Source organism: Ctenopharyngodon idella, chromosome 1, assembly GCF_019924925.1.
Source record: "Ctenopharyngodon idella isolate HZGC_01 chromosome 1, HZGC01, whole genome shotgun sequence".
Lineage (NCBI taxonomy): Eukaryota > Metazoa > Chordata > Actinopteri > Cypriniformes > Xenocyprididae > Ctenopharyngodon > Ctenopharyngodon idella.
The window spans coordinates 42,016,583-42,245,673 of record NC_067220.1 but is presented as its reverse complement, the minus strand read 5'-3'; the positions used below and the strand labels follow the sequence as shown (position 1 = coordinate 42,245,673).

The following is a 229,091-nucleotide window of genomic DNA, read 5'->3' as shown; positions in this document are numbered from 1 at the left end:
GTTTACAACTAGTGGAGACATATTTGAACTCTCAGAAGTGATCTTGATTAAGTCTGCGTGACTGGAATGTACACGAGTGTCATTCTCTATTACAATCAGCCCTTACCTTTTTTGGGTCTGAAAGATTCATGCTGTGCAGACGGACCGTAAGTGACTCGGAGCTGATGGAGGGTGAGACGAGTCTCTGTTAGATGCATTTCAGTTTTCTGACGCTCCAGAGGAATTTAGTTTTCAATCTAATTGAGTTTTATTTGGTGGTTTACAAGATGTCGGAAAACAGTGCCCTCTCTCACACACATGTATATTTATCCTTGTGTCTTATCAGGACTTCCCATCTAAATCACATCTAAATGGATTTCTATTATCATAATAACCCAATAATCGTAAAATATAACCCAATTATTTGTTGTGATACATGTATTATTTATTCAATTTTGAGTCTTTGTGAGAACCCCCACAAAAAGTTTCAGTCAGGGTTTGCTGTTTATCTGGGGATGTTTTTAAAACTTGAATCCCCACAAGGATAGAAATACATGTTCCTACACAGAGAGTTTTAAACAAATGAAATAAATGTGCATAGTTTTTGTTACTATCAGGATCAGCTGAGTTTAGAGACATTTGTGGCATGGAAGGTCAAAAACAAAATGCCAGTAAAAAATACAATTAAAACTGTTAAATCAAATTAAGGCAGTTTATCTATAAGCTACAGTTTAATACTGTATGACAGAATTATGTATTTTTACGTTGGATCTCTTGGATTTGTTTCTGTTCAGACTTCATTTTTGACCTTAAAGGATTAGTTCACTTCAGAATGAAAATTTCATGATAATTTACTCATCCCCCATGCCATCCAAGATGTTCATGTCTTTCTTTTACTTCAGTCGAAATGAAATTAAGGTTTTTGAGGAAAACATTCCAGGATTTTTCTCCATATAGCGGACTTCAACAGTTGAATGGGTTGAAGGTCCAAATGTCAGTTTCAGTGCAGGGCTTTTTCAAAGGGCTCTACATGATCCTAGCCGAGTAATAAGGGTCTTGTCTAGCGAAAAGATTGGTCAATTTCTTAAATAAAAAAAAAAGTGATATACTTTTTAACCACAAATGCTCGTCTTGCACTGCTCTGCGATGCGCCACGCATTACGTAATCATGTTGGAAAGGTCACGCATGACGTAGGCAGAAGTAACACGGTAGGGCAAAAAACTCCATCTTTGAAGCTGCACTAAAACTGCAATTTGGACCTTCAACCTGTTGAACCCCAGTGGAGTCCACTAAATGGAGAAAAATCCTGGAATGTTTGCCTCAAAAACCTTAATTTCTATTTAACTGAAGAAAGAAAGACATCAACATCTTGGATGACATGGGGGTGAGTAAATTTAAATTCTGAAGTGAACTAATCCATTAACAGGAATGTCCAAACTGCATGCATTTAAAAGAAAACATGCACTTAGTCCAAAAATATGCAATAAAAAGGCGACAGATGAAGAAGCGCTTCAAGATGAGTAATCCATGCAACCTTTTTAGCAACTGAATTCTCTCTATTATAGCACGACTCTAGCTTCTACATCAAAGTGATTGTAGTAACACTCAGTATTTAGGCAGTAAAGTCTGTGATGCACAGAGCTATAAGAACAAACACATGATGATAAAAAGTCACAGAAATAAGCAATAATGATAAGTCATCTATCCATAACTACAGTTCAAACATTTGGGGTCTGTAAGATTTTTTAATGTTTTTTAAAAAAAGAAGCATCTTCTGCTCACGAAGGCTGCATTTATTTGATTAATTTCTTTAAACAATCTTTCTTTCAATTCTTTAAACACTTTCTGACCAAACTTTAATTTTTTTTCTTCAAATGTAAATATTTTGGGGTGTGAAATGAGTTTTTTGTTATGAGGGCTGAATGTCCAGCTCATCCTCTCTTCAACTCGCTTTTTCTTTCATCCTAAAAACCTTCTAATTTTCTCCCTTGTCTTTCATTCTCTCCCACCTCAGTTTTTCTGCTCATTTGCTCTTTCTCTCCCTCTTCCTATGAAGCAGTCAATCCATTTTTTATCCCCTTTTCTCTGTATTCTCTCATCCTCATTAAAATGTAAATGAGTTTGATTGTAGAGTGCTAAACACCAACTTGCTTGTAACCTTATTGATTTACATTTCAATAAAAAGAAGAGAGAAAGGAAGAGTCAACGCAGGTGAGAAAACTTTATTCCTTTTTAACAATTGCTCTCGTTGTACCATCATCATTATGTGATCGTCATGAACATTTTATTCTTTTTCTTTGTTCTTTTTGCACCTTGACATGCAAATCAAAGTAGGATTAGTTCCACTTCCTCTGTTATAAAAACAAAAAAGCTGCAATTAAGCCGCTTTTTTGGGTTCTTTCTGACAGGTGACTCACATTAATAGAAACATCATAAATGAACACACTGGGGACTTGCATACAGATGTGAAAATAATGAACAGTTATAGCATTTTGTTGGGGCCGTGGTCACGCTTATGAATTCATCTGTGGTGCTCATGAGGTTGATGAGTTTGAATCCAAATCATGACATTTTGAGTCAGTTGTTAGTGGTTTTTGATCAAATAGGGTTAGCGATATAAACAATATTAAACTTCAGCGCATTACTGATCCAATTATAGCTCAAATAATGCTGTTTGTTCACTCTGAAAAATAAAGGTTCCAGAAGGGTATTTTTGCGATGCGATACAAGAACCATTTTGTATTTCCCAAAGAACCTTTCAGTGAACAGATCTTAAAGGAACCTTCACAACTCAGGCTACGTTTACACGACAACAATATATTAAAAATGGAAAAGATTTTCCTTTGAGTTTTTGGGGTACAGACGACAATGTTGTCAAAATGATCCCGTTCACACAGATCCGCAAAAACAATTAAAACTGCTGTATTATTCATGCCAGGCCTGTAGTTGGCGAGGTCACTTTGTTAAGAAACACTACGGGCCCTATCATACATCTGTTTTTTGCTAGTTTCAGCCCGACGCAGTTATCATTTTCACGTCCAGCGCCACGTTGTTTAAATAACAAATGCACTTGTACTAATCTGTTCGCCCGTGGGCGTGCTGGTCTGAAAACGAGGTGTGTTCAGGTGCATTGTTGGCATGTTGCTATTTTGAGGCAACTGAAATAGACTGCGCCATTGACCAACTGAAACCTGGTCTAAAGTCAATGGTGCAATATTTATTTATTTTTTGTTGTTATTTAAAGGGCGCGTTAGTAATATGCACCTATAGGAGGGTGTACAACACGTGTACACTCTGATTGTCACACACACAGGGACATGCAGCAGCACACAAACATGCCAAATATTAAAAATAAAAGGATTCCTCTCTGGAGAAGCGTTCAGTCTTTCCGCTTGCAAATTCTGCCATGTAAATAGTGAATCTGCCATGGCGCGAGTGCACCTGGCTTTTAAAGGGAATGGGATTGGTTTCTGATTGGTTTATTGAACGTTATGCCCAAAACACACCCTTTTGGACCATGCATCTGGTGAGACAACGTTAAACTAGCAAAAGAGGATTCGGACAGTGCACCTGCGCCATGCGCTTCAGACAATGTGCTTACATCATTAAAATAGGGCCCTATGTGTCTATAGACTGAACAAACATGTAATATGCACACGCATGACGTCACCGTCACAAAATCGTGTTTTTGTAGTATACATGGAGATCTTTTTCAAAAATTTGCACTTTGAAACCCGTTTTCAAAAGTTTGCGTTTCCCACCACGTTGTCGTGTAAATGAGCGGCCAAAACGCATAAAAGTTTTTAATTTTTAGTTGAAAACACTGTTGTGTAAATGGCCCCTATATGTGAAGAACATTTTAAAATTCTAAAGAACCTTTTTCCACCATAAAGAACCTTTTGTGGAATTGAAAGTTTCCTTTAATGTTAAAGGTTCTTCATGGAAACATTGATGCCAATAAAGAGCCAATATTTTTAAGAGTGTTGAGGAGAGGCCATAAAACAGTCCCAGATTTACATTGAAGAAGGGACCCGAACCATAGATAGAGACCAGAAGATCACAGAGACTTGAGTAAACAACCAGCCAGCAACCCAGAACACACTACACTCTTAAAAATAAAGTTTCTTTATTGGCATCAATGGTTCCATGAAGTACATTTAACATCCATGAAACCTTTGCATTTTCACAAAAGATTCTTTATAATGGAAAAAATGTTCTTTAGATTATAAAAAAATGTTCTTCACCTTAAGAAGAAAAAAAAATGGTTCTTTTAAGAACCGTTTACTAAAAGGTTCTTTGGGGAACCCAGAATGGTTCTTCTATGGTATCACTATGAAACCCCCCTTTTTGAAACCTTTATTTTTCCAACAGAACACTTTAGCATTCAATTGCCAGCTTTTGCATGAGCAAACACCACACTTTCTTCAGAATCACTTCATGTTTGAAAAATGAAAGAAAAAAACATGAAACGCATTAAAGTCCCATTCATGCATACACATCATTTATGCTGAGCACGGTTTTCATTTCTAATTTAGAATTCATTTTGATACTTTTTTTTTATTGAGGGCAATAATGTCAAAAAAAGTCATTAAAAGAAGAATTTCTGTTTGAATCTGAGCCAAACTCTTTCCTCACACCAGCCACATATTGTAGATTGTGTTATCCTGATTGTGTAACCAAGTGTTTCTCCTACACTTGAATCGCTAATATGCACAACAATCTGCAGACAAGTGGACATCTTGTTAATTTTTTGAAGCTTGATAGACATTGTAACTTTATGTGTGAAGATTTATAAAATATTTCTTCTTTTGTGTTTTTAACAGAAAAATGGGTTTGGAATGACAGCCTACGGGTTTGTAACGTCATGAGGGTGATTAAAACTACATTGTAATTTTTGGGTGAACTCTCGCTTTAACTGTAATGAAGGCGAGAGATGGTGAGGGTCGATTACTCAGTGTTCCTGCAGCGGAGGGACGCAGGAGTTCAAGGTGTTTGAAACAGGTGCGTCAGCTCCTCAGGGAGTATCGCTGTCGTGGCCTTCTCATCCCACACCATCGAAATAATCACACATTACGTAAGAGCATCTTCATTATTAAAGATTTCAGTCACAGCACATTAAAATCACAACGCTTTACCTGAACTTCAAACTGCAGGGTCACCAAGACAAGGCCTCCAGAGAATGTCACTTATAAAGTGAAGGATCCAGCTGCACCAAAATAAACGTAAAATAAACAAAATAAAGTGCGTCTAAGCAATATATAAATCACTGTCAGAATGACACTGCGTTAGATAACATCAAAGCAAGTGTCATTTATTTTAAAGAAATAAGCGCAAGCACACTTTTCAAGCACATTTGATGCTGAATGTGTGTATAGAGTCTGCATGTAGTGTTTTGTGAGGTAGAACAGATGAATAACAATCAGAACTAACTTTTCTGGCCTTATTAATGGAAAGTTTAAATAAAGAACGGGGATATATTTAAAGAGTCGTTCACGTGCAGACTAGAAATCAATGCAAGCAGCCTATAAAACACTGACACAAGACAAACAGTAGCTGTTCTTGAGATTGTTACCAGCGATAAACACACAGACAACAGCAGATGATTTGCAGCGTTTGTGTTCCTCTGTGAACGCAGGCAAGATGATGAAGAAGAAACAAAGCAATGAGCCACGAGAGGTTGTGCATTATAGTGATTTTAACACTTTAGGTTGTTTACAGTTGATAGGCAGCACAGCAATTTGCCTCAATATTAATGTGCGGTTAAAGGTGTGTAATCACACGTTTATAATAAAATTAAAGTTTAGGTTATATATATAAGGTCTGGACTCAGAGGTACCAATTCATGTGTGAAAATGATTTTTATGCTCCATCACAACCATTCTTTCACAATTTGAGCCTGATGAATCTTGGCTTTGTATTCCTGGAATATGGCCATGATACATCTTCCAACATGTTTGTGTAAGAAATGAAAACTACACACTCTATTAATTAGGGTTAGAAGAACTGTTGCCAAACATATACATTGCTAGAAACATAATAATCACAGCAAGAATGATCCAGTCATAGGGTCAGATTTACTAAACGGGGCATATTAGCGTGAGAGCGCAATTCCACAAATGCACCAAAGGGAGTGGCAAGTTTTGCGTGTGATCTACTGCTGACGCGCAAATTAAAGAACACAGACGCGGTCAAATCATTTACATAATGACCAATGCAATCTATCAAGAGCAGCACAAATTAGCGTTGGGTCGCAAATAAGCAGAGCTGATGCTCATCAGGTGCGGGTCAACACAGGCACAACTTGTTACGTGTAATCTGACAAACATGTACATATACATATATATAGGCCAACATGGCTTGGCTAGCGATATGTTCAGATAACGTCTTCCTCTGGCATTCCAAAGAAATTAATACAAGTGGAAAATATTTTCTCCCTTCTACCACACGCTCTCTGTTCTCTGCGGTGTCTCATCCTAGCAGCAACAATTGCAGCCATGTTGCAAAATGGGTTAAGACATGCTTTTTTTTGGGCGTTAAATAATGGCGCAAATACCAGTAAATTGACTAGCACAAACATTAGTAAATCGTGTTGCATGATTCATTTAAATACTCTCCTCCCATAAGTTTTGCATTTGAAAGAAAAACTCCTAGAAATGCATATGCAATAAGGTCAGCCACAAAAACAACTAATTTTCCACGCCTAATTTCGTGTCTTTAGTAAATCCCAACAGTAGTTTTTTAACGCCAAACGAGGGTTTGCGCTTACTCAACATTTAAATAGAATACAGTGTTTGCTGTAGGCTATCAGAGTTCCTCTGAACCCCTCCACCTCCCCAGCTCCACCTGCCTAGATCTGCTACAGGATTTATTTGTGTCTATTTATGCAGCAGCAGCATATCTTACATGCTCACAGCAGTGTGTCTGTGTATCTATTAGCAGTAGCAAGGCTAAACTTGCTCTGCAGCAGCAATAATCAACAGCAGCAGCAGATCTAGTCCATCAACACCAAATACATTAAAGGGTTAGTTCACCCAAAAATGAAAATTCTGTCATTTATTACTCACGCTCATGCCGTTCCAGACCCGTAAGACCTTTGTTAATCTTCGGAACGCAAATTGAGATATTTTTGTTTAATTTTGTCCGTGAGGCCTACATAGGGAGCAATGACATTTCCTCACTCAAGATCCATTAATGTACAAAAAACACATTTAAATCAGTTCACGTGAGTACAGTGGTTCAATATTAATATTATAAACCGACGAGAATATTTTTGGTGCGCCAAAAAAAACAAAATGACAAATTATTTAGTGATGGATTAGTAATGAATCAGCGTGTCGAATCCGCAGTTCGGAGCGCCAAAGTCACGTGATTTCAGCAGTTTGGCGGTTTGACACGCGATCCGAATCATGATTCGACACGCTGATTCATTACGCTCCGAATCTTCCTGAAGCAGTGTTTTGAAATCGGCCATCACTAAATAAGTCGTTATTTTGTTTTTTTTTGGCGCACCAAAAATATTCTCGTCGCTTTATAATATTAATATTGAACCACTGTACTCACATGAACTGATTTAATTATGTTTTTAGTACATTAATGGATCTTGAGAGAGGAAATGTCATTGCTCCCTATGTAGGCCTCACGGAGCCATCGGATTTAAACAAAAATATCTTAATTTGTGTTCCGAAGATGAACGAAGGTCTTACGGGTGTAAAACGGCACGAGGGTGAGTAATAAATGACAGAATTTTCATTTTTGGGTGAACTAACCCTTTAACATTACCATATTCATTACCATGCTAAAATCATTTTGAGAGTTGGTATGATATATAATTTTAAATGTATGTATAATATATATTTATATATTATATTTTTATTATTTAATTACTCTGTATATTTTATCTATATATTTCCCAACGTAGGTCTTTCCTATATATCAGGGGCTTATTTAATTGATATTAAATATTGAATATTTAATTGATAATATTTATCATTATCTTATTAAATTGCTTTGATATTATTTAAATGATTGTTGTTTTTAATTAATCTCTGCACGCATACATGGGTGTCTTTGGTCATTGCGTGACATCATATCATGTTGCACCATGAGTGCCATGTCTTTAAAAAAAATGTACAGACTTGAAGCTTTGAAGAACATGTCTTGAGACTCATGGGTTGTGCTCCGTTTTGCTTTTTAAAATTTAAGACTTGTCGTGAACTGTTTCTGTACATTATTTTTCCTCTAAATGTAACTCTCACAGGACAATTTCTGCATTACATTCTCATTAAGATATTATTTTATATAATTACTAATTTTTCATCCTTTTGAGGGCTGTTGGCTGATCCACATAGTGTAGCTTTACTACCTCAATGGGCACTTTTAGTCAGGCAAAATCTGATCCACACACAAGGATCTCAAGGCCTCAGTGGAAAGAGTTTAGGTTTCTTGATAAGTTGTAGAGAGTCACAGAGGACTGTGGATTGTTCCTACACCAGGGCTGTTTATTAACTGTACAGGGTTTAAGAAGAACAGAGAGAAACGAGGAGATACCAAGAGATATAATTGAATTGGTGAGTAATCCTCCTGCTTGAAAATGTCAAGTGTTCTTTTGTGCTTCTGTGTGTGTGGGATTAACATTGCGCTCTGTCAACCCTTACTGAACCACAATTACAAGAACCTTTATACACACACACACACCGAAGGGTCATAAATTACACAGTAAATCAAACCTTGAACATACAGAGCTTCAAAAGGTCAGCTCACTCAGTAAAGCTAAAAATACATTTCTTTGATTTACTAAAATTTCGTACATTTGTTTCTTTCTGATTAACACATCAAATTATTTGAAATCAAGACTAGACTTATGCAATCTCTGCATAATGTGCAGATTCATTAAAACTTAATTTTCAGCCGTAGTTGGACTTAATTAATTTAATTGAAGTCCCCCTGTGGTGAAAATCAAGTTTTTAATGTTGTTTATATGTTTATGTGGTGTTTTTAATATGCTTTAAGACAAACTATGTGCAAATTCATAGTATTTTCTATTTAAAACTGCAGTGATCTAAAGAAAATTGCTGGTGTTTCTTACGTCACAAACTACCTTGTAATCAATCACATCAACATGTCTGCGGGCTTTAGCATATCCTTAACCATGACCGCTCTGAATCAGGGGAGTCTCAAGAAAAGCCAGGTTATCCGAGTATATTTTTCTGTTGATGTGAAAAATCAGTTACGTTTAGCAATATAGCGGTTGTATGATGTATATTATGATATTAAGATGAACTATACGCCTTTCTCCACTGACGTTCTGAGTTGTTCAAAGCGTTTCTAAGGATGCTGATTTATAGAAGGCAGCTGTTTGACATGGTTTGTGTAACATTAGCAACATTTTATTTGCAGCTGTTTGATATTAGTCAAGCCAAAGGCTAATCATATTAGTTACCGTCATGTGTCCCATGTTGTAAAAAAAATGATACCATTGTGTATCGTTTATCTCAGTAAGTTGACCAAGTGGATCTCTGAGCTTGTGCATGGAGGCGGGCTAATTAGCATATTTTAGGGTGACCATATGTGCCATTTTCCCAGGACGCATCCTGTCCAGGATGCATAAAATGTCCCAGTTTTGTTTTTCATATTTGTGAAAGGTAATGACTGAAAATTAATTTGACCAATAGCGTGCATTATACATAATCGACCAATCGTGGCTTGCGAGAAGGCTGGATCTACAGAGAACGGTCAAAGCATTGCAAATACGACAACATTTTAATGCATTGCATGAAGACTGTCAATAAGAACAGTGGCTTGCACAGACCTCCGTGTAGAAATCACGTTCCTAAATCGCGTTCCGGGGGCACATCGATATGACCACTTTCACGATTAAAGAGGCAAGGGCCCAAGCCATTTTAGGCAATTTAGAAATCCTGGACAGGACGCGTCCTGGGAAAATGGCACAAATGGTCACCCTAGTATATTCATAGATCCACGTATACTAAATGAGGCAAGGGTGTAGAGTTACATTCAAGCTATTTTAGGGCATGAAGATTTTTTTTTTTTCACAGGAAAAAATGTTTAAATATGTAATTTTGGTGATCAAAGATGAGTTTTAAGGGATAAAATTATTGACCACAAGGGGACTTCAAGGAAATTTAAGCTTGTAAGTCTAAACTTGGGGTGTGTCCTAATTTGCATACTTACTATTCTATGCCATTTTGTAGTATAAACAGTGTGAGTAATGTGTTCACACTGAAAATTCCAAATAGAAAATGTGCACTTTAAATACACAGAAGATGCACTTAATTAACCGGGGGGGAAACGAAGTGTGGAATGTTGGACACTTGATGAACTCAACTGTCACAGCTTTAATTGTGTAGCAGAGGGGGAGGGGCTAATATGACAAAATAACCTTATAACGGTCACACACTACACGGCTGAGTGCATGTGCATAAGTGTACAGTTATAGTGTGTCATTTAGCTTTAATAGCATTCTTGCATTTAAAATCTGATTGACAATTATGACATAACTATAACATTTGCATTCGGAGTCCATTTGCATATTGAATTGTGTTTGGTCTTTTGTCTTTTGCATCAATATAACCTCTATCTCTGCATTTAGTCAGAAAAGATTTTGGATGGAGTCTGTTGTGTTATGATTCTCTTCATGGCAATGTTGGGAATGTAACTGTAACTCTGAAACTGTAAGTTGTTAGCTACAATACAAGCTACACAAATAAAAAGTATCTTTGAAGCTACTTTGAATAACTTTTAAAAGACCTAATTATTGATATTATGAATTAAACATATATAATTGAATTAGAGCAAAATGTATCTAGCATCTAGGTGATAGCATTAACATTGAACAGAAAAATATACATTAAATACAAATAATTCAACTAAAAAAACACTAACTTTTATAACTGATTTGGAAACATAGTGACAAACAGCAGCATTGGAATATGTAGCTGTAAAAACCAAGACACAAAATGAAAATGCCATGTAAGCACTTCTTTAAAAAAAAAAAAAAAATTTACATGAACTGTCAAACAAAACAGTTCACACTGCCTAAATGAACTGGACTTCCCAATGTTCCTTTGAGAGAAAGAGAGAGAGAGAGATCGCATTTTACAAGAGTATTTGGCAGTTTGTGATACCATGTGAAGCTACTACTCTGCAACTCATTAAAGTAGCTTGTTATTGGAAAAGCTACACCTTTTTGAAAATAGCTGAGCTGCTGGATTTCTAATGAAATATGTAGAAAAGTGAGTCGCCCTGCAGTTTTTACTCACTCCTCAACATTTAATTTACTCAGAACCAAAGCACTAAAACCTGAAATGGCCTGAAACTTTAACTTCTTTTGCTAGCTTGCAAGCACTGTTTTTCTTTCTGCTAATGCAAATCTACTTCTCTTTGTCCACTAGAGGAATCAACACAGTTTATGTTCTGCGCAAGGCCACTCTGAGCACAAGACACAATGAACGACCTAATGATCAAATCAGATTTTAATGCGGATGGAGGAAGCCTTCACACTCAGAAAACACATGCGTAATCCATCATCTGAATGGCCCAGCGTGCTCATCTTATGAATAAATACACTCAAAATGCAAGTGTTGATACGGCCTCCTACGATACTCAATAGATCAGAGTTTAAAAGCACTTCCAAAATGTATGTCCAAATCATCTACTTTCTGGTCAGACGAGAGAGAGAAAAAAAACAGCTAAGGTCTCGTTCACCCAAGCATGTAGGTGACAGATGAAGGTTGTTAAATTTGACATTTGCTTACAAAGTCTGTAGGCGTCAAACCTGTGTCTGCTAAGCATCGTTTGATAGAGGTAAACTCTGTGCGCTCAAATAATAATGCAGAGAAATATTCTGTCAAGTCATGTATGCTGCAGGTTTGGCATCAGAAATTGATGTCAAATTTGGTGTAGCAAGAACAGTCAGGTTATTCAGCAAAGGTTATTCGGCTTATAAACCCTAAAAGGGCTTTTTACACATTTCAAATGAATAAAACAAGCCAACATTTTGTCTTAACAAACTCGGTTTGTAGTTATGGGCATATGAATTTCTTTGAATTGAATATTAATTCTATTTCCTTTCAAATTTGCATTGTAATTCCAAATCCTGTTTCCTGCCTCAATTCAAATTCACAAATTGAATCAGAATTTATAATGATGAAAACTATATTACCTGACCATCTTTGTTTATGGTTTCTTTGTAACAAATGATGTTTTGGTAAACACTGCTACAAAGACCACAAACATGTAAAAAGCAAAGAGTCAAACTGCCCAACTAAAGGAAACAGCGATCACCATAATAGTGACCAAATATTTTCAATAAAACATCAACATCTAAACCTGCTAATTCCCAAAAGGAACTGTAGACTAATGACAGAAATAAAGTCAGTCTGGTTAGTAATAAGAGATATTTAATGTCTTTTCAGTTGATATGACTGTGCTGAAAGTTCGTTGTAGTTCTTGTGTTTCATTTTCTGAAAGTGCAAACATGATTTTGAACAAACATCACACTGTAACATTGATTAAATGCCATTACCGTTGTTTTTTTTTTCAACATCAATTGCGGGTGCAAAAGTGATGTTGACTCAATGCAGTTAACGTTGATGCATTAACATTGATTTAGCATTGTTTCAATGGTTGCTTGCTATCTGGGAAGCTTTTGTGCTCTTGAACAACCATAACTACAGTGCAAAACAAAATCAAATAAATTATTTTGGACTCCCCTGATCAGTATTTCGGCAGTGTAAATGGTCCAAAAACATTCCAGAGCCAGATAACATCTTTATGAAGCCTGTACTGTTGTCACAAGGAGGGATTTTGTAAACGTTAGAGGCAGTAAAACTAAAAGTATAACAGTTCAGTTCTGTGTTTTGCATTGTACCAAAACACTCAAGGAAGGAAAATGTCACTTATATATTTAGTTACGCAGTTTGATTCAGAAGTGTGTTTGCTGTGGTGCCATTATTGACACTCTGCATTAGTGGTTCTCTATTTGAATAACCCACGTCACTGCGCGACTTTGTGGCTCTTATCAGGTGGCAATAAGAATTTAAAAATGTGGAGTATTTAAACACCCCTTAAGTACACTGTCAGGGTTACAAAACTGAAGGAAAACCAAAGGTAAAACAACAATGAAAGAATAAAGCTTTTGTCACAGAGGCAGACCTGCCTGTCCTAAATATTGGTCTTGGTGTGACTGTGTGACCAGTCATACAGTACTAATATGATTACAGGTCACTGCTACGTATATAAGAACTACCTGCAAACCAGTGAGGAATCTCCAACAAGCATCTTCTCAACAAATCCTCTGGTAAGGTTAGAGTAACTGTACTTTTCATACTTGAACATTTGATATTTGAAAAAAAAACAAAAAAAATCATGATTAATTATGTCTGACAGGTACTGGCTGTCCTCATGTACTAGGTTTAGTTTGTTTTGATTCAGGAAGGTTTATGTAACATACTTTAATGTAGCTTCTTTCAAAATGGTCTCGTCGCTGCATTTTTAAAAAGATTTGGAGCACTAATGTGTCAGTTGGAGCTCATTTTTAAAGTGTTTTCTCTCCACAAAGTGACTTAATTTGAGGCTGAAACAGAGGAAAGTGTCACCCATTGTGTTTCTCTGACAGGGGCTGTTGTCTGACAAGCAGTTGTCTTGCTTCTTTCTCTCCTTATAAATGTGTCTTACGTCTGTTGGGCGCATAAACATTTGCCCACTTACTGCTTAAGCTCAGCGTGGTTTCCTTTTATCTCTTCTCAGACACACTCAGTCCTTTTCTGGACTTGATTTGACTGAAAACAAATGAGAGGGAGAAACGGGAATAAACAGAAAATCTTGATGTATTTGATTGTCGTTGTTAATTTGAGTAATTTTTGGGACATTAATCTTTTTTCATCAATTTTCTGTCAATTGTGTAACTGTATTTGCAACCAATGTGTTTTAAATGCCTGTTTACACCAAATATGGTAACAATAACAATGTAGTTCTAAGTATAAAAGAATAGCAGAGTCCACACCACAACTATAAAGATAACGGCACAGAGGAACCACATTGTTAGAATCACTTTCAGGACAATTGTTTCCAGCTGATGAACAATAAAAACGTTGAAAGCCAATCAGAATCCATCCTGCTTTCAGAGCTTGAGCAATGAAACAAAAATGTAGGACGGGACTTGATCGTAGCCTGTTCAAACCAAGAACGATAACTGTAAATATAACTATAACAATAGCAATATTAGCATCCACACAAATGCACAATATCGTTCTGCATGCGCTGCAGTTTTATCGTCTCTTTAAATGCTCAAGCTCTTTAAAGCGGGATGGATTCTGATTTATCGTTCATCAGCTGGAAAAAAATTTCTGAAAGTGATTCCAAGGATGTCGTTTCTCTTTGCTGCTATCATTATAGTTGATGTGGACTCAGCTATTCATTTAGCCTATATTTAGAATGATTTTTAGAACTATATCTTTATTGTTACAGTTTTCGTCCTTGATATGAATGGGACTTAATTATAAGGATAACTATCGGTGCGTTCCAAACGGGATATATCGCCCTCCAAAGGGCACTTTGGAGTGAAGACAATCATGGCCGCCATATTAAAGGGTTGTTCCAAACCGAAGTGCTCAAAACTGGCCACTTCAAAGGGCCTTTCGGGATGAAGAATTTCGAAGGGTACAACTGATGGACACTTCGGGCCCCCATGATCCTTTGCACAGGGAAGTTGTTTGGCGTCACAGAATGGGTACAGGAGGCTCTGAGTTAAATTTTACCTATAAATGTATGCATAGTATTTTTCTATACTACTGTAATATTTATACGAGTACAGTATTATGGTCAAAACGACATTGTACTTCAACAAAAATACTTTACAGCTCCCTTTATCAGTCCATTCAAATGTTTCAAATACATAGGCACAATATACAATATATTTAACGTAAAAGGCCTTGGTGCGATAAACCAAAAATAAATAAATAAACTAACGTTAAACAAAAGATGCAGCTTGCACAATCTACTCATTGTTTAGGGCGTGTTTTTTGGGGGGTCAACCAGCATACAAAATATGTGACGAAGGCGCCTCCTTGATTGTCTCGTTAAGATGACGCAGAAGTGCGTTCCAAATAAAGAGTTTTTTTGACCCCTACACCCTTCATCCTTTCGAAGCTCTCACTCCGGAGGGTAAACCCTTTGAAGGGATTAGGGATGAGCCCTTCCGAATGGAACTCAGGGTATATCAGCGTCCACACCAACGGACAATAACATTCTGTTTATTAGCGGGCACTGCAGTGCAGTTCACTGCAGTCGTGTGCCGCTTTAAATCCTCTCGTGCTTTAAAGTCATTCTTATTGGCCGTCAGTGATTTTATCGTTCATCAGGAGCGAAAAGGATTGTTTTTTGAAAGCGGATTGTTCGAGAGGATTTTAACTAAAGATTACAGAAACTTTTTTTGTTTTTATAGACATGAATTTCTGTATTTTCTGTAAAAAAAAAAAATCCAGTGTTAAATGAACTCTCCTGGTTGTATATTTAAGTCCATACTCAAGAGTGTTAAAGTGTTAAAATAAGAGTGTTAAATGAACACTGAAGCAGTGTTAAAGTTAATGAGATAGTTATGTGATTAATTGAGTGATGATTGACCATTATTGAAGACATCTGATGTTAACAAGCAGAATCACCGAAGGAGAAAATCACAAATTTTAAATCACCATCATGGAGATCAGTGTTTGTTTAGTTGTTTAGTCAAAATCTTTTAGTTGACTTTTTAATATTAGATTTTTTTGGCTGTTGTAACTGAGTTATAACAGCCAGACAAGCAAAGAAAAAAGATGATCAGGTGGTTCTTTTGGAAAATCCTTTGGATTATATTGAAAAAGCTGATCTTCTGCTGTAGAATCACAGTGCTGCTGTAATCAATCATGTAAATCTAACTCAGAGACTGGACTCTAAATGAGTTCAGTGATTCAGGTCAAATAAAGATTATGTGAAAACATAACCAACAACACCTGATCATCTTTTTTTTCTTTGCTTGTCTGGCTGTTATAACTCAGTTACAGCAGCCAAACAAAATCTAATATTAAAAAGTCAAGGGTTAAGACCTCAACTAAAGCAAACCCTGATCTCCACGATGGTAACTTAACATTGTGATTTTCTCCTTTGGTGATTCTGCTTGTATCTTCAATAATGGTCAATCATCATTCAATTAATCACTTAATTATCTCATTAACTTTAACACTGCTTCAGTGTTCATTTAACACTCTTATTTTAACACTTTCACACTCTTGAGTATGGTCTCACATATACTCCCAGGAGAGTTAATTTAACACTGGAGTTTTTGCTGTGTATTGATTGTCTCATGTTTGATCCACAGCGTTCTCTCACTGAAGATGTTGGCGGCGTTGGCTCTGGTTCTGCTGGTGTTCAGTGTGACTGAGGGACGGATTCTGAGTAAATGTGAGCTGAAGGAGCAGCTGGAGGCGGCTCAGATTCAGCAGATTAGGGCCATGGGAGACACAACAACTGTGGACAAACTCATCGCTAGACGTGAGTGACTCTTTCTGCTAAAAATGACCAATATCACAACACAGTCTTAATTTGTATGAATGTGTACAATCTCATTTAAATTGCCAACATGTAAAATAGTTACTTTTTCCTTTGAGATCGGGTTGAAAATCGCTATGTCTGTTCCCAATAATCCAAGTCTTCTGAAAGTCATACAAAAGATTTGTCTTAGCTAGGAAAAGGCCATTTGTCACTGAAAGCCTCTTAAATCCCATTCGTAGTTTTACATAATCAAGTGTCCGCAAATTATTTTCTTCTCTTTGTTTTAGTTGTTTGTAATGTGGAAAACACTTCCGGCTTCAACACCAGCCTCGTCACCAGCGTCCAGATCAACCAAGATGAGATCAGACCCCCGTTCCAAATTCCTCCCAAACCAAAAGATGAAAAACCACCAGCAAAGGAAGAAGATGATGAGAAAATGGAAGATGAACACATAATCCCTGTTCAACAACAAAGTCATCCCAAGGGAAGACGTGGAAGATCTGTCCTTGAGGGCAAGTCCTTTGAGATACTGTTCCCGGAAAGTGTCCCCTGCTGACTCGTCTGGAAGCGGTTCGGAGGCGACGTCCGAGGAGGACAGCTCCGGAGACAGCTCGGAGGAGGAGGAACGTGAAGATGTCATCGCATGGAACCTGTTGGGAATCTTCCAACTGAGCGATCGCGTGGCTTGTGATTCCGGATCGAGCGGATTGCTAAACCTTTGTGGTTTGGAGTGCAGCGGTGAGTGGAGAACAAATATTTCCAAAATTCCCAAACAAATACATATATATTCAAGCTTGTGTCTTCATGTCTTTCTTTTATCTTGACAGCTCTCATCAATGATGACATCACTGATGACATCGCTTGCTTGAAGACTTTGGCGGGAAGCCACGTCAAGTTGTAAGTTTCACGCACACAAAACCAAATGTGCGAATGCACATACGATCAGTTGCAGATTCAACCCAAATATCTTGTTTCCAGCAGTGGCTTCAATCCCAAGAAGAGATTCCTTGCTAAGATGTGAGTATGAACACCGTGATTGTTCCTGTGATTGACCTGCAGCTCTGAGCTCTAGTTCATGTGTATTTATGTGCTTCAGGTTGGCAGTGGTGCTGGTGAAGGAGTGTCGCTCTGTCGTTCCTTCTAAGTACTTCGCTGAGTGTTCTTAAAACATCCCAATGGATGAAGATCCCATCCGACGGCTGGAACAACCATCTTCACCGCTGAAGCTGTTTTTCAGTCACAGTTAACATTTTCACATGAAAGACCACATGAACTCAAAATTGGACCTTTAGTTTATGTGTCAGCTTTAAGATCATTTATATGTTAATGTACTCCTTAACACTGACAAAATTGAATAAAAAAAAAAAAATCATATTTTTGTCCAATAAAATGCTCTATAGAAAATCCCACCCTCTAAAGTATACATAAAGGCTTGTTTATGACAAGAAATAGCTTTTAGAAAATCATGATTCATGGCTGTGTCAAACTCAAAGCTTCTGGGGAAAAAAAACAAGCTAACTCTTGGGCTCTGAGTTTTTAACTTCTCCAAAAATGAAATTTCTGTCATTTATTACTCACCCTCATGTCGTTCCACAACCGTAAGCCCTTCATTCATCTTCAGAACACAAATTAAGATATTTTTGATGAAATCCGATGGCTCAATGAGCCCTGCATTGACGGCAAGATCATTTCCTTTTTCAATGCCAGAAAGCTACTAAAAACATATTTAAAACAGTTCAAGTGAGTTCAGTGGTTCAAGCTTAATATTTTAAAGTGATGAGAATGCTTTTTGTGCACTAAAAAACAAAATAATGAGTTTATTCAACAATATCTAGTGATAGGCGATTTCAAAACACTGCTTCATGAAGCTTCGAAGCTTTACGAATATTTGGTTTCGAATCAGCGTTTCGGAGTGTGTATCAAATTGCCAAAGTCATGTAAACCTTTGAAATTTCGAAACACTTATGATGTAACGAAGCCTTGTTTACTGAAATCATGTGATTTTGGCGCTCCAAACCACTGATTCAAAACAAATGATTCGTAAAGCTTCGAAGCTTCATGAAGCAGTGTTTTGAGATCGCCCATCACTAGATATTGTTGAATAAAGTTGTTATTTTGTTTTTTTGCGAACAAAAAGTATTCTCGACGCTTTATAATATTAAGGTTGAACCACTGTAGTCACATGACCTGTTTTAAATACATCTTTAGTAGCTTTCTGGGCATTGAAAAAGGAAATTATCTTGCTGGCAATGCAGGCCTCACTGAGCTATCGGATTTTAACAAAAATATCTTAACTTGTCTCAAAATAAATCAAAGTCAGTAAAGACATTTATAATGTTACAAAAGATCTCTATTTTAAATAAATGCTGTTCTTTTGAACTTTCTTTTCTATTAAGTAAAGAATCCTGAAAAAAAAAAAAATGTTTGTTCACACAAAAATATGAAGCAGCACAACTGTTTTCAACACTGATAGTAATAAGAAATGTTTCTTGAGCAGCAAATCATCATATTAGAATTATTTCTAAAGGATCATGTGACACTGAAGACTGGAGTAATGATGCTGAAAATTCAGCTTTAATCACAGGAATAAATTACATGGTTATTTATTTCACTATATTACTGTGTTTCACTGTATTTTTATCAACCTTGGTGAACAATTAAGGGACTTCTTTAAAAAAAAAAAAAATTTGAACGATCATGTACATCTTTAGCTTCCCTATGATGTACTAAATGTCTGCTAAGATAATAAATAAATTTGGACTCCAGATGAAGGACGTGTTCTGATAGCCCGTAGTTTTGTAGGGATGTTTTTAAAAGCCACTGTGAAGACTGTAAACCATCACCATAGCTGATATATAACAGTACGCAACTGTCTTTAATTGTACTGTCACTAAAAATAATGTCAAAACAAACCTCGGGGCTCAAGTTGTTCTTTATTTAAATCTCTGTGAATATGACCTTTTTTTTTTTTTTTTTTTTTTTTAACCAGAACCGCTTTTTTTTGTAAAGAACTAAAACTAGAAGACAAAGAGTTTGTTGTCCATGTATGATCAGTAACTCTCTGCGATGACAGAATCTGCTGGTTTGACTTCATCTATTGAGGAAGACTTTGAATCATTTGACACACAAAACCTTTAAACCATTTCATTCCCCACGAGCCCCGAGTGCTGTAATGACCCTGCAATTTTCTCTGTTGTTTTCAAGTGGCCTGTGGACGATCGAGAGCTGACCGCTCGTTCTCGGGTCACTCGACAAAGGTATTGGGCCGTAATGAGAAGGAGGGTTAGACCTGGAAAACCTTTAAACCATAAGGAATAAATTGAAAAGCAGTGAAATGGAAAATACAAAATGGAAAGTTAATAATTCAGGATTGTTTCTTAGAGCCCATTTTGCATCTATGCATTCGTGAACAGGTTGAGCAGAATCCAATAAATCAGTGGCGTATATATTTTCAAATTAAATTTTTTTGTTTAGCCTTTTTTTAAAAAGAAAGTATTTCAAGTTGATATTTCAAACAAGTCATTTGGGAAATAACCAATGCCTCCAGAATGAAATAATGTTATATCCATAATTTCATTTTGTGTGTGTGCAGGTGTTTGCATCCACGTTTGGGCTCAGCTGGTTATATTAATCTATTTCATAGAAAAAGAACACGAAACTTGCTTTAAACGGACAAATGCAGCTCCTAACCTAAATTCCTTTAGAGACAAAAATGAGAAACTTTATTTGATTGGAAGAGTGCTAGGTATTTACAGAGAGACAAGCTTAAAAGGTATGACATTTGAGAAACCGTGGGTGTGAGCTCTCATCATCACACCCCTGCCGGCTAAACAAAACTCACCACAATAAAGACATTCACTAAAAAACATACCAACAACAGACTTCACAGCAGTGGCTGAAACTGAACAACACTCTGTGTGAAGAAACACAAATGTGTGCTTTAATTCTTACCCTAAAGCAATGAACACCACAAAAAGAAAGTCAAAACAACGGTTACATAATTTACATATATGCTAATGCTGTGCTGATTTGTTTTTTAAGCATTTCTTGCGAAAAGATTATGACTAAACACGCAAGAAATAATATTTTTCTAAATAACACCCGAAGTGGGAGGACTGTAATTATCCATAGACATCAGGGGACTTTTTTCTGTGTAAAAAAAAAATTATCACTATTGAATTTTTGTCCTATAATGGGGTTGAACTATTTATATTTAGTCATTTAGCAACACTTTTATTAAAATAACTTTTACAAAAGTCTACAACACCCATAAGTGCAGAAAAATAAGAAAGAGAAGTATATAGGAAGCATCTTTTTCATAATTCATAAATGCATAATACTGATTGCGTATGAAATTTAGATCGATTTGGATTACACAGTTTTAACATAAGGCATAACTTTGACCACTGACAGGTGAAGTGAATAACACTGATTATCTGTTAGTGGGTGGGATATATTAGGCAACAAGTGAACATTTTGTCCTCAAAGTTGATGTGTTTGAAGCAGGAAAAATGGGCAAGCGTAAGGATTTGAGCGAGTTTGACAAGGGCCAAATTGTGATGACTAGACGACTGGATCAGAGCATCTCCAAAACTACAGCTCTTGTGGGGTGTTCCCGGTCTGCAGTGGTCAGTATCTATCAAAAGTGGTCCAAGGAAGGAACAGTGGTGAACTGGCGACAGGGTCATGGCCGGCTAAGGCTCATTGATGCACGTGGGGAGCAAAGGCTGGCCTGTTTGGTCCAATCCAACAGACGAGCTACTGTAGCTCAAATTGCTCAAGAAGTCAATGCTGGTTCTGATAGAAAGGTGTCACACAGTGCATCACAGTTTGTTGCGTATGGGGCTGCATAGCCGCAGACCAGTCAGGGTGCCCATGCTGACCCCTGTCCACCGCCGAAAGTGCCAACAGTGGACACGTGAGTATCAGAACTGGACCACAGGAGCCATGGAAGAAGGTGACCTGGTCTGCTAACATCTTGCCAGATACCACAGCACACCTTCAGGGATCTAGTGGAGTCCATGCCTCGACAGGGTCAGGGCTGTTTTAGCAGCAAAAGGGGGACCAACACAATATTAGGAAGGTGGTCATAATGTTATGCCTGATCAGTGGATATAGGTTTATTAGCAGTTTATGTTAAAACTGTGTAATCCAAATCGATCTAAATTTTATATGCAATTCAAATAAACCTTAAATTTATAGGTCTAAATATTTTTAAGTGCCTGACCCACCTGATAGTCATTTTAAATGAGCACACTGCCCATGTCTATATGCATGAATAATCTCCTTCTCTATCTTAGATAACTGTTATTCAGCAGTTAGTGGAATTTACCAATTAGACTGGATTGCTGTCCCTTCAGGCCTCCATGATGTACATTCAAGCGTGGAGAGCTGAAAATTATTTTTTGCATATTTGTGCACATCTTAATCTGAAAAACTTCATCTGCCAAAAGCGAAGGTCTCAATCACACATCTCCCACCCAGAGCGTGTCACACATAAAATCATCCTTCTGTGTGCGATGAGACCCATTATCATCCACTGTGTGATTGAAATGAAAAGAGATTGGCTTAACTGCAGTCGCTCAAAGACATTAACGCCTAGCGGGTCCCTTTAGCTCATTGAATACTGAGTCTTATCACATCATAATTTAAGGTGAGAAACAATGGAAGTGCCTCTGTGACCCTTCACATCTGATTACAGTGTGATGCTTGATTAAAGTTGTTTCTTTGTACATTATGCATGTTGAATTAATGTTAAGTTGGTGTATTTACACTTTAATGATATATAGAGTTATGAAATGTAAACTATACAGTCGCATAAATGTATGCCATGATGCCTGCAATATTATCATTGTATTTTTAAGGTAAACTGGCTGCCAAAGTTGTCAATTTTACAGTGAAATAAATAAGATGTCCAGTGCATCATCCAGTATCTCATTTTGAGTCTTCATCAAGTCCAACAAAGTAACAAAACTACAGGGCTGTCGTTCCTCCGTCCAATTAGACCACAGGGAAATTATCAAAGAAGAAGGGGGAAAAATATGATAAATGTTGGACGTCTGAGTAAAAATTGGACGAGCGCAGGTGGTTAAGCTTGTTAAATGTGTGCATTTGTGTGTGTCCACTTTGTTCAGATGTTTAAATGTATTACAGAATAAAAACAGACACCAAATTAAGAGACGCAATCACAGAAACACGCACACAGCACTGAAAGTTATTAGAGAAACACACACTGCAGCCACATTAAAGCAGTAAATGAGGCTCTTGGGAAATGATTGTAAAATGCATGAAAAAAGTGTGCTCAAACTTGCTAGTTGGGGTAAATCGGGACACAGATGTGTTCAGTTGCCAGCTTTTAATGGTAACCTAATTAAAGGTAAAGTTTTAGTTAAAAATTAACATCATAATTCAATACATAATAGAGTCAATACATTATCGATTCTTCTGCAAACTACATTAGACCTGACAGGCAAAATGGATTGTTACCCATTTCACATGCAAAGAGGTTGGCCAAACATAATTGAGCTCATTTACAGAACTTTGTGTACAGTAGCAAAAACAACCTGTTAAATTCATCAAAGCAAATGCAAGTGATTCATTTTCAAAAACATTCGCAGATGCAATGGTAGGGTCATTTTGGACTATACACTAAAAGAATACTTGTGACTACAAACTAAATTACTAAAAACTGCATTAAAACAAACCTCAAGTGATATTATACGTTGACATTTGAGGGGAAAATGTTATTAAAGTGTAGATACAGATTTAAATGTCTATGTCAGACGTGTTATTACCGAAGTAGCTGCTATCCACCTTATTTTTAACGTAACCACGGCACAGCCATTTGTAACTCGAATGAGCAGGTTTCCAGTGTAATTCCCTTCCAGTTAGGGTATGTTTACATGACAACGATGTACTAAAAACTGATTTTTTTTTGCGCGTACAGACAAAATCATTGTCAAAACAATCCCTGTTCACATGATCTGTGAAAACAAAAAAATGCTGTATTATTCATGCCAGGTCAGTAGCTGGCGATGTCACTTTGTAAAGAAACACAACATGCCTATAGACTTTACACGTAATGTGCATGACGTCACCATTTTCACAAATGTGCGTTTTTGTTGTTTACATGGAGACGATAATGGTATCGTTTTCAAAAACATGCACTTTAAAACCCATTTTCAAAAGCTTGCTGTTGTCATGTAAATTAACGGCCAAAAAAGTTTTCCATTTTTAATTGAAAACAGTGTAAATGTAAATGGCCCCTTATTTTATCCAACCAAAAACAGTCCGTTATGCTGCTTGATATTGAAAACTGGTATTTGTTTCATTAAAATGTCATTATTTTAACTTTAAATACAATGGTTTTTAGCACAAATAGTTTTACATTTTTCCTGTATAGTGGCTAATGAAAAGTTGAAAAGTTATCTGTGCAATTTAAGACAGAAGTTTACGCTAATGCCACCTTGTGGCAATGCTGATGTAACCCCTCCTGTTCGAACCACCCGCTCTAAGTGGGACTCTAACCCTGGTCCCCGGCATGGGAGTCGGGCGCTCTAACAAGGAGGCTAAAGACCGCAGTCTCTAGCATTGAGATCAGGGGAGTGAGGTTTACATGCACAGCTCTTACCAGCCTACGTCCATTACAATGAGAATGAACTGAGTGTGATTTATGGCCTTTCAGAACACAATAGACCTTAGTCAGGGTAGCGCCATATTTAATTTTAAAACAAGGCTGTGATGTATAGAATACAGCGCGTTCAATGAATTGTACTGTTGTTTAACAACATGCCGATTGTTCAACTGACGAAACATCTTTCTGAAAAAAAAAAAACCTTTCAGTAGACAAAAGCTCCATAAAAGTCTATCCCTCACAGCCTTGTTTTCATCTGCGTTAAATTGGCGTAATTTGCGAAATTGGCGTTCTAAACTAACTAAGGTTTATTATGCATACGACCAGGCTTGCACCACAGTTATTTGGAAGAGATACATTTTCAGTCTTAATATTTAGCAGAGTAAAAGGAGTAAAATGCATTAGAAGAGGGTGAATACTTTTGGAACATACTGTGCAGTCAAACTTCATAAAATATTTACCAGAAATTGTCAATGTGATTAAAGCAGCGCTGCAGTCTCGACCGCAGTAATTGTGACTGAAGGGATCCAGTGACATGGGCCGCTTTGGCTTTATCAGATATGGTCAGATAATTAAGGACAGAGGACGTGAAGGACTGATATTTGAAGTATCCCTTCATCAAAATACAGAGGTTTTAAAAAGAAGAGAGTGTTTGAATAAACATCCTCTTGTCTGTGGTTTGTTAATGCAGGCAGTGCTGAGGAAATAACATCTTAATTAGAGCGAAACCTGAGGACGCTGAGCATATAATGAAGAGGATGAGAGACGTAACCGCGGCACAGACATACACTCACTCACCCAGGTGGCAGTGTTAAACAGCATTAATCAAGGTAAAGACTGAAGCTGCAGAGAGAGATAGAGACGTAAGGAAAACTAAGGCAAACAAGATGAGATGTTTCTATACAGAGAGATCCATCCTTCATACTCGTATTTCTGAAATTCTGAAATTGATTTGAGGTTGAGAACACTCTCAGGAGATGAGCTTATCCTTAAAAATCCTGAAAAACTGTTTTTCTTGCTCTTTTCAAATTTACTATGTGAAATCATGACTGGTCACATGACAGCAGCGTTTGCAGTCAATGAGAGTGTTGCCAAGTCTGTGGTTTTCCCGTGGAATTGGGCTACTTTTAAAGTCACCGTGTAGTCAATAATTTTATCTTTTAATGGATTAGTTCACTTCAGAATTAAAATTTCCTGATAATTTACTCACCCCCATGTCATCCAAGATGTTTATGTCTTTCTTTCTTCAGTTGAAAAGAAATTAAGGTTTTTGAGGAAAACATTCCAGGATTTTTCTCCATATAGTGGACTTCACTGGGGTTCAACGGGATGACGGTCCAAACTGCACTTTCAGTGCAGCTTCAAAGGGCTCTACATGATCCCAGATGAGGAATAAGGGTCTTATCTAGCGAAACGATCGGTCATTTTCTAAAAAAAAAAATAAAAAATTGTATATACTTTTTAACCACAAATGCTTGTCTTGCACTGCTCTGCAATGCTCCACGCATTACGCTAGTCATGTTGGAAAGGTCACGCATGACTCAGTACTTCTGCCTACATCACGCGTGACCTTTCCAACATGATTACGTAATGCGTGGGAAATCACAAGACGAGCATTTGTGGTTAAAAAGTATATACATTTTTATTTTTTTTTAGAAAATGACCAATCATTTCACTAAATAAGACCATTATTCCTCGTCTGGGATCGTGTAGAGCCCTTTGAAGCTGCACTGAAACTGACATTTGGACCCGTTGGTAACTGTTGAAGTCCACTATATGGAGAAAAATATGGAATATTTTCCTCAAAAACCTTAATTTCTTTTCAACTGAAGAAAGAAAGACATAAACTGTCTGTTTATGTCTTTGAACTGTCATTCAAGCTGTCTTTAGATCACTGCAGTTTTAAAGAAAAAATACTCAGCAATGGTGTTGACTTATGAATTTGCACATGGTTTGTCCTAAAGCATATTAAAAACACCACATAGACATATGAACAACATTAAAAAAGCGCATATTTTTAGTTAAAAAACAAACCCAACAACCTTAAACTAAAATTCTAAATGGACTCCAGCTGAAAAAATGTAAAGCTACAAAAGTGCAGAACATTCCACTGCGATTACAGTGATTTTCATCATCGTCGCCCTGTCATGATGATGAATTTCTCTCTCATCAGCTCATGTCTGTCTAGATGTTCACTTTGATTCAGAATAGTTCTGTTCAAGGAATGGATAGATATGTTTCACTTGTTTTCTGCTTTTTCTGTCCCCTTTTTCCATCTCAAGAGCACCAAGGGTCTTATTACGTTCCTCTGATCCTGTCTATATGTTTTTATCTCTGTCTGGCTTTATTCGTGCATCAACAGTCATCCATTCAACTGCTGTCAGTATGTGTTCTAGTGTCTTCCAAACAAAACAATGTGAGAGGTGTAAAAACGTGGGGTTTGTAATGATTCTTTCAGAAATGCAAGTATACACACCATTAGCTTTATTCTTAAGTGTGTTCGAGTGCTTGTGATTCCGTTAAGTGTGTTTGAGCAGTAATAGAGTTTTAATGAAGCCGCACACAGACGCACTCAGCTGTTGTAAAGAGAGAATTGGTGTTAGGAAAAGAACTATATTTAGTGTGTAATACCTACGTCATCACTGGATTATTGACGCAACAAAAAATGAAAATGACAACAGCTTCAGAAAACAAAAGCACCATAAAAGTAGTCTATATGACCTGTGGTTTTATCTCTGAAGCTGTACGATATAGTTACAGACTGAAAGTCATTGTTCACTGAAAACACTGTTCATGGGATGAATCATTCTTTTGAGACAGTTGATTCAGTGATTCATTCACAAATTAGACTGATCTGGTTCTTTATAGTTAAAGAGAGGAAGATTATCAATATCAGTTTAAATTTCAGTCCTTTCCTCAGACAAATCCAAAGTATAGGTTTGAAAGACTTGAAATATAGCAAATGAATCATATGGACTACTATTACACTCAAAAAATTAGTGTAGGATTTGCAACTATTTTCACTCAGAAATTGCTAGTATGTTTCACAAAGAAGTGGCGCATAGCGCATCGAATTAAACATGAAATTGTATTTTCTTTGAGGATCGATGAAGAAAAAGGGTGATGAACAGTTCAATAAATAATAATAAATTAAATTACATTTAAAAAATACTATGCAAGCAATACAATACATGCAAAGATAAAGATAACGTGTGCAGCTGCAGTAGCTTGCGTGACTGTATGTTTTGCATTCAAATGGTTGTTTAACCGATGGCATCGCTAATTTCCATCCATTACCCAGAACCCCAAGCATTCAGGATGGGCTCTTGCTGTGTCTGCTTCTAATCTCCCTCAGTAAATCCAATCCAAATGCTGTAATGTCTTTACCGATGATAAGTGGGGAGAAAAAATGAGGGAAAACATGGTGAGAGCCTGAAGGATGAGGAAAGGTTTAATTGCATTTCCTTTGTCTATTCGATACATTGTTCAATAGGCTATTTTGAAATGAATCAATGCTTTTTAAAGAAACACTTTTTTTTTTTTTTTCAAAATAAACCATCATCTATAGGTGGGCATACAAAACAACTGGAACTGATTATAGCAAAGTTTTTGTGTATGGCCTCTGAACATCATCAGTTAGTTTCAGACTTTAAAGGAATAGTTCACTCTATAAATTATTATTTTTTTATCATTGTGTACTGACCTGCATGCAATTTTATACCTGTATGACATTCTGTCTTCCACAGAATGAGATCTTGGGCAGTAATTTATACTGCCAGGCTCCTAAAAGTACAAAACAAGCAGCATATAAGCAATCCATCTGGCGCAATATGTATACCAATTCTTCTGAAGCCATAACGGTAGTTTGGAGTTTGACATTATAATTCATCATCCACTTTTAAGCCTGGATACTCTTCTAAACATCTCCTTTTATGTTTCACTGAAGAAAGAAAAAGGTTTTGAACACATGAATAGGCCTATCATTTTTAAAATAGCCTAACTATACTTTCTTTAATGATCTGCAAATATGACTGAAGAACTGGCGAACCTGCTAAACTCAAATTAGCATTGAAAACACCGAACTGCAGAAGATGAAATGCTCAGAACTTTTTGTTCTGATTCCTGCTCTTACGAAACATGGCTCAGGGTGATTACCAGAGTTTCTCTGACCCTGATAGAGGAAGAATCATGGGTCATGTGGAGGAGACGTAGGAACGGCACGCTGAGGAGATAAGCCAAAATGACAAGGAAAGAAGAACAAAAACTATTTACAGCATCAGCTCATTCATATTTGTAGGTTTTAGAAAGCTGATCATGTTAATAGTGTACATATCGGTGTGTATTCAAACATGCACTACATTATTTTGCAACATGGAAGAAAGGTGTTTTCTGTGAATGTGCGAGACATTAGCCGCTAGGTAAATAACGGGAAGATTAGCAAAGTGCCATAACGGTCAAACTATTTGTGTTACAAACTTATGGAAGCTTGTTTCCGCTACGGAATAATAATAAAAAAGACTAAAGTTTGTTGACAAACTTTTATGTTGGCTTGACAAAGCCAGATCTGAAAGTTTAAAATAACTTTGAACAGCTTGAAGTTTTTACTCAAAGTAAAAAATTGCTACAATCATGATTTAGCACATTGCTAGCATTAATTAGCATGTTGCTAACATGATTTAGCACATTGTTAGCATGTTCTAAGCTATTTGCTAGGCTTTGCCAGTGATAGATATGTAGTGGTACTTGGGCTGGTTGTTAGGGTGTTGCTATGTGGTTGCTAGGGCACTCTGAGTGGGTCTTAGGGTTTTGTTATCTGGTTGCTAGGGTACTTGGGGTGGTTGCTAGTATGTGTTGTCACATTGCTAGCATGTTTTAGCTTGAAGCTACCATGTTTTAACATGAAACGAGCATGTTTTAGCTTGAAGCTAGCATGTTTTAGCATAAAGCTAGCATGTTTTCAGAAGTCCAAATTGCAAGATGTAAGCTCGCAATTGCGATAAAAAGGTCAGAATTGTGAGATAAAAAGTTGCAATTACCTTTTCTTTTCTTTTTTTTATTCATGGCGGAAACAAGCTTCCATAACAAACCAGTGTTATTATGATAATAAATTAAATAATACTAGTTTGCAATATAAAGCAGCATGTTTTGCAGCATGAAGCTAGCATGTTTTAACATGAAGCTAGAATGTTTTAGCATGAAGCTAATTGGGAAATATAGACTCGCAATTGCGAGTTATAAAGCCAGAATTCTCGCAATTCTGACTTTTTTTCTCACAATTGTGAGTTTATATCTTGTATTTCTGACTTTTTTCTCACAATTGTGAGTTTATATCTCGCAATTCTGACTTTTTTTCTCGCAATTGCGAGTTTATATCTCGCAATTCTGACTTTTTTTCTCACAATTGCGAGTTTATATCTTGTATTTCTGACTTTTTTCTCGCAATTGCGAGTTTATATCTCGCAATTCTGACTTTTTTCTCGCATTTGCGAGTTTATATCTCGCAATTCTGACTTTTTTCTCGCAATTGCGAGTTTATATCTTGTATTTCTGACTTTTTTCTCGCAATTACGACTTTATATCTCGCAATTCTGACTCTTTTTTTGCAATTGCGAGTTTATATCTCACAATTCTGACTTTTTTCTCGCAATTGCGAGTTTATATCTCGCAGTTCTGACTTTTTTTCTCAGAGTTGTGAGATATAAACACACAATTGTGAGTTATAAAGTCCAGTTCTGAGGAGGGAAAAGACTGATTTTTTTATCACGCAGTTTATATCACACAGTTCTGACTTTATAAATCGCAATTGTGTGTTTATATCACACAATTCAGAGAAAAAAAGTTAGAATTGTGAGATATAAACTCGCAATTACCTTTTTTATTTTTTATTCAGTAACGGAAACAAGTTTCCATAACAAACCAGTGTTATTATGATAATAAATTTAAATAATACTAGTTTGCAATACAAAGCAGCAAATGACACTAGAAGCCTTGCACATTCAAGTTCCAAATGACCGTGCCTGTAATTTCATTTGTCCGTGGAAAGTGTAGTGCGCATGCGTCCAACACGCTCATGGTCAAAGAAGTATAAAGTGTAAACTGTGCGCAAAATGGAGCGGGGCGCAAACTACAAATTTGGTATGTATAAAAACACCACGGAGAGACTGTCAAATAGATCCCACTCATTCTCTCCGCCTAATTTAATTACAATCAAATCAGCATCTGTGGGCGGGCGACTCGGGAGGGATTGTGAATCCTGCTTTAGCCTGTACTTTTTAAAATATCAGAGAATGACTGAAGATCACAGTGCAAGCCACCCACATAGACAAACATATACATGAAGAAGGCACTGCTTTCTTTCTGGTTGTTTACGAGTCTGGTCTGAGGAGTGTATAATGAATCTCCTGCGGCTCCAGTCGGACACTTCCGCCAATAGCCCCAGAATTCAATCTGACAGGGTGTCCTGAAGCGCTGCCCTAAACGAGACTATAATGTCCTGTTTTGTTTCAGATCAGGTGTATGGTTTGTTCTAATGGTGGTTTAGGTCTGGACTTGTTTTTAGATGCTGGTCCTGGATCAGGGGAAAATGGATCCACCCTCCCGCGGTGTCCTGAAAAGGTCACACAGTTAGAGGTCTTGGCTGAACCGCTGTCTTCATCTTCGTCAGGGTGATTATTTATATATATTCTTAAAATATTTATGTTTATGTTAATTATGTTATATTTTCTCTTTCACAATGGTTCATAGTGCTAGATTTGTTAGTGATTGTCATTGAGTTTTGACATACCATGACACATTGTTTTTGTATCTGATGGATTAGGGTACTTATCGATACATAGTATTAAGTGATAAAACACATTTCGTGAGAAAACAGAAGTACCATAAAGTTGGCACCTTTGCACATGTACAGATGAATGTAAAAAATTTAATTTCCAGTTCTGTAGCTCTCAATGATCTGCATAAAATTTACACACAAGACTTCCCACTACTGTTATTTAGTGTGTGGAGATCTGGGCCACAGTTAGCTGTTTTTCCAACTCTACACACATCCATGGACAAAACTCCATCCAAAATCAAATGCAGCCACCCGCGTCTTCATGTTTTCCAAGTTTCTGTTGGCAGTGACGCGTATTTGTTGCTGAATGTTAGTTTTGTAAAAACACAGACTCTTCTGGGGCCCAGTGTGAAGTGTGAACAAGTGTGTCTGTTTGGATTAGCTTTGATTAAGAAAACAGTATCTTGCGAAAGTTTCGGCCCAGATTGTTTAAAATAATATTTCAGTGGCTCCTTGTATTACCACTGCAGATTTTGTTTTTGCTACTGAGAGGAACAAACAGTACAGTGTCAAAAAAAAAAAAAAAAAAAAAACAGAATTGCAAAATTTAGACAACAGTGTTTGCACAATAACATTGCACAAGTATTTTCAGCTAGGCCATAGAGTATAATTTAAAGGTGATTCCATCCAATAAAGCATCAGCTCAAAGATCATTGAAACCTCATAATGATCGTCAAGCATCAAACACTAGCTGAAAGAGTCCATCCGTGTGTGACCTGCATGTGTTCAAATGAGTAGCAATCAAATCAGATTCAGGCTCTAGTAGACAGGAAACTCTGCATTAGGAAGAAGGAAAGGTAGCTTTTTTTTAATGAGGTTTCCAAGGTTGCTTTTGTTGGGTTTCCAGCTTGGCAGCTTCATGAATTCTCAAATTCCCTCATGTCGGTTCCAATGAGTCTGGATTCTGGTGGCTTGACTTTCAGAACGGACAAAAAGTGAAAGGTGTAAAAAAAAGATCTTGCAGAAGTGCTTCAGGTGTTTTAAAGGATTAGTTCACTTCAGAATTCAATTTTCAGTTTAAAAGAAATTAAGGTTTTTGAGGAAAACATTCCAGGATTTTTCTCCATATAGTGGAGTTTACTGGGGTACAACGGGTTGAAGGACCAAATTGCAGTTTCAATGCAGCTTCAAAGGGTTTACACGATCCCAGATGAGGAATAAGGATCTTATGTAGTGAAATTTATATATTTTTAACCACAAATGCTTGTCTTGCACTAGCTCTGTGATGCACATTACGTAATCACGTTGGAAAGCTCCCGCGTGACGTAGGTGGACGTACCGATCCAGTCTCTGCAAAGCAAACATGCAAAGACTAAGCCAAATGTTCTATACAAAAAAAAAAAAAAAAAAAAAGGTAAAACAACGATGTCGGATGATTTTGAAGTTGAAGGTGAAAATGAGATTTTTTGCCCTACAGCAGTACTTCCGCCTACGTCACGCGTGACATTTCCAACATGATTACGTAATGCGTGGCGGATCGCAGAGCAGTGCAAGACGAGCATTTGTGGTTAAAAAGTATATAAATTTGATTATTTATTTTTTTTTAGAAAATGACCGATCGCTTCGCTAGATAGGACTCTTATTCCTCGTCTGGGATCGTGTAGAGCTCTTTGAAGCTGCACTGAAACTGACATTTGGACCCATTGATCCCCAGTGAAGTCCACTATATGGAGAAAAATCCTGGAATGTTTTCCCCAAAAACCTTAATTTCTATTCGACTGAAGAAAGAAATACATAAACATCTTGGATGGCATGAGGGTGAGTAAATTATCATGAAATTTTCATTCTGAAGTTAACTAATCCTTTAAGGGTGATGTGTTTAGCTGGCAGTTCCAGTTTACCATGCAGGAGGATATTCATTAAAAGCAGTAGGAACAGAAGCAGACGAGGAGTTATTGGTCTTTGCTGTTGGTAGAATGAGGAATCTATCAGAGCAGGGATTCATTAGACCAGGAGCATGTCTGAGAACGGCGTTTATTGATTTAAAAGAATGCTCAATATCAGTAAGCTTCCCCTGGCTTATCTCAAACAATGAAAATCCCTACTCTTTGTAGCCTCACTTGAAATTTGTGTGCAAAACAGTTGTGTAAGTTCACTGGTATTTCCAGTCAAGTCTCCAGAAAAATCTAGCAGAAAGATCTCATGGATGTAAATCATGTCAACACAGGGATTTTCTGAATTATGTCCACTGGTACAAAGAACATCCCACCAAGATTAATTTCCCTACATGCATTACCTCAGTTCTCATCACCTCTAGGTTCTTTGGAAAGTTACAATCCTATTCCTTGTGCCAGAAGTTGAAGAACCTCATCCAACAGCATTGAATGTTCCTCATCAGAGTCTGTTTGCAGCAATGAAATGTCCAGATATTGCTTAAGAGATAAGTGTTTGAAAAATGTCTCAAATTTACTTCCATACAGCTGTGGAAATCATTATCTATCTATTTATCTATCTATCTGTCTGTCTGTCTTCAACTTAATATTTGTACCTTTACATTCTGTTCAGGTCTGCATATAAATATAATGAGGTTTTTCTACCTTGTGATTGAGTTTAATCTCTCTGTTTTTTTTCTATTCAGAGTAATTTCTTTGTGCAAAAAAAATAAGCTATTAACTGGCGTCATATTATAAAGTCGATGTAGATTAGACAACATGCATTCAGCTCTCCACACCACTGGGCTTCTGAAGTGTTTTTAAGCATGTCTGTCTTGAATGACAGTTCAACATTTACATATTGTTTACTTACATTGGATGGCCATTTTAAGTGCCTTCATCAGGTCTATAAAACGTTTTGAACTCGGATCACTTTATTCAATATTCCCCTGACAAGTTTGAGCTTTTTTAACAGAAAGTAACTTGCAGTGACATATCTTAAAATATGTCAGTTCCATTGTTTTGTCTCAAGATTCACACCAGTAATGTTTTTTTCTAAGGCACATTTATAAAAGTTACTTAAATGTCCTAATTGAACTAAGACCTAACACTTAGAAGTGTTTAATGTTTTATTATAGATCAGTGTATTGGTGTCTGTGTTCTTTAAATCAAATCGTACAAATGGTTTTCTGAAGAACTACAGCATAAAAGGTTCTTTGTGGAAAACTCCTACATGACATTAAGCTATAAAACACTTATTTTGAAGAGTGATCCACAAGAGCGCCTTTAAAAATATATATGTTTGACATTATGTGTGTATTGTTTGCTGTTACTGAGATACACTGGGATCTTAACCCTGTTCGTCCTATACTATTTGTCTTTTTCTAATTCCATGCCCTGAATCGTATCTGGTTTATTGGTTTTTGAGCGCTTGCTTTCCTGTGTTATTGCCTGTCGGATCGAAACCTGAAATTTGTTGCCGTTAGGCAGGAAAATGGTGGACCTGTCTTGCAACTTTGTTTTCTTCTACTATATTCATGATTTGAAGTCTACGACAATCCTGGAGCATTTTGTAGCCTTTTCTATTTGACACAAAATGACTTTTCAGATAAGAGTATACTGTTGCTGAGGAGGTTCATCTGAAGACACTTGAGATATGGAAACAGCGAAAGCTTGTGATGACAATGTGGAGTGAAAACGTAGATACACAGAGTCTTTTTATCCTCCCCAGGCGGCTGAATGTGGAATGAGGGAATGTAAAGCGGGAATTGATTTAGGAATAGAGATGTGAAGGAGGGGGTGTAATGGAATCACAGGTTGAAAACTTGATTGAGGTGGAACAGAGGAGCAGATGGAGGCAGAGAGAGAAAAGATGGGAAGCTGAAGTCTAAGGATGAGACCTGATCTGAACCAAGAGCAGTTTATACACAATGACTCAAACAAGACCGGAAGCCAATGTTTATTTTAAACATTGATTTAAAAAAAATAAAATAAAATAAAATTATATATTATATATATATATATATATATATATATAATAGAAAACAACAGCGATTTATTGCTTTTCCAAACAAATGGACTGGAAAAAGATCTGCTCGTCATTATTTACGTTACAACAGGCAAGTGTATGTGTATCCATATCTAACCCTATTCATCTCGTCCACGGTGGTAACTGCTAGCTCACCTTTTAGTTTCTCCATATTAAAATTTGGCACGACAGCAACACACTTGAGGTCCAATAAAATTTATAAGTGTAGTTAAGCATTTTCCTAATGGCTCTGAACTTCCCGCATCCGAATGATAACAAAGTTGGTGGCTATACCAGCTAACAATTTTTGGTTCCCAGAATGTTAGTTTTTGGTTCCCAGAACATTATTTTTTATGGTTTGTTTTTGGTTAGCCAAGAAAGTTTTCTTAGCGTTCCCAGAACGTTAGTTTTTGGTTCTCAGAACGTTATTCTAACGTTAATCTAATGTTCCCAGAATGTTAGTTTTTGGTTCCCAGAACGTTATTCTAACGTTAATCTAACTTTCTCATAACCTTACTATAACGTTTCCAGAACGTTGATTTCCAGAAGGTTACAATTTGTTAATGTTTGTTTTTGGTTAACCATGAAAGCTTTCTTAATGGAAATAGAACATTAGATTTTGGTTTGTATAGCATTATTTTAGCATTCCCATAACGTTACTATAACATTCCTCTAACGACCCCTAGCCTCTATAAGTGGCATGGAAAATAGTTCTGTATGGACACCTATAATCAGTAGGCTATTATAAAAACCATTTCTTGTTTTTATCTATTGTTTAATTAATAAAAAATATCTGATTAGATCAACCTTGATATGTAAGATTAAATAAGTTTAAATTTGATTAACATGTAAGATTATGGGGTACCCAGATTTTACATTTCTTTAGCACCAAATAACAATGACTTCAACACAATCTGTTTTTAAAATATGAAATTTATTCACAGACATTAAAAAAATGAATAAACAATTATTTGACTTAAAGGATATCAATAGGCTACATTAATTTCTTCGAAGTGTACAGTTTGTACAGCCGGACATTCTTCTTTTGGTCCATAAACAAAAAACTTCTCGATAAACGTTCCCTTCGATTAGGCGTGTCATTGCCAAGTCCATCCGAAATCATATTTACTCTCATAACTATATTAATTTTAAGTAATCATTCATTGAAGAGGTCGATAAACGAATGAGTCAGTCAGCCAAAACGAAATGACCGTTAATTTTTAAATTCCGCGAGCGCGCGGCTCTCTGTGGAAGACAGGTGCTGCGCGTGCACATCAGATGAGCGCAGTAGATGAATTTATGATTTCTCTTATCACTCTACGCTTAACTCTGGCATAATATTATAATTTAACGCGTTTTGATTAGTCTAATTTCTATATTTTCGTAAATGTCTGCAACATTTTTCTTTGGAAAGATAGTTTACACGGTTAGAAAAATAAATAAGATTTAGGGAACGTTCTGTATAAGTAATTTTTAGGTTATTTTAAAACGTTCTGTAGCTATAAGTTATTTTTATGTTATTTAAAAAAAAAAATCCTGCAACTTTCTGGGAATGTTATTTTATGATTGCAAAAAAAAAAAAAAAAAAAAAAAACCCAAAAAGAATGTTAGACCGTTATATTTTAGGACTGGGAAAATACATCCCCAATACATCGATGCATTGCGAATTGAGAAATGATTCTGGATCGATTCTGATGTTTTCCATATGTATCGCGATTCTCTCTCTTGTCGATTCTGAGCTTAGTTTTTAACAGCAGATGGCACTGTGTGCTTTAGAAACATACTCTGCTTGCTTCCAATTCCTTACACACACCACCTGAACCTTCTATAAAACAATCATTCATAAAGTTCGAAAAGGTTGAAGTGAATTACAAGGGTGTTTGCAGTGGGCTGTTTACTTTAATCTGGCGTCAAAAAAGCATTCTGCGGTGCAAGTACATTGTCAGACTCAGCAGAACGCACGAGCGCTCTTCTTACTGAGCATTTGAGCATGTGGCTAAAAAATAGCCTTAAGCGCCATCTGCTCTTAAAAACTAAGCTCAGAATTGATTTGTGATGCATTTGGAAAATATCAGAAACAATCCTTGAATCGCGATGCATCGATAGTATTGTCCCAGCCCTATTATTTTTTTGGTTCTTAAAAAAAAAAATAAAAATAACCAAACGGGAACCAAAAACTAACATTAGGGGAACGTTATGTGTTTGCTGGGTATAGGCTATCCGTAGTTTGAAAGGGCAGAGCAAACAAGAAGATTTTCTGCGAGCAATCGCTTTAAATTTGACCTGTCCATCATATAATGCTATTTTATACCTTTAGAGGACTTGAAATACACAGCACGAAATGTATGGACTACTTTTATTGTACTTTCTCTCCCTTATTCGACAGCAGTAACAGCGGTGCTTGTCTGTCTGACACAATATCCTTACACATTATAAAGATTAAGATTAATGATGAAAATACTCATTTTAATGTTTTACACTCTCATCTCAACCTCTGCTTCGTATTTATACAAAGTGCCATGTTTATACAATTAGCGTGAATAGCCATTGCTCCAGTGTTTTACATTAGTGCAAATAGCATTTTACTTCTGTTTAGGCTACACTTTGTCACTTTCATCACTAAACATTGTAAACAGTATGCTTATTGTTTGCTATATTTATAAAGTATGTAGGCTACCACTATTTACACAGTAGAGGCCTATAATGAGAGTAAACAGCTGCTGCCCTGAAAACTTGTACATTATACAGTAAATATATATACACATAGTTACATAGATATATAGTATATTAAAGATTAATATTCCAGGCTTCAATGGTAAAATTGGGTCAATAGCAGCAATTTATCCTAAATTTAGCATTAATAATAAGGGAAGTACAACCCTTTCAAATAACATACATCAACAACCAAATAACAACGTAATTTTTTGCAAGATGAAAAATGGTCTATTTATTGGTAGGCAAAAGTGCATTTTGATAAACTCAATACATGTGAAACAGCAGAATATATAACTCAGTTTCAGGTTTTAAAAAGGCTGACACAAAGAGAATGAAAGATAAGCCCAGAGTAGATGGCTAATGCATACTAATACATTTTATTCACACAAAAACATAGTATATGTACAACTTAAATAATTATGTTTCTCACTTAGTGAGGTCTGGTGACTGATTTCACGTGTATAATGATAGTAATGGCATCAGCTGTCACTCATAATCTCAGCAATATGCAATCAATATAGATTTCTGATATTGAGTTTTAACATTTAAGAGTGCAATATATGATTACAAGGTTCTTTTTCAAGAAACTGTGCCATTTGTGTGCTGCGTTTGTCTCCATGACTTACTACTGATAAGAGTTATCTGTATACAATTATTTAATAGATTTGACTTATAAAATAATATGCATGTTCATATTCATCACCATTACAATTTAGAGGGGTTATATATATAGGATAATAATAAAAATTAAAATCAAATTGAAATAGTTATTCTGCATTTACCCAGAAAATGAAGCATTTTAAGATACAACAATTTCTAAATTTTCTCACACAAATGTCACAGGTCTCTAATAAGGATCCAGAAACATGATGAATAATAAAAAGTGAGTAATCCTTAAAAAGTAATAATAATAGTAACAACAACATTGCAAAACACGGCATTTGCTCAGGATCTCTTCAGCACAGAGTGATTTGTTAATGCGTCATTCACAGTTTGACGGCGCTGACTTGTGCCTTAAACAGTTCCAACAACTCTAGAATCAAACAAGTCTTTGGGTTTAATAAAAGAAGCGGGTATTGATTGTAAAGCTTGCTGGCTGACATGAAGGCTTAAAATATGCCTGCTGAATTCTTAGCGTCATCAAAGTTTATATCAGAGGCACATTTAGCATTAACAAAGCAATGCACATTCTTTATAGCTTTTATGAACAGCTAAATACACATGCCGACAAACTGAACAAATAACAAACACGGCCGCCGTCACACAAGGAAGAGCTCTTTAACTAAGGCATTGAAGCCGTTTCTAGAAGCTTCCACCAATGGTAAGGAAGGGTGCCAGCAAACACTAGATGGATTATTCTATCCCAGACCTTTTTTTAATGCAAATAAGACCATTTGTACATCAAACATCAATAGAAAAGACTTAAGAAAGGCAATGATAATATTTGTTGGCGTGGTTTCCATTACACTGGCAGTAAATTTACAATATCATTACATAGTGAAAATAAGTCAAATTAATGATTAGAAGTATTTAACAATGAAGCAAATGAACAGAAATAATCCCCACCAATAAACAATGAGGGTAAGAAGCTGAACAACAAAAGAAAGCAAACAACAGAAATCACCAGGTTGTGTCTCTAAGGCCTCCACTAACGTCTCGCATTTTCCAGTGTGTGTCTTGATAGTTTGATCTGGGACAAGAAAAGGCACTTTGCTACATTTGGCAGAGAGTACAGGACATTTAAACACGTCAATACGGATCAGGAAACGCTATCTTGACCCTTTTATACTCGACAACCGTTGAACACCACACCCTAAAGTACTTAAAAATCCCAGTTTCCCCAGATTCCCAAACCCCTCGGACATGTGAACGATCAAAACGTCCAGAAGCAATCTTTCACATCTCATTTTACCTGTCAATGCATATCCCCAGATGAGGAAAGGGAAGTTTCTGCCCAGAGATGAGGCGCTCCCAGTATGTCATGGGTCAACAGCTGAGTTGCATCTATTCTCTTGATATGTCCAACCGTAATAGTGTAGATTTGCTGACCCCCGGAAGAAGATGTATAAAATACAACATGGCAACGCCACTGTTTGCCTTGCAGATGTTAAATTGTCAACAAAGAACTCGACCTGTATGACCAAAGCTGGCGTTTGTTTGGCAGGTATACGATTATCGACAGAGAGGATCATTTACTGTGTTTTACACACATCTCTATCTGAAAACCAGTGTTATTTTAGTATCATTAATATAGTATTATTGTTTTTCTTAATATTTTTTTAATTTGATTTGATTTTTTTGTTTGCATGTTAATTTTAAACTTTTAGTAATTTTGTTTTGTCAAATTCATTAGTGTTTTTTTATACATATGTCTACATAGTTATTTTAGTACTTCAACTTCAAACTTAACGAAAATGAGAAATGTTGCCTTGGCAAATAGCTGGAGCAAAATAAGTTTAAAGTCCCCCTGTAGTCAGTCATTTTATCCCTTTGATCACCAAACATATTTAAATGTTTTTTCCTGTGAAAAAATTCTTCATGCCTTAAAATAGCTTGAATGTAACTCTACACCCTCGCCTCGTTTAATATACGTGGATCAATGAATATGCAAATTAGCCCCACCTCCACTCGCTCACGATAGCTCAGAGATCCACTCGGTCAACTTACTGAGGTAAACGCTCACAATGGTATCGTTCATAACAACATAACGGTAATTAATATGATTAGCCTTTTGCTTGACTGTTATCAAACAGCTAATAATGTGTTGCTAATGTTACACAAACTATGTTCCCTTTCACCATGTCAGAGTCAGACCGCTGCCTTCTAACAATCAGCATCCAAACGCTTTAACAACTCAGAACGTCAGTGGAGAAAGGCATATAGTTCATCACAACCTCGTAATATTCATCATATACCCACCATATTGCTAAATCTACCTGATTTTTCAGATCAACAGAAAAATATACCGGGATAACCTGGCTTCTCTTGCTAGTTCGCTGTTAACAATATGCTAAAGCCCACTGACACGTGATTGGTAACAAGGTAGTTTGTGACATCAGAAACACCGCAGGTTTGAGACTGTCTTGTTTCACTGCAGTTTTAAGGAGAAAATACTCAGCAATGGTGTTGACTTATGAATTTGCACATGGTTTGTCTTAAAGCATATTAAAAACACCACATAGACATATAAACAACATTAAAAACTTGATTTTCACCACAGGGGGTCTTTAAAGTAATTTTATTTCAGTTGTGTTTATTTTATTTAAAGGAAATAGTTTTTTAATGGTTTTAGTTTTAGTTAACGATAATAAGCCTACTGAAGACGTTTGCTAAACTGGTTTTAACATCATGTACTTGGGTCCTGTTTACACCTGGTATTAAGCCGCATTTTGGTCGATCAGATCACAAGTAGACGAGGGAGACACATACCCATTTACACCTTTTCTTCGAGGGAAGGGTCTATTGGCGGGTAAATACATGTTTTTTTTCAGATCTTTCGATCTAATGGACAAAATAAATTTGCTCAATTTACATGAACGTACAGTTACTAGGAGGGCACAGAAAAACATACGGAAAGCATCAGCTTTCGTTTCTGCTCTGATAGCCGCAAGAGAAGTGCATGTTAGAAATCAGGAATGGTGAGAGAACATTGTGCTTGGTATGTTTTTCGCCTTCAAACCAAACTTTGGTCTTCAGCCGACAAAGTTTACATCCCGTCTGGCTAGCGTGCTTCCCATAAAGTTTACTCGTTAGGTCAGTAGGCGGTCTTTTGTGGCTGTTTGAATCTCTACTACTCGCTCACCTTGGTCAAAAGCTCAAAACGTTTTAGACCTAGTTTACACCTGTATTTGGCGTCGTCCTCTTGTGATCAGATTAACGAAATGCTTCTTAATACCAGGTGTAAACAGGGCCTTGGATTCATTTTGATCATTAACTGAGGGCTACCATGTTTGTGTGACATCACACATTTCACAAAATCATAAAGTTTTAGATATCAGCATGAGTTTCCAAGTATTAAGTCAGAGGTCTTGGAGGTCTATTGCCCTTTTCCAAATTGAATCGAATGCAGTATATCAGTCTGTGGTTGTAAAGGACGCTGGGACACGCTGAGTTTTTCGCAATCAGCTCTGGCAGGTACATATAATACTTTTTCTGTGTGTGTACGTTTTCATTTTCCTCTTCACATTAATCATTAATATGATCGTAAATAAGAAAGCTTAAAAGGTGATTGCGTGTTTGGTGCTGGAAATTGATAACAAGTTTTGTTTGAAAAGCAATATACCAACATTCATCATCTATAAATCCCTTCACTTGTATCTTAAGTCTTGTCTCGCTTCTAAATCCCTCTTGTTTTCTCATCCTTTTTAAAAGTTATGTTTAAAAATGGGGCCCAAAAGTCTGAGACCATGTTGAAAATCTGGGATTCAAAATGTAATTTAAACCAGAAAATAAACGAAACGTGTTTGGGTTTCGAAAAATATTAAACAAAGAAATGCTATTACGTAAAATAAGGATATATTTCAGACTCTGCTCCGTTTATTTCTAGGTCACCAATCAAATAAGCAAATTTTGTGACATTAATCATGTGACGTTTCCTCTAAATTGCTTCCTCTGGAACATCTTAAATCATGTGTTGCTATGCTAATATTATATTTTTTGTTTAAAGAATTTGTATTCAACTCTAAAAATGTGAAATTGATTTTCATTAGTGGTCTCAGACTATTTGCACTCACAAATAGTCATTTCTAGCTGTTGAAATACTGATAAATTCAAAATAGAAATTTCAATGATTTTCTAGGCCTTTAAAATTTCCTGATATTTCCAGGTTTTCCATGGCCGTGAGGACCCTGGTGTTTCCAGCACACACTGCACCCTCCACCCAAAACAAAGTATCCTGGCATTGTTTGGATGGGCTCTCACAACCCGCCGGGGTCACAGGTCACGGCTGGAGCTGGGCGTGGAGACGGCGGGCACCGGGTGGAGACTGAGCTCTGCTGCGCGGGAATGCGGAGTCACTGGGGCGTTCGGGGGCGTGGCTTGAGGCTGAGGCCACACCTTCCACAAGAAGCCAGAAGAAAAGACAGGCGGACAGACAAACATATCGAAGGGATGAACAGAGAGACGATAAGACAATAAATCACAGAAAAGGAGACGGAATAAAGATGAAAACAACAGACAGAGAGAGAAACAGCATTTAGAGTGTGGACTGGCCAATGATCTGGGGTCTTGCAGGCTGAGGACTCTCAGATGCGCTCATGCAAGACTGTAACTGCAGATCCTGCAGAAACAAAGAACAGGACAGACAGTGGCACCTCTGCAGTGCTGTGTGTGTGTGTGTGTGTGTGTGTGTGTGTGTGTGTGTGTGTGTGTGTGTGTGTGTGTGTGTGTGTGTGGTGGTTGATGATGTTAAAGGATTAGTTCAGTTCAGAATTAAAATTTCCTGATAATTTACTCACACCCATGTTATCCAAGATGTTCATGTCGTTCTTTCTTCAGTCAAAAAGAAATTAAGGTTTTTGAGGAAAACATTCCAGGATTTTTCTCCATATAGTGGGGTTCAACGGGTTGAAGGTCCAAATTGAAGGCCTACGTCACGTGTGACCTTTCCAACGTGATTATGTAATGCGTGGTGGATCAAAGAGCAGTGCAAGACGAGTATTTGTGGTTAGAAAGTATATAAATTATTTTTTTTTTTTAGAAAATGACAGATGGTTTCTCTAGATAAGACTCTTATTCCTCGTCTGGGATCGTGTATAGCTTTTTGAAGCTGCACTGAAACTGACATTTGGACCTTCAACCCGTTGAACCCCAGTGAAGTCCACTATATGGAAGAAGAATGTTTTCCTCAAAAACCATAATTTCTTTTCGACTGAAGAAAGAAAGACATAAACATCTTGGATGACATGGGAGTGAGTAAATTATCAGGAAATTGTAATACTGAAGTGAACTAATCCTTTCATTTGCAGTTTCCCAGCTAACAAAAATATATTCTAAGAACGCTACCATTCCCATTAAGTTATGAAAACTATTATTTCTGAATGTTCAAAACATCCAGTTTTTAAAAAATATTTTTTCTAAAAAACATTTCGGAACAAATCATGTAAATAAAGTTTTTGTGCTAACATTTTGAGAACATTATCAAAGATCAGATAATTATGAATGAACGTTCTATTAATGTTACTGAAAAAATGTTTGTTGATAACTTTAGCTAAAGTTCTGAGAACGTTCCCTGTTAGCTGGGTTAGAAATTCAGAAATTAAGAACCCAATAATGAAAATTCTGCCTTTATTTATTTCAAAACCTGCTGGGAGTTTCTTCAGCATATCTCCAATTGTGTTCCACAGAGAAAACAACAGCATGTGGCTGTTTTGAAATAACATCATGATAAGAAAATAAGGACTGGATTACATTTTTAGGTGAACTCTGCCTTTAAATTACACATGTAAAAATAGAAGACTCACACGCACAACATTCAGCCCTTAATTTTCCCCAACATTTCCCCCCATTTTCCTTTCCTTATGTTTTTTTTTTCTTTTTTCCTGTTTCTCGTTCAGTAGAATAACATTCTTACTGCTGCACAATGTGGTTCTAATTCAGATTTGTCTCTGAGATTCCCTGCTGGTACTCCATAAAACTGTGAGAGCGAGAGAGAAAAATAACCCTTTTCCACCAGAATGATGCCGGAGATGCTGCTCGGACGTGGGATCTGTGAACCGCAATTAGGTCTGGCGTGCATTACCCACTACTTGTCTTGAGAGACAAAATATGACATATATAACATATGAAATTCATATTATATAATTAAATAAATATATATTAGATGTTTTAAATTTATAGATATGTTAAAATAAAATATTTTTATTTCACACAGGCAAGGAAAATAAAGTTGCCAGAGTAGCTATGTACATAGCTTGACGAAAATAGTGTCTGTAAAACAAATCTATGTATTACTTCCAGTGTATACAAGTTTGTTTTTTATAATGAGAGCGATGCACTATTTGTTTTGTGCCAGAGCGATTTGTTGTTCGGAAAACTTGGACTGATTCCTGGTTTGAGACCAGCAGGTTTAAGGGTCCGTTGTCAAGCCAATTTTTCTGCTGTGTAAACATGCAGAATGGAGCCAAATCAGTCTCCGTCTCCAGCAGTGGTGGAAAAGGACTAAAAGAGAGAGAGTGAATGTGTGTCTGGTGTCTCCACCAATCACATTCAGTATCAGTCAAAGCAGGGAAAGCCGGTCTGCCGCAGAGAGACATTAGATCTGATATCAGCTCTGTGGATGCAGTAATGACTTAAAGGGACTGGCTTTTTCGCATTGATCCCAGATCAGATGCTGTGATGTCCATCAAAGGCAAGAGATTCTTCAGTCATACAGATCTGATTCAGTCTCTAGAGCCGTACTGCTTTGATTTCCCCAATGAATGAAGCATGGGATCGTCTGATCTCACTCCCAGAAGGATACTCTCATAATACATTCACATTTTTACACACACATACTTATATTCCCTCATGGTCCACTTGGTCAAGCTGAACTATAACACCGTAAAATACTTCCATTTCATCATCTCTTCTAGTCGGGCTGAGCAATGTGATAAAATATAACTGGTAAAAAGTGTGTATATTGATTATTTTAACAAAAACTCAAGTGTGGTTCATCCAATCACAAATTAAAGTAAAAATTTCAATCTTTTTATAGTAATTCAGGCATAATATATATCGTAAAATGTTTGAAGAAATATCTCTTGTTTGGAATCAATGAAAATAACAATGATTTGTTATTGATAAGTAATTAAATTTTATGATTTTAATTAAATATCCAAAAAATAGCGCGTCTAATAATGTCAAATAACAATGTGGTAATATTTACCACATGGTTGTTTAACCATTTATTTGTTGAACTTCCACCAAAAATAACTACATTACTGGTCAAAAGTTTGGCCTGCTCATTTTATATTATTTAGAATTGTTGTAAAGGCATAAAATAACACATATAATGTAGTATCGTGTTGTGACAAACTATTTTAACTGGTGGTATTGTTGTGATTTAAACCATTAATGTGATACAAAAAGATTTTGGTCAGCCCTTTCTTTCCTCTTCTTTCACACACAAACACATACAGATGCTAATATCCACGGACATTGGGAATGTTTATTGGGAACATATGAGTAGTGTTCTCCCTAAGGGCACTAAGGAGGTTACGACTGATGGACAGGAAGACCCACACACTTACAATCGCTCTCTCTCTCTCGCTCCATTTTTTCTGCTCACTAAATCAATTTCACTGAGATTGTCTCTTTGGGGAGTGAGGAAGGAGCAACATGTTGGCAGCTCTATCGAATGTGAAATTCTCAACATGTTTGTAATCTACAGAGGATTCACAAACACACTAGCGAAGGGCCAAAAACCAACTGGCAGTAACTGTTTTCCTTCTTCTAGAAAACAAGTTAAAGGACTAGTTCACCAAAAAGTAACAATTCTGTCATCATTTACTGACCTTCATGCTATCTAGAGCAATCTTAAGTAGATCATATGATTTAAATGCTATATTATTATGTGTTCTGAATCATGTTTGGGTGATTTTCTTTTCTTTTTTTTTTCTTTCCTTTTTGGTCACAGTAAGACATTTCTGCTAAAAATCTCACTTGTTGCACAGAAGACAGTTTTGAAATGACATAAAGGTGAGTAAATGATGACAGGATTTTCATGACTTAAACTATGACTTAAATAACCAACTCTCGATAACTTTCAGTAACACTTTACAATAAGGTCCCATTAGTTAATGCATTTACTAACACTAACTTGCAATGAGCAGTGTATTTGTTACAGTATTTATTAAAGGATTAGTTCAGTTCAGAATTAAAATTTCCTGATAATTTACTCACCCTCATGTCATCCAAGATGTTTATGTCTTTCTTTCTTCAGTCGAAAAGAAATTAAGGTTTTTGAGGAAATCATTCCAGGATTTTTCTCCATATAGTAGACTTCACTGGGGTTCAACGGGTTGAAGGTCCAAATTGCAGTTTCAGTGCAGCTTTAAAGAGCTCTACACGATCCCAGATGTGGAATAAAGGTCTTATCTAGTGAAACGATCCGTCGTTTTTTTAACAAAAATAAAAATGTATATACTTTTTAACCACAAATGCTCATCTTGCACTGCTCTGCGATCCGCCACGCATTACGTAATCACGTTGGAAAGTTCACGTGTGACGTAGGCGGAAGTACCGCGGTAGGGCAAAAATCTCCATCTCCGACATCGTTGTTTTACCTTTTTTTTTTTTTGTAAAGGCCGTTTGACTTAGTCTAGGCATGTTCGCTTTGTAAACACCTTTCCAACATGATACGTAATGCGTGGCGCATCGCAGAGCAGTGAAAGATGAGCATTTGTGGTTAAAAAGTATATAAATTTTTATTTTTTTTAGAAAATGACCAATAGTTTCACTAGATAAGACCCTTATTCCTCTTCTGGGATCGTGTAGAGCCCTTTGAAGCTGCACTGAAACTGCAATTTGGACCTTCAACCCGTTGAACCCCAGTGAAGTCCACTATATGGAGAAAAATCCTGGAATGTTTTCCTCAAAAACCTTAATTTCTTTTCGACTGAAGAAAGAAAGACATAAACATATTGGATGACATGGGGGTGAGTAAATTATCAGGAAATTTTAATTCTGAAATTTTAATTAGTCTTTGATCAAAGCAACTTCCCCTCCCTCTTGCAGCTCATCTCTTTTCTTTTCTGATGCCGTGTTTACTACCGAGAGGGTGGGGCAACCTGTCACTCACATGAGATCAACCAATAGCAAACCACAACCATCCAATCAATACCTCATGGACAAAATCAAGTCCCGCCCTATATTTTATTCTTGTTCGAGAAGCCGTTTCACTAAGATATACTTCACAGTAGGGAAGAAAAAACTTCCATTTCATGCTGACTTTAACAATAATAATTGGAATCTTATTGTAAAGTGTTACCAAACTTTCATGATCAAAAAAATCAAACACATCAGACAAATGCAAACAACAGAATGTTGACTGAAACTGAATGTTAGACTGAAATGTTAGACTGAAAATATCAATGTTCTAGCAATATAAACATTCAACAAACTCATTAAACAATGTGTGTTGTGCTTTCAGAGTGACTGTACCTGGCTGCCCTGTACGTGTCCATTGAAGTCATTGTTCCGAGGTGTCAGGAAGGAGTCGTGGGTCGTCGTTTTCTCTGTCCGCGGCACACTGGGATCGCCATCCTCCACGCCATTTGCCTTGCGCACGCACAGGACCTTCCGGAAGCTCTGCTTGAAGTTGTCGGACAGGAACCCGTAGAGCAGCGGATTGGCACAGCTGTTGGCGTACGACAGGATGACTGCGAAAAAGTACACCCCTACCATCACGCTGTTCTCTGGGAGTATGAAGACCAGGTTTACGATGTTTATGATGTAGAACGGCAGCCAGCAGAGGACGAACACCACCACGATCACCACCACCATGCGGGTCACCTTCCGCTCGGAGCGCCGGCGCTTTGTAAATCCCGCCCGCGCACCGGACGACTTCACTTTGACCACGATGAGAAGGTAACACATGCAGATGACCAGCAGGGGGCCGAAGAATCCGAGCGTTGCCGTGTAGAGTATGAACACCGTCGACCAAACGTCTCGTGGCTCCGGCCAACTCATGTTGCATGAGTTAAACATGTCCTGAACGTCAGAGAATATCACCACGGGGAGAACAACGACGAACGAAAATGCCCACACCGCTGCGCTAACTGCTTTAGCTACTCGTGGCCTGCGCCACCTAGTGGAACGGATAGGATGCACTACTGCTAAATAGCGATCGATGCTCATCACTGTCAAACAGAAGATGCTCGTGAATTGATTTAGCGAGTCTGCCGTCATCACAACGCGGCATAGGAATGAGCCGAATGGCCAGTAGGAGAGTACGTTTTGCGTCGTCAGGAAAGGTAGGCCCAAAATATACAGTTCATCGGCCACGGCGAGGTTTAAAATGTAGATGTTTGTAACTGTTTTCATCTTAGCGTAGCGTAAAACCACGTAGATAGCCAGAGTGTTCCCCGTAAGTCCAACGATAAACACAGTGAATGATATGACCGCAGTAACCATCGTGCTGCTCCCTTGGAACGGCATGCTTTGATCGGACACATTGGCGGTGTAATTCCCAGCTGGAGTTCCTGAATATCCCAGTCCAGTGGAGGAAGAGTTATAATCCCCTGGGATGAACCCCGCCCACCCGGATTGGTTAAATGACCCCATTCTGGATCTGGAATGGACAGAGAGATATAAAAGGGTCAAAAACAAGTGTAGAGGTGGAAAAGGAAAGAGTGACTGGATGAGAATGGAAGAGAGTATAATGCAGCGACGAAGCTCAGTGGAAGGGTACATAGTTTCTCTTTATGTTTGTATGTGTTTGTCAGAGGGACAAAATATGGCTTGTGTTAATTTAATGTGCTTGAGTCTGCTTGTTTTACAGTGAGAGATCAGAGAGACTGAATCAGTGCAGATGATCACACCTCAGCTATAAAGATCAGAGCCAAAACAGCAAACCCACACAAGAAGACTGAAGTGACACAACACATACACGCATCTCTGTCACTCTCTGTCTCCTATTTGCATAGAGGCAGAGCACGTTTTAGCCACTGAGATTCATTTTAAAAAACTATATAAAAAGCCATGGTTTAGAAGAGGGGTTCCCAATCCTGGTCTTCCAGCCCCCCCAGCACTGCACATTTTATATTCAAACACACCTGATTCAACTCAACAGAAACTCCAAGACTTGAAATGGATGTCAGTTAAGAGAGACATCGAAATTGTGCAGTGTTCGAGGGTGCTTGAGGACTAGGGTTGGGAACCACTGGTTTAGAATCACTATACTTGATATCTAGTGGAGCAAATAAGCCTTTTCAAGCTACTGTACAAAGGCAAAACACAGTTAACTATTGCTTTTTTGCAACAATTGCAATGAAAAATGCCTTTTTATTGATTTTGGTATTTTTATTAGTCCAGAGATCAATTTTCACAGTCCATTTTCTCTGAATTTGAGCACAGAGAGTCAAAACGGTCTGTCGCAGCACAGATCATAGTCTAAGAGACTTGAATTAAATTTTATATCCCTTCTATTATGTATCACATCTCTGTAGCTGTAGGTTTTGAGTCAACAGTCCATTTACACAAATTCTTTAGCAGAGTTGGTTAAAATTGATCAAAACTATTAAATTAAATCATAGATAATTTTTGTAAATCCTTCAAACAATAATAATAATTGTCAACACAATGATACCACAATTCAGCATTCAGACAAGAGTCAACTAATAAAAGCAGATGTTACCCGAAAGTTTGAACTGTGTTCTTCTCAGGACAAGGGGAAAAGTTGGGACAACTTGTCACATGTCTTAAATACATTTATACAATTTATTACTTACAATATTTGTTGTCCATAACAATGTAATGGGAAAAAATAATGCTGATTAATTGAAATAGCATGTTGTCACGATATTATATCACGCTGTCAAAAACTTTGTAGTAGGCTATATAAAGTGATTTCAGAAAAGCCCCGTGGCAAATATATGGGCCAGTATATAATTTTACATTTTAAGACTTTTTGCTGAACCTCTAAGCAACTCACATTTGCCCGCAGAACAAACGCTGAAGGGTCTCAACTGGATCTGTCTTGCTGCAAACATTTTCTTTCAAACTATCTGCTTTCACCTTGATAAACTCAGTGACAAGAACGATGCGTGCCGGTTTTTCTCGCGTGGTTGCATTCTTCAGAGACATTATTTATGATTTTTTTTTTTCCCCCCCTTAGAAATAACATGTTTCAAACTGCGTGGAAACTAAAAATGCATGTTTTATGTTATTCGTCTGTGGTGAGGTTAAAACTTAGTGCGGTTTAACAAAACATTACTGAACAATTCTGAATAAATTGTTTAAGATTTTCTGATTTTACTCTCTTAGAAGCATTGCCATCAGAGTGTATAAACGAAAACAGTCCTGCAGCAGGTTGAGAATATCCTTAACAATATCCTTACAATTATTACTACAAGATTCCTTAACTCGTATGGTTTGTTAACTAAAATGAAACCTCGCCATAAACAAAAATGTTACTCTGGTCTTACCTGAGTTGTATCAGTAAAATACAGGGAGGCGTGAAACACCCCACGAAGGAGACGAGAAGAGTAGGTAAAAATAAAAAACACTGAAAAACATTGTGTATGTTGAATCTGTCAGCGGCAGTATCTGTTGAATTAGCCACAGGACAAGCTCTTGCGTGCGCGCTCTCGCTCTACACCAGTGTTGAGCCTCGCGACAGGTGATGGCATCTGGTGCCCGCTTCACTCTGAGATCGAACTAAACCTCCCCTCTACACCGAGAGAGAGAGAATGCGCGCGGTCGCAGTTTAGTCGCAATCCTGCAGTCAAGCCGTGCGCGCGCTTCAGTCACAATTGATTATCCCACACATAAATAATTCTTTAAACCATAACATACATAACATTAGGCCGTATGATCATTTGAGGAAAAACAACAAAGACATTGATATTTTCACAATTTGTGAAAAAATGAGTTATTGAAATACAGATATTTTTGGTTAAGATTTTTGGTATTTTAAAATTTTCACATCTACAGGTAATCACATTGCCTTTGAACCAAATGTTCATTGCTATAATGTGTTCGAGTGTTTACTTTTGAGTTTGTATGTAATTCTCAGTAGCTCATTACAAAGAATAGTATCAAAATGCAGGAAATCTTAAAATAGCGAAATATAATTCGTATTTTTTTTATTTTTGACCTTTTCTTGACAAATTTTGTGAGATTCTCCCCATTATGCACCTCTCAGGAGTGTCAGCAATGTGGCACTTCCAATATGAGTTATAGCAGCTTTATCCATTAAAATAAATGGCACGACCCACACAGAGACCTGAGAAAGGTTTGATTCCTGACGTGAGCTTGAGCTAGATGTGCCCTTAACAAGTTTAAGTAACTCATAAGGAGGAGGTGCGAGACAAAGTTGAGGCGTACGGCTCAAGGTGTCTCCCTCCAACCCTCACATTTGTACTGAGGCGGTTTGACAGTGGCACCTCATTACATAGCTAATTCATTTCTCAGCGGGAAACAAAGGGTGTCTCAATCAGATCCCTAGTTCAGTAATCAGGGCACTGATCAGGGAGTCGGCCATTTAAATCCTACCAGTGCACTGACACATAGAAGAGTTTTTTTTTTCTTTTTCTTTTTTTTTTATCCATAGAGGACATAAAGAACAGAGAACCTGCACTTTTGGGGTTCATTGAAGACTAAACATGGTCCTTCCTCCCTTGTATGGTGTTATCAATGCTCCTTCCTTAATGGTAATACTGTGCTGAATTGCTTGACTGGCTAAGAAGACAAGAAGCTCCATCTTTACTAGATTGAGTTGGAAATAGCGTTCTTTCATCCAGGCTGAGATGAAAGAACTGAATTGCAGTGCAGTGATAGTGATAAGCCCCAGTAATGTTGCATATATTGAGAAGAGGAGGGGGCCAAGCACCGAACCCTGAGGTACACCCAGTGGATTAGTTGGTGTGACTTGGTTTTCTTCCAGGACACCCTGAAAAATCTACCTGTAAGTTAGTACTTAAACCAGTGTAGAGCTGTTCCTGTGATGCCCAGTGTCCAGAGGGTAGACAGGAGGATCTGATGATATTGAATGCTGCAGACAGGTCAAGCAGAATGATGATCTGGCAGCATAAAAAAAGTCCCACAATGCAACGTGAAAACCAGGGAGCATCAATACTCACTACGGCTATGTTTGAGTCCAATTTTTTATGCCCTTCCTTCACTAACATCCCACATTCTCATCCATTTGGATGTACGTCATTGCATACTTTGCACAAGTGCCCACTACTGGCGAAACCCTTGCGATGTGTTTATATGGAACGCACTAAGCCCTTGATTACTTGGAATCCGCAATGGAGCTGATTTATTATTTATAGTTTTTTCCCTTATGAATTTGTTTTTCGCATCATTCTATAAGCCTGTGTGTATGCTTGGGCTGTTGGAGAAAATATAAAAAAATGACACAAACGAAAATGATTGCAATAAACTACAACAGTCAGCTTAAGGTAGCTACAAGTATTATGTGGTTAAATGTGAAAATAACTCCAATAACACACTAGAGTTGTGTGGGGTGGGGGAAAATTAAGCGCGACCTGCTGTGACGACGTCACAATCATGGTGCATTGTGGTCTATGGATCTGCCTGAAGTATATTGAGTAGACTCATTCCCTCGGTCAAAATGGAGGGGTCGAGAGTCTGTCAAAATAAACTTCCCTCACCACTTGACGAGGATGTATGCACTTCAAAATGGCAGCAGGGATTCCCTCGAGGGGAAGTGCTTATGTATCACTGTGTCTGAAATCGTTTACTATCTGAATAGGTACTAGATTTGAATTTGAATTTACTTCATGACCGTTAATATAGTATGAATATGGGTAGTATGAATGTAATTCAGATGTACTACATCCGTCATGTTGTCATTATCACGTAACACACCAGCGTCAGTTGTGACGCTTCACTTCGATTTATAAATCCTCTCCCGTGGCCTCATGGGATAATAAAAGGGACTTTAAGCAGCAGCTTCTGATACAACGGCAATGGCATTGTGGCGTTCTGTTGCGCATGCGCAAAGTTAACTGCTACTTCTTGACGTTCTACTGTAACCGTCTACTACAGGAAAATAGTCGATTTGCCGTAGTCGATAATACGTGACAGGTTAGATAAGTAAATGTTATGTTCTATGGTTATGTGGTATTTTAGTTGTATCTGTGTGTCATTTAATGCCAAAAGCAACCATTCTCTTGCTTTTATTTACATGTAATGTATTGTTTACTATGTCAAATGATTAAATGATCCACGCCGTCCTCTTTGTTGTTGCTTAGCGATTTTTGCGTTCTTTAGCTACGGCAGTTGACAGTTTACTTCCGGTCGCCGTTGCCGTTCCATCAACAGCTGTTGCTTAAAGTCCCTAAAGTGTCCACTGAATGCACACTTCAGAATCGTGTAGTTGTAGGTCATCACGCTATCATGTCGCTGGAAATATAGAGTCATCAGTGTCCCAATGTGTAGTGAGTCCTTACTGTCCTTACCAGTGCTTGAATTCATGTACACGACATACTGGTTCACGACCTTGGAAGCTAGGGAGCTGATTGAGACGCCCACAGAGTCCCAGCTGGTTGCTTTTACCATAAATATGCAGCAAACAGATACAACAAAAGAGCTTTGAGGTGTATAGAGTCAAGGTACACAGAACACACTGTTTCAGGTGTTAATCGCACAGAAACAGATGGTGTCTTTCATCACAACATCACTGGGGAAAATTAGTTTTTTTAAAATAGCCTACTTGACAAAATATTCCTACTACCTATCGCTGAAGTAAGACCTTTTTGTATGAAATGTCTTTGCCATAGCATAGACTGTAATCAGAAACACTTTATGTCTGTCAGTCATTTTGTGCAATGGGGTTTGCTGGCATTTTTGGATATCAGGTTTTGGAAAGAATATGCATACTTCCCTTCTACATAGTATTCAAAAGGTAAGTCAAATCTATAAATATATACAGTTTGTATGAAACAGTAGGTAAGATGTGTGAAGTGTGCGTCTTCAGCTGAGTAAAATATTTTCTCTTTTATTGTTAGTTCATCAAAGGACAATGACAAGATGGCGGATGCAGTATATTTATACCTAAAGAATGTGCTTCATTAACTGCAGACATGTAAGTTTATCCTTACAGTATGTATGGCCACAGCTTGTGTGTGAGTGAAGCTCGCCAACACACTCATATTCACACAAAATATCACAATGAATATACAAACATCTTATTTTGATGTAACTCATAAACATCAACACGCTTTCAGGTGTTGGCGGAAAGCATAAAAAACAGCTAATTCAATTTCTCTGAGTCAATACACACTTCATGCAGAGACAGTAGGAGCTGCTGAGAGAATCCCAAAGATACAGAAAACACACACACACACACACACACACACACACACACACATCAGGGATCAATTGAAGTCAAATCTATTCATGCATGAGGCAGCTTTGAACTTGACAAGTTCACAGTGGGATAATTACAGATATTGATTAACTAGAATCCACATGTGTTCCTGCAAATCTTCAGATTTTCTCTGATTCATCACCGTGTTTCTTAGACGGCTCTGACAAGCTTCAATAATCACATATCACGGGGTATTTTTAGGCTACAAATTTCCAAACCAATTTCACACTGAATAATACAAAATGCACAACAATGTGCTTTAGACATTTTGAAGAATCTATCCTCTCAGTACTGAGTGGTTGACTAATATGATAGTTTCACTGACCCAATTTTTCATTTACCTTTGTTTTATATATCTATCACTTGGAAAAATATCGATTAGCATTCAAGAACAACTAGTACAAATGTGACAAATACCCCTTTTCCCCTGCTGATAGCCTCCCCTACTGGCCAAAATTCATACTGACTCTATTCTTATTTGGACCAGACTCTTTTCTTCTCATTTCCAAGGCTGTTATAGTCAAAATAAACATTTTACGGCATAAATGTGTAACTGATTAAGCTACTTTGTGAAGCACAGGTTAAAGAGAAAAGGTTGTGGCAGAAGACAGCAGGTAAAGGGTTAATGACAGGTGCTGTAAATCATGTTTGGCAGTGACCTTTGTGAAGAACATAATATTATCTGCAGACATATATTGAGTTTGTGAGTGTATGTTCAGGCAGGTGGTATCTTCCACAAAATTAGTGTTGATCTCTCTCTGCTTCTCCGCCAGTGTAATTCAGTTAAATTGCAGTTAGCATGGAAAATTTCCTCAACTGCCGACATAAGAAGCATAAGGACAGCCCAAAGTGAGGTTATATCACTGTACAGACTGAATTCAATACATAAACATTATCGAAAGTCTTTAAGAACATTAGAATAACATTTCTGCAACGTTACCACAAGCTCGCTGACACATGCATGGTCGCTTCTGAGGAGTAAAATATTCAAACTGACACTCAGAGTTTGGGAGTCATATGTATTTTTTATAAGATGCCTGTCTGTCATTGGATTTCATGGGCATTTTACTTGGTTACTGTCACTATGGTGATTTATTTACACAGATGCTCTTGTAGAGGTTAATATAGTTTACCTGTGTTTGGACAGGGGCAGCATTAGAGATTCAGTACAGCGTGTTATGATTCGCAGTCTGCATTTTTAATGCCCATTTTTCTTTCTACTGCCAATAAAAGGCTCAGATCTTACACAACAGATGTAATATAATTAAACTCATCTCGTATTGTACTATCCTGTACTTGCATTAGCACCATGTTCCTACCAATATTGTATGGTTTCACCTCAATCTAAGCAGGGAAATTACATTAGGACTGCTTTTATATCACCGCTCTGAGGTTTGATCTTAAGACGTTTTTCCTCAAAGAACGGCTGATGTAATGTTCTCAAGAGCAAATATATGCAATTAGAGGATGCCTTGATATAAGTTCAGACAAGAACATAAATGAAAAATTAAACTGATATGGACAACTTGAGATGCTCTGGGTCTGATATTTACAAATGAAATATTTTTGGAGTTAGAAAAATCATGTCTGTGGTGAAATATATTTAGTTCAACTTTGATCCAGCTGAAGGCTGAATTATACCGAACACAAAAACAAAACAAAAATAACGACTTTATTCAACAATATCTTCTCTTCTGAGTCATTCTTGTACGCTGTTTATGTTCAGCGCTCCCAGGTTCTACGTCAGAATGCCGGCTCGTTATTGGCCGGCTTCTGCATCAGCATCACACGCGTACGTTGTCGAAAAGAAATTAAGGTTTTTGAGGAAAACATTCCAGGATTTTTCTCCATATAGTGGACTTCAGCAGTTACTAATGAAGGTCCAAATTGCAGCTTCAAAGGGCTCTACACGATCCCAGACGAGGAATAAGGGTCTTGTCTAGAAAAACAATCGGCCATTTTCTAAAAAAAATTAAATTTATATACTTTTTAACCACAAATGCTCATCTTGCACTGCTCTGCGATGCGCCGCGCATTACGTAATCACGATGGAAAGGTCATGTGTGATGTAGGCGGAAGTACCAAGCAAGTGTTTACAAAGCGAACGTGCAAAGACTAAATCAAATTGTAAAACAACAATGTTGGACGATTTTGAAGTTGGAGGAGAAAATGAGAGTTTTTCTACGTCACGCGTGACCTTTCCAACATGATTATGTAATGCGTGGCGCTTCGCAGAGCAGTGCAAGTTTAGCATTTGTGGTTAAAAAGTATATCATTTCGCTAGATAAGACCCTTATTCCTCGTCTGGGATTGTGTAGAGACCTTTGAAGCAGCACTAAAACTGCAATTTGTTCCTTTAACCCGTTGTTAACTGTTGCAGTCCACTATATGGAGAAAAATCCTGGAATGTTTTCCTCAAAAACCTTAATTTCTTTTTGACTGAAGAAAGACAGACATAAACATCTTGGATGACATGGGTGTGAGTAAATTACCAGGAAATTTTAATTCTGAAGTGAACTAATCCTTTAAAGACAGTCTCAAAAACCACCTCTGTTTCCTACCATCAATCTCGTCAACGTGGGCGGCGGGGCTTTTCCACAGTGACACTGAGCAGCACAAGAATACCTTTAAGATGGGACAGGAAAAATTGAGTACATACAGCAATATAGCAGGTGAATTATAATGTATATTACAATGTTATGATATGCCTTTCTCCACTGACTTTCTATGATGTTTAAAGTGTTTCTAAGGATGCTGATTTTTATAAGGCAGACGTCCGAGATGGTGAAAGGGAACAGGTTTGTGTAACATTAGCAACACATTATTAGCTGTTTGATAACATAGTCAAGCCAAAGGCTAATCATATCAATTACCACTATGTGTCCAACGTTGTAGAGAGCGATACATAAAACATGTTACCATTCTGATACTTGTATAAATCTCTCTTCCTTCTTCTTCTGAATCAGTTTCTGGTTCAGCATATATGGCTGATAGCGTTAGTTGACCTAGTGGATCAGGTAGTCCGAGCTGGTGTCTAATTTGCATATTCATGAATCCACGTATACTAAATGAAGCGTTACACTCAAGCTATTTTAAGGCATGATGAAATTATTTCCACAGGAAAAAATGTCATTTACATATGTCATTTTGATGATCAAAGAGGAGTTTTAAGGGATAAAATTATTGACTGCAGGGGGGCTTTAAAAAATAAATTCAAAATATGAAAAAAGTATAATAGTATACTTAAAATAAAAAAAATGATACTTAAAAAAAAAAAAACATGTTAGTAGGTATATGAATCGTATGATGGCCTATTTTTCAGTGACATAAAAGTTGATTCACTCATGCAACTTACACCAGATAAAAAAACAGCAGATTTAATCAATGTATCGAGTTGCAGTTTCAGATAATGTTCCAGCCTAATAGCGAGCTTATTCACTCACCAATGCCATTTTAATCACATTTGGAGCTCGGCAAGCAGTAATTTAGGATCTTGAATGCAAAAATAAAGAACTGTGACATTTCCATTTCCAGGAGTTCTGTCATATCTAATATGAGGTTTCTGCTCCTGCGTTAAAAGTTATGAAATTTCAAATGAATGCCAGTGTTTTATTTCAGACCAGAGTGGTTCCAGTGTAATGTGAAATCTCTCCTCATGGGAATAAATACTGCAGCTTTTACCTGCATTGCAGATTATTCACCATGTCAACCCAATCCTCAACAACTCTTATGTCATGTCGCTGAGCTTACCTGCCCGGCAGACCAGAGGTCAGTGATGGGTTCATGCGTATGACAGCAGTGATCTGCTAAACGCTGATCCCGAATCACTGAATTGTAAAGATAAGCAGTGATGCAGATGATCTTCTCACTCAACATTAGCAAAGCAATCTTGGCAGAAAAGAATAAGCTGATGTTTAAGGTTTAAGAGGGTCTGATAGTTCAGCCTCACAATGGACACATGATGATAGATTACATGCTATGAGGTCAGAAAAATTAAGTGCATGGTGTTTAAACGCTTTCATGATTGCAACTTATGCCTTGGAGAACCATGCAAATGCCATGGTATATGAATCATGCAGCACTCAGAGACCGGTGGGCAATTTCTTCAATCACAGTCAAGCTAGTGTTAGCAGCTACTCCACACATGCTCAGTAGTGTTCTCTGTCTGCCTGAGAAAAATGTGAGCTTATCTATCTATCTATTTATCTATCTATCTATCTATCTATCTATCTATCTCTCTCTCTCTATCTATATATATATATATATATATATATATATATATACACACACACTGATCAGGCATAACATTATGACCACCTTCCTAATATTGTGTTGGTCCCCCTTTTGCTGCCAAATCAGCCCTGACCCATCGAGGCATGGACTCCACTAGACCCCTGAAGGTGTGCTGTGGTATCTGACACCAAGATGTTAGCAGCAGATACTTTAAGTCCTGCAAGTTGCAAGGTGGAGACTCCATGGATCGGACTTGTTTGTTCAGCACATCCCACAGATGCTCGATTGGATTGAGATCTGGGGAATTTGGAGGCCAAGTCAACACCTCAAACTCGTTGTAGTGCTCCTCAAACCATTCCTGAACCATTTTTGCTTTGTGTCAGGGAGCATTATCCTGCTGAAAGAGGCCACAGCCACCAGGGAATACCGTTTCCATGAAAGGGTGTACATGGTCTGCAACAGTGCTTACGTGTCAAAGTAACATCCACATGGATGGCAGGACCCAAGGTTTCCCAGCAGAACATTGCCCAAAGCATCACACTGCCTCCGCTGGCTTGCCTTCTTCCCATAGTGCATCCTGGTGCCATGTGTTCCCCAGGTAAGCGACGTACATGCACCCGGCCATCGACGTGATGAGAAAGAAACATTCTGATATGATGATTTGATGCTCAAGAAACATTTCAGTGTTGAAAACAGTTTAATATTTTTTTGTGAAAACCACGATACATTTTTTTTTCAGGATTCTTTGCTGAATAGAAAGTCCAAAAGAACTGCATTAATTTGAAATAGAAATCTTTTGTAACAATAATTTGTGTGGCTACCTGCAAGTACGACAACTTTCAGGACGTTTGACTCTTCAAAGACATATAGTCTGAACAAATAAGTACACAACAAATATATCCATTTAAATATATAAACTACATCAACATTCACTTGCCACTGACGTGGAGACTGGCAGAGCACACAGGCTCAAAATAAACGGATCAATGTAATAAAGAAAGGTTAACTTAATAAACAAAGCAGGTGGGAGAAGAGACGGAAGGATGCATGGAAACGTCCTGTATCCCATCAATGAACTCCGCAGATTGGGCTTGAAATCTTATTTTTGTCTTATCGCAGGATGATGAGACAAACTAATCTGCAGATCAGGACAGTGAGGCACCTGTAAGACGCATGTTTGATACATGTGTGATAAAGTTGCATTGATACATATTCATATTTACCTCTACATGTATGATAATGTCAAGCAGCGCTATCATTATTCCTCACACTGCTTCTCAGTCATGTAGATTGTTGAGGGTGTGTGTGTGTGTTATTGCATTTATAAGTGGTCAGATCGTTTGACCCGACCCGAACCCGAACGGTACTGTTCACATTATAAACAGTACCGAACGGTACTGTTTATAATGTGAATTATAAATGTGCTCCCAATCTCGCCCGCTCTTTCGAGCACAACGCAGAAGATGGCATGCAAGACTTATATAACAGCCTATATTGTTTTTCTCAGTTACAGACCCGAACCCGGCCCGAACCCGAAGCTATTCATGAAACCTTAACCCGAACCTGACCCGAAACCACATACCAACGCCCTATTAGCAATGCCCTAGCCACTACCCAAAACATCATAGCAACCTCTTAGCAACTACCTAGAACACCCTAGTAACCACATACCAATGCCCTATTAGCAATGCTCTAGCCACTACCCAAAACATCATAGCAACCTCTTAGCAACTACCTAGAACACCCTAGTAACCACATACCAATGCCCTATTAGCAATGCCCTAGCCACTACCCAAAACATCATAGCAACCTCTTAGCAACTACCTAGAACACCCTAGTAACCACATACCAATGCCCTATTAGCAACGCCCTAGCAACTACCCAGAAGACCCTATAACCTCATAGCAACGCCCTAGCAACTACCCTGAACATCCCAGCAACCACATAGCAACGTCCTAACAACTACCCAGAAGACCCTATAACCTCATAGCAACGGCCTAGCAACTACCCTGAACATCCCAGCAACCACATAACAAAGTTCAGTGCACCTTAAAAACTATGTAGCAACTCCTTGCATTGGCTAATTCAGAAACATCGTAAATTAACGTATAGTAAATGAACAATGTGTAGTCAATTTGTAAGAAATTGCAACAGACTCTGAAACTAACCGTAGGATAAGCCTGGATCAGCTTTACCTAAGAGTCTAAATTGTGCGGCTGTCTGAAATGAAAACGCTTTCCATCTCCACTCCGGCATCTCTCTCCTCCTGTCACTTCTCACGTTTTCTCTTCCTCCTTTTATCACACCTCTCTTCTCTGAGTGTCACAGCCACACGCGGTCTCTCTCGCGGTCTCTTGTTCCTTCATCTTGAGGGTGGATCACAGACATCTGCAGTGTTTTAATGACATCCGCTGGGATGACTGACGCGCAGCAGCTGCTAACTGCCACCCAGACTCCTGAAATGCCGCACATGCTGGGGGGCAAAACTCTGGAAGGACAGACGAGTTGGGTGCTTGATTGAGATTTACTCGCTCTCATGTCCTCAGATGACTTATGTTCTTCTGGAAATTTGACAGCAGGCAGGGCTGTAACAGACATTGAGATGGATAGTCTCCTCAAGTGTCGGATATTTAGTTGCATCTTTGCGTTCGGTTACATTCAACACATGACCCAATACAGACTGATCTGAACTTCTTCTGCAGGGCTCCCCCTAGAGTTTAAACACACAACACACCCGTCTCGCCATGAATAATTCATCCAAAAACTGTCACAGATCAAATTGGTTCTGGTTATTGCAAAATAATGTGCATGAATGATGAATTAGCCATATTTGGTAGGTGTCTCTAAGGAAACGGTAAGAAATAGAATCTATCGTTTATTCATGTCTCCAGAGTTATTTCAGTATCATTCCTGCTTCTGAACTTCTTTTAAAGAATGAATAATGTAATTTAAGAGAGTATTCCTATAAAAGGGTATCAGACTTTCAGAAATATGCTCTGGTCAAGCTCAGAAACTTCATCAATAATGACTAGATTATTTATACAATGGCAAGAAAGAAGTTAGCATTGCTCAGTGAGGACGTCATCTTTTGAAATGTTAAAATTATCACACTGATTTCTGTAACTTAATCTGACAGAATGTTTTCAAACTTTTTGATGGTAAAGACCTCCAAATATGATGATTGCCTTGTGAGGGACAGCATTTATGAATATAAAGGCAGCTGTATATTTTATACGAATCCATTTGTGAGGGAAATATTAAATGTAATTTAACACAACTAAATCAAATAATTGTTTCCATAATTGAAAAAGTGCTTTTACATTGTCATTATACTAAAACAAATTGTTAAAATATAATCTGAAAAATATTTACTTTTAATTAAGTTGAGTAAGAAAATGCTGTATCAGTATATTGGATACGTGCAGCTCTTAAAGTGACAGCAGCCTAATAAATACCTGCTGCCGTCTGTGTCCTTAATGTTAATCAAACAACAAAAGACAAAGAAAAATCAAACACTGCCCTTGACTGAGTAATTTTTTGTAACTTTAATACAGTATTTATTTAATTTATACAGTGAAGACTATCTGTACCTGAAAATTGTGAATTTTCACTGCTATCTCAAATTTTGGTGTAATAACTGCTTGTTTCATGGCTGCACTGCAAAAAATTATTTTCCTGATTTGTTATCACAGCATTTTTTTGTTGTTGTTTAAACAGTCTGGTTCAGATAACATACTATTTTGAGTTTCTATTGATTAAACCAATCTCCTTCATTGTATTAACTCAAATTTTTCATTTCAATGAACTCAAAATTTAGGTTACTTACTTTTTTACAGCATTGTAAAAAATATTTATGGCGGGTAAATTTTCTTAATCCACTGGCCATTGGCAGGTGTGGTGTGGCAGAAAGTCCTGATTGTCCTGAATGTCCTGATTTCTGAACAGTCGAATGCATGAAGAAATATTAAATTTAGTGAATGTGAATGTAAAAAATAATTATGCTTCATAACATATTTCTTATATCTTGAGTGCAACACATTCACTTTATTTTGTCAGAATATAGAGATATTTTAAATACATGTTAATGAAGATAATATTGTTTCATAAAAATAATACTGTTTACATACATGTTTAATTTGAAATATGTCAACACTAGAAAGGAAAAAAGAATCAACTGAAATATTTCTTATTAAATTACATTACCAGCTTTTCATGTTACAGTGCAGCACCTTGACCATGACAAAAATGAGAACATCAGCTGAAACAAAAACATTGAATTCATGTTAAATTCACACCTTCATTTAAAGGGTTAGTTCACCCAAAAATGAAAATAATGTCATTAATTACTCACCCTCATGCCGTTCCACACCCGTAAGACCTTCGTTCATCTTCGGAACACAAATTAAGATATTGTTGATGAAATCCGATGGCTCAGTGAGGCCTCTATAGACAGCAATCCCATTGAACTTCTCAAGATCTGTAAAGGTACTCAACAGTTCATGTGAGTTCAGTGGTTCAATCTTAATATTATAAAGCGACAAGAAAACTTTTGTGTGCCAAAAATACAAAATAATGACTTTTCAATGATATCTAGTGATGGCTGATTTCAAAACACTGCTTCGTATCTTTTGTTTCGAATCAGTGATTCGGAGCGCCGAAGTCACGTGATTTCAACAGTTTGGCATTTTGAGACGTGATCCGAATCACTGATTCGAAACAAAAGATTCGAAGCAGTGTTTTGAAATCGCCATCACTAAATATCTTTGAAAATTCATTATTTTGTTTTTTGGTGCTTTATAATTTTAAGATTGAACCACTGAACTCACATGAACTGTTTTAAATATGTTTTAAGTACCTTTCGGATCTTGAGAAGTTCAGTGTCATTGCTGTCTATAGAGGCCTCACTGAGCCATCGGATTTCATCACAAATAACTTAATTTGTGTTCGGAAGATAAACGAAGGCCTTACGGGTGTAGAACGACATGAGGGTGATTAATAAATGACATTATTTTCATTTTTGGGTGAACTAACCCTTTAACACTAACATCTTTATTTTTTGTAGCCTATTTCAAATGAATATTTTATCCACTAATAAGACCCCAAAACATATTTGGATGCTTAAAAGTAACAATTAATGTCTGGATGTCATTGTACAGAATATCAAATCAAGTGTCAACATGATCCACTAATCACAATCAAACACAAACTATACAGTCCAATATGCAAAAAAACAATAGGCTATGTCAAAGGAACAATGGAAGTTTGAATATGAAGTAAATTCATGAACCAGCAGGTGAGCGATGCTTGGAGGATGTTTTTCTTCAACTTGCTTCTTGCTTTGATATTTTATCATCAATGCAGTGACATTTTTATTTGTGCTTTAAGAGTCATTTTTGTGGGCACTGCATATGACAGGGACATTCAAATGTGCTGCACCGTAAAAAAAAAAAAAAAAAAAAAAAAAAAGTCTTGCCATGATGAATAAAGTCATCTAAAACATCAAGTTCTGGCAGTATATTGAGTTGTAGTATGCAGTAGTTTGTGTTTTGTCAGATGAAGCCTCATCCAGTGGAGAGCAGCGGCACTGCAGGATGGGAGAACGGGAGGAAGTTCTTCAGGAACTTCTGGCAGAGCAGAATCCTGAGTTTTTCCCCTCCTCTGGAGAAGAAGTGAATCTAGTTCCGTTAACGGAGGAATAGAGGGGGGACGTCATCGAACTTGGGGGAAAACGCGATTTCGGACGCTTTCTTGCTTTCTACACCGATACTCTTATGGAAAAACTGGGAAAAGAGTGAACTTTCCTCCCCGCGTCCCGAGGAAAACTTCACCAACAGAAGGGGCGATGAGATGCGAGTGAGCTATGCCTTGTAGAAATGGACAGATTGTGTTTAAGCGAAAACATGGCGTCTGTCTCCCAAAGTTTGGATTATTTTCCAGTCTGCTCTTTGCACTCTGCTGCCTCGAGGCGCGCTCGGGTGTCACGGCAGACGGGAGAGCGTGTAGCCCGTGTCCGGGTAACTGCTCGTGCACGGCGGTTGGACCGCAAAACTCGTGCGTGGTTAATTGTTCCAACATCGGACTGGATCAGGCCCCTGCGGCGTCCGACCTACCGACCGACACACACACTCTGTAAGTGACCGTCGCTCGCTGAAATGCCCCGGGCGGGTTTGTAGGTGATGCGGGTGTTTGTTGTTATCTGACTGAGGTGACGGGTGGAGAATGTTGGCTGATGGTTGGTGTAATACTTCAGACTACCACTGTTTATCTGTCAATCATAACCGGGGATGTCTGGGATGGGGACAAGCAGTAATCTTTTGAAAGTCTGGTTTACATGTGCCAAGCTCATAGAAATATAGTTTTGTATTCATGTTGTTTTCACGTTTTTGAAAATACATTTTGTATTCTACATTCCAAATCTTCTATTCGATGTCAAGTGGTCTGACCATCTAGTAAAAATTTGTAGTCTCAATACGTTCTTAAAAATAAAGGTTCTTAATTGGCATTGATGGATCCATGAAGAACATTTAACATCCATGGAACCTTTCCATTGCACAAAAGGTTCTTTGTAGTAGAAAAAGGTTCTTTAGATTATTAAAATGTTCTTCACACTTAGAAAAACGTGTTTTTTAGAACTGTTCACTGAAAAGTTCTGTGGGAAACCAAAATGGTTCTTATATGGGATTGCAGCGAAAACCCCCTTGTGGAACCTTTATTTTTAATAGTGTATTATTTTATTGATACACAGTAATGATGAGGGTTTTGTGACATGAAAATCACCTATTTTGTGTTTTTGTCACATGACAACAAAATGGCTTCCCGCATAATATTAACACTGCTCTGACTTTGAGTTGGCGAACAAAAGTTTTTCAAATGTTAATATTTTAAATCTTTTATAGTTTGTATTAATTGTGTATTTTTTTTAAAGAAAAATACATGTACTTTTTCAACATTTCAGCCATTTAATGAGACTTTTCTCTTTTTCTTGCTGTTTTTTTTTTTTTTTTTTACAGACAGTTATAGCCTACCATTTTTTACTTTAAAGTCTTCCCTATTGTGACGTATATCCGAGTGTAACAGCTTCTCGAACAAGAACAAATGTAGGATGGGACTTGATTTTGTCCATGGGGAATTGATTGGATGGTTGTGGTTTGCTATTGGTGGATCTCATGTGAGTGACAGGTTGCCCCGCCCTCGCGCCAGTAAACATGTCATCAGAGTAGAGAAGAGATGATGCTGCAAGGTCACATATAAAAAATAAATATTGAATAAAAAGTCAATAATGATGACTTTAAGCCTGCAAAAAACATATAATATTATATTATAATATTATAATATACAGTATTAACAATAAATGCTTATTAGTGCTGTCAAATCTGTGCTGTTTATATATATATATATATATATATATATATATATATATATATTTATAATATGTATGTGTGTGTATGTATATGTGTGTGTATATGTATATGTGTATATATATATATATTAACAAACTTTTAGATATGATTAATCGCGATTAATCACAATTAATCGATTTGACAGCACTACTTATTACTCATTACCCAGCTGAACTTATATGGTATTGAATGTGATTTATCTCCGTATGTAAAACATTTCCAAAAAGTGATACTTAGTCTTTCTCTAAGTGGATAAAAAGATGTCTCAACCCAAGGTAAAGGTTGAGATCTTTACACAAGTGTATTTAACACATACACACAGCTTGTGTAGCAGCAGATGCATCAAGAGTTCACGCAGGTAGACTCGCAGCGCGTCGTGCAATACGTCCTTGCGTTGAGAACACTGTGTTCTTTACTCTTGTTTCTGTGGCGCTCGAGCACAAGCATGTGTTATCCATTCACATAGGCTACAGATGTATGTGCAGAGAGATCTGATACTTTGAACTCTCTTTTTTGGGGGGCATAAGGTTTAAGAACGTAATCTTTCATCAGGCAACTGTTGTAAAATTGGCAATAATAATAATAGGCTACCTTTGCAGGGCTCTTCTATAGGGGGCATGTTTTTCTCCAGTGAATACTTCTCGGGGAGTTTATTTCTGAAAGTCAATTTATGTATAAACACAAAGCGGAAAGTCTTCGCTACAGAAAAAGTTTATTGGATTTCCACTGTTATTGCCCATGAAAAAAAGATACAGTTCATTGAACACAAGTAATAGAAGGGCCAAATATAATGATACTGAAATGACGATATTGAAGCATTTGTGCAAATGGACTTTTGTATAGTTGCTAAGATTTACAGTTTGTGACAACTAGCCCCATCCTAGTTCATGAAGGTACACACAGATGTCTTTTATGGACAACAGGAGCTGCCTGTGAACATTTTTGCATTGTTTTTTTTTTTTTTTTTACAGTTTTAAGACTTCTCTGCCTATGAATGTTTTTGGTGAGTTAAGTTTCACCTAATAACATAAAGCAGCTGAAGTTTTAACCAAACTGGAGCTTCTCTGTCTAGAGAAAGCGAGAGATGCAGAACGAAGGATAAAGTTAGTCTTGAGTTTTTGAGCTGCTGATGTTTGTCTGATATTTTAAATACTTTTCTGCTTCAAATATTTAAAGCACAAAATGTTTAGATGGACCACTATCTGGCCGCGAGACTCGTCTCTCAAGTTCACAGCTGCACTGAAATCTGGACAAGTGTGTGCGCAAATCGAACCTGCCTCAGTCATCTTATTTGCTTTCCACACTTTCAAAGTACAAACTTTCATAAGAAGTTGTGTGATTGCATATTGGAAATCCATTTCAATCCGTTGGAGGCGCACCGAGCATCTCCACACTGCAGTTCACACTCAATGAGCCGTCTACAGTAAACTGCCAGACGCTTTGGGCTTGCTAAACTTTCTCTTTTGTTTCTCCTCATGCAATGATTCACTGATTCGCTCATGTTTAATAGGAACCATCATAGACTCAGTGACCACAGATGATCAGCGCTGATGTAATGTGCTTCATCTGCAGGAAAATAGCTTTAGTCAGTGTGGCTATATTATGTTCTTTACTGGTTTGTACTGGTTTGCGTGCGCTTCGGTTGCTCAACAACAACAAAACTGGAGAATCTCACGCAGCCAAAATGACGATGAACTGGATGTTTCTGAATGGTTAGTGGATAAATTTATGTAGTTGCTGTTGATTCAACTCATTGACTAGCATGTGCCGTCATGTTAATCTTTTGTGCAAATCCAGCGTTGAATTGACCCTCTACTACAACAACTCTTCCTCTTCTCTAAAGCAGCCCAACATGGCCTCACCCCCTTTGTTGCGTGTTCTCGGGGGCAGGGTTTATGTAAATTTTGGGGTTTGTGATGTCACCAACCCGGGAAGAATCTCATTGTAGTTCCTACCAGCTGTTTGTTGTCCTTAAAAAGCGATTTCTGTAAAAGAAAATATCTGCCTTTGCATTAAACTTTGAGCGTCGTAACTTGCATCGGATGTTGTTTATGCTCTAACAGCAACATTACACACTAACTAAAGTTAAAAAAGTGAAATCATAATAAAGGACCACTTTAAAGTTAGCATTTGGTTGATATACGTTAAATTTATATTTGTATTTAATAGTCAAATAAAGAAAATATAATATAATATAATATAAAAAAAGGTGCATCCTCAGTTTTTCCAGTGGTCTGTAATGGCCTTCACTGATCAGTGTTAGTTTTTGTGTCTCCTTTTTACCCAGGTTTGGGGGTTGCTCTTCTGTCTGAACTTGAAAATGGAGATATTACTGTGTGGAAAGGAGACATTAGACTGAGAAAAAGGACTGAATTCCTGCTCTCAGAAATGGTTCAATCAGGCCAAGAAAAATCATGAGTTTCTGTCTGAGTGCATCTGTGTACTTGTGTTTTACAGGCTGGGATAAAACTCACTGACCATATGCGGTGGGAGGTTTATTTTGTTGCCATGACAGTCTCACATAATGACATCACCCGTACACAGAAGCACAGACACCCACGGTAATAAAGACGGGCAATATTTTGCAGCACGTCTCTGACGTTCGAAAATGGTTTAAATCTTTATTAGTTGAAAATAAGTGCTCAGGAAGTTAAATATCGACATTCACCCAAGTGTTAAACTTTGGGGTGAAGAATGAGCTATAGAGATGGTTGACTTTGAAAACACTACTCATAATCATTAACTAAACCTTTTATTCCACATTTGTCATATTACAATCTGTTTCAAAAACACATGATCTAGAGTTTGACTCCTGCATGCACCGAATCAACAGTTTGAAACGCCTTAGTTTTGACGAAAATCTCCAGGAAGGTTTGTGCCAGACACAGTTAGTTATGCAAGTCATTTGTAGCGTGGCTGTGGATAATTTAGCAGAACACTTATTCATCATTAACTCGCTAGTGCTAGTGTGGTTGTTATATTTGGGGATGTTTTTGATCATCTCAGTGTGCTTTTTCCTTCTCCTCCTCCTTCACTCCTGTATTTATCTATGGGTTCATTCCCATGCAAGTAAAAATAACCTCTCATACATTTCCCTGTACTCTCACATCTCTTTCCGCTGGCACTGAGAGCCTGAGGCAGTAAAGTGTCAAACCCTGGCAACACTGAGGTAAAAAACAGCAAGACGACTTTGCTTGAGTTACAGCACAATGGCCGAATGGAAGAATAATAACATGCTGTGAAGGCTTCGATAACCCTGAGCGCGTGTGTTTTCTGCACGTGATTACGTCCTTGATAAATTTGTCCCTGACTTGCATCGCGTGTCTGTCTTTTTCCACTGGTTCAGGACTGGCGTTTAGTGTCTTCACTGAAAGACCCCATGAAATGAAAACTAGACTTTTGTGGCTTTTGGTCCATGTCTGTGAACTCCATTTCAACTATTATGATGAGGTCTTTCAATGATGTTTTTTCTTAGACACAAAGTACTAAAATATCGACCATAAATAATGTGGATTGGTGTGATTTATTGGTTAGTCAAGTCTGTAATAAGCCATTTTTGGACATTTAACTGAGAAAATATGTAACAGGATTGGCACAAAACATGTTCTGGGTAATTTTTTTATTATTATTTTTTTATTTTTTATTATAATGTAAGATTTATTAAAAGACACACTAAAACAGTTTGACAGGGAATTTTGTTGATAGAGCTTCACCAGAGACTGATAATAGCTCAAATGCACTGAAAATTTGAACCAATCTGAAATATACAGTTTTTACACTGTTAAAAATGAAGGTTCTTAATTGGCATTGATGGTTCCATGAAGAACATCCATGGAATCTTTCAATTCCACAAAATGTTCTTTATAGTGGAAAAGGGTTCTTTGGTTCTTTTAAGAACTGTTCACAAAAGGTTATTTGGGGAACCAACAATGGTTCTTCTATGGCAAAGCTGCAAAAAAAACCCTCTTTGGAACTTTTATTTTTAAGAGTTTAGGGTTAAATGAGGGTAAGAAACTAAATTTTTGATAGCATTCTTGTCAGATTCTGTTTCTGTTTTGAAATGTGTTCTTGAAATGTGAGTTTTTGAGTTTTACATTCTTTTTACATTGACTCAGTTAAGTTGTAGTTACTTAGAATATTAAGTATTTCAACTTAACAAATTTAGTTCTTTGAACTTATAAAGTTTAGCTGGAATAACTTAATGAAAGTAAGGTAAACTTATGTTTTCTTTAGCAAAGATCATGTTCATTTCACCTAGTTTGGCTAATTTTTTTAGTTCAACCAAATAAATAATTATTTTCTTTCAAATGTTTTACTCAAGTTTTGGTTGACAAATTTTTTTATTCCCATTTAAATTCATTTCTACTGCAAATAATAATTGATCTGATTTCAGCCACTGAAACATATCAACTGCAAATCAATTAAACCTCTCAAGATCTTAGCAGAGGATGATTAAACATTAATTAAACTTTCAAGTAACTAAATTTGTCAAGTTTAAAATACTTAATATTCTAAGTAAATACAACTTAACTGGGTCAATGTAAAAATATAAGTTAAGTTGAGTGAACAAAAAATATTTCTACAGTGAACTTTGGTACTGAAAACTTAAAGTAAGTTCACCTTACTTTCATAAAGTTATTCCAACTAAACTTTATAAGTTCAAGTAACTTTAAATGTCAAGCTGAAAATACTTAATATTCTAAGTAAATACAACTTAACTGATTCAGTGCAAAAAAGATGAAGACTTTTTTTAAAAAAAAAAGAAAAAAAGGTGGACATTTTTTTACAGTGTAGTTTTTGAGATTTCAATAATATTATTATTTATATACTGTTATAGTATTTATTAATATTGTGAATTAGCTTTTATTTTAATATTTCAGTTTTCATTGTAGTTTTTAGTAATTTTGTGGTGTTTTTTTTTAATTTTTATTATTATTTTTTTTTTAATATTTCTATTTAGCTTTAATTTCATTTCTATTTCTGTTTTAATCATTTTAGTGCTTCAATCTAAACTTATTTTATTTCAGTTTATTTAGTTGCCAAGGCAACATTTCTACTTCTCCTTTAAGTTTGTTTTTTAATCTAATATTTATCTATTTTTATTTCAGCTTCAATTTAACGAAAAAGATTTTTAACAGTGTTAGTTTTAGTTAATGATAACAATACTGCCGAAGAGCAATGATTGAGGACTTAATTTAGCATTTACGCACAAGTACGTCATTTCCTCAGCAGAACATTCACTGACGGCCCATATAAACATCCTTTTATGAGCGCTTCACACGTATAAACACACTTGTTCTTTGTATTAATCTGGCTTTCTCAATCTCGCTCTGTCTCCAATCGATGACTTCCTCTCTGCTCCAGATTCTTGAGCCTCTATTTCCTGTGTCTGGAGCTTACCCTCCATCCCTCTCTCTCTGTTGATGTTTTTCTCTCTTTTCTCCAGACAGCTGGGCTTCTCCTACTGTGAGTATTTAAAGGGGTCGTATAAAATCAGATAACACGTTATGTAATGGAACCATGTAAATAAAGTTGGAGCTGAAATATTTTTGCCTACTGTGTCGTGACGGTCTGCTGTAAGGACAGTTTGGTAACGTTTCATATTTGTCCCAGAAGTTCATGACCTTTTTCCTCCTTCCACCAAACAAGGTGTTTTTGTCTTTTGATACTGTATCTTTAAGACTACTGTATGTAAATGACCTCTGTTTTGATTGGCTAACCTGTATAGAGGAATTGCTGAATAGATGTTGAGATAAGTAAAATATTTGGCTTCATGGGAAAAAAAGTGTAAAGATCGACTATTACATTTATATATTTTTTTATTTATGTAATATATATTTATATATATTATTAAAATTTTATAAAATATTTATATTATTAAATATATTTATGTAATTTTATATGTATTATATTTTAATGATATCATTATATTTATATTTTTTATATTCGTATAATATATTTATTTAGTATGATATTATGTTTATGTAATTTACTATATACTGTATTACTGAAATTACTGTTATTTATTTTTATTTAAATTAAATATGGTAAGGCACAATTTATTATTTTGTATAAATATTTTACGATTTAAAAATATATTTTTCACATATTACAGTAAAAAGATGTCTTGAAAATGTCGCAATGCAAAAAAATCTTAATGGTCCTAAAACTGGCTTTCATTTTTTTAAATGCAAAATATAATTTCTTGTTCTTTTTTTGATTTTGGGCTGAAAAATGACCTGGACTTGTTCTTGACAGGCTTTGTGGGATTCATCCGGTAAGGAGGGAGTTTTGCTAATATATGGTGTCACTTTTGGATATAAACAAACTTTTGAGGTGCCTTTGTGGTGGTTCGGCTTCATTGATTCAGAGTCATTTGGCTGTACAAACAGTGAGTCAGCGGCTCATGCAGCAAATGATTCTCTGGCTCAGTGAGTCAATATATCACTCCACGAATGATTCAGTGAGTCAGTGCGCAGCTGGTCTGTGGTTGGTGTGTGTGTTGTTTTGATAGGTGTGATATTCTCGATGTGATCTCTCATACACTCCTAAGTACACGCTTGTTACTCTTTTCTTAAAGGACTAGTTCTGATAATAGATGTTAACAGTCATTGCCATGCGTGTGTATGTGTGTTCATGTGTATGAAATCAATCAGACCTGTTTAGTCTTTTTAAACATCTTGAGATCAGATCACGTTTGATGTTGTTTGTTGTGTCGTATGTGCGCCTGTAGGCTCGTGGTTGTGTGCGAGAGCCAGCTGGGATCCAGACAGCTCATGAGGCGGCAGAGTAAAAAGAGAAAATGGACAGAATGTCCCAGGAAGCACAGAGTGAAGAGCTTTTTCCTGTGAAGGACTGGCAGTTATTCCAAAAAATGTCTTTATAATCTTCCATCAAAATGTAATAACTTACTCTGTCTCCCAAGAGACCTTATCTTTTGGTCAAAATATAAGACCGCCTCAGACGTTTCCTTCACCGAGAATGCAATCTCATTGCGATGAGCTGAGTGAAAAAAAAAAAAAAAAAAAAAATTTAAGATGGTGAGATTAGAGAAATGACACTTGTGAATATACTTTAATTTATTCATCACCAAAAAACCTCAATAAGAAATACTTAAGTCAAATTACCATGCAGTATTTGACCCAGTATATTTGTGTTCTATGCATTTTTATGCTTATTTAACGTATCGTGTTAGCTTAGCAACATGCTAATGTCAAACTCATGTAATATTGTGTGTTTTTGACTCATGTAATATTTTTGTAACAATGATCAAATCAATTCCAGATGAACAAAATCAAGTCCTGTCCTAAATTTTGCCACAGTAGGGAAGAAAAGGCAATCGTAATTTCCGCTTTATATTGACTTTTATTAAAATAAAAAAACAGTACAGCATTATTATTGTCCTGAGTAAATATTTTACAATTTAAATAATATAGATACATTATCTCACATTACAGTAATCAGAATGAGTTTTTTTTTATATAACTGAGTTCCACCCTAAGTTTTATTTCTTGTTCAAGAAGCCGTTTCACTTGGATATATGCCACAATAGGGAAGAAAAGACTATCACTACTTCCGTTTCGAGCTGACTTTTAAAATTTAAGTGCAGCGCAATTTATTATTCTAAGTAAATATTTTATAATTTAATAAAATTACAAGTAATTAGAATAATATTTTTTTCAATGTAAATGAGGATTGGAGTAATATGTGCTTAATTGTCATGAAAGTGTCACCATTTTTCAGTTATTGACCTATTATGTCTCTTTGTTTTTTCAGCATCTCACGCCATTAGCATTAAATTTTTAAGACAGTGTGTCAAGTTATTAATAGTAAAACAATGTCTTAAATTAAAGTGCAGCTCAATATATTATTCTATGTAAATATTTTGTAATTTAAATAATATAATGTTTTCTCGCATTACAGTAATTGGCATAATATTTTTTTTTATGTAAATGAGGATTGGAGTAATATTTGCTTAATTGTCATGAAAGTGTTACCATTTTTTAATTGTTGACCTATTATATCTCTTTGTTTTTTCAGCATCTCACGCCATTAGCATTACATTTTTAAGACAAGTTATTAGTAGTAAAAATAGTAAAACAATGTCTTAAATTAAAGCGCAGCTCAATATATTATTCTATGTAAATATTTTATAATGTAAATAATATAATCAGGGCTCCAGACTGTGCCGATCGCATTTGCGACCAGAAATATTAATTTGCGAGTGATATTTTTGTTGAGATCGCCACTGGCGACAATACATATTTACACATTATGACTGTAAAATTTGCATGTTATTTGCGTGTTCTGTGACCAGTAGCCTATCACATCATTTGTTGTGTTGACGTAATTAAATGAGATGCTGCATGTGAAAGTTTCACTGAGTCAGAGCGAGTTAGAGTTATAATATTTTTTCAGTGTAAATGAGGATTGGAGTAACGTGCTTAATTGTAAAGTGTCACCATTTTCTAATTGTTGATCTATTATGTCTCTTTGTTTTTTCAGCATCTCACGCCATTAGCACTACATTTTTAAGACACTGTGTCAAGTTATTAATAGTAAAAACGTGTCCCGACTGCATTCTGCTCCATACCGTCTGTCTTTGAATGCAAAGACGTGTGCTGTGTGCACACCCTCTCAAAAGGCTGCTGCCTATATAGGTACTAAGCAGCACTGCAATTCGCTTGGTGTTGGAACGGAGCTTCTCTCTCCTCCTCCTCTCTTTTCCCGGCAATTGGAAAGTACCCTGTTAATCAGTCTCCTAGGACTGACTTCCAGGAGGAAAGGGGCCCGCTCTGCCACATGTGAGCCCAGAATGAGGTAGCTCTGCCCGGGTCAGACAGATCCAAAGAGCCCAGCTGAGGAATAAAGCCAGATCCGGGCAGCTCACAGTAGGCGATTGTTCACCAAATGCCCCTGAGGTGTTACGGTACCAATCTGGTACTTATCAGGACCAAATACACACATGTTCATTTGTGCTCGAGTGCATAAATACACTCACTCAGACTCAATATTTACACAAACACACGTACATTTTGGCTCTTATTTATACACACACTCACTCAAATAAATAAGATATACACACACACACACACACACACACACACACGAGTGCTGGCGAGAATTGTTCAGCCCCTCCTCCTGAAATTTCGAACATAAACAAAACGGAGCGTGCCATAAAATTCTTTCCTTTTTCTTCCTTATTCCCCCTCCTCCTACCCTTACTTTTTTTTCCGACACAGCCACAACAGACAGACTGCTGTTTAGTGGGTTAGTGTGTAACCGTGGTTACAGCCAATTGTGGCTTGGCTGTGTTGCTGTGGCGATTACGGCTCTCCTCTGCTTAATGTTGATGGTAATGGTCAGTGTTGTCATCCTCGTCGTCAGAGTTGACCGCTCCAGTCCATTTATCTTGCACCATGGCTGTGTTCAGAATTGCATACTATGCTATGTTTACACTTCTACTATTTTTGCAACATGTAGCTATACTGTGAACAGTATGCAAAATTTCGTTATGCATGGAATACCTATTTAATCTACTGCATTTTGGCAAATGAGCACACTGTCTAAGAAACCATATCCCACAATGCAATGTGCTCAATTTGACCTTTTATTACTGAATCAGAAACAATGTTATCTTTGTGAGATCCTACGATGTATTTAATTTTTTTTTTTTTTTTTTTAACATTTTTCATTCTCTCTCTTGTCTGGTTGGAATGACAAAATGCGAGACTTTTACACAAAATTGAATATAAAATGTAGCATACTGCAGTTTATGTGCTGTTTCAAATACTGTTTTTAAAAAATATAAGGCAGTGTACAATAGATACAGGCACAGTTTGCTAGTATTCCTTTCAGAACGAAGCCACTGGACATTTTCACAACAGCAAGAATAAAATGTGACGAGATTTCGCGTTGAGGTGAAAAGCTGTCTCGCGATATTGCCATGACGGAGTGCGAGGGTGAAATTACATTTACATTATGCCTCCACTGTCGTTTTGCTTTTCATAGTGGTACGTAGTGCAGCAGGAATCAGAGTTCACTGATCACGTGACGAGAGTAAATGACGAAATGACTGGCAAGACCATGTCGGAGGATTCGTTGTAGGGCTGCACGATATGAAAAATAACATTGAAATAGTACTTAAATGCAATTCTTAGTGCGATTACGAAATCGCAAAGGCTGTGATTGTTTTTTTGTTTTTTTTTTATACGCAGCTTGTCAATGAAGTATGGTTTAAAATGCTAATCCAGCTGAAAGCACTGTGAGTTTGAGTTGCTTATAATGTACATTTAAAAAAAAGCAACATACGTCAAACATCTTTCCAGACATGAGAAGCATTTATTAACATCTTGTCGAACAAAAGACAACATTTGGCTTTCAGATGAAGAAGCATTTACTACTGATCACAGAGCTGTACAGCTCTGACAAGCTGTGCATAAAATAATTGCAGCCTTTGCCAAATCGCTTGCTATAAAATTTGCGATAAATCGCGATATATATCATGCAGCCCTAATTCGTTGCACAACAGATCCTAAGCGAATGACAAATGTCTTGTATTGTAGAATGTGCGCTCACCACCGCCGCTCCCTATACACAGAGTACGTGCGATTGTGAAATCGAAAGCGAAAGTAAAACGCGAGCACACATTCAAACATGACTTCAATACCCTGCGTTTTGAAAGCGGCTCCCTGATGCATGCAAATATCTCCCAATATGAAAGCTATCTTAGGTTGGGCTGTGTAGTTGTAACCATCTCTCAGCTCTGTATCATGCTTGAAGAAAAAATTCTTCTCTTTTTACATTTTGGATATTGAGCGAGTACTTTGATTATGGTTGCACTTATTATTTGCACTTAATAAAACTAAGAGAAACCTGTGTTATTCATTTTTATTTATACTGTTTTTATTTCTATGATCAATTTGTGGAAAGGGGTTCAGTTAGGAGGTCAAAATTGTGGAGTTGTTCTAAGCTCTGAAGAGACATATGAAATCATAAAGGAGAGTCAATTGAGTTTGCGGCAAAACCTTTTACAGAGTATTGTTGTCTTTTACTGCATATGATAATTCATACTCAGAAAGTAGAACTGAAATGACATTCATTACAAGATAAAACATATCAAATGCATCTGCAGACTATTTTTCCAGTCATGTATTTCATCATTGAGGATTTCTTAATCCTCGTCTCATTCTCGTGAACTCAATCTCGTGTCTCGTCTCGTGAGCTAACTGTCTCATCACACTCCTAACATTATATGGAAATACTGAAGTTTGCCATGATTTTACAGATTTTTTAATTTTTTGACTTAGACAAACTTGTCTCTAATGTCTAATGTCACCCCAATGTTGCATTCTAATTTCTATAGTTTGAAAAGTTTATAATTTTTCACAAATTGTATAATATACTGTATATACTGTGTTGTAACTTTTGTAAATGTCTACACTGAGAGTGAGCGACATGACACAATAAAACTAGAATGTTCTGTAGTCAACAAATGATGTTTGCAGTGTAGACTTAGCGTTATATGAAGAACTTCAGGGAAAAAGTGTCATATTTCCTCCATATTCCAGTCTTACATGAATATGGCCAGCTGTGGAATGAAACAGACTCTCTGGGCTGTTTTGCCATCTTTCTTTCTGTCTCTTTCACTCCCTCTCTCTCTAGTAGAAGTGGCACCAGACGGCCCTTCGGCCCTTATAAGGTGAAATCAGCGCGCCTGGTAGAGTAAAACAGAACCATATGTCGCACGCTGACTCCCTCGTGCAGCTCCGCCGAGGGGCCCAGGCTCTGGTGCAGAGCTGCACACAGGAGCCTAACTTCTGCTAATATAAACCAAAGAGGTCAGATTTATATGGTCATGTTCAAGCCGCACAGTGGTGCTTTATGTTATAGAGGAGGAGGTAACTAGATCTGCGTTCTCGAAGAAACACGTGTCCTTCCATCTATTCATACGCTGCAGTTCTGCTAACTTTATTTTGGCTCTATAATGAATAGCTCATGTTATTGTGAATATGGATTTGTCATGATAATACCCCATTTCCACCCTCATGCCAGCTGTGAATCAGGAGGGATTCTGATCTCATGCATGAGTGCCTTCTCTATGACATCATTAGAATTCTATTTTTAGAAACATGTCATATTTGGATCTTCCAGTGACCATGTGATTGTGGTCACACAGGAACTCTTTGAAATGGGAAGGAATGTTGGTGACAGTAACATTTTGTGATTTTGTTTTGTAAATATTGAGTATTTTGCCTTCAAATCAAGTCTATTAAGATTTTTTGTTCTGTGACATTTATTGCAAAGACAATTAATTTCCCAAATTTTTATTACTGCTATATAACCTATAATTATTTTTAAAATTTTATAAAATAATATATATTTTTTTTACTTTTTACAAGAAAAACAAACATTAGCAATAAACAACTCTTACTAAAATATTTTTATATAATATATACATTAATTAAAATAAAAACATTTTATGTTTAGATTCCTTTAACTGTAATGAAAATGTCACAATAAGAATTATTTTCTTTATAGGATTTTAGTATTGATTTTAAACCTTTTTACAAGATGTAATATAAGTCTCTGGTGTCCCCAGAATGTGTCTGTGAAGTTTCAGCTTAAAATACCCCACAGATCATTTATTATAGCTTGTCAAAATTTTCCCCTATTTGGGTGTGAGCAAAAACATGCCGTTCTTGTGTGTGTCCCTTTAAATGCAAATGAGCTGCTGCTCCCAGTCCCTTTCCAGAAGAGGGCGGAGCTTTAACAGCTCACACTTTGGTTGCTTAAAAACAACAAAGCTGGAGAATCTCACGCAGCCAAAAAGATGATTGCCAGAAACAGTGTTCAGCCTTACATTGTTCAAACCGGAGTCGGACACTGATGGAGAGATTCAGGAAGAAGTTACAACAGTCCGGCGCGGCATGGCAACAACACTCTACTACAACAACTCTTCCTCTTCCCTAAAGCAGCCCAACATGGCCTCACCCCCTTAGTTGTGTGTTCTCGGGAGCAGAGTTTATGTAAATATTAGGGTTAGTGATGTCACTAACTCGGAAAGAAGCTCGTTGTAGTCCCTACCAGCCATTTGTTGTAGTCCTTAAACAGTGATTTCTATAAAAGAAAACATCACCCTTTGCATTGAACTTTGAGCGTCGTAACTTTGCAGATGGGTGCAGCAGGCGCAATGATATTGCTCAGCGTCTCTCACAAATGTCTCCATGGTTGCAAGGCACGCTCCCTGTTCAAGCAGGGGGTCACAGGCGCTGCGTAATATCATTGCGCCTGCTGCACCCATGGTACGGCAGCAAAGTTTCTTGATTATTACGCCAGAATGAGAGTATAGTTCCTAGCCATATCGGCGTAGAAAATCGCAATTTTTCATTTTCTTCATTTTCTTAGTACACAATGTAACTACAGAAGAGTCAAGTTTTAAATAGGAAAAATATCGAAACTCTTTGGTCGTTTTTGAGCGAGATGCTAACGGTCTAATCAGATTCCATGAACTATGCTAAGCTATGCTAAAAGTGCTACTGCCAGTCCCGGAGATCGGCTGAATGGATTTGAAAACGGTAAAACTCAACTTTTTAACTCGAGGGGAGTTGGAAAATGAGCCTATTTTCAAAAAAAGTGGAGTGTTCCTTTAATATGATTGTGTTTATGTAAAATATATCTACTTTTACTATTTTTCTTTTGATTTTTAGATGAAATGTGACCTGAACATGTACTTTGAACCATAACATGGAGTGATTAACATATAGTGCTGTAAAGAATACCGTGGTATATTTCCCACCAAACAGTACCATGATATGTTTTGGTGTCTTTTGGTGAGTGGTTGCTTGTGAGCGTTTCTTCCAGCTGTAGTTATGAAGTAAGTGTGTAGTCAGCGTTCCCGCCTCTCTGTCCAGCAGAAAAACAGCACAACCACAATCTGTTCTTGTCTGTTGAAGTGAATCTGGACGTTAAATCAAGCCTTTCAAATGCTGCATGGAAAATGTGACCCACACGTGAGAGCTACTTCATATTGGAGCGGCCGTCCTACCGTTCATTTTTCCAGCAATCAGGCACTCAGAAACACTGAAGCTTTGTGTGGAAATCATCAGCTTTAGTCAGAACTGCTTCTGCAGTCAATAAACTGTACAAATAAATGAAGGAACAACATTCAAATAAAGAGAGAAATCTCCAAAGCAGACATTTAAAGATTAATCCTGCACAGCTGTAAACCCGGGGCTATCTTTCTTATTTCCATATTTATGAGTTTAATACGTGACCTTTTTTAACTGCTTGTCCATCCAGCATGATAAAAGGGTCATGACATGGATTTGTTTTTATTATTTTAATATATTTCTTGAGGTTCACTTATAATGTTAAAGTTTTTTGCACAAAAAAACATATGCGCATTCACGAGAGAGTCGAGTTCCAGCGGAAGGGTGACGTCTGACCCGACGTATAATAGCCGTAATGTTAGCTAAGGTGGGAAATGTTGAATGCGGAAGCACAGAGGATAGAGCAACAAAACAAATGCCTGTCTTGATGTCTAAAATGAGACATTATAAAGACAAATGTCGATATAAGGGAAGAGGAGCTACGTCATGCATCAGGTCAGAGGTCACCCTTTCGCCGGAACTCGACTCTCTCCCTCTGGAGTCGTATGGATAACTTTTATGATGGATGGATGCGCTTTTTGGAGCTTCAAAAACTCGGGCACTACTCACTACCATTACAAAGCTGGGTATAGCCAGGATTTTATTTAATATAACTTGTGTTCGTCTGAAAGAAGAAAGTCATATACACCTAGGATTGTTTGAGGGTGAGTCTATTATGGGATAATTTTTGGATGAACTATTCTTTTAAGGCAGAAGTTTTTCTCTGATTTCCCAACTGTACCCTGGCCGTCATCTCATGACTCTGTGAGCTGAAGGTGTTTCTTTCCATTCCAGTTGCCTAAATAAACTTTCCGAGACCCTTACACAACACTATATCAATCTGATTCTGCTAAAAATACGCTCAGTACCTAAGTGACATAAGAGCGCAATACTTTCATTCATTATGCACTGATAGTGTTCAGATTTTTTACTATAGTTGCACACACACACACACACACACACACACACACACACACGTCGTCTTATGTAACGTGATGATGTGTAAGACCTCCTCCTATTAGTGAGCAACTAAGGAGGATCTGACACAATAATGACTTTAGCAGAGGCTTTTCAACAGAGTTGACGGTCAGTTGAGTAAAACTCCTCCTCTCTTACACAGTCTGTCTGGAATGGACAGATGTTTTCTTCTGGGAACAGAGTTCATACACACACACACACACGTGTGGACGTCCGTCTGTTGTGCTTGTCTACTAACACAGGTTACATGATTGGTTTCATTGATTAGTGTGTTAATCAGGAAGACTGATTGGTTCATTATTCTGATTGTTTGTACTTTGCATCATCTGTGATGAAATATGAACTTGAGGAATGAACTACATTTAAAATATATTCAGATAGAAAACAGATCTTTTAAATTGTAATACTATTTCACAATATTATTGTTTTACTGTATTTTGGATCAAATAAATGCCTTCTTGCTTGGTTTACCCAAATATTTAGTTTCTGTCGTCATTTACTCATGTTGTTTGAAACCTGTACTGCTTGCTTTCTTTCTACACAAATGAGCAGTGATTTACATTGTTGTGGTCCCAAAAAAGTGCCATGATGAAAGTACCACAAATTAGCTGAAAATGAGAGCTACGGCAAAAGGGGAAGATTTAAAGGGGTGGTTGATTGTGATTTCACTTTTGTAACTTTAGTTAGTGTGTAATGTTGCTGTTTGAACATAAACAACATCTGCAAAGTTACGACACTCAAAGTTCAATGCGAAGGGAGATATTTTCTTTGTTGACATCACTAACCCTAAAATTTACATAAACCCTGCCTCCGAGAACACGTAACAAAGGGGGTGAGGCCATGTTGGGCTGCTTTAGAGAAGAGGAAGAGTTGTTGTAGTAGAGTGTTGTTGACATGCTGTCATTTTACGCCGGACTGCTTCACAAACGAGGGTCAATTCTGGATTTGCACAAAAGATTAACATGACGGCACATGCTAGTGGATGAGTTGAATCAACTCCGCAGCAGCTACATAAATTTATCCACTAACCATTCAGAAACGTCCAGTTGCATTCTAAAAGTTGTAACTTCTTCCTGAGTCTCTCCATCAGTGTCCGACTCCGGTTTGAACAATGTAAGGCTGAACACCGTTACTGACAATCCTCATTTTGGCTGCGTGAGATTCTCCAGCTTTGTTGTTGATGAGCAACTGAAGCGTGAGCTGTTAAAGCTCCGCCCTCTTCTGGAAAGTGGCAGCTCATTTGCATTTAAAGGGACACACACAAAAACGGCGTATTTTTACTCACACCCAAATAGAAGCAAATTTGCCAAGCTATAATAAATGATCTCTGGGGTATTTTGAGGTAAAAACTTAACAGACACATTCTGGGGACACCAGAGACTTATACTACATCTTTTAAAAGGGGCATTATAGGTCCCCTTTAAAAAAAATTCAGTCTGTTCCTCACACAAATCCATCGTATGACTTCGGAAGACTTGTAATGTCGTGCACGAGTCACATGAACTACTTTTATGATGCTTTTGTGGTCAGTTGTGGAGCTTGACAAGGTTTAGTCCCATTCACTTTATAAAAAGTAGCTTGAACATTCAGCTGAACATCTCCTTTTGTGTTCCACAGAAGACAGAAAGTCATATGGGTTTGAAATGGCTCAATCTTCCCTCATCAACAGGTTTCTACAGCGTTTAGCTAGAGTTTGAGTGTGTGTGTAAATGTCTAACCGTCTCTTTCTGGCTTCTGTTGCAGAGATCTGTCCAGAAACCACATTCCCTCTGTGGATTGGAGCCTCTTTGATCACCTCACCGCCCTCAAGGAGCTGTGAGTGCCACGTCTCTCGTGCGCGAGCCTGTGTGTGTGTGTGTTTGTTTGTACGCGTGCTTGAGACACAGTCCTTTGCGTACGTCTGTAATGGGTGGTCTGGAGTGATCGTGTGCATGTGTAATAGGTGGTCTGCTTTAAACCTGAGCTTGTGCTAAAGCAAAAAGGCAATTGTTTTCTAATCTGCAACTTCCTGTTTACTTTTCCCCCCTCAAGTATCAGTTATAGATTAATTATATTTTCCACAATAAAAATGAATCCGCTTTTAGGACCATTAAGATTTCTTGAAATTATTTTCAGCCCATTTTCTCTCCAGATTCTCATTACTATAATGCAGTCAAGTGCCTCCATTATGTATACTTACAATTGTGCTTTTTTTTTTTTTTTTTTTGCAGTAGACTATTATTCTAATGACTTAAATGACTGGAAATATTTAAATTAAGTTTAATTTGTATTTACATTTTAGTTATATTGAAATCATCTTTGTTTAAAATGCTAAAAAACACAATGTGATGTAAAGTGAAATCATTATTATTATTATTATTAATAATAATAATAAATAAATTATTTATTTTATTATGTGAAACTGAATAAATTAATAATATGAAATATATCATGAGATCTTTCATTCCAGTAGACTATATTATTTTGATGATTTAAAATGATTTAAAATATTTAAATTAAGTTAAATTAATATTTAAATTAAGTTATATTAAAATAACCGTATTTTAATACAATTACAGTGCTAAAAACACAAAATCAAAAGGTAAAGTGAAATTTTCTTATTTCTTATTTATATATCCTTTATTGCGGTAGACATTTTTTTATTTTACTGAATGGAAAATATTAAAATTAAGTTGCATTAAAATGTAAAAAAAAAACAAAATCAAGATGTCTTTTATTATTATTATTATTATTATTATTATTAATTTTTATTTTATTTTATTTATGGGAAACTAAGCATAATAAGTTAAAATACTAAAAACACAAAATCAAGATGTCTTTTATTATTATTATTATTATTATTATTAATTTTTATTTTATTTTATTTATGGGAAACTAAGCATAATATTAAGTTAAAATACTAAAAACACAAAATCAAGATGTCTTTTTAAAAATGTATTATTAATAATAAAGATTTTTATTTTATTTTATTTATTTATTTTTTATTTTATTGGAAACTAAACATTAAGTTAAAATACTAAAATACTAAAAACACAAAATCAGTATGTATTTTTTTTATTAATTTGTTATTATTAATAAAGTTTTTTATTTTACTTTATTTAAGGGAAACTGAACATAATATTAATGTTAAAGGAACACTCCACTTTTTTTGAAAATAGGCTAATTTTTCAACTCCCCTAGAGTTAAACAGTTGAGTTTTACCGTTTTCGAATCCATTCAGCCGATCTCCGGGTCTGGCGGTACCACTTTTAGCATAGCTTAGCATAGTTCATTGAATCTGAAATACTAAAAAGTTAAAATACAAAAATACTATCAACACAAAATCAATATGTATCTTTTCACTCTTATCACATACCACTCTTCCTCACGGGATCTTCGACTGTGGGCCGTTAGCTGTGCTGTAAGTGTGTGTGTGGGTGGCAGGATGGTCTAGTTCCCAGACGTTTTTTGAGCTCATATGGTGAGAATGTGTAGGCGGATCTTTCTGGAGTCTCTCCCGAACCGCAGAGTCAAACGCTGAGGAACTGAACGTGAATCGACCAGGCGCTCTCGATTCTTTCAGCTCAAACAAAAGCAAAATAAGCAGAAAAGTGAATCAGTTACGTTTATCTTTGTTGTGTGAACAGTAACAGATGAGCATTTCCAACACACACATCGTGAGTTCAATCACATGCTCATTACAACCAATTAAACGTCATTGCTTCAGGCTTTGACTGCACCATTTCCTGCTCCATTTCGGTATATGTACACACACACACACACACACACACACACACACACACACACACACACACACACACACACACACACACACTTTCTCTGTCTGGTTCACCAAAATCACTCCAGAACTTTTCCATATGCTGCTCCAACGGCTGAACAAGGGAACGATTATACTGAGAGGAAAAGAAAGAAGTGACTTAGAAAGAAGGAAAAAAGGCTGAGCAATAATATACATTTTACTTTTGTCTTTCATGTCTTGCAGAGATTTGAGCAACAACCAGATCACCACCATCGAGGAACGAACATGTGATAATTTATTTAATTTAACTACGATGTGAGTACAAACACAAAGTACAGAGTCACACACATCACGTATAACCTTCACACTTTGTGTTCTCGAACATTCACAACAAAACCTGAAAAGAAGCTGAATGGCCGTGAATGTGAACTAGATCTCAATACTGCGGGTCTGTCTTATATAAGTGAGTGGTGGATCTGTTCTGGCATCGTTGTGTAAGATCCTGAAACAGACACACCCAGAGGCTTGAGTCCCGCATCCGACTGTACTGACACCTCACTGAGTGTGTGTGTGTGTGTGTGTGCGTGTGTGTGTGAAAGATACATTTCTGCCCAACTGTGTTTGTCATTAGAAGAGACGTCCATTGCGCAAAAACCAACCAGTTTCATTAAACCCACACACAAATAAAGAACTTATGAGACATGTGAACTGCTTGTTTATGCTTGGTAAGACTTAAAAAAAGTGAAAGAATAGAAATGACCTGTTCACATAAATTTTCTTCAATGAAAAAGAAGCCTCTCATTATTAAGATTTCTTGGCATTATTTTCAGAATTATTTTCCCCTTCAGATTCTCATTACTGTAAAGCAGTAAACAAATTATACTGTCATGTATACTTATAAATGTACACTAGCAATTTAAATCATATATTTTGACATATTTTATTGCAGTAGACTGTTATATTATTTTATTGTATATTTTATTTATGAAGAACTGAATAAATTAATGTCATGACATCCTTTATTGTAGCATACATTCTTATTTTTATTTTATTTTATTAAATTTTATTTGAGGAAATTAGTAAATTAAATAATATATCATGACTATATTTCAGTAGACATTTTTTTTATTTTTTTTATTTATATGGAACTGAATAAATTAATTATTATATAATTACATTCTTACATGTGTGTGTGTGTGTGTGTATGTGTATATATAATTGTTAGTTATGGTAGTATTTGTGCTGAACTTAATTACGTTGCTTTTATTTGTGTTCAGACAAGATGTTGTTGATTACTGTATTACAGTAATGAGAATCTGGAAAAGAGAAAATGTGCTTAATTGACATGAAAATATAATGTCAGAAAATCTTAATGGTTGTAAGGAGTCTACATTGTTTCATTTAATTTTATTGCAGTAACTTTTTGCCAAATGATAATGATTATAATCTTGTTTTGAAGTTAAAAGAAACATTAAGATTCGTTTCCTTTGCGATTTAATAATGATTCACATATTATCTAGTGGTCTAATAGTCTAGTCTATTGCTGTTTTCATTTGCTAAAGCTTCATTTTATAGTAGAGCGTTCCCTCTGTGACTCTCCAAGTACTGCTTTCATACCCTGATTAAAATTCCCCGTTGAACTTCTTTCAGTTCTGCAATAATTATAGATTAGAGTGCTGTGTTGTGTTTCCTGGACTGATAAAACAGCGGGTCTGCGGTGACAGATTGCTCCGCCGCTGCGGTGCGATCATTTGTGTACATATCAAATAAGACTTAAGCCTCACCTCAGGGTCAGACCACATCCTCATGCGCAGAATAATGCTCTTTAAATTACTATCCTTATCACATTCAGGATGTGAATAAGGGCTGTATAATGTTTTCAACCTATGCCGGTTTATGAAATTTTCTCTCTCTCTTTTCCCAGAGATCTGAGCTCTAACCCGTTCGTCTGCGACTGTAAGCTTGTGCGGTTGGTTAGCTGGTTGCAGGAACAAGGCGTTAGAGTAAAGCGACCCAACTCTATGCTCTGTGACCATCCACCGGAGGTGGAAAACCAACCGCTGCTCAATGTCAGTGTGCAAACCTGTGGTGAGTGACGTGCACCTAGATTTAAGCATGAGGAATATAGAGTATGGCAACACTTTATTTCGATAGTCCACTTTAGACAATCTACTATCTATACAATCACCAGCCACTTTATTAGGAACACCTTGCTAGTATCGGGTTGGACCCCTTTTTGCCTTCAGAACTGCCTTAAAGGATTAGTTCACTTGAGAATTAAAATTTCCTGATAATTTACTCACCCTCATGTCATCCAAGATGTTTATGTCTTTCTTACTTCAGTCGAAAAGAAATGGAAAAGGTTTTTGAGGAAAACATTCCAGGATTTTTCTCCATATAGTGGACTTCACTGGGGTTCAACGGGTTGAAGGTCCAAATTGCAGTTTCAGTGCAGGGCTCTACAAGATCCCAGACGAGGAATAAGGGTCTTATCTAGCGAAGCGATCAATCATTTTATAAAAAAAAATAAAAATGTAAATACTTTTTACCACAAATGCTCGTCTTGCACTAGTGGCGCGTGTCACGTCCACATGAAAACCCAAAAACATGCTATGAAGCGCTGTCAATGCATGCCAAGCCAACAGGTGGCAATATAACCCTAACCGTAAAGCCATGTTGGCCAGTCAGAAATCTGGAAAAAAGTTATTACCGATTCCCGTTCACAAGCCAAAATCTCAATGTCTACACGACAACACTGTAACCAGAGTTTCTAAAAATCTTCACCCTGGCAGGAGTTTTCAAAAATGTTTGGTTCCAGTGACCGGATACTGTGTTTGCGTGTGGACGAATGGCCAAACCGCATAGAAAAAGCTGTGGTTTTGACATAACATGTCATGCGGGTATAACAGGGAAATCCAGGGAGACAAGCAGAAGATCAAAACCATGACACAGAAAACCATAACTAGTGCTCAGAAATGCAATGTAACACACAAGACTTCGCAAAGAAAGAGTAAAAACACAGGGCTAAAATAGCCAGGCATTAACAAGATAATGAGACACAGGTGGAAGTAATCAAACATAATGAGTCCAGGCAATGGAATTGAGGTTCACGATGAGAAAGCAAGGGAGTTGGGATGAGTGCCCTTTGGTGGAGATCATGGGCACTTCAGCTGGTGGATGTAACAGCAAGAGCCAACAATATTCATAATAGACAACCAGATAAGGAAGCAAGCTAGATAAGGGGAGAAATGCAGAGAAATGAAACAAAGACCTCAAATAAAAGTAATACCAGATTTTGTTAGCTGACAGCTTGAATTGGTCATTCCCATCTCTCTCTCTCTCTCTCAGGCCTGGCATACGCGGGCTGTCTGCAGGACGAGGAGCACGCAGCAGGCGTGGAGCTGGTCATCTTCTCCTCCTCCACTCCCGGGCCGTTCTCGCGGGATGTGTGCAACTCCAAATGCTTCCATGAGAACCAGCGGTACGGCGGTCTGGGTCAGCAGAGAGAGTGTCTGTGCAGCACCAACTCTGAGCTCAATCACATCAGCGAGTCCCACTGTTCGGCCGCCTGTTCGAACCCTCTGGTCATGAAGGATTGTCACTGGACTGTGGCGCAGGACGTGTTTCAGGTCCGTGTGAAGAGATTCAGTAATGAACACGACCAGAATGGCTCTTCCTCTTGAGTTGATTAGAGTAGAGGTCTTCAACCCACTGTCCTGCAGAGTTCAACTCAAACCCTAATCAAACGCACCTGAACCAGTTGACCAAATTTTCAGGATCATTTTAAAGGCCCACTGAAAGGCCTTGAAATGTGCAGTGTTATTCAGGAATTTCCACTTTTTTTAAAATAGCCAATAATGCACATAAGATCCGCTCTGTGCTCTCGTGTTTCTGGACAGGAGCAGACGGTGTGTGCGCTGCGGTGGTTCAACACTAACGTGAAACCATACTTCATTCGTCCCAGTGGAAAGCATATTTACACTGTCTGAATCACTGTTCCCTATGCCCTATATAGTGCACTATGTGCCATTCACCATGTAGAAACTAGTAAATGTGTAAACAAGTGACCGATTTCAGCCACAGCTTCAGCATCTATTTATAATGGAGGGGGCGGGACGCTTCAGATTCTTGAGAGCATTTGATTGGACAGAAAATCTGATGAGAAGCTGAAGTGTAGAGTGATGTCATCAAAATCATTGATCTATATTGGCGGAAGTGAGAGACTGTAAGTTTTGGATGCTTATATCTTGTAAATGTGAATTTTGTCATTGTTTTGGAGCACACTAGCTTATAGATAACAGCAAAGCTAACATATTCATACTAAAAGCCAAAAAAAGTAAGTTTTGATTTCATGGGGACTTTAAAATCACAGATTGGATATGAAATTTTCAGGGCAGTGGGTCTCCAGGAGCAGCGTTGAAGACCTCTGGATTACAGTCATGTGATTAAGGCTGTGATGTCGTAATGAATCCAAATGAATCCAAATTCTTTCACAAACATTAATAATCTAGTGTGTCATAATAATTTAAATACACTCTCTGCCCACAGGTGAATTTCTCCGCCTCTCTTCCTTCCCGCCGCGTGTCCGTCCATTCCGAGGCCGTCCTGTCTGTCGCCTCCTCCGTCTTCCCTGCTTCTTTCTCATGGGACTTCGGTGACCTTTCGCCCCGGGTCAACAGCTCTACGCCCAACACCACGGCGAGGCATAAGTACGGACTACCAGGAAGCTACCAGGCTCAAGTGAGCGTCTCAGCGGGTCACCAGGAGATCGTCGCTCAGGGGACCGTGAGTGTGGAACTGCCCCCTCAGCTCGAGCTCTACTGCCCTGCACTCATCGTGGCCAATCAGAGCCTTGAGGCGGAGCTTTCTCTGGTCAACTGGGGCGGAGTGGGCGTAACCGTGGACTGGATAATCCGGAAGGATGGGAGAGAGATAGCGAGAGGTACGAGAATTATATGATATGATATGATTAAATTTAGTGTAATTCATAAAAAACATTTCTGTCATGTTGAATGGGTTTTTTCACTATGCCATAAAATCACGTAATTATAAATAATAAAATCACATAATGCCATATTAATGTGTTTCATCTGTAGCATAATGTTTTGAAACAGGCTTTGTGTCAGGAACGTGTCTTGTCTAGATAGGCAGCTCACTCTTTTTGGAGCACTACTGTACTTAAACACATAAAAACTGGCATAATCTTGATGACACATTCTCACATCAGGACAGCTCAGATTTAACACGCTTTAAAATTACCATGTGCTCTCTCTTAAAATATCCCGCTTTTCATGATCTATCAAACCATAAATGTCCCCTCTCTTACACAAAGCATGAGTGCCCCTGTCGAGCAATGGCATGTGAAGATTCCTTGTTTGTTTATCAGGCCTGCAGAGATCTGTCCATTATTGTTTGCTTTGAGAGAACAGATAAGAGCGCACAGCACTGATCCCAAGAGGCAGAACGAGAAGAAAGCGAGCTACAGAAGCAGAGAAAGTCTTCACTGATGTGTCTGAATGCTTTAGCGCTGCTGCGTCACAGCTCTTTTCTGATGGTGATGGACAGCAGGGAAAAACAATGCCTGACGCCACTTACCATATATAACAGGCTTTTCAACATTTAAAATGGAGAAAAAAACATTTCCCACATTGTTTGTTGTTGGTGTCTGATTAGATTCGTCAGTAAATATGGCCCAGATGACATTTAAAGGGGACCTGTAATGCCCATTTCACAAGATGTAATATAAGTCTCTGGTGTCCACAGAATGTGTCTGTGAAGTTTCAGCTCAAAATACCCCACAGATCATTTATTATAGCTTGTCAAAATGTGCTCCTATTTGGGTGTGAGCAAAAACATGCCGTTTTTGTGTGTGTCTCTTTAAATGCAAATGAGCTTCTGCTCCAGAAGAGGGCGGAGCTTTAACAGCTCATGCTTCGGTTGCTCAACAACAACAAAGCAGGAGAATCTCACGCAACCAAAATGAGGATTGTCAGTAACGGTGTTCAGCCTTACATTGTTCAAACCGGACACTGATGGAGAGACTTAAGAAGTTACAACTTTTAGAATGAAACTGGACGTTTCTGAGCTTTCCGGCAGTAAGCAGTCCGGCGTAAAATGACGGCATGGTAACAACACTCTACTACAACAACTCTTCGTCTTCTCTAAAGCAGCCCAACATGGCCTCACCTGCTTTGTTGTGTGTTTTTGGGGGCAGGGCTTATGTAAATTTTGGGGTTTGTGATGTCACCAACCCAGGAAGAAGCTTGTTGTAGTCCCTACCAGCCATTTGTTGTCCTTAAAAAGCGATTTCTGTAAAAGAAAATACTATATTTGCATTGAACTTTGAGCGTCGTAACTTTGCAGATGTTGTTTATGCACAAACAGTAACATTACACACTAACTAAAGTTAAAAAAGTGAAATCATAATCAAAGACACCTTTAATATGGGTTAACAACCCATAAAATTAATAATCCATAAAAGTAATAGTTAATAATAAATAAAGTGTTTTGTTCAGAGAATTATTGGCGTTGTTTTGCACTGAAATTTAATTGATATGTTGATATGCACTTCATGGTTATATTTTTATCAGTTTTTCACAGCATTTTTAGCATATTTATTAATTAATTATTAATATTTGGTGTTTTTTATGCATTCACAAAATTGTGAATTTTCCTAATATGCCTGTTAATATGTTTTTTTGTATTTTTAAAAATATTTTAGATAATTTTGCTGATATAATGTTTTCTATGTTTAATTATATTATTTTACACCACTGTTCAGGTGTTTGGGTTCAGAAAGATTTTATGTCAATACTTATATTCAGCAAGGATGCATTAAATTGATCAAAAGTGACAGTAAAGACTTTTTTAATGTTACAAAAGATTTCAAATAAATGCTGTTCTTTTGAACTTTCTATTCATCAAAGAATCCTGAAAGAATAATGTATCAAAGTTTCAGCCAAAATATGAAGCAGCACAACTGTTATCAGCATTGATAATAATCAGAAATGTTTCTTGAGCATCATATCAGCATATTAGAATGATTTCTGAAGGATCTTGTGATCAAATAAATGCAGCCTTGGTGAGCATAAGAGACTTGTTTCCAAAACAGTTCTCCCAAACTTTTAAACTTTGTTACGTTACTGGTCATAAATAATATTTATAAAGTCTAATGAACTTTCTCTCCCTTTAGCGGAGCCGCTGTGTTTGCCAGATGCGGTCCATCACGCTGACTCATCCCGCTGTTTTCTCTTGGTGTCGGAAGAAGTCAGCTGGTCAGACGCACGTCGGAATTGTTCAGCCCGTGGGGGGGAGCTCGCTGTGGTGCATTCCCAAACCGTCCGGGACCTTCTGGCCCCTCGAATCACACAGTGAGTCAGACGCTCTACAACTGCTAGAAATATCCTTTTCCAACACCTCTGTAGGCTTTCATTCTAAATTCCAAATTTTTCCAAAACCCTCTTTGGAACTTTGAATTTTTTTCAGAAGATTCTGTAACTCCTTGTTTCCACGTTCCACCTTTAAATAACTGACTGTTACATCAAAGCCAGCTCGAAATGGCATAAAGATGCTGAGTTAAATGACTTCCGCTGCTAATGCAATGTTTCCATTGAGAGCTGCGCTGCTTTTTGACCCTGACTTTTTCCTCTAGAACTTTACTCTGAAACAGCAGCAAGGCACCATGGGAAATGCCTTTTTAAAATGCATTTAAAAGTCTCTGAGTGCTGTCCATCTTACGACCTGCAGCGAAAAGACTGAATGTGTGAGTTCCTCACAGGAACAGGCCAGAAGGTTCAGAACCGAAAAAGTCTTGTAATGTGACAAAGTGTCTCATTAGAACATTGGATGTGTGAGACCATTACACACACACACACACACACACACACACACACACACACACACACTGCATAAAAATGACTTTCTTCCTCAGGATTTGGTAACATTTTATTTTAGTGTCCTTGTTACTTATGTTACATGTACTTACTATAGTAATAACAGTAAATTATGCATAATTACAAGCAACTAAACTTAACTATAAAGATAGGGTTTTTGGAAGCCTTTACATTGCTTAATGCACTACTATTTTTACATGATATTTCTGTCCCGTGCAGAGTGAATCCAGCATTTAGCTATATGTAGATGTCACTTCCAAAACTTTGCAGCATGCAATTGGCAGCCAGTCCTCTTAGCAGCATGAAAAACAATGGTTTTATTCAATGGATTATATAGGCTGTAACCTCCCAAAGCAAGCCAAGACCGTTCCCTTTACAATCACTAAAACGCTGAGGCTTTGTCAGTTTAGAATCAATGAAGCTGTCAGTGAAGCATCATGTCTACACTTTGTATGTTAATGAGAGGTTATGTGAGCCTGCATAACTCAGCACTGAATAAAAACTGAGCGGTGAGGGAATTCTGACTAACTCAAACACCTCTGATTGGCCATTACATTCAAGAGGTCAACAGCTATGTCTGTGATTGGCTACATTGATCACTGCTGCAAAAACACATTGCAAATAGATACATTTGACGTTCTCCAGAGCTCAAACATGAATATGCACAAAAAATATGATTGTGACAAAATATAAAATTTAATTTAAAAAAATCTGAAAAATCGCCCAGCCCTGATTTGCCAGTAGTGTCTTGCCTTGAATGTTTAGTTCTGTCGTGACAACTCTGAGTGTTTGGCATGGTAATGGATATGAGAGTGTTGATATGTTTGGTCTTGGTGGAATTAGATCTGCTATACTGCTGCTGCTGTTAGTTATTCCTGCTGCTGCCGCTGTTAATGCTGCTGCTGTTACTGTTGCTGCCGCTGTTATTGCTGCTGCTGTTGGTTATTGCTGCTGCTGTTACTGCTGCTGCTTTTTGCTGCTGCTGTTAGTGCTGCTGCTGCTGCTGTTGGTTATTGCTGCTGCTGTTACTGCTGCTGCTGTTAGTTATTCCTGCTGCTGCCGCTGTTATTGCTGCTGCTGTTATTGTTGCTGCTGCTGTTACTGCTGCTGCTGTTAGTGCTGCTGCTTCTGTTGGTTATTGCTGCTCCTGCTGTTGGTTATTGCTGCTGCTGCTGTTACTGCTGCTGTTAGTGCTGCTGCTGCTGCTGTTGGTTATTGCTGCTGCTGTTGGTTATTGCTGCTGCTGTTACTGCTGCTGCTGTTGGTTATTGCTGCTGCTGTTACTGTTGCTGCTGTTGGTTATTGTTGCTGCAGCTGTTGCTGCTGCTGTTGGTTATTGCTGCTGCTGTTACTGCTGCTGCTTTTTGCTGTGCTGCTGCTGTTAGTGCTGCTGCTGTTGGTTATTGCTGTTGCTGCTGCTGCAGAGCAAGTATGGTACCTGCTACTTCCAATACATACACAACACACTGTTGTGAGTAAGTGAGACATGCTGCTGCTGTACAATATAGCATGTGTGAATTACCCGTAGCAGATCTATACAGGTGGAGCTCGGGAAGGTGGAGGGTTTCTGAAAGCATGCTTCAAACTGCTACAGCAAATGCCGGCCAAGTATTTAAGTATTACAGCAGGAACCAATCAGCTGTGCTCTATAGAGAATGATGTGATTGCAAGCAGATTGAGTTAAGGACCTATTAGCTTGCGTCATCTAGAGTTTCATGACAGAACTTTGTATTTATTTGTTCTAGAAAACAAGACAAAAATACGAAGTATTCAGTTCATTATCGTGTTCAATATTCAGTTCAAGGCCTCTGATTCGGCATGCAATGTAATCCATGTACATAATGGAAAAATTTTGACTTTGCTTCATCTTGTTTGTCGTTTCCATCTCTTTTCTCTCTCTTTTGGTGTGGTTGTCCACTGAGCACCTCATGTCTGAGCACCAGAAGTGAAGAGAGCTTCTTCGTCTCATTTTGTTTTCTATAATGAACCCAAATGTTTGCGTTCAGAGATCAAGCTGACATTTACCCAATCCCAGATCTGAGAAATGAGATGCACACATGCTTTTGTGACTTGGCTGAGCATGTAAACTGTAAATCCTGGTTTGTTTTCGGAGTTCATGTTCATGAGATAATCAGTATTTATTACTTTTGCTTGGACAGAAATTCTGACCACCGAGTCTAAACACGCATTATGTTTCTTTGATCAATTCAAGACAAGTCACGTTTATTTATATAGCGCTTTATACAACAGATCGTTTTAAAGCAGCTTCACAGTCATAAACAGGAAGATAACAGTGTTAATTTTGCAAAGTTCATCAATTATGAAATTATTGTATTGTCTAAATCTGGAATGAGCTGCAGCTCTGCTCCAAGCCAGTTTTATATCATGATTTCAAATTCACAGGCTCGTAAACATCATATTAACAAATAGCTTATTTGGACGTGATTGGTCTAAATGGATAGTCCGTTCTGGTGAATATCATTGTTATTATTCATCAGCAGTACGGAGACTAAATTGCAGTCACTATTCGCAATCACAACTTAATTATGAGCGATTTGCTTCCTCCAGTTTCTTTAATTGACTCCTAAAACTCAGGAAACAATTTCCCCACTGGTAATGATGGCCTTGCGGAGGTGTTCATATGTGCTAATCTTGTTGAAACGATCATCCTGACATGACTGGAGGGCAGCATTAACTCTGATGTGATCTTATGCTGATCAATCAACCCTTACACTGCTGCTTTCTTTGCCATCACACTTTAGTCTTAAACATATAATTCTGATATTATTCTGTTTCTAAATATGTAATAATCTAGAGTTTTTTTAATTTTTATTTTTTATTTGATGATTTGAATCATTCATTTATTTAATTATTTATTATAAAGTATAAAAAATATTTTTGATTATTTATTTATTTATTTATTTATTTATTTATTATTTGTCCATTTTAAATCAAGGGTTTGGAAGGTAAAGCATCATCAGGTGTCAAACACACTTGTTTCTCCCACACTAGTGTTTATAAGCATCCCAGGATGCACCTGATGTTGATTGATTCATTTCCAAAGTGAGAAAAACTGAAATCTAGAAAAAGAAAAGATCAAATATAAGAGAGTTTTCATTTGTTTTGCTCACTGCATCATTCCTATACAGTCATGCAGCTTTTTCATGACTTTAATATTATTATAAAATGTCTAAGGTTAAAAAAAATTAGTTATAAGTAGTGTCCAAACTCTTGACTGTGTGTGTGTGTGAATTTCTTCTTCAGCGATAGAATGTTTACAGGTGTGAAAAAAAAACACACACACACACACACACACACACACACACACACACACACACACACACACACACTGTGGTGTTAAACATCTGCTGAAACACAGCTGTGGAAATACGTTACACTCTAGGAGGAAGGAGACGCCAGTTATGTGTGTTTATGTGTGTTTATCTATGCGAGTGTGTGTGTGTGTGTGTGTGTTTCCTGTCTTCTGTTCCACACCCATCATTAATTTGAGGGCAGAGCTTCCACTGACCAGAGTGAGAGAGACAGAACTGCAGACAGACACAACGAGTGTTGGAGGAAGTGTGTTTTCTATCTCTTTAACCTGCTCCAGATGGACCACATACCTCCAAATCACACACACACGGTCTTATGTAAGAACACATAAGCGAACAGACCACTTTTTATTGTTCCTTTTCTGGCGGAAAGAGTAGTGTTTTTTTTTTGGTCCCTCCTCATTTTTTTCTTTTTTGTTTGTAGTTTTCACAGATGTGAGACATTGGCTCAAGCCAGTATAATCGTGTGTGTGTGTGTGTGTGTGTGTGTGTGTGTATGTGTGGCGTAATTGGCCTGTCAAAGGCTGTGGCGTCACTACCGCCGGTCCGGGCGGGACAGTCGCACTGGGACCCGTGATGACCAAACCCTCCCTCTTCATCTAGGAATGCAGTTGTCACACAGTTAAATAATTGCTATAACAGCAGCATGCCTTACTGTTCATTACTCAAACTGATCAATCTACATGGTGTTTATTAATCTTTGTAAGATTACACAAACATAAATTATGTATTAGTCTATTAAGCTGAACATCTTACTCTAAAACAGTATTATTTATATACTATTTTAGTTTTATTAATATTTTGAAATAGCTTTTATTTGTAAAGCGTATTTGTATCTTATAATGTATATATTGTGTTTGTGTTATATTAATTATATTAATCATTCATTTTAATTGTTTATCATATTTCTAATTATATCTAATATTTTTATATTTTATTTTATTCATACTTTATTTCAATAAAGAAAAGTGTTTCTAATAGTTGTAGTTTTAGTTAATGGTAATAACCTTGCTCTAAAATGCATAAAAATATTAAAATGACTAATTGCAAATTAGTTTATCAGTTGGATTTATCAAATTATCCAATACATTTTTGCTGGAATTCTTAGAAAATATAATTGAGCCGTTGTTGTACGCATGATGTTATTCTGTGATTTTTGCACCGTGGCTCGTTCGGTTCTGGTTTCCATCACTGTTTTTATGTCTTGTTTGAAGGCAAATGAAACTTCAAAATGATCAACATCCCGTCGGGTTCAATAACGCGTCATCAAGACGCACATTCCCCTCGGCTGATGCTTTATTAGGGTTATTGAAGCTCTGAACTCGCTATGCATAAAACATTCAGAGCGCATTCGCCTCGCATTAGTGTATCGTGTGCGTTTGCTTCCAACGGGAAGATTGTAGGAAAGAAAAATCACAGATGACATCTCTTTAAAATCTCAGTCGCTACTCCTGGTTGGTAATGAGATTATATGTAGAGCAAAAGCAGTAGTTCAGCCGGGAGTGATAATTCTGTCATCATTTATTCATGTCTTTCTGAATCTGTGGAAAAAAAATTTTTTGTTCTCTTTTTTTAAATTAGCTTTTTCTTTTAGGCCCAGAAACATCTCATATTGGAACTCATTTGTGATGATGTCTGTGTTTCTGTGTGTTGCAGTGAGCGTGGTGTGTGGTTGGGTTTGAGCGATCAATATTCTCCGCGAGTCCTGCGCTGGGTGGATGGTTCTGAGGTCCAGGCAGGGGAGGAAGGCACGAGGGACCGGGCCACTCTACAGCCTGGAAAGGTGTGCGTGTCACTGGACAGCAGCGGCCAGCCCAGCTCGCACCCCTGCACTGCCAAACGAGCTTTTGTCTGCCAATTCACACGCCAAGGTAAACGTCCCCATAGTAACACACACACCTCTGGATCGCATGAAGTCTGCAGCTGAATCCCAGTTTGTATACTGTCCTCACAGTATAGTACAGAAATAGTCACACTTGTGAGAAATAAAGTCGCACTAGTGAGAAATAATGTCACACTTGTGAGAAATAGTTGCACTAGTGAGAAATAAAGTCACACTTGTGAGAAATAAAGTCGCACTTCTGAGAAATAAAGTCGCAATTGTGAGAAATAAAGTCCCCCTTTGCTAGAAAAAAATCACAATTGTGAGAAAGTCATATTTGTGAGAAATAGTTGCACTAGTGAGAAATAGTCACACTTGTGAGAAATAGTCACACTTGTGAGAAATAAAGTCGCGCTTGTGAGAAATAAATAGTCACACTTGTGAGAAATAGTTGCACTAGTGAGAAATAAAGTCAGTTGTGAGAAATAGTTGCACTAGTGAGAAATAAAGTCACAGTTGTGAGAAATAAAGCCACACTTGTAAGAAATATTCGCACTTGTGAGAAATAAAGTCGCACTTGTGAGAAATAAAGTCACACTTGTGAGAAATAAAGTCACACTTGTGAGGAATAAAGTCATACTTGTGAGAAATAAAGTCACACTCGTGAGAAATAAAGTCGCACTCATGAGAAATAAAGTCGCACTAGTGAGAAATAAAGACGCACTTTTGAGAAATAAAGTCACACTTGTGATAAAGTCACAATTTTGAGAAAAAAATCATATTTGTGAGAAATAGTTGCACTTGTGAGAAATAAATAAAGTTGCACTTGTGAGAAATAAATAAAGTTGCACTTGTGAGAAATAAAGTCGCACTAGTGAGAAATAAATAAAGTCACACTTTTGAGAAATAAAGTCATACTTGTGAGAAATAAAGTTGCACTTGTGAGAAATAAATAAAGTTGCACTTGTGAGAAATAAAGTCGCACTAGTGAGAAATAAATAAAGTCACACTTTTGAGAAATAAAGTCATACTTGTGAGAAATAGTCGCACTAGTGAGAAATAGTTGCAGTAGTGAGAAATAAAGTTGCACTTGTGAGAAATAGTTGCACTAGTGAGAAATAAAGTCATACTTGTGAGAAATAAAGTTGCACTTGTGAGAAATAAATAAAGTTGCACTTGTGAGAAATAAAGTCATACTTGTGAGAAATAAAGTCACACTTTTGAGAAATAAAGTCATACTTGTGAGAAATAGTCGCACTAGTGAGAAATAGTTGCAGTAGTGAGAAATAAAGTTGCACTTGTGAAAAATAGTTGCAGAAGTGAGAAATAAAGTCATACTTGTGAGAAATAGTCGCACTAGTGAGAAATAGTTGCAGTAGTGAGAAATAAAGTTGCACTTGTGAGAAATAAAGTCACACTTGTGAGTGACTGTAGTGTATAGCAGAAGTGTGTGCATTGGCATGCAACTTACGTTTTCACTGAGCAAGTAAAAAATAAACTATAAAACCAGTTGTTGAAAATCCAATCAAATTCAATTCTTAAGTTCCTAAATAACAAGGTCACTAATCAATGAAGTACACTCTTGAATTGAAGCAGCAGAGATATTGTGTCACGGCACACAGTTTGCACTCAGAGCATGTCGTATGAGCTTCAGTTGAGCTTAACTCACTCATTATCCTCTCAAGCTTCTGTTTTTGCCCGAGTGATGTTCAGCTTTTTTCTTTTCATTATTCAAAATAAGATGTATTGAACACCTCATAGAATCATGATGCATGGAAAGATGAAAACACGCACACCAACTCAAACAGCAGTTAAACTGCTCAAGCTGATTCAGTCAGTAACACTGCAGGCAGGCGTGTTTGTGTGCTCAGCTCTACCTTACTGACAAAACGTATTCATTTGATTAACAAGTGCTGATAGGACAGACGTGTTTAGAGTCTGAATGTACACAAGACACTCTTTTCAGTTGAATTTGCAGCCCTGGTAAGCTAAACGTCAATGTTTTCTCTGCAGTGCGTGTTCCTGATGCAGGTGTCTATACGGTGGGCACTGCTGTGTTTAATACCCACAGTCCTCTGAGGAGCCCCACAGCGTCACACACATCTGTGCCCAACACACCCGCCAAGAGCGTAGAGGTAAACACTCACACACACACACCTCCACCAGAACTAGTATAGGTTTTTGTATTTGTATTTTCACTAGGAAAAATTCTGGGCATTCAGTCAAATTGAAAAATCTCTAGTTTTTCTTGTGATGTTGTGAGAACCCTATTTGTGTATTGTTTGTATATTTTTTGTTTTTCTTTGTTTGTATAAACGTATTTATTTATTTTAATTTATGTATTTTTATTAATTAACATGTATTAATAAATTGTAATTACAGTATTTGTATATTTTGTTGTAAAATACAATAAAAAGTAATTATAAATTAATAAATAGTTATTAATAGATTAATAATTATGCATAAACAATATATTATAAATTATAAATAAATATTATAAATAATTATTATAAACAAATAAATATTATAATAAATTATAAATGAAGAAATCTAGAAATCTAGGCATTTAATAAAATTGAAACATCTTATATAGTTTTTATTGTAAAGCTGTATGAAGCTGTATTGTTTGTATCTTTTGTTGTAAAATACAATAAATAAATAAATAATTATACAATAAATAAATATAAACTTATGTATTTAATTTAATTTATTTTTATTTATTTATGTATTTTAATTAATTAACGTATTAATAAATTATAATATATACAAACTTATTTATTTAATTTAATTTGTTTTTTATTTATTTATGTATTTTAATAACATGTATTAATAAATTATAATTATAGTGTTTGTATATTTTGTTGTAAAATACAAAAAATAAATAATTCTAAATTAATAAATAATCATTAATAGATTAATAATTATGCATAAACAATATTATAAATCATAAATAAATATTATAAATAGTTATAAATAAAAAATACAATAAATTATAATTAAAGAAAATCTAGGCATTTAATAAAATTTAAAAATGTTATATAGTTTTTATTGTAATGCTGTATGAAGCCTATTTGTGTATTGTTTGTATCTTTTGTTGTAACATACAAAAAATAAATAATTATATAAGAATAAATAAATAAATATAAATTAATTAATAATCAGTACATAAATAATTATGAATAAATAAACAAATTTAAGCAAACAAGCAAAACTTTATTATAATAATAAATACTCTTTAGCAGGGAAAAGCATCTTTGTACTCATAATTAATGAAATTAATGAAAGCTTTGACTTGACGGATGTGACATCATGTGAAAACTTCCAAAATGGCATGTGGTTTAATTGTAAAAATGCATCATATTACACACATTACCGTTGTACTGTATGTGTCCTATTATTTTAGCCAATGGAACCTGTTGCGCCGTAATTCTTCAATATTTTACAAGAAAAGATAAAGGTGAATGAGTTCAGTGCAGTATTTCACTTCCATCTATAATAAATCTGCACATCCAGTTAGAGTAGGTGCTATTAGTGTTGCCCTAGAAACGAGTCATATGTGAGATTTGACTCTGAGTGGTTGTGTTTGATTTGTAAAGGCACATTAACACTGCAGTATGTGCCGAGAGTGAACTATAAACGGTGACATTTGAAGTCATTTGCTGTTACTCATAAATCCGTCCAGTATTGACTGAAAATATGAACCTAAATCTCTTGGTGATGTTGTGTTGTTTGCCTGTGTGTGTTGCAGCTGTTGCTGTTCCCTGGACTGAGTTTCGTGAATGCAGGACGTCTGTCGTCTGTGGAGCTGATCACACAGTCTCTGAGCGCAAACACTCAGCTGCGCGTTCAGGTGTACCGACCGCACTGCCAGAGATTCACACGCACGCTGCCAGGTGAGACACACACACACACACACACACACACACACACACACACACACACACACACACACACACACACACACACACACACACACACACACACACACACACACACACACACACACAACTGTTCAAAAGGTTGGGGTTTGGAAAGTTTTTTTCTTGGTTTTGAAAGAGTCTCTTCTGCTCACCAAGGCTGCATTTATGTGACCAAAAATACAGTAGAAACAGTAATATTGTGAAATATTATTACGACTTAAAATATATTTATATTTCTGAATATTCTTTCTATTCATATTCAGATTTAGCATTCTTGTGAGGACGAACTCTAGTGAAGTTCATCACACTCGTGTACGTTGACCTGTGTAGTTTCTCTATCGGTCTCTCTCACTCTTCCAGCCCTCTGAAACAGAACTAGATTCATATTCATAAACTTCATTAATCTGGAGATATTCCAAAAACACAAATCTGGTAAGTGTGAGGATGAGAGCTGGAAAGGGAGTGTAGTTACAGAGAGAGAGGCTGTTCTGCTGGTCTGACTGATAAGAAGCAGCGCAGAGAGAGTCATCAAGGTCACTTTCTACAGCGCGGCCACCCTCCTGTCTGAGCCGTTACCCAGAAGCCTCTGCTGCTTCCTTCTGATCAATACAACATGAGCAGAGACAGAAGAATGACACGCATCAATCGATCCAACGCCAAGAGATGAGCGGCAGAAGAAAAGAGCAAACTTCACGATAACAGTGACAGGAGAGAGAGAGATTATTATTAATATTTATTTATTTACATGTGGCACTAGCAACAGCAAGATTGGTTATTGATCCGTTGTTTTATCATCCATCCATCCATTGTTCCATTTATCCATCCACCCTTCATCCATCCATCCATCGCTCTATTTATCCGTCATCCATCCATCCATCCTTCTTTCCATCATCCATCATCCATAGTTCCATTCATTCATCCATTCATCCATCACTCCATTCATCCATCCATCCATCATCCATCCATCCATCGTTCCATCCATCCATTGTTCTATCATCCATCCATCGTTCCATCCAACCATCGTTCTATTCATCCATCCTTCTATCCATCCATCCATCATTCCATCCATCCATCGTTCTATCCATCCATTGTTCTATCATCATCCATCCATTGTTCCATCTATCCATCCATCGCTCTATTTATCCATCCATCCATCCATCCATCGTTCCATCCAACCATCGTTCCATTCATCCATCCATCCATCATCCATCTAGTTATCCATCCATCCATCCATCCATCCATCCTTCATCCATCCATCCATCCATTGCTCTCTTCATCCATCCATCCATCCATCCAACCATCCATTGTTCTATCATCCATCCATCCATCCATCCATCCATCCATCCAACCATCCATCCATCCAACCATCCATTCATCCAACCATTGTTCCATCCATCCATAGTTGCATTTAAATGTCTTTGTGTCTATATCATGTAGTTTGACCAGTCTTTTCTTATTCAGCGATTTCAGGTTAGCTAATAAAATACAACTGTTCATTGTTAGTTCATGTTAGCTCAGGTCCATTAAATAATATTAACAGAAACAACTTTTTAAATCTGTTGATATTTGCTATCTAATAATGTATTAGTAACAAATGGAATCTTATTGTAAAGTTTTACCGTTATCATTTACATCATAACTTGTGTCAAACGAAACATTGTGTTTAAATATTCACAACTCCTAAATAGACTTAGCTGTGTGTGAGAAAAAGAACAAAATCTATCATATGACTTTCCTTTAGGAGTCCTGACTATTTATGCACAACGTTCCCCTCGGTACATTGGCGTTATCTTCGGATGCCCATTGTCATGGTAACAGGCTTGTTTGATGACTTGGCCATTTGCCACGTGAGAACAGACTGGCAGACAGAGCACTGAAATAAACAAACAAACGAGCAAACAAATACATGCATAAGCAGCTCTGCAAGCTATTAGTAGACAAGAGTAGTTCATAATTTTACTTTTAAATGAAATCAGATGTGGAGATTGTTCTCAGCGGACCGGAGTTCGTCTTCTACCTTCAGTCAAGCTCATTTCTTTGTGTCGAATGAGTTTGCAAACCGAGCAAACTAATAAACCGCCTCCAGACACATATCGACATGCTGAACGTTCAACCCTTGATCTGCTCTTGATCAGGCTGCTTATGTGCGTGATCAGTTCACTGAAGATGTGTTTTTAGGTTTTAATAATTTAACAATGAAATATAAGATTCATTAACCATATTTTTATATTTACAGATTCACAGTGGGTTTGCTTACTCAGCAAAAAAGTTGTATTACCAATTTATTTATATCTAAAATGTATGAAGGTTTAAATGCAGCATTATGGAGTAATTATCTGTAAAGAAAACCAATCTAAGAAAATATTTGCAATGTAAATATTATATATATATATATATATATATATATATATATATATATATATATATATATATGTGTGTGTTTTTAATATATTTTCTATTAATATTTTTATAGAAAATAATAATAATAATAATAATAATAATATATTATATATTTAATAAAATATTAAAGGTTTTAGAGATTTCTTGTTAGTGCAAAAATAACTTCAGTTGAATAATAATCATTTGTGTATATTATAAAGTGTCCATGGTTCTGTGCAAAGTTAATGCATATGCTTTGGAAATGACAAAAAAAAGAAACATTTTAGAACAATATATTTGCATTATATATTTGATCAACAGTTTTAATTAAACGTATTACTGGACCTTTGTCATTGCTGGACATTGTTGATTTAAGATTATAAGAAAAGTATTGTGTACGCATATTCAAATACACATACATTTATTATGCATCTATATTTATATAATTTAATTTATTATTTATAATTTTAATTTATTATTATATGCATACAATGCATATATATATATATATATATATATAGCCAAGTAAACCTTTTAATATAGCAAATATTGCTCTGTATATGTGCATGTTTGTTTTTGTTTTTTTAAGATAAACTGATTTGTATGGACTTCTGTTCCAGGTTGTGGTGACCTCTGCGCTCCCATCACTGTGTGCCTGGATGAGTGGATCAATGACACATCTGTCCCACCAGAGTCTACATCGTGCCCCACAGGAAACCAGTACTGCCCGTACACTGAGCAGTGTCTGCCACTGTCCAGCCCGTGCCATCCTGGGGCTTGTGTTAACTGTTCTGGTGTCAATCCTCTGCCTGCGGGCACACAGTACCCCGATTACAGCCTCGTTGGGGAGGTGCTGTTCACCCTGCCGGCCGGACCCCCCTCTAACGTCCTGGTGAGTTTGACCGAATGAAAATCTGACTGAACTGCATCTAAAATCTTAACTTCTGCTTCTAAAGAATGAAAAAAATCAAAATTTGTACTCAAGAAATCTCTCCAGAACCTGAAATAGTATCTCAAAATAAAAAAAGTTAACACTTTACAATAAGGTTTTATTAGGTAACTAATTTAGTTAACATGAACAATACATGGTAATTAATACATTAACTAATGTTAAAGGTGTAATATAAGTCTCTGGTGTCCCCAGAATGTGTCTGTGAAGTTTCAGCTCAAAATACCCCACAGATCATTTATTATAGCTTGTCAAATTTGCCCTATTTGGGTGTGAGTAAAAACACGCCGTTTTTGTGTGTGTCCCTTTAAATGCAAATGAGCTTCTGCTCCCGGCCCCCTTTCCAGAAAAGGGCGGAGCTTTAACAGCTCATGCTTCGGTTGCTCGACAACAACAAAGCTGGAGAATCTCACGCAGCCAAAATGAGGATTGTCAGTAACGGTGTTCAGCCTTACATTGTTCAAACCGGAGTCGACACTGATGGAGAGACTCAGGAAGAAGTTACAACTTTTAGAATGAATCTGGACGTTTCTGAACAGTTAGTGGATAAATTTATGTATTTGCTGTGGAGTTGATTCAACTCATCAACTAGCATGAGCCGTCATGTTAATCTTTTGTGCCAATCCAGCGTTGAATTGACCGTCGTTTGTGAAGCAGTCCGGCGTAAAATGACGGCATGACAACAACACTCTACTACAACAACTCTTTCTCTTCTCTAAAGCAGCCCAACATGGCCTCACCCCCTTTGTTGCGTGTTCTCGGGGGCAGGGTTTATGTAAATTTTGGGGTTTGTGATGTCACCAACCCGGGAAAAAGTTCGTTGTAGTCCCAACCAGTCATTTGTTGCAGTCCTTAAACAGTGAATTCTGTAAAGGTAAATATCTCCCTTTGCATTGAACTTTGAGCGTCGTAACTTTGCAGATGTTGTTTATGCTCAAACAGCAACATTACACACTAACTAAAGTTAAAAAAGTGAAATCATAATCAAGGACTCCTTTAACAAATGAGATCTTATTGAAGTGTTACCTAAAATATACAAAACACATTTTATTTTGTGTAAAGATAATAAAGCCTATTTTTTTCAAGATTTTTTTAATTGCAGCCTTATTTTTGACAATTAAACCAATTTTTCTCCAAAATTCACATTATTGTAATGCAAAATTTGTAATTATTACATTAATGTTAAAAAAACTATAATAACTATAATGTTATATAACTATAGATATGCAGATATAACTATAATGTTAATGTATTTGGTCTTGGCAGACTCCGTTGCAGCTGCTGCATAAATAGACATACACGAATCCCGTAGCAGATCTAGGCAAGTGGAGCTGGGGAGGTGGAGGGGTTCAGAGAAACTCTAATAGCACGCTGTAGGACTAGCAAACACTGAACCAGACTATTCAAATGTTGAACAAGCAATCTCATTGGCTGCAGGATCAGCAGAGGCCAGTCAGCATGTGCCATGTGATAATGATGTATGTAAAGGACCGTCAGCCTGTGCCATCTAGAGTTTCATGACTGAACTAGATATTTATAATTTTACACAAGATTTCTATTTCAAATAAATGCTGTTTTTTACTTTCTATTAATCAAAGAATCTTGAATTCAAAGAATTTCTTGCATCACCGTTTCCACAAAAAATATGAAGCAGCTCAGCTGTTGTCAACATTGATAATAATCAGAAATGTTTCTTGAGCAGCAAATCAGCATATTGAATGATTTCTGAAGGATCATGTGACCCTGAAGACTGGAGTAAGTAATTCATCACAGAAATAAATTACATTTTAAAATATATATTTAAAAAGAAAATAGTTATTTTCAATTTATCTTCAAATATTTTTGATCAAATAAATGCAGCCTCAATAAACATAAGACCCCGACCCCAAACTTTTGAACAGTAGTATATAGTGTTTGTTGTGCTGTGTTCAATATATGCTGATTTTAATCTAAAAACCCTTTTGTATAAATGTATAGAACATTTGTATTAATGATCAAATTGCGGAAATCTTTGAAAATCAGTTGAAACAAATGACATAGAAAAATGAAAAAAATCATCTAAAATGGTTATAAAAATAGGCTTTGATTTCTTTTTATAATATAATATATATATTTTTTTAATATAAGATATGATTTTTTTGTTTTTTTGTTCCTTTTGATTTTTAATGTGAAATATAGACATGTTCTTATATCTGCATCTAGAACATAGAGCACAAGTCTAGCACACTTGAGCAGCCATTTATTACAGCTCTTAATGAGAGGTTGAGTGTGTGTGTGTGGGCATGAGGTCGTCTACTTCACCCTCCTTCAGTGCATTCGACCTGAACGACACGTTTGAAGGGTAAATGTGGGACGGCTCAGAGTGTCCTCACGTACTCTGGGGTCAGTTCACAGCGATCTCTGAAAATGACCCTCAGTAAAAACAAAATTGATACATTTGGAGCAGAAGCTGCATATCTTGATACAATTGGACAGATTTCATCCCCTCTCACTTTCTGCCCTGCTCTCACTCAGGTCAAGGAGGAGATAGAGGACCTGCTGGTTTCCCCTCGCGACTTCATCGCCCTGCAGCATGACGCTGGGCCGTCTGGGCTCCTCCAGTGCTCCTCCGACCCCTCCTCACCATGGAAACAGAGCGTGCTCATCCAGAACCGCTCTGATTGGTGGGATGCAAATGAGACGCTGCAAGCGGAAGCTGACGGAGGCTGGGAGGAGGGCGTGGTTTGTCAGATTAGGGTGCTGTACGTGGGGCAGAACAACACCTCGCTGCAGGGTCCCTTCCTCCGTTCTGGGCTCCCTCAGTCTGGCGACTACAGTTTGGAAGTGACGTCCAATGATAAGGACTTTCCCGTCACTGCTTCCTGTCTGATTCATGTTGTCCCACCGCTGGCGCCCACCGTGATCCATCCGACCAATCACAGCGGGACGGTGTACTTCCTACCCAATCAGACGTGGATTCTCGTCATGGTCCGCTCGCAGCACATCGCTCTGATTGAGCAGCAGGGCAGCAATGTGACCGTACCTTTTCACAGCACGTGTCCCCAGAACCTGGTGGCGAAAGTGGCCGAATGCAGAAGGCCTGGCCCGTACAATGACACCATGTACGCATGGGTCGACCTCCAGCTTGGGTCCACACCGGGACAGACCAACGTAATGCTTCATGTCAAGAGCGAAGTTACCGAAGCATCGCTGCAAATTCAGGCGAGGGTGCAAGAGCCACTCTGGGGCCTGGTTGTCCAACCGCATCCTGGTCACAGAGTTCTCATGGAGTCCATAGTGGTAAGTGACTCTCTTCTGAGAAAACCCACTTAAACCAGGTGGTTTGTTGGTTTTAGGCTGGTTTAAACTGGTTTCCCAGCACCAAAACCCGTCTAAAACCATCAAAGGAGACCAGATAACCACCTTAGGCTAGTTTAAAACATTTTTTTAGCATAACTTTACCTTCTAAACATTTATTTATTTATTTTTCTGGTTTAAACTGGTTTCCCACCCTGGCAAGTGCCCAAAACCCATCTAAAACCTTCAAAAGAGACCAGATAACAACCTTAAGCTGGTTTAAGCCATTTTGTCAGCATGACTTTACCTTTTAAACATCTACTGTTAATTTTTTTTTCTGGTTTAAACTAGTTTCCCACCCTGACAAGTGCCCAAAACCCATCAAAAATCATCAAAGGAGACCAGCTAACAACCGTAGGCTAGTTTAAAACATTTTTCAGCATGACTTTACCTTCTAAACATCTACTGTTATTTTCTGGTTTAAACTAGTTTCCCAACCTGGCAAGTGCCCAAAACCCATCTAAAACCATCAAAGGAGACCAGATAACAACCGTAGGCTAGTTTAAAACATTTTTCAGCATGACTTTACCTTGTAAACATCTGTTGTCCTTGGATTGTGTGTTGTTGTTAATATTTTAAAAACCTCCTGTCCAAGAATAGAGTATTTATTGCTTAAATTTTATGTTTGTCCATAAAAGTTGTCTGTGAGACAGAAGCTGGTCTGAAGGTTTAATGCTGTTCTATATCCACCATGTCGCTTTTGTTATGGCCCTGACCTTTCTCTTTAATAGTCATCTTATTCGCTTACCTCTTCTACTCGTCTTGTATTTCAGAGCTATGTGGCATCTGTGGAGGGAGGTACAGACCCGTCGTTCAGATGGACAGTGGATGATAAACCGTACTTCACATACTACAACAGCAATTTAAATATCATATACCAGAATGCAGCAGTTTACAAACTCACGGTGACTGGTTCTCATTTAACTCAGTGCCGTTTATATAAAGGTCACACTGATTCCATCAGCTCAACAACTGACCCATCTCTCATCTCCTAGGTAACGGCTATGAACCAGGTTAGCATGCTGACAGAACACTTCAACGTGACAGTGGACCACATGAACCCGATGACTGGCCCAACCGTCCATGGAGTCCCCAAAATCGTGCAGCAGGGTTTGTCCCTGAACCTCTCTGCATCTGTGAAGATAGACATGGCGGTGAACGTCACCTTCTGGTATGCTCTATTACAGTAAATTATTGCCTGTCATTAAGAATACATAAATAATAGCAAATAATTCTTGGATAAAGAAGTCCTAGCATTGGGATACTTTGTGATGAAATACCCAGTTGAGATCTAATCAATTCCTGATGGATAAAATCAAGTGCTTTCTTATTGAATTTCATGTTTCTCTTTGAAATATGTCACATAATGGAAGTACAATGGGTTGTGAATGCTCTCTTTGAAAACTCTCTTCTTAGACAGCTTTCTATATTCACATCTCATGACTGTTTAATGTACTCAGTCTGCACACACTCTTTTTTTTTTTTTTTTTTTAATCTTCTCCACGGCTTCCACCGCCTCGCACACTCCCAGCCTGCTCCCCTTTAATGGCACTTTTCTCTAGATTTACAGTCTGTGGTTAGCGCAAAATGCTGACAAGAATTTTCCCTTTAACACCGAGCATAGAAAGATTCCCAAACTTTCCATTCCATCCCCCAGAAGCCTGCTGCGCGCCACTGCAGATGTCTGCTTTATTTATTTATTTCATGGATTTCTCTATTTATTGTCAAAAAAAAAAAAAGTCTTTCAGACAAGTACTGTAGGGCGATTTCTTCCCGTCTCTTTTATCTTCCCTGCTCAGTATCTCTAGAGTTCAGCCCGCCGCTTGTTCAGTCAGTCGTGATACCTGATTCTCCTTTGGGTTCCACTTCCATAGAGAAGGTGGGGATAAGATGGAGTGAGAGATGAAGGTGTATAGCTGGGAGCTAAGCTGATGATTCAACAGCAGCTCCACCTCTCCCTCCCGCAGCGATGAGTCAGACATCCAGATTTGCAAGACAGTGCTTTTATTCTCTGCAGCTAAAAATATCTTCAAAACAGACCTGCCACCTTGCTCTTACACATTCCCGAGGCACCAGAAGAGATTAAAAGTTGTCTTTTCCCCCATCCTTTAGTCCCCTTTTTATACTGCAATAACTTTCTTTAAAGCCAACATAAAACCCGAGTTGACTTTCTTAATACATGTTCCTGGTCTTATTGTGCACAGTGTGTCATTATTCGAAAAAACAACCTGTAACTTTTTTTCAACTCCTCCCCAAACACTGTCCAGTCAATTCCCTATTGATAAAATCAAGTACTGTTTTTTTTTTTTTTTCTTATTGAAAAGCTTGTCACATTACATAAGTAAAGTGGGTTTCCGGTTTCATGTTGACTTTAAGATTTGGTAGGTTGACAGTGTAACATTCCCAAAGACTAAAACACTTTACATTGTGAGAAACTGATTTAAGTGAAAATGATGCATGTAATCAGGCATGCAGTCTGTTTGTGATGTGATGTTTTGATGGTTTTATGGGTCACAGGTGGTGGTTTGGAGATGGAGGAAACCGCACACATCAGTTTAAGCCCCCTTACGATAACTCCTCTAATAACCAGGTGGTGATTCGTGATGATGTGGAATACATTTATGCACAGCCAGGTAAAAAAAAAAGACTCCAAATCTTGGTAAAACTTTATTTTACAGTGCCGTAGTTACACGTTACTACATGTACTTACTATAGTAATAACAGTAAATTATGCATAATTACAAGTAACTAACCCTAAACCAAACCCTAACTGTAACTCTATAGTGAGTGCATGTAGTTAATTTGAGTACTTATTTGAGTAATTACAGCACTGTAAAATAAAGTGTAACCTATTTTACATTCATACGGATTTTATTTTATATCCATATTGATCTTTTTCTTCTCATATTTTTTGCAGGGGAGTACACCCTAATGCTCTCTGCCTCCAACCGCTATGAGAACAAGACATGCAAGGTCGACGTATACGTCTTCAGCATTCTGACAAGTGTGCAAATCGAAATTGACCCACCACTTCTACGTGCCAGAAAACCAGCTGACTTTGAGGCCCACCCCTTACCGTCTCCCTACGGCATCATCTACACCTGGAACTTTGGTGACAATTCAAGTGTACAGCAGGGACGTGAACGCAGGGTTCCTCATGCGTACGCTCACAGCGGTGTCTACAACATCTGCGTGAATGTGAACAACACCATTAGCTGGACAGGCACCTGTGCAGAAGTTATCGTCTATGAGGACATTAAGGGCTTGGAGGTGGTGTCATCTGCTCCCACTGAACGCAACACACCTACCGTTGTCAGAGCAAGTCTAGAAGCAGGCAACAACGTAACATGGAGCTTTGACATGGGTGATGGAACGGTGCACACGGGTGTGGAAGCACAAGTTGAATATACCTACAGGAAAGATGGAAACTACACTGTTAATGTCACCGCAATGAATGCCGTGAGCACTCAGTCGGTAACCTTAGCTGTTGAGGTGTTTGTGCTACAAGTGTTATCGCTAGAACCTTCCGGGTGCATTGAGGAAAGCAAAGAGGTCCGCTTCCATGCGTTTGTGTCAGGGAACGTTTCAGGACATGAATACGTGTGGAGTTTTGGAGACGGAAGCCCCAACGAGACTCAGTATGGAACGACACTGATAACACACTCGTACGTTAAGAGTGGAGAGTACCATCTCTCGTTACTTATGTCAAGCGAAGCCAACAAGGCCAATTTTTACACAAGGATCTGCGTCCAACCTAAAGTTACAAAAGTGTCTGTTTCCCCTCTGAGAACACATGTCAAGCTCGGCGAGGAGAGTAGATTTACAGTAGCTGCCTTGCCAGAATTTAACTACACGTACCTGTGGGATTTTGGGGTACTTGACACGAGAGGTCCTGTTCGGGGTGGTAAAGAGATGGCTTTTACTTTCAAGAGTCCTGGGGAATATCTGGTTACAGTTACTGTGCTCAACAACATCTCCTGTATCAATGACTCAGTTTCAGTTGAGGTACAACAATCCGTTGGGTTTTTGCTGATCACTCATAGTGGAGAGAAAGGGAACAATCTTTCTTTACACCAAAACTATGCTTTCAAAGCATCCTCAGCCTCTGCGAATGCTGTCTACATCTGGGACTTTGGAGATGGGACTCGATTTAATGGGACAAATGTATCACATGCTTACAATTCTTCAGGCAGGTTCAACATCAGTGTTACAGGCAAAAATGAAGTGAGTGAGACCAAAAATAACATTTCCGTTGTGGTCTTGGCACCAATCACAGGACTGTCGGTAAATGCCAGCTTTGTCAATGTCCCTTTGAATGCTTCTGTCCACTTTGAGGCACACCTCGACCAAGGAGATGACGTACGGTACTCTTGGATTCTTTGTGACCGGTGCACATCTATCCAAGGCACTCACACAATGTTCTACACGTTTCGCTCCGTTGGGACTTTTAATGTTATTGTTACTGCAGAGAATGACATCGGCACTGCTCAGTCCAGCATTTACATCTTTGTGCAGCGTGAGTTGGAGGGCTTGCAGATAGTGGCGGATGAACTTATTGAAGGATGCTGTTTTGCAACCAATCGTGTCCTTCACTTACAAGCCTCATTAAAAGAGGGCACTAACATGACCTTCAGCTGGAACCTTTTGAGGGAACATGAGAACCATGACCACAACGTCACAGGCAAGAGTATACACCTCAATTTTTCCACCCCGGGTCCATGTGAGGTGCTTCTCAAGGCAACCAATTTGCTTGGCCAGCTGGCTGTGAACAAAACTATTGAGTTTCTGGATCCTGTGAAGAATTTGGTCCTTGAGTTTTCACCAAACCCTGCTGCAGTAAACGCCATGACAAATATGAAGGTATCTGTAAGTTTTGGGACAGATCTCCATTACAAATGGTGGGCAGATGGTGACCTGTTAACCTCTGACATGTCCTCCATCATGCACAGTTTCAGAAAAGCAGGTTTGAGACTGGTTGAAGTGGAGGTTTCCAACAAGGTCAGCTCTAAAATGGTCTCAGAGTGGATCAGCATTCAAGAACCGATCTCTGGATTGAGTTTCATTGCCACGAATGTTACAGAGAACTTTGTAGCCTCAGGGGACAATGTTTCTCTGTGTGGAGAAACACAGATGGGATCCAATATTTCATGGAAGTGGCTATTGCCAGACAGCACAAAATCAAACCAGCGTGCCACCTCCTACATCTTCCCCAAACCAGGAATCTTCACCGTCGCTTTGAACGCCACTAATGACATCAGCGGAGAACTGTACTCACGTGACTTTACAGTGCAAGACCGTATCCAGGGTCTGGAGCTCAAGGCCAGCAAACAAATTGCTGCGGTTGGTGAAAATGTTGAGTTTACCATCTCGGTCTCATCTGGAACTTCTGTTAATTTCATCCTGAGCATTAGTGGTGATGCAACTGTTGTTCTGAACAATCAAACGTACATCCACCAGTTCACCAGTGTGGCCAAGTACTATGTCAACCTTACTGCCCACAACCAGGTGAGTTCAGAACGCAAGACTCTGCACATTGAGGTGATGGAGCCTGTGACCAAGTTGACCATACTGGACTGCTGTGATGCCGCTATACCTGTCGGAGTACCTAGGTCTTATGTAGCAAGTACGCCAACACGTGAGCCACTGACCATCCTGTGGACCTTTGACCTTCATCATGGTCACAAGATTTCCCGGGTTGGCAAGTCTGTGACATATGCACCAGATCAGCCAGGCAATCTGACCATATTCCTGAGAGCATTCAATTCCCTGAACGGTCTAAATGTGACCAAGGTTATACGAGTTCAGAACAGTATCAGGTCAGCCTCCTTGGATGCTCAACCAAGCGACACCTTTGTAAACAAGACGGTCAGCTTCCATGTGGGTATCACTCCTGTTTCCACTCCAGCAACATATCAGTGGAACTTTGGGGACAGTACTTCAGCCACTGTCACTACTACACCTTCCCTTAGCCATATCTACTTCCTACCTGGTCACTATGTGGTGCGAGTTAACATCTCTAACCTCGTGAGCTGGGTTACAGCAGAGATTGAGGTCAACATCTCTGTCTTAAAGTGCGACGAACCAGAAGTCCAGATCATTCAAGCTCCACGACTCGCTATCTGGCGGTACCAGCCAACCTTGGTAGAGGCCAGTGTGAACTTAAAAGGCTGTGCCCTCTATGGAGTAGAGTACCTCTGGGAGATCCTCACCTCCCCTCGCTGTCAGGATGATGACAAGAAAGGTCCGCCACCATCTAAGGTCCGTCTCCCCGCAGAAGTCAACGTCCGCAGACTCCAGCTTTTAGTGCCCAAGATGTCGATTTCCGCTGGGAACTACACTCTAGTTTTTTCTCTATCCTATGAGGGGGTGCCTCTACGGAAGGCAGCTTGTCTACAACTTTCTGTGATGTCCAAAAAGTTGGTGCCCATCATTGAGGGTGGCACGTACCGTGTGTGGTCTAAAACTCAGGATTTACACTTGAGTGCAGTGCAATCCTACGACCCCAATCTGGATCCAGAGAACCAGTCCCTGCTCAACTACCACTGGGAATGTGTGAGCACCTCAAAGGTAATCAAGACTGATAAATGCTTTTCAATTACTTAAACTTTCTGTTCCTCTTGCTCATTGACAGTGAAGGACATAAATTGATCTAGGCTAGGGGTGTCCAATCCTGCTCCTGGGGGGGGACACCTTTCTGCAAAGTTTAGCCCCAACACACCTGCCTAGAAGTTCTGAAGAACTTGATTTGCTAGTTGATGTGTGTTTAATCAAACTTGACTCTAAATTGACCATCCAGGAGCAAGGTTGGACATCCTTAATCTAGGTTGTAAAATACTGTAGCAATGGATTAAAGAACAAATGTGGTGGCTGAAGTATCTCAAATACTTTTAGATAATTCCAGTATGTGAAGGAGCTTAAAGTGTGGATGACTGTTTATTCAGTTCTCAAGTGAAGTGAATAATCCGATTTGAGAGGGGTTTTTTTTCCTGGAAGTGGATGATTTGAAGATGAGAAGGTGAAATAAACTTTGGGTGAGAGAGGGTTGAAGATAGTTTAAGTAATTGCCATTTAAAAAAGAGCTTAAAAGCTCCTAACAGATTTGTATGTGTAAATTTGAAAGAAAAAAAAAGTGTTTGAGTATGTGAGGGACGTTTAGTATCAGAGGCTTGAATACGTGCACAGCAACTCGGAAAGACGAAAAGTGGATGTTTGGGTGGTGTATGCTTTAGATCAGTTACATAACTAGCAGTGGATAATCTCCACATTCCTCCAAGATCTCCCAGCCTATCAGAATCACTGCCTGAGGGGAGCAGAGATTCCTGCTTTTTATTAAAACATTTTATCACTGACAGAAATTCAAAGGAATATTATATTAGGTATAATGGAATATTTCAAGCCATGGTGGCCTCATAAATAGCACTTAAGCCACATTAAAAATGTATGAATGTAATTTCATTAAATAATAAAATATAAAAACTACTGGCATTTATTTTAAAGGAAACGCATGCACACTTTTGAAGCAAAACATGTCACAAAACAAATTTTTTTTAGGTTTTAAATGATAAAATTTGCATTTTTGTTGAGCAGATGTCTGTTTGATGGTTATGCTGTTTTCTTGTATATCCTGAGGCAAATAAATGAGCCAATTTATAACTAAATGCAGTGATTGTAAAGTGTCTCTTCGCTCCACCACACAGGGTCCAGCTCACTGCTCCACTTTGCATTTCGGATTGGGTCCGAGTGACCCTGTTCTGGGATTCTCTGGGTCCGAACTGGAGGTGGATGTTGAGTATACCTTCCGCCTGACCGTCAGCAAAGAAGGCATGACCCCAGAGTCCACGACCCAAACGGTGAGATTACAATTGACTAATTCCTTATATTTCATCTCACTTTCTTTTCAAATAAAATGTTGGACTTTTTGTGCACAAAAAAACTGCATTTTTTTCAGTTGCTGCCCGCAGTCTAGTTTAAGGATGCACTGAATAGAGCAGCAACATTTAAATGAAGTCATTGTCATTCTTTTCAGTGCAAACACGCCTCTTTTCTATGTAAATTTGGCTCATTATAGAACACAAATTATTCACAAACTCTGGGCATTTTGAATGCCACAATTAACGTCATGCTGTTGCCACCCCATGGAAACCTGGCGGTAAACTGAATCTTATTTAAAAGAAATTGTCTAGCGATCATGACCGCAACACATCCTCCACTACCTCATTACTCAAAAGCGGCCTGCAAGATGTGGAATTATGCCTTGCAAACTGCGTTTTTGTGGTTGTATTTGTGCTGTTACATGATATGCATACTTTCAATAGCGAACAAAAACAATGCAACGCATGCAAATGAACAAAGTTATGAACATCTGCTATTCATTGTTAGTGAATTCCCTCCTTTTTGTTCTGTTCTACAGCATTGAAATTGGTCGCTATTATCATTACAAAATATTCATTCTTATTTAGCATACTCTGTATTTAGCTATAATTAACTGACCCAAACAGGTAAAACGAAGGTACTTTACATAATTCAAAACATAATTAACTTGCTTTTTACCTTCTAACCTTCACAATTCTAAGCTACGTGTGAAAGCCTGATATGATATGCTAAAAGGATTATCTCATGAGATTTAACTTTAAAGGTCTGATTGCTTTGGGAACCATGATATGAACAATGATGTAGAGTCATGAGAAACTCAATCAGTACAATCCTTTTATTTCCCCTCAATAGTTCCTTTCAAACAGAATTCATTATTCCGGTGTAACAGTCAGAACAGGTCAGGGAGATCCATCGGTCTCAGCGCTAACATTGAATCAGTTCAAAGAGCGAGAGAAGTTTTAAATGAATCAGTTTCCTTCATAATTGCCATGTCAGTTTCCATGGTTAACAGAAAACTGCGTAACTTTAATTAACTTACTGAAGGTTTTTTTTCCTCTCTCTTTTTCTGGTCACAGGTTTGGGTACAGAGCGGTCGCATCCCGATGGTGTCGCTGGAGTGCGTGTCGTGCAAAGCTCAGTCTCGCTACGAGATCAGTCAGAGCTCTTACGTGTACTTGGCTGGTACCTGCAATAACTGTCACAGCTCACACAGAGGGGTGAGAATGACGCTTACATGCACAGCCGTCATCGATCATTGATCACGCACACAGAAAGCCGCATCTCAGACAGCGCGCAAATATTGAGTTCTCTTTCAAGACTTGCGCTTGAACAGACAAATTCACACAAAAATTATGTCAACATGCCCGTCTTGGAGAGTATCCTAGCAAACGCATGTGTATCAGTGTCAGTGTATTGGATCCGTGCATTATGTCTTAAAGTGACAGCAGCCTAATATTCCTGCTGTCTGTGTTTTTAATGTTAATCAAACAACAAAAGACAAGGAAATCACTCACTGCTCTAGACTGAATAGCTTTTGTAACTTTAATAATGATTAATCGTTATTGAATTTATACAGTAAAGTTTATATGCAGTATTATTTTACATTTGATTACTTTATTCAGTTTTCTGTATCTGAAAAGTACTTTTAGATACCTAAATAACCTGAAAAGTTCCCTAAACATAGCACATACCGAACCGTACCGAAACTGTGAGAAAAACCGAACTGTAATTTGAACCGTTGTCTTTTAGCTTTCCGAAAGCATTGAAAGCATGATATCAGTTTTCCCTAGGAATAACATTATCCTCATAGAATCTGAATGTTGGGAATGGCATATTTGGATTTTGTGAGTCACTCGTGCCTTATTTATTAGAGGAAACATGCCGTCATAATTTATTGAAGAGAGATTTACATGGCGAGATAGCAGCATGATGTCATTCTAAAATGGGAGCGAGAACGTTTCTCTTTTTCATGGGCATTCCTCCTGCTTTTTTCCATCCTGCTTTCTGATAATGTTTAGACTGAGACTCGAGTGATGTTATGGTTATGGGAAGCAGAGGGAGGGGAAACCTGAGTGGGCGTACAGGGTGATGTCATCATTATGATGTGATGCGTTCCACCGCATTAGACGTTAACGACATGCCAGACCTCGTTAAACACGCACAGACATTTACTTTGTGTCCAGGCGGTCAAACACTCCTTCCCCTTGGTCTGGTTCACATGAGCCGGAGTCAGTAAATATTATGGTAAATTTCAGGGACGCTTATCTAGTGGTTCAAACACTCAGGGTCTGAAATGAGTGCTGATCTGGATTGATGCTGATGGAGGTCACTGCAAGGTTACTGAAAAACCTGCTTGAAGCTACAAAGGAATTTGAAATAAAATATTTAAGTTAAATGAAGTAAAGTGTTATTACACAAATATATATAATGCATTTTATTTTTAATGAATGATGTAAATGTATTCAAAAATATTTATATTGTTAAGTTAATTATTCTATTCATAAAAAATTTAGCTAAAATAATTTAAATCAATTTAAATTATTATATACATTTCTTATTCTTTTAAATATGACAATTTTTGTTGCTACATAAAACTATATAGGCATTTAAAATAATAATTGATCACTTTTACTCCAATAATAATATAAATATTTTGTATAAATTTAACGCATTACGTAAATGTGTATGAAGTATTCAATGAATATACTGCATTTGATTTTAATTAAATTTAATAATTCACTTTCAATAAAACGAAAACTTCTCATGAATATTAATTAGTAAAATAAAAAGAATTTTAAATAAAACTAAATTTAATTATGTAGTTTGAATTTAATTGGCAATTTTTGTGTCTACTTAAATTTTTTCTAAATAATTATAAAATGTAAACAATTATATAATGTATGCAATATTATAATGACTAAAATACATTATTGATTTTATATTAAATTATTTATTAAATTATATGATAAATTAATAATCATTGGAATTGTTGATTTATTTGAGTAATCTGAAAAAAATAATTATTTTATAAGCATTTGAAATAGTGTTAATACTTCATTAAAAATATAAATATTAATCTGTATACATTTAAATAACACATTTAATTTTAATTTATAATGTAAATGTATTCAATTAATGTTTCTTAATCTTAATAAAGTTAAATATTAAATTCATATAATGAATGCGTTTAAATTATTTTAATCTAATAATTCACTTTAATAATAAAAAGTAAACTGTTAATTTTATAATAAAATACTTACGTGTGTCAATATATGTAAATGACATGGAAATACCACTGACATGTCCGGCATGTCTGTTGTTGCTGTTAGCGATGGACGGCGATGACCCGTCGTAACGAGACGCTGGTGCTGGATCTGAACACCACCACCACGGGCAGCGACAGCATGCACCTGGTCCTGAGACAGGGCATCCTCCGGGACGGAGACTCCTACATATTCAGCCTCCATGTGACTGATGACAGTATGGACCGGGAAGGCGTGGCCTACATTGAGCTCCACCCTAACCTGCCGCCAGCCGGAGGGGCGTGTTCTTTGTGGGCGGATGGGGATGGGCCTCAGGTGCACACGCTGCTGGAGAGAGTGCACTTCAAGTGCTCAGGTGAGGCTGGAGAACAACGACTTCATGTAAGGTTCTGAGAATTAGGTGTTGAACAATCACGTCTCATTTTCAGGTTACGCTGATTTGGATGAGACGGAGTCTCAGCTGGTCTATAGTCTGCTGGTGGTGCGCTGCAACAAGCTGTACTGCGATGAGTTCTGTGTGTATAAAGGCACGAGTCCAGAACATTCGGCCTTCCTGCCGCCTGGCTTCAGCTCGACTCAGTACAGAGTGTCTGCGTCAGTCATAGTGGAGGATCACCAGGGGGCATCAGTCATGGCCCTCAACAAGTAAGTCACGGTTTTGCACAAGACTTCTTGTGCTCTTTTCTATCCTGACCAGCAATGTGAATCATTTGTAATTTGTGTGCATCAGGTCGATGGAGGTGGTGCTGCCGGCTGTTCCTGTCAGCTTCAGCTCTCTCCCTCACTGGCTGAGCAATCTGACCGACTCCACCCTGAGGGAGCTGCTCCGACAGGGAGATTCCCAGAGAGTACGAGAGCTCTCGCTCGCCCTCATCACTGTCCTCAATGAGGTGAGACGCCCTTACATGCGTTCTGTCAACTTCCATTTACCCATCCATTCATCTGTATCTCTGTCTGTCTGTTCGTCTGTCTGTTCATCTGTCTGTCTGTCTATCTGTCTGTCCGTCTGTCTGTCTGTCTGTCTGTCTGTTCGTCTGTCTGTCTATCAACTGTCTGTCTGTCTATCTATCTATCTATCTATCTATGTATCTGTCTGTCTGTTCGTCTGTCTGTCTGTCCATCTGTCTGTCTGTCTGTCTGTCTGTCTGTCTGTCCGTCTGTCTGTCTATAAACTGTCTGTCTGTTTGTCTGTCTGTCTCTCTGTTCATCTGTCCATCTGTCTATCTGTCTGTGTCAGTCCGTCCGTCCGTCTGTCTATGAACTGCCTGTCTGTCTGTCTGTCCGTCTATCTGTCTGTCTCTCTATCTGTCTTTCTTTCTGTCTGTCTGTCTGTCTATCTATCTATCTATCTATCTATCTGTCTCTGTCCGTCTGTTGTTTCTGTCTGTTGTTCTATCTGTTTATCTGTCTCTCTATCCATCTATTGTCATGGCATTCTCCATCCGCTCATCATCTCATGTGTGTTTCTGTGTGTGTCAGTATGAGCAGGGTGTGTCCCGCAGACATGAGCGCGTGTCTAAGGCAGAGCGTCAGTATCGAGTCAGCATCAGAGGAAACATCACCAGAGCGCTGACGTCACTGGACCTCACCACCGTCAGTGACATCCAGCAGACATCAGCGGCGCTCGCGCAGTGCACGGTGAGACGTGATGCCCTCAGCCTGTATCCTGAACCAGTTCAATGTCACTGATGAGAGGAGCTGAGGAGAAAAAAAGTTAACACAGTCTTTCTTGTATGTGTGTGTTTTTAGGATGTGAGTCGAGAGTTTGTGTGTGAAGAGTGTCAGAACAGCACTCTGGACAAACTGGAGTCGATGTTAGAGATCCTGCAGACAGACACTAAACAGGGCACAGTCACTCCCACTGAGATAGCAGACAACATCCTCAATATCATGGGTAAGGCACGCTCGCAGTGAAATAGCAAACAGAATCTTCCATTTCATGGCTGTGTCATGCTAACACACACTCACAAACAAACAACCCCAGAGGGAACAAGCTGTTCACTTGTTTACACATTGCACTTTTTTCATTTCTTTCATAAAGCTTATCTGAACTAAATCTACAAATCAAACTGCTGTCAAATGAACAGATTAATGAAACCCTAAGCCTTTTTATTTTGTTTTATTTTATTATTTATATACATACACATGCATGTATATATTCAACAAAAATATTATATTATATTATATGTTCAGTTATTTACTTATCTGCCATGTCTTTGATTGCAATTAATGTAATTTTCTATTTAATTTTTTTTTTTTTATGAATTGGCAGCCAAATTAATTCCACTTCTATACAGTCTTATAGCACTTCTCTTCTTTTTCTGCTTCTACTGAGCCTTTTATCCTGCTGGTTTTCAATATTCAGCCTCTCAGTAAATCAAACCACCACTCATTTCCCCCATCAGGTGACCTGATCCACCAGGTGAGCCAGGCTGCCTCCTCTCCGCCGCCGGAGGACGAGGACCACGGCAGCATCTCCCAGCAGCCTCCATTCCTCTTAGAGGAGCAGCAGCATCACCCGCTGCGAGTGGCCGCTAAAGCCTACACCCTGTCCTCCGTCCTCATGAGGATCCTCATGCTCGGCCGCGTCCTCAACGAGGAGCCCCTGATCCTCAGCGGAACCGAGATTGCAGCCGCCGGCAAGCGCGCCGACCCGCAGAGCCTGCTCTGCTATGGCGAGAGCGACGCCCCCGAGTGCCAGCGTTTCTCCATCCCACGAGCATTCAACGCCAGTCTGGAACGGGCAGCAGGGGGTGCGCTGGCGCAAGGAGCCAACAGCGAGGACGGCATCGTGCAGCTGCTGTTCCAAGTGGAGCCAAATCCATTCCCGTTCAATTACGTCAGCAATTACACCGTGTCTACGGAGGTGGCGTCCATGGAGTTCCGCACGGTGAACGGCACACAGATTCCCATCTCGGATCTGGACGAGAGCCAAGCGATAACGGTTGCTGTTAATAATGGAAGCGTGGCTGGGCTGGACGCTAACAGATTGGAGGCCATCTTGCCACCGGCGGGAGCCGAGAACGTCAGTCGCTGCAGTTCGGTCATTGTGAGAGTGAGCACGGGGAACGCCAACAGACAGGCGGGAATCTACGTCCAACTCAACTTCACCGTACTAGACGGTAAGACGGCCAACACAAGGGGGAGCCACTGAGAATAAAAAAAAATACAGCTTGCACTGTCCGAAAAAAACCAAAAAACATTTATACTGTATGATAAATATATATAGGTGTGATATTACAAAGACAACATGTTGTTTCTGAAATTAAATAATTGACTTTTATGGTCATTGTGCTTATTAAAGTTTTTAAAATATTGTCTAAAAATATTACCAAATATGTAAAGAATAAAAAAGTAAAAAATACTTTTAATAAAGATGATGTATCTATGCTTAACACTTCCACGAAACAGTTTCCACAAAATTGCCATTTTGTTTTTTCTTTCTGTTAAAAACTAGTGCTAGAATAAAATCATAAATAATTTCATGTTATCTGATCAGCTGAATGAGAAAATAACATTCAATTTCATCACTGTACAATGCCGAAAAACATTTTAAACACATTTCATAATATTTGATTAATAAAACACATTAACTTGGCACCAGTGTTATTTTAGGATTATTTTATTTTGTTATTGTAGTGTTTATTATAATTTTGAATTTGCTTTTATTTTTATATTTTCATTTTAATTTTAGTTTGTTTTAGTCATTTTATTATGTGCTTTTGTCGTTTTTATTAGGTTTTTAATATTCCTATTTAATGTATTTATTTTAATTTATTTATGTATGAATTAAATTTATTTTTCATTTCAGTTTTAGTAATTTTAGTACTTAAATTTAAACTTATTTATTTCAGTTAGTTTATTTCAAGGCAACATTTCTAAGTTTGCTTAATTGTTTAAAAGTTTTTCACATTTTTATTTTATTTTATTTTATTTTATTTTATTTTATTTTATTTCAGTTACCGCAAATGATTTTTAATACTTTCAGCAGATGCCTTGAAAAATCCTCTGTCCACTTTATTTTGGCTGAACTAACGGACTAGTCGACTAATTGGTTCAGTCCCTAGTTGGTACAGCACATGGTCAGTGTGTAGTAATTTGTACCAACATTGTAAAAATCAGCTTTATTTATCCCCACAGGAGGGAAAATAACATATTCAGAGAATTTCATCCTTCTTTTGAATGTTTTCTTGATTTTATATTTCTCTAACACCTATTTCTATTCATCCCGTCATCCTCAGATTCTCCAGAAAAGTGGGAATTGGATCCATCGATCATGGCTTATCTGCACACTTCTGAATGGCCCAACGAATACAACAGCACTGACAGGAAACGCATCACGCTCAATATGACACGGGGACGGGACTTGGACCACCGACACTACACTTTCTTCCTGTCTCCAAAGTAAGAGACATCATCAATTAAAGCTTTTTGATGTGTCGCACTGCTATATATGGCTGAAAAATTGTGGAAGTGCATGTTAATGAAAGCCCATTCATCTATAATAAATGATGAGTTTGTATGTGGGCGGCTGTTTTGTTTGTTAAATGAACATCAGCAGCTCTTTACCGAGTGACTCATTCATTAATATCACTAATGAAGATTAGTGTTTCACAGAACACAAAGAACATTGCCAGATTTCAATCTCTATCTATTTTGTTCATTTGCATTTTTGTTTTTTAGCCAGTAAAATAAAAGCATTTGCGGAGATGCACTAATGCACACAAACTAGCTTTTGAAGATATTTTCATTGTTATTCTTCCATCAGTTCATATGACACCACGCGTGACCACTTCATAAACGTGTCCACGGGCTGCGGCACGGATGATCCAGATCTGATCCGGTTGGAGGTGGCTGTGTTCACATCATTATGCCAGTATTTCAGCGAGAGCGCCAAACAGTGGCGGACAGACGGCATGATTCCTCTTCCTGAGACCAGTGTTGGCCGAGCTGTGTGTCGTACGCGTCATCTCACCGCTTTCGCCGCCAGCTTGTTCGTTCCACCCGACGCCGTCTCCTTTATCATTCCTGTGAGTATTACAACTGAACATGGACATTTTTTCCTTAATATTATTCATATTAATAATCATTTAAAAAGTATTAAAGGGTTAGTTCATCCAAAAATGAAAATTATGTCATCATTCACTCACCCTCAAGTTGTTCCAAACCTGTATACATTTCTTTGTTCTGCTGAACACGAAGGAAGATATTTTGAAGGAAGTTTGTAACCAGGCCGCTTTGGGGCACCATTGACTTCCATAGTAGGAAAAAAATACTATGGAAGTCAATGGTGCCCCAGAATTGTTCAGTTTCCCACATTCTTCAAAATATATTCCTTTATGTTCAGCAGAAGAAAGAAATTTATACAGGTTTAGAACAACCTGAGGGTGAGTAAATGATGACAGAATTTTAATTTTTGGGTGAACTATCCCTTTAACTATTTTAAAATTAAAATTATTTTTTTTAAATGAACCTTCCTTCTGTCCAGAAATAGTAATAATGATTCTTAAAAAATAGTTTAAAATATATTAAATGTTATTAATAGTATTTTTTAATGTAAAGTATATTATATTATATTATATTATATTATATTATATTACTAGTAATGATTCTTTAAAATGTTTATATATGTTTTTCTCAAGTTTAATATATACAAAATGTTATTAATTAAAAAAACATATTTATTATTTTTATTTAAATTTTCTATTATATTATATTATATTATATTATATTATATTATATTATATTATATTATATTATATTAAATATAGTTTGAGTTAAATTTTAATATTTAAAAAAAATTCTTATAAATTAATATTTTTTAAATTATCCCTCCATCTGGGAATAGTAGTAATGATTCCTTAAAAGTTATGTAAGTTTATTGTATAAAAAATATATTCATAATTTAAAATATTTTGTATTAAATGTTTATATTTTATTATATTATATTATGTTTTTCTTTAAATAATATTTTTTAATTAGCCCTCTTTTTGTTCTGACATAATTAATATTTAAATTGTATGTTTTTATATTTCTGTTTTATTTTGTTTCAAATTTAAAATATATTAAACAATTTTTAATTTATTTTAATATATTTTAATTTTTAAAACATTTTTAATCTATATAAATTTTGTTATATATTATTATATGTTTCTTATAAAAGAATATATATTTTAATATAATAACATAGATAAAACATAATAGTAGTGATTCCTTAAAAATAAAAAAAATATTTTAATAATTTTAACTAGTTTTTATCATTTTTAAATATTATATTATATTATATTATAGAGTTTAAGAGTTATATTTTAATAATTTTAACTGGTTTATTATATTATATTATATTAAAGTATAGTTTAAGAGTTATGTTCTGAGAACCGCTGGTTGAAGGGTCAGTAATGATAATGCAGTGTCGTGTATCTCGTCCGTGTCAGGAGCGTACAGTGACTCGTAGTCTGGTGGTGGTGTTGGTGTGTGTGATCGGACTGCTGTGTTACGCCGTGGCCGGCGCTATACTGCGGAAACTGGATCAGATGGACCTGAGACGGGCCTCTGTGGTCCCGCTGTGCGGGAAGGACGGTCTGTACAAGTACGAGATCCAGGTCAAGACCGGCTGGGCCTACGGAGCAGGTGAGATTAGGAGCGTTTCGCACATGATCAGTACGTTAGTTGCGCATAGAAAGTCTGGTCGTCCACTGAGACAGAATATGAAAATCGATCAACCACTGACTAGTTCTGCCTCATTGTATCAAGGTACTATATCTGTTAAGGTGTGAGATTTCACAGGCATAAAGATCTGTTGTCTGTGTGTGAAGCACAGCTCATGCATAAGTTGCTCTGAAACCAAGTAGCTGTCTGTTGGTGAACACGACAAATTCATGTGACCGACTTGAACATGAGCAAAATCTGCATTGGGAATTTTTTGCCTTCAAGTGAAACTCAGTTTCATAGATTCCTATTGAAACAGCTGGATTTTGCCCACGAAATTTCACTGAGTAACAGTCAGAATTAAGTTATACTAAACTAAAATGAGAAATGTGGCAACTAGATTAAATACTTTTTTTATTTAATTTAATGTTTAAATGATTTTAAGTAACAGCCATGGTTTTTATGGTTTTAGTTAACTAATAACCCTGGAAATGTCTGAGGCTGGTTTGTTTACAACAGATTCGTTGCCAACAGACTGTCAGTGTCGATGAATGAAGTGATCAGTTTTATGCATTAGAGCAAAGAATATTCCCATCATTGTATTCCCTGACTGAAACGCTGCCAGATGTCTGGATTGAGATGGCTGGAGTCTGAGATGTCAGTCTTTGATCACATCAGCATCAGCAGTGTCTTTATACCCGCTCCAGGTACCACGGCTCACGTTGGCATCAGCCTCCACGGCAGCGACAGCCGCAGCGGACACAGACACCTGGACAGCGTGGGAGCGTTCGCTCGAAACAGCCTGGACATCTTCCACATCGCCACAGACTCGAGCCTGGGCAGCGTGCTCAAGATCCGCGTGTGGCATGACAACAAAGGTACCTAAACAGACCCACAGATCTGGCATAAACAGTGTTGAGCGGGGCAGAACTGTGAGAAGAAACCCGTCTCTCTCTCTGTCTCTCTCAGGTCTGTCTCCTGCATGGCTGCTCCAGTATGTCCTAGTGAAAGACTTGCAGACGGGCAGCAGTTATTTCTTCCTGGTTGAAGAATGGCTCTCGGTCGACAATGAGAAAACGGATGGCAGGGTAGAGATAGAGGTGGAAGCCTCAGGTAAAGTCCCGCCTCCCCAGATAAAACACAGATTGTGATTGGTTGGTGCTGGATGCATAAGACCATGAATATTCAGAGCCAGAATAACTTATGTTTTTAAGAAACGGAAATTAAATCCTGTAAATTCCACTGTTTGCTCGTAATGTTTGCAATCATTACTGTTAAAAGTAATGCATTACTCCTGATAAGAACTATTATATTGCATTATTAGTTTTAATAGAAAGTATGCCTAAAGCTTTATAACACACGGGATAAAATGCAGGATACAACTTGTTTTTGTCTAAATTAATTTTGGATAATAATTTAGATTGATTAATCAAGATATATATATATATTAGTGCTGTCAAATCGGTTAATTTATTCTTTTTTTTTTACCCTAAAACCCATATGTGATCATTATTTAATATTAACATTTTATTCTAAAAAAAAAAAAAAAATTTAATATCATACTATTTTTTTTAAATGATATTATTTTCTATATTATAGATGTATATTAATATATAACATAATTTATTTATATATTTTTTTATATTTTTATTTATATTAAATTACATTTCATATATATACACACACACTGTATATACTGTGTATATATATATATATATATATTTATTTATTTATATTTTTTAATTAAATTTTATTATATATATATATATATATATATATATATGAAATTTAATTTAAAAAATAAATAAATTAGATGTTATATATTAATATACATCTGTAATATAGAAAATAATATCATGTAAATATAAAAAATATGATATTTCATATTAAATATTTTTATAATAAAATGTTAATATTAAATAATGATCACATGGGTTTTAGGGTAAAAAAAAAAAGAAAAATTAGAGCTTTGTATTTGTAATTATTGGTTAAAAAAAAGAAAGATTTTTTTATATATATTTGAAAAACAAACTTGGATATTATTGTGTAAATTTAAAAATATTACTTGAAAAAATACTACTCTTTAATCATAAAATATAATCTAGTTATTTTGTACTTTAATTTGAACTGTGTTACTCCCAACACTGCTCAGTGAGAGAGGGTAGTTAGTTAGGTAGTTAGATAACTAGTTAGTATTACTGTTAACTGCCTACTCAGTACAGCAAATGTTTACTTATGCATCATGTTCCATTAACACACGAATGATGGAGAAATGACCCACACACTAGTGTCAGCTGATAACCTGTGCTGTACCCTATTGAAAACCACAACAACACATGGCATTTGCACAACTTCCTGTTGTCTGACCTCCTCATTTCCTGTGTGCAGAGGAGGTGGAGCTTCGCTGCTGGCCCCGGCTGCTGTCCTGGGAGCTGCAGAGGGCGGTGTGTGAGAGCCACCTGTGGCTGTCGCTATGGGAACGACCTCCGCGGAGCCCCTTCACGCGGCTGCAGCGGCTGACCTGCTGCTCTCTGCTCATGCACCTCTGCATGCTGGCTAACGCTGTGTGGTACGGCACCGTCACCTACAGCAACAGGTGAAAGAACTGTCACTTCTGCTCACCAAGAGACTTCTTTCAAAAACATTTAAAAATCATAATTCCTCCAAACTCTTGTTATGATGAATTGTGTGAATGTGTGTTATAGCTCCACGCCGGTGTCTCATCTGGTCTCGGTGAATGTGGAGACTGTGTGGGCGGGGCTTGTGAGCTGTCTGCTGGTCTATCCTGTCTACCTGCTCGTCTTCTGTCTGTTCAGACTCAGCCGCAGTAAGGTGAGACACGCACACTCAATCTTCTCTGAAGACCTCACCGCGTCAGTGTGGTACATTAAAAAGCTTCTTCTTTATTAAGGTCTCTGTGGAGCAGCTCCCTCCTCAGGTGGACCAGGAGTCTCTCGAGATCGATGACTTCCTGGATAACTCACTGACAGGAAGCTCTTTTCTGATGTTGAATGGGATTCCTGGAGAGGTACGTTGGAATTCGATGTTCATAACTGTGATTTCCACTGGTTCACAAACAGAAACCAAGACACTTACTGTTATTGTAACTGTTTATTTATTTGTTTGTTTGTTTTATAAGTATTTGTGTATTTGTTAATACATTCATTTTATTATTAGTTTGTTTATTTTTATAAAAAGTATTTTTTTATTTATTTAATATGAAGTATGTTTATTAATTAATAAATTTTTCTGTGCTGGCACATTGATTAATTGCAATTAATTACATCTAACAAAAGTTTGTGTGTGAAAATATAAATATATATATATATATATATATATATATATATTAGGACTGTCAAACGATTAATTGTGATTAATCGCATCCAAAAATAAGTTTGTGTTTACATAATATATGTGTGTGTGCTGTGGATATTTATTTTGTATATAAATACACACACATGGATGTATATATTTAAAAAAAATATTATATTTTTAAATAAAATAATAATATTTATATATAATACAAATTATATATATATGCGATTCATTGCGATTAATCATTTGACAGTACTAATATATATATATATATATATATAAACTTTTATGTTAGATGTGATTAATCGATTTGACAGCACTATTAATTTTATATGAAGTGTTTTTATATTTGGACATTTATTGATATTTTTAAATAAATAAATTTATTTTATAGTACTTATTATTATTATTATTATAATTATTATTTATAATATGTATTTTTATATTTATTTCATTTATTTATTTGTTTATTTTTATCAAAATATTTTTTTATATTTGTTCATTAATGACTCAATTTTATTTTATTTAAAAAAAAACATATTTTTATTTATTTTTTAACGTATTTATTTATTTAAAAGTTATTGTTGTCTTTTGCTAAATGAATTAAATGTAAGTGTAAATGTGTGTGTACGTACATTTACATTTATTTATATATACACAGACACACACACATTAGATTAGATTAGATTCAATAAACTTTATTTAACCCTCAAGCAGGAAATTCACGTTACAGCGGCATATTATAAGGTAAATATATAAGTGTGTATATATATAATATTTTCTTTTTTAATATTCTATTATAAATATAACATATAAATGTGAATATTTTATTATAAATATTGATAATATATGGTATATACAGTATCTCACAGAAGTGAGTACACCCCTCACATTTTTGTAAATATTTTATTATATCTTTTCATGTGACAACACCGAAGAAATGACACTTTGCTACAATGTAAAGTAGTGAGTGTACAGCTTGTATAACAGTGTAAATTTGCTGTCCCCTCAAAATAACTCAACACACAGAAGTGAGTACACCCCTACATGAAAATGTCCAAATTGGGCCCAAAGTGTCAATATTTTGTGTGGCACCATTATTTTCCAGCACTGCCTTAACCCTCTTGGGCATGGAGTTCACCAGAACTTCACAGGTTGCCACAGGAGTCCTCTTCCACTCCTCCATGACGACATCACGGAGCTGGTGGTTGTTAGAGACCTTGCGCTCCTCCACCTTCCATTTGAGGATGCCCCACAGATGCTCAATAGGGTTTAGGTCCGGAGACATGCTTGGCCAGTCATCACCTTTACCCTCAGCTTCTTTAGCAAGGCAGTGGTTGTCTTGGAGGTGTGTTTGGGGTCGTTATCATGTTGGAATACTGCCCTGCAGCCCAGTCTCTGAAGGGAGGGGATCATGCTCTGCTCATTCATGGTTTCCTCAATGAACTGTAGCTCCCCAGTGCCGGCAGCACTCATGCAGCCCCAGACCATGACACTCCCACCACCATGCTTGACTGTAGGCAAGACACACTTGTCTTTGTACTCCTCACCTGGTTGCCGCCACACACGCTTGACACCATCTGAACCAAATAAGTTTATCTTAGTCTCATCAGACCACAGAACATGGTTCCAGTAATCCATGTCCTTAGTCTGCTTGTCTTCAGCAAACTGTTTGCGGGCTTTCTTGTGCATCATCTTTAGAAGAGGCTTCCTTCTGGGACAACAGCCATGCAGACCAATTTGATGCAGTGTGCGGCGTATGGTCTGAGCACTGAAAGGCTGACCCCCCACCCCTTCAACCTCTGCAGCAATGCTGGCAGCACTCATACGTCTATTTCCCAAACACAACCTCTGGATATGACGCTGAGCATGTGCACTCAACTTCTCACTCAATTCACTTTTGTGGCCAGCGGTTTAGACATTAATGGCTGTGTGTTGAGTTATTTTGAGGGGACAGCAAATTTACACTGTTGTACAAGCCAAGCTGTACACTCACTACTTTACATTGTAGCAAAGTGTCATTTCTTCAGTGTCGTCACATCAGTGTTGTCATGGATCAGTGAAGGTTAAAATACAGATGAATCTCATTAGACTCTCGTTGTAGTGATTAAAATGTTTAAAATAACATCTGATGGTTTTGTTGTTGACGGCTCTGTGAGATTCACTGCAGTAACAGTGTTGAAGAGCTGAACTGAACACTGCGATCAGAACAGCCTTTCTGCTAGAGACACTTTGATGCAGGTCTATATTTTTTCAAAGGGAAAATACAATATATGTATTTTTATTTATTCTGACAGAGACCCAGATGTGTTTTTCTCGTACCTTTCATGAGGTGCAAATTGAAATGCGAATTCAGTCTCACACGGAAACACAGAGAAACCATCACAAACACCTTCTCATTATGATTCTCAAAGTCATAGCTGATTTATTTCAGTTCTCTCTGGTGCTCTGGGAGGGAAAACTAAATGAAACAGTTAGAAAATGAATGTCTGCATCTAGAAAGGTGCTTTTTGTCGTCTTCATAGTCATAAAGTTTAAATGTGCTGCAGTTCAGTTTGTCACAGACGTCGCCGAATGTCACATTTTCAGGCTGGTTTCTGTTAGAATGAAAAACATGATGAAGTTTGAGTTACAAAACTGAGACGAGAAGCTCCATTTAAATTCCAGTCGTGAAGTACATCGGTATGGGCTGATATACATATATATATATATATATATATATATATATATATATATATACATATATATATATATATATATATATATATACAGCAGCAAACTCACATCCTGAGCCTCTTGTGTTCCTGCAGAAGAATAACTCTCTCTCTCTCTCTCTCTCTCTCTCTCTCTCTCTCTCTCTCTCTCTCTGCAGACATACTCAGAAGAGACCAACATTGACCTGCCCACTCCTTCCACTAAGAGGTAAGCGTGAGTTCGCATCAGGTCACCATGGTTACAGACACACTAAAACTCTCTCATTAAAGAGAGACCTGCAGAATGCAAAGTATCCTTTAAGGTTATTATAGTTACCTGAAACTAAAACTAAAGCTATAACTTTTTTGTTGCTTGAAATAAAGTAAATGTTGAAATAAAATAATATATCAAGAAACTTCAACTTATTTTATTTCACCTAGTTGTCAAGGCAACATTTCTCATTTTTATTTAGTTTAACTTAATGTACTTAAATAACTAAAACTAAAACTGAAATAAAATGAATAAAAAAATATATAGACATATTTATAAAAAAAAAAAAATGGACAAAATGACAAAAACACAACAAAATTAGTAAAACTATAAATTAAAACGAAAGTGGAAAATATTTAAAAAAATTCAAAATATTAATAACTATAATAAAAAAATAAAAATAAATTTAAGCTAAATAAAAATATTTAAAAAATAATAAAAATTATAGAATCACATGAAATGAAAACTGAAAATATAAAAGTAAATAGTTAAAATATATAATAAAAATATATATAAATAATACAATAGTATATAAATAATACTAAAATAACACTGAGGTGAATAAACAACTGATGCTCAATAATGTTTAAGTTGTGGGTCTGTTTTCTTTATTTTTAATTATAAATTATTTTTATTTTTTAACAATGTTGAATATAGCATAGGTGGTGGGAAAAAACTGATAAACAGTGGATAAAAAATGAATTTAATAAATGAGAATAAAATCATAAGCAAATAAAAACTCATTCAGTGAGTGAATGAATCAATGAGTGTAAGTGAATCAAAGAGTCAATGAATGTGTGAACGAGTGAGTATGAATGAATCACCTGTTCTTCCGCTGCAGTCTTCAGGGGTGGAGCATTCCTGACTGTGATTGGCCGGATGTGTTGACTGATCCGTCTGTGGAGATGGGGCCGGTGTTTCCCCCTCGGCTCAAGAGAGGTCAGGGCAGCAGACATCTGGGAGTGGACATCACCTTCAGCCCTGACGAGGAGGACACCGTCTGTGACAACAGCCACAGGAACAAATACTTCTCTTCTTCAGGTGACGTGCTGGCCTGTTCTCTCTTTTATGCCATAGTATACTTACGCATATTACTTGTATACTTGGTACGTAAGTACATACTTAATGCATGTGTCAGAAGAAAAGAGGTGGTTGTTGATTGGATAGTGGCTTTGATTGACAGATGAGGATCTAATCAAGCGCATTTTGGCCGATGGACAGCTGCTGTCTCAGACGGACAGTGACATGGGCGAACTGTAAGTCACACCTCAGTTTCTCATCTGCATTTCAGTGTCTGTGGATCCTTAAAAAGATTCAGATGCCTTAAATTCATTATGTGGAAGATGTAAGGCTGCAAAAAAGTCTTGAATAGCATAGAAAATACCTTAAAAAAAAAAAAACATCAACAGGGAAATTCCAGATTACAACACACAGAAGTAGTAAAGTCCCTAAAATAAAATAGTAAAAAAATATATAAATATATAAATAAAATAAAGTATTAAAAATAATGTAAAAATAAAATATTTTAGTATACTGAATAGATTCAGTGCATTATTCGTTTGCCCAGCATTAGAATATATTTTAAAATATAATTAATTAATTAATTTATTTATTTATTCTAATTTATTAATTTTTTTTATAGGATTCTTTGATGAATAGAAAGTTCAAAAGAACAGCAATAGAAATAGGAATCTTTTGTGACATAAATCTCTTTACTGTCACTTTTGATAAATTTGAATAAATCCTTGCTGAATAAAAGTTGTTTGTGTGTTTAGCTCCAGTATATTTGGTGATAAGACAGAAGTGATTCTACTGCAAAAGATGAATGAACCTGTTCCATGTGCGGCTTTTAGACGAGACCCGCCCAAAACTGCCTTTACTTCACGCACAGGTACACAGACACACACACACACACACACACACACACACACACCCCTAAATCCACTTTTACCTCAGAAAGAGACACAAACACAGCTGAACTCCTGCACGATGTGTGTGTGTGTCTCTCTCTCTCTCTCTCTCAGTGGTGACGGATGTGTGTAAGCCCAGACCGCTTCCTCCTTTATGTGGATTGGCTGCACTGTGGGCCAGCTGGGTGGGGCTTATCCTGTCCATCAGCCTATCAATGTGGTTGGGGCGGGGCTTCAGCGAGGGCGTGGCTCTGATGTGGCTCATCTCCTGCATTGTCAGTTTCCTGTCATCATTCCTCATTCTCGAACCTCTGAAGGTACATACACACATGACAGCAGTTTACACACCTCAACGTTAACCTATACATGTAAACTGCGTTTTCACACTCTTTCAAGTTTTTGCTGTAATTCATTTGACATTGAGTTGGTTGGTGTGAAAGCTGTTTAGACATCAGCGCAGGCTGGTTTATATCCGTTTTTGTTAGCCGGAAGAATAAAAATCGAACCGATATATGATGTCAAACAATTTGATTAATTAGTGCTCATCTTTGTTGAAGCTGGTTCAGTTTGTCAACATTGAACATTCTGTCAAAGTTCATCTTGACAAACTGTCCTTTTTAAAAATTAATATTAATATAATTTCAAAGTCAATATATATTAACACATTTTGATTATTATTTAAATGTATAATGTATATTTATTAATTATAGTTATCAATTATAATGTATAAGTAAGTTTGATTATTTGTATTTATATTATTGGCAATATTACTTATGAATATTAATAATATTCATATCAGTGTGGATATTAATAAATATGAATGCTTAATTATTTTGATATTAACATTCTTCAATGTAAATATTCATAAATATTAGCTTTTACTCACGTTGATGACAAATGAACTAAAATAATGATACTTATATTTTATTTCTTTTTAAAAAAATACTTGTCAAAGTTTGTATTTTTTAATGATTATTAATATAGGTTTCTTATTAATATTATTTTTTAAAGTTAATATTTTTAAATATTAACATTTAACAAGTTAATATTTGAATTATAATTAATTATTATCAAACTTAATTATACATTAGAATTAATAATTATTAATTATAATGTATAATTAAGTTTGATACTTGTTGAAACTTACTTGAAATTTGTCCTAGGAATTGGTCTTTGTTTTAGACCAGGAATGAAAATGCCCACATATTCCTGTTTTAAATCCTGTGTGTGTGTGTGTGTGTGTGTGTGTGTGTTCAGGTGTTGTTAGAGGGTGTGTATTTCTCTCTGGTCGTGGGGCGTCTGAGAGCCGAAGAGCAGGACGTGTTGGTGGACTGTCCGCGTGTGGAGCGGGTCATTCAGCGAGTCCCTCGAGTGCGCCCGCCGCAGGGTTTCGCCCTCTCACAGGCCAGAGAGGAAGCGCGCAAAGTCCGCCTGCTACACACCATGCTGAAGGTACGACACTCACAGTGTTGGAAAAGTCTGATTCACTTCAGTGAACACTGAATTAAAGGGTTCATTTCCGAGTTGATTGATTGGTCAGAACTCTATGGTTTCATAACTCTAAGTTCTTTGTTAGGAAATCTGTTTCAAAAAAGCTTCCCCATTCGCCCATCTTTGTGATTGCTGACAGCCGCCATTCATACTAATTTCCGCGGATCTGCGCTCTGATTGGCTGTTCTTCTCCTCATTAGGCTCTCTTAGCTGTAATTGACGTGTGTTTCTATCCAGATTGACATGATTGATGTGTGTTTGTACGGCAGAAGTGCTCGTGAATGTGAAGCAGTGGGTGTTTGAATAATGGAGCTCTTTTGCTGTGAATTGACAGGGCTTCCTGCTCTACATGCTGTTCCTGCTGGTGGTTTTACTGCTCAACTACTCTGACTCGGCCAAAGACGCCCATCGCCTGCGACTGCACACTCAACTGCAGGATCATTTCCTCACAGAACACTTCAACAACATCAGCAGGTACTGAACACACACACACACACACACACACACACACACACACACACACACACACACACACACACACACACACACACACAGCTCATTTAGCATTACACAACTTTTGACAATACAGACTTGGTAAGTTTTATTTTGTCTAACCAGTCTGACATAAACACACGAGTCTGTCTGTCTGACTGTAAACTTTTAAAGGGTTTTTAAATCAAGTTTAAACTTTCTTTTATTCAAGACTTTGGCTTGACAAACTTTCTTTTCTAATAAATGTTAGTGTAATTTACTAATTAATATTAATTTCAAAATTGATATTAATAAATAACATGTAACCATTTTTTATATTAGTATTATTAAATTAATAATGCATTTATTAATTATTGTGTAATTTATAGTTTGATTTTGATTTATGTATAATTAATAGATTAATATTGATCATTTTAAACTTTTAATTAAAAAAAATGTATAGAATTGTTAAGTGTGTAAATCTAGTTTAACCTTTTTGAATATATTTTAATATAATTTGATATTAATCAGTATTTTCATTTTATTGATTTTAATTAATATTTACATTTTTATTGATATAAATTTATATTAATATGTATTAATGTTAATATTCATAAATATAATAATTTAATAACATTTATAAATATTAATATTAGTCTTAATAATATTACTATTAAAATAATATTTAATGTTAATTTTCCCCACACAAGCAAAGTTGTTTCAGAAGCATACAATGTTTGGATGAAAGAAAATCATATTTTTTCTTTAGGATAGCGCGCTCGATGAATCCTGCTCAACAACGCCCTTTTACGGGTCCGTTTCTGTCTTCCATGTTGTTTCTCTCAGTCAGGTCAGACTCGTGTGATCATGTGTTGATGTATCAGATCAGACAGAAGGAGGTGAGCTGACAGTTTGTTGACGTAGTTTCTTCGACAGGTGGATGCTGTTTCACACCATGAGTCTCTCTGAGCATCATAGACCACACACACACACACACACACACACACACACGTGTCTGTAACTTTTCGGATCTTCTGTCTGCAGTCGTGAGGATGTGTGGGCGTGGCTCTCAGACTCCCTGTTACCACGGTTACTGGATGGGCCGGTCCTGATGGAGAAGACGGGCAGCCTGCTGATAGGTCAACCCCGCCTCCGACAGCTGAGAGCTCAACCAGGTGCACAACCAGCACATAACACACACGTAACAACACACATAAATTTAAAAAAATATAAATATCTTCTTTTTTTTTTTTTTAACATTTATCCATATATATATATATATATATATATATATATATTATTTAGAAATATTTATAAATAATATAAAATATAAATGTAACACTGTACATTAACTTCCAGCACTCATTATTATTGTGAAAAACATTCTTAATAACAAACTAATGCAGTAGCTTCTGAGCAAATGCTGTATTTGTAAGCAGAATATTCGGCTTTCATGAAAGCATTATATGTGTAAAATGGTTCATTTTATGCTTTTATTATCTTTGCTGGACCTTTGCTCCAGGATTTGCATAAGACTGCATAAAGAACGTGTGTGTCGAGAGGTCAGCACTCGCAGACGGATGAAATGTTCTTTCAGTTTCCACAGAACAATAAGAGTGACAAAGAGCATTCCTGCAGTGATTTCAGACTGAGACACAGATCACTTCATTCAGACTGAAATTGATTTTTTCAGACACAAACACACACACACACACATACACACACACACACGGCGGATGGGTAACAGCTTCATATGCACAGATAAGAATACATGTACAAACTTTAAGTTCATTTAAAGTTTCATTACATAAACATTCTTAGGAAACAAACTACTGTCACCTCGTGACCTTTCTTTCTCGTTGTCTTCCAGAATGCCCCATCAGTGGCTATTTCCCAGCATCCCTGTGGTTTGGGTGTGTCCCAGCCGGGTGGGCGGAGTCAGCCTCAGGATTGGTCCAGAACTGGAGTGTCAGTACAGTTCAGAGCAGCGGGTAAGAGTCACATGATAGGTTTGTTGTTTGTTTTCATTTTGGCCAAACTGGAAATCCCAGAATGCATTGGAGAAACCAGCAAAAGTGAGAGAAACGGAGCTTCAACTCAATTGTGAGTTAAAGCTCCCCTGCAAACTAGCACAGAAAATAGACTCATTTAAGACTATTTATATATATATATATATATATATATATATATATATATATATATATATATATATATATATATTTCTTTATAAAAGTTTTATGAGATATATAAATTATATAAAAATATATGTGTGTATAAATTTTATAAAGAGATATAAATAAATAACAGCTTCGAATGTGGCCTCCATACTTACAAAATACTTGGGAAGGACATTCAGCTGGAAAAAGGGTTCATTTCAGTTGGCAAGGCAAGGCAATGCATTTTCTACATTTTTAAAGGAGCTCTGGTCATTCTTACATGACACCACTTGTAAAACTGTTGTCATCCAAAAATGTTTTTTGGTTTGGTACATTATGTACTGAAATACAAGGGTCAAATCAGCTGAAGCCTTTCAAGCTCCTGGATCAGTGTCTATGCTGAACTCTAGAGGAATGTTTCATGACCCAGGCTGATCCTGGATCAGGTCTTCTGGTTCAGAGGCTGTCTTTGTTTTCATCTCTGCTCGGGAGCCTCATCCACATGTCACTGAGATTCTCATGAGTATTTGATCTGTGTGTGTGTGTAGTGTGTGGCACTGGGGGCAGGTGTCTGTCTACAGCAGTGCTGGATTCGTGCAGGATCTCAGCAGGAAGATGCAGGACTCCAGAGCTCTGGTCAAACAACTCAACACACACCAGTGGCTTGACCCGCTGTGAGTAAACGCACACACACAGAGAAAGAGAGAGATAAACAACCAATACATCTTAATCAGTTAGCGAGGATATACACAACAAAAGCCAGAAGAAGAAAGAGGAAGTCATTTTAGAGGGACTTAAAATCAGTTTAATCAATCATAAGCTTTATAAATATGTATACAACAATTTGCTTCTCAAAACTGAGCAAAAAAAAATTCATTAGCAATTGTCAATCATGTTGAAAATAACTTTTTTCATAATTTCTAATTACCAGTCTGTTAACATTCAATATTTTCAATTCAATTATTTGTTTATTAATCGGTCAAATAATTTTTTTGATGACCAAATTGACTTCTTTTATTTTGTATTATTAATTATGTATTATTTATATATTTAAAAATATATTATATTATTGTAATTTTATGTTTAGACATCATAATTGATTGTTTTATTTAGTGATTTTTTTGACAAAATAATGTAATTATTTGTTAAAAAAAAAAAAATAAATAAATAAATAAATTTTGTTTTTATTAATCAATTAAATATTTTTTTTATTATCAAATTGTTGATTTTTACATTTCTATATTATACATTTTAAAATTATAATATTATATAATAATATATTGTATACAGTATTTCCATCTCTAGTATTATATATATGTAATGATTGATTATTTTATTTATTAATTTCGCAAATGCATGGCACAAATGCTACAGTATTTAATTTTCCATTAAAATAATGAAAAACAATGAATCATACAGCCCGTCCTCTGAGGTTTTGTGTGTTTGTGTTCAGGACGAGGGCTCTGTTCGTGGAGTTTCCCCTCTATAACATCAACACCGATCTGTTGGCCGTCTTCTCGTTCCTGTTGGAGTTCCCTGTATCTGAGCGTGCTCAGTTGAGTCTGGACCTCAAAACCTGCAGCCTGCACATGCTCAGTCACGGCATGGACCTGCCCCTGTTCCTCACGGTAACTGTCAGCCAATCACAAAACGCTCAGCTGGTTTTGAAAACCCGATCCCATTATTTATATCAATTCAATTTTGCCATCTGAACAAAGGGAGGGGTTCATTAAGTTCTCTCTCTCTTTCACAGCTCCTCCTGCTGGTCTTCGTGATCTATTTCGCTGTACGTGAGGGCATGGTTGTCTGGAAACAGGGGCTTGGCTACTTTCTGCGCTTGTGGAATCTAGCAAGTGTTTGCAGTCTGCTGTTGGCGATTTGTGTCGCCTCTCTACACCTGAGTCGCTCCGTCCTGTCCGCCCGCCATTGGGGGTCATTTCTACAACAACGGGACAAATTCATAGACTTCTTTCCTCTGGCCCAACAGAACCAGGTTTTGACCCAACTCAGCGCGGCACTGCTCTTCCTGCTGGTGCTCAAGGTGAGCAAATGGAAATCAAACCCATGACTTATTATGAAAATTCTGTCATCATTTACTCACCGTCTTGTTGTTCCAAACCCATAAGACTTCTGTTTACCTTTGAAACACAAATGAAGATATTTTTAATGAAATCTGAGAGATTTCTGTCCATTGAAAGTCCATTCATCCAAAATTCAAACTTAAAAGCATTCATAATAAGATTGTAAAATAAATCCATGCCAGTTTTCAAGCAGTTTTCTGAAGAGACACTATCGCTTTAAGTGATGAATAGATTCTAATAATTTTATTCACATATAAACATTCAATGAACATACATAGAGCACTCAAATATGGTAAAGGGAAGCTAAACCGTACTTGCTTGAGAACCTCATCAGTTCTCCACAAAACCATACTCACGAGAACAAACCTCACTGGTTCTTGCGGAAGATCAAATGTGCTGGCGTGAAGTGAGAACGAACCTCATTCTTCTTGTGTGCTGAGCTAGCATGTTTGAGTTTCTGTTTGCCAAATTTATGTACATTCGCTGACCAAAACAAAGTTACATAGTGTAACTGTAAAGTTCAGACTTGATAACTAGAAGAATGAACCATTGTGCCCTTGAGCAAGGCACTTAACTTCAGGTTATTCCAGTAGAAATGTCTTGATAATATGTGTGCTGTAAGTTAGTTTGGGACTAAATGAATGGTACTTTATGCAGACAGTCATCTGCAAAGTTATAAATTCCATCCTCGTGCTCTTCTCCGGCAGACGTCAGGCCAGACGACAGTAAATATTTAATTCTGCAATAATTAATGGTATGAAAATACAATCCTGCGAGGGATCATTTTTCACCCACCTCATTTCTCTCTGTTTAGGCATCACACCAGCTGCGCTTCATGAGAGAATGGGGGGTTTTCGGGAGGACGCTGAGGAGATCTTTCTGGGAGCTTCTGACGGTTGCTGTCACTCTACTTGTGTTCCTGTTGGCATACTCGCACACTGGACACCTGGTTAGGACACGCACACCATCTGCAATGTGATTTAAACTGCAGGGGTTGGACAATGAAACTGAAACACCTGGTTTTAGACCGCAATAATTTATTAGTATGGTGTAGAGCCTCCTTTTGTGGCCAATACAGCATCAATTCATCTTGGGAATGACAGATACAAGTCCTGCACAGTGGCCAGAGAGATTCTGAGCCATTCCTCTTCCAGAACAGTGACCAAGTCATTATGTGATGCTGGTGGAGGAAAACGTTTTATAGGATTTTTTTTATAGCATATATATATAGGCGTGAAACCTCCAACACTACGTATATTGGCCAGTATTTCAGTTTCATTGACCAACGCCTGTACATGCACACATGGTTCCATCTGTGTGCATAAACAAACTTCCTACTAATGCAGAGGAAACAAGTATAATTAAAGAGATGTATTAGATTCATGAGGACATGAGTTCATAAAAGCAGCACGTCTCCTTGATGTCACTTTATGATTTGTCTGAACTGAAGGTTCATGTCTTTTAACTGTGTACATAACTGAGTGTTGTAAGGACCTTGATGCTGCCTGAATTACACATTACAAATCTCCTACTGAGGGAGGTAAAACTAATGCTGAAGATATGCTGAAGTGACCTTCTGTAAAACCAGCTGCATAGGCTGGGTATTATTATTTGTTGTTTAGACAAGCGTCACTATTGCTATTACTCATACAGAGGGCTAGAGATTTGAACAAACACATAAACCTTATGTATTAAACATCAGGGCATAACTTTTTCCACACTACTTGTGTATAGATCATGCGGCTTGTTGAGGAGAGGTGTGCATTTACTTTTTTAAGCAGGTGCAAAATCCCATAGACTTTAAAGGCACAATATGTAGTTTTTCGCAGCTAGAGGTCAAAACAAAGGCATAGCTTGATGGCGGCTTGATTTCGTGGAATCATGGGAGGTGTTGTCTTCACGTCTACAGCGGGTGGAAAAGAATCCGTTGGGACTTGGGGCAGAAATTATATTCATGGATGAGCTAATGTATTAAACATTTATTAACATTATTGTAGTATGAGGCAGGGTGTGGCTAAAAACCGTTGGAGCGATTGCTAATGAGAGACAAGCACGACACATGGCTCAAGAGCAGTGGAGCTTTTATTATGCCGTAGACGATGCTTCCGCTTCTTCCGGTCATGTGTACGTGGGGTAACGCACGCTTTTTTATCATATTAGATACATTTGTGGTTTGAAAGTTGTTATAATGCTACTCCGTGCATTCACTCGGCGGCTGCTATGAGACACTTGTTGCACACTGCAGTAAGCTAGATCAATTATTAGGCATGGTAAAACAGCGTACTAAATCAAGAGAACGAGATTTAAACAATAAGACTTACTGTGTTGAGCTATATAACAATGATTAGTTTTCTGTTGATGAATGTATCCATCCAAACAGTTGCTCACCTGTCTAATAGAACACATAATATATTAAAGCATCTTTGGTGTTTCCTCCGGAAATCGAGGGTAATACGAGTATGATGTCATTGATAGGCGACGTCTTGGTTAAAATTGCTTATTTCTCTAGATTTAATCATTTTTGGAAACATTGGGATAATGTAAGTACACAAGTCAACAAAATATATAACATTGTTCTAGTGGTTTTTGGATATTTTAATCCAAAAATCTTACACATTGTGCCTTTAAAGGAGAGAAAATTCATAAAAACTAGAATATCATAGAGATTTGGGGGTAGGCTCTTTTGACTCTTTTGGGCCAGTAAGCAACCATCACTTTAGAATGCCTTATCATCCACATAATAGTGACCAAGAAACACCCTGGCAACCACTCAACAATTGTGGGTTGAGTTGTATGTACCTGTGCATACACTTGCAAATGTGTTTGGATCTGAACACACCACCCTTTCCTCCTTCCTGAATTATTAAATCCAAATTCCAAGAAGTTCTTAGCTGTTTACATACAGTAAGTGCAAAAATAAATGTTGGCACAATGGTGAAGCAGACGTAAGATGCTGTTAAATCATCTCCCTCACTCACCTTGATACTTAATGGGTCAGATATGAAGCATTATTGAACATCTTATATCTGTTAAAAGCAGTCTGTTCTGATCAATACATCTAAGTTCTGTTCTGGATTTAGTCCAGAAGAGTGTTTGCCAAAAGTTTAGCAAACTCTTAAAACAAGCACTTTCTTTTTTCCTTTCTAGCTTTTCCACTCTGTCTTGGAGGGCTACGGAACCGTTAGCTCTACTTGCTTGAAGTTACTAGGCTCTAGTGGGCGTGGACTGTTATCATGGCGACCGGACAGTGGCTCCTCCCCATGTTCTGCTTCCTGTTTCATCTTCCACATTAGCTTTACTCTAATCCGGCTCGTTTTGCTGTGGCTTTTGATCTCAGCATTGCTAAGGAACTATCGTCGGGCAAGAGCGGAACTGTACCGTCCAGCAGTTGATCTGCAGGACTACGAGATGGTGGAGTTGTTCCTGCGACGCCTAAAAATGTGGATGGGGCTCAGCCGTGCTAAAGAGGTGCGTGTACCTACAGATTCCCTGAAATTTTGTTTGATGCATGTATTTACCAATGTAGAATGTCTGGAAATAGGTCTTGCAAGTATCTGTGTCATGTGATTATGAACGCTATGCAGGTTTATAGGATTACAAATGGATGATTCTACCTTTATCACTTTATTTGCTGGTTTTATCTAAACCTGAATAGCTCATTTAGCCCATAGTCCCTTGATCCCTTTAGTAGATTTGTAGTACATTAGTTGATGCTTTTAAGACAAAGCAATTTGCAGAGCAGAGAGAATCCCCCTGAGCCACAATGTCTTGATAAAGCAGTATTGAAGATCTCAGTAACTATGGGTGTGGCATAGTGGCTAAAGCTCAGGGTGAATAAATGGTTGTTGGTCAAGCCCTCCAAGGAATGAGCCATGAGCTGTTAGCTTTGTGCTTTTAAGGGCACCTTACCCCAGGTTTCTCCCAGTGTATTGTCCCTAAAAGTGTACAGTAAGTTGCTTTGGATAACGACAAATTGCTTATTAGTGAATTTCTAGTATGTTACCAGTCTTCCAGATTGAACCTTCACCCCAGACCTTTACCTTTTAAATTACCACCACCCACTTATCTTGAAACTTTATCCCTTTCTTCCTGATAGTTCCGCCACAAGGTGCGATTTGAAGGTATGGAGCTCCCGCCTTCACGGTCCTCTTCAACAAGTGACTGCAAGTCCTTGTGTCTTCCTCCTCTAGACACCCCAGAGGCTCCCCCAACTCCCGACAGTGTTGATGGAGGATCTGAGGCCTCCTGGCTGCCCACTTCCAGCAGCCCTTGCAGTCTGGCTGAAGCCCCAGGTCTGGGACTAGGCCTCACCTTAGGCCTTGGGGTGATAGTTGGAGGCCAAGGCTGGAAAGAGAGAGCCGAGATGGAGGCAACACTCCGCAGAATCCTCCCAGCTTTCGATGCTTTGCTTCTTCAACTGGACCGGGTCACCCATGCCACAGAGGAATTGTATCGAACAGAGTACTGCATAGAGAGGCTGCTTAGGAAGAGTAGAGGACAGGGCAGAGGGATACGCCACAGAAGTCTGGAGTCTGCAGGACAGAAGAGACATAGATACAGGGGGGCAGACAGGAACACACAAGTGTCCGAGAGTAGCAAAAGTCCCTCGAGAACTGAAATAGGTGCACCTGTGTCCGAGAGAAATCTTCACAAGAAAGACAGAAGGTCAAGGAAATCAGACAAGTTCTCACAAATCACCAGTGGCCTTCCCACAAGCCTCAATAAAGTAGACTCCAGTCCCCACAGGACCGATAGTCTCCCAAAGACTCAAGAAATTCTCAGTACCGTGGTGGTAGATGTCAGCAAGACTGAGAAAGACCCTCGCAAGGTGGATTCAGGTCCCCTCAAAGCAAGTCCACCAGAGGGGGACAGTAGTCCACCCAGAGTCCAAAAAAAGGACAAGGCTTCTCATAAAGTAAAAGGAACCTCCAAGGTTGACCCAAACTTCCAAAGGGACAATGAGGTTGTTGGCTGTGCCAGCAAACCTGCCCCTACCCCCATTCCCACTCCAACGTCAGCTCCCTCAACTGCTCCCGTTTCTGCCATAACTACCCCAGTACCGATCCCTCGCTCCCATGAGTGGGTTCCTCCCAGCAACAGCGAGAACCTTCCCTCCAGTGTCTTCCGGCACCCTGCACACACTACTACGAATCCCACCCGCAAACGCAAGCACAAACCTCCCCCTCTTAAAAACAAGGTGCACCCCAACACAGACAGACCAATCTCAGGACACCCCAAACCTTGACATCCCAAGGTTCCAACAATCAGTATGCAAGTTAAGGCAGATTTTAGGAATCGAGCCATAAGGCTAAGGGACTGAAGGAATGTTGAAGCTCAAGGGTTATGGAGGAAATGAGGACCTGGTGACAGCAGGTTTTGTAACCAGGCCCTCAAGAAGCAAATGCAATTCTAGTTTCTCGAACAAAACCAAATAAATAGACCATAGCCTTAAGTTCCAACCCAAGTCTTTTGATTGGTAACATCTTTCTAGAAGTCACAAGATGGAAACAAGGTGCAGGACGCCATGGTTTCTACAAGAAGTTCCATTTGATGCAAGTTGCCCTTTTCCTTCCCCTCTCGCAGTGACCTCAAGTCCAACCTCTTGACCCTGGTGGTCAATGGGGTTGAAACCGACAAGAGCACACCTTGTGCTGTCGCAGCAACAAAACGAACTCTTAAAAAGAGACAATGAAGGACTACAACAGCATGCCTGTTGACGCAGGATGGCTAAAGCTTGTTAGTACTTGTCATGCAATGTTTTTAGTTATTTTTGATAAATAGTGTTCTTTTTTTTGTGTTGTTGTTGTTGAAGGAAGCTATGTTAATGTCATGGGTGTATGTATTGCCCATCAATGCAGAATAGGCACAGCTTATTCAGAAAGGGCTCACACTGACAAACTCGCACACAAACAGACATAAGACACCTAGATTTGCAGGTACATATCTGATACCATTCCATAAATATAGAGCTATGCTTTGAGGTACTTATGCATAATTCATGCTTCTTAATATAAGAAAATAGACGCAAACACATATCAGAAGATATATAGACTTGTATGATTCCCTACCTACACTTACACACTCACACTAACATACTTCTGAAGAGGCCATCAGGGTGCTAAACAACTAGTAATCCTCAGGATTTCACATATATTTCTTCCGACATAATTGCATGTCAGCTCCATTCAGAGGTTTCTCAGAGTGAAATGGACCCGAGGGCGAGTGAGAGAAGATTAAAATAGAAGGAAAACCGAGAGAAGGGAAAGGGTGCCAGAAAGTGTAAATTCAAAGGGAGACAAAAAATTTGGGATAAGTTAATAGTAGGACATGAAAGGATAGATGAAGGGAAATGTTGAGAGAGCATTCAAACAAAGGTACGTCCCTCATTCAAGCACAACTCCCAGAATTCTCTGTATGGGTATTTGTTGTTCCAGCAGGTAGAAATTATGTTCCATGAAGCATTATTATTGTAAGTAGTTTTTTAATGAATGAAAAATCAGCTTATGATATATGGAAGTGTTTGTTGCTGCCTTCTATGATGTTTTGAATCTAATTTAAAAAGCACTTTGTATTGATGTTATAAAATGAATGATTGTGACGGTATCAGTGTGATTTAGTTTGAATGTGTTATGGAAAATGTTTTGCAGAAATAATAAATAAGCTTGGTACGAACATAAGAGATAGTTACAACAGCATTACTCTCCGTATAATTTTGCCAAAGCTTGCTACTCAAGTAACAAGAGATTAACTTAAGTTTCTTTTGTACTTAGCACTTTATTTCAATGTCAAGCTTTAGTGCTTTGCCATACTTAACTAGTATGTAATGTTTCTTCACATACAGCTTTCCAGAACTATTCTCTTTGAGTATTATACACAAGCTGCATCAGGATATTAATTACCATTAATTTTCATGTATTTGTTTTTATAATTGATTTTATGTCTCTTGTGAAGTACTAAAATAATGTTGTTTACCGTGATGATGCTCAGGGACCCTCTTTGTAAAAACTCAAACCAGGATTTTTTTGTTCGTTTGTTTGTTTGTATTGGCTTCAATCAATACATGTATTCTCATGGTCTCATATAATGAAATTAGAGTAGTTGACAGTGATTGGATGATGAAGTGATGCTTAAGCATTCAATCATATCCACAACAGGGAGTTTTGATTCTATCAAAGGTCACATCCACTACAGTAACGTCCTTATTCAGGCCATTCCGGATGAAGTTTTGAAAGGTCATGTTTATCTGTACATATTGGTTTGCCCTGATGTAAATATTGTATTAGAGTTTGATTGCATTTTTTAATCTCATTTGCCTTAACCGCACTGAGAGGAAATTCTTTTTGTTTCCATTACACAGAATGGACGACGGTATGTACACTCATTTCACACAAACGCTTTGCTGCATATTTCTCCTTGGCAGTGACCAAAGGGAAAAAAACAAACACTTCAAAGTATGAAAGCATTGCTTTTTTTAAAAAAAAAACATTGAACTACACACAGCACAAGTGGTCATTTTAAAAATATAATGGCTTTTTAGTAGTTCTTTGCAGGACAGTACTGTACTGTACTGTACTTCATACTTATGTGTGTGTCAGAAAAAAAAAGGTCTGGCATATCAAGCCAGCCATATGTGCCAAAACCAACTTGCATGCAATAATGTAAAGTCTTAATTTTTGTATTAAATGCTGAAGGTAATGTGTTGATTGCAAGTTTTCCATTTTGTGTTGTATTGTGCTGTTGTACTTGTAACTTTGTAGCACTTCGCTTTACATGCTTTTGCACTTGACAAAGTCAAATAAAGAGTCTGACAGCTGAGAGTCTCTGGTTCCTGTGGGGCTTCAATTCAAGATATTGATTTACTTTTTAAGGCATTTTATTCACTTGTGCATTGTGCCACAATATAAACATTACATTGTGCTTTGAGATCTCTGGGCATTTGCTTAGGGCAGGGGTGTCCAAACTCACTCCTGGATGGCCATTGTCCCGCAGAGTTTAGCACCAACTTGCCTCAACACACCTGCCTGGAAGTTTCTAGTATGCCTAGTAAGACCTTGATTAGCTGTTTCAGGTGAGGAGCAGTGGTCCTCAAGGAGTAGGATTGGACACCCCTGGTTTAAGGTAATAGTTAAAGGTACATTATGTAACTTTTGGTATTCTAGCGGTTAAAAAACAACTGCATGCATTTTGCGGAAGAATGTTGTTTTGGTTGTGCTTTGGCTCTGCGTGACTGTGCGGATGAATATGATTATCCTTCTGCTCATAAAACATTCACTACTAGGCTGTAGAGATATAACCAGTTAGAAAGGATTTCTAGCTGACTAGCTGAAGATGTTACTGTAGCTTTACCCATTAATAGACACGGTACTTCCTTGAAAATAAATAACAGCACAGCTCTACAACAACCATAATGAAATGACTTTCACAATAGATAATGCTTTACAATAAACTCTGTTAGAGAGCTACATATGGCAATTTCTGTTCAATAAATTATCTTACTCATGTGTTGAGTAATAAAAACACCATCTCTGCGTCGCTTTTACTGTAAAATTACATTTCAAATCCCTAAGTTCTTGCCATCTCTGAAAAGCCAAGCCGATCTTGATTTTTGTTTTATTTCGAGCGGTCACATTCTCCTTTTGCCAGCAGACTCTCCTCTGTTCTGTCTTTATTTTTAATGGGTGATTCCCAGAGGTTCGAGATTTAGTGGCTCCATGTCATGTACGTATGCAATTTCCCATGCCATCCTGCCCGTTTTCACAGACAGGGCTTAGATTAAACCAGGATTAGGCCTTAGTTTAATTAGGACATTTAAGTAGCTTTAATAAACATGCCTTTGAAAAAAAAAAAACATTAATGGTGTGAATCTTGAGGCAAAACAATGACACTGCAAACATGCATTTTAGTCTGGGACTAGGCTTAAGCCTTGTCTGTGAAACTGGGGGCCAAAAGAAATCTGATTGGATTGGATCAAATCTTGAAAATGGGTTGTTCAAAATTCTGATTGAGATGCATGAGATGAAGCAGTCAAAAGTTCTGAATGCGAGCGAACGCAAAGTTTTTCGGGTGAACGCTACGCTGAACTTTTCTGAGAACGCATTTTTTTCCCCATCTTATATTCCTTCCATCACCAAGTCCCTCCGTAGAGCACTACCCTGACAGCAACAGTGTCAGCCCAGATCTGGCCCACATCTGGGGCCTCGTTTATAAAGCGTGCGTATGTAAAGGTTTGATCTTAGAGTGTGTGCGCTTAAATCCACGCCAACGCTCTTATTTTTAAAAATGGTCTTTGACGTGGAAAAGCGCTTAGAGCCACGTCAAGGTCTGAGCAGATTTTCCTGGTCAGATTACTGCAGGTTTTTGGAAATCTGAGCTATTCTTGTAGTTCGCCAAGGATTTGGACGATGACTGGTGATCTTTTATATGTAAATGACATTAATTTAGTGTTGTTTAAAACACAGAGAACTGAAACCATTCAGCTGCGTGCAAGTTCAAGATGATTTGCGATTTATAGATTTCACATCTGAAAGAGAGGCGTACGCTCGTTTTCTGTATGTAGGTTCATTCTATGAATGTACCAGATGTGGGCCGGATCTGGGCCACACTATGTTGCTGTCTGGGTAGCAATCTAGATTTGGTAATCTGAAAAAGTGTGTATCTGGATCAGGGTGATCCAATACAATTTTGGATCCAATCCAAAGTAAAATGGATTACCTGATCCTGGATAGCAAAACATGGGATTTCCAAATCCAGATTATTCTGATCCAGATTAAACTTTTTGAACTGGACCCAGGGGATAAACACTTACAATAGGCTTACCATAGTGAATCAGGGTAAGGCTTGATAATGTATTTACTACTTTTTTAAATTTTTGTTCATTTTGCTTCATTGTAAAGCAACCTTGAGTTCTAAAAAGGTGCTATAAATAAAAATGATTAAATCATCAATATTTCCTACACTGGTATCTATACAGACTAAAGCAACGGTTTCAAACATGAGCGAAAGTAGACTCTGAACAGCAGAAGCATTTTTGCACATTTCAAAGTTTTATTATGTAGCGAAGTGCACACATGCACACACGTCTGATGTGGTTCACTGCTTTAGCGTTGTTCTGCGAATCTGTTGTTCTATTAGAAACTCAGATTAGAATTAACCATCACACACAAAGAAAATAACAGAAAACAAGCAAACAGCAATTAAAATATGTAGTTCAGTCACAGTCAACTTTAAGCACAATGGATTGATAAATGTCTTCGGTAACACTTTACAATAATGTTCTATACATTAGTTAACATGAATGATCCTTTTACAGCACTTAATGTATGTGTTCATTTCTAAATAGTAAAGCATTTGTAACATTCAATGCTGCATTACGAAATCACATGAACTTACAGTGAACAGTGCATTTACAAATTAATATTAAACGCTTTAAGAATTGTTCATAATATCTAATATATTAACGATAGAACGTTATTGTAAAGTGCTTCCATGTTTTCTTTTAAGCTGTACTGTGGACTTTGTAAAGGCTCGCTGTGTAGTTTATGCGGGTTATGTTGGCACTGCTGTGTGGACGGTTATTATCATAAACATTTCATATATTCAGAGGAAAACAAGAGAGATTGAGTGTGTGAGCACGAGTTTGCTCTAGAGAAACAAACGTGTGGATGAAGATGGGAAGATACTGCAGGAAAGCGTGTTAACCGTGTGCGTGTGCAATTTTGGTGTACTGCTAAAAATGGCATACGGTAATGCCAGTGCGTGTCTTTACATCCATTACATCCATCCATTCAGCAGACAGTCAGTCATTCGTACAGTCACAGCGTTGAGCGAGGCTGCGTTCCAGCTGAACGAATCTCTTACTTCCTGGTGGCACGATGGGTTGTTGTAAAGGTGATGAAATCTTATTAACACCAAACCACCCTGCCCTCTGCCTTCAGGAAAGGTTTATTCGCCTGGACTGATGGGAACGCAGTGTCTCTCTATCTCATTTAAAAACACATCATGTGCCTCTCACTAAACAAAGTCCGTGAAATCATCGACGGTCGACACCAGCCTCTTCCTCTGGCCGACGTCTGGGTTCGAAGCAGAACCGGAGGGCTGGTGGGCGGGTTTATTCTGCATGGGGGCGTGGCTCTGAGTCAGAGAGATTCCATGAGTGGGGCGGGACTGAATTTCCTCCTGAGCCTATTGATGGAGAACACACACATATCACATATATGAAGAGAAAGCATTCCCACAATACATATATATTATATATGCAATACAATGCAATTATATATTAGAGCACTCTCACCCGGGTCCTGATCCTCTTGATGTGTCTCAATCTTGCCAGCCATTTTGAAGCGTACGCGTCTGATGGGTTCGCCCTGCACTGGTGCACCAGTGACGCCATCTTTCCAAGACAAAGGAGCAGATAAAAGACTCAGTAAAAGGTTATAATGTAATTGTTTATTCTCGATACAGTAATTTCAACTTGTCACATTCGTATCTATGTGTGATTAAAGACACCATAAAACAGATTGTGACATATTTTTGAGTGAAATGAGTTGAAGAAGAAAAAGTGTAAGGTGGAACTTGATTTTATCCCTCGGCTGTTGTTTGGATTGTGACAAGTGAGCAGTGTATACTGGAATATACTTAGTGGCAACAAAAAGTTATTAATCCGCCCCGAAATAGTCGTCCGTCCCGAGTGAAACCCGAGTTTTGCGTTTATCCTCCCCTGACCTGCCGGCCATTTTGTGCTAATTGGAGGCAGAAGCAGTGGGCTGCGCTTTCCTGGAGTGATTTGTAGGGTCTCAGAGGAAAGCGTGGGTGTGTGAGTCACCGAACAGCCTTATTACACAGTCTCCACTTATCACAGCAGGTGGGAAGAGTTGTGAGCTCCACTATCCAAGAAAACAGACTGTGTGGCAAGAATGAGAGCTGAGAGCTGTGTGCGACCAACGGTTTTCCATCGTATGCAAACGGTCTTTGTTAGTGGTTTTCATTAAGGAAAACAAAAACATCATTACTGCACTCGCTCTGCATCATTTGCGCCACAGACATAAATGATACCTGAAATTATGACAATTTGCACCTGACAAAAAGGGCTAAAATTTATGCTTTGAATACTAGGGCTAGGTTAAAAATATTGATTTCTTAAATTCCAAGAATGGATCTTTTCGTTTATGCCGTTTTCAGTTGATGAATGAACAGGACATTGTAACGCGCCTCCCATCCAATAAACTGCAATTGACTATATGTACAGTTATTCCTGGTTGTCGTTAAGCCAGCTTGGGCATTTCCGGTGAAATGTTAGCTGTTCATTCTGTACTCGCTGTACATCGACACAAAACCATCAGTGGCTGACTTTTTAATGTTGTATTTTAATGCAGTTATCACATTTACCTAATTTGCCAATAAACCAGTTTTATTGATTGCAATAAAGACGAAGCTAATGGGACCATTTCAGAAACGCCGTGTCTGTAATTAGACACGCATTTTTTTCCAGCATTTCAAATGTTATTTTTAATGTGATGACCACAAACATTATTTGTTCATCCTTCTGAGATTGTCCCCATTTATAAAACCGAACGTTTCAACATGTAGGAAATCCAACATTTGATAGAAAGCACTTATTTCAAAATAAAAAAACAGACATTAATTACCACTATAACCAGCAGGTGGCGGCAAAGTAGCATTTATTTGCGCATATATCAGGCATTTCTTCTAATAGTTATTCACTTAGTTTCGTTTTTGACTAAATATTAAACATTATTAAAAAAAACTAGGTTTAAAATTACATTTTGTCAATGTGAAGTATGAAGTACTCACAAAAGCGGCAACGCGCTTTCCCTTTGTAATCACAGCAGTCAGTGCAGCGCAAGATCAATGATTTCGGCACACTTGTGAAAACACGTTTTATTCAATTAATCTAACTAAAGTGCACAATAAATATTTATTTTTTGACGCTTTTGGTCTGAAAACTGATGGTCGAGTTGAATTTAGCCGAGGAGGAACACTGAGGTACGTCTTATTTATTTATTTATTTATTTCTGTCGTCTTACCTTTGAATAACTAAATTAATGCTGTGCCTGACTATTTAAGTGACTATATTCTGATTATAAACTAAGTATTACACTATTGATGCTCAACACACCAGCAAGTGAAACCTCACCGGAAGTTTTCCAGCTGGCTTATAATAATGCGGAAGTCCTAAAGAACGCTCCGTGCATTAACTTATCGCTTTCTTAGATTTCAAATTCTGTCCGTGAATTTGCGTAATTCAAACAATAAATACCGTTTTGGCGCTCTTTAATATGACGTGGCAGATGTGGCGAAACAGCAGCACGAAGCGCAAGTTAGCGGATAATCTCTTCCGCTTTACTACATTACAGCGCGAAATAAACAGGGATTAACACCCGAAGGTATGTTAAAATAAACAGTACAACTTACCAAAATCCGTATCACGTCTCATGTAATCGCTCAATCAGTTTTTCAACCACAGGAAAGACGTCAATAGAACAGCGTAATATTTACCTCAGAAAAACCATTTAGTGACCATAAACTCGTTAGTCAGGTAAAAAAATAAACTCTAGACAGGAGCATTTTGGTAAATATATGAACCGTTTTACAGTACTTTTCTTCAGTACTTAATGTATTAATAAATCTGTCAAGTTTTAATGACAGCCACCATGTTTATATTTCAAAAAACGAATAGAAGTGGAAACATAATTATGTAATTATAAAGTTAATATTGTAAAAAAGTGTTTGTATATAAATCAGTTAATAATAACTTTTAATATTATAGTAATGTAGCATAGTTTACAGCATTAGTTGAGATTTTTTGTTTTTCCTTTGAGAAAATTTTCCATGTACTGTATCTGATATCCAAATGAATATTGAATCAAATTGAAGGCTTGTGAATCGAAATCGGATCAAATCGTGAAATTTGTGTCAATACCCAGCCCTATTATATACCACTCTGATTTGTTTTTTTGTTTTTTTCATAGCAACACCCTAGCAACCACTCAAAACCAGGGGTGTAAAATGAAAATTATACTGAAGTGAAAGTGTGGATACTGAGTGAACACTTTGAAGACATCCATCTATGCTTACACAGAACAACAAACAAAAAGCAGCACACAGTGGAGCACAAAAACACAGGCAAGTGCCACTCTTTAGGAAATGTGAAAATGTTTTTCCTCAATCAAGACTCGTGAAACACAAGAAAAAGAGACAAAAGATGAAAAACATTGAGAAAGGAAGCCGAGGAGTCTCACATTGGCGTGCAGCGCCATCTGTCTCACAAGCAGCGGAAGGTTGCGGTCTGACACGATCTTTGCCACACTGGTGTCGACCAAACCCTCCAGATCTGAGAGAATGAGGAGATACAGGGTTAACACACTGCTCTATAACACAAAAAATACAAATATCTGAATGAAAGTGGGTTATTTCATCAGTTGCATCACCTTTCCGACACTGCAGCGTGACCAGGTTGCTCTCATAGTCCAGTGGCTTTATAAGCACCTCCACAAAGTTGAACTGGCCCTATCAACATCAACACACAAAATGTCGTATTTTATAAATGGTTCATTAAGAAACCAGAAATGAAACGTAAACAGGCTCTCTCACACACCTTGATGGTGCCCAGTTTGTACTCCTCCCCGGAGTCATTGTAAACCACCACCACAAAGTCGTTCCCGATGTGGCGTTTCTTATTGCAGCAGCCCTTGTCGCTCTCTCGGTTCGGCATGAGAGTGGCTATATGGAAAATCGCTGCAGAGGGAACAAAACCGCTGCATTAGTCAGACGCTGCGGCTTTCACCTTGTGCTCAGCGCACTCTTTATGAACACTTAAGTGTCCTCAGACAGATAATGAGCTCAACATACTCAATAATGGATCACATACACAAACATTCAAACTCAACAGTGACTCAAGTAGATCATGTCTATTTCCTCTACTTGAGATCTTGAAAGGTTTGCCTGTAATTTTCTAAGTGTTGGGTTTTTCAAGAACATTTCTAATAATAATAACCATCATCATAATCATAATATTTACTATTCATAACTATTTATTAAATTGTATTAGGAATAAAAATAACAGTAATAGAATTGGTAAGAAATATTCAAATAATTATTAGAATTAATAATAATAATAATTATTATTTTTATTCATATTATTACTACTATTATTCTATTATAATTGTTGCTCAAATTCAAAAATGATTGAAGAAATACTAAATAAAGTATATTCACCGTACTTTAGATCTTGAAAGGTTTGCTAGTACTTTATTTCTAAGACCTTTCCAATAATAATAATAATAATAATAATAATAATAATAAAATAATAAAAAATTATTATTATTATTATTATTATTTTAGAAATAATATTAAATAATTGATAGTTAGAATAGAATATATAATTATTATATTATTATTTGTTATTATATTATTAATATAATTTTTATTAATAATATATATTTTAGCTAGTAGTAATAAGAAAATAAATTATTAATTATTACTACTACTACTACTGTTGTTAGAAGTTAAGAGATAATATTAAATAATTGACAATCAGAATAACAACAGCAGAAATAATAATATTAATTATTAGTAGTATTATAGTAATATTAGTAGTATTATATAATGTCTATTATTCTTATTAATAATAATATAACTTAACAGCTAGTAGTAGTAGTAATAAGAAATAATAAGAAATAATTATTAATTATAATGGCTACTACTACACACTAATATATTTAGTAATAAGAAATAATAATAATTGATCATTAGAATTAATAATAATTATAATAAATATTATTATTACTACTACTACTACTATTATATTACTGTTGTTAGTAGTACGAAATAATATTAAATAATTGATCATTAGAATGAATAATTATAATACATATACTTATTTTATATTATTTTATTAAGAAAATTACTTTAATATTCAATAATATAATATATAGCAATATAATAGTTATTATTAACAAAAAACTATTATTATTGTTATGAGTAATAATAATTATTATTTTTGTCTATTTCTTACTACTACTACTATAATAAAAATAATAATAACGTGATGACGTGACAATGTAACACTCTCACCTTGCATGATGTCATCATGCCAGCAGTAGGTGAACTCGCCGTCGTCTCCGTACTGATCCAGACCACCCAGGAAGATCTGGTCTGGGTCGCAGTCCTTCAGGTGGATCAGTTTTCCCAGGCCCGTGAGGAACTGTGCGTAGCGGTTGGAGCCGTACTCGTTGGACAGTATCGACACCTCGTTATTTGCCTGAGAATAAACAACCATAAATCATACAGACTTCCTACAAGCCAATCTCAAACCGCAAATTGGAAAGAGAAAGATGACTCTACCTGGCCGGCTCCCACAAACACCACACCGATCTTGTGAGTGTCATACGGAGGCATCTGATCCAAGACTTTAACGGCACGATCTATCAGCTGTGAACGCCAGTTTTTGGGTGAATTTCACAAAGAAATTTATCATATTTCAGCCCATAACCATTATACTTTGGAAAAGAATTATTTTTATGGAAATTGTTTTATTTTATTATTGTTTTCATGATAATCTTATTTTCCTTTAAAAATTTAATTCTCATGACTAATTCAACAAATAATAATAATAAAAAAAAAAAAAAACAGTAATGAAAATTGTCCTGTCCAGATTTTCATGTGCAATAAATTGATAGACAGAATGAACGATGGATGGACAATATAATATACAATTTTACAAATTTTATTATATGTAGGTCCTAAAAATGTGCAAAATATAATATCATATTTCTCTGAAATATGACCTTGATGCTTTCATGAGATTCGTCCAATTATAAAAGATGTAAGAGAGACACTGTCACCTGAGTTTTGGGCAGCAGGAGGGGTTTGTTGGCTTCATTGCCAAAGAACGGAGAGTGATAGAGCTGCAGGAAGACGAAGCTGCAGACAGAAAGAAGAGGACCAAAGGTCAGACTGCTGTAGAGCGCCCATCTACTGAACCTCCATTCCAACACAAACACACGCTAAACTTAATACCTCTAAAGTCCTGCTCGAGCAGCCGTACAGCTTTCATCTGCCTACACACAACTTACCTCATCACACGGGAAAAAAATCAAAGTTAAAGGTGAAGAAGTTTGGAGAGGATAAGCGTTCGACTCCACTCGATCACGGAGCGTGAGGTCAGAGAAGGAGAAGTGTCCTGAAACACTCTCTATACCTCATGAGACCCATTAAATACGGCCCAGCACAACTTTGCAAATTAGGATAAATCCTGCGATTAAATTAAAGCTTGCCATGACACTATCAAATGGAAAACATGCTGCACTGCTAACAATATGGAAAGACATGGTTAGGATGTGTAACCAACTAACCGCAGAAGCAATGAACTCACCTCAAAACTATATATAAAATACAGTTTTAATTATAATTTAGGGCTGTCGATTTAACGCATTAATTTAATTAGTTACGAAAAATAATGCAAATAAAATGGTTTAACGCACCACCCGCCCCAGACCTATGTAGGTCATCTTAAATTTCATACAGTTGATGGTGACAAACATGTAGCAGGTCAATTTATTGCGTGATGAAAATTCAAGATATGGAGGCAAAAATGCCCCTGTATGAGTTGTCGTCTCATATTTATGAAACAATATTTATGATATCTATGATACAATTAAGCAACAAGCGCAATATCACATGAGTGCTGTTGTGCATCTCCGAGCAACACACAGCGGTGTTTCGTTTCTGAATGAATCCGCACTTTGAGCGAATCAATCGGGTGAACCAATGACTCAACGGTCCATTCATAAAGAGAGTCATTTACTTCATTCCTGAATGAATCAGCCATTTGAACGAATCAAATTAATGAATAACTTAAAGGGTTAGTTCACCCAAAAATGAAAATTCTGTCATTAATTACTCTCCCTCATGTCAGTCCAAACCCGTAAGACCTTCATTCATCTTCGGAAAACAAATTAAGATATTTTTGATAAAATCCGATGGCTCAGTAAGGCCTGCATTGCCAGCAAAACAATTAACACTTTCAATGCCCAGAAAGCTACTAAAGACATATTTAACAGTTCATGTGACTGCAGTGGTTCAACCTTAATGTTATGAAGCGACAAGAATACTTTTTGTGCACCAAAAAAACAAATAAAGACTTTATTCAACAATATCTAGTGATGGGCGATTTCAAAACACTGCTTCATGAAGCTTCGAAGCTTTACGAATCTTTTGTTTCGAATCAGTGGTTCGGAGCACGGACCAAACTGCCAAAGTCAATTTCAGTAAACAAGGCTTCGTTACATCTTAAGTGTTTCGAAATTTCAATAGTTCACCACTGGGGGGCGTGACTTTGGCAGTTTGATACATGCTCCGAACCACTGATTCGAAACAAAAGATTCGTAAAGCTTCGAAGCTTCATGAAGCAGTGTTTTGAAATCACCCATCACTAGATATTGTTGAATAAAGTCGTTATTTGATTTTTTGGCACACAAAAAATATTCACGTCACTTCATAACATTAAGGTTGAACCACTGCAGTCACATGACCTGTTTTAAATATGTCTTTAGTAGCTTTCTGGGCATTGAAAATGTAGATTAACTTGCTGTCAATAGAGGCCTCACTGAGCCATCGGATTTCATCAAAAATATCTTAATTTGTGTTCTGAAGGAAGGTCTTACGGGTGTGGAACGACATGAGGGTGAGTAATAAATGACATTATTTTCATTTTTGGGTGAACTAACCCTTTAATTACTTACTCATTTAGACATTTACCACCACCTACTGGCAGTTTTACTTTCTTATTTAGAGTATCATTTCATTAAAATAAATTTCATATTTTGGCGATTGCCCAAAACTGAAAATTTTGTTTATTATGTTGCTTTAAACCTGTATGACTATTTATTTTCCAGAACATAAAAGATCTTTTGATGAATGTTAGTAACCAAACAAGTCTGGTCTGTAAATATATCAATTTGTTCAATTAATTGTATAATTTTTCCATTTCTGTTAAACAATGTTTGAATAAATGTTTAGTTTAGTCATAAGTTACTGCATGACTTCAGCATATTTCACGTCCACAGCCACGTTTATTGCATGGAAGACAGAAGGATGTTCATAACTCCTTGTTCCAGGGAAGAAACTACTCATTTAGGCCTCTTTCTTAGAGTATCATCATCCATACAGGAAGTGTGTTTTGAGTGACGGGGACCTTCAGTCCTTATTAGGAAGTAATCGTGGCTGTATCCAAACAGAGATGCTTTGTATCAAACATCTTAAAATCCGTTCACAACAGTTTGAAAAGGACTCTAAACTGTTTCATGAAAAAGAAAGAGAACAGCTCATAGTGTTTGAACGAATCCTATCAAACGAGACCGACACGGCCCCATTATGGAGGAAAAAGTGTTTATGGGAAACTCACTAGGTTTCCTGGGTACCTGTCTAGAAATAGGACAGCAAGCCTATCGATCGCCGACTCTTGCAGCACTGAACTTCACAAAGATGGATGGTAGTAATTTTCAAGTAATTCTAATTCTAAAAGGTAACAATTTGAAAGCGTTCACTCAAAAAGCACCTCACTTCACAAAATGAGCCAAGCGAGCGAAGAAGGCAGGATGATTTAATGTCAACAGGGGCGACGGATGATGACAGTAATGAAAAAGAATGAAGTTTTCTAGCCATATCATTACTCTCCATATGATGCTTTGCTTTTCCTGGAAATTGTAGCACTTGGTGAGGTGAGATCAAACGGCCGCCGTTCAAAAGACATTACAGGTGTGTTAACGTTTGCAGAACATAATCAAGACGACACTTACGCCATCCATTACACAACTGAGCGATGTTCGCTGTCATGGATTGTCGATAGCTTTGAATTGCGGTGCAGACTACCGCACCATTGTGCAGGAGGCTTTTCCTCACATTTTTATACGAACTGTCACTGCATTTAGTGCAAGTATATGTAATGCAAATCTTAATGTAAAACATCTGCTAAAAATGAGACACAACCAAAAAAAAAAAGTTTACAAAAGACCATGATGCAACGGTAACCGCTAAACACTTCATCTTCTGTGCTAAACCACAGTTCTAGGGATTTTATAATGTGTGAGTAATAAATAATGATGTTGAAGGTTGGCTAAGAGCATATGGTTCTCATATTATGTATTACGGTGTTATTAATGAGGCTTCTCTAGTGAAAAATAACATCACTGTCCTGTGGTTTAAAGGGGTAGATCCACTTTAGGCTGAAAATAGCCTATTTACTGCCTTTATTATGTAACTTTCCCAGGGTAACAGTAATATTATGAAATATTATTACAATTTAAAATAAGTGTTTTCTATTTGGATATTTGTTAAAATGTAATTTATTCCTGTGATCAAAGCTGAATTTTCAGCATCATTACTCCAGTCTTCAGTGTCACATGATCCTTCAGAAATCATTCTAATATGATGATTTGACGCTCAAGAAACATTTCTGATTATTATCAATGTTGAAAACAGTTGTGCTGCTTCATAGTTTTTGTGGAAACCGTGATACATTTTTTTCAGGATTCTTTGATAGTTCAAAAGAACAGCATTTATTTGAAATAGAAATCTTTTTTAACATTATAAATGTCTTTATGGTCACTTTTGACCAATTAAATGCATCCTTGTTGAATAAAAGTATTAATTTATTTTCTTTCTTTCTTTTCTTTCTTTTTTTTTTTTTTTTTTTTTAAATCTGACTGACCCTAAACTTTAGAACAGCAGTGTATATAACTGATAATTGATATGGTATTGATATATCATAAATCCCTAACTTTTATATTACATTTAAGATGCTTGCGCATTCTTTTTGAAACTTAAACTGTGGCTTAAAAACTAAAATGTGTTAAACGAAAGGCAGAAAGTCATAGGATTTTGGAACAATGATATGATGTTACCTGGGACTGAGTCCTGAGCTCTTCTCTGCATTAGATGGACCTCCTCTGTTGTGGTACGAGTCTCTGTCCATCTTCCTCTCCCTGCGGGATGAGGGTGCGGATACTGAAATGGTATGTCCGCGGGGTCTGTGTCCGGTGGGAGACAGGTGTCCTGGCTGAGCCGTGGGAAACTCCAGCCTCATCCTGGAGGTGGAAGATGATGAGACGGAGATGCTAGTGCTGGAGCTGGACGGGCCGGGGGATCCAAAGCTCTCCCCTGTGGCCTCTCTCTCTGCTGGGGCTTGGACCGTCTGGATCTTGGAGCAGTGCACATCTCCACCTGCGGCACTCTCGGCTGTAGCTTTCATGAAAGCCTCGGGAAGTGTCTGGAGCTCTGGCGAAGAACTGGACTTATTGAGGGTTGTTGTATGAGAGAAGGTGAGGTCAGGGTCATGTGGTCCAGGGCTGGAGAGGGTCAGCGGTGGCTGGTCGATGGGGATACCGCCCTCGCTCACTTCCTCTAGTGTCGACTTATCATCCTGACTAGACGTTGAGGAGGACTTAAGGGAATAGACACAAGAAATTAATAAACCAAAGGCTGATTTCATATAATGTCAATAAAATAAAAATACTGGCTGATTAATCGGCCTGATTATATTAGCTGAATATATATATATATATATATATATGTATTGTATTACATTGTACTGTAATGCATTATACATGTCAAAATGATTAAATTATGATGGTGTATGTTTATTGTGTTTTGTGTAAATTTTATCTCTTACCCTGCTCAGCATGCCAGCTGGTGTCTCAGTGGAGCTCATGAAGATGGGTTCAGAAGGTATGGCCTCAAACTCTTCCACCTCCTTTGACTCAGCTGGTGATATGGCCGCTCTGCTCCGCCCACCTTCTTCCAACACAACAGAATCTGTGGGACGGCAGCATGTGCACAATAAACACTATGTCATCACAACAAACTGTATTAGATCCATGAGCAGAGGAGCATCTACGATGTCTGCGATTAGTCTAGAAACTCTCCTAAAGTCACTCTAATACATGCACAGCCACCTGAAGATCAAACCTGCACAAAGACACTCCGATCACAAACACACACAAGCTGATCGAGCTGGACACATAAAGCAGGTTCAGTATGTGATTTGACACTGAAAGGCTTTACTAAACATGCTACTTTCAGACACCCAATGAAAGTGAAATGGGACTTGAAGTATGTCATCTGTATGCTATAAAGACATCGTTAAAATAGTCCATGTGACTGCAGTAGTTCAACCTTAATGTAATGAAAAGACGAGAATATTTTTTGTGCGGCAGAAATAACAAAATAGCAACTTTGTTCAATAATATCTAGTGATGGGCGATCTCAAAACACTGCTTCATGAAGCTTTAAAGCTTTACGAATCATTTGTTTCAAATCAGTGGTTCGGAGCGTGTATCAAACTGCCAAAGTCACGTGAACTATTGAAATTTCAAAACACTTAAAGCACCAAATGACATAACGAAGCCTCGTTTACTGAAATCATGTGATTTTGGCACTCTGAACCACTGATTCGAAACAAATGATTCGTAAAGCTTCGAAGCTTCAAGAAGCAGTGTTTTGAAATCGGACATCACTAAATATTGTGGAATAAAGTCGCTATTTTGTTTTTTTTGGCGCACAAAAAGTATTCTCGTCACTTTATAATATTAAGGTTGAACCACTGTAGTCACATGAACTGATTTAAATATGTCTTTAGTAGCTTTCTGTGTGTTTTTGCTAGCGATGCAGGCCTCACTAAGCCATCTGATTTTATCAAAAATATCTTAATTTGTGTTCTGAAGATGAATGAAGGTCTTACGGGTGTGGAATGACATGAGGGTGAGTAATTAATGACAGAATATTCATTTTTGGGTGAACTAACCCTTTAAAGCTCTTATTATTATCCTTCAAGATTCTTTAAATACAGATGCATTGAGATTAATTTAATTAATTGCAATATCTAATTCAAATAAAATGTTTAATTGACTGACAGCCCTAATATGAAGGCAAATATTGCAGTTTATTACTATATATTGTTATATTGTTGCACATGAATACATTTATGTATTGACATAATGATAGTAATAATAATGATACATGAAAATTCTCATACTTTATAAATGAATTTGGCAAACTAAAAGCTAAAAGTTGATTAAAGCAGGTGACAAAATCTGAAAAATACACTTTTTCTTATACATTCATGTTGCTTTTTTTCAGCTAAAATATTGAGAAAAGTGAAATGTCAGTTTCCTACAACTATATTCTCAATTTATACAGAATGGCTGAAACATGTCAAAACCTTTCTATCTACATGGTCCGGCTCTAACAGGAATCCTTTTATGTGGGTCAAATTCAAATCACACACATAAAGGGAATACATTACCAGATGACAGAAACTGGGCAGCTTTAGGCCTTTCAGGTCAAATTCATGGATGAAAGAAAAAGAGCAAAGGAAAGTGAAAAGAGCTCCAGGATAAGGAGGAGGAGAAGAGGACAAAAAAAATCAAAGCGTCCTGAATCAGGAATCATCCCATCACTGGATCTTGGGCTGTTTGGCGATTGGTTGAGTTCATCTTTGATTAGTTGGTTTGTTCTGGACTGTTGAGTGTTAATAAAGAGAGGAAGCTACAGAATCACTCTAGAGCGGCACGATGTGTGCGCGTGTACGTGCTGGAGGCCACATACACACCAGATATATATCTACCTGCCCAGGAAATACTCCTGTGAAACCTGCCGGGCGAATCAGGGGAGCAGAGAGAGCTGAGAGCGCCCACTGCAGTGACAAACACCGCACACACAGACAGACAGAAACCAACACAGGGCAACCATCAACATCGCATGGACCCAGAGGACAGAACAAAACAACAGTCAAAGAGTTTCAGGCTGGAAGAGGGGCAGATATGTTGGGCGGCCCACTGTAAACAGCAAGGCAGAAGGTCTGTGAAGAGGTTCGGACGATAAACGGTTTATCATTATTACTAGAAATGTGTGTGGATGATAATAAATGTGTTTAATGTGTTCATTTATTCATTGCATGTTGTTTTGGGAGAGGTGAGACGCTCATTAAGAGGAATAAATCACTGAAACACTTGAGATTCAGCTAAATTAAGTTTAAACGAGTATGTTTACAACAGGAATGTTCATATAAAACAGTAAGAGCTTGACAAATAGGCTAAAAAAAAATAAAAAATAAAAAAAGAATAAAAATATATAAATGAATAAATTAATTAATCAATAAAGACATAAATAAATGAATTAATAAATTAATAAGCAAATAAATAAATGAAGAAATCAATGAACAAATAAATAAACCAACAAATACATTCACAAACAAACAAATAAATGAATCATATAACAGGGGTCCCAATGTGTGATGTCATTTCCTCCCCAAAAAAGGAAACTTTTGGCTCTTTGGAATGAAATGGAAAACTAGCATGCTGATAGTCTGATTATAAATGACTCTTGGCAGCAGTATACACGTATGTTCACTAACAGTGTATCACTATAGAGGTATTTCCAACTTCTTTTAACTTCTAAGCAAGGAACGAACAAGAACTTCACAATGATCATATCGAGGCCTTGAATCACGTTCAGTCTCTTGTGCGTTATGTGACTGATTCGGCCGTCCGAGGCTGGCTTGTGTCACTACGGAGTGAGAGCACGAGCAGTAAACTGCTACTGCAGTTCACTTAACAGCCACCGGTGTCGCTAAAAACAAGGGTTGCTCAATTCTACATATAACCCCTTTAAACTACACTATTATTAGTTTGCACAATTATAAATGTATCTCAGATAATTGAATAACCAAGATTACTCAATCACGACAGGCCAAAGAGAAATTAAAAATCATGGATGATGTTGTTTCCCTTGTATACGGCACATTTTGTCAAATGTTATTGGGAATGTGTATACAGAAAAAATTCAGTGCACAGAACACATGCTACATAAATTCATAAATCCTGTATAATAGTATAGCATAGTAGTATGCAATTCTAACACAGCTTATCAAACTTTGGCTTTTTTAAAATACTGGAGCAATACTCTTAAACTCCATTTCAGCTCTGTAAAAACATTAGAGAAGAGACACTGGAGTTGTGCGGCTCACCGGTGTTGGAGCGCTGAATGGGAAAGGGCTTCCCCTGCGGCTGGGGCACGTTGGCGGGGGCATCAGGGGCATCGCTCTGGGGTTCCTTAACCCCGTCCATGGCCATCAGCACACTGGACAGCTCCTGCAGCGGCAGGTTCCCCAGCTCAGAGGAGAAGGGGCTCGGTGGGTTCTCCAGACACATCAGCCAGCTGGTGTTACCTGAGCAGAGACCACAAATGAGAGCAGGACTGGATTTACAGAGTCAAGTAAATGCTAATTAGACAGTAACTTTAAATGTCTAATTAAATTACAAACCCGATTCCAAAAAAGTTGGGACACTGTACAAATTGTGAATAAAAAAGGAATGCAATGATGTGGAAGTTTCAAATTTCAATATTTTATTCAGAATACAACATAGATGACACATAGAATGTTTAAACTGAGAAAATGTATCATTTTAAGGGAAAAATAAGTTGATTTTAAATTTCATGGTATCAACACATCTCAAAAAAGTTGGGACAAGGCCATGTTTACCACTGTGTGGCATCCCCTCTTCTTTTTATAACAGTCTGCAAATGTCTGGGGACTGAGGAGACAAGTTGCTCAAGCTTAGGAATACGAATGTTGTCCCATTCTTGTCTAATACAGGCTTCTAGTTGCTCAACTGTCTTAGGTCTTCTTTGTCGCATCTTCCTCTTTATGATGCACCAAATGTTTTCTATGGGTGAAAGATCTGGACTGCAGGCTGGCCATTTCAGTACCCGGATCCTTCTTCTACGCAGCCATGATGTTGTAATTGATGCAGTATGTGGTCTGGCATTGTCATGTTGGAAAATGCAAGGTCTTCCCTGAAAGAGACGATGTCTGGATAGGAGCATATGTTGTTCTAGAACTTGGATATACCTTTCAGCATTGACGGTGCCTTTCCAGATGTGTAAGCTGCCCATGCCACACGCACTCATGCAACCCCATACCATCAGAGATGCAGGCTTCTGAACTGAGCGCTGATAACAACTTGGGTTGTCCTTGTCCTCTTTAGTCCGGATGACATGGCGTCCCAGTTTTCCAAAAAGAACTTCAAATTTTGATTCGTCTGACCACAGAACAGTTTTCCACTTTGCCACAGTCCATTTTAAATGAGCCTTGGCCCAGAGAAAACGCCTGCGCTTCTGGATCATGTTTAGATATGGCTTCTTTTTTGACCTATAGAGTTTTAGCCGGCAACGGCGAATGGCACGGTGGATTGTGTTCACCGACAATGTTTTCTGGAAGTATTCCTGAGCCCATGTTGTGATTTCCATTACAGTAGCATTCCTGTATGTGATGCAGTGCCGTCTAAGGGCCCGAAGATCACGGGCATCCAGTATGGTTTTCCGGCCCTGACCCTTACGCACAGAGATTGTTCCAGATTCTCTGAATCTTTGGATGATATTATGCACTGTAGATGATGATAACTTCAAACTCTTTGCAAGTTTTCTCTGAGAAACTACTTTCTGATATTGCTCCACTATTTTTCGCCGCATCATTGGGGGAATTGGTGATCCTCTGCCCATCTTGACTTCTGAGAGACACTGCCACTCTGAGAGGCTCTTTTTATACCCAATCATGTTGCCAATTGACCTAATAAGTTGCAAATTGGTCCTCCAGCTGTTCCTTATATGTACATTTAACTTTTTCCGGCCTCTTATTACTACCTGTCCCAACTTTTTTGGAATGTGTAGCTGTCATGAAACCCAAAATGAGCCAATATTTGGCATGACATTTCAAAATGTCTCACTTTCAACATTTGATATGTTATCTATATTCTATTGTGAATAAAATATAAGTTTATGAGATTTGTAAATTATTGCATTCCTTTTTTATTCACAATTTGTACAGTGTCCCAACTTTTTTGGAATCGGGTTTGTAAATGGTCTACTATAGAAAATCCCAGTGACTGTCAAACATCTTCTAATAACTTTTAGATCAATGGAATATATACTTTAACAAACCATTTCACATGTTGACATTATAGTTGTTAAAGGGATAGTTCACCAAAAAATGAAAATTCTGTCATAATTTCCTCACCCTCAAGTTGTTCCAAACCTATATGGGTTTCTTTCTTTTGTTAAACTAAAAAGAAGATATTTTAAAGAACATCTGTAACCAGACAGCTGACGGTAACCATTGACTTCCATAATATTTTTTTTCCTACTATGGCAGTCAATGCGGTCCATCAACTGTTTGGTTACCCCTATTCTTCTTTTGTGTTCAACAGAAGAAAGAAACTCAGGTTTGAAACATTTGAGGATGAGGAAATGATGACAGAATCAATTATAAATTATTAAAATCAATTAAAAAAATTAGAATGAAAATATCTAGTTCAGCCATGAAACTCTAGATGGCACAGGCTGATGGTCCTTTACATGCAAATCTCCAAGCAATCACATCATTACCACATGGCACAAGCTGATTGGCCTCTGCTGATCCTGCAGCCAATGAGATTGCTTGCTCAACATTTAAACAGTCTGGTTCAGTGTTCGCCGTAAACTGGTCCTGCAGCGTGCTATCAGAGTTCCTCTGAACCCCTCCACCTCCCCAGCTCCACCTGCCTAGATCTGCTACGGGATTCATGTATGTCTATTTATGCAGCAGCAGGATATCTTACATGCTCACAGCAGCACGTCTTTTTATCTAATGGCAGTAGCAAGTCCATACCGCCAAGACACTGCCATATTCATTAACATACCAAAACTACTTTGAGAGTTGTCATTAAATTATGCATGCTTAATGGCCAGCAAAAAAAAAAGAAAAAAGAAAAAAAGAAAAATGTATGGCAAACAATTTTTTTAATTCACCTGCCATTGCTGTGACAACAATTTATTTTGCACACGTGTAATATACAGGTACACAGCGGAAACAAATCCAGCAGAGCATGAGCAAGCGCCGTCTGTCTTTAACCTGAGAGGAATTTATAAACCAACACACACAAACACACTCATAACAGAGGAGGATGTGGTATTAAGACTTCCAGCTGTCTGTTCACACCTTCAGCTACGCCGATTTATCCATTTAACCAACATCTGCATCAGCATCTGCTCACCCTGCATGACACATCCGGCAAACTCAATTACACAGAGACACTAATGAAATATTCTGGCGAGTTTATTGCCTCGAGGCACCAGAGCCATTTAGATCTTAATTCATACAGAGAGAGAAAATTAATTTACATTTATAAATAAATAAATGAATACATACATTATTTGATTTTATTTCATAGTTTTTAACCAACTATTATTTACTTGATTTAATATTATTTAGTTGACTTTTTTTTTACTTTTGAAAGTTTACATATTTGAAGGTTAGAATAAAATTTGACTAAAATAAAATTTGAGGAGGCCACTTTATGTCAATTGTAGAGTGAAAAATCACTACTATATTTCTCTACTACTATAAAATTTCTCACTATATAAACTAAACTAAACACTGACAAAGAGAGTGAATGTGAGATCAGAGGGATAGAAAAATAAGAATACATTGAAGAAAACTAAAACACACAAAAGCTTTTCAGAGTGCAGCAAGAGCCCTGTAAAGCAGACTTGTGAAAGAAGATGATAGACAAACAGAGAAAGGAACAAATCCACAATAGCAATGCTCTGAAATCCTCAGGAATAGTATTGAAGAAGCAACATGCCATGTGTTATTCTTCAAGAGGCAAGGCATTCAAGGACACGACGCAATTAATGCAAAAAAATAAAAAAAATAAAATACAGCGAAATTCTCCCAGGCTATTCTTCATTTAGAGGCAGACGGAGGAGAGCAGCATGAGGAAAATCAGGCCCGTGGGCACGGCAGGTGTGAGTCAAACTATTATGAAACTTTCAAAATGGCATGGCAACCCCTGCGGGCTGCATGTGCGCTCATGCGCCGCTGAAACGCCCTTGGAATGCAGTTATTATGATTTAATTTTAGTGCTGTGCACAAATGTGTCATAACTGAGAGAGAGTGGGTGATAATTACAGCCCGAGCCAAGGTTACGAGCTAAAGCACGCACTCATTATTTCCGGCGTCTGTGGTACCTGAGGGCCTGCGGATGAAGATCTCTGCCCAGCCCTGCGTCAACATGGGCACAAACTCCGCCAGGCTGGACTTGTCTTTGAACGGCGGCGAGGAATGGGAGGTGGAGGGTGGCGGGTGGTCCTCGACTCCCCTCTGGGACCCCAGGACCTCCAGCGGGGGGCCGGGCGGAGGCAGGGGGCCGCTGTACTCCCCCTCCGGAGACGCCACCAGGGGACTCAGACTCTGAGCTGGGCCAGCCCGCAGAGCGTGACCACCTAGAGAGAGACATGAAAGAATAATAATGGCAGATTTGACTATCTAAATCACATGTGCCAAACTCCAGGCCTGGAGGGCCAGTGTCCTGCAGAGTTTAGCTCCAGCCAGCTTGAAAACACCTGCCTGGAATTTTCCAGAAATCCTGAAGACCTTGATTAACTGGTTCAGGTGTGTTTAATTGGGATTGGATCTAAACTCTGCAGGACAGTGGCCCTGCAGGAGTTTGACACCCCTGATCTATACTAATAGTAGTAGTATATAACAGTATATTAGTATATACACTAGTCTTTAATATTACTATAATATTTCATTTTAAAGTTTTATTAATTTTTTTTTTTTAAGTTTTTATAAAATTCATTTTTATAAAATTCATTTTAGTCCTTAAACTTAGGTTCGTTGCCAAGACAACATTTATAATTTAGAAAGTTTATCTAATATTTATATATATTTTTTTATTTCAGCTTTATTTCACTTAACGAAAACAATCTTAAACAGTTTTAGTTCACAATAACAACACTGGAAATTTAAGCAGTTATTCACTATCAAATCGAATCAAAACATTAAACTCACATATACAGAGCCATCATGTATACATCATGATGTTAAGTCACGTGACACACAAGAACCAATGAGGTTTGATGTTAATAACATGTCCCCATATTTGATTTGAGTAAATAACCACTTAAACAATGGATTACGTTTTGCAAAGCTTGAAATTTTGAATGTGGAATGTGGCGGTTGGTCGGTGTTGTATTTGTCCCGCCCCTCCTCCACTGTGATTGGATGGCCAAAAGCGCTGCGTTTTACCCAGAGTTAAACATTCCTAAACTCTCGGAGAACGCTAAAAAATGCAGAGCGATGTGAAATAGACACTCAGCACCTCGTCACACTGCTGCCGTTTTAAAACATTCAGAAAAATACGCTAGCCTCTGAAAAAAACAACGCTTTGCTGGACACACAGCCTAATAAAAGAAGTCATTTATATATAGAGGTCTTAAAGGTACAGTAGCAAACTGACTATTTAATTCTATGGGTCAGAATGTAGAAAATGATCATGAAAACTTTTTGGAGCAAGAAAAAAGAAAAGTGGAATATGGCCTATTTAATTGGATCCGGGTGCAGAGGATGTGTTTGGTTGTATATTAGCACCTGATATGGAGCGGACTCGTGTGCGAGTGGTGGTGTTGATCTGCTGGCCGGACTGTGACTCTAGTTTAGCAGGAGCCTCTTTCGTCTGCCGGGTGTGAAGTGACGGGTCCGACCTGCAGAAGATTCATATATGGATTTGTTTTTATGTCGTCTTCCACTCACATTCCCATATTTAGACTCTCTTATGAGACTAAACATTGTCATATGAGGCCGTTCCTCTTCCTGTGTGTCGAAACATTCCCAAAGAGAAAAATCCCATTGCGGGGATTAAATAATGACTTGATTTATATCTAATAATGCCAAAATGTCATATTTCAGGCTTAGAGTTAGTCTAAAGTAGATATAATTAGATTTAAGGAACAAGAAGTGAATTATAGATCCTCTCAAAAAGACCTATAGCAGTACCATGGTATAGTGATAGTAATACCATGTTACTTTGACAAGTACCAGCGCATTTTATACCCAGATACTTAAAAATGACCATGCTTACGTTAAAAAGTGATGGTAATTAGCAAGATACTTATTGGTTGATGACATAAACAAGGTCTTTTGGGGTTAAATGTTTGTAACCTGGTCATTTCTCCTCCTCCTCCGGGTCTCTCCGCCATGTCCAGACCCAGAAGGGCTTGGGTTCGTGACCCGCCGCTGGTTGTTATGGTGACTAACTTATTCCCAACCAGCCAAGTCATACTGGGTCCACCGGATAACAGGAACTCAGCAATGGGAGATCTGAGAGACAGAGTTTAGGAAGTCGATCACTCATCTTTATTTAGCGTCACATGAGGCCACAAGACACTGGAGATGCTGCTGTGATAAAAACACATTCATCAATGACAAGAGTTTGCTGCTTGTACTGTTCTCACGCTAAAAGTAGATGATACACTTTCCAAAACATCTGGCCGAATGAGGATATCGGTTGATTTGACTTTTCACAGAGAGAGCAAAACAACTACTGTATGACTGACAGAAAAATAAGTTTACTCCGGAACAAAAGGTGGATCAATGCAGCTTTCAGCTGGCCTGCATCAGCAGAGATGAAAACAAACACTATTTATAGGTTTGCAAATAGAAACTGAACAAAAGGATGAAGGTCAAGCAATTTCAGCTCTACAAAAAAGTGTGTAAATCAACCTAAAACAAAAGAAAAACAAAAGCGGAGCCGACAGCAGCTCTACATGCATCTTCAATGCATTTAATCATTCAGCAGACTGTTTATTTCAAAGTGACTTACAATTAAATGAAATTACAATTCCTTTAGTTAAAAGACAGATGGTAAAATTGCTTTTGGTGCATTGATGCAAAACCTAAAAGATTATTACCCGGTTTCACAGGCAAGGCTTAAGCTCGTCCCAGACTAAAATGTATGTTTGAGCTTTTTTAACTGAAAGTAACTTGCACTGACATATCTTAAAATACATCAGTGCCATTGTTTTGTCTCAAGATGAACACCAGTAATGTTTTTTCCTAGGGCACATTTATAAAAGATACTTAAATTTCCTAATTAAACTAAGACCTAATCCTGGATTAATCTAAGCCCTGTCTGTGAAACCGGGCCTATACCGTATTGGCCAGTGAGTTTTTGTTGCCATACAAACATGAATACTGACTTCTAGAATTAAAAATGAAAAATGTTATTGTTTCAGTTTAAAGTAGTAGTTTTAAATATATATTTTTTTAAACATGGTAATAAAATGTCCACAATAACTCATTATTTCAATTTACGGTAGGGAAATTATTATTCTTTTCTTTTCTTTTCTTTTTTATTTTGTTTTAAACATGATAAAAATCAACAACTACTAAATGTTTCAGTTTAAAATTAGGGCAATTATTATTATTACTATTACTATTATTATTATTATTATTATATATAAAAATGTTAATTTTATTTGCTTTCTTTTAAAAAAAAAAAGTACTAAAATTAACACATTTAATCATTGTTCAAGTATAAAGTAAAGCAATTATTATTTTAAAAATATTTTATCCTTTTTTTTTAAACAGATAATAAAATAAATTCACAATTAGTTAATTGGTACTTAGTTTAAAGTATGGCTGTCAATTTAATGTGTTAATTTAGTGCATTTGTTATTATTTTATTGCTTTTTAAAAAAAAAAAAAAAAAGCAACAAAACAAATATACACACACACTGCTGTTCAACAGTTTTTAAAAGAAGTCTCTTCTGTTCACCAAGGCTGCATTTATTTGATAAAAAATAGAAAAAAACAGTAATATTGTGAAATATTATTACAATTTCAAATAACTGTTTTCTATTTGAATGTATGTTAAAATGTAATTTATTTCTGTGATCAAAGCTGAATTTTCAGCATCATTACTCCAGTCTTCAGTGTCACATGATCCTTCAGAAATCATTCTAATATGATGATTTGATGATCAAGAAACATTTATTATCAATGTTGAAAACAGCTGTCTACAATTTATTTTTTTAGGATTCAATGATGAATAGAAAGTTCAAAAGAACAGCGTTTATCTGAAATAGAAAGATTTGTAACATTGTTTAGTATCAAATCATCATATTAGAATGGTTTCTGAAGGATCATGTGACACTGAAGACTGGAGTAATGATGCTGAAAATTCAGCTTTGATCACAGGAATAAATTACATTTTAAAAAAATATAGTCACATAGAAAACAGTTTCAAATTGTAATAATATTACTGTTTTTTTTAATCAAATAAATGCAGGCTTGGTGAGCAGAAGAGATTTCTTTTAAAAACATTAAAAAAAATCTTATGGATCCCAAACTTTCGAACAAAAGTGTGTGTGTGTGTGTGTGTGTGTGTATGTATATGTGTGTGTATATATATATATACATACAGTAACTCATGCCTCCTCATTCCTATGTTCATCTGACATGAAAATGCAACATTTTTAATCATCTTCACCCAATGGCTTTTCTCATCAAATACTGATATTCAACTGCAAATATTGATTCATTCACCTGATAAATCTGCAAATCCTGCAACTAATCTGATTAAATTAGGGCCGTAAATGTAAAATAATTGTAAAGTCTAGTTGGGCGTTGGGCATCACGCACCTCTTGGGCAGAGCAGAGAAGTTGGAGAAGACGTATCGCGCCATCATGTCCAGGCAGGTCTCGGTCAGCTCCAGATGGACTGTCTTCAGCGCGTCGTCGGCCTGCATCACAGCGTTCTCGTCGGCCGAGCCCAGGCTGCAGGTGGTGTTGGAGGTCTGCATCCTGCATAGGACGGGGTCAGGGGTCACACACAAGTGTCAGGGTTATAGCAGGTACAGGAGCGGTCATAGGGGTCAAAGTGTACACCAGGGGTCAGAGGTCAGATGCACAACCAGCTCAAACTGGTGCTAGTTAAGTCATTGGTCGTACCATCTCAGCTAGTCTCTGACACAGTGTCCTAACCAGACATGATGTGAGCGGAATTTTCAACTGATTCTAATTCATTTGATTCTGATTCTGACATTTCACTGTGGGCGGAGATACAGTCTTTTTTGCTTGTCATGATTGCAAATGTTTACCGTAAACACTAACAGAAGATATTTTAACACTTGTTGCTGTGAGTCACGGCTGTTTAGGACACAGTGTGAAGCTTGAGATGAGTGTGTGTGTGTGTGTGTGCATTTTGTAGAAGCGTAAAGATGCGAGAGTGTCAGAGCGGGTAATGAATCAGATTCAGATGTTAAATGAAGCTGGAGTGGCCCACTGAAAACACACATACATGCAGTTAAAACACACACTCACACTCCATGAATCAAATTGGTTGGTTCATCTTTGCTTAAAGGAATAGTTCACCCAGATAATTACTCACTCTGCAGTGTTATTGTTACTCAAATCTCAAACTGACAGTAATAAAAGTCATTTTATTTCAATCAAACTTAAATGAAAATTAGAAATACTGCCTTGGCAACTAATTGAAATAAAATGAGTTTAAGTTAAAGTACTAATATTATTACAAAATAAAAGTGATATAAACAAAGTTGTCTAGAAATTAGTGCTGTCAAATAGATTAATAGTGATTAATTGTGATTAATCATGATTAATCACGATTAATCACATCTAACAAAAGTTTGCAAACATAATGTGTGTGCGTGTGCGTGTGCGTATATATATATATATATATATATATATATATATATATATATACACACAACAGTTCTTTCTGGTTCTTGAATCTGATTGGCTGAGAGCCGTGCAATATTTTAGTGATAACAGCACTCCTACCTTTTCACCGTTTATATCACTCCGCTTGAAACGACTGTCATGGCGGCTGAGCAAATCCACCGTATTATTTTATAAATACTACACTTGTTGTACCACGAACTGTAGTTTTAAGAGTTTTTTAGGCGAGAATGTAGTTGTTTCGACCTGAGATATGTGCCGTCAGCGGCATTCGGTGCTCGTGTACCCGCCGAGAACAGCATCATCTAGGCCAGTGCTTCGGGGATTTGCCGCTGTGTCTTATAGTGGTTAAACATGAGATATAATTCATTTTGGTTACATAAAATGGGCAATCTTTGTTCTTATTAATCTGTTACTTGTTCCTGAGCAAATCGAATTGGGCACTGTTAAATTTAATAACTTAATATTAAGGCTATATTTAACTTACATCCCGTAAAGCATTGTTTTTGTACGTTTGACTGAATTCAATTGTGTTCATTTCCTAGTGTCATTTATAATGGCTTTTGTTGTTAATTTAAATATTGTTGTTCAGTAATTATTATTTCATATAAATAATATGTTGTATTTGGTATTGAGAAAGGGTTCACTAGTGCATAATATGAACTGAGTGAAAGTTACATTAATACGCCATTAGATGGTGGCAAAACTTGAGTGAATGAGTCAGTGAGTCGCAAGAGACTTTTAAATTGAAAGGGACTTAAAATAAATAAAAACTGTAAATAAAGGACATTGTTTTAGCACTGTATGTTATGGAAAATTCCCTTAACTGTAAAAAGGACAAATACAAAGATCGTTTTCCTCAGCGGACATTCAGACGGATTTTTATGATAGATATAATATTATGGACATTGACCTGAAGAATGAATGTTAGATCAGACACAGGTAATGCTCGCTCAGGCGATCTCTCTCTCTCTCTCTCTCTCATACTGTACAAAATACAATGAGTTTCAATGGAGGGACTCAACGTTCCTTCGTTACTAGTTCTCAAGTGACGTTTTAGAATTAGTAAATACATATAATCACGATTAATCGATTTGACAGCACTAATAGAAATATTAAAAAAAACTACTAAAGATGACAAAAGCACATCAAAAATTACTAAAACTTTAACAAATCAACTATTTAAACTTAAAATGAAAACTGAAAAATAAAAATAAATGCTAATAAATTCAAAATATTAATACTAAATAGTATATAAATAATACTAAAATAACACTTTCACTTTCGTGTCATTCTAAACCCATGAATTTATTTCTTGATTAGAAAAAAAAGAGCTCCAAAACAGTCCAAAAATAGTTTACCTTTCCTAAAAGTAGTCCATTTGACTCATGTGCTATATTCAAAGTCTTTAGAAGATATACATGGATTTTTTTTTTGCAAGGAACAGACCCAAATGTAAGTGATTATTCACTGTGAATCTCATTCGCACACTGAAATGACACCAAACGCCGTTGGTTCCCATTGTGTTGTGACCAACAGTGTTGTGTTATTTTAAATAACCATGAATATGAATGACGTTTTTGGCTGAATTTTCATTTTTGGGTGAATGATTCCTTTATTCGTTTTGTTTAGTTGAAGCCCTTTCTGTTTCTCCCTTAGAGACACTAAACTGGTGCTGTAAAACTGACAAACTTTGAGCAAGAGAGAGACAGCAAAGCCAGACAAAACCACAGCAGACAAAAGCCCCGGAAAAGTTCAGCTGCCACACACACACACAGAGCCGTGTGATTATCTAGATGATGGCATTAATCTAAGACAGCCATCAGCATCCTGCCCTTCTGTAACCATGGCAACCGCATCCCAGGGGAAATCAACCGAGTCCAAATCATCTCCATACACTAAGATGACACACGCGACACACCTTCATAAACACACACCTGCTGCCGACGTCTGTGAGCTAAAGAGCTTCTGACTTTCACATCGACTCTCTGACCCTGAGAAACAGGCACAGGTGAACGGCTCATACAAACACACACAACAAATGCTACAGTCCTTGATCGTGTGTGTGTGTGTGTGTGTGTGTGTGTGTGTGCCTAACAATACTAGCAATGAGTAAACAGCAGCAATCACCAACAGACCCCTAAGTTCAGTGATTCCTCAAATCACATGTCTAGATGAAGAGACGCGTGCCGGTAATGATCAGACGCACCTTCTGAATGATAAAACAAGCGAAGAAATTTTCCTTACATATTAAATACTAAAACCATCCAGAACACCCACCTAGAAACACCTTAGCAACCACCTAGAACAACCCTGAATCATGATGACAATTACATATTTAGTGCTGCGTGTCTATAATTGAGGTATGAAAAAGCCAAACTCTGAGCTATGCATGAGTATGTAATCAACAAAAGGCCATTATCATTTTATCACAACAGGGAATGAGGCTAGGAAAGGAAAGATATGAGTGGATGTGGGCGTCAAAGACGACAAACACGCTCAACAAATAACAGAAACAACTACTCTAGAGTTTCAGCGTGACCTGCATCATCTGATGTCGCCGTTTCATAAACACACAGAGCATCTATCAAAATAAAAACTATACTGTATCCTATCTGGAGAATGATACAGAAACACCACAGAATGACACCGTGAACTTCACCTTGAGGAAACGGGGCTTAAATGTCAATATTTCACACTGTGTTAAGATCGTGACGCGGGAGTTTATCTCTGGTGTGCAAAGAAATGTCACCTCTCCACCATCCTATTAAATACAGACAACAACAAAAAACATATTTATTATTTAAATACAAAATTTATTAAAATTAAAAAAATTATTATTAATATTTTTATTTATTTTGCATTTACCTTTAATTATTTTTATTAGATCATAAAGTAAATAATTATATTTTAATATAGAGTAAATTTTATATATATATATATATATATATATATATATATATATATATATATATACACACACACACACATTAGATTATAAAGTAATTATATTTTAATATAAAGTCAATTATATTTTTAATTTTTTTTAAATAAAAATATTTTTATTTACTATAGAATATGTAATATTTACTATATATTTACTCATATATATTTAATTATTTTAAATATAAAAGATATATATATATATATATATATATATATATATATATTTATTTATTTATTTTTTCCACACACATTATTATTATTATTATTACTTCATATTTTTATATTTCAAATAATTCTCTAAAATAAATGAATAAATAATTTTATATAAAACTGAACTGCACGTCATTTCCAGCAAATGAAATGAGCATTTTAAAGCAATTTATCTAATTTCATTAAGGATAGAGGCTTTGAATCAGCTGTTCACAGTTACTGTAATGCACTTACAATAGAAGTAAACAGGGCAAAGTAACACATTTTAGGTTAGAAAGATGTTACATTTACATCAGACGTTTTAACATGAGACTAGTGTGCTAGAATCACTTTTCTTGTCATGACCACGTTAAGTCACTAAACACAATACTTTACAGCTCAAATAGCACATTTTTTGTACAGAAAAAATTAAAGTTCTTAAAAATTCAAGCTGCACATTTTTTGCATTTAAGCCCTAAAAGTGAATGAACTCCCACTGTAAATGTGTTAATGTAAATATAACCTGATAGTAATGTAGTAATTGACAAAATGCTGTCGATCAAGATTAAGCTGACTCTAGAACATTCCTTCAGCTGCCTTTGCTCAAGGGCACAATTAACTTTTTCCTCACTGGTATCGATCCAACAACCTTCCGTTTACCCGTACTGAGCCTTAACCAGTACAACATACCAAATCACTCGAGCGTCCATCAACAGGGTCACCCTGCACCCAGACACACACACACACACACACACACACACAGAGAAAAAGTCCCAGTTTGTGTCCATACTTGTGGCCGTTCAGCTGAAGTGGACGCCTCATCTCAGAGTTGAGCTTCAAAAGCATGAACTACAATGCTTTGATGCCCAAAATATTTGCATATCTGAATGCAAATTTGAATTTCCAGATAAAAAAACAAAACAAATCAAACCAAGATAAGAATCTGTTAAATTGATCCCAACTGCTTAACATGTTCATCAAGTCTCTGAATCCTGGGCGTCCAGTACAGCTGATCATAATATCAAACCCTTCCTTTGATATTACGATATTCAGTTGATCTTTTTCAAAAGGCACATAAACATCTTTTCACAGCCGTGTCACACACTGAAAACGTTTCACTGTTCACCGGCTCTTCACACGGCCTCCATCATCTCTATTAGCTGCAGTCGGGTGATTGTTGATGAGTGTGGAGTAGATGATGCGGTCTGTCACTATAATTTTACTCTATTGATGCAATAAGCGATGACAGAGATGAATATAAATGAGTTTAGAACATATTGGTTTCTTCACTGGATCTCTACTGAGCAATTAATATTTGATTCATTTAGAGGGGAAAACAGAAAAAGTTTAAATTTCCCAGTCGATTTATGAGACATAAAAGAAATATTAATCTGAAGCCGTACATTTTCTTCAACTCAGGCTTGTGATTTAGATCCAGTCCAGCTTTAGCTTGCTTTTTTTCTACCAGTGTCGCCAAAAATGTCATTAATCATAAAGAGCAACCTTGAAATGATCCAAACAAAACCCCTTGGCACAGAAATACTTTAGGCAATTAGTAAAGCGATGACAGGGTAATCTAGATAATGAAACAAATATGCCATGTGAAATCCCTGTGCTGGTTAATAGCGGACTCTCTATTCACTACCATCCTGTAACTTGTAGGCACTGAACTGATTAATAGATTTTATGGTAATTAGATGCACTGGGTTAATAAAACACAGACGTTCGGGGTGGAATATTACTTGAAATCTCTCTCCCTCTGCCAGGATGCTGCTGTAAATCTCTTCTGATACTACGCTGCCCTCTGCTGGTTATGTGTTAATGAGTTAACAAGTAGCAGGAGCACATGGAGATTAGACTTCATATTTAGATGTATGCGAGTCTGTGAGGATGGACAGTTTGTTGTGTGGAAAAAAAAATGCAGATGTGTTTCATACAAGAAAGTCATATGGGTTTGAAATGACATGAAGTGAGTAAATGATAACAGAATTTCTATAAGTGCTAAGAAATTCTAATAAAGTTTTTTTTTTTTTTTACTGGGTAGAACACAAAACATGGAGGAACAGCATTTGAAGAGGGTGTCAGTGTTGCATTTTCAGTGTGTTTGCTTTTTGCACTATGTTCATGGTTCAAAATGGACTTTGATGAAACATGGATGGATACTTAACCTGGATCATTTGTAAAGAGAGTGTGAATATGATGTGAATAAGTGAAGGTTAAAACAGACGGCAGGCTGAGCAAGTGGAGTGCACCCCCTGGTGTTTGGGAGCTGAATTACTGCTGTCTCATTCATAAAACAGCAAAGACAAAGAAGCTAGTCGCTAGATTGTGTGACTGTCCGCCTACTCTCGCTTTTTCAATCGTGCATGCTTCCTGTGTATGGTACAGATTCCTTGAAGGGACATGGAGAAGGGGGAAAAATAGTTGGGGAAAAAAAATACTATATTTCAACGCTTGTGTGCTCGCTCACAAAACGTTTGTGTCGTCTCACAAAAATACTGTTCCCCTTAAAAACTTCACTCAGAAAAAGTTTTGTGAGGGAACATAAATGTTTTGCGAGTAAATACAAAGTTTGTCAGGGGAAACACAAAAGTTTTGCGAGGGAACGTAAAAGTTTTGCGTGAGAACGTAAAAGTTTTTCTTTGAGAACGTAAACGTTTTGCGAGAGAACGTAAGTTTTGTGTGAGAATGTAAAAGTTTTGCTTTGATAACCTAAAAGTTTTTCTTTGAGAACGTAAAAGTTTTGCGTGACAACGTAAAAGTTTTGCGAGAGAACGTAAAAGTTTTGCTTGAGAACGTAAAAAGTTTTGTGAGAGACCGTAAAAGTTGAGAGAGAATGTAAAAGTTTTGCGAGAGAACGTAAAAGTTTTCCAAGAACGTAAAAGTTTTGCATGTAAATGTAAAAGATTTGCGTGAGAAAGTAAAAAGTTGTGTGAGAACGTAAAAGTTTTGCGTGAGAAAGTAAAAAGTTGTGTGAGAACGTAAAAGTTTTGCATGAAAACGTAAAAGTTTTGCATGAAAACGTAAAAGTTTTGCGAGAGAATGTAAAACTTTTGCTTGAGGCCGTAAAAGTTTTGTGTGAAAACGTAAAACTTTTGCGAGAACGTAAAAGTTTTGCGAGAGAACATGAGGCTTCTCGGGCGAACGCAAAAGTTTTGCGTAATATTGCAAAAGCATTGAAATATAATATTTCCTCCCATCTCATTTTTTTCTCATCACCATATCCCTTTAGGGGCTCCGTAGTACTACCATTTTCATTTTCAAAAAAAAAAAAAAATTGAATGAACATCATCACAAACAGCACAATAAAGCACAGTAAAAGCAAATACAAAACGGGGTTAGGTTCAAATCAAAACAGATGCACGCAAGTCAGTGGCCAGGCTCAGCGCATGCAGTCAACATTACCACCAATGAAAAAAAAAAAGAAAAAGACAAAACCCTCCTCCAGCATGCACCCTTTCCTGCCCAATCAGAATTAGCCCAACCCAGATGTCCACGCCCACCCCGCATCGCCAAGACAACACCCCGCCCTGAATGCCCAAGCCCCACCCACTGTCCCTGCATAAAGAAAAGGAAAAGTAGGGATATAAATCGGTTGCTGAGGTTTGAGGTTACCAAAAATGCTCTACCTGCGCACCGCATGCTCGGACACACTGATGCTTCGGGAGCGGAAGGCGTCCATGGCCGACAGATCTTTCAGGTCTTTAACGGGAGAGTTTGCGCTGGGGCCTTGCTTCGCCACTTTGGTCGTCCGCAAACTGCCCCGAGGGCAAACGAGGACAGGTGTGCGTCAGGATAAGGTCGTGACCAAGGAGGATTAGGGGGAAATTGAGGCATATTTTAACCACGTCGGCATGGGTGGATGGGGGAGTGCGTTTGGTTGTGGAGTGTCACGAAAGGGACCAGCGACCAATCACAGGTGACGGATCCGAGGTGTCGGCACCCCCCCAAACCACACCCACCACGCATGGACCAATCAGAGGAGGGGGAGGGGTCAAAATAAGGAAGTGAAAGGAAAACAAAGTAACTTGGTCAGCAGTGCACACTGAGAACCAGAGAACAGGGACGACACTTAAAAACGAAAAAACAACAAAGGAGGAAACAGAAAACTGGAAGGAGAAACAGCATAAAAAAGATCAAAAGACACATAACAAGGCATAAAGTAAGCAATATACTGTCAGCATTCTACGAAAGGAATGAAAGAGAAGGAGAAAATAAAAGATAAACTCATCAGAGAGCACAAACATACTGGTACAGGGAAGAAAAAAAAGCACTCAAACACTGCAATGATCATTATACTGGAAATTAATAGCAATAGGAAAACAAACAGTGATATGATCATGTGTATGGTTTAATACAGCAAATAAACACAAATTAATGACTGGATGAAGTGAAACTAGAAGCTGGAACTGAGAATGTGAGGTCTAACAAACCAGAAACATCAGAAAATGGATTTGAAAATCTAACTTTAAGCCACATTTACATGCACATCATTTTCAGATTAAGGTTGATTTTCTGGTGAAACCTTAATTTTGAAATGAATGTTTACATGCTCGACAGCAGGGATTCACAAACTTTCTGCCAGCTTTTGACCTAAAATATTTACTTTTAATAATTTAACAACACATTTGCACTTTTACAGTTCTCTGATGCAGGTAAACGAATAAAATATTTCATCTTTTTAGTAAGCTTTTTATTTTTATATGATTTATTTCATATATCTCCTATTTTTTTATTTCATTATTTGCTTTTCATCAACACACAATCCCATTACTTATGTAAGCAGGAAAGTTTAAAACTCTTGTCATTTATTATGCTGCATTTTAAGTAATTTTGTACAGTAATTTTAGTGACTACTGAATGATGCTTATTCATGTTATAAACAAAATGTAGGTTATAATGTTTGAAATAAATGCAAGTAAAAAACTGAGTCTCGAAAATGTTTCATCGATAGTTTAAATTTTTACTACTGTCCATATGTAATATCACCCAGAATTAGCTTTGTGTGAACATGTACATATAGAAACAAATGCTCATTTATGATTCATATTCTGAATAAGGTGCTTACATGATCCGAAATTCTGATTAATACATGAATAAGTATTATTATATTTACAGAAATTTATAGAGACTATAATATTGTCTTAAAACTTTGCAGGATGTTTTCATTCACTTAGAGCTATGTTACACACTACATGAAAGGTAATTTTCAAAAATCCATAATAGGGGTACTTTAATATGACGATGGCAATCATGTTATTGTATTTACATTAATCATATATAATCATACTATGACAAAGTTCTCATTCATATCTGAATATTCTTGAGCATGTAAATGAGTTGGTTGATCCTTCTCTCTTTCAGGCTTTTAATTCAAAGTTCCAGCTCCAGTGTCAGGACAAGACACAGGACATACAAAAGAAAAAACAATAAAAACACTGAAAATGAACCTGGAATATGTCAGGACAATGAGATTAGATGGTTTTGTGGCACTGGACATAGTCGATCATGGACTTTATTAGTGATAAGCCTGAGAAAAACTCCCTTGTTGTTACAATAATTGCAATGCATTGATAGCTGCATCAGGTATGCTGGTTAAAATGGTTTAGTAAGTTGTTGCCATGTTCATTTCCTGTCAAAGTAAACTGGTTTATGGGATAGTGGCTGTTTTTACACCCAATGCACAAAGTGAAATGAAGAAAAGGGGAGACAGAGAATGAATGAAGTAGAAAAGAGTCTGCTTATTGTAAAATAATAGGGGATAGAAAAGAAAAGACTTCACACGTTACTAGGCGGGACTGTTAACCTCTATTTAATTGGTCCCTTTGTTAGACATCATGTGACTAGTTATTTTGACCACAATATTACAGGATGGGACCATGACTCATTATTAAACATCAACACAAGATTTAGAGCCGCGTGTACTTTTGTATTCGAGTGTTTCTTCAACTACGGCCATTTTAGAATTTTTTTTAAACACACTAATTTAATTAGTCTACTAACAACATCCAACAGTGTATAAACACGCTTCTTTCATGAACGCTCACAAATATTTCCACCACAGCGTCATTTCCATCACATCTCAAATCATCATCTTTCTGTGGTAAAAATGAATTTTATATATATTTTTGGAATAAAATGACCAAAACCATAGTAAGCATTTTATGCATCCTAACATCCAAAATTACAGTTCATATGGAAATAAAAAATATATATATATAATCAAATAGTTTAAATAATAACTAAAATAACTTCATAAAAACTTTAATATATATATATATTTGTTTTGAAAAAGATACTGTATGTGTGTATATATGTATTTGCTTGATCATACATACACATGCAATTATTGACTACTTTGTTCAGATTATTTTTATGATGAATTTTATTATTTTAAGATTGAAAATCTTGCATTAAAGGCAGTTGAAAAGTATCAAAACTAAAAAGATTTGCTAAAAAAAAAAAAAAAAAAAAAAAATATCAAACAGTTTTAATGTGACCTTCATATAGTGACTTCTCACAAGCAGTATCTTAAAATCTATTAGTCTGGATAAAAATCAATCCCTGGTACGTAAAGTGGCTGTAGTTGAAGAAATACTCCTTCATAAATGAACGTGTCAATGGTTTTGATGACAGTCACCGCTGAGACACATGATGAGAGAAAGAGAGAAAGAAAGAAAGAAATGAAACTGATAGGAAAAGACAGAGAGAAAGACAAGGAAAGGGACGTCCTACAGTCAAAATAGCATCCGTGAGTGGACGTGAGAACTGATGGTCTGAATTAATCAGAAATCACAGCACTACCACCAAAACATGAACCAATGAGGCGCCTAAATGCTCCTTGAGTCCTTCCAACGGGGAAACCTGACATGAGCGGCTGTACGTGAGAGAGTGTGTGTGTGTTTGTGTGTGTTTGTACCTCTTGGGCCTCTCGTTCAGGCTGGTGCTGCGCGCTCTGAAGCTGCTCTGCTCGTGTGTGTCATCGAACGGCAGAAGAGCGTTTGAACGCAGGCCCTAATGACAAAAACACTTCAGGTCCACACAAACAGATCTGTGAACTCTGAACACATGAGCACAAAAGTCCCAGCACCCACCTTGGTGATGTACTGAACAAAGTCTTTCCTGAAGGGCAGCCTGCAGCGTATGAACCACATGGCGATCACATGATGGGCTAGAGACACTATGTACTGATTAAACCTACAGAGAATGGGAGAAAAACAACAAAACTACTAAAGTATGTCGTTTAAGATCATTCTGCCTGTAAAATACACTAACGCTCACCGAGGCTGCATTTATTTGATCAAAAATACAGTAAAATCAGTAATATTATGAAATATTATTACAATTTAAAATGTTTTCTATATGAATATATTTTAAAATGTAATTTATTCCTGTGATCAAAGCTGATTTTCAGCATCATTACTCCAGTCTTCAGTGTCACATGATCCTTCAGAAATCATTCTAATATGCAGATTTGATGCTCAAGAAACATTTCTGATTATTATCCGTGTTAAAAACACCTGTGTACTATGACACTCACTTTGAAGGGTTGGTGTACGGCAGCGATATGGCAAACACGCTAACATACTGCTCAGCTACAAAGTTAGCATATAGATGTGGGAGCCGCACCAATGCTGCAGACGAAAAGGAGAGTGGTTGTATCCAAAATTATATGCATTTAAAAACATATTACTCTATTCTGATTGGTCAGAAGGTGAGAATGGGTGGGGTGAGACAAAGAAAGGCTTGCACTCACTGGACAGGAACTCTAGCATGGGTGACGCCATGGCAACGGTCGCCGAGATGTGCGTGAGCTTGACGATGAGGGCGGGCAGGAGTTTGATCATGATGTCAGGCATCTCCACGGTGCACATGGTCAGAGCCACCACACACTGCTTAGCGCAGCGGTAAATCAGGCCTTTCTCCAAACACTGAACCAGCTCCCTCTGAGCAACAACACACGTGCAACAACTCTGCTATAAACACTGTTAACAACAAACTCCTAGATGTGCATTAAACAGATCACGTGACTTATTCGCCTACTATGAAATCAGAACTGTCGCGCTGTAGCTCCAGAGATCGGGAATCTGCTACAGACTAAATAATACATTTATACTTCATTTAAATGTCATAGTAAATGTAAATAAATTTAGATTTAATTTAAATATAACAATATTTAACAAGTTATTGCATTTAAATACATTTAGATTTAATTTAAAATTGCTAAATCTGACACAACCTTCTTCTGGAGACATCTTAAATTTTAAAAATGATTCATAAATATGCCAAATAATGTTTTAGTAGGGTTTGGTTTAGTTTGTAGCAGTGTTATTTTAGTATCATAAAGTATTTGTTAATATTTTGAATTAATACATAAATGAAAGCATAAATAAAAGTTAAAAATAAGTAAATACAGAAAATAATTAAATTTAATAAAAACTAAATTTATCACGCCATTTATTTATTTTTTTCTTTTTTTTCTATTTAGTTTTTATCATTTTTATACCAGTTTTAGTTTAGTTGTTTTCAGTTTTAGGATTTTTTTTAGCACTTTAGTACAAAAAATAGAAATGTTGACTTGGCAATTAACTGAAATATTAATATTTTTATTTCATATTCTTATTAAAATGTATTTTATTTCAATGAACATATTAAAAATAAATATTTTTAGTTTTAGATAATGATAATAATGCTGATTTGAAGCCCTGATTTGAAGCTTTTAAAACGATTCTCCCACGATTCTGAACAAACAACTAAACAAAAAAACATAATTTACTAGAGGTAATGACAAAATGTTAATTGCTGCGGTCTATTTATAAAGTTGAATTAATTTGTATGAATTATTAAAAATAATTTGTTTGAATGAATGATTCACTCATAAAGACTTCACTTGTTTCATTACCGGATAATTCACCATTTATGTATGAATATCTTGAATGAATGATTCAATGACTCACTCATAAATACTACTTCATTTGTTTTATTACTGGATGAATCAGCAAATCTCTTGAGTGAATGATTCAATGACAAATACATTGTTTAACAGTCACTTGTCGCCACCTACTGGTGTAACGATGTAATTGATACAATCGATATTTGAAGCTCCAAGTTACTTTTAAAAGGTTTTAAAAGTTAAAGATTTGTATATTAAATGCTAAATATCAAATTTGCTCTGTTTTGATCACTTCTGTAGACATTAGTGTTTATACCCGAAATATAAACTCTTATCCCAGTACTTCTGTGATAATATGAATATTTATAACAGAAATAATGTTACTGTATGGTTGAAAAGCTGCTTGTGAAGCTGTTCAAGACAACTGCTCTCAGCACAAACACAGATCTGAATGTTCGTGTGTGATTTTGTCAAAGGTTTAATAGACACAGGCGAATCATTGTCATTTAGGAATGAGATCGAGTAGGTGTTTGAATCAAGACCGCAATCTTTTAACGATTAATCGTGCAGCTCTACTGTATGGTGTATTGTCATTTAGACAGCGAGGTCACCTGTCGGGACTGCTCTAGGTAGCTGTGGTAGGAGGTGATGGCAGTGAGGACAGGAACCACCGCCAGCTGAACATCGGTGAGGGAGAATCCGTCGGGAGTCTTCTTCAAACGCTCCGATATCAGACGGTCTGTCACCTGCAAACAAACACGCTATCTCAAATCAACTGGTTTCCACATAGTTCATTACATTAGTTACTGTAAGTGTTTTTGTTTTGTATGTGCGTGTACAGTATGTTACCATCGAGCAGAGAGTGGAGCACAGATGATCGATGTTGCACGGGGACGTCAGTATCAGAACTTTGTACTGGATGGTGCAGGACATCTTATCCAGAACCAGCTTCAGAACCTTCCAGTCAGTCTCCTACAAATCAAACACATGATCAGCACTAACAAAGTGCTGCTACTAGCTGTTCATGATGCAGATGTGAATATACATTCATATACAGAAATGTTTTATATAGTGTGTTCCAGTTTTATCTCTCCTCACATATGGCTGTAACACAGTTTATGCTTGTTTGGCATGTCAAGTTCATTTGTGTAGCGCATTTCACACAAGTCAGTTATTCAGTTTGACTTTAAATTGGTTTTGGATTGGTGTTAATGTTGTTTAAAATGAATGTCACTGTCCTTTATGTTTTTAAGGTTATGATTTTAAAATGTAAGGTTTTTTTGTGAAGTAAGAGGAATTAAAATTTAAAGTTTTTAGTGTTAACAATGTATGTAAATGCTTTGTTTTATTTACCGGAATCTTCCACTATTTCTGAATATAATAATAAAATGCGAGTTATCTGTGCAATTTTGACCAGGTGCAACTTAAATACAGGCGCTACTTTTTTCCCGAAAAATACAATATGTTGTAATTGTATTAAAACTGTATTTTGTGGAGGACAATCTCAGCTGTGTGTGTGTTTGTGTACCATCTTCAGGCATTGGAGCAGCACGTTGAACGCCAGGCTGTAGGGCAGATAGGCTGTACGAATAGATGAGGGCGGAGCTGCTGGGGTGGGACTTCCTGTTGGTGGTGACACAGTTCCTGCTGGCTTCTTGTCGGACACTCTCTTCTCCGACTCCCTGAAAACCAGACATTTGAGAAGACATTTAGTCAACCTGAATATCCTCAATCATTTATACTTAATTAAATTTTAATAATAAATTTAAATAAGTTAAATTTTATTTTATTATTTTAATTATATTTAAAATTAATAATAAATAAAAATAATTTATTAATAATTAATTTAATTATAATAATAAATTTAAATAAATGTATACTTTGTTTAATAATACATTCTATTTTAATATTAAAAATAAACTTAATACATATATACTTTAATTAAATGTAATAATAAACCTGAATATCATCTATAATAATTTATACTTGATATAACTTTAATAATTTAAATAAATATATAATTCATTTAAATTTAATAATACATTTCAATTTCATTTAAATGTAGTAATAAGTTTAAAAACATTTCTAAAAAATTAATAACTTTAGTCAATCTAAATACTTTAGTCAATTTAAAAACATTTATACTTTATTTAAAAATCAATTAGTTAATAACTTAATGTTAACTCTTTAATATTTATACTTAATTTAATTTAAATAATTAATTTAATAACACGTTTTAATTTAATTTAATTCATTTATACTTTATTTAAATGTAATAATAAACCTAAATATGCTCCTTAATTACTTAATGTAATTTTAATAATTAATTTAAATAAATATATACTTCATTTAAATGTAATAATAAAATGTAGTAAATCTGAATGTCCTCTTTAATAAGTGTGTGTGAGAAAACGACAAACACACATGCTCGTGTTCTTACCCCACATCACAGTGACAATATGGGCTGAATCTCAGGACTCCATCTTTATTGGGGACACCCAGGCGATGAAGAGAGTCCGCCCTCATCATCAATAAGAAATCAAAGACCTGACACAGAAACAATAAGACAAAACAACACTTTTACTTCTGACGTCGAGGTGTTTCTACGAGTGGAAAATTAACTCGAGTCACGAGTCTGACCTTCAGCCGTATGGAGCTTCCGATGGCACTGCAGTATTTGTTCTTATAGTGAAGCTGCAGATGAGAAATCAGCAGCTCGTACACCCGGCTGGCATGACTGGCAGGCAGACTGTACAGTTTACTCTAGAGAACCACAGACACACAATCACTGGAGCTGCGCTGGAGGATATTCATTATTACACTGATAAGATTAGGTGTTGCTGTACCTGCAGAATATCTAGCAGACCCAGAATGGCGGTCCGGACGTCCTCCATGGGCGACTCCAAACACAGGTCTCTCTCTCCCTCCATAGAGCATGTTAACGGACGACTAGCAACCTACAGGAGCACAGGAGAGTTGGGCTTCATTCGTATTTTTTTATACGAATTTGTTTTGAGACACTACATAAAAATGCGGGATTAAAAAAAACATAAAATTTCAGAAATGTGAATAAAAACAAATGTATATATGCTCACTAAATCTAAAAATATAAAATAAAATTATCACATTTAATAACCTCATATTCGTTTAAACATGTTTGTGCTTGGACTATTTATTTGTTTAAATGACCTGAAATCTCTAGAAGCACACTTTCCGTTATGCATCTAAAATGTGTTCAATTTCTTGAATTTTACTTTATAAATACAAATCGCTGAAAAACGGAATGCATAAACGCCCGTTTATGCGAGCGCCATCACCTTCTCTATGATGTCCAGCAGGCTGCTGAAGTGATGCGTGTTACAGCCCTCGGCTAGATCCACCAACAGCTGCGTGGCTTGTTTCCTGACGGACAGGTCTCGATCTTCAGCTATCTGACCCAGCTGAGGAATCACCACCACCTCGATCAGCTCCTCCTGGTCACAGAGAGCACAGAGGTTCAAAATAATGTGACGAAAACCAGAATCTCATGAACTCAAAGAGATCAGTGTGTGGTTGAGGACTGACTTCATAAAGCTGTCGGTTTGTGCTGAGAACGAAGGACAGGATGTGCAGAACCTTGATCCTGATCACAGTACGGCTCTCATTCCTGACAAACAGAGAGAGAAATGTTATTCTTGGGGATTTGTTTAAATCGCGAATGAACTTCTGTAGAGCTGCTTTACAGCTTAAATTGAAATTGTTTCATATTTGATGAATTTTACTACATTAACACGGTTATTTTCCTGTTTTATTCCTGTGAAGCTGCTTTGAAACTATCTAAATAAATGTGTCTTGACTTGACATGAAGTTTCCAGACCTGAAGAACTTCTCCATGAGTTTCAGGAGGTTCTGCAGCCATCCGTCTTTGGCCGGCTGGATGGACTGAGCTCTGTAGGAAATCAACGTCAACACGGATGCGTCCTGCCAGAGAGATTCAACAACGGTCAACCAAACCAGATGGCTTCAGAAGAGGACAGACACACAGTACAGAGAGCGAGTCAAACTCACAGGACGTTTATCGGCGCACTTCTCCACCAGGTTGAAGAATCTCTGCGAGGATCCATGGAAGTCGTTCTGCTCATACAGCTCCTCGACGGTGCTCAGTAACTCATAAACGATCACCTTCAGATCAGGACTGCCCATCGTCTGCACACACATGACAAAAGAGGGTCAGGAGATAAACACCCATAAAACATCTAAGGGGGTTTTCACACCTGGCTCGTTTGGAGTGTTTTCTCAGTTAGTTCGGTTCATTTAGACGTATACGAACATGGCAATCCGACCCAACGGACCAGGCTTTATCACAATATATGATAGGTAATTGCGTACGTTGCGTAAAAAGCAGCAGTGTTTGTTATTCTAATGCCTCTCAAAATGAACCGTGGGTTAACCAGGAGCAAAGACGAAGCAAACCTTTCCTTTGAACCCACTGAAGCATGATGTCCACTACAAAAAGGCACTTCTAACCATTCAGGGTGTGATGTTACACCCAAACCATCATTTGCAGTTAAACACTTTCTCATAATTCTATGGAGACCGTAAAAAATATTTGAATGCTTTTGCATTCTCTCACAAAATTTTTGCGTTCCCCCGAGAAACTTTGCGTTCCCTTTACAAAGAACTCAAAAGGTTTGTGAGCGAAAACAAAATTTCTCAGTGAAATCATTTTGTGATCGAACGCAAAGTATATTCATGAAATATTCAGTAAATATTCTTCAGTATATATTATTATGTATTAGAAGCAAACAAAGAAGAACATTGTAGCAATTTTAACCCGTTTCAGAACAAAGCGATGGAAGCTTGTTTCCGCCAGTAAATAAAAAAATAAAAAAAGGTAATTGTGACTTTTCATCTCACAATTGAAGAATTGAAGAATTCAAGAAAAAGTTTTTATATCATGCAATTCTGACTTTATAACTCACAATTGTGAGTTTATATCTCGCAATTCTGAGTAAAAAAAGTCAGAATTGTGAATTAAAGTCGCAATTACCTTTTTTACTTTTTATTTCATGGCTGAAACAAGCTTCCATACAAAGCAGACGATCTACATGTCTGAAAATGCTCTAAAAGGTGTGTGTGTGTGTTCGTGTGTACCTGTATCTGCTGCAGGAGTCTCTCTATGATGGACAGCAGGATGTCCCACGTCACCACCTGCAGCTCTCGGCCGTACTTCTTGATGAGTCGCGTGATCGACAGCACAATCTCATAGGACACCACCTCATTAGAGCAGCTCATGGCCTGGCCACAAAGGTCGGAGGTTAAACAGTAGTAGGTTTAATAATATACTGTACATAAAAACACAAAATTCATAGACACCTTGTAGAAGGAAGGCAGGACCAGAGTAGGGGTGTTTTTGAGGGCAGTAAGTCTGTGAGCTCCCCACAGCGCCATACCAACAAAAAACACAGCACCCCTGAGAAGAGCGGCGTCCTCCGAGTACACCCTACACCACAGAAACACACACTGTTGATGCACCACCAATGACATTTAACAGCTCAATATTAATTTCACTACTAAAGGGGAGAAAAAAATATGCTAGTGAAAATCTTCCTTTATTTGAAAAGTTATATATCAATAAAGATATTATTTTTATTAAATAAGGTATAAATTATTTTTATTAAAAATATAAATAACAATATAATTTAAAAATATAACATCTATTATAAACAGTGTTGGGGGTAACACATTACTTTTAAAGTAATTGTTGATTTTGTACAAGTACTCTTGACATCCCTATAATTGAGTCCATACCTCTCCTCCATGATACGGCACATGGTGTATATGGCACTGTGACCCAGGTGAGTCCCCAACACTTTACGCATCAACTGGAGACACAACGAGACAAAAAGATCATGTGAGAGGATGTTAAAGCATACTTATGAGATACATATAAAAAATATATGAAGCATCAATGTATTCTTAAAACTGGCTGAATATATCAAATGGACTGGGGTTTTTTTTGTCAGGTACCTTCCAGCAGGATTCACAGAACTCCTTTACATTAACAGTTCGGCACAGCGTGATGATGAACACCGTCAGAGAGTCAGAGGGCAGACAGTTATAACACACCACAGCGTCTAACACCTGCAGCGCAACCTAGACACACACACACACACACACACACACAGATAAACGGCTCAGATATCACTGGTGTGATGGTCACCCTGAAAGACTGAATCAAAGCGCCACTCTGACGAACCTCAATATCTGTGGAGGAAGTCGTCCGGTTACACAGAAGGCAGATTTTCCTGTGAGAAACAAATCATTATTCAATGAGTGAAAACTCTCTTATATGTGAGCTTCTTCATCATTTTCAGCATCATTACTTCAGTCTACAGTGTCTTACTGACCCCAAACTTTTGAACAGCAGTGTTTGTGTGTTTGCAAAACAGTTCAAGAATTTAAGCAGAAGCTTTTAGATCAAAAGGTTTTTCAGAAGTTGATGTGTGTGTGTGTTTTCTTACTGGACCATAAGGGAGACGTTCTCATCCAGGTAGCACGAGTTGAACTTGACCAGGTTCACAAGGACATGCAGGAAATCCGAGGACAGACCGATGTCCATCCATAGCAGGACAAACCGAGCTGAAAGAGAACACACACAAACACACATTACACTCTGTGTAATGCTAAACAAAACCATTCACATTCATTATTTGGAAAACAGCAGCTCAGAAAGACAAAGGAGAAAGAAAGTCACACAGGTTTGGGACAACATGAATGATCTTTATTGTTATCGTTCTTGGCGTGAATGGGCCTTAATAGTTTTATTATAACAAAATTTTATTAGTCGGTAAGTAGCAGGAAAGAAAAAACCTTGTGGCAACGTTTGTGCGTCACAGAAATTAATTAAAACTCAGCGTATAGCTACTAGCAAGCTCTTGCGTGCCATCTGAACTCTTGTTTTGGGTTTGTGCACAAATCGTCTGCTCTTCTTCTGTGCTTTTTCCCTGTTGTGGCAGTAAGCAAACAGTGTTGCATTACCGCACACGCCCCCTTCTGGATTGGAGTGTGGATCGCCTGTGACTGGCTGTATTTGTCGTCTGACTGTATGCACCAAACGTGACGGTTCGGGACTAGGGCTGCAACAACTAATCGATAAAATCGATAATAATCGATAATGAAAATCATCAGCAACGAACGTCATTATTTATTAATTAGTCGCGTCTGCCCACCGTGCATAGAAAACTTCCGCCAGTTGCGTCAAATTACAGCAATGAATAACATTTCTTTGGACAAACTGCATCTAAAAAAAGTGGAGGAAACAGAGTGAGCTGCTGCGGCATAGGTATGTGATCCAAGCTGCCAAAAACATGAGAATTCTTAATTTTAAGCTTCAAGCTAATGCATTAGCGTAATGTTTAAAGAGTTAGTTCATCCAAAAATGAAAATAATGTAATTTATTACTCATCCTCATGCCGTTCCACACCCGTAAGACCTTCGTTAATCTTCGGAACGCAAATTAAGATATTTTTTGTTGAAATCCGATGGCTCAGTGAGGCCTGCATTGCCAGCAATGACATTTCCTCTCTCAAGACCCATTAATGTACTAAAAACATATTTAAATCAGTTCATGTGAGTACAGTGGTTCAATATTAATATTATAAAGCGACGAGAATATTTTTGGTGCGCCAAAAAAAACAAAATAACGACTTATTTAGTGATGGCCGATTTCAAAACACTGCTTCAGGAAGCTTCAGAGCGTTATGAATCTTTTGTGTCGAATCAGCGGTTCGGAACGCCAAAGTCAAGTGATTTCAGCAGTTTGGCGGTTTGACATGCAATCCGAATCATGATTCGACACAAAAGATTCAGAACACTCCGAAGCTTCATGAAGCAGTGTTTTGAAATCGGCCATCACTATATAAGTTGTTATTTTGTTTTTTTGGCACATCAAAAATATTCTCGTCGCTTTATAATATTAACATTGAACCACTGTACTCACATGAACTGATTTAAAAATATGTTTTTAGTACATTAATGGATCTTGAGAGAGGAAATGTCATTGCTGGCTATGCAGGCCTCACTGAGCCATAGGATTTCAACAAAAATATCTTAATTTGTGTTCCGAAGATCAACGAAGGTCTTACGGGTGTAAAACGGCATGAGGGTGAATAATAAATGACATTATTTTCATTTTTGGGTGAACTAACCCTTTAACATAGCTTGTCCTGTCAGGCGCTTTGACAGATGTGAGTGCTCTTTAATGTGTGATGTGTTTCCTCAGCACAAAACTTTAATTTTACGATTATATCCTTATCTGTAAGTGTTACAAATTCACACGAGTATTTCAGTTTTGCATGAAGGCTCGTCTTGGCAGTCTGCATTAAACTTCAAACTTTACTGAATCAGCGCGCACATGCACGTCGAACAGACGGAACGCATTAGAGAGGGAGACTCTATATTCATATTCAGACGTTTCTTACATTTACAGAATAAAGAAATGACAGTAACCGGTTACTGTGTCCAGACTGAATGTGTGTGTTCCTGCAGAACACTCCTCTTATGTGTTAACACTGAGTTTGTGTTTTTATGCCCTTGTTTTTATTATTATTATCTTCATTTACATCTATCTATAATATAAGCAACGTACCGATCTCCTCCTCTAAGTAAGTGATGTCTTTCCCGTTCTCCGTGAGGGCCTTGAACACCTCCAGTCTCTCGGCCAGATCTTCATTAGAGGGCTGATAGTCCAGAATGATCTTAAAGAAGTACGCTCTTAATGGACCCAACCGCTCCCCCTACATAAAAAAGATCATGAAGAAAACATGAGCTGTGTTTCAAACCGCAACGTCAGGGCACTGCACTGTTGTTCCTCTGGATTGCTTAGTTGGAAACATTTAATATTCAGCAATATTATTGATCTGACTGCACTGACACTATTGGATGAGAACTGAACTGAGCTGGACGACAACATCGCTGTTTTCTGCAGAGCTGCTTTATAGCTGAAATTAACTGATTAATAACTGACGATCTTTACAATGGAACTGAATCAACACTGAACTGACTTCAGCTGACTGTTTTCTTATAGAGCTGCTGTACAGCTGAATTTAACTGCATCACTGAATTATTATTTTCCTGTTTATCACTGTGAAGCTGCTTCGAAACAATCTGTATTGCATAAAGCACTACATAAATAAACATAACTTGACTTGACAAGGTGTTGAAAATGCGCACCTGTCCCTGTATAATTGCTCTCAGCAGCACCAGCACTGCATGACGGGCTTCAGGCGGCTGTTCAGGATGCATCATATCCTCCACAGCCTTCCATAAGGCCTCCACGGCATTCTGAAACACACACAACACACTTTACATCCACTTATCTGCACATATCCACTCAGGGACATACAGAGGCTTCTCTACGCTCTCACCTCCTCAAACTTCTTGGATTTGGCGAGGTCGCACACGTGGTTGATGACTTTGATCCGGTGGTGGAGGCCACACTCCGGAGTGAGCTCCTGAATGATGGGATAAGAGAGATTGTATAAGGAACACAAGGTCATGGAGAAGTGCAGTAGATGTGAATGTTCAGTTGGAGCATCTCTGACCATCAGGATGTCCAATGTGATGATAAACTCTGATGGTTTGTTCTCAGTCTGCTTGCTGTGGGGCCGGGGCGTACCGAGGCCAAAGATCCCCTTCACCCTGTCCCGCAGAGACTCTTTACTGGGCTGTTTATTCATCTTCACACCTGTGACAGACTCTGAACGAGAGAATAAGAGATACTTAGTGTGGTCCCTGAGTCAGAAAACTTCTTCAAACAACCTTACACATATGATTTGTGACATGTCATTCCCAGTACATTAGCCCCTCGAGAACTCAAAACACATACACTAAGTCATAACTAATTTGCAACATAAATAACAGTCTATTCCAGTGAAATATAGCATCTTTTGTCATGAAAACAGGGCAGAAAAACAATGCACAGAAGTCAAACGTCTGACACCTCGTGACAGTTCAGTTCAGCCCATGCACATAAAAAGCGTGCATTTAATACTGAATATTTCTCTGACTGTCACAGAGAACAATACCTCAAAACAAACAAGCCGTTTAAATACACGCAAATCCCCGCTGTGGACAAATAAACAAGGCAAAATAAATAAATAAACCAGTACCAATCCACAAACAAGCCAGTGCAAAACAAACAAACAAACACACTGTTATTTACCGTCTGCGGATGATAGAGGTGGGCTGATAGCGAGAAGATATAACTAAAAAATAAAGCTGAATCGCTCCCGATTTATGCATTTATTCGTGACACAGTGCCTCATCCAGCAGAACTGCCCCAGCTCTCACCAGCCCCCTTTACTGCCCCCCGGAAGTCATGTTTATTACACGGGCATGCACTTCCTACAAAAACAAGTCACCTGACCGCTGACGGCAGGGAGTTGTAGTTCCGAGAGCAGCGAGTGCGCGTTTGCTTTACATGCGCAGGCTGTGTTAAGAAACTACAAATGATTAACGCTTATGAAACTGAGTAGTCCGCGAATCCAAAAGTTCGTTTTCAAAGAACCCATTCAAACAATCGATTCAGCGATTCCTTTGTGTCATATATCCGCTCGGATCCATTTAGACCGATTCCTACGATTCGCTCAGAGCGGTGTTGTGAATAAATTCATTGTAAAGATCCGGCTCAAAAGAATGATTCATTCAGGAGTCGGACATCGGTTTCGACAACATGGATATTAATGCTGTGTTTAGGAGATGTAAAATTGAGGTTATATTTGTGACGTAAAGTCAGGTAATGTCAACTAATGTTGGCGCCAGTGCGAAGTTTATGTGTTTATATGTTCCGTCGTTTGACTGTAAGAATGAACTCTCCATATTTCACCGATTCAACAGCTGTATTAGACACTTCTGCACGTGAGACTATGGGGAAAAGTGCTGTAAATAAAGGAGGAATCCGCAGATTGAGATCCAGAATGGCTCAAGGGCTCAAATCAGAAGATGATCCTCCAAAAGTGAAAGCAGAACTTCACGAGCAGAGTATTTCAGATGCTCCACTGCAGACACATGCACAGACTCCTGCAGGTCAGATGAACTGCACAAGTAGAGCTAAAACTATATTTAAACAAAAAATGTTTAAATATTTTATATCATTATTATTAATAAAGTTATTAATTATATCTAATTAATGCATGTATTTTTTATTTTTTTACAGAGACTGTGTCAAGTTGCAAAAACACAACAACAAAAGGGAAGAAAGAAGCAGTGGATGATCAAGCCCCTCTGACATCACCTAGGAAATCAAGGCGGGGCCGTTTGAAGGTGGAGTATGAGGATGAAGGGGTGGAGCTAAAGAGGGAGCGCTGGGAGCCGTGCGATTGGAGAACACAGCTGTCGTTTATCAGGGAGATGAGAAGCAAACAGGACGCTCCTGTGGACCAAATGGGAGCAGGAAAATGCTATGATGCAGAGGCCCCGCCTGAGGTGAGCGAGAACCAATCGCAGACCGCCTGAGGTAATCGACAACCAATCAACCAATCTCTCTTCCTTCCTCAGGTGCGTCGTTACCAGGTGCTGATCTCCTTAATGTTGTCCAGTCAAACGAAAGACCATGTGACGGCTGGTGCTATGCAGAGATTACGTGAGCATGACCTCAGCGTGGACACTGTACTCAACATGGACGAGGAGACTCTGGGCAAACTCATCTACCCAGTGGGCTTCTGGAGGGTAAATGGCACATATGTGTTCAAAAACATGTGTATATATATTCAACAAATTTCAACAATTAAAAACTTACAACTGTCTTCCCAGACAAAGGTGAAGTACATCAAACAGGCCACGGCTCTGATCCAGCAGGAGTTTGGCGGAGACATTCCTGACACAGTGGAGGGTCTGATACGTCTGCCGGGCGTCGGCCCTAAGATGGCACATCTGGCCATGGACATCGCCTGGAACCAGGTTTCCGGCATCGGTAGGAGGAAGTTAACTTATTAACTTGGCTTGACAAAGTTTCTGTCTGTTCTTACTCAAGTTGCTTTAACTTTTCTACCCAATCAGACATACGGTTTTCCCATAATGAATGATGAAAAAATCATAATTGCAGCCACCTACAAAACAGTCAGAACACCCTAGCAACTACCTGGAAAACATTCAGAACACCCTAGCAACTACCTGTAAAACAGTCAGAACACCCTAGCAACTACCTACAAAACAGTCAGAACACCCTAGCAACTACCTGGAAAACATTCAGCACACCCTAGAAACTACCTGTAAAACAGTCAGAACACCCTAGCAACTACCTACAAAACAGTCAGAACACCCTAGCAACTACCTGGAAAACAGTCAGAACACCCTAGCAACTACCTACAAAACATCTAGAACACCCTAGCAACTACCTAAAAAACATTTAGAACACCATAGCAACTACATATAAAACAGTCAGAACATCCTAGCAACTACCTAAAAAACATTTAGAACACCATAGCAACTACCTATAAAACAGTCAGAACATCCTAGCAACAACCTACAAACAGTCAGAACACCCTAGCAACTACCTAAAAACCATTTAGAACACCATAGCAACTACCTATAAGACAGAACACCCTAGCAACTACCTACAAAACAGTCAGAACACCCTAGAAATTACCTATAAAACCATCAGGACACCCTAGAAACTACCTATAAAACAGTCAGAACACCCTAGCAACTGCCTATAAAACAGTCAGAACACCATAGAAACTACCTATAAAACAGTCAGAACACCCTAGAAACTACCTATAAAACAGTCAGAACACCCTAGCAACTACCTACAAAACAGTCAGAACACCCTAGCAACTGCCTACAAAACAGTCAGAACACCCTAGAAACTACCTATAAAACAGTCAGAACACCCTAGCAACTGCCTACAAAACAGTCAGAACACCCTAGAAACTACCTATAAAACAGTCAGAACACCCTAGAAACTACCTACAAAACAGTCAGAACACCCTAGAAACTACCTATAAAACAGTCAGAACACCCTAGCAACTGCCTACAAAACAGTCAGAACACCCTAGAAACTACCTACAAAACAGTCAGAACACCCTAGAAACTACCTATAAAACAGTCAGAACACCCTAGCAACTGCCTACAAAACAGTCAGAACACCCTAGAAACTACCTATAAAACAGTCAGAACACCCTAGAAACTACCTATAAAACAGCCAGAACACCCTAGAAACTGCCTACAAAACAGTCAGAACACCCTAGCAACTACCTATAAAGCAGTCAGAACACCCTAGCAACTGCCTACAAAACAGTCAGAACACCATAGAAACTACCTATAAAACAGTCAGAACACCCTAGAAACTACCTACAAAACAGTCAGAACACCCTAGAAACTACCTACAAAACAGTCAGAACACCCTAGCAACTGCCTACAAAACAGTCAGAACACCCTAGAAACTACCTATAAAACAGTCAGAACACCCTAGCAACTGCCTACAAAACAGTCAGAACACCCTAGAAACTACCTATAAAACAGTCAGAACACCCTAGAAACTACCTACAAAACAGTCAGAACACCCTAGAAACTACCTATAAAACAGTCAGAACACCCTAGCAACTGCCTACAAAACAGTCAGAACACCCTAGAAACTACCTACAAAACAGTCAGAACACCCTAGAAACTACCTATAAAACAGTCAGAACACCCTAGCAACTGCCTACAAAACAGTCAGAACACCCTAGAAACTACCTATAAAACAGCCAGAACACCCTAGAAACTACCTATAAAACAGCCAGAACACCCTAGAAACTACCTATAAAACAGTCAGAACACCCTAGAAACTGCCTACAAAACAGTCAGAACACCCTAGCAACTACCTATAAAGCAGTCAGAACACCCTAGCAACTGCCTACAAAACAGTCAGAACACCATAGAAACTACCTATAAAACAGTCAGAACACCCTAGAAACTACCTACAAAACAGTCAGAACACCCTAGAAACTACCTACAAAACAGTCAGAACACCCTAGCAACTGCCTACAAAACAGTCAGAACACCCTAGAAACTACCTATAAAACAGTCAGAACACCCTAGCAACTGCCTACAAAACAGTCAGAACACCCTAGAAACTACCTATAAAACAGTCAGAACACCATAGAAACTACCTACAAAACAGTCAGAACACCCTAGAAACTACCTATAAAACAGCCAGAACACCATAGAAACTACCTACAAAACAGTCAGAACACCCTAGAAACTACCTATAAAACAGTCAGAACACCCTAGCAACTGCCTACAAAACAGTCAGAACACCCTAGAAACTACCTATAAAACAGTCAGAACACCATAGAAACTACCTACAAAACAGTCAGAACACCCTAGAAACTACCTATAAAACAGCCAGAACACCATAGAAACTACCTACAAAACAGTCAGAACACCCTAGAAACTACCTACAAAACAGTCAGAACACCCTAGAAACTACCTACAAAACAGTCAGAACACCATAGAAACTACCTACAAAACAGTCAGAACACCCTAGAAACTACCTACAAAACAGTCAGAACACCCTAGCAACTGCCTAGCAGCAATTCAGAACATCACTGCAACCACCAGAGATCTCTCCCTAGTAATTGCCTAGCAACCATTCAGAATACCATGCCAACCACCTAGCAGTGCCCTTTAAACTAGCTAGAACACTCTTGCAACTGCCTAGCAACAATCAGCAACACCGTACATTCTTAAAAGCTGTCTTTAAACTGCCTAAAGATTTATAATCTGTATAGACTTTCAGGCAAGGCCTTGTCAAGTCAAAATTTAAAGTTTGACATATTTTAATTTTTTTAGTTGTAGATACTGTATTTATATTATTGTGTGTGTGTGTAGGCGTGGACACCCACGTCCACCGAATCTCAAACAGACTCGGATGGACCAGGAAAGAGACCAAAACACCAGAGGAGACACGGAGAGATCTGGAGGAGTGGTTACCACGGTAACCTCATTTTCGGTCCTGTTGTTGCTAACGTTCTCTACAAGACAACATCAACACAATTTCATTGAAGTACCACAATTTTCTTTTCTGCATTTTCCCTTGTTGCAGAGACCTGTGGAGTGAGATCAACTGGTTGCTGGTTGGTTTTGGGCAGCAGGTGTGTTTACCTGTTGGACCGCTGTGCTCCATGTGTCTGAATCAGCACACCTGTCCCTCCGCACACCGATCCTCTCCCAGCAAGAAGCTCAAATCCAGTCTAGCATCTCCAACACCACAGGTTAAAGAAGAGCCGGCGGACGCATCCCGGTCCAGGTGCCCCTCTCAGAGCAGGAAGCACACAGCCCAACAGGAAGTGTCAGGAAATGAGAGACAAGAAAAGCCAACACCAAACCATGCTCCATCCCTCCTCAGGCAGAGGAACAGAAGGAACAGGAAAGAAGGAGCGCCACCATCAGGACAGACCTCTGTTTTCACACCAGACAGCTGAGTCTTGGATTCAGTTTGAACTAACGACTGTGTAAATGCACAACGATTATCACATCACATTGGTAACGTTTATTATCAAATAAATTGTAACTAAATGAAAAAAAGTGCTTTATAATAGTTTTAGATTAAAGGACATTGTTAGAACAAGACCGTAACCTTGTGTTGAACATTGGGGGGACCAAAGAAGGGGCAAACTTACCATTCAAAATGCGAAATTTCATTAAAAAAATTGAGTAGTTCACATCACTGTATATTACTGTAAGTCTTTGAACATATCGATCATAAAACAGTTGTCAAATATTTAATGTTTAGCTGCTTACGTCTTACCACGCACTCTTTCATTGTAAAATCTAACGCGTCGCGCTGGAATTCGCACTAGTATTCAGTGATCAGTAAGCCCCGCCTTCTTTGATCTGATTGGCCATCATCTTGACATTGACGAACACTTGTTAGACTGCTGAGGCAGACCAGACTAAAAATGTAACTTTTTAAACTGTTTGTCATCCTAACAACATACAGCGGTGCGTAATGGAGTGCAGCAGAGCAGAATTAAAGGTCTTTGCACACTGAGTCCGAAATTCGCGTCCCAAATTTTCGCACGGTAAAAAATAGATACGACCTCACGTTGTGTCAAACACGTTTACACAACTGCCTCCGAAACTTTCGTCCGTCATAAAAAAATTTGGATCAGGTTCGATTTTCTGCATTTTTCGCATCCGTGGCACGCATTTTGAGAGACGTTTTGACACTTCAGAGCCACCGTACAAGCGAACGCCAAAATCCCCAATGCCATCTGAGGCCCTGTCCCAAATGGCACCCTAAACCCTCACGGTCTTCCTCTGAGTCCGCACATTCACAACGTAATGCCGCATTGACTGCCGTGTAAAGTCCTCTGTGTAGCTCACAGTCTTGCGGGCTCAGCAGAAGCGCGCATCGAGGGCGCATAGCAGCTGCAAAGGGGGCGCTCACGAGCACCCTTCTTTAAGCTTAAATGACGAATAGGACACTCTACGGTCTTGTCTTAACGGACACACGCACGCAGCGGCCATTGTAAGTCCAAAAGACCGAAAGTGCACATGAAGTGTGCCATTTGGGACAGGGCCTGACAAGTTGATCCACGTCGTCTACAGCACAATGCAGTGGCACTGTATGACAAACAAATTGCGGAATACAAAATATAAAGACAGATTGCTCCAGTATCGCTAGCAAAGCATCAAACTGAGCCACTGACATCCTGAAGTAAACTTTGAAACGCTCGGGATAATCACGCAGCTCCTTGATGAGGCGGAACTCTCATTCCTCTCTATGCAATCTCAGGATTTGATGGACCCAATATTTCCTCTTTCTTTTTCTCTTTTTAAGAAGAGACTAAATCATGCTCACTGCTTGAAGACTCCATTTTGTATTGTTTTGCGAATTTTTTCGCAACGGATTCATTATCGGACTCAGTGTGCAATGCCTCTGTGCGTGACAAATTTTTCGGATCACGAATACGAAAAAACGCATATGAAAATTTCGGACTCGGTGTGCAAATTCTTTAAGAATATCAAATTTTGGAGGGATATGCAAATTGCAAATATGCAAATTGACAGTATATGTATAATACCTGTCAAAAGTTCGGAACATGATTTGTTAATGTTTTTGAAAAGTTTCTTCTGCTCACCAAGGCTGCATTTATTTGATCAAAAATACAGTAAAAACAGTAATATTGTGAAATATTAATACTATTTTAAATGACGGTTTTCTGTTAAAATATTGTAAAATGTAATTTATTCCTGTGATCAAAGCTGAATTTTCAGCATCATTACTCCAGTCTTCAGTGTCACATGATCCTTCAGAAATCATTCTAATATGATGATCAAGAAACATTTTTGAATATTATCAATGTTGGAAACAGTTGTGCTGCTTCATATTTTTTTCAGGATTCTTTGATGAATAGAAAGTACAAAAGAACAACGTTTATTTGAAATAGAAATATTTTGTTACACATAATTCTTTTTTTACTGTACGTTTTTGGTCAATTTAATGCACCCTTGATGAATAAAAGTATTAATTTACTTTTTTTAATCTTACCCCAAACCCCAAATGACAGTGTATGACAATTGATAAAATAACAAATTTCATTTCTAAAATAATAGCTTGACGCTATTCACTGAACTACCGTAATGAGGTCACGTGAATAGCATAGTACTCTCTGCAGCATATCACTGCAAATTCTACGCAGCATTCAGTATTTGCTATTTCATTTTGAACACAACCTTGATTTAATTTGAGCCTGAACTGTTTTTTTTTTTTCAACACTAGAGGGCAGACCGGGCAAAAAAAAATGTAATTAGCCTACTTCACACAATTTTTTTGCACCTACACACATTTACAGATGTAAATATGAGAAAAGCATCAGATCGCCGAGTCTCTGATGAGATACAGTATCATGTAGGCAATTGTAGTTTTAGTGTTTTCTTACTGAATGGTTTATTCGTTGTGTTTTGGGACCTTGCAGATTTGCAGTTGAACGCGTGGGCGAGCTGGCCTGTTTTAAATGCCGTGGGTGATAAATGAACCTTATAGCCTACAGTAGTTGATCATCACTGCTCCAGGTCAGTTATGTGTCTGTGCTATTGAATCAGTGTGGGTTAGATGAGCTGATCCCAGATCTGTCCAAAAAAACACACATGAAGAGGAAGAGTTCCGCATGGATATCTGTGACTTATCTAACATCTGATCTCTCCAATCCTGCTCTCTCTCTCTCTCTCTCTCTCTCTCTCTCTCTCTCTCTCTCTCTCTCTCTCTCTCTCTCTCTCTCTCCACACACACTCTTTACAGTTTTCTCTCATCCTCTTCCACCTGTTCCGTTCTCACGCTCGCACACTGATGCCTCAGAGACTCATTTGGACTATTATTGATTGATTGGAGTATTTCGGAAGAAGAATATGCATCGTTTTATCAGAGGGAACGCTTGTGGGATGCGTGACTGACGGAAGCTGGGCTGGAGGAACGTCTCCTGACAAACTTAATGGACTGTTAGTGTGATGAAGAGAGTCATTTTCTGGACGACACACTCGAGTAAAGATCTGTTTTTCCAACACAAATTGAAGTAAACATCTTTTTTTTAACGCGGGATTTATTCAGACGAACGGAGGACACGGTTTTACGCACGGAACGGTTTTAGCGCTCAAGTTTGCGGTTGGATTAAAGTGATATTTTATTTGTTTTGTTTAGTTTTTATTGTATTTTGTTACTTTTTTATATATATTTTTTAATATGAATATATAGTATTTTTTATTTTTAAAATTGAATCAGTAAGAATATATATATATTATTTCGCACCGTTTGGATGTTATTGTATTTAGTTTATTCTCTTAATATCAAATGACTCCTGCAGACTCAGCATGTGGAATAGTGCATCCTTTAAAACTTAACATATTATAGAGGAGGCAATATTCATGTTGTGACTGAACACGACTGCAGTTGGATATGGCGAATACTCTGGAGAGAGAGATTCTGGAGCGGGAGCTCCGTCCACGGCTGTGTTATTTGACTAAAGGAGATCGTGGGTACGGATTTCATCTGCACGGCGAGCGCAACCGAGGAGCGCAATACATCCGCAAGATCGAGCCGGGCTCCCCCGCTGACCTGTCCGGTCTCAGATCCGGCGACCGGGTGGTGGAGGTGAACGGAGAGAACGTGGAGGGAGAGACGCATCACCAGGTAAGGAGAGAGGAGAACCTGTTGGACCACTTCACTTGGGACACAGACAGGGATGTGTCACAAAACCGAGTGAGTTGCCTACATAGACAGCATCATCCTGTAATTTGAACGTTCCAAAACACCCGTCATTCCAAACGCGCTTGATCCTGACCCACAATGCTGTCTAGAGAGGGATCTGACTATGTTTTGAGACACGGCCGGTGTGTTATATTCCACACTGAGGTGACAGCGTTAATGTATATTTGTTTAAGATTGTGTCATTGTGTGTTGATGTTAAGAAAACACTTGAGTCTCGCCTCTGCGAAACCTACGAAACTTTCCCAACGTGGTAACCACACGTAGTAACCATAGTTACTACTGGAAAACCTTAAAAAAATGAAGAGGGAACTCCTTAAAATAGTGCAATAAGTTTATAGATTTTTTTTCTTGCTTTACTTTTTACTGTAGTGTCTTCACATTTATGAAAGTATGGTGATACCAAAGTACAATAAATATATCAAGTGCTATAACTTGCTGAATGAGTATTCATGCACCATAGCATTTATATGGTAAAGAGGACGGTAAAAATTGAGCTAAGAATAAAAATTAAATTTCAATGCTTCTGCTTTCTTTCATAAAATTAAATTAAATTAACTTTATGCTTTGCGTTCGCTAGCGAAACGTTTGTGCTCCCCTGATAAAATTTGCGTTCCCCAGAAAAACTTGCCTTTCCCCAAGAAACTGCGTTCTCTTGCAAAACTTTTGAGTTCCAGAGAAACTTTGCATTCATTAGCAAAGCGTTTCGTTCCCCAAGAAACTTTGCGGTCGCTCGCAAAACATTTGAGTTCCTCCGAGAATTTATGCGTTCCTGCGAGAACTTATGCATTCGCTAGCAAAACTTTTGCATTCCCCAGAGAAACTTTGCGTTTGCTTGCAAAACGTTTGCGCTCTCCTGGTAAACTTTGCGTTCCCTAGCAAAGCTTTTGCGTTTACTTGCTAACGGTTTGCATTTCCCCAAGAAACTTTGCGTTCATTAGCAAAACGTTTGCGTTCCCCCGAGAAATTATGCGTTCACTAGCGAAACTTTTGCGTTCCCTGAGAAACTTTGTGTTCGTTAGCAAACCGTTTGCGTTCCCCCAAGAAACTGCGTTCTCTTGCAAAACTTTTGAGTTCCATAAACTTTGTGTTTGTTAGCAAACCATTTGTGTTCCCCAAGAAACTTTGCGTTTGCTCGCAAAACGTTTGCATTTCCCTGAGAAATTATGCGTTCACTAGCAAAACTTTTGCGTTCCCTGAGAAACTTTGCGTTCGCTAGCAAAACTTTTGCATTCCCCAAGAAACTTTTGCGTTCCCCAAGAAACTTTTGCGTTCCCCAAGAAACTTTTGCGTTCCCCAAGAAACTTTGTGTTCATTAGCAAACTATTTGCGTTCCCCCAAGAAACATCGCGTTCTCTTGCAAAACTTCCAAAAAAAAGTTCCAGAGAAACTTTGCGTTCATTAGCAAAACGTTTGCATTCCCCCGAGAAATGATGCGTTCAATAGCGAAACTTTTGCGTTCCCTGAGAAACTTTGCGTTTGCTAGCAAAACTTTTGCGTTCCCCAAGAAGCTTTATGTTCATTAGCAAACTGTTTGCGTTCCCACAAGAAACTTGCAAGCGAACGCAAAGTTTCTCTGGGAACGCAATCGTTTCCTTAGGGGCTCTGTAATATGGTACTCCAAGGTACCTCAAGAATAAAATACTATGATTATATTGTCATAGTACCATGTCCAAAAAGTGAGTGAATGTCATGATAGTTTGTGGTATGTTTTAGTGAGTGGTTCATCTTCTCTGCCTCTCAGGTTGTTCAGAGGATCCTGGAGGTAGAGCACCGCACCAGGCTGCTGGTGGTGGACCGGGTCACAGAAGAGTTCCTAAAGTTTCACGGTCTGCCGTGTACAGAGGATAGAGCGATTGAGATGGGCTCTCTGTCTGCTCGCTCCTCTGCGGCGTCCTCTCCTCGCGCCTCTCCGCGACACCCCGCCACGCCTCCCTACAGCAGACAGAGCTCAGAGGGCATTTTCATTAATAAGGTGAGAAGCCCTCTCAAGTGAATGCATGTATCAATGTAACTGAGTCATCAGACTGTGTCGTCGGTTTCAGGATAGGTGGACTAGGAAACATGGCACAACATGGTATGTCGTGGCCATACCTTCTCTCTCTCCATATATGAAACTTCCTCTTGTGGGACTTGACTCCTTGAGAGGAAGTCTAGGAGGAAATCCAGCCCAGAGAGGAGCAGTGTGCTATATTTAGATCATACTGTATGAAAAATAGGGTTGGGAATCGAGAATATAGAATGGTTCATTAAATTCCATGTGCCACATTTGGTTAAAGAAAGGACCTTAATAAGCTCCAGAAGAGCTTGTATTGTGCATGTGTTCTTCAGGGGAACACCAAGTTTTTGTCCAATCCAACCCTCAATGTAAAATGGGGGGAATTTATGTGTCACTTCATAGAAGCTAGTCAAATTAGGCATGTGAACATGTACAGGTTATGTGACATGTTATGTTATCTTTAGAAACCAAAACTATGCAAAACAGGGTTGTTATTATTGTTAACTAAAACTAAAAATAAACCATTTAAAAACATTTTCATTACTCGAATAAACATTAACTGAAATAAAAAAAAACTTATTTCAGCAAGATGCCAATGCAACATTTTTAATTTTCGTTAAGTTTAAGTACTAAAATAACTAAAACTATATAAACTAAAACTAAAAACTTAATAAAAAATATATAGACATACACTCTTAAAAATAAAGGTTCTTTATTGGCATTCCGTGAGGAACCTTTAACATCCATGGATCCTTTCAATGCACTTAAGGTTCTTTATAGTGGAAAAGGTTCTTTAGATTATTAGAAAAAAATCACACTGAGAAAAAATGGTTCTTTTGTTGGGGAACCAAAAATGGTTCTTTAAAGGGGTCATGACATGAGAAATCAAATTTACCTTGATCTTTTATACATATAAGAGGTCTTTGTACCATTAAAACATCCTGTGAGTTTCACAGCTTAAAACGTTCTCCTCATTATAAACAAAGCATTTATTTAATCAAGCTCCAAAAACGGCTCATTTGATATTGAGGGATCTGTGATGCCACACAGGTAAATACATTTGCATAAGACTGCCTCCAGAGTAAGACATCAACGAATAGTTATACATCATCACATCATAGGCCCCGCCCACTGCGTTCAGTCGCTTAATGGCTGACGTTTGCCTACACTGGATGTGAGCGTTGCGTCAAAGACAACTAAAACCCTATTATAATCACTGATGCTGTCTACACTGATACAGTATATAGATGTGTGTTCAGTTTCTGACGTATCCACGCGAGTCTGCCGAACGAGTCTGCCGACAACAGGACAATCGAAGAGTGAAAGAGTGTTTGCTTTGACGTGTCCTGTTTAAACAGCTCGTTTGCTCATTTCTGTACAAACTTCAGAAGGATCCCAGTGTCAGGAGCAAGTGGATGGTTTATTTTTAATGGAGTCCCAGACTTTGTCAAAGGATTATATGTTCGTTCGGAGCATTTGACTGCAGATTGTTTTGTAAACGAGGCACAGTGTAATGGAGAGTTTGCAAAAATACTTTTGTTGACAGATGACGCAGCAACTGTATTGGATCTGACAGCAGCTACAGCTGCTCACAAACCATAAGTAAGCGATTTCATAATGCATTGTCAGTAAATTTTATATGGATAATGGTTTTTAAAACACTTACTCGTGTGCAATAGCCAGTGGGTGTTGATACTGTTTCCTATGTATACTGTGCAAAAAAACTTTATTATAAAACCTCAAGGAACATATTAAAATAAAAAATCCATGTCATGACCCCTTTTAATGGCATCGCTGCAAAACCCCCCTTTGGGAACCTTTATTTTAAGTGTATGTTAAAAAAAGCTTTTGCAGTTTGTGATTATAGTGCATTGCAATATTTGATTTTGAGGACAATCAGACCTACTAATTTGCGATGCTTTGGAATCAACCAAGCCCAAGATTACGTGTGTGGTAAGAAATGAGGGATAAATTTAATCCACCCAAAGACACTCTCTCTTTCTCTCTCGTTCTCTTTCTTTCTCACACACACACCTCGCTGGCGTCCTGCCCTCGATCAGGAGCTTCAATCTGGCTTTATCTAGAAGTGTTAGACTGCAGCCGTCTAAACATTTCTGCAAAAGCTTTTTACAGACGACCTGCGCCTTGATGTGTCCAGGTCAGGTGAGGTGTGTTGACACCTGTCCAGGTAGCAGGCGGCTATGGGATCAGCACACAGCAGGAGTCCTGTAAGCCATGAAATCCAGTGATAGTCGACTTGCAATCATGTTTGTTTTATTTTTAGCTGCAGGCGGTCTGAATGCCATCTACAATGGGATTCAAACCAACAACCATCTAACAGTGTTTGAGAGAAACTAAAAAGTAACGAAACAAATTAAAAAGTGTTGCTTTTCCAGTAACAAGCAATCTCTGTGTTCTTTCTCATTTCTTTTCTCATAAATTAGATTGTTTTCTAGTTTATTATATTTCTAGCATAGTCTGGACAAGACAATTCAGAGCCTGTCTGCAGATTTCCGTCAGTCAGACTTGACAGAATTTACAGAAAATTGTATAGTGGATGACAGACACAAGCTGTGTTCCAATTTAAGCGGCTGCATCCTTCGAAGTCTGCATTCGACAGCTGAATGCATCACAGCGGCGCGACAAAGGCTGTCCCAATTTGAAGGCTCCTCTGAATGCAGCCTACAAATGTGTTCTTCATTCCCCGGGCCGCAAAGGATAGAACGAGTGGATCCTTCGCAGTCTAGCCCATCCCCTTGTCAACGATAAGAACAATCCTCCGTAGGCTAGACAATCCCATTTAACAACGCTCAGTTTTACCTTTATAGACTTCGAATATGTGGCCTTTTAAGTCCGCGTCCTTCGAAGGATGCAGCCTCTGAATTGGGACTCTGACTTTTTAGCTTGAGACTGTGATTCCATCCAGTTGGAGATCAAACATGTTTGATATTTTGAGCCAATTTTAGAGCACATAGCTTGTCAAATTTGCCCCAATTTGGGTGTGAGCAAAAACACGCCGTTTTTGTGTGTGTCCCTTTAAAAGCAAATGAGCTCCTGCTCCTGGTCCACTTTCCAGAAGAGGGCGGAGCTTTAACAGCTCACACTTTGGTTGCTCAACAACAACAAAGCTGGAGAATCTCACGCAGCCAAAATGAGGATTGTCAGTAACGGTGTTCAGCCTTACATTGTTCAAACCGGAGTCGGACACTGATGGAGAGACTCAGGAAGAAGTTACAACTTTTAGAATGAAACTGGACATTTCTGAACAGTTAATGGATAAATTTATGTAGTTGCTGTGGAGTTGATTCAACTCATCGACATGTGCCGTCATGTTAATCTTTTGTGCAAATCCAGTGTTGAATTGACCCTCGTTTGTGAAGCAGTGCGGCGTAAAATGACGGCATGGTGACAACACTCAACTACAACAACTCTGTGTGTTCTCAGGGGCGGGGTTTATGTAAATGTTGGGGTTTGTGATGTCACCAACCCGGGATGAAGCTCATTGTAGTCCTTAAACAGCAAATTCTGTAAAAAAAAATATCTCCCTTTGTATTGAACTTTGAGCGTCATAACTTTGCAGATGTTGTTTATGTTCAAACAGCAACATTACACACTTAACAAATGTTAAAAAAGTGAAATCATAATCAAGGACCACTTTAAAAATTCATAGTGTATTTCAGCATTTAGTTATTATTATTTATGTGTTCAAGTTTGATGCTGTGAGCTTCACTGAACTCTTTCTGAGTTTGTTTCTTGTAAATATTGATCTGATTTTGATTCTTAATTCTGATTTGATGAGCCATGTTTGATGCATATTAATGAGCCAAGTTGCTTGACAACCATGAACTGCCTGTCATTCGGCAAATAAACGGAATTACTTGGTGGAAGAATTGTTGAGTCTTATTAGTATTACTGAATTAATCAAACTATTTATGTAACTTGCTTCATATTGCCATTGTTGTCATTATATAAACTCAATAACCCACCCGAGGTCTCACATTACAGTGTTTTTACCCAGTTAAAGAAATAGTTCACCCAAAAAATAAATAAATTTTGTCATAATTTAGTCACCCTCATGTTGTTCCAAATCTGTATAAGTGTCTTTCTTCTGTTGAACACAAAACAAGATATTTTGAAGAATGTTCACCCAAAAAAATTAATTTTGGGGTTAACTATCACTTTAAGAGAGCTTCAAAAACACCCATTACTTGTGGCTTATTGCTTTAATATGACCTAATAGTTTTATATAGATCTTTATGATTATAGTCGTGAGTGTTAACTTGTACTGAAGCTAAACACATCTTCAAAAGGCTAGTTTGACTGTGATTTAACTAATTTAAATTATGAGTAGGTTGTGTCTTGGCATCAGCAGCTTCCCCAAACACCGGCATTAGACTGCTAACAGCACAAACAATACTGGCATTCACACACCTGACCACTGAAACTGTGTGTACAGAACTGACCACAGACTTTACTGTCTTCTCGTGTTCCTCTCAGAGTCCCAGCAGCACTGGAGGAGTGATGAACGGCTCTCCGCTCTACAGAGCTCATGCCCGTCTGGCGTCGCCTGTGCTCCGGTCTCCGACGTCCCCCTGTGAACCCAAGACTGAACTGGAGCCTGAACCCTTCACCGAACTCTTCACCGAACTCACCATCGAATCCAGCGTCACACCCGAGATTGAACCCGTCTGTGACCTCAGCACTGACCTCAGCACAGCACAGACCAACACACAGGTACATTCACACGTGTGTCTGTGTGAAAGCAGCAGTGTTTTTTTTTTATCTGGATAGGCAAACCCGTTAAGTCATTTTCAACACCATTAGTGTTAGTATTGGTAGGTATTTGTACGTAAAGTGCTGGTAGTTTAGATAGACACTGATATGTACATTATAAATGTTATACTTTCACTTATCCTCGAGGTTAGGGAGAGTATGTAAGTGTACGTGCTAATGCGATCATGTTGTTATTTCACATGCAAAGAGGTCAGACAATCATAACAGAGGTCTGGTTTAAAGCTACAGTACTACAGTATCCTGTTTAAAAGTTTGGAGATTTTGGAGTCTCTTCTGCTCACCAAAAATACAGTAAAAACAGTAATATTGTGAAATATTATTACAACCGTTTCTATGTGAATATATGTTAAAATGTAATTTATTCCTGTGATCAAAGCTGAATTTTCAGCATCATTACTCCAGTCTTCAGTGTCACATGATCCTTCAGAAATCATTCTAATATGCTGATTTGATGCTCAAGAAACATTTATTATTATTATATCAATGATCAATGCAGGTGGATCTTGGGAAAAAATAAAATGCTATAAAAACAGATCTAACCCCTTTAAGTGAAACTGTATTTGCATCTCTCTCTCTGGCTCTCTTTCTTTCATTCGTTGTCCTCATCCTCTCTCTCTCTCTGTGACCTTAATTCTCATTTACCTGCTTTGTGTTCACACTCTCTGGTCCAGGGTGTCTGATTTCTGGGTATTTTCCCAGAATTCAGTAAGAGTGTTGTTTTGTGTGTGTAAGATCAGATTAAGCGGCGTCTCACCCTCAGGAGGTAAAGCACATGTGTGTGTGTGTGTGTGTGTGTGTGTAAGGCGAGGTTCTTCAGTCACTCTACCCCATGGGACACAAACAGACACCACCCTTGTATTGTCTTAGAACAGGAAGTGACATGGTGTCTCACAGAATGTCCCTTATTCCTGCTGGGCGTCTTTCACTTCTTGGAGGAAATGAGCCAATGGTCACGCACACAGGCTCGCACGTCCTTGTGAAGGTCCAGGGTCCTGCAGATGTCATATAATATACAGCATGTGATAGCAGACAGCGCGATCTGTCTCTGTCTTTGGCCAGAAACTTTACGCAAGTACACAGATGTGAATGCCTGAAGAAGGTTCTGCAAGTACTCAAGGGAGTGATAGTTTTCAGCTGTGTATATCTTGCAATTTTGACTTTTTCTCTCACAATTCTGACTTTTTTTTTCTCAGAATTGCGTGATATAAACTCGCAATTCTGAGAAAAAAGTCAGTCTTTTTTCTCTCACAATTGGATGCAATTCTCGCAATTCTGACTTTATAACTTGCAATTGTGAGTTTATATCACGCAGTTCTGATATTATCTCACAATTCTGACTTTATAACTCACAATTGCGACTTTTAATTGTGAGAAAAAAAGTCAGAATTGTGAGATAAAAAGTTGCAATTACCTTTTTTATATTTTATTCAGTGGCAGAAAGAAGCTTCTATAGAAAACTGAGTTTTTGCATTCATGTGCCCCCTGTGGCAACACCTAAACATCGCTGAAAGCATAATCACAATATTGCTGAATATAAAATATCAATTATATTAACAAAATGCAATTTGGCATGAAAGTTTTTTCGTTGACTATTAGAACAGAGTTTTTGCATTTTAATTAAAGCGATTATTTTTGTGAGATAAATAAGCCTAAATGATTGTTCAAAAATGTTTTGTGATTGAAGACGGATTTTACCTTTGAATATAATTATTTTTAAATGAATCAAAAAACTATTTTTGCAAGTGACTCGCTGTATGGCACTAAAGGCAAAATAATTGTCTAAACTAATTGTTAAAAAAACGCAACTGTTTGACAAAAGAAAGTTACATTCACACATCAATGGTTGTCAGTCCTGTATGGCTACGTTCGATTTGACGGATAACCTCATGGCTCGATTGGACTCTTATAGTGTTAAAAGTGATAAGACTTTTCAGTTTTATGGACATCGCCATGTGATATTACTTTGCTTACTGGCTACGTTTACATGGACACTTTTGTTTCAGTCGGAATGAAATCATTTTGATTAATGAATGTAGTGTTTACATGAACGTCAAATAAAGTGACCGGGTTGATGTGTGCATTTATACACTATATTGCCAAAAGTTTTGGGACGCCTGCCTTTATGTGCACATGAACTTTAATGACATCCCATTCTTAATCCGTAGGGTTTAATATGGAGTTGGCCCACCCTTTGCAGCTATAACAGCCTCAACTCTTCTGGGAAGGCTTTCCACAACGTTTAGGAGTGTGTTTATGGGAATTTTTTACCATTCTTCTAGAAGCACATTTGTGAGGTCAGGCACTGATGTTGGCGAGAAGACATGGCTCGCAGTCTCCGCTCTAATTCATCCCAAAGGTGTTCTGTCGGGTTGAGGTCAGGACAATCAAGTTCCTCCACACCAAACTCGCTCATCCATGTCTTTATGGATCTTGCTTTGTGCACTGGTGCGCAGTCATGTAGGAACAGGAAGGGGCCATCCCCAAACTGTTCCCACAAAGTTGGAAGCATGAAATTGTCCAAAATGTCTTGGTATGCTGAAGCATTAAGAGTTCCTTTCACTGGAACTAAGGGGCCAAGCCCAACCCCTGAAAAACAACCCCACACCATAATCCCCCCTCCACCAAACTTTACACTTGGCACAATGCAATCAGACAAGTACCGTTCTCCTGGCAACTGCCAAACCCAGACTCGTCCATTGGATTGCCAGACAGAGAAGCGTGATTCGTCACTCCAGAGAACACGTCTCCACTGCTCTAGAGTCCAGTGGCGGCGTGCTTTACACCACTGCATCCGACGCTTTGCATTGCACTTGGTGATGTAAGGCTTGGATGCAGCTGCTCGGCCATGGAAACCCATTCCATGAAGCTCTCTATACACTGTTCTTGAGCTAATCTGAAGGCCACACGAAGTTTGGAGGTCTGTAGCTATTGACTCTGCAGAAAGTTGGTGACTTCTGCTCACTGTGCGCCTCAGCATGCACTGACCCCGCTCTGTGATTTTACGTGGCCTACCACTTCATGGCTGTGTTGCTGTTGTTCCCAGTTGCTTCCACTTTGTTATGATACCACTAACAGTTGACCGTGGAATATTTAGTAGTGAGGAAATTTCACGAATGGACTTATTGCACAGGTGGCAACCTATCACGGTACCACGCTTGAATTCACTGAGCTCCTGAGAGCGACCCATTCTTTCACAAATGTTTGTAGAAGCAGTCTGCATGTCTAGGTGCTTGATTTTACACACCTGTGGCCATGGAAGTGATTGTAACACCTGAATTCATTGATTTGGAGGGGTGTGCCAATACTTTTGGCAATATAGTGTATGTCACAAGCTTCAAATCGGAAATGATTTTTTGACGTGCTCACTGCACAAATATACAGAGTTTTCTGCTGTTTGCGCATACTTTTCTCCTAAATTAAGCAGACTTAATATTTATGTATTTCGGGTCCTAATTAGGAGATGACGAGCACATGAACCGTTGTGCTGTGCTGCTTATATTAATGAAGCAGTAAAAAGCCCCTTCCAAAACAAGGCGTCTGTGGATGAGAGTCTGAAGCAAGGACTGATGGGACGACACTGTCCTACTCCTCTTCACAGACAATGAGCGGAAGGAGAATTTTAGAAAAACACCACAGTCATTTATGACACTTCATTCAACAGCAACAACAACAGCTCATTCCAGGTGTCATAGCCTACATCAATACGCCATTTCTACATCATTGCACATGTGCACTACTTTTTTGGTTTTAAATCCGATCAAGTGTTTACATGTCCTCTCGATCGGATTAGAAAAGGTTTACACCACCCCTTACAATCCGAATGAAATTTGAATCTGATTTGTCCAATTCATTCTGATTGATGTGGTTATATGTGACTTTTTTTATTCTGACTGTGCTAGTAGTCCGATTACAATCGGATTATTAGGATCCATGCAAACGCAGCTACTGTCGCTATGGTTCCTGTTAAGAGAATTCGGGCTTGACTCCCGTCGCACATTCATACAGACTGTATTCAAGATGCTAAGTTGCTGTGTGAACATTTCGAGACTGACAGTGTGAATGTAGCTGTATTAAAGGGATAGTTCACCCAAAAATGAAAATTATCCCATGATTTACTAGCCATCCTAGTTATATATGACTTCTTTCAGACGAACACAATCGAAGATACATTTAATAATATCCTGGCTCTTCCAAGCTTTATAATGGCAGTGAATGGGGGGTTACTTTTGTGGCACAAGTCAACTTGCGCAGTATGCGTACGGTCATCTGCCGGAAATTAGTTATTAGATTATAAAGTTTTTAATATGGATATTTTTCTTAGACAAACGCATCGCTTCGCTTCAGAAGGCCTTTATTAACCCCCTGGAGTTGTGTGGAGTATGTTTATGATGGATGGATGCACTTTTTTTGGGGCTTGAAAATCGGGCCCCCCATTCACTACCATTATAAAGCTTGGAAGAGCCAGGATATTTTTAACAATATCTCAGATTGTGTTTGTCTTAAAGAAGATAGTCATATACACCTAGGATGGCTTGAGGGAGAGTAAATCATGGGATAATTTTCATTTTTGGGTGAACTATCCCTTTAAGGACTCAAATACAGGACTGACAACCATATTTTGCAACCATAATTTCCACAATTGCTTAAACTAGTTTATTATTATTTATTTGTCAATAAACACTAGTGCTTCTAGGCCCTTGAATCTGCATAAAGTCCATAACGCTTCTTATTCTGGCCAAGAATTAGACAGGAAGTGATCATCTGACCAATATGTTCAAATACATACAAAAATATCAATGGCACAGTAGTCTCTGTAACACCAGAACAATAGTGAAAAATGTGTTTGATGAGAATTTCTGTCTGCCCAAAGTTATAAATACAGATTATTTCATACATAATTAAAAGTAGTAAATAAAAATACACAGTTAATGTTAATGTTGCACATCCGGACAAAACTTGCAGCAAATACTTTAACTGTACTCAGATTTCATTAGCTAATGATTGGGCTAAAACAGTCAATTTTCCAGTTTTGTTGAGCTAACGGAGCATTACATTTCTGTTCTGTTGTTTTTCTCTCTCTCAGGAGGAGGCGTCATCGGAGGCGGACGTCGTAACAAAGGACTTGCGTCCCCGCCTGTGTCACATGACCCTAGGCGAGCAGGGCTACGGCTTCAACCTGCACTGCAAAAAGTCCCGCGTGGGTCAGTTCATCCGCTCGGTGGACCCCGACTCTCCAGCGGAGCACGCGGGACTGAGGCCAAAAGACCGGCTCATCGAGGTGATCGGACGGGATTACATGAGCCTTGATTAGCCCAGATTAGCAGATTAGATTAGATTAAACCGCTTCTGGAGAGAGACGGATTACACAGAAACGCCTGGATGTTTGTCTGTTTGGTTTGTTCACTTTGTGAAGGGAGGATCCCGTTTTAGAGCAGGGAGCTAGTTTGTGTGATCGTCAGAGAGAGCAAATCCGTCCTAATGGATTTAATTTGCATCCGTTTTCTGTAATTATCACAGACAGATCAGTAATTATGATTGACGAACAGCGTATAATCCAGTCAGCTGTGTTTGTCTCTGAATGCATTTGAGTATAATTAGCAAAACACTTATTTACAGTTAGTAATTCACTTTCACTAAGTAATTCACTAACGATTCAAAAGTCTAATGACATGGCTGTGACGCCCTGCATGTTTGTCTGCTTTATTAGAAAGTCATTGACAAACCGCTTATTATTTCATGTAAAAAAAAAACACACCCTTCCTCCTGTATGAGCGTCAGGAAACACTACAGACTTTCACATGCATTACATCAGTTTCTGTGTGTTTGACCAGCCACAGGAACCTACACACCCCAAACTCTATTATCAGACACAGACAGCTGGAGAAACACAGAAAAAATGTCAGATGAAAGTTTGTGAGTTATGTAAGGCTTCTTCAAAGAGAGGAAGAGGAAGAGGAAGTTCCACAGAAAGTGGAAGTGACATGGCCTCACTCTCCACCTGCTGGACAAATGCTGACCAACAATTGTGTGTCACACCTGAAAGTATTGAGACAAATGATATATTATACATAAAATGTATTTAATATTATATTATCTAATATAAAAAATAATATTATATTTAGTATATTATAATATAAATAAAATTTAGTATATTATAATATAAATAAAAATATATATATATATATTATAATAAATAAAATTAATTAATAATATATATATATAGTAATATATAAAATGCGCATAAAATGTATAATAAGTGTAATGTTGAGTGTCAGTCTCTCTTTCTTGTTTTAAAATGATTTATTATACATAATTTCATGTAATATATATTAAATTATGTAATATAAAAATAATATATTTAGTTTTAAATAGATAAATTTGATTATATTTCATGATTTTTATGTTATATATTTTATTATATTATATTATGTAATATAAAAATAATATTTAAATAATAAAATATAATTATATAGTTAAATTGTATTATATTTTATGATTTTATCTGTTTATATATATCTTGTCTATTTAAAACTATAATTTATTATATACTAAATATTATTTTTATATTACATATAAAATTATATTACATATATTATTTATTTATATTTATTATATGATTTAATAAATTATATATAAATATAAATTTATATATATACATATATTATTATATAAGATCTAAAAATCAAAGTATAAAAAATTATATAACAAGATATAATATTATTTTTATTTTATATCGTAATATAATATTATACTTAACTATGTTATTTATTATATTATTGATTATATTTATTTATAATATATTTTAATATATTTTATTACAATATATTAAATATAACATTATTTTTATATTACATATAAAATTATATTACATATACTATATATTTATTTATTATATAATTTAATATATTTTATTATATATCTAAAAATCAAAGTATAAAATTTTATATAACAAAAATGTTTATTTTATACAGTAATATAATATTATTATACTTAACTGTATTATTTATTAAATTATTGATTATATTTATTTATATTTTATTATAATATACTAAACATTATTTTTATAACAATTTAATATATTATATTAAATTAAATTATGTATAATATATCATTTGACTCAATATTTTAAAACAAGACACTCAACATTATACTTATACTGAACTATATTATTTATTTATAATATTAATTAGTTTTATTTTTTATAATATATATATATATATATATATATATATATATACACACACATATATACATATATATAATATAAAAATAATATTAAGATAATAAAATATAATAAATTATATAGTTACATTTTATTATAGTTTATGATTTTATATATTATATTATATATTTGATTACATTAAATTATATAATAAATAAATAATATAGTTAAGTACAAGTGTACATGTGTGTAGGATACTGTTCTATCTGGATCTCTCTTCCGTCTTGTTTTGATCATGTGTAGCTCAAGCTGGATGCATTGATTGGGATTTGATCAAGGCCTGAATTGAAAGTACCCAAGTTAGTATGCAGCCGAAGTCATCTCTCGTGTCTGTCATATGTCCAGGTGAACGACACAAGTATTGAGGGTCTGCGTCACGCTGAGGTGGTGGAGTTGATCCGGGCCGGCGGCAGAGAGACCCGTCTGCTGGTGGTCGATCCGGAGACAGACGAGCTCTTTAATCGGCTGGGAATCGTGCCCACATCTACTCATCTGAAAGGTACAGAATGTGCTTTTGCATGCGTTGTACATCAACGCGCTCATATATCTGTGTGGGAAGTTCTGGGGAAGTCCACGGAAACAGACTAAGCTGGAAAGATGATTATATGCTTTGTATTTATTTAACCTCACCTGACTGGTACTGTTCATTATAAGGAAAGTTTATGCAAATCACGGTGATGCTGTATGCAAATATTACTAATGTTCAGGGCAAACACTGACACTACTAGTTGTCAGATGTGTGGCGTGTCACATGTATACAATAAATTATGACTCTGTAACTAATTTTCCTGATGATTTGTTTGAAACAGAGGACTGTGTGGACGGACCGATCATAGAGGGTCCCGAGACGACGTGTCCGACCACAGACAGCCCTGTCTCTGCTTCACCCGTCCCAGAAGCCCCCAGGATCTCTCCACCAATCATCAACATCACACTGACAGATCCACCAATCACAAACGGCTCTCCGAGACACCAGAGTCAGAGGAGCTCGTCTTCTCGATCCACTTTATCAGAGACGAGCGCTGAACTCAGCAGCTTTGACACCAGCAACAGGGTGTGTGTGTGTGTGTGTGAGGAAAACCACTGTGACATACGGCCTTCGGTGGCTTTAAACATGTGTTCATCTACAAAAACAAACTGCCACAGTTTTTACTATTATTATTGTTATTATTATAGTTGTTGTTAATATAAATAATAGTTTATTGATATATAATTAATTAATTTAATAATTATTATTATTTATTGTTGTTATTGTTGGTAACAATAATTTAATAAGTTGATATAAAATGATGATTGTTGTTATTATTAATTTTATTATTTTTAATAATAATAATCATCATATTAATAATAATTTATTAATGTATATTATTAATTAATGTAATAATAAAAAAAATAGTATTGTTGTTGGTAACACTAATAATTTAACAATTATTGTTATAATTATATTTGTGGCTATTGATATTAATAATAATTTATTGATATATTATTAATTTATTTATTTATTTATTTAATTTATTTATTTATTTATTAATATATAAATAAATTTATTTATTTTTTTAATAATTTATTAATAATTATTATTTATTGTTGTTGTTGGTAAAAAAATAAATAATTTGATATTATTAAAATAAATAATAACAATGATAATTATCATAATATTATATTTGTGGTTGTTGATGTTAATAATAATAATAATACTAATTGTTGGTAATAATAATAATAATAATATTAATAATTTTATAATAATATATTGTTGTTATTAATTTGTCGTTGGTAAAAAAACATAATAATAATGTAATCATTTGATATTAAAATAAATAATAACAACGATAATCATCATAATATTTATTATCATATTAATAATAGTGTATTAATATTGTATATTATTAATTTAATAGTAAAAAAATTAGTATTGTTGGTAACAATACTAATAATGTAACAATTATAGTTATAGTTATATTTTTGGTTGTTGATATTATTAATAATACTATTAATAAGAATTGTTGGTAGCAATAATAATAATAATTTTATAATGATATATTATTGTTGTTGTTATTCATTTCAATAAGATTCATATTATTAATTATTTATTAATATGGCATATTTATAATTTAATAGTAAAAAAAGAGTGATGTTGGTAACAATAATAATAATTTAACAATATGAAATATTATTAATTAATTTATATATTATTAGTATAGTTGCCATTGTTGATATATAATAATAATAATAATAATAATAATTTATTAATATGACATATTATTTATTATTATTACGGTTACTTTTAATGTCGCCCATGGCAGAAGTTTGTCTTGGATAAAAGAAATTTGTGTTATAATAATAATAATAATAATAATAATAATAATAATAAAGTAATATGTTATAGTATTCATTTAATAATTCAGTATATAATTATTAATTAATTCATTATTATTATTATTATTATTGTTATTATGTGTTTTACTGTAACTCACAGTACCATATGGTAAAAAAAAATACCTATCTATATCTAATTTATATCTATATCTAAAAACAAAAAATCTATACCTTGAATTCAGTGTTGGTCACTTTGATCATGTCAAAATGCGAAATGTAACATAATGAGCAAAGTATGTACAGAAGGAAATATTTACTGTAATGTTGCTTATGTTAGCTGAGATCATTTAAAAAGTGCAATATTTCATAGTAAAACTGCATAATATATTTTACTTTATCTTTTCATAGCTCACAGATTCTGACCATCAGTCCAGCGATGATGCCCGCAAACCGAACCAAGATGTGAAATCTGAGGAGCGGCGGCTAGATCCCTTCTGGGAGAGCGGTCTGGATCTGAGTCTGACCGCGGCGGAGGCCAAGCAGAAAGCCCGGGCCAAACGGGCCAATAAGAGAGCGCCCCCTATGGACTGGAGCAAGAAACAGCAAATCTTCAGCAACTTCTGAGGAGCGCAAACACTTCTGAAAGTTCAAACGCCACCAACACACAGACCAGATCAAAGACATGCATCTTAGACCAGATTAGATCAGCCTCCTGAAATGAGTGAGATTGTTCATCTTTTATGAACGAATGAGAGAAAAGGTTTGAGTTTGGATTCAGACCGATTTGTGTTTTATGTGCAGATCTGAAAGTATGTTTTGGACATCATGCTCTGTGTTTAACTGAGCTTAACTTGGCATTTTAGTAAGTGTTTAACATTTAGCCAGTTTATTATTATTCAGATAATAATGCACAAGTTCCCTTCTGACAGTCACATTGAGAACTGCCATCGCAATTCTACTCAACAGCTGTTTCTACACTGAGGAAATGAGGAAGGAATGAAAGGAGAGTGAGAAAACTTAACCAGAAACCGCAAGAAGGAAGGACAAACTGAAGGCAATGTGAAAAGAAAGTGTCATTGCGATAGTGAAAGTGAACAAAAGATGAACTCTAACTGTAGACTGAACATTGAGCTGGGAAGTCAAAGGTTGCAGAAGAAAGTTTTGATCCAGCACCATCAGAGAATAAGAACAGTAAGTTGTGTTGGAAGGATGATAAGAAGAAACAACTGTAGACGAGAAGGTCAAAGTCCCTTTTAAGACAAGTCATTTCACTCGGCGGCCATCTTTGAAACGCCTCTCGGGCATTCAAGTGCAGCTCCTATCTCTTTGAATGGGGAAACATCAAATTCTCCAAAGCTGTTTGCCAAGCTTTCGATTAAATTTCGTATTTGAAATCACCAATGAAATCTGACAACAACTGTCTCATAAATTTTGTTTCTAAAAGCTCGAATCATGACAAAAAACAGTATTTTTCAGGCTGGATCAAGCTAATGCGCATGTGCAGACCTAAATGCGTGTCTCTTGTGTCTCAATTCGGAGGCGCGCGTCTGACTGTTTCTATAGGAACCGGAGCTTCTAACGGCCGCTGCAATGACGCGATGACTTTACCAATCGGCGATTGGATCTTATTTTTGAAGGCGGGACTTATTCCACCATATTGCGCGTTGCACTTTCTCCCATTCAAAACAATACGAGTGACACGTCTTGTGTTATTCTATAGTCTTTGAGAAGGTTCAGTCAGAGATCTTCACACAACACTATTGGCAGACGTGACTACAATTAAAATCTTTTTCTTCCAGGAAACAGGTCAAAAATATCAATGACATCTTCCAATTTTCATCCAATCAGATGCTCTCTAGAATAAACATAGTGGCTAATGGCTGTTTTTATTTTATTTTTTTAAAGAATGAGCTCCTACACTAAAATAATATTTATTTATTTGTTTTCTTGTCTTGCTTGTTTAACATTTCTGTGTGATATTGATGGTTTATTATATCACTCAGAGTATTTACAGACATTATAGTTCACCTGGCTGCCATTATCAACTCATTGTAGATCAATATTAACATTAACTGTTTTTGACCTCAATCTTTACATGAATTTTAAAGTCAAAAGTGAATTACTGGCTTTAACAGTGCATTAACACGAGTACAGGAATCTAGCTATATAACATATAATTATATATTCTTAAAACTTAAAGCAATACAATGTAACTGATTACCTTATATTTTCATCTGAGGCATGTATTATGATTTTAAGTCAATTTTGTTTCTTGTTAATGTATATAAAATGTTCTTATCACCCTCATCTTATGTATGTCCATTTTCTCATTTACTGTGCTCACCGTCACACACTTATAAACACAAATAAACCGAGTATTTTAGACAGAAGTGGTCTCTGATTCTGAGATGGTGCAACTTCACGGTCTCTCTGCCGGTCGCAGTTCTTCTGTCGGCCGCTATAGAGACACAGGCTGCATTCATTCATGACGGGTGAGAAATGAAACCACCAATCCATCAGTCCCTTTCTACAGCTCTTCAAAGCATTTAGGATGTATATTTTATCTGTTATATATGCTGACAGATGCATGTTTCTCAATTGTAATGGGTTTGTTGTGTTTTAACGGTTTCCTCTACTAATCTCAGTATCTCGTTTGCGTTACCTCCTTTACCGTCGTCTTCTCTCACCTCTTATGATCTCTTCATCTTTCTTTTCTCTTCCACTTCCATCTTTAAAGGAGTTTTATTGGATTACACCGACTGTGCATTCAGCTCCCTCTCATTGAAGACGAGCGGGAAACTTATCGAGCATATCCCACTTCAGAAAACTCTCCTCACACCTGTTGTAAGCCAGTCTAACTTAAACAGTATTTAATTAATAATAATTTAACTTTCTAATAATACAGTGCAAAGACAGATACACAAATCCCGTTAGTTACGTCAGGTTAGCGAACGAATCGTTCATCTGAGTTGATCAGGAGAAACGATTCACAAACTAAGCTGTAATTCACTCGACCGTTAGGGACTGACTTTGTGTAGGAGTAAAACTGTGAAGTTAGATCAATATTGTGAATTTGAATGATTAATATTATTAAGATTCACATGATTAATACTAATAATTATGGAAATAAAACGTTGTAATTGTATCACATCCATATTAGAACACATTTAAGTGATTCACCCTGATACCGGTTTGTTGAACCGGTTCTTTGAATCAAACCGATTCGTTTAAAATAAGTAGGACTCCCCTGAACTAAATCCCCTCATTTATTCCTCAAAGTTTTGTGCGCTATCCATTACATAAGTTCCTCAAATTAATAATTAAAACATCTCTTTATTTTGTTAACCCTCTGGTGCTGTGCGCACGGTGGTCAGAAATTGTTTGTTTGTTTCAGTAAAATGAATACTATATTTTACTTCGATCAATGTTTTTTTTATTTAATATTTTGCAATATTAGGGGATTTATGGTACTAAATTATATTTATGGAATAGTTAGGATCTATTTATTAGCTGCTTTTTGAGCATAGACCTGAAAATTAAATTTCCAATTTAAACTGTCGTAAATCTTGAATGCTTTGGAGCACAGACGGTCTCTTATTTTTTAAAGACACTTGGCAGATTATTGCTTAAGTGAAAAAAATAAGTTTTTAAAAAAGTTATAAAGTTAATTATTATGAAAAATATGAAAAACATGTTTTACTCCAAAACTGTGAGAGAATCAAAGCCATAAATCGAAACAGGATGCGTTCCAAATTTGAGGTTGATATCTCAAAAAATTAGCTTTCAGTAAGATTTTGTTTGGGCGCAGTACCAAACGCTTCCACTAGATAAAATTTGATTTTCATTTTTGACTGCAAACAGTACAAATGCGACTTTTTTCAGGACCTTTTTGAGTTATGTCCATGATTTTTTGTGTGTGTGTGTGTGTGTTCACATAAGTGCCAAAAAATTTACCAAGTTTCGTACCATTGCGATGAAGTAAAAATTCTAAAAAATGAATAAATAAAAAAAGTAAAAATTTTTCTGTCAAAAATTAACAAACAGCACCAGACGGTTAAACGTTTACCCATATTTTTGTTCATTTTCAGAGCACAGGGACCACAGAAATGGTGATCATAAACCTGGTATAAGTCTATTAAACAAAAATTATGCATAATTCAGGCACCTTGGGAGGAAAATCTGTACAGTGGTCATCTTGGCTTATTTGGTGCCCTAGATGCTCAGACATAAATGGTCAATTAAAGAAATAAAGTAAATTTAAATTTTTGGATTAACTATTTCTTTTAAATAGTGTAACCAAGTGTTTTGTTTATGATATTTATAGTACACACATACACACACCACTGTTTTTCATGGCTCTGGTGTTTCTCTTGCGTGTCATCAGAGTTTCTTCCTCTTTTTGGTTATAGTTCCAACTCTTCAGGGTTTCACTTTAATAGCGCCTACAGTCACACCACACACACTTTATCATCACACCTACACTTACTGCACACACACACATACACGAGTTCAGCTCAGGTCTCCTGCAAAATACACTTTACAGCAAAAAAAATTCTAGGTAAAGGATCAGACTCTCTGAAAAGGCCACCAGGAGTCTGTGGCATGTGCGTATTTCTCGCTTGAGTTTGTTCTACATCCTCAATTTGATGTAAATGGAAGTTTAAAACTATTGATGAAACATGATTTCTGTGTGAAAACATCCATACACTGGTTTTACACACAAAAACGTGTACATACTGAGTTCCTGATACTATATGAATATCTTCTGTTAGTCATCTCACCATTTAAGTGTACAGCTAACGCATGATGATTGCAAAGTAAAAATGATCAGATGCGTTAAACCCAAACTTCCTGTCGTTGCTCATCTGTTTCCTGCATGTGGGTTAGTAGTGATGCCGTGCAGTGAGATGGTTGCAGCTGTTCTCACACACACACACACACACACACACACACACACACGGATAAGGCTGGGTCATCTTCTCAGACACTGTTAAAACACATACAGACAGGTTCTGAGATTAACACATCTGACGGCTTGTGAACAAACTTCAGATGCAGAAATCTGTTGGACTTTATTTTGAAAGGCAAGTCTCTTCTATAAATTATCTCTATTATAACATTGTAAAAACAGCTTGTTTGCCTGATTGAATGGTTGAAGTCCTCTGAAGATCATGTCCTATTTCTTGCAGAAAGATGGAGCCAGACAAATATTGAACATCTTCAAATCTACAGAGGCCTCCTGCTCTTCCCTGAAAACGGTTCAATCAAATAATATTCATCAGCACAACAAATGATAATTTGATTCTAATTAGCATGGACAACCTGAAGAGATTTGGAGGCTTCAAGGCAGATGCAAGTCTTCTCAATCATTGGAGTTTTTTTGTTTTGTTTTTTAAATCCTGAACTCAAATCCAACATATTTTTGGCACAGACCTTCAGCCTGTTCTGATGTGGGTCGCTTTAGCTTATGGTTGTCTTGAAACTGATGATCAACACTCAAAAAATTTCCATTTAAAAGTTCCTCACTGTTATGCCTCCTGAAGCTTTCAAGCTACAGCCACTAGCTATCCAACTAAACCAGATATTATGAACACCACACGTCTAACTAGCCATCAAAAAAGCATTTCATTAACGGAGTGTCTATTTACACCAAGTGCAAATAGCGTCCCTTGTTGGCAAATGCTTTTTACACTAGCTCCGCCCACCAACGTCTGGTTGGGCCACTCAAGTTTTAAAAAAGACGCGCAGAAATCAACGTCAGCAGTAGTGAGTAACGCTGCATTCACACGGGGCGTCGGCATTAACGCTTCTCGTTTACTTTGAATGGGTGACGTCATGCGTTGCCGAACTGAATTGTGGGTTCCGTCACGTCGCTTCACTTGCATTGCACATAATGTACAAAAATACTGAGGTGCAAATAGTATCTGCCAATATAAAGTATAGATAGCATCTACTTTTAGCTA

At 37.4% G+C, this 229,091-nt stretch overlaps 5 protein-coding genes and 1 long non-coding RNA gene across 18 annotated transcripts in view; 4 read left to right on the top strand and 2 right to left on the bottom strand.

Moving 5' to 3' along the window:
• LOC127516853 (uncharacterized) overlaps positions 1 to 18,204 on the top strand; it is a 54,034-nt gene extending 35,830 nt beyond the window's left edge. The window contains exons 2-7 of one of the 3 annotated variants that reach the window (XR_007931127.1): positions 13,222 to 13,298; positions 16,353 to 16,525; positions 16,813 to 17,263; positions 17,353 to 17,422; positions 17,504 to 17,542; positions 17,622 to 18,204. This is a non-coding gene — a long non-coding RNA (uncharacterized LOC127516853). Of the gene's footprint in view, positions 1 to 8,439; positions 8,548 to 13,221; positions 13,299 to 16,352; positions 16,526 to 16,812; positions 17,264 to 17,352; positions 17,423 to 17,503; positions 17,543 to 17,621 lie in introns of those variants that run through there. The other 2 variants (XR_007931148.1, XR_007931139.1) reach the window with 2 other exon arrangements.
• A 19,606-nt stretch (positions 18,205 to 37,810) lies between these two features.
• LOC127519720 (somatostatin receptor type 5) lies at positions 37,811 to 50,961 on the bottom strand. 2 transcript variants are annotated; one of them, XM_051907195.1, is made up of 3 exons: positions 50,730 to 50,961; positions 47,746 to 48,874; positions 37,811 to 42,660 (listed from the first exon to the last, which is right to left on the bottom strand). In XM_051907195.1, exons 2-3 carry the CDS (start codon positions 48,865 to 48,867, stop codon positions 42,538 to 42,540), a joined length of 1,245 nt encoding a protein of 414 aa, XP_051763155.1. In that variant the 5' UTR covers positions 48,868 to 48,874; positions 50,730 to 50,961; the 3' UTR covers positions 37,811 to 42,537. The 2 variants fall into 2 exon arrangements, with proteins under 2 accessions (XP_051763155.1, XP_051763163.1); XM_051907203.1 differs by lacking the exon at positions 37,811 to 42,660 and adding an exon at positions 42,667 to 42,883.
• Positions 50,962 to 63,976: 13,015 nt separating this feature from the next.
• Positions 63,977 to 148,761, top strand: pkd1a (polycystic kidney disease 1a). 3 transcript variants are annotated; one of them, XM_051909560.1, is made up of 47 exons: positions 63,989 to 65,005; positions 83,148 to 83,219; positions 85,387 to 85,458; positions 87,068 to 87,231; positions 88,492 to 88,772; positions 89,692 to 90,085; positions 92,336 to 92,513; positions 98,024 to 98,238; positions 100,203 to 100,324; positions 101,938 to 102,082; positions 105,109 to 105,380; positions 107,952 to 108,716; positions 109,547 to 109,678; positions 109,769 to 109,944; positions 111,291 to 111,406; positions 111,691 to 115,340; positions 116,471 to 116,623; positions 117,722 to 117,862; positions 119,975 to 120,263; positions 120,337 to 120,553; positions 120,639 to 120,798; positions 121,388 to 121,546; positions 121,658 to 121,802; positions 122,314 to 123,030; positions 124,150 to 124,312; positions 124,677 to 124,938; positions 126,343 to 126,538; positions 127,264 to 127,434; positions 127,526 to 127,669; positions 128,945 to 129,152; positions 129,262 to 129,388; positions 129,468 to 129,584; positions 132,744 to 132,793; positions 133,677 to 133,876; positions 134,019 to 134,091; positions 134,611 to 134,726; positions 134,860 to 135,062; positions 136,003 to 136,197; positions 136,571 to 136,710; positions 137,752 to 137,882; positions 138,578 to 138,698; positions 139,412 to 139,537; positions 140,317 to 140,491; positions 140,617 to 140,904; positions 141,759 to 141,893; positions 144,092 to 144,412; positions 145,041 to 148,761. In XM_051909560.1, the coding sequence occupies exons 1-47, from the start codon at positions 64,737 to 64,739 to the stop codon at positions 146,187 to 146,189; spliced, it is 13,815 nt and encodes a 4,604-aa protein (XP_051765520.1). In that variant the 5' UTR covers positions 63,989 to 64,736; the 3' UTR covers positions 146,190 to 148,761. The 3 variants fall into 3 exon arrangements, with proteins under 3 accessions (XP_051765539.1, XP_051765520.1, XP_051765529.1); XM_051909569.1 differs by lacking the exon at positions 85,387 to 85,458; XM_051909579.1 differs by lacking the exons at positions 138,578 to 138,698; positions 139,412 to 139,537; positions 140,317 to 140,491; ... (2 more) ...; positions 144,092 to 144,412; positions 145,041 to 148,761 and adding an exon at positions 138,314 to 138,571 and having other exon boundaries at positions 63,977 to 65,005.
• Positions 148,762 to 150,966: 2,205 nt separating this feature from the next.
• Positions 150,967 to 197,936, bottom strand: tsc2 (TSC complex subunit 2). 5 transcript variants are annotated; one of them, XM_051909595.1, is made up of 42 exons: positions 197,774 to 197,936; positions 197,154 to 197,308; positions 196,977 to 197,063; positions 196,783 to 196,893; positions 196,199 to 196,346; positions 194,073 to 194,190; positions 193,808 to 193,856; positions 193,579 to 193,704; positions 193,360 to 193,433; positions 192,925 to 193,051; positions 192,703 to 192,846; positions 191,617 to 191,754; positions 191,426 to 191,529; positions 191,134 to 191,215; positions 190,887 to 191,042; positions 190,416 to 190,526; positions 190,210 to 190,332; positions 190,010 to 190,116; positions 189,098 to 189,251; positions 188,419 to 188,541; positions 188,181 to 188,315; positions 186,433 to 186,622; positions 186,217 to 186,310; positions 185,771 to 185,876; positions 185,596 to 185,690; positions 182,306 to 182,434; positions 174,483 to 174,644; positions 172,002 to 172,160; positions 171,432 to 171,544; positions 170,027 to 170,281; positions 165,987 to 166,187; positions 164,586 to 164,654; positions 162,633 to 162,775; positions 161,866 to 162,404; positions 157,807 to 157,885; positions 157,307 to 157,393; positions 157,037 to 157,223; positions 155,559 to 155,698; positions 155,392 to 155,470; positions 155,203 to 155,294; positions 152,235 to 152,333; positions 150,967 to 152,125 (listed from the first exon to the last, which is right to left on the bottom strand). In XM_051909595.1, the coding sequence occupies exons 2-42, from the start codon at positions 197,286 to 197,288 to the stop codon at positions 151,955 to 151,957; spliced, it is 5,541 nt and encodes a 1,846-aa protein (XP_051765555.1). In that variant the 5' UTR covers positions 197,289 to 197,308; positions 197,774 to 197,936; the 3' UTR covers positions 150,967 to 151,954. The 5 variants fall into 5 exon arrangements, with proteins under 5 accessions (XP_051765555.1, XP_051765565.1, XP_051765569.1 ...); XM_051909605.1 differs by having other exon boundaries at positions 185,771 to 185,873; XM_051909609.1 differs by lacking the exon at positions 164,586 to 164,654.
• Positions 197,937 to 198,082: 146 nt separating this feature from the next.
• On the top strand, positions 198,083 to 205,663 carry nthl1 (nth-like DNA glycosylase 1). Of its 3 annotated transcripts, none has more exons than XR_007932233.1 (7): positions 198,083 to 198,636; positions 198,767 to 199,035; positions 199,108 to 199,278; positions 199,363 to 199,522; positions 202,423 to 202,528; positions 202,637 to 203,076; positions 205,515 to 205,663. XR_007932233.1 is itself a non-coding variant. In XM_051909670.1 (7 exons), the coding sequence occupies exons 2-7, from the start codon at positions 198,477 to 198,479 to the stop codon at positions 203,013 to 203,015; spliced, it is 1,245 nt and encodes a 414-aa protein (XP_051765630.1). In that variant the 5' UTR covers positions 198,083 to 198,346; positions 198,448 to 198,476; the 3' UTR covers positions 203,016 to 205,086. The 3 variants fall into 3 exon arrangements, 2 of the variants coding, with proteins under 2 accessions (XP_051765630.1, XP_051765618.1); XM_051909670.1 differs by lacking the exon at positions 205,515 to 205,663 and having other exon boundaries at positions 198,083 to 198,346; positions 198,448 to 198,636; positions 202,637 to 205,086; XM_051909658.1 differs by lacking the exon at positions 205,515 to 205,663 and having other exon boundaries at positions 202,637 to 205,086.
• LOC127520917 (Na(+)/H(+) exchange regulatory cofactor NHE-RF2) lies at positions 205,529 to 225,435 on the top strand. Of its 2 annotated transcripts, XM_051909636.1 has the most exons (8): positions 205,529 to 205,611; positions 205,838 to 206,722; positions 208,542 to 208,772; positions 213,294 to 213,530; positions 218,674 to 218,868; positions 221,158 to 221,311; positions 221,622 to 221,866; positions 223,537 to 225,435. In XM_051909636.1, exons 2-8 carry the CDS (start codon positions 206,489 to 206,491, stop codon positions 223,750 to 223,752), a joined length of 1,512 nt encoding a protein of 503 aa, XP_051765596.1. In that variant the 5' UTR covers positions 205,529 to 205,611; positions 205,838 to 206,488; the 3' UTR covers positions 223,753 to 225,435. The 2 variants fall into 2 exon arrangements, with proteins under 2 accessions (XP_051765596.1, XP_051765605.1); XM_051909645.1 differs by lacking the exon at positions 205,529 to 205,611 and having other exon boundaries at positions 205,825 to 206,722.
• Positions 225,436 to 229,091: the final 3,656 nt, after the last annotated feature.

Bases quoted from the DNA above. Each gene is read 5' to 3' on its own strand.
- LOC127519720 (XM_051907195.1), bottom strand. From the start codon at position 48,867: ATGGGGTCATTTAACCAATCCGGGTGGGCGGGGTTCATCCCAGGGGAT. The intron at 42,661-47,745 runs GTACAGTCACTC...TTCTTGTGGAAG, and splicing joins GACACGTACAGGGCAGCCAG to GTGTGGCCTCAGCCTCAAGC.
- pkd1a (XM_051909560.1), top strand. From the start codon at position 64,737: ATGCCTTGTAGAAATGGACAGATTGTGTTTAAGCGAAAACATGGCGTC. The intron at 123,031-124,149 runs GTAAGACGGCCA...CGTCATCCTCAG, and splicing joins CAACTTCACCGTACTAGACG to ATTCTCCAGAAAAGTGGGAA. The intron at 129,585-132,743 runs GTACGTTGGAAT...CTCTCTCTGCAG, and splicing joins TGAATGGGATTCCTGGAGAG to ACATACTCAGAAGAGACCAA.
- tsc2 (XM_051909595.1), bottom strand. From the start codon at position 197,288: ATGAATAAACAGCCCAGTAAAGAGTCTCTGCGGGACAGGGTGAAGGGG. The intron at 191,755-192,702 runs GTACACACGAAC...ATGTGTGTGCAG, and splicing joins GACTCCTGCAGCAGATACAG to ACGATGGGCAGTCCTGATCT. The intron at 191,530-191,616 runs GTGAGTTTGACT...TCTCTCTGGCAG, and splicing joins AGTGCGCCGATAAACGTCCT to GACGCATCCGTGTTGACGTT.
- nthl1 (XM_051909658.1), top strand. From the start codon at position 198,360: ATGTTGGCGCCAGTGCGAAGTTTATGTGTTTATATGTTCCGTCGTTTG. The intron at 199,523-202,422 runs GTAGGAGGAAGT...GTGTGTGTGTAG, and splicing joins GAACCAGGTTTCCGGCATCG to GCGTGGACACCCACGTCCAC. The intron at 202,529-202,636 runs GTAACCTCATTT...CCCTTGTTGCAG, and splicing joins CTGGAGGAGTGGTTACCACG to AGACCTGTGGAGTGAGATCA.
- LOC127520917 (XM_051909636.1), top strand. From the start codon at position 206,489: ATGGCGAATACTCTGGAGAGAGAGATTCTGGAGCGGGAGCTCCGTCCA. The intron at 213,531-218,673 runs GTACATTCACAC...TCTCTCTCTCAG, and splicing joins CAGCACAGACCAACACACAG to GAGGAGGCGTCATCGGAGGC. The intron at 221,867-223,536 runs GTGTGTGTGTGT...ATCTTTTCATAG, and splicing joins GCTTTGACACCAGCAACAGG to CTCACAGATTCTGACCATCA.